Raw genomic sequence first — 288,358 nt, forward strand, 5'->3', positions numbered from 1 at the left:
GGACTATTTATAATATATTTGACCATACTACATTATTTATATATTCCATTACAAAGAAAGGCTTTCTCGGTGAATGGGAAATTAGCAGAAGTTAAGCCGTTTCCCCAAATCTTTCTTTTAAACATTTTAAACCAGCCAGCAGTCCCCTGGAATTAAAACCCAGCCGGTGAATTTGACACCGCTGCTGTTATTTAATATTTCTGAGTGATTGTTCCAAGTTATTCAGAAGAGAAGGAAAGGAAATACAAAAGAAAACGAGGATTTTCGCTTTGTTTCTTTTCCAGACACCCAACCTGATAATTTTTTTACAGAATTATATAACTTGCTTTAAAAACTCTTCATTTGTATAGGTACGAAATATCCCAAACTCCTTCAAGGAGGTTAATCTGACACCAAGTGCCAAAAGGGGAGAGGTCAGGTGACTGAAGGTTTATTAAAATAGTTGGGTTTTTAAAGAGGAAACGTCTTAGAGGCAGAACGTGAGGCTTGGGGAGGTAATTCCAGAATTTAGGGGCGAGAATTAGGTGAGCCCAGATATCACAGAATCCTCCAGTGCAGAAGAGGCCCTTCAGCCCATCGAGTCTGCACCCAGGTATGAAAGGTCCTGACCTGCCCACCTAATCCTACCTGCCAGCACTTGGCCCATAGCCCTGAATGTGATGGTGCGCCAAGTACTCATCCAGGTACTTTTTAAAGGACGTGAGGCATCCAGCCTCCACCACCCTCCCGGGCAGCACATTCCAGACCCTCACCACCCCCTGGGTAAAAAAGTTTTTCCTCAAATTCCCCCAAATCTCCCACACCTCACTTTTAACTTCTGTCCCCTGGGAACTGACCCTTCAACTAAGGGGAACAGCTGCTCCCTGTCCACGCAGTCCATTCCCCTCATAATCTTGTACACCTCAATCAGGTCGCCCCCTCATATATCTGGATAGTTTGGGGTGGGGGGGGCAATGACTGTGCTGGCAATTGTTCCCCACAATGCAGCTAACACAATTCATGAATTAGAGTCACATGCTGGTAAAAAGTAGCATCAAAGATTACCACAATTATTTAGTTGTTTATTTGTGATTTTCTCATCAATGTCTGCACTGGTCATTTTGTCCTTTAGTGCAAATTTGGACCAATCGGTCTCCTGCTCCCCTCTGCTGCCCACTGGTGGTAAATAAGATGCCTTACACCAGAAGCTTTCAAACTTTCATTGACTCTTGCAATGAGTCAGATTTTGTCAGGGTGTAAAGGCCATTCCTCCAGTTTTCCCAATGCTGTTCCAAGTTGTCATTGTTAGGCTGGATATCAGGCAAACAGTCGAACAAGGACAGAGGTGTAGGAGTCGAGAGGTGGTGAAGATATGAAGCCGGGAGTCAGCGTATACATGATACTGGGATTACAGGGATACAATGGGATTGCTCTCAGTGTAGGCTCAATGGGCCAAATGGCCTCTTTCTGCACTGTACAGATTTTATGATTCTATGATCTATGTTAATTATAAAGTAGTGTGAGGGTAGAGAGAGCTGGTGGTGTTATGCAAAATCTTTGAATCAGTAAGAAGCCTCACAACACCAGGTTAAAGTCTAATAGGTTTATTTGGAATCATGATCTTTAATTCCTTCATCAGGTGAGTGGAGGTTAGTTCACAAACACAGTATATATAGACAAAGACACAATTGCAAGATAATTACAGATTGGATTGTGAAGAATAGCTGAAATGCACATCTTTACAGGTAATCAAGTCTTTACAGGTATGAACAGTGTGTGTGGAGAGAGGGCTAATCACAGGTTAAAGAGGTGTGAATTGTCTCAAGCCAGGAATTAGTAGGATTTTGCAAACACAGGCATTATAGTGTGACATGAACTCAAGAGGCCATCCTCATGAGGGATCACTGAAAGAACAAAGAACAAAGAAAATTACAGCACAGGAACAGGCCCTTCAGCCCTCCAAGCCTGCACTGACCATGCTGCTCAACTTAACTAAAATCCCCTACCCTTCCAGGGAACATATACCTCTATTCCCATCCTATTCATGTATTTGTCAAGATGCCCCTTAAAACTCACGATCGTATCCTCTTCCACTATCTCCCCCGGCAGCGAGTTCCAGGCACCCAACACCCTCTGTGTAAAAAACTTACCTCGTACATTTCCTTTAAACCTTGCCCCTCACACTCTATGCCCTCTAGTAACTGACTCTTCAACACTGGGAAAAAGCTTCTGACTATCCACTCTGTCCATGCCCCTCATAACCTACAGCAGGATCTCCTCACTCACCAGGATCTTGGGGTCATGTCACACTACAGCAATATTAACACTATGCCACCATTTTCCCGTTATGGAGGCATCTATGTCAATATTGTGACAGCTCCAGACTCACGACCTTGCCTTGGAAAGAAGACTTGAGATTCCCGTAATGACATTATTTTTCATTGATTGCTGCTTTGGTGTTTTCTCAAATTTGGTGTAATTTCTAAAATCAGTGCGGGATGCTTGAGGATCTTTCCTCTGGAATGCACTGCCTGAAAGAGTCGAGGAAGCAGTTTCAATAATAACTTTTAAAAGTGAATGAGACATAGATTTGGAAAGGTAAAGAAACTGCAGCGCTAATGGGGAAGGGCAGAAAGGCTGGGGGTGTGGGACTAATCTAAGTTTAAAGTTTTAAAGTTTTAAAAGTTTGAAGTTTATTTACTAGTGTCACGAGTAGGCACAACTAATTGGATAGATCTCTCAAAGAGCTGACATAGGATGGGCTGAATAAAGTTTTAAAGTTTATTTATTAGTGTCACAAGTAGGCTTACATTAACAGTGCAATGAAGCTACTGTGAAAATTCCCTAGTCACTGCACTCCGGTGCCTGTTCGGGTACACTGATGGAGAATTTATCATGCCCAATCCACATAACCAGCACGTCCTTTGGAGTGTGGGAGGAAACTGGAGCAGCCAGGGAAAACCCACGCAGATATGGGGAGAATGTGCAAACTCCACACAGACAGTGGCCCAGGACCAAAATCGAGCCCAGGTCCATGGCGTTGGTGAGGCAGCAGGCAGCAGGCAGCAGCACTGTGCCACCGTTTGTGTGCTGTATGATTCATGAAGCAAATGGTTTCTCATTTCTGAACAGTGTTGGCAGACGCTATCACATGTGTACAATAATTGATGTTGTGACATGAACCAACTGCACATGAGTCACAGAGTCATTTTAAGGCTCCCAGTGGGAAAGGCAAATATGAATGAAGTATGGGTCAGAGATGGAAACAGGTCAGGCAAAGCAGCCAGATTTCTCCCACCTGAACCCTGCGCGACTGCAACTCTGTACCAGGAGTGCAGGATTGAAAAACTGGTCTTGACTTTGAGAATTTCTTTACACAGCGAGTTGCTGTGATCTGGAAAGCACTGTTATCAGGGGCTTTGATCCTGGGTACTGAAGGATTACACTGGGTCTCTGGGTTACCAGTGCAGTGACAATACCACGATGCTCCCTCTGCATAGAGCTTTGGATAAAGGTAGAAATGATAATTCCAGTAACTAATGTAAGGTTTGATTTTCCAAAGGCTTCGGGATTGAGGCGACCTTGTTGCTAATAGTTGGTTACTCCCACACCAGAGGGATTGCAATCTCTTTCTTGGTTCTTGCTGTTGGGATCAGTGGATTTGCGATTTCTGGTAGGTTCTCATGTATTCTAATCATCTGCATCCAATCAAATTATTAGTTCGTAATTGCTTGATGCATAATTCTCCATTGTATTCTCTTCATGGACTGGTTGTTTGGCATCATTCCCCTTGGAAAGTAGGATTGCTTTAGGAACATTGGAACAGGAGGAGTCTATTTGGCTCATGCCATTAGATTATACTTAGAACATAAGGCCATAAAATATAGGAGCAGAATTCGGCCATTCAGCCCATCAAGTCTGGTCTGCCATGGCTGATATGATTCTCATCCCCATTCTCCCACCTTCTCCTCATAACTTGAACCTGATTTAAATGGTTGCATGATTGGCTTAAGAGCTGAATGTATGATTTGGTGGTGACATTATTGGGGTGTTACACAGGTTGCTGTTCAGTTTCAGTTTGTACTCTGTGCAGTGCAGAGAATATCCCTTTCAATAAACCTGTTGTGCGTTACTTTGAATTGACGTGTGCAAACCACATTTTTTTGTGTAAAACCCACAGTCCCTAATATAGTTAGGGTGTTACACACACAGTCATCGAAAAACCCACGATGCAGGGAGGTTACTCAGCCCATGTTGTCTGATAAACAATTATCCAACTGATTCCTGCTTTCTAGCTCTCAGCCTGTGGCCCTGTAGGTTATGGTATATCCAAATGTTTTTAAATTTAATCAGGGTTGCTGTTTCAATTGCCCTTCAAGGCCCATCTGCTGTTATGGTTGTTGGACAGGTTGATTGGACGCAAGAGGAGATGAACTGTCTGGGCTAAAATAAAAGTTAAAAGTTGTCTGGGGACTGAAGCTTGTATTTGAATGTGCTGCCTAGACATTCTTAGCATAGTTTCTCAGCCACTATTTATTTTTCACAAATCTGCAGAGAAAGGGAGACAGAAGATTCCAGACAAAGGGAGATAATATTCAAATAAATCACAAATTTGTTGTCAACCCCATCAGTGCAATGAAATGCATGGGCTGAAGGTAGATGTTCTGCTGGAAAATGTTCTCATCAGCGCTGAACTGGAAGAGTTGAAGGACAAGATTCAAGCTGAATACATACCTTTCAAAATGCATAATAAACTGAAGCTTTCAATGAACGAAGCTATGTGTGATCTGAACAAATGAATTTCGGGGGCAACATAAAGGTGACAAGAGGAAAGAATTCCACTTAACCGGATATACAGACGCAACCATAGGCATATTGCTCAAGTAGTGAAGCTGCTCCTTCACAGCAATTGGTTAGTCCTGGAGATGGAATCTCACCGGCCGTACTAAGTACAGAATTACCATCAATCACAGAGGTCCACGTGTTCCCTTACCACCTCAAGAAAATATTGGGTGGCGCGGTAGCACAGTGGTTAGCACTGCTGCTTCATAGCTCCAGTGACCTGGGTTCAATTCCGGGCTTGGGTCACTGGGTGGAGTTTGCACATTCTCCTCATGTCTGAGTGGGGGTGCTCCGGTTTCCTCCCACAGTTCAAAGATGTGTGGGTTAGGTTGACTGGCCATGCTAAAATTGCCCTTTAATGTCCTGAGTTGCGGGGAATTTGTGGGTAAATGGGTAGGGATAGAGCAGTAGGGCCTAGGTGGGATTGTGGTCGATGTAGACTCAACAGGCCAGATGGCTTCTTTCTGCACTTTAAGGTTTCGATGATTCTATGAAAATAACAGTCACCAATAAAGGTGTCAATCAGATGTCTTAAGATCAGTAGAATAAAGCCCCTCACAGAAACACATACTAATGGCGACTGCTATCATTATACTTGCAACAGATATGGTGATGTTGGATGATGAAGAATGGGAGCCATCGGGGCTGCTGTGTTGAACTTGTGTTCTTATGTTACTGTGCTAAAAAGATTTAGCAGGAGGCCATTTAGCCCCTTCAGCCATTTATGGAGTCCTACAGTGCAGGAGTGGTCATTCAGCCCATCGAGCCTGCATCAAAAACTATCCCACCCTATCCCAGTAACCCCACATATTCACCCAGCTAATCTTGCTGACTCTAAGGGGCAATTTAGCATGACCAATCCACCTAACTGACACATCTCTGGGTGATCATTGATGTGCAGCCCACCTCCACAATGTCAACGTACATGCCCCTTTCACCCTGCCCAGCCTCCTGAGCTGCTGCTGCACCCACTGCTCACAGCGCCCCCTCTGCTCTGGAAGAGTCTCTGCTCACAGTGCCCCCTCTGCTCTGGAGGACACACTGCTCACAGCACCCCCTCTGCTCTGGAGGAGACACTACTCACAGCACCCCCTGCTGCTCAGGATGAGACACTGGTAAGGAGTCTCACAACACCAGGTTAAAGTCCAACAAGTTTATTTGATAGTAAACCCACAAGCTTTCGGAACGCTGTTCCTTCGTCAGGTGAGTGGAAAGTTCTGACCACCTGACAAAGGAACAACGTTTCCGAAAGCTTCTGGGTTTACTATCAAATAAACTTGTTGGATTTTTAATCTGGTGTTGTGAGATTTCTTACTGTGTTTACCCCAGTCCAAAGCCAGCATCGCCATATCATGAGACATTGGTCATAGCGCCCCCTCTGCCCTGGAGGAGACACTGTGTGAAGGAGAACCTTCCACACACCTGACGAAGGAACACCGTTTCCGAAAGCTTGTGGGATTACTAGCAAATAAACTGGTTGGACTTTAACCTGATGCTGTGAGACTTCTTACTGAGACACTGCTCACAGCGCCCCCTCTGCTTTGGAGGAGACATGCACTGTGTCCCTGCGCGCATGCGGACGGCGTTGGGGACCACAGCTCCCGGCGGGCACCGCGCGGCGCGCAGGCGCGTTGCTGGCACGGTTTCCGGTTCCGGGCGGGAGCTTCATGGAAGTGGCGGCCAAATGAGGTGAGGCCGGCGGGAGAGCGGCTCCGGGGGATGGAGTGGGGTGTAGTGGGAGGAGGGAGAGACAGAGAGATCCCGGCCCTGGACACCGCCTGCGGGGAGCCGCGGAGAGGGGGGAGATGGCACCGCGGCTGAAGATGGCGCTACACGGGGTGTCCCGGTCCGCGGAGCAGGGACTAAAGGGCACTGGAAACCTCCCCGTATCCCCCCCCCCACCGACCCCCACCGACCCCCCTCCCCCGCCCACCGACCCCCCCCACCGACTCCCCTCCCGACCTCGAGCCACCCCCACCCCCCCCCCGGACTCCGAGGCCCCCCGGCCCCCGATCCTCTTCCCCGAACCCCGACCTTCTCTCTTCCCCCCCCCGAGCCCTTCTCTCCCCCCCCCCCCGATCCCTTCTCTCCCCCCCCCCCCCGAGCCCTTCTCTCCCCCCCCCGAGCCCTTCTCTCCCCCCCCCGATCCCTTCTCTCCCCCCCCCGATCCCTTCTCTCTCCCCCCCCCCGATCCCTTCTCTCTCCCCCCCCCGATCCCTTCTCTCTCCCCCCCCCGATCCCTTCTCTCTCCCCCCCCCGAGCCCTTCTCTCTCCCCCCCCCGAGCCCTTCTCTCTCCCCCCCCCGAGCCCTTCTCTCCCCCCCCCCCCGATCCCTTCTCTCCCCCCCCCGATCCCTTCTCTCTCCCCCCCCCCGATCCCTTCTCTCTCCCCCCCCCGAGCCCTTCTCTCCCCCCCCCCGATCCCTTCTCTCTCCCCCCCCCGAGCCCTTCTCTCCCCCCCACCCCCGAGCCCTTCTCTCTCCCCCCCCCGAGCCCTTCTCTCCCCCCCCCCCCGAGCCCTTCTCTCTCCCCCCCCCGAGCCCTTCTCTCTCCCCCCCCCGAGCCCTTCTCTCTCCCCCCCCCCCGAGCCCTTCTCTCTCCCCCCCCCCCGAGCCCTTCTCTCTCCCCCCCCCCGAGCCCTTCTCTCTCCCCCCCCCGAGCCCTTCTCTCTCCCCCCCCCCGAGCCCTTCTCTCTCCCCCCCCCCGAGCCCTTCTCTCTCCCCCCCCCGAGCCCTTCTCTCTCCCCCCCCCCGAGCCCTTCTCTCTCCCCCCCCCCGAGCCCTTCTCTCTCCCCCCCCCGAGCCCTTCTCTCTCCCCCCCCCGAGCCCTTCTCTCTCCCCCCCCCGAGCCCTTCTCTCCCCCCCCCCCGAGCCCTTCTCTCCCCCCCCCCCCCGAGCCCTTCTCTCCCCCCCCCCCGAGCCCTTCTCCCCCCCCCCCCCGAGCCCTTCTCTCCCCCCCCCCCCGAGCCCTTCTCTCTCCCCCCCCCCGAGCCCTTCTCTCCCCCCCCCCCGAGCCCTTCTCTCTCCCCCCCCCGAGCCCTTCTCTCTCCCCCCCCCGAGCCCTTCTCTCTCCCCCCCCCGAGCCCTTCTCTCTCCCCCCCCCGAGCCCTTCTCTCTCCCCCCCCCCGAGCCCTTCTCTCTCCCCCCCCCCGAGCCCTTCTCTCTCCCCCCCCCCGAGCCCTTCTCTCTCCCCCCCCCCGAGCCCTTCTCTCTCCCCCCCCCCGAGCCCTTCTCTCTCCCCCCCCCCGAGCCCTTCTCTCTCCCCCCCCCCGAGCCCTTCTCTCTCCCCCCCCCCGAGCCCTTCTCTCTCCCCCCCCCCGAGCCCTTCTCTCTCCCCCCCCCCGAGCCCTTCTCTCTCCCCCCCCCCGAGCCCTTCTCTCTCCCCCCCCCCGAGCCCTTCTCTCTCCCCCCCCCCGAGCCCTTCTCTCTCCCCCCCCCCGAGCCCTTCTCTCTCCCCCCCCCCGAGCCCTTCTCTCTCCCCCCCCCCGAGCCCTTCTCTCTCCCCCCCCCCGAGCCCTTCTCTCTCCCCCCCCCCGAGCCCTTCTCTCTCCCCCCCCCCGAGCCCTTCTCTCTCCCCCCCCCCGAGCCCTTCTCTCTCCCCCCCCCCGAGCCCTTCTCTCTCCCCCCCCCCGAGCCCTTCTCTCTCCCCCCCCCCGAGCCCTTCTCTCTCCCCCCCCCCGAGCCCTTCTCTCTCCCCCCCCCCGAGCCCTTCTCTCTCCCCCCCCCCGAGCCCTTCTCTCTCCCCCCCCCCGAGCCCTTCTCTCTCCCCCCCCCCGAGCCCTTCTCTCTCCCCCCCCCCGAGCCCTTCTCTCTCCCCCCCCCCGAGCCCTTCTCTCTCCCCCCCCCCGAGCCCTTCTCTCTCCCCCCCCCCGAGCCCTTCTCTCTCCTCCCCCCTGACCCCGAGCCCCCTCTTCCGTGACTCCAAGCCCCCTCCGTGTCCCCCTCAACTCTTCTGTGACCCCCTAACCCCACTTCACTCCAATCCTCCTGTGACCCCTCACCCCCAACCTCCCCTCATCTGCGACTCCCCCTCACTCCAATGCCCCACCACTGGGCACTGCAGAGTTCAGAGGGCCAGATGGATCTTTGGGTTCATGTCCCTGGGTACTGAAGGCAGCGGGACAGGAAGATAAGATGGTTAAGAAAATATATAGGAGACTTGCCTTTATTACCAGGAAGCATAGAGTACCAGAGCAGGGACGTTATAATGAAGCTTTATAAAAAGGTCACAGCTGGAGTACTGTGTGCAGTTTTGGTTGCCATACAATAGGAAGGATGCGATTGCACTGGAGAGAGTGCAGAGGAGATTCACCAGGATTAACACTGGAAAATCTCAGCAGGTCTGACAGGATCTGTGGACAGAGAATAGTGCCAACGTGTTGAATCTGGATGACCCTTTGTCAGGATGTTGCCTGGGCTGGAGTGTTTCAGTTATGAAGAGGCACTGGTTAGGCTGGGGTTGTTTTCTTAGAACAGAGACGGCTGAGGAGGAACATGATTGAATTGTGTAAAATTAAGGGATACTGATAGGAAGAAACTCTTCCCCTTAGTAGAGGGGTCAATATCCAGGGGGCATAGATTTAAGGTAATGGGCAGGAGATTTGAGTAAAAACTTTCTCACCCAGAGAGTGCTGGGTGGGAATCTGGAACTCACTGCCTGAAAGGGTGACAGAGGCAAGAACCTTCACAACATTTAAGAAGCATTTATGTGAGCGTTTGCAATCGCAGCAAGGCTATGGACAAATTGCTGGAAAATTGGGTAAGAGTAGATAGGTACTTGATGGCTGGTCCAGACGTGATGAGCTGAAGGGCCTATTTTTATGCTGTAAAACTCTGATACGTACCAAAGCTCTCCCCACTTGCCTGAGCTCCCCATATTCCATGCGCTGCCGGCTTGTGTCTCCCCTGTTATTTATAAAGTGCTTAAGGTTTGTTTGGAGCTTAACTGCAGTATTTGATTTGGCATGCCAAGCTTTGATAACGCACATGCAATGTGACTGAGGAATAAGTTCTCTTGTAACCACAACACTCCTAACCTGCAGCCACAGACAATCTCATCATAAATGTGACACAGTAGCAAAACACTGTCAATGCTGGGATTCTGAAATAAAAATGGAAAGTGCTGGAATACTCAACAGGTCAGGCAACATCTGTGGAGGGAGAAACAGATCATTGATCTTTCATTAGATATGGATTGTGAACCACTGTTGCTGCAGATCTGGTACAAAATAGCAACTGTCTTAGCCATTGAAGTGAAAATCTGGTTTAATTGGAACACTGGTAATTAGGTCAGTGCAGTGGTGATTAAAACATGAGGATTTTTGCAACCCTACCCCAAGTTTGTTAAAAAGTTATTTTGGTTCAATTGTTCTCCAAAGCAGTTGAAGGATTTTCTTTCATCACAACCACTGGGACCCTTACAAATGTGATGGGTTCAAGTACCACTGCAAGACCCAAACATGAAGCCTACTGCTCCATTGCAGCACTGAGAGAGTGCTGCATCATCAGAGGTACGCTCCAGTGAAATAACCAATGGTCCCATCTGCCTGTTTTAACAGTTATGGTAGGTAGTCTTTGAAGATCCTGTTTTATAACCAATGTTTCACACCCATAGCTTTACTGAAAGCTGACCACAGTACGAATTCTCAGAACACCAGGTTAAAATCCAACAGGTTTATTCGAAATTATGAGCTTTTGGAGCGCTGCTTCTTTATCAGGCGAGTTCATCTGCTCATCTGATGAAGGAGCAGCGCTCCGAATCTCATGATTCCAAATAAACCTGTTGGACTTTAACCTGGTGTTGTTTAAGTTTATTTATTGGTGTCACAAGTAGGCTTACATTAATATAGGAATTAAGTTACTGTGAAATTGCCCTAGTTGCCACTGTCTGGCACCTGTTGTGAAACTTCTTACTGTACCACCCCAGTTCAATGCCAGCATCTCCACATGAAAGCTGACCAGTTCACCCAATTGTTCTTTATGTGACCTTGCCTTGCATGTGGCAGATTCCCTTGCTTATCTACGTGACGCAATCCTGCTTAACCTCAGTGTGGCCTTTATGCTTGAAAAGGAATGTTTGCAAGGGTATGGCAGAGAAAGGGACTAATTAAAGAGCTTTTACTTAGAACCTCAGCAGTCAAGATGGGTTGAATTATCTCTCTGTGCCTGTTAAGTGTACACTCCAAAGCAATCTGTTGCGCTTGCAATGTTTTGGCATGTTCAATGAGCTACATGCAAAGGTGCCCATTAAAACCACCCGTTACTTTTGCAGAAATGAGTTGTACTATAGAGAAGGTTCTGGCTGATGCGAAAGCGCTGGTAGAACGGCTGAAAGAGCATGACAGTGCAGCGGAAGCCCTCATTGAACAGACCACTGCCCTTAACAAAAGGGTGGAGGCCATGAAACAGGTGAGTGATGTACAGCGTTACTCTGCAGTCTCGGTCAGCTCACGTTTCAGCTTTCTTTTAAAATATCTGGTATGTTGTAAGTGATCTGGGCGATGGAGATATGTTGGTGAAAGTTTTGAAGCTTGGGTGTTTGATACGGCACTGTTAGTCTGTGCATTTCCTGCATCTTAATTTGGACTGCGGCTTTCTTTGAGAAATCCCACTTACCTGATTTATTAAATGTGTCTGGTTTGAATGAAGGAAGTTTTGTGTAGCATAATGTGAAGCCGATTAACATAAGGATATCGGAAAAACTTAATCTTTTGATCGGCTGCTATCATGAGGCACATAAAAGGGAAAAGTACGTCTGATCGATGCTTTTGTACAAACAATTGTACTGTTTCGGTGTGAATGCGCTGCACCTTTAAATAATAAACATTTAGAAATTGCTTGGTTGCTTCAGTGCATATGGTGAATTGGATGGGGCTTATAGAATCCTAGAATAGAGTCTTATTATATAAACAGTCTTAATGTGGAATTGCTTCCACAAATCTGTCCCTGTTCACTCATTATTACATTCAGAATGACAGATCAATTTAGGAGGTTGTTGCTAGGATATTAGCAAAGAGCAGTGGGTGAACATTTGAAATGTTCAAACTGTTTGCACTCAAATGAAAAACACACAGTATGTGTCTATGCATTTAACTCTTTGATCGCAAGTTCATCTTGAGCAGCAGAACTCATGGGTGGAAGCCTCTAATAGTTGTTGATAATGAGTGCATTGAGATAATAGATTAAAAGGGAAGGTACAACGTACTCAGTAACTTAGCATGTCTCTTAGAAATAACCAAAACACTTCATAATTGGTTGTTAATTTTCAACTCCAATTACTTATGCAGGCAAAAACATCAGTCATTTTGTGCATAGCAGGATCCCAATGTCAGTAAGGAGTTAGCTGGCTAGCTACTTTGTACTATATATTGTATAATTATATGTTTATAATATATAGTATAAATAATAAATCAATATAGCACCTATACAGTAAGCTCTGTGTCAATGTTGCATGTGGTTATCACAATTTTATGTTCTTTATTCAAATATTGGGAAGACTGAAGCTGTCGTTTTTGGTCCCCGTTCCAACCTCCATTCCCTAGTCAGGAACTTCCGCCCTCTCCTTGGCAGAAATCTGTGGTTGAATCAATCTGTTCGCAACCTTGCTGTCACATTTGATCCTGAGATGAGCTTCCAAGCTCATTGGTGCCATCATTAAGACTGCCTGTTTCCACTTCCAGAACATTGCTGTTTTTCATTCCTGTCTCTGCTCATCTGCTGCTGAAACCCTCATCCTGCCTTTTTTACCACAAGACTCGACTATCCTGTCACACTCCTGGATGGTCTCCCACATTCTATTCTCTGGTCATCTAAAATGCCTTAATTTGCAGCAAGCCCCATTCACCTATCACCTCTGTGTTCACTGACTTAACATTGGCTCCAGGTTAAGAAATATCTTGACTTTAAATGGCCGCTCCCTGTATCTGTAATCTCCAGTTGCAAGATATCTGCAGGGCTCTAATTCTGATCCCTTGTATATTCCCAGTTATAATTGCTCCACCATTGGTGACTGTGTCTAGACCCTAAACTCTGGAATTCCCTCACTGAACGATGGCACAATGGTTAACCCTGCTGCCTCACAGTGCCAGGGATCTGGGCTCAATTCTTGGCTTGGGGCATTGCTTGTGTGGAGTTTGCACTTTCTCCCGTGTCTGCGTGGGTTTCCTCCGGGTGTTCTGGTTTCCTCCCACAGTCCAAAGATGTGCAGGTTAGATTGATGTGCTAGGCTAAATTGACCCTAGTGTCAGGGGGAGTAGCAGGGTAAATGTGTGGGGTTACGGGAATAGGGCCTGAGTGGGATTGGGATGACTTGATGGGCTGAATGGCTGCCTCCTGTACCGTAGGGATTCTATGATGAAACCTTTCTGCCTTTCTAGCTCACTTTCTCATTAAAACCTACTTATTGACTATGATTTTGGTTTTCTGAATTAATGTCTCTTTATATGGCTCAGTGTTTTGCAGTGCTGCTGTGAAACACCTTGTGATGTTTCGTCACAAAGTCATGATGTAAATGTACGTTGTTCACACAGATTATTGTAAGAGATGAGAATGTAAGGAATAGAGTACCCCCCTCTAGTCCATTGAGCCTGCTCCACCATTCACTAAGATAATGGCTGATCATCTACCCGCACTATCTTCATATCTCTTAATTACATTCGCCGGAGGAGGGGTGTGGTGTTTGTCAGGGGTGCTTTGGTGGTCCCCAGGGATAGGGTCATATGTGCGTGGTGTCCCCTGCGAGATTAGGTCTGGGTGTTTAGTTACTCTGGTCTTGTGTATTCCCCCCCCCCACTTCTAAATCTTTCAGAGTAACTCAGGGGAAACCATCTGCAGTTAGTCATTTCAGTTGCCTCTGTCAGATGTTTTCCAGCCCAGCTGTCCAAAGGAGTTCACACATCATAGAATCCCTACAGTGCAGAAGGAGGCCATTCAGCCCATCGAGTCTGCACTGACCACACTCCCACCCAGGCCCTATCGCCATATCTCTACCTGTTTATCTTGCTAATCCCATGACATTAAGGGGTAATTTAGCATGGCCAATCAACCTAACCTGAAAATCTTTGGACTGTGGGAGGAAACTGGAGCACCCAGAGGAAACCCATGCAGACATGGAGAGAACATGCAAATTCTACACAGTGACCTGAGGCTGCAGTTGAACCTGGGTCCCTGGCGCTGTGAGGCAGCAGTGCTAACCACTGTGTACTGCCTTCCTGGACAATTGCCTGGTAAACCCTTATGTAGAAACTTCCTAAAGAGATTCCGCAGCGTATCATTGGGGTGCAGGAAGTTATGGGTCAATAAATCCAACAGGGAATTGAGAGAAATTCCTTCACCCAGTGTGGTTGAAATGTGGAACTTGCTATGGCAGGAAGTGGTTAACAGAAATAGCTTGGATGTTATCAGAAGGAAACAAGACAGTATGTGAGAGAAAAGGGAAGAGAAGGATCAGCTGAAAAGATGTAGATAGAATATGAGGAGATCCGTGTGGTGCATAAGCATGAGCACCGACTCTTTGGGCCAAATGGCCTCTTTCTATGTTATATATTCTATTTGGTTCACCAAGAAAAAGCTGACAAGTCAGAAAGAGTTTTCTAGTGAAACATCCAGAGTCGCATCAGATGATCAATGAGACCATGTTCGCCCTCTTGGGTACAAGGTTTCAGATTATTACAGGAGAGACCATGGTATTGTGTTTAAATGTCACCGCTATCTAAATGATTTGTGTTTAATTTAGAGCTATCACCAGGTTTTAGTTGGAAATAACAGTTGAATATACTTTTGTTCAGCAAAAATACTAGGATGGTCTGTGAGCAGACATCTCCAAGACCATTATTAATTCCGCTTGGTCATCAAACAGCAGGAAATGTGACCTTGATAAAGCAGATGATACCAGTTGTTCCTTCTTGCAAGATAACACGCTTTTTCTCTTTCTCTCACCATCCTACTCCCCACTGCCCGTCTCAAACTGAGAGAAGCAGGTTTGTGAGACAGGCAGACTCCACGCCTCTTAACTTGCTGTGTCAGATTCACTCAGCTAAAAACATTGCATGGTGACCTACTTCTGTGGCAGAGTCGTCAGAACCAAATACTGTGGATTTGTCACTTTTTTATGTTAGAAACATAGAAAAAACATTTAAAAAACTACAGCACAGACAGGCCCTTCAGCCCACAAGTTGCGCAGAATGTGTCCCTACCTACTAGGCTTACCTATAACCCTCTATCTTACTAAGTTCCATATACTTAACCACAAGTCTCTTAAAAGACCCTATCAAATCCGCCTCCACCACCACTTCCGGCAGCCTATTCCACGCACCCACCACCCTCTGATTGAAAAACTTACCCCTGACATCTCCTCTGTACCTACTCCCCAGCACCCTAAACGTGTGTCCTCTTGTGGCAACCATTTCAGCCTTGGGAAAAAGCCTCTGACTATCCACTTGATCAATACCTCTCATCATCTTATACACCTCTAGCAGGTCACCTCTTATCCTTCATCTCTCCAAGGAGAAAAGACCGAGCTCTCTCAACCTATCCTCATAAGGCATGCCACCCAATCCAGGCAACATCCCTATAAATCTTCTCTGCACCCTTTCTATGGCTTCCACATCCTTCCTATAGTGAGGCAACCAGAACTGAGCACAGTACTCCAAGTGGGGTCTGACCAGCGTCTTATACAGCTGCAGCATTATCTCCCAACTCCTAAACTCAATTTCTCGATTGATGAAGGCCAGTACACTATACGCTTTCTTAACCACATCCTCTACCTGCGAAGCTGCTTTGAGCGTCCTATGAGCTCAGACCCCTAGATCCTTTTGATATTCCACACTGCCAAGAGTCTTACCCTTAATATTATATTCCGTCATCCTATTTGACCTGCCAAAATGAACCACCGCAGACTTATCTTGGTTGAAGTCCATCTGCCACTTCTCCACCCAGAATTGCATCCTATCAATGTCTCGTTGCAACTTCTGACATCCCTCCGCACTATCCACAACACCTCCAACCTTTGTGTCATCAGCAAACTTACCAACCCATCCCTCCACTTCCTCATCCAGGTCATTTATAAAAATCACAAAGCGCAAGGGTCCCAGAACAGATCCCTGGGGCACTCCACAGGTGACCGATCTCCATGCAGAAAAAGACCCATCTACAACCACCCTTTGCCTTCTATGTGCAAGCCAGTTCTGAATCTGCAAAGCAATGTCCCCATGGGTGCCATGCCCCCTCACTTTCTCAATAAGCCTTGTATGGGGCACCTTATCAAAAGCCTTGCTGAAGTCCATATAAACTACATCTACTGCTCTCCCTTCATCAATGTGTTTAGACACGTTCTCAAAAAAATTCAATCAGGCGTGTAAGGCATGACCTGCCTTTGACAAAGCCGTGTTGACTATTCTTGATCGTACTATACCTCTCCAAATGTTCATAAATCCTGCCTCTCAGGATCTTCTCTATCAACTTACCAACCACTGAGGTTAGACTCACTGGTCTATAATTTCTTGGGCTATCTCTTCTCCCTTTCTTGAATAAAGGAACCACATCCGCAATCCTTCAGAACCTCTCCCGTCTCCATTGATGATGCAAAGATCATCGCCAGAGGCTCTGCAATCTCTTCTCTCGTCTTCCACAGTAACCTGGGGTACATCCCATCAGATCCCAGCGACTTATCTAACTTGATGCTTTCCAAAAGCTCCAACACATCCTCTTTCTTAATGTCTGCATGCTCAAGCTTTTCAGTCCACTGCAAGTCTGCACTACAATCACCAAGATCCTTTTCCACTGTGAATACTGAAGTAAAGTATTCATTGAGTACCTCTGCTATTTCTACTGGTTCTATACAAACTTTCCCACTGTCACACTTAATAGGTCCTATTCCTTCACATCTTATCATAGAACCCCATAGTGCAGAAACAGGCCCTTCAGCCCATCGAGTCTACACCGACCACAATCCAGCCAGGCCCTACCCCCATATCCCTACATACCATAACCCGCTAATTCCTCTAACCTAAGCATCTAGGGACTCTAAGGGGCAATTTTATCATGGCCAATCAACCTAACCTGCACATCTTTGGACTGTGGGAGAAACCGGAGCTCCCGGAAGAAACCCACGCAGACACGAGGAGAACGTGCAGACTTCACACAGACAGTGACCCGAGCCGGGAATCGAACCCAAGTCCCTGGAGCTGTGAAGCAGCAGTGCTAACCACTGTGCTACCGTGCCGCCCATGGTATCCTTTTGCTCTTCACGTACTTGTAGAACGCCTTGGAGTTTTCCTTAATCTTGCCTGCCAAGGCCTTCTCATGACCCCTTCTGGCTCTCCTAATTTCCTTCTTAAGTTCCTTCCTACTAGCCGTATACTCTTCTAGATCTCTAACATTATCTAGCTCTCTGAACCTTTTGTAAGCTTTTCTTTTCTTCTTGACTAAATTCATTTCAGCTTTCATGCACCACGGTTCCTGTAACTTACCGTAACTTCCCTGTCTCATTGGAACGTTGCAGAACTCCAGACAAATATTCCTTGAAAATTTGCCACATTTCTTCTGTACATTTCCCTGAGAAAATCTCTTTCCAATTTATGCCTCCAATTTCCTGCCTGATAGCCTCATAATTCCCCTTACTCCAAATGAACACTTTCCTAGCTTGCCTGATCCTATCTCTTTCCAATGCTAATGTAAAAAGATAGAGTTATGATCACTACCCCCAAAATGCTCTCCCAAAGAGAGTGGAATGTTGTGTTTGAGGAGAATTGCAAGCCTTCTTCTGTTATTCAGTACCAGGAAGACATTCAGGAATTAAATGAAGTGGCCAGGCACCGACCCCGCTCCACCCTTGTGATGGGAATCCAGCAGGAGAACAGGCAAATCCGAGACCTACAGCAGGAAAATAAAGGTGAATCTTCATTATGTCTATTAATAAAATTAATTGAGAGGTGCTGACTCGATGTGCCATTCGTCACTGAGGCAATTCAGTAACTATATTTTGTTTCTGCACATCAGAATTCTTGATAATTAAGATATTGAAAATGATGAAGCAATTTGTTGTTGCTGTGAGAAATAAATGTATTTTTACTGGTGGGGAGCAAGCTTAAAATCAAAGCTCAGCTGTTTAGTGTTCAAATTCTTATGGCAGTCGGTGAAGGCAGAGACCAGAAGTCAGTCTTTAATCCGGTTTAGACTTATTCGTAATGTGAGACATGACAGATGTACAGCTGTTAACTTAGAGTCTCTTTAATGTTTTGAACCAAATAAAGAAAAATCAATGAACTAATTAACAGAGTGAGTATCTCTTAAAATGCCTCTTTATATGTGCAAAAGTCATTATCTAATGAGAGCTGGAGGGGACAATTGAATTTTTTCAAGACTACAATTGATGAATTTTTGCCAGGTAAAGTGAAGAGATAAATGAAGTTTAGATAGAAATAAGATGGCATCAGACTGAATTGTGGACTAGGCTGAATGACCTCCTCCATTAGGTCCCCCTCCTTTGGTCTTAATGTGAAAGACCTAGTAACAGAAGCCAGGACAGCTAAATATTCTGTTTAATCCGTGAATTATTTTGCTGATATTAAAACAAAATCGGACTTTGTCGATTTTTGCCGAATGCAAAATGAAGCAATCTGCACGGAACCGGATTTGTTTGAAATTTCTGAATACCTGAGTTTTATCATTAATAAGCTGTTCCAAGACAAGAATTCAACAGCTGAGAGATAATTGAGCGTAAAGGATCAGTGAGGAGCATTTATACTCCAACTGTAACGTCTGTTGGAAGTGATTTCACTTCGAACCTAATGCTGCTCTAACAGTGTAAAGGAATCCATTGAGCCTTAGTGGTCAATTTACACTCTCCACATTTGGGTGATATGAAGCCAAGGCCATCTTGCGCGCTGACGCTAAACTCTCCATACTAATCTTTTATGACTTTATTTATTAGTGAATTGTCTGCTCCCTAAAGGTTTAGCCACTTTCTTTCCTATTGAAATGTTTGCATTCTTAACCAACCACAGCAAATTAATTACACAGAAATGCTTTATTGGGTTGTTGCCCATCATTCATAAATCAGGCAGCTGGTAACTCGCATCAGCTTCCCTTCAATCTGTCAATTCTGATATTCCAGCCAATTGGCACCAATAGTTTTACAGCATTTTGCCAGAACACAAGTGTTGAATTTATCAATGTAGTATATCATAATATATGTATTCTCATTAATAGATTACTTATTTCAGCATATTCCAATAATCTAGGTTAGGTGGCCTAGTGCATTACTGAGGGAATACTTTATTGCTGGAAATATTGTCCTTGAAACGACTTGTTAAACTGAGATCCCGTGTTGCTGGTTCAGTTGGACATTCAAGGTCCCATACCTATCTGAAGAACAGTGGGGAGTTCTCCAGCTGCTGCAGATGATGTTCCCTCTCAGCCAACATGTCTTTTGGAATCGAGCCATGCATAAAGTGACTGCAGTGGTCACCTATGTCACAGTAAAAAGTCTGACAACACCAGGTTTTAGTCCAACCTATTTATTTGATAATATTATCAAATAAATAGGTTGGACTAAAACCTGGTGTTGTCAGACTTTTTACTGTGTTTACACCAGTCCAACGCCGGCATACCCACATCATGACCTATGTCACAACAGCCCTTGCACTTCAGAAACAATCCGTTGTGAAACATTGGAACATTTCACAGGATCGTCATAGGGCAGTTTCTAATTGCAAAGCTTTTCGTGTTCAATCACTCAGCAAAGCTTGCCTTGAATAAAGCTTATAACCTGCACTTATTTCACACAATAACACTTGTAATTCTCAATCAAAGGGTTTATTTAAAGAATCCCAAACAATATGTAAAATTCCGTGGAACCGTGACTCTATCTTCCTACTACATATAGTAAAATAAAATTGAGAACAAACTATTTGTTCAATGAATGGTTATTTTTGATTCGATGTCAGAACTATCTGATAAGAGTTTTCAAATTACCTAAAAATTGCACAAAACCTTTATGGGGTACTCAGGGAACACTGGTTGAGAAATGCTGGTGTAAGGCTATGGAATGCCTTTAGTGGCTACATGTTCAGAAGCCCATCTCTGCCATCACATGTTGTGCTTGCATGTGCACTTTGGTTCAGGCTTTGCATTTGTTTGGTAAACATTGCTCTGAGTGTTGGTATTGTAAGAATCTTGGTTAACAAACAAGATGCTTTTAAGATCATAGGAATTGGGAGCAGAAGTAGACAAATTCGGCTTTTCGAGTCTGTTCTGCCATTCAATCAGATCATGATTGATCTTTCCCTGATCTCCAATCCACCTGTCCCCACGTTCCCATTTCCCTTTTTTAATTAGAAATATATATATCTCCTTCTTGAAACCATTCAATGATTCATACTCCACTCTGGGTCAGCAAGTTCCATAAATTCACCACCCTCTGTGAGCAGCACGGTGACACAGTGCATAGTACTGATGTGCTACAACACTAGGGGCCCAGGTTCAATTCCCGGCTTGGATCATTGTGTGGAGTCTACGCGTTCTCCCCGGTTCCTTCTGGGTGCTCCGGTTTCCCCCCTCAATCCGAAAGATGCTCTGGTAAGGTGGATTGGCCATGCTAAATTCTCCCTCAGTGTACCCTAACAGGCGCCGGAGTGTGGCAACTAGGGGATTTTCACAGTAACTTCATTGCAGTGTTAATATAAGCCTACTTTTGACTAATTATAAACTTTAACCTTAAAATAGTTACTCCTCATCTCAGTTTCAAATCTACCATCTTGAAACCTGTACCTGTGACCTTGTGGTAGGACAATGCAAAGCGTTTTCAGGAAACATTGGCAATGTGTTGTCTTTGTGTCCCTAGAACTGCGGACATCACTAGAAGAACATCAATCTGCCCTGGAGCTGATCATGAGTAAGTACAGGGAACAGATGTTCCGCCTGCTAATGGCCAGCAAAAAAGATGACCCTATGATGATTACAAAATTGAAGGAACAGCATTCCAAGGTTAGTGACAGACTTCCTTTTTTCCTTCCATTGTGTAACAAGTACGCTGTACAGTTCTGTGTGTCAAAGCAGCCTTATATAATGAACATGATTCACCAAGGGGGAATCTACTCTTAGATTACACCAAAATAGAATTGTGGCATTTTATAATAAAAAAGCTTCTGATCCAGTTCAAAGATTAACATTTTTTACAATTTTGAATAAAGGTTAATTAGACAACCACTTTATACAAATGCAGGCAGTTCTGATGATCGGGAATGTGCTGCCTGAAAGGGCAGTGGAAGCAGATATAATTGCAACTCGTAAAATGATTTGGAAAAATACTTGAAAAGGCAACATTTTCAGCACCTTGGGGAAAGAATGGAGGGAGTGAGGCTAATTTGAAAAGCTCTATCAAAGAGCTGACACAGGCACAGCGGGCTGAATGTCAATTTGTGATGTAAAGTTCTAGCATTTTAGGTGTGAGATATAATATGGTGCTGCCTAGGTCCTTAAGAGCATTTAAATACTTGTTTTAAAAATACAATTCTGTTAGAACTGTTATTTGTAATATGTCAGAATTGTTTTCAAACTGAATGCTGCATTCTGTTAATTTACCACAGTGGCATTTGGTTCAGCATGCTGGCAAAACAGCATGGTAATAAATACACCCCAAAGCAGGCGAGTTGGGGTTGTTGAGCGTTGCAATGGGCTATTGCATAACCTATACTTTCTTCTGAAGTTTGGGGGTGACTCCGACTTGCTGAGACTGTAAAGCTCCCAGAGTAGATTAATTTTAGAAGGGTCTGCAAAGGGACGGTGATATATTTCCAAATCACGATGGTGAGTGGCTTGGAGGGGAACTTGTAGGCAGTGGTGTTCCCATGTATCTGCTGCTCTTGTCCTAGATGGAAATGAGTTTGGAAGGTGCTGTCAAAAGATCTTTGGTGAATTGCTGCAGCTCATCTTATAGATAGTACACACTGCAGCTACTGAGTGGTGGTGGAGGGAGGTGGACTTTTGTGGCTACAGTGCCAATCAAGCAGTGTTGCTTTTCCTGGCTGGTTAAAAGTTTTAAAGTTTTTATTTATTAGTTACAAGTCAGCCTTATGTTAACACTGCAATAAAGTTACTGTGAAATTCCCCTAGTGGTGTGAAGCTTCTTGGGTGTTGTTGGGGCTGCACTGATCCAGGCAAGTGGAGAGTACTCCGTCACACCAAAGAGAAAATGCTGGATAATCTCAGCACGCCTGGCAGCATCCGTAAGGAGAGAAAAGAGCTGATGTTTTGAAGTCCAGATGACTCTTTGTCAAATCTAAAAGGCATAGAAAAGGGGAGATATTTGTACTGCAGGATGAGGGAATGAAAGATGAGTCATAGCCACAGAAACCAGAGGAAAAAGGTTGCCAGTGGCAGAGAGAATAAAAGATGTGAATGGCCAAATGGCAGAGAAGTTGTTAACGGAGTGTAAGCAGATTCCAGCATCTGCAGCAATTTGTTTTTATCCAGTATTCCATCATTCTCCTGACTTGTGCCTTGTAGATGATGGACAGGTTTTGTGAAGTCGGGGCGGGGGGTGGGGGGGGGGGGGGGAGTGAGTTACTCGCTGCAGGATTCCTAGCCTCTGATCTGCTCTTGTAACCACTCTGTTTACGTGGCGAGCCAAGTTGAGTTTCTGGTCAGCGGTAACCCCCAAGGATGTTGACTGCAAATTCCTGTGTCCTTGAATTGGTTAGTGTGGAGAAGAGATGGTCTGGTACATTGGAATTCTGTGCTTGGTTAGGACTGAATTATGGTCATTCAAAGTAGGTGGTTTTTGCTGCAGAATTCATCTGTTGACTCTGTTCCCTGCAGGAACTCCAAGTCCATGTGGATAAGATCAATGAAATGGCCACTGTGATGAGAAAGGCGATCGAGTTAGATGAGCAACGGCTGTTCAAGGAGCAAGAGAGAATTGTTCAATTAGAAGTGAGTGAGTTGAATACGAGAATAAAAACCTAATTAGTCGCTTCGTGACTGCAGGTTGCTTAACTTTCTCTGAAGTTCGGTTTTACTCAGATAATTACCTTGTTTAATTCAAATAAATGTCTTTCTGTACATTAAAATGTATTCAATCATCAGGAGACTGTCAGACATCTGACGTATTGAATGTTTCACAGTTTTTGCATGTACACTTCTGCTTGTAGTTTTAAAAGCTATTTGAAAGATTAACCTGGTTATACTCCATGAAATGGGTACATGGTACTCAGCAGGTTCAGCCAGCTTCTCTGAACAGATAAAACATTTCAAGTTGCAGAACGCTTTTACAAAAAATTTAACATCTGAAACACACACACTCCCTTAAAACCATACAATCCCTGCAATGCAGAAGGCAGCCATTTGGCCCGTCAAGTCTGCACTAACTCTCCAAAAGAGCATCTTACCCAGGCCTAAGACTCCCACCCTATCCATGTGACCCTGCTAACCTACACATCTTGGGGCAATTTTAACATGGCCAATGCACCTAACCAGCGCGTCTTTCAGACTGAGGAAACTGGAGCACCTGGAGGAAACCCATGCAAACTCTGTACAGACAGTGAACCGGGTCCCTGGCGCTGTGAGCCAGTAGTGCTAACCACTGTGCTGCCCGTGCTAACTCGTACTCTATCTTTACAGATTTCTGACATTTTCTGTTTCAAGTCTGGTTTCCAGTTTTTGTTCAGTTGTATTATAGAATCTTAGAATCCCTACAGTGCAGCAGGAAGCCATGCGTCCCCTCAAGTCTGGACCGACCACAACCCCATCCAAACCCTGTTCCTGTAACCCCACATATTTACCCTGCTAAACCCACTGACACTGTGGTCAATTTAGCATGGCCAACCAACCTAACCCGCACATCTTTGGACTGTGGGAGAACCTGGAGGAAACCCGGTCCCTGGTGCTGTGAGGGATGAGTGCTAACCACTGGTTACGCTGATCTGTTTTGAGAAGTTAAACAATCCTATGCATTGTCATTTTCAGGTTAATCTGACCAAAGATGATGATTGTTCTGCTATGTATAATGTTTAGTGTGTAATGTTTCTGACACTGGAAGGATGCTATGGAACATTAAAAATTGTTTGTAATAGTTTCAGTTGACCTGTTTTGGAAGACATTGTCGAGGTTGTTCAATTGCATAAAAGCTATAATTGTCTCTTTGCAGTTTGAAAATAAAGGCTTGAGAGAGGTGCTGCAGATAAACAAAGAATCTTTCCTCTATCTGAAGGAAGACCTAGCGGAAAATACATCGTTATCCGGCTTGGTGACAAATGCCAACCTCAGCATGCGGAAGAGCTGAAAGACTGCTCAAATCCTCAAGCTTCCACTTATTAATCTCCGTGTCAGCACGTGTTAATGTTCTATCCAAACTGACTGAGCCAGTCCATCAAGAAGGTACAGATTACTGTCAATTTTTGCAAGTAAATAGGGATTTCATGACAAGCTAATTAAACTGACAGAAGTATCTAACTATTTTTCAATGCATGATTGACTTTGTTTAGTTTAGAAAAGAAATCTGCGTATGTGTTCGTTTTGTTTAATGCGGCCGGCATTTTATCTTCAGTTTAGAGTCTAGTTTCATTCCTATCTGGTTGCCTGCCAGTGAGTGCGATTAAAAATCAACCTCTATTGCTGCTGCCACCAGAACAGGCCTCAGGGAAAAATCAAGCAATCACTAGTTTGCAATTACCCTTTGCAACAATCTTAACTATGAAACCCCTGTGTGTGTATATAAAGAAAAATGTGTAATTTATAATGTTGATCGAGGGGGAGAAATAGATTGTGCCAAACACCTAAACATGATCACAGTTGGAATTGGATAAATATTTATTCTTTACAAATTTAACTGACCAGGGGCGAGTGTGAACTAGCACTTGGTGCAGGGTGGGAGAAATGAAATAACTTTGCTCCTAGTCGATGCTACATAGAATAAGTTCTATTTTTTACCATGTTGATTCACAATGTGAGATCAGTAACTCGGATTGGGTGGTTAATCCTACAATTTCTGTACAATATGTCTGTGGATGTGTATATTTTTGTTTTAATAAAGAGATATTGATTAAAGTCTGCTGTCTTACACATTGAATCGGTGAAGAACGGCACTAAAACTGAACCATCGGAGGCTGAAAATCTGCAGGGTTGAGTCAGTTTTATTATAATATTGTTTACCCATCTTCCCTTGGACAAGAGTGGGTTAATGTTTAGCATCTTCAGATACTCTTGCCCTGGAAAACCAAAGTTGCCAAATGATTTTCAGATTGGTTCATCATTCTGTAAGCAGATAGATTGTGTTTGGCTCCCCTCTCCAGGAGATGGCATTGTCAGCATTGGGCAGAGGAAGTATAAACATATTGCACCTTGTACAGGTGGGGAATTTGGCAGGTTTGTACACATTCTTTTTCCCCTCATCAATATTTACAATTATCATTAACTATATTTGGGGTTTGATGTGGAAATTGTGAAACTTTTCTGCCAACTTCCTCAGGCAAACAGCTATGGAATTTTTCTAATCCACCTTCAAATGAGAATTAAACCAAATCCACAGGTAACTTACATAAGTTGAAAGGTTATTATCATGAGAGTTCTACTTCACATCTAGGCTCATTTAAACAATCTATTGGATAGTTGAAAAGGGAATGATAATCTGTACTTTATATTAATGATGTAGTGATTATGCATTCACTTCACTTCTCTCATCCAAGTTTGGAGATGAGGAGGATAGATGGAAAGGCAAGTGGTGAGGATAACATCTACAATGAGACATAGACAGGTTGAGTGGGCCAAAGCTTGGCAGATGAGACATGAGGTGAAGTCATGCACTTTGGTGAGAAGAATGGAACTGAATATTTAAATGAAATGTTGGCTTTTGACAAAGGGAAATGGAGTATAGAGCTGATGAAGTCTTGTTAAGAACTAAACAAGATAGACCTCACCTGGAGCACAATGAACAGTTTGGGTCTCCCTAAGAAAAGGTATTCTGGCACTGGAGAGGTGACCTTAGAGACATCAGATTCTCCCAGGGGGAGAGTTCACAGGATAGAGGTTGGTTCCAAGTGGGGGAGTCTAAGACCAGAGCTGAAGAATAGCTTCTGTGGGGAGTGAATCTGTGGATTTTTTTAAGAAAAGAGGGCAGTTCACTTTTAATCAAAAGAATCAAGGGATAAGGCAAGAAAGAGTTGAGGTTTGTCAGATCAATTATGCACTCACTGAATGGCAGAGCAGACTGGCTGAATCATCTGCTTCTGCTGGTAATCCAGCTGTCAAGGGTCCTTACTGTTGCAGTGTGATTAAGAGGCATGTGGTCTCTTTTGCATTCCCAAGAATACAATCCATTTACTGATACTCCATGAACCTTGGCTCTGTGCTAGCACAGAGGGAATATATCAACTTTCAGGTAAGATTAAATTATGATCCAATCACCTTGATTTGTAGATCCTATTTGAATATTTTTCTGACATTTATCCCTCAGTTGCTATTTTTCCTAATTGCTTTTGGTTGCTGCATTTTCTGCAAGTGAATCTTTAGTTAATTTGCCCCATAGATGTGGAGGTACAACCATAGTGGGGCAACTTTAAGTTGAGATAATTGTAATTGGAGATTTGCCAATGTACCTCATGCCCATTTTGAGAAGCCAGCAAGAAGACGTCTTCTGTTCCAGAAGCCTCAACTAAACCAGTATCTGGAGATCACCTTTGCAGACAGATTTAACTTTAAAGTTAATCCATTGATTGCCACTGGCCTAATGCACTCAGATTCTGCATGGACCAGCTGGCAGGGGTAGTCACAGACATCTAATGTCTCCTTACACCAATCTGCGTTCCTTACTTGTTTCAAAGCAGCAACTATCATCCCTGAATCAAAGAAAAGCTAGGCAATGTGCCTTAATGTCTACCACCCAGTGGATCTGACAAAGTCCTTTGAAAAAAGGTTAGTCATGGTACTCTGGTCTCCCAGATTGCCTGCATCCACAACAGGTTTGCAGCAGATGCCATCTCTTTAGTGCTACGCTCAGCTCTGGAATACTTGCATAAAGACAGTTGTCAGACTCCTATTTATTGATGACAGCTCAGCCCTCAACACCATTATCCAAATAAAACTCATCTCCAAACTCAATAGGCTAGGGCTCAGTTCCTCTAGCAACTGGAAGCTAGACTTATTGCCTATCCTTGCTGATTTGTGGCCTGTTTTCTCCACAATTATCCTCAACACTAGTGCCTGCAAAGCTTTGTCCTCAGACCTAACTATATTCCTTAGCCAAATTCCATTCCAATTCCATTTAAGTTCAGACACCACTGTAGTGGGTCAGACCTCAAAACAATGAGGAGACAGTATAGGAAAGAGAATCGCAATGGAGGATGTGCACATCTGTATTAATGGGGATGAAGTAGAAATGGCCAAGAGCTTCAAGCTTCTCAGCTCAATCTTCTGCTATAGTTAAAGCCTACCAATGCCTCTTTCCAGTAAAGAGCATTCAGCATGTCCACTATGACCAATTTTTATAGGTGCACCATAAAGCATCCTTTCTAGATGATTTATTAGAACTTATGGCTCCTGCTCTGACCAAGACCAAGGGTCGTGAATGTAACCCAGTCCATCACACATCAGCCTCCCATCCATTGACACCATCTACTCTTCCCACTAACTTGGAAAAGCAGGTCAGTGTAATCAAGGACCCCATGCACCCTAGACATACCATTTATCAAAAAGATAGAAAAGTCAGATTTTTGGGGGGCAGTAAGATGCTCTCTGAAAGTTGGTGCAGAATTGGATGGGCCAAATGGCCTCCTGCACAGATTCAGTGATTAAGTGCCATGTCATTTCTTTTTGAAGGAGACAATTAAAAAACTCAACCACAAATGTATCAAATATTTTAATCTTGTATAAAATGTATACAAAATAGAAGCCATTGCTTCAAGTGTTACAGACTGTGGAAGAGGTTTTATTATTCACTATTACTAAGATATGCATTTCCAATTCTAGAATACACCCATGCTCAGTTGTAACTGAGAGTCACTGCAGAGGGCACAATTTTTTTTTAAAAAACATGCCAGAACAGAAACTTTTAATTATGTCAGTGGAGATTAAAGCCAATAATCATGTGTTGAATGCATCATTTCCCTTTCCCAATCCAGGTAATCTTAAGACAGGCTCCTGGTGGAAGAGAAAGGTCAGAAACACAACCCTAAGTGCCCAATAACTGACACATTAATGCTGGGTAAACAAGAGGCTGCAGTGAATCCTTAGTTGAATTTCATTGTCAGATTAGTTTTAATTTAGCCAAAATCTGTTCAAAAATGAAGCCTCCAGTAGCAAATGTTTACTACAAGTCACATGGTAATAACATCCTAGAAATTACAATTAGGACTGGAAGTGAATACTGTGGAACAAAGCTTTAGATTTATGAACTTGTAAACTTGAGAATGAACTTTGTTGTAAACAATATTTAATTTCTAGATCAAAATTTTGTTCTAGAATTCAATGAGGTATCTAAATGTGCATCGCACTGTGCAAATCTTGAATTTCCTTGGCTACGTAAAAACCCAACAGCTCCAAGGTGCTTGAACGTCACTCTTAGAACAGAGACAAGTGTGAATCCTTAGAAGGACAAAAATCTTTCCTCACTTTCCCCAAGATATATCTTTTAAAACAAAATAACCATAGTAATGTGCAAATAACCAAAGGCGAGGGAACCATCTCAGGACAAGCTCCATGTATCTAATCACCACCACCATTGGTTGACCATTTCTCTCAGGACAGGATTCAGTGCAGTTTTAGTGACCATTAAGCAGCCAATCACAGTTCAGCCTAATAAATCAGGTTACAAAATGGGATTAACCAACCCTTTGGAGACAATCCAGTAACACTTGGAGGATTGAAAGTAAACTCCTTGTACCAAAATTAACACTGCTTTGAGAAAGTCCACCATTTGGATTCCAAAGTGAATTGGCAGGCCAGCAGTGACCATCCTGATTTATGACCACAATAGGAAGAGGTTGCCATACCCTCAATGGCTGTGCCCTGCTGTCTACAGAAGCAATGGGGTCTGTTCACCAGCCGGCTGCTGTTTGGTGAAGAGCTGTTTGACATCAGCCAGCATGCTCCTCACCCGATCCTTCATTGGAGGCATGTGGTGACTGGGATCCAAGACATTAGTTTCACGGCGCTCCCTCTCCCGTTTCCAGGTTTGGTACGGATTAGATGGAAAGAGGGGCTGTTCCTTCTCACGGTGAAACTGGAGCACCATTCCACTTACCAGCAAGACTACCCACACAGATATTAAAATATAGTCTGCATTAGAAAGAGAAAGAAAGAGGAGATATTTACAACACAAACTGAGAAATGTTAAAATGTACAATCCACAGCAAAGTCCATTCAGCCCAGCTTGTCTGTAATCACTTTTTAGGGCCAAGAAAGCAGGAGAATAGGACTTATTGCAGCACAGTGGCAATGTTAGCACTGCTGCCTCAGGAGCACCAGGAACCCACATTCAATTCCAGCCTTGGGTCAATGTGGAGTTTGCACACATTCTCCTTGTGTCTGTGTGGGTTTCCTCCAGGTGCACCATTTTCTCAGTCCAAAAGATGTGGGAGTTGGGTGGATTGGCCATGCTAAATTAGCCCTAGTGTCAGGGGGATTAGCAGGGTAAATATGAGGGGTTACGGAATTGGGCCTGGGTGGGATTGTCAGTGCAGATTTGATGGGCCAAATGGCCTCCTTCTGCACTGTAGGGATTCTACAAGAAATGGAACACTTTCAAATTTGATCTCCAACTATTATCTCATTCCCTTCAAAAGATTACTTTTGAATCTGCTACCACCACTTTCTGGCAGTGTACTCCAGATCATAACTGCACAAAGATTCCCAAACCCATGATTCTTTGATTACACTGTATAATTCTGCACTCCAATGACACTTCAAATACCATCAATGCAATTAAAAAAGTTCAATTGCAGCAGGTTGATCTAATAAAAAGAATCTGGACACTAGATGGCCAAAACAGGCCAGTTTTACTCTCCTATAACAGTTCCCCAACTCTACTCCCATATGGGAGTATAGATATATTTGCCAAGGTGCCCCTTGAAGTCACTATTGTATCTGCTTTCACTACCTCCCTTGGCAACAAGTACCAGGCACCCACCACCCTCAAAAAACAAAAAATGCCTTGTACATCTCCTTTAAACCTTGCCCCTCAAGCCAATGCCCCCTATTAAATTGACTCTTCCACCCTGGGGAAAAAGCTTTGCCTCTCAATCTGTCATTTCAGTGAGAACAAACTAAGTTTCTGCAATCTCTCCTCATAGCTAATGCTCTCCATACCAGGCAACAGCCTGGTTAATCTTTGTTAAATTATGCTTTTTATTTAGCAATGCACCAAGGAGGAATTACATAATTCAGAACCGATCCGAGAAGCTAAACCGTGGGGAGCTTACACTTTCCTGTGTCCGTGTAGGTTTCCTCTGGGTGCTCTGGTTTCCTCCCCGTCTGAAGATGTGCAAGTTATGTTGATTGGCCATGCTAAAATTGTCCCTTGGTGTTTGGGGGATTAGTGGTGTAAATGCATGAGGCTACGGAATAGGGCCTGGGTGGGATTGTGGTCAGTGTGGACTTGATGAGCTGAATGGCCTCCTTTTGCACTGTAGGGATTCTATGATCAGGAGGCAACAAAACTGGACTTTATAATAAATAACCCATAATTTCTCAAATTCTAATCAGAACGTGACATATTTTCTCCAAATGTATGGCCTCATAGCAGCCTCTCAACACTTACCGTTCATCTGGAAAGGTACATCTGTGTACGTGCTGTTGAAGTTGTCATTGAGTGCCCGTTTGAGGGTATTTAGTGTGATGTAGGTGAGGCTTGTGTATACAAAATTATGGACTGCTAGAATCACTGCATAGGAACCAACAAATCCACAGGTTGTTATGTTCAGCTAGAAAAAAAATAAAGAAAAACCAATTAAACACAAAAGTGTGCTAAACATTTAAAATGTTATTCCTCCCCCCCATCATGCTGTGTGATAATTCATACTAGTGAGATTCCTTTTTTGGAAAGTCTTACAAGTACTGATTTGTGGTTGGAGAGTGTCATTTTGGATCTATGGTTCCCAAATCTCTCCTCCACTAGGAATTTTTGCTCACCTCACCTGTCTGGGTCTGTCATAGACATTGATAGCAATTAGTTGACGATATGATCTCAACCAGGTGTAGAGATAGAATCCCTATGGTGCAGAAGGAGACCAGTTGGCCCAGGAGAAGCTGCACCAAATCCCACCAGGTCCCATCCTTGTAACCCCACATATTGACCCTGATAATCAATTCAACATGGCCAATCAACCTAACCCACCTCATCTTTGGCATGTGGGAGGAAACCCAGACATGGAGAATGTGCAAACTCTGCACTGACAGGTGACCCAAGGCTGGAAGTGAACCTGGATCCCTGGCACTGTAAGGCAGCAATATTAACCACTGTACCACTATGCTGTGCATCAGGTATGGTAACAAGTCTGCCAAAAACAATATTTTAGAACTATTGAGTCATCACACCCACAGAACAAGGTAGAGGGAACAACAATTTTATTTTGGCCTGTAATCGGGGGGTGGGGGTGAACTTTATAAACCATTTGTCCCCCTCTTGTTCCTCCCACATTAGGATCAGCTCAAGCTGGATGTCTGTCCTGCTCAAGTTTCATCATCCTAGATATAATTGACAAGTGCCCCGTTTTGAAACACAGCAGCCTTGGCAATGTTAAAATCACCAGGAAAGTTACATTCACTGCCCAGTATAAATCAGAGGAACGTACTGGTCGTGGGAAGCTGAAGAATATTAAAGGTACAAGTAAAGTCACACTCGCAAACGCCACCCAGAAAACAGCATCATTATTGAAGACTTTAATGTTCCCTGAAAGACAAAAAAGATCAAACCCCAGGCATGAATTTGTTAACAAATGAAAACCGTTAGAAGTTAACATCAAGGCAAACTTATAACAAAATCCTCAATGCAGAAATCAAATAAAGATTTTTCCTATCAAGTAACATGTGTTCAATCAAAATTCTGTTACCTTAAAAGATCAGGTTTTGTTGGACCAGTTACTAGACTGTTGAATTACTCACCCAAGGGTGTGAAGAAGATCAAAGAGGATAGCAAAAATCCCAGCACGAGCCCAACGATCATCATACAGAAAGCAACACTGCCAGATCTCCACCAGCACATCACCAGCAAACTCCCACCGACACATCCTGAGACTGCTACCAGACCCAAAACCACTGTGCAAACAAATACAGTAGGTTCTTATTGAAGACTATATACACATCAACTCTCAGACTCAAGTTATGCAGTATTAACAATGTAAAATGTGTTTGGGTTTAAATTCTAGGAAAGCATCAGATTCTATTGACTTTGTTGCATTGGGGTTTGGGGAGGGGCTAAGGGGAGTAGGTGTGACAGCAAGTAGTGGGCAAGGGAGCAGAAAGTCTGTTGGGTTTCAGGGACCCATATCCAAATCAATTCCAGACTGACAGGCTTTCCCTTCTATCAACAAAAGGAGAACTCTGAAAATTAGAGCACTTTTCAAACAAGGCCAGAATGAAACAGGCAAGTTGCATGGACCAGGTCAAAGCACCCACTTTATTGTGAATGACAATGAAAGCAAAATAAGTCACATTCTTGTACAATGTATTTTTAAGATAAAGAGCAGCTACATCTATTTAAAATGGAAGAACAGACTCAAGGGATTGCAAGACTTCAGCTGATATACAAGGAATAGTGTTAGACAAGTTGCCCTGATGGGCCAAATGCCTCTTCCTCCTGTGCTCAACTATTGAGTCTGAATTTAAGCTGGAAGAGTAGAGGAAGAGGGAAAATTTTAAACACAAATCCCTTCAATTTGGCAATTCAATAAATCTTCAGACAGGGATCCACAGGGGTGGTGATTAGTGACTTGATTTATTGTTGTCACATAAAACCATAGACCTATAGAGCACTACAGCACAGAAACACCTTTTGGCCTTTCTTGGCTGTGCCTAACCATTTTTTCTGTGTAGTCCCACTGACCTGCACCATATCCCTCCACACCTCTCATCCATGTACTCGTCCAAGCTTTTAAGTGTCAAAAAAAAAGTGAGCCTGCATTCACCACTTCATCTGGCAGCTCATTCCACATTCCCACCACTGTAGAACCCCACCCCCCAATATTCCCTTTAAAAAATTTCCCCCTTAACCCATGTCCTTTTTTTACCCTCCCAGCCTCAGTGGAAAAAGCCTGCTTGCATTCACTATCTATACCCATCATAAATTTTATACATTATCAAATCTCCTCACTCTTCTACACTCCAGGGAATAAAAGTCCTAACATGTATTAGTATACAGTGAAAAATATTTTTTCTTGCATTCTATACAAACAAAAAAACTTACCATTCATAGAGAAGGAGAGTGCAGAATGTAGTGTTAGTCATAGCTAGGGTGTAGAGAAAGATCAACTTAATGCAAAGTCAGTCCATTCAAAAGTCTGATAGCAGCTGGGAAGAAGCTGTTCTTGAATCATTTGTTATGTGACCTCAGACTTATGTATCTTTTTCCCCCCTGACAGAAGGTGGAAGAGAACATTGAGTGCATGGGGTCCTTAATTATGCTGGCAGCTTTTCCAAGGCTGGGTGCAGTGTAGACAGTCAATGGATGGGAGGCTGCCTCAAAAGACCATTCTGATTAGGCAGCAAGTTTAGTTGGCTCCCATTTGAAGTTTAAAAACAGCCACGAAATACTAAGGTCAACTTTAAAGTCAACAACCAATGTGCCCCAGACCAAGTTAAACAGCACCAAGCTCTGTTCCCTGTGTAGGTGTACAGTATAGGACACCAGGTTCATCTAGTTTGCACCCATGCTAATTTAATCACAAGTCAACTGCTTTTCAGCCAATTTGTGCATTTTAGATTCAATGCCATTAAAAACAATTAGATAGCCAGTCAACTTAAAGTCGTACAAGACACAAAGGTTTGGAATACTTAAAATGCTGTACAATTCTGTTCACAGAAGGATATTAAGCTAGAAAGAGTGCAGAAAAAGATTTAAAGGTGCCACCAGGACTTGGATTGAATTAAGGAGAGGCTGAATAGACTAGGACTTTTTTCCCTCTGAAGCATAGGAGGCTGAGGGATGATCTTAGAGGTCTACAAAATAATGAGGCGCACAGATCAGCTAGATAGTCAATATCTTTTCCCAAACATAGGGGAGTCTAAACTAGAGGGCATAGGTTTAAAGTGAGTGGGGAGAGATACAAGGTGGTCCAGAGGGGCAATTTTTCCAGAGGGTGGAGTGTCTGGGTCAAGCTGCCAGAGATATAGTAGAGGTGGGTACAATTGTCTTTTAAAAAGCATCTAGACTGTTAGATGAGAGAGTATAGAGGGATATGGGCCCCATGTGGGCAATTGGGATTAGCTTCATGGTTTCAACTGGGCAGCATGGACAAGTTGGGCTGTAGAGCCTGGTTCTATGCTGTAAACAGCTGACTCTGTGCTGGCTGTGGGGGGGAAGAGAAACCCATTAATTCCACTCTGTTGCTCTTTCCTATAGTCCTGAGTTTTTCCTCCCTTCAAATATTTATCCAATTCTCTCTTGAAAGAGACTATTGAATCTCCTTTAATGCCCATTTCAAGTGGTGCATTCCAGGTTACAAACAAATGTTTCTTCATTCAGCGTCTGGCTCGTGTTGTCTGCTTACCATCTCTCCTGCCAACAGAAACCATTTATCCTTATTATTAAATCCCTCACAACTTTGACTACCTCTACTGAATTAGAACAATCCCACCACCTCAAGTCTCTTCAGATAACTGTAGGCCCTCATCCGTGTCTGATAAATCTCCACTGCACCACCTGAGGCTTCAACATCCCTCAGTGCAGTGCCCATAATATTCTAGCCAGTCTTTTTCTTAAGCATAATGTAACTAGGAGGAGCAGGCCATTTGGCCCCTCAAGCCAGCTGTCATTCAATAAGATTGTGGCTGATCTTTTCATGGACTCAGCTCCACTTATCCACCCACTCACCATAATCCTTAATTCCTTTACTGTTCAAAAAAAAATTATCTTTGCCTTAAAAACATTCAATGAGGTAGCCTCAACTGCTTCACTGGGCAGGGAATTCCACAGATTCACAACCCTTTGTGTTAAGAAGTTCCTCCTCAACTCAGTCCTAAGTTTAGTACAACTGCCACTTGTAAACCAAGGCTTTCACACACTCTGCAAAGACAAAATGGCCTTTTCAACTTGTCCTGCCCCACATAATGATTCATGTAAACACACCCACATTCCTGAACCCTCAAAGTGGTCCATTTTGATCAAGTTTCCCTTCATTACATCCAATAAAACATACCTTTGTATTTTCCATATAAACTCCACGATTCGGGCAAAACAGAACCCTGCAAATGATTGGCTGGGTATTGATGATACAGCAACACTTACCATCGTAATCTATCACAAACAGTCGGACAATTAGAACGAAGGACAGAAATCCCAGGAAAATGAATCCCATGAAGAATAATTCTGTAACATACAAAACAAGGGTTATTCAACTTAGACTACAAAGATTATCATGCTGTCAGCAGTGCTTTTCCTGCTTATTATCAGGCAAAAAGTTGGACTTAATATTTAGGCTTCTCTAAAAGAAATTGGCATTTAACTATTTAAAACTAAGATTTGGCACAGAAATGCATATAATCTGTAAAAGGGAAGCTAGCTCTTTGCCCAAGAGGCCTAGGCTGGTTGTTGTGCACCTCCCCGTGCATCCAGAAATAGAGTTTGAGGAAAAAAAACTTTCTGGATTTCTGCTCCCTTTTCAGTGAAATGCTTCCTGACATCACCCCCCCAAATCTGCCTGGCTCCAGCTTAAAAGGTTCTGCCCTCCTCTACACTCACTCATTGCTCTATCAAATCCTTCAAATAAACATTAATCATGAACAAATTAAAAACCCTTAAATCCTCTTGAGGATAGGAGCCCAGTCTATGCAGACTCTAGAAGTTCACCCCTTGTAGCCCTGGAATCATTCTAGTGAATCTCTGCCATGTATCCCTTTCATAGTCAATGCATCTTCCTGGAGGTGCAAAGGCCAAAATTGAACAGTTCATAGAAAAATAGTGCAGAATTAGGCCATTCAGCCCATCAAGTCTGCATCTACTTTCCAATGGAGTCTCACCCAGACCCCATCTGAGTAACCCCATGTGTTTACCCTGCTATTCCCCACCAACTTGCACATCTTTGGACACTAAGGGACAATTTAGCATAGCCAATCCATCTAACCCACACATCTTTGAACTGAGGGAGGAAACCCACATGGGGAGAATGTGGGTGGAGTTTACACACAGTCACCCAAGGCTGGTATGGATCCTGGGTCCCTGGTGCTGAGAGGCAGCAGTGCTAACCACTATGCCACCCAATGGACAAAAAAAAATCAGAAGGAAACTGCCCAGTGGTGTGAAAGGCCAGTTACCCCACACCCTGCAGGAGAACACTGGCATAGTTATGTTACTGTCTGAAGCAATGGTACTACTGTTCAATGTAGTAAATGTTCAAAACAAAAAAAGGTGGAATTCTCTAACAGCCAGAAGTTACCTGTTTTTAGGTATCTATGCCCGAAGAAACAAACAAATAATCCAACCAGCCCAACAGAAACAAAGAATACTTTTGTTGATGTTCGTTCTAGAAGGAAAACAGAAAAATATCAGGATGGATAGAGTTCTCCATGTGGAGATTACAAACCAAAATATTACACCTTGCAACACTTTCCCAAAAGTAGGCAAACTGCCCAGCACTAGGTCGATTTTAAAATTCTCAGCTTTAGCCTTCAAGTTACTGAATGGCTTTCTTCTTCCTCTAAAGATGTCCCTGCACACCACCCCCACCCCTCCTCCCCTGCCAACACTGCTTTGGTAGCATCACCACCTTCATTGTTCATGTGCAGAGTCTGAATGGTGGATCAGGGTCAAGGGGCTGAATGGCCTCATCTTTGTTAAAGATGCCAAGTTCCTCCAGTGCATTGGCATTGGTGGAACCTCAGAACTCAAGGCCATGGGAGTTTGTTCTACACAGATTTAGAACTACAAAATTAAGTTGGTCAAAAACCAAATTCACTATTTAAAATAGAATCCCTAACAATGCAGAAGAGGCCATTCAGCCTATCGAGTCTGTACCAACTCTGAAAGAGCATCCTACCCAGACTCTAGTTTCCCCTTCTCCCTATAACCCCACACAACTCCTATGGCTAATCCATCAAACCCATGCATCTTTGGACTGTAGGAAGAAACCCATGCAGGCACAGGGAGAATGTGAAGACTCTACAATGACCCAAGGCCAGAATTGAACACAGACCCCTGGAGCTGTGAGACCCCAGTGCTAACCACTGCAGCACCATGCTGCCTGATCACTTATCTTGTACGCTTCATCCTTTCCAAGCTGAACTTGCTGCAAAATATAGGAAAAAAATGCCTGCCTGAAAAATGCTCTCAGGAGTTTGGGAATGCTCAATAACAGCGTAAAGGGCATAGAAAGGCAAAACAGACACCAAGATCCCCAAACTCAAGCTACTCTCCAAGAAGACCAGTATCAAAAGTAAAGGAGCAGATTGGCTGCCAATGAGGAACTGTATGCTGTACTCTAGGAATTGGCAGCCAAGTACTCTGGATAATCAAGATCCTGAAGAATCTTCAGGGTGGAGTAGTGAGGGATTACCTAGAGAGAAAGGGAGAAGAGTGGAATCCTAGAATGACACTTAGATTAACCATTGGAAGCTGTTCAAACCCTAGGCAAGGTAAATAATTGATACTTACTCTGTGTGTAGCAATTGTCCAGCTTGTCAGTGAAGCTACAGCCATACATGTGAGCAGGGGTATAAGCTGCTGACGTGTTTGTCTCTGGGTCCTTAACAATAACATTGTAAATCACCCCTTGGCCGGGTATTGATGGTACGGTGACACTGGCCTTGTCTTGTGCACGCAGGCTGAAGAGCTGGAAACAGAAACAATGCTGTGAAAATAGATCAGTGATGCCAACCACAGGAAAGCTCACTTCTGGTCAATCAGGGGAGGCAATGGCCTAGGTGGTATTATCACTAGACTATTAAATCTAGAAACTCAGCTAATGTTCTGGGACACCTGGGTTCTAATCCTGCTGTGGCAGATGGTGGAATTTGAACTCAATAAAAGATATCTGGAATTAAGAATCTACTGATGACCATGAAACCATTGTCAAAAAACCCATCTAGTTCACTAATGTTCTTAGGGAAATCTGCCATCCTTACCCAGTCTGGCCTACATGTGACTCTGGAGCCACAGCAATGTGATTGACTCAACTGCCCTCCAAGGGCAACTAGGGATGGGCAATAAATGCTGGCCAGCCAGTAATGCTCATGTCCCATGAATTAAGAATACCCTTCAAATGTTGAGTAAAGCAGATTTTAGCTCAATTTATAAAAGAGTTTCTTAATCCATTATTAAACCGCCCGAGTCACTCATTTGCTCTAAAATTCAAAGCTTTGGATTAGCTGGGCTGGTAACCCTTGGGGGTCTAACTCCAGTTCTAGGCCCAATTAGTTGTTTGTATCGATGTGGAAGAAAAAATGCACCTTGTCTTTAGGTTCCAGGAATTCATAAAAACAATCTTGATTTAGGACAGTCAGGATGAAGTGAAGTGGATGCAAGATGGCAAATTTCACTCAGACAGTGTGGGGGAGCGGTCGGGGGGGGGGGGGGGGGGGTGAAATTTGCACAAATTTTCCTCATCTATCCCAAACTAGCAGCCTGAAGAAAAGCCTTTCCGATGGTGATGCCAGGCTTGAGTGTCTTGGGACACTGAACAAAATGGGTATTAGCCTTCAACTATGAGCTGCATCCTCTCTGAACACCATCCCCAACCCAACCTCACTCCCACCCTCGCAGGAACTGCAGAACTACAGCAGGCATCAACCCTGACAACAATGACTTCATTCCTCAGAATTTGGAAAAGGGCAACTCAATCCTAAAAATCAGAATTGCAGGCACAAGTTGTGTTGGAGATGGGGAGACAACAGTCAGACTCCTGGACTCAATGTTAACTCTGCTTCTCTCCTGATAGATGCAGCCTGACCTGCTGAGATTTCCCAGTGTCCTCTGCTCGTTTCAGATTCCAGCATCCACAGTAGATTCATAGAATCCCTTCAGTACAGAAGGCAACAACTTGGCCCCATCAAGTCATAACCCCATTTATTTACCCTGCTAATCCCCATGACACTAAAGGATAATTTAGCATGGCCAAACTAACCCACACATTTCTGGACAGTGGGAGGAAACCCATGCAGACATGGAGAGAACATGCAAACTCCACTCAGATAGTCACCTGAGGCCAGAATTGAACCTGGGTCTTTGGCATAGTTGCTTATTTTACCAGTATAACCCTGTTAGCCAAATGGCCTGGTCTATGAATTCTATAGAAGCAGTTCTGACAATATCCTAAATGGTGATCAAATAGTAAATTACAATACATCATACCTCCTGTAGTTAAAATGCTGAGAGTGGACTGAGAGGGTACACCACAAACAGAAAAAAGGTTTGTGAATTTTCTATTCAGAGAATTAGAAATGTTTAGCCAATCCACTGGCCTATCAATAGACACATCTTAATCTTCAACCAGGAGTGATTAAAAAGTTCATTCGCAAGGTGGAGGGAAAAGTTACCTTGATTCCATTTGCTTCCACCTGTTGGACCTCAGCCATCTTTTGGAGGGAGGCAAAGAGGACCTTCTCGTTCATGTCAGTTTCTGGTAGGAAATACTGATAGACTTCATATTGGAGTCGTGATCTGGACCCCTGGCCAGTATAGTCACACGAGGGTGGAACCGCTCCCCTGTAACAACAATCCCTGAATTTATCACTTCTACTTCCACTAGAAAGAAAAAAAACTACAGACACGTTGCCTGAAGGGACTCATCACCAATCCCGAAGCATATCTACCTTCAAGCGAAATGAGGATATTTTCTAGTCAACACTCAAACCATCAGATCTTTCCAGCAAATAGGTCGTGTTCATGTTTAAAGTTATAACATTTTAGTGTCACAAGTAGGCTTACATTAAACATTGCAATGAAGTTACTGTGAAAATCCCCGAGTCGTCACACTCTGGCACCTGTTCAGGTACACTGAGGGAGAATTTAGCATGGCCAATGCACCCTAACCAGCACGTTTTTCAAACTGTAGGTGGAAACTGGAGCTCCCAGAGGAAACCCACACAGACATGGAGAACGTACAAACTCCACACAGACAGTGACCCAAGCTAGGAATCAAACCCAGGTCCCTGGCACAGAGGCAGCAGAGCCAACCACACAGTGTTGCTCCATGTGTATTTAAGAAAGTCATTATCTAATCCTAATATTCCCAATGTTATTCTTTCATCCGTCCAATTAAAAATAATTTGGGATTAACTAAGAAATTGTTAACTGATAGCAATTAAGGCAGTGTGCTTATTGCAGAATTGGTGGCATGGTGATTAACTTTACATAACAGGGTGCTTGCTATTCATCCAGTCAACTCCAGTCTGTTTCCAATCTCAGTGGAAGATGAGCTACACTCAGATAGCGAAGACTTTCTCAATCAGTAGAGTGAAGCAATTTCCTTCAAGTTCCCAAAAGGGTAAACCCCAATTATTAACAAAGGCTGGAATGAGAAACTTGCATTTATATAGAACCTTTCACAGAGAGGACACCCAAAGCCAGTGGAGTTAACTGCTGTGTGGGAAACCACAGCAGCCAATAGCATTCAGCAAGATCTCTAGTCATGTGATAATGTCAGGCTTTTTTTTTTAAAATAAAGATTTTGGCCAAGGGATGAATGTTGATTTGGACACCAGGGAGAGCTTCTTGTTCAGCAGTGCCACTCAAGGGGGCGCTAAGCCTTGGCTTAAACACCTCAAAAATAACCAAGACACCCACCAAATATGTCTGCTTGGATTTGGTGCTGAAGTTCCTGGGATGGGTCTCGAATCCATAATTCTCTGGTTTGAGGTGAGATCCACTCAGCACTGTGGATGATGGTATTCAGTGGTTAATCAGATGATTACAAACAAGCTCAGCAGGTGATCTCCAAGGCTGTGCCCGGTCCACAAATGGCCCGTGAAGACAAAAGGGATTTATGGAAGAAATCCTGAACTCTTCTACTTTCTATTCAGGCCTCCCAATGACTCAAGCCCACCCCTACTAGCCTTGACACATCCACTGGCCCCTGCACAAGCCTCACTTTTAGCTATTTCAATCACAGGCAAGGCCTTTGTAGTTAGTAAGTGACAATTCCAGAAGGGGGCAGCCACCATTGCTAAAAACCAAAGCCAGCTTAAATGGTGGGTGGGAGGGAAGCTGAAGCCAACACCATGATCTAGTTAAAACACACCAAGGATTTAAGTGTAAATTTACTAGAGGCAGGAATCTAAGTGGAGTCCATGCTGCAGTCACCAGTGTTAAACCATTAGGCTCAGTTGGCTGGATGGTTGATGTAGAGCAATGACAACAGTGTGGGTTCAATTCCCATACTGGCTGAGGTTATTCTCGAAGGCCCCACCTTCTCAACCTTGCCCCTCACCCAAGGTGTGATGGCCCTCAGGTTAAGTCACCAGTTAGCTCTGCCCCTCAACAGCAGAGCAGCCAATGGTCACCTGGGACTATGGCAACTTTCCCTTTCATGCTGTTTCTTGTTAATTTTTGTACCTTCAGGATTTGTAGCTTTGACAAGACAGTGTCAATTACATTCCCAGGAGATATATAAGAACATAAGAAATAGGAGCAGGAGTAGGCCATCTGGCCCTTCGAGCCTGCCCCGCCATTCAATAAGATCATGGCTGATCTGTCGTGGCTCAGTTCCACTTTCCAGCCCTCTCCCCATAACCCTTAATCCCCTCTCTTATCAAAAACCCATCAACCCGCTTCTTGAAAATATTTAGCGAGGCAGCCTCCACCACTTCAACAGGTAGAGAATTCCAGAGATTCACCACCCTTTGAGTGAAGAAGTTCCTCCTCAACTCTGTTCTAAAACGCCCCCCCCCTTTATCTTGAGGCTGTGCCCCCTAGTCCTATTGTCTTTTTTGAGCGGGAAGAGTCTCTCCACCTCTATCCTATCTATCCCATTCATCATCTTATACGTCTCAATGAGATCTCCCCTCATTCTTCTAAACTCCAACGAGTACAAGCCTAGTTTATTCAGCCTCTCCTCATAGCCCAACCCCCTCAACTCCAGTATCAGCCTGGTAAACCTCCTCTGCACTCCCTCCAAGGCCAAAATATCTTTGCACAGGTGCGGCGCCCAAAACTGCACACAGTACTCCAGCTGCGGCCTCACCAATGCCCTATACAGCTGCAGTAAGACCTCCCTACTTTTATATTCAATCCCCTTCGCTATGAAGGCCAGCATCCCATTCGCCTTCCTGACCACCTGCTGCACCTGCAAGCTGGGTTTTTGCGACTCATGCACAAGGACCCCGAGGTCCCTCTGCACCGTCGCCTGCTGCAGTTTTTCGCCACGTAAGTAATAGTCCTTCCTACCAAAGTGGACCACCTCACACTTGCCAACATTAAATTCCATTTGCCATTTCCTGGCCCATTCGCCCAGCCTGTCTAGATCCTTCTGCAGACTCTCCACACCCTCCACACAATTTGCCGTTCCACCAATCTTGGTGTCATCCGCAAATTTCGACACCCTACACTTGGTTCCCTCCTCCAGATCATCTATATAAATGGTAAAAAGCTGAGGCCCCAGCACCGACCCCTAGGGCACTCCACTAGTCACCATCCGCCAATCTGAATAGCACCCGTTGACCCCCACTCTCTGCCTCCTATTTGACAACCAATCCTCTATCCACGCTAACACCTTACCCCCAACTCCAAGTCCCCTGACCTTCTGCAATAACCTCTTATGAGGTACTTTGTCAAATGCCTTCTGAAAATCCAGAAAGACCACATCCACCGGCTCTCCTCTATCCACCGCCCTAGGCACATCCTCATAGAACTCCAGTAAATTTGTCAGACACGACTTCCCTTTAATGAAACCGTGCTGCGTCTGCTCTATCAAGCAATTCCCTTCAAGATGCCTCGCAATTTCCTCCTTAATGACGGATTCTAACATTTTACCTACCAGACGTTAAACTAACCGGCCTATAATTCCCCGCCTTTTGCCTGGCACCCTTCTTAAACAACGGCGTAACATTAGCCGTTTTCCAATCTTCCGGCACTTCCCCGGAATCCAGCGATGTCTGGAAAATAACCACCAATGCATCCACTATAACCTCCGCCATTTCTTTCAGAACCCTCGGATGCATTCCATCCGGTCCTGGGGACTTGTCCACAATCAGCCCCCTCCAGTCTGTCAAGCACTGCCTCTCTAGTAACAGTAATGTCATTAAGACCCTCCAGTCCTGAGATGAATCATTCCAGATCCAATCTTACCGTCACCCAAATTTCCAAAGACAAACAACTCAGACTTTAATTATCTGAAAGTAAGCTGGATATTTTTGGGAATATCTAGTCATTTCCTGGTATTCCAATCAATTCACATCAATCGTAAGCCCCTGGCTTATAGATCAAGCTGGATCACTTGTAGCCCTTGGAGAGAAAAACCTATCAAATCACAGCATTTATTTCCACTTGCTGTCCTGTGGATGTTAGAGACAGAACTCTTGACAGTAAGGAGCTTGAATATTGCCGAAAGAATGACATCATCTACCCCCCAGCACAACGCGTAGCTCATTGTTCGATTTGCGATATCCTGACCATTGTTCACTGTTTTGCGCACACACAAATAGGCCAAAGGTTGACACTTGGAAAATGCCCAGTCTATACCAAATGTCCCTGGAAATATCTCAAAATTTGCAACAGGTTAAACAAGCCAATCACACAATAGCTACAGGATGCTGCCATTAGTTCAAACAGACAGTCTACCAAACAGTTAAGCAACATGTGAATTTCAGCACCAAGATGTCAGGTACAAACCTGTACAGCAAATCAGCCAAAGGGAAGTGTATTCCTTCAGTTGTTCAGAAGGAGTTAAACAGCCTGTGTGTGCAAAATCCAAAACCAAATGGCTGTAAAATGTAATTTTGCCATGGGCCAGCACATCCTGAACCATCCCTAAAGTAACAACCAATTTAAAGGCCACCAGTCAAGCTTTTAAAGTGACAGAGGGACCCATTCTCTGCAAACAAAAAGGAATATGTTCAAGCTTCATTTTATAATTACCCAGGAGTGCCAGGCACCTACAGTTCTCTACTGCATTCTTCATGGCCTCAGCTAGAGTGAGCACCCCTTTTCTCCTGTAGCACAAATGATCTGTAATTTGTTTGAAATTTGACATTGTCGATACTTTTCATCTTGTGCTCATCAAGACAAAGTCTCTCTTAGGAAAATTCATGATTGAGGTGCATTCATTAACAGGCTCCCAGGGGTGCTGAACTTGAAGACAATGGAAAGATACATTTGAACCCAAAACACCAGTGTTTGCAGTTATGGGAGTGTATTAGACCACTAAATAAAAAGCTAGGTTGACTTTCCCAGTGCTGTACTGAGGAAGTACCATGCTGTCAAAAGGTAGTACCTTTCAAATGAGATGTTAAGCAAAGGCTCCAAGGTGGATGTAAAAAAAAATATAATTGGAGGAGTTACAGCTACTGTACTTTCCGATGCTGATCCCTCAAACTAAATAGTCATTTTCACATCTGAGATCTTGCTGTGTACAATTTGCTACAGTTTATGATTGCTTGAAGCACAAATTTATGAAAGGCATTGTGTTATACTTTTGCAAAAAGAGACTTGCGACTACATCAGATCAAAAAGACAAACAAAAACAGAATGGGGAACTCTGTACCTTGCATATCCAACACTGGCTGGTGCAAAACTTATTGTGGCTTCATAGAGGTTGTACTGCAAGTGTACACTTGTATCAGTCAGGTTAGAGTCCAGACTGCATCCACCTGGTACAGGATCTGCCGAAGTGATGGATAGGAAAGTTAGCGTAGGAATTCTGAGTGTACCAAATACAACTGAGACAACTCTGGATGGGTCAGAATGAATAGCCCCAAAAGAGTTGGGAAAAATCATGGCTGGGATTCACCCCTCCCCCCCAAAAAAATTCTAAGTGCTGAATTTGTGTAAAAACCAGGAGTAAATTCCACTGCTTTTATTGAAGCAGGACTTTCAGAACAAATCTCTGCATTAGAGCCCTAGCATGAAATCATACTGAAAAGCTGGATATGGGGCCTATTCCCACTGAAGAGGCCAGCAGCATAACACTGAGAAGGCTAGGGTGCACCCCCCCCACTGCATTCCCAACACATCCCGCAATAGTGATCCCTGATCAGCCCTTCCCTATCTCTGCTCACCATCCCAAATGCAGAGTGGATGAAGGACCTCCTCTCCTCCAAACCCCATTGATCTTCCCCAGTGCTGCCTGATGACTGCTGGGCAGTGCCACCTTGTCCCTTGGGCAGTACCAGGAGGCCAGGCTGACAATGCCTAGGGGGCATTCCCCTCCCCACTTCCTGCAGCATCTCTACGGCTCCTGCTCACTTCAGTGGGACAGTTCCCCATTAGTGCAGTGAAACTCAGTCCCAGGTCCACTAAATCAGGTTTAAATGAGCATTATTCAGCTCCATGCCTGAAAGCTGACGCTGGGAGAATCTGGCAGCTGGAGTTGTGAAGGCCTGATGCTCAGTGAGAAGCCCATTACATGGCCTGTCTCCAGGCTTTACCAGAACTGGAGGGCACAGCCTCAAAATAAGGTGGGGGGGGGGGGGGGGGGGGGGGGTGGAGGCAGTTTAGAACGGAGTTGAGGAAGAACTTCTTCACTCAAAGGGTGGTGGATCTCTGGAATTCTCTGCCTGTTGAAGTGGTGGAGGCTGCCTCGCTAACTATATTTAAGTCACGGTAGATAGGTTTTTGACAGAGAAGGGAATTAAGGATTTGGGGAGAAGGCAGGAAAGTGGAACTGATCCACTTCAGATCAGCCATGATCTTATTGAATAGTGGGGCAGGCTCGAAGGCCTACTCCTGCTCCTATTTCTTATGTTCTCAAGGAGACTGGAACATGGGCTCAAACCTGCAGTAGGTAGTTTCACACCCAGTTAAAAGTCCAACATTTGGTAGCACGAGCTTTTGGAGCACTGCACCTTCCTCAGGCAAGTGCTCTCACCTGATGAGGGAGCAGCACTCAAAAGCTCATGCTAGCAAATAATCCTGCTTGACTTTAACCTGGTGTTGAGGCTTCCTACTGTGCCCACCCCAGTCCAATGCCAGCATCTCCACATGAAGCTTGCAGCGAGAGACTTGAATTGACTCAGGAGTGTCACAAACTCGGCTGTTGTTATCTGTGATGGTATCCAGCTTGGGACACTGATTCAGTGGTTATGGGAATGGTGTGAGAAGTCATGTAGAAGACCCAGGCAGGGGAGAACATTAACCAGCCCAATATAACAGACTATGTATCACAAAGAAAAGACATCTACACAAATGGGACTATAAAGACAATTATATGTAGGAATTACTGAACACAGTTTATATAGAAATTTCCCTTTTTGATTCAAAGTATATTTGAGACCTGATCTTTGCAGGATTTGCTTTTTCCTAAACACCCATTTCAATAGATCTATAAAAGGTCAGCTTATTGCTACAACACTACACAATTGAGGAGTTATTCTGGGAAATGTCTCGGTTCAGTGAAGATACGTTTTTTACTGCCCTCAAATGTTTCTGCACTCTTGCTTCGTATCTCCTAGCAAAGACTGGATTCAGGGCTGCTTCTGAGTGTTGGCAGTTATACTATTTTCCCTTTGACTTATGTGTATTTGCTGCCTGTCCCCTCAGATTCTGTGGCTCAAAAAAAATTAACATAGATGTGTCTCCCTGATGGTTCAATCCTCCTGATAAAGGCATTTCCTGTTATGGAGATGATATTTTTCTGGTCTGCCTGCAGTCTGCTAATCACTGGGAGACTCGCATCCTGTGAAATGCTAATGGCTTCCAGTAGTTCGTTTTGTTACATTCCTGGTATTGCTTGATACTAGGCACAATCATAACAGCAGCCAGAGTACTGGGAAAAGAACAGTTATAGGATTCCAGTATTGCTGAAAGGAACACATTGTTGAAGCTGTCTCTCGTGTACTCATCAGGACACAGAGTCTGGATGCAAAAATACCAAACTTGGAAAGGGAACAACACTTTGTATTGCATGAGAATGATTGAGAGAATGATAGGGAATGGGATAGCTTGATCTTGGATTCAGACATAGCTTGGCACAACATCGAGGGCTGAAGGGCTGGTACTGTTCTAGGAAGACGGTGCTGATTGGGCAAGGAGTTACCTCAAGAGGGAGCTATCAACCCCCAAGGCTTTTAATATTAAGCAAAGGTATAATCCCTGGACTAACTCCTCTGGCCTCAGATTTCCAGCATCCACATTCAAGACTGGTTTTGACAACCAAAATCATCATGTAGAGTTCCTGATAAGATTGTAACTTTAAGACTGCATCATCTAATGATGCAGGAATAGTTACAGCAGTATTTTCCACTCCTAGAACCTATTGTTCATTCCCTCCCACTTCCATTGGTGCTTGATCTGGGACTGTGCCCCCACAGGGATGCTAACAGCCAGTTTTATCTCTGATTCGTCACTTTGGCAAACCAGTGATCCAACCTGACCACCAGTTTTTCTTTGCACTAAAAAATTAAAGACCCCACCACTGACTCCATATCCCAAACTCAGATGGGGCCAGTCTGCTTGTAACTTTACAGTCTTATCCAACCCTGTGAAGAAAATGGATGGCACATCTACTGCCACTCACGATTCATCTCCAATCCACCTCAAGTCATCTCATACTGTACTTCTGGTCACTTCCTGATTTCTATTGGTGAGCCTCTTATTTTTCACCAACTCATCTTGTTTTCATGCAATTGGGCCATTACTAGCTGGGCAAGTGTCTATTGTCCATCCCCAATAGCCCTCATTGGTGATAAGCAGCCTTCTTGAATTGCTGCAGTCTTGTGGTGTAGGTACACCCATTGTGCTGTTAGGGAGGCAGTTTCAGGATTTTGACCCCGTGACAGTGAAGGAACAGCAATAGATTTCCAAGGGGAGACAGTGACATTGTCACTGGACTAGTAATCCAGACACCCAGATTGATGTTCTGGGGCACCCAGGTTCAAATCCCACCACAGCAGATGGTGAAATTTGAATTCAAATTCCTGAATTATAAAATCTGGTGATGCCCTCAAAACCATTGTCAGAAAAACCCTGTTTGCTTCACTAGTGTCCTTTAGGGAAGGGAACTGCCATCTTTACCTGGTCTGGCCTGATCTGAAGTGGATCAGTTCCACTTTCTCCCCATAACCCTTAATTCCCTTGTCTATCAGAAATCTACCTGTGACTTTGAATATATTCAATGAGGTAGCCTCCACCACTTCAACAAGCAGAGAATTCCAGAGATTCATCACCCTTTGAGTGAAGAAGTTCCTCCTCAACTCTGTTCTAAACTGCCCACCCCTTGAGGCTGTGGGCTCTAGTTCTGCTATTCTTTCTAATCAGAAAGGATCCCTCTACTTCTACCCTATCTAGCCCCTAGGTACTTGGAGGGTGTGGTATTCCTATGCATTGCTGTCCTTGTCTTTCTAGTAGGTAGTGGTCACAGGTCTGGAAGGTGCTGTTGTTGAAGGAGCCCTGACAAGTTCTGCAGTGCATCTTGTAAATGATACATATTGCTGGTGGGAGTGACACCAAGTGATCTAGTTTGTCCTGGATGGTGAGGCTTCAGGTTTTGTTGGAGCTGCACCCATCCAGACAAGTCAGGAGAATCCTCTCCACTTGTACCTTGTAGATGGTGGACAGGCTCTGGGCTGTCAGGAAGCAAGTTACTCACCACAGTATTCTCAACACTGACCTGCTCTCATAGCCACTGAGTATGTGATGTGATGAGTCCAGTTGAGATCCTTGGTCACCATTGACCAGAAAGTTATGATGTGCAGATATATAAGAACATAAGAAATAGGAGCAGGAGTAGACCATCTAGCCCTTCGAGCCTGCCCCGCCATTCAATAAGATCATGGCTGATCTGTTGTGGCTCAGTTCCACATTCCCACCCTCTCCCCATAACCCTTAATCCCCTCTCATCAAAAACCCATCAACCCACGTCTTAAAAATATTTAGTGAGGTAGCCTCCACCACTTCAACAGGCAGAGAATTCCAGAGATTCACCACCCTTTGAGTGAAGAAGTTCCTCCTCAACTCCGTTCTAAACTGTCCCCCCTTTATCTTGAGGCTGTGCCCCCTAGTCCTATTATCCTTTGAGCGGGAAGAGTCTCTCCACCTCTATCCTATCCATCCCATTCATCATCTTATACGTCTCAATGAGATCTCCCCTCATTCTAAACTCTAACAAATACAAGCCTAATTTAAGAACATAAGAACATAAGAAATAGGAGCAGGAGTAGGCCATCTAGCCCTTCGAGCCTGCCCCGCCATTCAATAAGATCATGGCTGATCTGTCGTGGCTCAGTTCCACTTTCCCGCCCTCTCCCCATAACCCTTAATCCCTTCTTTTATCAAGAACCCATCAACCCGCTTCTTAAAAATATTTAGCGAGGCAGCCTCCACCACTTCAACGGGCAGAGAATTCCAGAGATTCACCACCCTTTGAGTGAAGAAGTTCCTCCTCAACTCCGTTCTAAACCGCCTCCCCTTTATCTTGAGGCTGTGCCCCCTAGTCCTACTGTCTTTTTTTGAGCGGGAAGAGTCTCTCCACCTCTATCCTATCCATCCCATTCATCATCTTATACATCTCAATGAGATCTCCCCTCATTCTTCTAAACTCTAACGAGTACAAGCCTAGTTTATTCAGCCTCTCCTCATAGCTCAACCCCCTCAACTCCGGTATCAGCCTAGTAAACCTCCTCTGCACTCCCTCCAGGGCCAAAATATCCTTGCGCAGGTGCGGCGCCCAAAACTGCACACAGTACTCCAGCTGCGGCCTCACCAATGCCCTATACAGCTGCAGCAAGACCTCCCTACTTTTATATTCAATCCCCCTCGCTATGAAGGCCAGCATGCCATTCGCCTTCCTGACCACCTGCTGCACCTGCAAGCTGGGTTTTTGCGACTCATGCACAAGGACCCCGAGGTCCCTCTGCACCGTCGCCTGCTGCAGTTTTTCGCCACGTAAGTAATAGTCCTTCCTACCATTCTTCCTACCAAAGTGGACCACCTCACACTTGCCAACATTAAATTCCATTTGCCATTTCCTGGCCCATTCGCCCAGCCTATCTAGATCCTTCTGCAGACTCTCCACACCCTCCGCACAATTTGCCTTTCCCCCAATCTTGGTGTCATCAGCAAATTTCGACACCCTGCACTCGGTTCCCTCCTCCAGATCATCTATATAAATGGTAAATAGCTGAGGCCCCAGCACCGACCCCTGGGGCACCCCACTAGTCACCAACCGCCAATCCGAATAGCACCCATTGACCCCCACTCTCTGCCTCCTATTTGACAACCAATCCTCTATCCACGCTAACACCCTACCCCCAACTCCATGTCCCCTGACCTTCTGCAATAACCTCTTGTGAGGTACCTTGTCAAACGCCTTCTGAAAATCCAGAAAGACCACATCCACCGGCTCTCCTCTATCCACTGCCCTAGACACATCCTCATAGAACTCCAGTAAATTTGTCAGACACGACTTCCCTTTAATGAAACCGTGTTGCGTCTGCCCTATCAAGCAATTCCCTTCAAGATGCCTCGCAATTTCCTCCTTAATGACGGATTCCAACATTTTACCTACCACAGACGTTAAACTAACCGGCCTATAATTCCCCGCCTTTTGCCTGGCACCCTTCTTAAACAACGGCGTAACATTAGCCGTTTTCCAATCTTGCGGCACTTCCCCGGAATCCAGCGACGTCTGGAAAATAACCACCAAGGCATCCACTATAACCTCCGCCATTTCTTTCAGAACCCTCGGATGCATTCCATCCGGTCCTGGGGACTTGTCCACAATCAGCCCCTCCAGTCTGTCGAGCACCACCTCTCTAGTAACAGTAATGTCATTAAGACCCTCCAGTCCTACCACCTTTCCATCGCTAACACCCGGCAAATTATTCACGTCCTCCTCCGTGAAGACAGAAACAAAAAAGTTATTCAATACCTTAGCCATATCCCCATCCCCTACCACTAGCTCCCCTTTCTCATCCTCTAAAGGACCAACGTTCACCCTAGCCAGCCTAGCTGGCCTCTGAGCTACAGACACTGAGGCTCATCAGGGGGAGAGAGGGTGCCATTGTCAATGGGGTGCAAGTGACATCCACCCCTGCTAGACTGGCTAAATCTAAGGGTCAGGGACAAAAGGGGGCTGCTGGGAGGAGGAAGGGGGGTGAGGAGCAGAGGCCTCAGCCTCTTAATCTGCATAACAGGTTTGAGGTTCTTGCTTCCAGTCTGGAAGAGGACGAGGCAGGTGAGGTTGGTGAGCAAACTGCACACGGTACAGTGATGCAGCAGGACATAGGCAAAGAGAAGGGGAAAAGGAACGTAGTAGTGATTGGGGATAGTGGGGTGAAGGGTATTGACACTGTCCTTTGTCACAATGACAAAGTGCACAGAAGGGTGTGTGTCTGCCTGGTGCTCGGGTACAGGATGTCGCAGCTGGGCTGCAGAGGAATCTGGAGTGGGAGGGTGAGAACCCGGTCGTTGTAGTACATGTGGGTGCCGGCGACATAGGCAAAGTGCGGACTGAGGATCTGGGGAGGGAGTATGAAAAGCTGGGAATGGAATTAAAAAGTAGAACCGACAAGGTGGTCGTCTCTGGGCTACTGCCTGAACTGAGTGCAGACGGGCGTAGGGTTGACAGGATAAAGGAACTGAATGGGTGGCTCAGGGATTGGTGTGGGAGGAATGGGTTCGAATTTATGGGGCATTGGCACCAGTATTGGGGTAGGTGGGACTTGTTCGGGCGGGATGGGGTGGGTCTGAACCGTGCTGGGACCAGAGTGTTGGCGAATCGAGTAAAGAGGACTGTAGACAGGGCTTTAAACTAAACTAATTAGGGGGGGGGAGGGTGCGAGGGTAGGTGACGCTACGAGGTCTAAAGTTAAGGATAGGGTACAGGTAAGGGAAGAGGCCGAGGATGTCCCAATTGGTGGCGTTACGGCAAATAGGGTCCAGGTGAAGGCTGGGATGAAAGCGCTTTATCTGAATGCACGAAGCATTCGGAATAAAGTGGATGAGCTGGTGGCGCAGATCGACACAAATGGATACGATCTGGTGGCCATTACAGAGACGTGGCTGCAAGGTGACAGGGACTGGGAGATGAATGTACGGGGCTATCAAGTGTTTAGGAAGGATAGGCAGGAGGAAAGAGGGGGTGGCGTAGCTCTGCTGATTAAGGATAGTATCAAGGTGGTAGCAAGGGATGATATCGGAGCCAAAGAGCAGAAAGTGGAATCGTTGTGGGTGGAGATTAGGAACAGCAAAGGGAGGAAGACGCTGGTGGGTGTCGTCTATAGGCCCCCGAATAATGATCTGGAGGTGGGGCGGGCTGTTAACGCGCAAATAAGTGCGGCGTGCAGGAATGGGACGGCAGTAGTTATGGGAGATTTCAATCTGCATATTGATTGGTCGACCCATGTTGGACGAGGTGGGCTCGAGGAGGAGTTCTTGGAATGCTGCCGGGATAATTTCCTTGAACAGTGTGTGTTGGAGCCGACGAGGGAGCGAGCTATCTTGGATCTGGTGCTATGTAATGAGGCGGGTAGAATTAGGGACCTTGCGGTGAAGGATCCTCTTGGAGAGAGTGATCATTGCATGGTGGAGTTTCTGTTGCAGATGGAGGAGGAGAAAGTGGGTTCCCGGACACGCGTCCTTTGTTTGAATAGAGGGGAGTATGGTAGGATGAGAGAAGAATTGGCGAATGTGGACTGGGGGAGCGCGTTGGAAGGTAGGTCTGCTGAGGAGCAGTGGAGGATCTTTAAGGAGATCTTTCTTGGTGCTCAGCAGAAATTTATTCCGATGGTCAAAAAGGACAGTAGGAGGAGAGGTAATAAGCCGTGGATAACGAAGGAGGTGAAGGAAAGTGTTAAATTAAAAGCGGAGGAATTTAGAGTAGCTAAGAGCAGTGGGCGAGAAGAGGATTGGGAAAGGTTTAAATGTCAACAAAGATTGACAAAGAAGTTAATAAAGGAGGGTAGGAGAAGCTATGAAGCTGGGCTAGCGCTTAATATAAAAAAGGATAGCAATATTCAGCCTCTCCTCATAGCTCAACCCCCTCAACTCCAGCATCAGCCTAGTAAACCTCCTCTGCACTCCCTCCAAGGCCAAAATATCCTTGCGTAAGTACAGCGCCCAAAACTGCACACAGTACTCCAGCTGCGGCCTCACCAATGCCCTATACAGCTGCAGCAAGACCTCCCTACTTTTATATTCAATCCCCCTCGCTATGAAGGCCAGCATCCCATTCGCCTTCCTGACCACCTGCTGCACCTGCAAGCTGGGTTTTTGCGACTCATGCACAAGGACCCTGAGGTCCCTCTACACCGTCGCCTGCTGCAGTTTTTTGCCATGTAAGTAATAGTCCTTCCTACCAAAGTGGACCACCTCACACTTGCCAACATTAAATTCCATTTGCCATTTCCTGGCCCATTCGCCCAGCCTATCTAGATCCTTCTGTAGACTCTCCACACCCTCCGCGCAATTTGCCGTTCCACCAATCTTGGTGTCATCCGCAAATTTCGACACCCTGCACTCGGTTCCCTCCTCCAGATCATCTATATAAAAAGGTAAATAGCTGAGGCCCCAGCACCGACCCCTGGGGCACTCCACTAGTCACCATCTGCCAATCCGAATAGCACCCATTAACCCCCACTCTCTGCCTCCTATTTGACAACCAATCCTCTAACCACGCTAACACCCTACCCCCAACTCCATGTCCCCTGACCTTCTGCAATAACCGAGGTACCTCGTCAAACGCCTTCTGAAAATCAAGACAGACCACATCCACTGGCTCTCCTCTATCCACCACCCTAGACACATCCTCATAGAACTCCAGTAAATTTGTCAGACATGACTTCCCTTTAACGAAACCATGCTGCGTCTGCTCTATCAAGCAATTCCTCTCAAGATGCCTCGCTATTTCCTCCTTAATGATGGATTCTAACATTTTACCTACAACAGACGTTAAACCAACCAGCCTATAATTCCCTGCCTTTTGCCTGGCACCCTTCTTAAACAACGGTGTAACATTAGCCGTTTTCCAATCTTCCGGCACTTCCCCGGAATCCAGCGACGTCTGAAAAATAACCACCAAGGCATCCACTATCACCTCCGCCATTTCTTTCAGAACCCTCGGATGCATTCCATCCAGTCCTGGGGACTTGTCCACAATCAGCCCCTCCAGTCTGCCAAGCACCACCTTTCTAGTAACAGTAATGTCATTAAGACCCTCCAGTCCTACCACCTTTCCATCTCTAACACCCAGCAAATTATTCACATCCTCCTCCGTGAAGACAAACAAAAAAGTTATTCAATACCTTAGCCACATCCCCATCCCCTACCACTAAGTCCCCCTTCTCATCCTCTAAGGGACCAACTTTCACCCTAGCCAGCCTCTTCCTTTTTATATATTTATAAAAACTCTTGCTATCTTTTTTATATTAAGCGCTAGCCCAGCTTCATAGTTTCTCCTACCCTTCTTTATCAACTTCATCAATCTTTGTTGACATTTAAACCTCTCCCAGTCCTCTTCTTGCCCACTACTCTTAGCTACTCTAAACGCCTCCACTTTTAATTTGACACTTTCCTTCACCTCCTTCGTTATCCACGGCTTATCACCTCTCCTCCTACTGGTGGTGGTCCTCCACTAGATGCTGGTGTCACCACAGTAAGAAGTCTCTCAAACACCAGGTAAAGTCCAACTAATTTATTTGATGACAACTCAAGCTTTTCAGGGTTTGCCCCTTGTCAGGCAAGAGGAGTGTTCTGGTCTCAAACAGGGCATGTAAAAAAGGCACACAGCTTACAGAATACTGATTAGAATGCAAGTCTTTACAATCTCATTTACTGTCCTGTCTTGAGACAATACACATCTCTTTAGCCTGTGCCTGATGCTATGTGAGTGGAGATAGCATCAGGCACAGGCTAGAGATGTGTATTGTCTCCAGACAGGACAGCAAGTGATATTTTCAAGACTTGAATAGCAGGTTAGCTGTAAAGATTCACATTCCAATCAGTATTCTGTAAACTGTGTGCACCTTTTTATATGCTCTGTTTGAGACGAGAACTCTCCACTCACCTGACAAAGGGGCAAACCCTGAAAGCTTATAGGTTTACTATCAAATAAACTGGTTGGACTTTAACCTGGTGTTGAAACTTCTTACCCTACCAAGGATGTTGACTTGGGGAGGGGGGAGTGAAATTCAGTGGTGGTAACATTGTCCTGTAACATTCAGTGACCATTACCAATAATTCTAACCATTGCCTGGTATTTGTGGGGCATGAATGTAACCTGCCACTTGTCAGCCCAAGCCTGGATATTGTCCAGATCTTGCTGCATTTGAACATGGACTGCTTCAGTATCTGAGTCTACTACTGATGAGCTACTATATAATGTGTTTCTGGAACTAAGAAATTGGCACAAGTTCTAGATTTCAAGCGAAGTATTTGCATCAATTGCTATGTACAGCAATTGTACAAATTCTTTATCGAATACTTATGCTGAAAGGTGTTGTTTCAGAGATGCATTGCATGGTCACTAAAATTAGCACAAGTTAGAATTTTACAGCTAGCTTTCAAGCTAAAAGTATGTGCATCAACTGCTATGTACAAGAATAGTACCAATTCTCAGAACTGTTGCTTTACAGAAGAATGGGGCAGTCTAACCTCTCGCATAATATGGGAGAATGACAGATGTTGCAGAGGTGTTTCCAGTCAGTGAGCGTAGATGCCACATTGATGCATTTTCCTCTGGTTTTAGACTTCTCAACAAGCCAGGATCTTGACCACTCATTGATATTCTTCCTGTAGGAACCTGAGAAGATGGAAAATCAAAGTTTCAAAAAAAAACTGGGGGTGGAAACAATTTTAAAAAGAGCCTGTGTTAACAAGTTAGGGACCAATCCCAGTTACTAATGTTACAAAAGCAGCAACATTCATATCTTTTTAGCCTTTGAAGGTTTCCTCCAAATTGTTAGGAAGCAACTTTCCAACAGTTTAATGTAAAACAATACTACAGGCAGTGGAAAATAAGCAGAAAATTCTGGAAATACTAGAAGGTTTGACAGCATCTGGGAGGGAGAAACAGTTAACGTTTCGGATCAATGTCCTCATCAGAAATTAGGAAAGGTTACCTAGAATAAGCTTGGTGGGAAACAGCTATATTTATTGGGTGTCACATGTAGGCTTACATTAACACTGCAGTTACTGTGAAAATCCCCTAGTTGCCACACTCTGGTACTTGTTCGGTTTAAACACAGTAAAAAAGTCTGACAACACCAGGTTTTAGTCCAACCTATTTATTTGATAATATACTCACAAGCTTTCGGGGTTAGCCCCTTCGTCAGGTGAATGGAGAGTTCTGGCCTCAGACAGAGCATATAAAGCACAGACAGTTTAGAGATTACTGATTAGAATGCGAATCCTTACACCTAACCTGCTGTTCAAGACCTGAAGTGGCTGATAATGTGAGTGGAAGGAGCACTGATCACAGTTTAAAGAGATGTGTATTGTCTCCAGACAGTACAGTAAGTGAGGTTTTGCAAACCCAGGCAAGTCACGGGGGTTACAGATAGTGCGACATGAACCCAAGATCCCTGTCGAGACCGTCCTCGTGTGCGGAACTTGGCTATCAGTCTCTGTTCAGCAACTCTGCACTGTCGTGTGTCGTGAAGGCCGCCTTGGAGAATGCTTATACATCAAGGTTTTTACAGAGATGCAAGAAAGCAGACTTGTTCGGTTACACAGAGGGAGAATTTAGCACAGCCAATGGACCTAACCAGGACATCAGATGCTGCCACACCTGTGTATTTCCACCATTTTGTTCTTTTAACCTTAAAAAAAGGCCATTAAATATGATAAATATTCTTCAATTTTGATTTGAAGGCAAGCAGCAGTCAGAAAACATGGCTGGTTAACCAATAGGTAACAATCTCAAAAGGCTAAAAAAGTCACCAACTTTGCCCGATGCACGTTGGCAGGGTTAAAGTCCCAGACCGCTTCCAGCACAAATACACACTTCAGCCAGTGAAAAATCAATGATTTATTTCCTTAAAACAATACCTAAAGCTTAAAAACAAAGTGAGAGAGTCAAGAAAAAAAGTTCTGCTTCATTTGCAGTTGTTCTGCCTTAAAAATGAAGCTGTCAAACAAATGTGACCTGAACACAGGAACAGCCGTGGACCAAACTGTGTTAGAAGCTTCAGATGTCTCAAAATAGTAGGTGTACTGATAGAATGAAATTAGTATCAGCCACCACTGGTCAGGAAGCTGTCTTCCTTGACCAGTATTATGAAGCATTTTGCATTTACTGTTTAGTTAAGAATTTAATGCACAAGTGATTAATCAGGTTACCAGTGACGAGTACTGATTAGCTGTAGAGCACTGGGGGGGTGGTGGGGGGTAAAAAAGATGTCAGTGGTTGTAAACTGCAAATCCTTGTGGTTTCACTCTTACTCACGGGGAGTCTGGTTTTGTAGAAATGACCACAAAGCTGACCCAGCAGAATAGGCAGCTCAACACCTATAGTGTTAGATAGACAGGCAAGGAGGCAGAAACCCCAACTGACAGTCACAGGTTTCAGCTGGTGACTGTTCCGAAACATGTTCCAACAGACCATTCCTTCCCTGGAGTGGATGAGAATTTAAAGTTTCCTCTTATTTTCAAGACAGGTCTTGCTGGCTCAGAAGGCAGGAGAGTTACCAAGCACAGGGGATAATTAAATGAATGGGACTTGGAGTTGGGATTCAGGACTGTGTGTAGTATTAGGGGGTATTCAGGGCTGTAAGGGTTAATGTGGGACTGGAGAAGCACTACAACCCACAGAGGATTCAGAGGCTCTGAAACCCTCTTCCTCAGGAGGATCAGTCTAGATCCAGTTGAGTAGAAGCTGCATCAAATCAAAACAAGTCACAACTGAGGTTATTCACCCTCCCAACTTGCAAGAGAAGAGTCCTGGAGAACAGTGAGAGCAGCAGAGACTGTTTAAATCTGTGAACAGCAAGAAGTCTCAACACCAGGTTAAAGTCCAGCAGGTTTGTTTGGTCCATCAGGTGAGTCTGATAGACATTAACCAAGGTGTTGAGACTGCTTACTGTGCCCACCCTAGTCCAATGCTGGCATCTCCACGTCATGTAAACTTGTGAAATCAAGGGCAGAAAGTGTTAGTGTAAATATATTTGAGTAAAGTCTGGGTGGGGAGAAGGGGAGCAATATCAGAAATGTTCAAGACTGAATATGGGGCTGGAGAGTCAGTACTGCCACATGTATAAAAACAAGTCACATGACTAGTTCTTGGGACCAATTATACAATGCAAAAGGAGGCCATTCAGCCCATCGAGCCTGCACTGACCACAATCCACTTGGGCCCTATCCCCATGCATTTACCCTAGCTGGTCAGGGGCAACTTAGCAGAGCCGAGTCCACCTAACCCACATATCTTTGAACTGTGGGAGGAAACCCATGCAGACATGGGGAGAACATGCAGACTCCAAACAGACAGTGACCCAAGCTGGGAATCGAACCCAGGTCCCTGGAGCTTGTGTCTTGGGCTGAAGTCACCTACTTGTACATATCCATAAGCACTGTTCAGTCCATGCCTCCATACCGTCAATCATAGCAGGCAGACAACAGCGTAATGTATGAGAGAAAATTCCTACTATGGGGGGAGCTGGTTATTGAAAAGCAAGAGTGGTGATTAAAGTATCAACGTCAGACTAAACAAGATCAAAAGCAAAGTTGAATTTCCAGCACGTTTAAAACCAAGCACATACCTTATAAAAGGACAGAAGTGTGCGAATATATTTAGTGTGCACTTGAATAATGATGAACACCACCTCTTCCGGAATGTTCCGCAAAAAGGCATCAAATGTCTTGTTCTCAAATAAGGTTACTTCTTGAAATCTTCCAAGTTTAAATTCAATTCGGTCTGTACAGAGCAGGGGGAAGAATTACATGTAACTACAACACTTGGACCATTGACAGAAACATACACTAGAGCATTGTCCACATCACATCTTAGACCACCTCATGACATGTCACTGCTTAATAGACAATGACATCCTTTGCAATTGGAGTCACAGTAATTTAATAAGTATACCAAACTCCAACTAACATTAAACCAGATAATCTGCTTTTAAATTGATGTTATTTGAGGGATATCAGCTGGGAAACATTCCTGTAAAAGTATCATGGGATTTTTTTGAACTCGATTTGAAGAGGGCAGAGATTTCTATGTTTGAAATGGCATTCAGGAGAATACTGTTGGTGCGGGGTCTTAGTTGTGATCTGAACATTACAATTCATAGAATCCCTACACTGTAGGAGGTGGCCATTTGGCCCATCAAGTCTGTACTGACCACAATCCCATCTAGTCCCCATTCCCGTAACCCCATGTATTTACCTGTTAATTTGCCTTGTACTAAGGGTGAGCTTAGCATGGTCAATCTAGCTTGCACATCTGGACTGTGGAGGAAACCCATGCAGACACAGGGAGAACATGCAAATGCCACACAGATAATGACCCAAGCTGGGAATCGAACACGGCTCCTTGGTGCTGAGAGGCAGCAGTACTGACCACTGTGCCATCCATGATGCCATAAGTTATGATCTGGTCAACATTTGTTCCTTAAAGAGTCTGGTCAGAATATTGCACTTGGGAGCTTGTGGTTCATTAATTGGCTCCCACATTACAAGGGGGAGTGGGTGTGTTCTGCATGGTGATTATCCTCTGCTAGAGATTTTTGAATGACGTCTTAACATATCGTTCATCGAATGATCCCAACTAACTACTTGAAGGCAAAAGGAAAGCCAAAGTCATTATTGAGCCAACTCTGCTCCAATGTTGGAGGTTTCATCACATGATCTCCTGCCCCCTACCTTCTAATCTGTACTGTCCTACCTTCCCTCAGCCAATCGGAAACTTTTACAAAGTGGATGATTTGAGACAGGACAAACATTCTTTTTTCCTGTAGTTTCAATATTTCTATTTTTTTTTTAAAAGAGAAGGCACTGGTGATATTGTCACTGGGCTAGTAATCCAGAGACCCAGAGTAATGCCCTGGGACCTGGGTTCAAATCCCACCATGTCAGATGGTAAAATTTGGAATTAGTTGACCAATGGTTACATGGTTGTTGCAAAACCATCTGGTTCACTAACATCCTTTTAGGGAAGGATATCAGCTGTCTTTACCCAGCCTGGCCTACATTTGGCTCCATACACAGAATAAAGTGGCTGACTCTTAATGTCCTCTGAGCTGACCCAGTAAGCCACTCAGTTTAAGGGGCAATTAGGGATGGGCAACATGTGGTGACCTTGCCAGTTAGGTGCATTAAAGAATAAAAATGCAACAAGGAGATTAATCTCACTCTTGGAAATTCCAGGGCTGGAGAAGAGAGACTCAACAGGCTGGTAGTGGGACAGAATTGAATAATGAAATAGAAATTGCATTAGCAAATTTTAGATCTTAAACTGGGAGAGGAACATAAATGATCCTTGATCAGAGGTTTTTCCACTGATGTTCCTTACTGCTACAGAATGCACAGTATAACTACTGTTTTCTTTGAAGTTGGTGATGGAAGTGTTTTTAAACACATGAATTACCTCCAGAGTGCAAAGCAGAGCAAGACTGCACAACTTAGCTCCCCTTCAGCACAGCTGATCTCAAATCAGATTATGGATTGCTCTGCACAGTGGAACCATCTCAAAGTGGCCCCAAACCAACTTCCCTCTTGCTGTAAAAAGGTGAGAAATTGAGATGATTAGACCAGTGTGTTAACTGTACAATATTAGGCAGCCATAACTGACAAGCTGGCAGGAGAAAGTGAACACCTCCACAATCCAGGAGCAGCATGGTGGCACAGTGGTTAACACTGCTACCTCTCAGTGTCAGGGACCCAGGTTCGATTCCAGCTTTGGGTCACCGGGTGTGGAGTCTGCACATTTTCTCCACGTCTGTGTGGGTTTCCTCCGGGTGCTCCAAATTCCTCCCACAGTCCAAAAGATATGTGGGTTAGGTGGATTGGCCTGAACAGGCAGAGTATGGCTACTTGGAGAATTTCACTGTAACTTCATTGCAGTGTTAATGTAAGCCTTGTGACTAATAAAAGTGGCCACGCCAAGGCTCTGGAATTCCCTCTCCGCACCTCAGTTGCTTTCATTTAAGACACTAGTAATAGGCCTCTGACTGAGCTTTTGGTCATTGTATCCAATATGTCCTCCTATACCATACTTTGCTTTCTCCAGTGAAACACCAAGTTGGGTTCTGTTAAAGCTGCGTTATAAATACAAATTCTGATAGTCGTAATACAGAACAACTTGAGACAAATCACAAGCAAAGCGCAGGTTCACAAAGCAGGCCCTCAAGTGAGCACTTAGCAACTTGCCTCAGAAGCTTTAGCTGCCTCGTGCAATGTAAACTCTCAAAAATCTCCCAAGTACAGGAAACTGAGGTTGCACTGCCATATTTATCCACAAACTGAACTCAAAACTTGATAAGCAATGCAGAATGTAACAAATTAAATTGCTAAATTGGATCAGGAGCCGTGTAATTCTATCAAAAGGTAAAGATTCTGTTGAAAGCTGATCCACTTCAAAGGGTGGATCTCAAACGTTATCCACATTTGGTCCCCAACTCTTGGGCGGGTGGGGAATCTTCCCCCAGTATCTCGGCCAATAATAATCCTGCTACCAATACCCAAAAATTACACTGCAGGGTCCAGAATTCTGAAAGTGTGCAGCAAACCTGACAGCATCTGTTATTGTGAACCGGAGTTAACACTTCTGGTTGCTGGCCTTTTCAGCCAGAACTGGGAGATTGTTTTTAAAATGTGTGAAAGGAGGGGGTGGAGAGAGGACAGATTAAGTGACATTGGCTATGCATCAGGAAATTCAAGTGAGCGAAAATGGGGACAACTGGAAAAAAAAGGTGCGCAGAGGTGGCAAAAATGGCAGCATTGTGAAGCTGAGTCCTGAATACAAGTAAATGAGAACAACTTTATCCCCATCTACATTATAAAAACAACTAAACTTCACTGGCTGTAAAATTACAGTGGGATATTCAGCAGTCAATAGTGTAACAGTGATTAGCACTGCTGCTTCAGTGCCAGGTTCAATTTCCACACTGTCCATGTAGACTCTTCAGACATTCTCCTGTCTGCACAGGTTTCCTTCCAGAGTCATAAAGGCATGCTGGTTAGGGTGCATTGGCTGTGCTAAATTCTCCTTCAGTGTTCCTGAACAGGCACTGGAGTGTGGCGACTAAGGGGATTTTCACAGTAACTTCATTGCAGTGTTAGTGTAAACCTAGTAAATAAGGTTTAAACTTTATGGTGCTATATAAATGCACATCTGTCCTGTCTACACCTCATGAATAGCAAGCTGGAAACATAAAAGAAAGGCTTGTTCAAAACTCCAAACATTTGATTTTTTTTTTTAAAACAAAATGGTTCTCTTTTGAAAACAAATCCAGAATCGCTCTTTCAGGAAATCCTTCAAGTCAGACATTGCAAAGCTGAGTGACGAGAAACAAAAAGCCAGTTTTAAAAAAGTCACGTTGTAACGGGGTGGCAGAGTGGTTAGCACTGCTGCCTCACAGCTCCAGGGAGCTGGGTTCAATTCTAGCTGTGGGTGAATGTGTGAAGTTTAGAAGTTCTCCCTGTGTCTGTGTGGGTTTCCTCCCAAAGCTGTGCAGATTTGACCATGGTATTGCACTAGGTCATGGGGATTGTGGGGGTGGGGGGGTAAGTTGTTCTGGTGGAGAATCAGTGCAGACTCAAAAATGGGCCGAATGGCCTCCTCCTGGACTGAAAAATAGGGAATGGTATTAAAGAAGCCAATGCAATATTGGCAGATCAGTAGCTCATTAGGTCATGGACAACTCCCCCTACAACTTACAGGCATCTCTAGCCAACTGTTGGTTTGAAATGGCAAAGAAATCTTGTCATTCATATCTTCAAGAAACAGTTATCCACACAGCTCTCAAATTAACCTGCACATCAAATAAAAGTCACAAGCCAAAATTTCAAAGGCACCAGTAGATCATTAACCAGAAAAGCTGAAGAGTTGTGTTTTTATTCTTCTTTGAATATTCTAGGTGGTGAAAGTCAGCAAAAATGCAACTAGCTATTAAAAAAACCATCTGTTGTAAGTAGGCTTACATTAACACTGCAATGAAATTCCTCTAGTCACCACACTTGGTTTGCATACACAGAATTTAGTATGGCCAATGCACCTAACTAGCACATCTTTCAAACTGTGGGAGGAAACCCATGCAGACATGGGGAGAACATGCAGACTCTGCACACAGTGACCCAAGCCAGGAATTGAACCCAGGTCCCTGGTGCTGTGAGGCAGCAATGCTAACCACTGCCACCCTTATTGCAATTAATACACCAACGTGGGCATTTGATTTATCACATGTATTGGGATAGTTATACAAATACAGATAAAGCACTATTCGAAGTACATTTTGGTGAAGGAGAGAGAGTGTGGAGAATGTAGTGTTAGTCATAGCTAGCGTGTAGAGAAAGAGCAACTTAATGCAAGGCAAGTCCATTTCAAAAGTCTGATGGCAGCAGGAAAGAAGCTGTTCTTGAGTTGAAGGATACAAAAGGTCTGATGTCGTCATGTACCATTTTCCTGACAGAAGGGGGAGGTAAAACAAGCACTTGCAGAGATTTTCAGGTTGTTAAACCTTCCCTGACCCCTAGAGAGCATCAGTAAACTTGCTGTGGCTCATCCTGCTCATTCATTGCTTGCCCAGTTGGAGTGACTCAGCGCTTGGTTCATTAGGCTTGGGTGATTTCAAACAGTTATTGGAAAACAAAATTTATCTAGGTCAAGCAGACATTTGTGGACTTCCAGGTTCCAAAAAGTTTAATGGAATTCTTAAACATCTTAATATTTAGTCCAATTGTCAAGTCAGGTTTTTGGTTTGGGAAAGGGAAGGAGGTTCAAGAGTGAACCAGTTAAAGAACCAAAATCTTATGAGCTAAAAAAAAAGCACAGGATTCTGTTGGATAAAGACAGCAGGAAACCAGTTCAGCAACAAATGTCATCTAGTTAAACAGAAATTAATGTGCCCTCGAGAAATCATCCTAAACTAAGAAAAACAACCCATGACGAAGTTACACATGATCAAATTGTACTGCATCCAATTGATTTATAGAAAAGCAAACACCCTCATCTCAGAATTATGGAAAGTTTAAAATCTAGAACATCAACTGTTGACAACATATCACAAGTCAGATCATGCTGTGTCATGTGGTTTGCGAACATTACACAATCAACTGCAGTGTATGTAAGCCAGTATTAGCGGAAAGAATTTATTCAAGATTGGCAATGTAATTAGTTCCAGAAGTTGCTACATCCTTTCCAGATTCAACCACAGAATAGGGTCACTGCAGCATTAAAGTTTAGCCGTCAGCAAGAGGTAGCATTCTTGCCTCAAAAAGGTTGTGGGTTCAGTCCCACAATCCTAACAGATTACCAATTATAGAATTGAGTGCTGCGCTGTCAGAGATGCTGTCCAAAGATCTAGGAGTTGTGTGGTTTATCCACACCAAGTGCATTGTGCTACAGGGATAGGGCAGGAGGGTGGAGCTAGCTGGATAAGATACTCCATTGGAGTCAGTGCAGACTTGATGGGCCAAATGGCCTCCTCTCACACTGTAGGGATTCTAAGGTTGTGTCTTCTGAGTGAGGCACAAACCATGCTCCACCGTACGTGCAATTAGATGTGCATGGAGATGATCATTGACCACACTGAGGTTGCTTCAAAGACTTTTGATCAAGTCTTTGAACAACGCAAGTTTCCCAAATCAGAAAGATAAGCAAAAATACTGCAGATGCTGTAATCAGAAACTGAAAATGCTAGAAGATCTCAGCAGGTTTGATCAATGTCGAGTCTAGATGATTTGTTGTCGGAGGCCTGATTTCTGCTATTCTTCCCAAATCAGAAATTTGCTTCAAATAACATTTTAAAGACGAAATTTGAGAGCCAGCCCTAAACAAAGGCTGCATTTCAAACAATTATCTTCCCAATACTTGTTATCCAAATAGACAGTGGTTAGCATTGCTGCCTCACAACACCAAGGCCCCAGGTTCAATTCCCAGTGTTAGGTTACTGTGCAAACTCCACACTGACATTCTCCCTGTGTCTGCGTGGGTTTCCTCCCACAGTCCAACAATGTGCAGGTTAGATAGATTGCCCACACTAAATTGCCCCTTAGTGTCCCAAGATGTGCAGGTTAAGTGGATTAGACATGGTAAGTGGACAGGATTATGGGGATCAGACTGAGGGGATGCTTTTTTGCAAAGCTGGTGCAGACTCAATGGGCTGGATGGTCTGTTTCTGTGCCGTAGGGATTCTGTAGAAATTCAGAAGTCCAAGCGAATGAGAGCTTGTTTAAAAAAGGACTCTGGAAGATTCACCCTGGCAATGCAACTGAACGGATTGTTAGAGCCAGGATCAGCAAGAGTACACATTTATGGGCAGTGTACTGTTATATCTAAATGCAGCACAGGATTGCATGTTGTATAAAGTCAATGGGGAATATTTCCTGTAGTTTAGTGTCTTAACTGCTTACTCAGTCATTTCTAGTTAGTGTTGATTTCCCACTGCCCCCCCAAGAATGACTTTTAGTTTGCAAGAATAAAAAGCTTAAAGGTGAAATTTTGTCATGTTATTTAGATCATCACAATTCACTGCATTAAAAATAACATTCCCTCGAGACATATTCAGCTGCTCAGTCCCAAGACGGAGCATTACGTCCTCCCTAAACTCCTCTTGATTACCTTAAAACCCATCCCTCAGCAATCTGATCACATGCCCAACTGTTTGATAACATGCCAACGAAGCAACTTGGGATCTTTAAACAAAGTGCTACACAAGTACAAGTTGTTGGTGAAAGAACCACCATAAGAACACAAGCAATAGGAGTAGGCCATCTAGCCCTTTGAGCCTGCCCCGCCATTCAATAAGATCATGGCTGATCTGAAGTGGATCAGTTCCACTTTCCCGCCTTCTCCCCATAACCCTTAATTCCCTTGTCTGTCAAAAACCTATTTACCCGTGACTTAAATATATTTAGCGAGGCAGCCTCCACCACTTCAACAGGCAGAGAATTCCAGAGATTCACCACCCTTTGAGTGAAGAAGTTCCTCCTCAACTCTGTTCTAAGCTGCGCCCCCCCCCCCCCCCACCATCTTGAGGCTGTGCCCTCTAGTCCTGCTGTCCTTTCTAAGCAGGAAGAATCTCTCTACTTCTACCCTATCCATCCCTTTCATTATCTTATACATCTCTACAAGATTCCTCCTCATCCTTCTAAACTCCAACGAGTACAGACCCAGTCTATTTAGTCTCTCTTCATAGTCCAACCCCCTCATCTCTGGTATCAGATGAAAGTTGTTCTCTGGTTACACCAATTCCTCTGCTGCTGGAGGACAGTTTCCACTGATATAATCTCAAAACCATTTGAGAATGGTTAGCTCATTAAATCTCCTCAACCTCTCTTCTCCAAGCTATAACAATCTCCATATAGTTCAAATCCAGCATGCAAATGTCATTCCAGTAACTGACTAAAGTTTAAACAAAATTAGGGGAATAACTTCCCTCCTGAATTCAGATACACACACTCACTATTACCTCCAAAGACTTGACAGGTAACAACATTGTGCATTCCAACTATAACTCTCTAGTTAGCATGTCACTAAAGAGGCCATTCAGCCCATCATGTCTGCCTCCATACCTTTGGACGTTCCAGCACATCAGATGCAGATCCAGATACCTGTTAAAAATGAGTTGAACATTTTGACCACAAACACACTGACATTGAATTCCAGATGTCTACCACCCTTTTGGTAGGTTTTCCTCATGCCCCCTCTAATCCTTCTGCCAATCACCTTAAATCTAAGCTCCCCTCCGATAACTTTTCTGGTGGTCCCTCAACCTCTCCTGTTTAAGGGAACCAACCTTATCCAACCTCTCAACCAAAATTTAAGCCCTGGCAATATTGTAAATCTCAATTATCTTCCATTTATTGACTATCCCCTTGCTTTGTTTGCCCTCCCTGTATGTATTCCCTCACCTTCTGGATTGAATTCCATTTGCCAGTTCTCTGTCCACTCAACCAGACACTATCCACTTTGCTATCAAATACATGGCCAATTTGTCATCTGCAAATTTTCCAATCAAGCCTAAAATCATTAGCATACAAAACAGGAGTCCCAAAACATCTAGAAGCCGCTTTCCATTCACAAATACATTGAGCATTATCCTTTGTTTCCTGTCTGAGCCAATTTTGGATCCAAAATGCCACCATCCCCTGTATCCAGTGAGATTTCATTTTTTTTTGACTAGTTTGCCATGTGTTTCCTCCCACAGTCCAGAAGATGTGCTGGTTAGGCTGCATTGAGGGAGAATTTAGCACAGCCAATGGATCCAAACAGGTGCTGGACTGTGACAACAGGGGGGTGGATTTTCACAATTTCACTGTAGTGTGAACACAAGCCTATTGGGACACCAAACTAAAGTTGAAACCACCAAAAAAATCAGTGATCAGTCTAATCTTTGCAATCTAATTAAATGGTACAATGTTTGCAGAGCTCCAATCCTCTGGTACCTCACCTGGTATCCAGTGAGGATTGAAAAATTGATGCTCCGAGTATGTTGTTTCCTCTCTGGCATCATTTGACAGCCTGGGACACAATCCATCCAGCCTGGCTATTTATCCATCTTCAAGCACATCAGTCCCTCCAGTTCTTCCTTTCACACTGCATTTATCGTATCCAATACTTCCCATTCTTCGTCTTTAAACCAGAATAGAGTCCCTACAGTGCAGAAGGGGGCCAATTGACCCACTGAGTCTACACTGACACTCTCCGAAAGAGCATCCCACCCAGGCCCATTTCCCCTGCCTTATCTCCATAACTCCACAGGTTTACCATGGCTAATCCACCTAGCCTGCACATCTTTGGATACATTTAAACCTACATGTCACAACTGCACAGGCAATGACTATCCATAACAAGAGAGGATCTAATTATTGCCCCTTGACACTCAATGACATCACCATTGCTAAATCCCCCACTATCAACATTGTGGTTTAACATTTGATTTATTGTCACATGTATTAACAGTGAAGCGTTGTTTCTTGTGTGTTAAATTAAAGTAGACCATTCATTAGAGAAGGAAAGGAAAGAGTGCAGAATGTAGTGTTACAGTCGTAGCTAGGGTGTAGAGAAAGACCAACTTAATGTGAGGTAGGTCCATATAAAAGCCTGACAGCAGCAGGGAAGAAGCTGTTCTTGAGTCAGTTGGTATGTGACCCGAGATACCCACTGTATGAAAGTGTCTGGAGTTGTAAAGAGGATAGCATTTCTCATTGAATCTCTAGTCTTACCCACATCCTGTGGAAGAATTTAGATCTTACACATTCACAAGTGCCCCTTGACGTTGGGTTGTCTCTCTCTGGCTTTACTCAGAGCTCTGGTTTGTGTTTATTGTTATTGGATAATTGCTCAAAATTTTCTACTCAACCACAGATTGTCTCCTACTGTCCATAGGAATCCATTTTGATTGTAGTGGGAGCTCAGACTGCACACACAACTGTTGAATGACTCCATTCTTTGCCATAAATCAGTTCAAAAAGTTATATCCACAATTGATGGGCTGCTTCAAGTCTCATGGTCCAGCATTTGCCAACATTAAGAGTTACGCACAGCTCTGGGCTCCATATTACAGAATAAAGAATTAGGCGCTCAAAATGGTGCACATAAGATTGGCCTGATAACAGAACAGAGGTTACAAATATCAGGAAGAGAATTCTGACCTTTGTTATAATTATTTCTCTGGGTGACACTAGCAAAGGCAGCTTGTTGCTTATCCCAATTGCTCTTGAACTAAAATGGGCAAAGCCCCTCAGAGGTCAGTTAGGAGTCACATGTAGGCCAGACCAGGCAAGGATGGCAGATTTCCTTCCCTAAAAAAGGACATGAACTAGATGGATTTTTCCCCCCCAACAATGGTTTATTGAGACTAACCTTCTATTTCCAGATTAATTGAATCTAAATTCTACTAGTGGTGATGGGAGTTGAACCCATGTCCATAGAGCACGAGTCCATGTGTCAAGATTATTATTCCATTGATGTTAACACTCTCTCTCCTGCCCCAACAAAAAGAGACTTTTGGAACTAAGTTTGAAGGTGGTGGGGGAAAACAGAACTAGGGAACACAATCATACTGCCTCCTTATTAAAATAAAGGCATTTAACCCAGTTAAAATTTAAAAAACCCACACAAGGCCATTCAGCCCATCAGCTCTCACTCATCCATCAGCTCCACCAGTTTTGCCTCTGAGAGCCACAGATCATAGAATCCCTACAGGAGACCATTTGGTCCATCAAGTCTGTACCAAACAATCCCACCCAGGCCCTATATCCACACATTTACCCTACTAATTCCCTGACACTGAGGGTCAATTTAGCATGGCCAATCAACCTAACCCCATGCTCCAAAAGTATGGAGGAAGCTGGAGCACCCAGAGGAAACTGATGCAGACATGGGGAGAACATGCAAACTCCACAGTCACCCGAGGCTGAAACTGAACCTGGTTGATACAGTTGGCTCTCCTCACTCTGGGGAAGTGCATTCCACATCCCAATCACTGGCTGCATTTTCAAAAATTCTTCCCATTAGCTTTGGATTCTCTCAAGCATTTCTGGCTTGTGATCCATTCACCAATGGGAATGGTTTACTAATCCTGATTTTGAACACTCCATCAATTCTCCTCTCAGCCTTAGACCATAAGATATAGGAGCAGAATTAGGTCACTTGGCCCATTGCGTCTGCACCATCATTCAATCATGGCTGATATTTTCTTGTCCCCATAACCCCCGATCCCCTTAAGAACCTGTCTTAAAGACTCTCAATAAGCTAGTATCCACAGTCTTCTGAGACCAGCCCCAACCTATCCTTACAAAACTCCTCAGCCATATTTGTAAAGCTTCACAAGTAGTCTCACCAGCTTAAAGTCCAACAGGTTTATTTATTAGCACGAGCTTTGAGCACTGCTCCTTCATCAGTTAGTTCTTTTAAGGCACTAATTAAAACTAACTCAAGTTAATTTAACTTAGGGACAAAGTGAAAAGGACAGCTCCCCAAAACCAGGGGGTTCATCAGGTAACTGCAGGATGTTCCACAAACAGGAGATATATAGACAAACTCAATTACAAGATAATAGTTGGAACGCAAGTCTTAACAGACAATGTGAGCGGGGGGGGGGGGGGGGGGGGGGTTAAACACAGATTAGAGATGTGAATTGTCTCAAGCCAGGACAGTTATTGAGACCTTACAAGCCCAGGCAAGCCTTAAGGGTTACAAATAGTTTCACATGAACCCAAGATCCCAGTTGAGGCCGTCCTCATGTGTGGCTCAGTTTTTGCTCAGCGATTCTGCATTGTGTCTCTTGAAGGCCATGTCAGAGAACGCTTACCTGAAGATCAGAGGCTGAATGCTCAGGACTGCTGAAATGTTCCAGCAGGAAGGGAGCACCCCTGCCTGGTGATTCTCAAGCACTGTTCATTCACCCATTGTCGTGGCATCTGCATAGTCTCACCATGGATCTGTACTAACCTGGTGTTGAGACACTACTTATTGTGCCTACCCCAGTCCAACACTGGCGACTCCACATCATGTGAAGCTTCTACGTCCCTCCTCCAAAACTAGACAATCCTCCAAGAGCTTAGTTATTAAATAACGCTTCATCATGCTTTCCTTGCTATTGTGCTCTATGCCTCTGGCTACAAGCTCAGCCATGCAATTTATTAAGCTAACTTACCCAGTTCTGCAGTGCCTGAATTGCATTCTGTGTTAATCATTCCAGTGAATTACATTGCCAGACTTTTGGAACGCATCTTAAGCGGAACGGTGAATACAATTTTTTTAAAAAAAATCCAAGTTCCTTTACAATCATCCGTAATTATTAGGAGATAAAGAGTGTTCAGAAACACTCCTTGTTATCAACTCCAGAAACTGATAAGAATCATTGAGAGTTATAGCGAGCAGACAGCTATGAAGTTAGGGTAGTTCCCCTGACACTTTGAACAACGTAATAACATTACAAGTAAAAGTTAACGCTTTAAAAAGTTATCCCCTTCCACGGGAGAGAGAGTGTGAGGAAAGCCCAGATACTCACCTGATGGAGACAGGGACAGGGCGAGGTGGAGCAGGAGGAGGGGTACAGCCCATACAGCACACTTCAGCCCGGGGAAGGACATCTCTCTCTCTCTCTCTCTGAGTCACTGGCACATACTATGTGTTGTCTCCCGGCTCCAAGCTGCTGTCCTTCAGCCTTCTCTCCCCGCTAGTGCACACACTCACAGGCAGCTGCCACCTTCCCCTCTTTATATCTGGGCTCCAGGTCCTGACTCTCAGCCGCAGACACTCACCGGGGCCGAACCCTGCACTGACAGTGCCTCGATATCCGGCACCTACCGCTTGATTACACTGATACTCGTGATGTGGATTCTGAGAGCCAGCCCCGGGCTGCATTAACCCTTCCCAGCCCGGTCATTAACTTTAACCAGCTCCATCCAGAGGCAGGGAGCCCGTGTCAAACTCTGTGGGAATCTTTATTACATCAAAACCCTTCTGTAAATTAAGTTGTTGCAGCCTCGCCAATGTTTACCAATCGCGTCCCTGTATGAAAGGGATTGGTTTAAGGACCCACTCTCCACTCTCCTCCTAATCAGTGTGAAAGAGTTCCAAATCAAAGAGGTTTAAAAGTCACTTAAAAATCACTGTTAGCTTCTCAAAGTAAGAAGTCTGACAACACCAGGTTTAAGTCCAACCGATTTAATTGATAGTAAGCTCACTAGCTTTCGAGGTTTCCCTCTTTGTCAGGTGAATGGAGAGTACTGGCCTCAGACAGAGCATATAACAGCACAGACAGTTTACAGATTACTGCTTTACACCTAACCTTTACACCTAACCTGCTGTTCAAGTCTTAAATGGCCAACAATGTGAGTGGAAGGAGCACTGATCACAGGTTAAAGAGATGTGTATTGTCTCCAGACTGTACAGTAAGTGAGGTTTTGCAAACCCAGGCAAGTCACGGGGGTTACAGATAGTGCGGCATGAACCCAAGATCCCTGTTGAGACCGTCCTCGTGTGTGTGGAACTTGGCTATCAGTCTCTGCTCAGCGACTTTGCGCTGTCGTGAGTCGTGAAGGCCGCCTTGGAGAACGTTTACCCGAAGGTCAGAGGCTGAATGCCCGTGATCACTGAAGTGTTCGCCAACAGGAAGGGAACAGTCTTGCCTGGTGATTGTCGAGCGATGTTCATTCATCTGTTGTTGTAGCGTCTGCATGGTCTCCCCAATGTACCATGCCTCGGGACATCCTTTCCTGCAACGTATCAGGTAGACAATGTTGGCCGAGTTGCAAGAGTATTTACCATGTGCCTGGTGGATGGTATTCTCACATGTGATGATGTCATCCATGTCGATGTCTCAGACATGCCGGATCATCCATGTCGATGTCTCAGACATGCCGGATCATCGACATGGATGACATCATGTCACGTGAGAATACCATCCACCAGGTACACGGTAAATACTCTTGCAACTCGGCCAACGTTGTCTACCTGATACGCTGCAAGAAAGGATGTCCCGAAGCATGGTACACTGGGGAGACCATGCAGATGCTATGACAACGGATGAATGAACATCGCTCGACAATCACCAGGCAAGACTGTTCCCTTCCTGTTGGCGAACACTTCAGTGGTCACGGGCATTTGGCCTCTGACCTTCGGGTAAACGTTCTCCAAGGCGGCCTTCACGACACACGACAGCGCAGAGTCGCTGAGCAGAAATTGATAGCCAAGTTCCGCATACATGAGGACGGTCTCAACAGGGATCTTGAGTTCATGTCGCACTATTTGTAACCCCTGTGACTTGCCTGGGTTTGCAAAACCTCACTTACTGTACTGTCTGGAGACAATACACATCTCTTTAACCTGTGCTCAATGTTCCTTCCACTTACATTGTTGGCTACTTTAAGACTTGAATAGCAGGTTAGGTGTAAAGATTCGCATTCTAATCAGTAATCTGTAAACTGTCTGTGCTTTATATGCTCTATCTGAGGCCAGAACTCTCCATTCACCTGACGAAGAAGGAAACCTCGAAAGCTTGTGAGTTTACTATCAAATAAATCAGTTGGACTTAAACCTGGTGTTGTCAGACTTTTTACTGTGTTTACCCCAGTCCAACGCCAGCATCTCCACATCATGAGTCTCTCAAAGACAGAGGAACCCCAGTGAGAAACCATTTGCCTTAACAACAGATAACAGTCAAGGACCGTGTTGTATTGAGTATTCAGGAGGCTTTCTTCACACAACAATTACTGAACATTCTGTATCCTGTGTGCCCACTGAACAGGGGACAGTGGGTAAGGGAGTTGATATAAATTTGTTACATCACTGCTCAAATATATTTTATCATGCTTAAGTCTGGAAGTTAATAGATAAGTAGAAAAAAAAATGTGCTTCTTTTGTACTGGAACCAATTTTATTTACACAGCTTGGGGCAGCATGGTGGCTCAGTGGTTAGTGCGGCTGCCTCACAGTGCCAGGGGCCTGGGTTCGATCCCCAGCTTGGGTCACTGTCTGTGTGGAGATTGTCCGTTCTCTTGTGTCTGCGTGGGTTTCCTCCGGGTGCTCCAGTTTCCTCCCACAGTCTAAAGATTGTGGGTTAGGTGGACTGGCCGTGCTAAAATTGCCTCTTACTGTCCCAGGATACATAGGTTAGCGGGGTAAATATGTGGGGTTATGGGGATAGGGCCTGGGTGGGATTGTGGTCGGTGCAGACTTGATGGGCCAAATGGCCTCCTTCTGTACTGTAGGGATTTTATGATTTCTAGGAGCATTGCACTGCCATGAGTAATAATCTCATTCACCGTCCTAACTAGAGTCAGTTTAACCAATCTCTGCTCGTCAAACATTAATCAACAACTTTAACCATTGACACCCATTGACCTTCTCTCCAATCTCTTCGGTTTTTATATAACATTGTTCATGGTTGGTTATCTGAAGATCCAATGTCGGATTTCCCAGAACAAAGTAAAGTGCTGGAAAAGCGCAGCAGCATCTATGGATTCACAGAAAATGTGATACTGGACTCGAAACATTAACTCTTGCTCTCTGAACAGATACTGTTGAGTTTATCCAGAATTTCCTGCTTTTTATTTCAGATTTCCAGCATCCATAGTATTCTATTTTTTGTGTTATATTTCCCATTTGTGCTTCAAAATTCCTCAGTATTCTTTGCATCCAGTTGGAACTCTCAATGAACTTCTAATCCCACGCAATCTCCAGCTAGTTTAGTTTATCATTACAGCCTGATATTTAAAATGTAACTCAACTCACTCAGGAAACTACTGCACAGAAAGAGGCCATGCAACCCTTCATAATTACGTGAGCTTCTTCTTCTTAACTTGGCATGTTTGGTTCCATCGGTCAGAACGTTGAATACAGGAATTGGGACGTCTTGTTGAAGTTGTACAAGTCATTGGTAAGGCCACACTTGGAATACTGTGTGCTATTCTGATCACCCTATTATAGAAGGGATATTATTAAACTAGAAAGAGTGCAGAAAAGATTTACTAGGATGCTACCGGGACTTGATGGATTGGGTTATAAGGAGGGGCTGGATAAACTGGGACTTTTTTCTTTGGAGCGTGGGAGACTGAGGGGCGATCTTATAGAGGTCAGTAAAATAATGAGGGGCGTAGATCAGCTAGATAGTCAATATCTTTTCCCAAAGGTAGGGGAATCTAAAACTAGAGGGCATATGTTGAAGATGAGAGGGGAGAGATACAAAAGAATCCAGAGGGGCATTTTATTCACACAGAGGGTGGTGAGTGTCTGGAACAAGCTGCCAGAGTTAGTAGTAAAGGCGGGTACAATTCTGTATTTTAAAAAGCATTACACAGTTACATGTGTACGATGGGTATAGAGAGATAAGGGCCAAACGTGGGCAATTGGGACTAGTTTAGGAGTTTTAAAAAAAAGGTCGGCATGGACCAGTTGAGCCAAAGAGCCTGTTTCCATGCTGTAAACCTCTATGACTCTAACTGGAATGGTCTGTTCTAATACTATTTCCCTGTCAGTTGTGGCCCAGCGGGTAGCATTCTCACCTCTGAATCAAACCAATCCCAGAGGTTTGATCACATCATTCAAGTTGACAATCCCAGTGCAGCATTATGGGACTGCTGCCCTGCCAGCGGTACCGTTCTTCATTTGAGGCATTAAGCCAAAGTCCCAACCTACCCACTTAGGTGGTCCTGAAAGATCCCGTGGCACTATTTTGAACCACAATTGTCTAAAAGACAGATGATCCGGTCATTTATTTACTAGCTGCTTCTGGGATCTTGCTGTGTGTAAATTGGTTGTTGCGTTTACTACTTTACATTAGCAACTTCTCAGGACTTCATTGATCGTAGAGTCCTTTTGGATGCCCTGTGAATGTGGAAGGTGCTATATTAATGCAAGTTCTTTCTTTGTTTAACTATGTAACCAAAACAGTAGAATGTCAGTTAAAGAAGATTATTAAAAAAGTTTAAAGTTTATTTATTAGTCACAAGTAGGCTTACATTACCCCTGCAATGAAGTTACAGTGAAAATCCCCTAGTTGCTACACTCTGGCGCCTGTTCAGGTACACTGAAGGAGAATTTAGCATGGCCAATGCATCTAACTGGCATGTCTTTTGGACAGTAAAAAGTCTGACAACACCAGGTTTAAGTTCAACCGATTTATTTGATAGTAAATTCACTAGCTTTTGAGGTTACCCTCTTCGTCAGCATTCACCTGACGAAGAGGGTAACCTCAAAAGTTAGTGAATTTACTATCAAGTAAATCGGTTGGACTTAAACTTGGTGCTGTCAGACTTTTTACTGTGTTTACCCAGTCCAACGCCGGCATATCCACATCATGTCTTTTGGACTGTGGGAGGAAACCGGAGCACCCAAAGGAAGCTCAAACCTGGAAACAAACCCGGGTCCCTGGCGCTGTGAGGTGGCAGTGCTAACCACTGTGCCACCGTGCTGCCGCACAGCATGGTGATGGTCAAACTGCAGTGTGTGCTGGTCAAACTGGAGCTTGAAAACTGCATTTGAGAAATGATGCAGACATTCAAATGCTGGTAGTGCTCAAGATATGAGCCTCACTGTCAAAACCTGGAGTTAATGCTGAAAGATTGGACAAATCATAGAATTCTACATTGCAGAACGGACACTATTTGGCCCTTTGAGTCTGCATCACCCCTCCAATGCAGCATCCCACCCAGACACTATCTCCATAACCCCACACAGTTACCATGACTAATCCCCATAACCTACACCTCGTGGGACACTAAGGGCCAATTTAGTGTGGCCAATCCACCTAACCTGCACATCTTTTGGTTTTCTTAGCCTGGAAGAATGAATATATGAAATGCTGTTATAGAGATATAAGGTTGTTAAGAGAATAAAAAGACTAACCCAAAATTTCACTTTTACATCAAGCTGTGGCAGTGGAAAGGGATGAGAGTGGCTCAAACTAGTAAAACTGATATTAAGCAATCCTTCTTCACAGAAGAATGACCAATGTGTGGAATGGATTATAAGACAGAAAAATGGAGGCTAATCACTTAAACTGATTTAAAAATCAATGGGATTCCACAATGGGGGTACAATAGATGGAATTAAGGGGAGCCAAATGGCCTATAATCATTTAGTGGCCTTGAGTTGGGCTTTGTTCACTTTGTACGGAGCCAATTTGAACAACATGAACTTGCATATTCTATATGTTATGAGAGATTCTAAGGCAACGCACAGGTTGTTGTGTTGGAGAAGGTTGTAGAAATAGTGATGAGCAAGCGTATGGAGGGATTTGAACATGAGGATGAAAATTTGAGGCACTGCTGGAGCAGGAGCCAAATATAGCTCTGGAAACACAGGGATGATAGGTGAACAGAACTTGGGACAGATTACAGCAGCAGAATTTTAGAATGGGATCAAGCTTACAGTGGGTGTAAGTTGTGAGCTTGAGTAGGACAGCACCAGAATAGTTAGGATCATAGAACCTGTATCATGCAGAAGGAGGTCATTTGGTCCATCAAGTCTGCAATAACTTTCCAACAGAGCATCCCACCCAAGCCCATCCTAATAACCACGAGCATTTACCTCACTACTCCCCCTAACTATACATGTAGTAGAACTGATTGAGAGCTTCAGGTTTTTAGATGTCCAGACCACCGACAACCTGTCCTGGTCCCCCACATGCTGACACTATAGTTAAGGAAACCCACCAATGCCTCTACTTTCTGAGAAGACTGAGGAAATTTGACATGTGGCCATGGCTCTCACAGCTTTTACTGATGTACCATAGAAAGCATTCTTTCTGGTTGTATCACAGCTTGGTCTGGGCTCCTGCTCTGCTCCAAGACTGCAAGGAATTACAAAAGGTCATGAACGTAGCGTAGTCCATCGCGCAAACCAGCCTCCCATCCATCGACACTGTCTACACTTCCCACTGCCTCGGCAAAGCAGGCAGCATAATTAAGAACCCCACGCACCCCGGACATTCTCTCTTCCACCTTCTTCCGTTGAGAAAAAGATACAAAAGTCTGAGGTCCCTTACCGACCGACTCAGAAACAGCTTCTTCCCTGCTGCTGTCAGACTTTTGAGTGGACCTACCTCGCATTAAGTTGATTTTTCTCTACACCCTAGCTATGACTGTAACACTACATTTTGCACTGTCTCATTTCCTTCTCTATGAATGGTATGCTTTGTATAGTGTGCAAGAAACAATATTTTTCACTGTATGTTAATACATGTGACAATAATAAATCAAATCAACTACTGGAATGCATGGATAGAAAAAAGATCTTGTGCTATTTTTCTGGTAATTTATTATTGCAGACCTTTTAAAAGCCACACTCATGCTGTAAGTTCCCAGTGACTAAAGACTCTCTCTCATTCCCATTCAGCAGCAAGTGTCAACTGAGGGGCTGGGCTCTGTGATCCTGCTGACTCTGATTGGCCAACCCCTGAATTTGGGTGTATGTGATTGGCTATTGTTCTGTACGTCTGATTGGATAATTCCTACCCAGTCGCTGATTGGTCCGATGCATTGTTCACGCCCTCGCTCTCTAATTGGCTCAGAGCCAGAGATTCGCACTCTGATTGGATGACTACCGTGCTTCGCGATTGGGTGGCTCTGCGTACCCGCCTGTGATTGGCCGGTTTTGTCACCTCGCAGTGAGGACGGCGCCCGTTGGTTGCTGGTCGCTGCGAGCCTCTTCCAATGGGGGAGCGGCTTGTTGTCGCTGCCGCGGGGAGATGGCGGATCGTCTCACGCAGCTGCAGGACGCCGTCAACTCGGTGAGTGGGAGCGGCCGGAGCTTCGAGTCTGGCCTGGGGCCCGCGGCGTCTCCATCAACCCATCACCGCCCCCCCCCTCCCCCCTCGTTAGCCCCGGTCGGGCCTTCCCCCCCCAGAGCTGAAAAAAAAGGTTACATTTCTATAGCGCCTGCCCCATCCTCAGGGCGTCCGAAAGCCATTCGCAGCCAATGAGATCCTTTGGAAGGATTGTAATGGGGGAAACTCGCGCACAGCAAGATCCCACACGCAGCAGGCCGCTGACAACGGTGTCTCTTAGAGTGGTGATCACTGGCCACAGGGAACAGGGGAGAACATCTAGGTTGCACCTCCTAATTAATAAACATCTCCCGGGGTGCCTCAGTATAATGTGGATAAATGTGAGGTTATCCACTTTGGTAGCAATAATAGGAAGACAGATGATTACCTGAATGGGTGTAAATTGAGGGAGGTGGATACTCAGTGAGACCTTGGTGTCCTCAAGCATCAGTTGCTGAAAATAAACGCGTAGGTACAGCAAGCAGTCAAAGCGACAAATGGTATGTTGGCTTCATAACGAGAGGATTTGAGTATAGGGATGTTTTGCTTTAATTGTATAGGGTGTTGCTGAGGTCACCCTTGGAGTATTGTGTGCAGTTTTGGAGTCCTTCTCTGAGGAAGATGCTGTAGAGGGAGGACAGCGAAGGTTTACCAGACTGATTCCTGGGATGGCAGGTCTGTCATATGAGGAGAGACTAAGTCGGTTAGGATTATATTCACTGGCGTTTAGAAGAGTGAGAGGGGATCTCATACAAACTTATAAAATTCTAACAGGGTTAGACAGGGCAGATTCAGAAAGAATGTTCCCAGTGGTGGGGAAGTCCATAAGAACATAATATAAGAACATAAGAAATAGGAGCAGGAGTAGGCCATCCAGCCCTTCGAGCCTGCCCCGCCATTCAATAAGATCATGGCTGATCTGTCGCTGCTCAGTTCCACTTTCCCGCCCTCTCCCCATAACCCTTAATCCCCTCTCCTATCAAAAACCCATCAACCCGCATCTTAAAAATATTTAGCGAGGCAGCCTCCACCACTTATCAATTATCAATTATCAAAATGAGTAGCTGGGCAGGCTGGAAGGGCTGAATGGCTTACTCTTGCTTCTGGTTTCTATGTGGGACAAATTATTGGTGATCTGAGTACCTAGAAACCTGAAGCTTTCGGTCATCTTCACATGATCATCGTTGATGTAGGCAGGGGCGTGTCCTCCACTATGCTACCTGAAGTTAATGACTGTCTTGCTCATTTTGTTGATATTATCATTGCACCAGTTCACCAGATTCTCTATCTCTTTCCTGTACTCTGTCCCATCATTGTTTGAGATCCTAGCAGATGTGCGAGGCAAGTTTTTTTTTACATACAGGATGACGGGTGCCTGGAACTCGTTGCCGGGGGAGGTAGTGGATGCAGATGTGATAGTGACTTTTAAGGGGCGTCTTGACAAATACATGAATTGGATGGGGATAGAGGGATACGGCCCTTGGAAGGGTAGGGGGTTTTAGTTCAATTGGGCAGTATGGTTGGTACAGGCTTGGAGGCCGAAAGGCCTGTTTCCTGTGTTGTAAGTTTCTTTGTTCTTTGTTCAACCCACTATGATGGTGTCATCAGCAGACGTGAAAGTGGAGTTTGAGGGGAATTTGGCCACAGAGTCATAGGTGTATAAAGAGTATCGTAAGGGACTCAGCACCGGTACAGAAGATAATCGTGGAGGAGATAGTGTTGCCTTTCGTATTGATTACAGTCTGTTGGTTAGGAAGTCTAGGGTACGATCGCAGAGGGAGGGAAGGAACCCTGGGCCATGGAGTTTGGAGATGAGTTTTGTCGGGATAATGGTATTGACGGCTGAGCTGTAGTTAAATAGAAGTCTGACGTAAGTGAGCTTGTTATCCAGGTGATCTAGGGTTGAGTGTAGGGCATCTGCTGTGATCCAGTGGCAGTGACAGGTGAACTGTAGTGGATCCAGGCAACCTGGGAGACTGGAGTTGATGAACGCTATGACTAACCTTACAAAGCATGATGATGGATGTTAGAGCCACTGGCGGTAGTCATTAAGGTACGCTTACTGGCTTTTCTTTGGTACACAGATAATGATTATCTTCTTAAAACAGATAGGGAACTCAAATCGGAGTAAGTCAGAACTGTCGAAGGTTAGGGATAAGGTTAGGTCCCAGTCGACTTCAGAGGCAGTGAATGAGGGAAGGGGAGGAACAAAGTGTCAGATTGAAAGGCTGGAATGATGAAATGACAATTGGGATGATGGTACAGTGCAGAAATGGGTGTAGTAGAATGAGTGAAGAATCATGGCTGGTCTATATCTTAACTCCAATCACCTACCTTCCGTTACTCTAAATATGTTTGCCTAACAAATAAATAACTATTTGATTTTATATGTTGTTTTCTATCTAGCTGGCAGACCAGTTCTGTAATGCCATCGGTGTCTTGCAGCAGTGTGCTCCTCCTGCATCATTTACAAATATCCAAACTGCCATAAACAAAGATCAGCCATCTAATCCAACTGAAGGTGAGACCTAGTGTGTTTGGATATCCAGAGCATGCTTTGTTTCAAAAATAAGTTATTGCGATTGAGTCTCTGTAGCCATGCTTGAGTCCTGTCTCACCCTGCAAACGCTGACCTAAATTGGTCATCACCTGTCCTAATACATACCTATGTGATTTGGTGTCAAATTTCTTGATTACACTGTTGTAAAGTGTCTAGGTATTAATGAATATTTTAAATTATATTGTTAAGATGGGTGTCATGGACCGGAAGCAGGTTTAATTTAAACAGTGGATAAAAGCAAATTGCTGCAGATGCTGGAATCTGAAACTAAAAGACGTTTGGTACACGACATTGGTAAAGCTACACTTGGAATACTGTGTGCAATTCTGGTCACCCTATAATAGAAAGGATATTATTAAACTAGAAAGAGTGCAGAAAGAAATTTACTAGGATGCTACTGGGTCTAGATGGATTGACTTATAAGGAGAGGCTGATTTTTTTCCCTGGAACGTAGGAGGCTGAGGATGACCTTGTAGAGGCCTATAAAATAATAGACAAGGTAGATAGTCAATATCTTTTCCCAAAGATAGGGGAGTCTAAGACTAGGTGGCATAGGTTTAAGGTGAGAGGGAGGGATACAAAAGTGGCCAGAGGCACAATTCTTTCACACACAGGGTGGTGAGTGTCTGAAACAAGGCGGGTACAATTTTATCTTTTAAAAAGCATGTAGATAGTTACATGGGTACGATGGGTATAGAGGGATATGGGCCAACTGTGAGCAATTGGGATTAGCTTAGGGGTTTTTAAAAAAGAAGGGTGATGTGAACAAGTTGGGTTGACTCTAAAATGCTGGAAAATCTCAGCAGGTCTGGCAACGTCTGTAAGAGGAGAAAAGAGCTGGCGTTTTGAGTCCAAACAAAGGGTCGTCTGGACTCGAAACGTCAGCTCTTTTCTCTCCTTACACTTGCTGCCAGACCTACTGAGATTCTCTTAATTTAAACACGTCTGATTTCTTCTCTCTATCCACCTGTCTGTAACCAGAATGGTGTTTGGATTCTGATTGTCCACTTTACGCTCATAGCATATTTCCCTACCCTCAGTTTTGGCATGATCTAGTTATAGCAATAACCCCACAGCAAAATTGAGATTGTGTAAACTCAGAAGGTTAGTTTTTTGCCAACACTCAAAAGTGAGAGGATGGTCACAACTTGGCCTTCTTTCCACTCCTGCAATAAAAGAGGAGAATAGGAATAGATTTACAGGGCAAAGAATTATTGTTTCACATGAATCCTGAATCAAAATCCAATAGTGTATTCCTCCATAGAGTTGGTAGGTTGAAATAATACGTGTTTCCAATAGAAATGGCGTCGAGGGTGGGATAGGCAAGTAGAGGTAAATTAGTCTCGTAGGCAATGTTATAGGAGTTCAGAAGTTCCGTTAAAAACATTGTAGATGAGGTAGGGCTGGAGACCGGCAATCAGACCTGGACAGAGCCCTTGTTCCGTGCTACTGCTTGCTAGGTGGAAGATGGCAGACTGTCTTGCAATTCAGCAAGACAGTATAGCTAGTTCTCTCACCTGCTGATGTCTCATCACTCTCTCCTCTTCCTTTTGGCTTTGATAATCTATATTCCTTTGTCTGGGCTTCTGAGTTTGCTAATGTTACAGCATTAACTAGTTAAAAGGAGGTTTTAGGGTCTGTTTGTTCTAGCAGATTAGGAGACTCCAGTGGCCAGGCCTTTGTATAATTTTCTCTGAATATGGTCTTTGCAGTCCACGTGGTCATTAGTGTCCCTTCAGGGGTAGCGAGATGTCAGCTTCTCCGATACGACCAGTAAGTTCATTTTGTTCAGGGCTGCAGACAGACATAACATCTGCCCTTTAGAAGTACTTGTTCAGTTTTTATAATTTTAAAAATCAGCCAGAAGAGTGTATATTAGTAATCAGATAGCCCGGATTTAAGGTAATCAGCAAAAGCATCAGAGAGAAGGTGACCTTTTTGAAACTCAGTGAATTGCTATGACCTGGAATGTATTACAGAAAAGGTGCTGGTTAAAGGGAAAACATTTACAGGGTTAGGGATGTAGTATAGGATGGTTAAACAAATTGGATAATTCTATCAAAGAACCAACACAGGCATGAAAGGCCAAATGACATCCTGCTGCATTGCAAGATTCTATGTAAAGGGCTGCCACACTCCTTTCTCATTGTGTCCTCACTGGCCTGGTACTTTTCCCCACAGAGTATGCACAGCTTTTTGCGGCATTGATTGCACGGACTGCGAAAGACATTGATGTGCTAGTTGACTCATTGCCGAGTGAAGAATCAACAGCAGCATTGCAGGTAAGAGTGGAAGCCACGTGTGAAATTCTGTCTTTGAGAGCTGCACTGATAGTGGAGCAGCGATAGTGTTTGTGGGGACAACACGTTTGCCAAATTCTGGCAAGGGATTTGTGCACACCTGTTGTAGGTTCTGAAGTAGGCAGTTCTTTTGCAAAGTTACCAGGTATTTACAGGACATTCATTCCAGCTGGTCACTGTTGCTGTTTGTGTTTCACAGGAGCCTCTTCCCATTGTCCTTCATCCTACCCTATTAACAAATCCTTCTATTCCTTTCTTCCTTGTGCTTATCTAACTTCCCCTTAAACATATATCTGATATTCGTCCCAAATAGTCCCTGTGGTAGCGAGTTGCTCACCAATCTCTGGATAAAGAAGTTTCTTCTGAGTTCCCTATTGGATTGAGTACAGAAGGTCTTGTATTTGTGTCCTGAAAACTTTTCCTTATCAAAGTCACATTTTGACTGTTGGTGAACGATGCCTCCTCATCCTTCCTATCCGGAGCTCCTGGCGCAGTTGACCGCAGCATCCTTCTGCAGTCCTTGTTCTGTGTTCTGCAGTCCAATGGAACAGCATTCCATTCTTATCTATTGGAACATCCTCAAATCCGCCCCCTGCCCCCAGGTCTCACCATTTCTTCTCCTCCCCCTCCCCGTCCCCCTCCCCGCCTCTACACAACCCTGGTCTCACCATTTCACGCAGTGGATTGTGTCCTATTTCTGTAACATCCTCTAGTCTGAGGTTTTGAAAACTGTGTTTCTCCAATTCTGACCACTAGACCATCACCAGTTGTAATCACAGAACTGGCTGTACCTTCATCTGTCAAGGCTGTAAGCCCTGAAACTCCCTTCCTCGTTTTCCCCCCTCCTCGGCTTCTCTACATTTGTCTTCCTCTGCAAATAAACTTTTGGTCATTTCCTTAATTGGCTTGGTAATGCTCCCGTGAAGTGCTTTGTGAGGTTTCCCTGTATTACAGGTGCTGTACAGATGCATGTTGTTGCATCCACTATGTTCTGAAGGTTAAGAAAATTGCTGTATAACCCTGATCAAAATATGATTCTTTCCTGATTAGCCTTAGTGGAATTGTTTTTTTGAGGTATCATAGAATCATAGAACCCTACAGTGCAGAAAGAGGCCCTTCAGCCCATCGAGTCTGCACTGAACACAATCCCACCCAGGCCCTACCCCCATATTCCTATATTATACCCACTAATTCCTCTAATCTACGCATCCCTGGATAGTAAGGGGCAATTTCTTAGCACGGCCAATCAACCTGACCCGCACATCTTTGGACTGTGGGAGGAAACCGGAGGAAACCCACGCAGACACGAGAAGGATGTGCAAACTCCACACAGTGACCCGAGCCGGGAATCGAACACAGGACCCTAGAGCTGTAAAGCAGCAGTGCTAACCACTGTGCTACTGTGCCGCCCTTACCTTCCGTATCTTCCCTGAGTGAGAGTGTGGCCCTGAAAGGAAAGTGATGTCATGCAGGAGCAGGGCCCATGATTGTGGGTTGTGCCCTTACATATGGACCAGTGCTCCAGGTTCAGATCCAATGCCAGAACTTGTTGGCCACAGAAGGTGTGTTTGCAACGTGGTTCCAAGGGCTGATCGGCTTCAGATTCCTTCCATCAGTTCCCCATTATTTCCAAAAGTGGAAAAAAAGAATTCTATGAAGGTGCATTTAAATGAAAAGGCCCATGATATTCATCGCCGTAGGCTTCACAGCCTGTGGTTTGTGCCTCAGCAATGACTCTCGGAGAGGCGTGAATCAGGCTCAACCCTGGACGCTGTTGTAACTGGGTCACCCTCCTAGTGACAGCTTTCAGAGTGGTTTCCACATTGACTTGGATGATTGATGCATCAGCAAAGAATATGGAAAGCAAATGTTTTGTGTTCATTTGTTGCATAATTTGCATTTAGTGCAAGATAATGTAAAGATAGTTTAATCTGCTGAATATTTTGATGCAGCAAATATTGAGATTTCATACACAAAATGTGATTTTATTTTTAAAACTTTTTTGGGGGGCACTTTTGCTGTGAAAACGTCAGATACCAAGAGGTTAATGATTGTAAAGGGCATAGATGCAGTGGTTTGGTGGATAGGTAGAAAGTGTCAAATGTGAGACCACCCACACGCGCTTGCTTTGGTCGTGGCAGTTGAAAAGGTACATCCTGTTTTGTAAGAATTCAGCGCTGCGGTTCAGATGTGCAATGCAATGTTTGATTGCGACGACAAACAGAATCTCGTCTGATGGGGAATTTTTTATCTCTCTCTCTCTCTCTCTTTCTCTCACGCACGTGCCATGCGTTCTGTCCCATCCTTCATCTGTTCATTAACATAGAAAAGTAATGGTGCAGAAGAGACCATTCAGCCCATTGTCTGCTCTGGCCAAAAAAAATAAAGAAACTAGCTGCTCGTTTTAATCTAATTTTCCAGCACCTTGTCCATAGTCTTGCAGGTTCCAGCAGATCCAGGAATCTTATAAATGAGTTGAGCATTGCTGTCTCGACCACCAATATAAGGCAGGTTCGATTCCTGGCTTGGGTCATTGTCTGTGTGGAGTTCTCCCTGTGCCTGTGTGGATTTCCTTCGGATGCTCCAGTTTCCTCCCACAGTCCGAAAGACCTGCTGGTTAGGTGTTTGGCCATGCTAAATTCTCCATCTGTGTGCCTGAACAGGTGTCAGAGTGTGGCAACTAGGGGATTTTCACAGTAACTTTATTGCAGTGTTAATATAAGCCTACTTTTGACACTAATAAACTTTAAACTTTTAAACTTAGGCAGTGGATTCCATCTAGATGGAAAAGCTTTTCCTTGTGTCTCCTCTAATCCTTATACCAGCCTCCTTAAACCTATGCCCCTGGTAATTAACCCCTCAGTTTTGGGAAACAAGTCTTTCCTGTCCAGGCCCCTCATATTTTTGTATACCTCAATTAGGTTACCTCTTCATCCCTTCTGTTCTAAGGAAAATAATCTTGGCCTATCCAGGTGGTGGTGTAGTGTCATTGTCACTTGGACTAGAAATCCAGAGATCTTGGGTAACACTCTGGGCACCCTGGTTCAAATCCTGCCAAGGCAGATGGTGAAGTTTGGAATTAAAAGTCTAAGGATAAACCATGACCAATTTGTCTCTTTGTGAAATCTGCCATCCTTACTTGGTCTGGCCTAATTGTGACTCCAAACCCACAGCAAGGTGGTTGATACTGAAATAGCCTTTAGAACAATTAGAGATGGATAAGAAAATGCTGGCCCAGTCGGTGAAGCCCAGATCCCATGAATAACTTCAAAAAAGCTCTTTCCTCAAACCTGCAATTTTCAAACCCTGCCGACGAACATTCTCGTAAATCACCTCTGCACACTGTCCAGAGCAGTTCTCTTTTTTGAAATGTGATCAGAATTGTACACAAAACTCTAGCTGTGGCCGAACATGCATTTTATATAATTCCATCGTTACATCCCACTTTTCTATTCAGCACCTTGCCCAATAAGGAAAGCATTCCAGATGCTTTCTTTACCACCTTGTCCACGTATCCTGCCACCTTTACGAATCTGTAAACATGCACTCCACGATCACTCACTTCCTCAATCCCGTTTATTGACTATACCCTTGCTTGGTTTGCCCTCGCACTTTTCCAGATTTGCCACTCCACTATCCAATGAACCAAACCATTAATTTCATTCTGACATTGATAGCTGTCCTCTTCACTATCAACTACACAACTAATTTTTGTGTCCTCTGCAAATTTCCCAATCATGTCTCCCACATTTAAATCTAAATCATTAATGTATACAACAAATAGCAAAAGTTACAACTTGTTGCCCTTTGGAACATCACTGAAGCTGTTTTACAAAAACATCCATCAGCCTTTGTTTCCTGCCACTGAGCCAATTCTGGATCCAACTTGCCACTTTTCTGTGTATCCCATGAGTTCTCGCTTTTCTGACCAGTCTACAATGCAGATCCTTGCCATCTCTCATACTGCACACCCCCCACCCCACCATTCCTTTACCCTACTCCACCCTCAATAAGGTAGGAGACTTAGGGGTGATCTTATAGAGGTCTACAAAATAATGAGGGGCACAGAACAGCTAGATAGTCAATATCTTTTCCCAAAGATAGGGAAGTCTAAAACTAGAGGGCATAGGTTTAAGGTGTGAGGGGAGAGATACAAAAAGGCGCAGGGACAATTTTTCCACACAAAGGGTGGTGAGTGTCTGGAACAAGCTGCCAGAGGTAGAAGCGGGTACAATTTTGTCTTTGAAAAAGCATTTCGACAGTTACATGGGTAAGATAGGTATAGAGAGATATGGGCCAGGTGTGGGTAATTGGGACTAGCTTAGTGGTTTTAAAAAAAGGGCAGCATGGACAAGTTGGGCCGAAGGGCCTGTTCCCCTGCTGTAAACCTCTGACTATACGCCTCCCTGAAATCCATGACGTTTTTGGAAAGCTATCCGCCATTCTTTTATTTTACGTAGGGCACCATCAAGTGGTTCTTTCTGTGCCAGGTCTGAAGTGGGCATTGTTTTGTAGATCTGTGCCAGTGCTGAGCCGAGTCTGCTGCTACAGCTTTGCAAGCAGTCCCTGGGCTGGAGAAAGTGCCCGGCTTGTAGCTAGAGCAGTGTGTGAAGAGCATGGTGACTGCCTAACCATTTGATTCAAATTCACAGTATTTGGGAAAAAAAAGGAAAGCGTGCAAGTTCTATTTCTTGATTTGCCAACGTGCAGTTAAACAAAACTGCTGTGAGTTAACTAGTTGCAATAAAAGAACAGACACTGAAAGCAAGTGGCAGTCCTTACTGAAATGAGAGAAGAGTAGATTAGCTTTGTGGAGTACTGAACATGTTTTGCAATGTGCATGCTTGTTAACTGCTAAAAATGATTTTTCAGTCCAGTGTTAGTAAATGTTGCTGGGTCAAACGTGAAACTGAACCTACGTGGTACATCTCAAATTATCTGCAGTTGACATTGTGACGACAAGTGACAGTGAGTCACAGAACCGGAAAGTAAATGGCGTAATACTCAAGACAGATTAGTTAGTTAGGGAACTGAATCCCAATTTGCTCCCATTTAATAAGATTGATGCAATCACTTAGTTTTCTCCAGTATTTCTGTTTGGAAAGGTTCTAACTATCAAAAAGACAAAATAGACTGGGGTTCTCTTCTCTAGAAAAACAACAGACGGAGGGGTGAGAGCTGATGTTTCAAGTCCAGGTGACCCTTTGTCATCAGAACTCAAAACATCAGCTCTTTTCTCTCCTTACAGATACTGCCAGACCTGTTGAGATTTTCCAGCATTTTCTCTTTTGGTTTCAGTTCCACCGTCTGGAAATTTGCTTTTAACAGAGCGAGGGTTGACTGATTAGAGATCTTCAAAACATGGAAGAGTTTAACAGAGTGAGAGTGAGGGTGATGTTTCCACTTGAGTGGGAGACCAGAACTAGTGACCGTATATATAAGTCAGTAATCCAAGAGAGAATTCGAAAGAATCTACGTCACTCATAGAGTACATCTGTTCTCAATGTTTTCTGTTCTTTTTACTCGTATCTCAAGTATTTTGATTTATTTTTTGGCTCTCACTGAGCTGTAAAGTCACAGTATTTGTTTTGACATCTTTGCACTTTCTCCCTGTAAGTGTCACTTAGGGTAATGATGTATGTACAGCTGTGCAAAACATTTCCAGTAGCGGGAAGCATGTGGGTAACTTCAGTTTTATAGTAATTGGGGTTAAATATATGGTTGTGTTATGGAGAAAGAACAGAAGGAAAATGTAATTGGGAGAAAACTGGGAAAGGACAATTCTGGTTTTGGGTAGAAGGAGATTGATGGTAACAGATGGAGGATGTTGAGGATTGTAAACTCAGTGTAAAAGTTAAACCCAGTTGGCAACAGCAGAGGGAGTTGTCCCTATTTTGTTTGTGTTTTCTGCTGGTTTTCTTCAGTCACTGACTGAATCAGTGGTTGTCTGAAATAGCAAGAGAGTGAAGCCAAACCTTTAACTGGTAGTTGAGTTTGTTGCTTTGTGCCTTGCCATAACCTGACCAGACCACTGCATGGTGCTGCTTTCCTGCAAACCATTCGTCCTCTGAACACACAAGGACGTCTTGGCAAGGGAATGAGAGGATGTAAAGTTGCTGCAGAGTATATCCGAGTGCGAATAGGAGGGGGAATTCCACATTTCAAGGAACATGTTTATAAGTAATTTAAAAGTTACAGAATTTAAATTCAAGTTGCAATGAACAGGTTACACTTGATGAGGAAAGGCTAAAGGGACTCTTTTAGCATTTTTAATGTTTTTTTTCAAAAAAAAAGAAAAGGCTGAGTGATGGCTTGTCAAAGGCCTTTAGAATTATGGAAGGATTTGCAGGGGTAGCTGTAGAGAAAATCTTTCTACTTGCAGTGGGGGTCAATGGGTGCTATTCGGATTGGCGGTTGGTGACTAGTGGAGTGCCTCAGGGGCCGGTGCTGGGGCATCAGCTATTTACCATTTATATAGATGATCTGGAGGAGGGAACCGAGTGTAAGATGTCGAAATTTGCTGATGACACCAAGATTGGTGGAACGGCAAATTGTGCGGAGGGTGTGGAAAGTCTGCACAGGGATCTAGATAGGCTGGGCGAATGGGCCAGGAACTGGCAAATGGAATTTAATGTTGGCAAGTGTGAAGTTGTCCACTTTGGTAGGAAGGACTACTACTTACATGGCGAAAAACTGCAGCATGCTACGGTGCAGAGGGACCTCGGGGTCCTTGTGCATGAGTCGCAAAAACCCAGCCTGCAGGTGCAGCAGGTGGTCAGGAAGGCGAATGGGATGCTGGCCTTCATAGCGAGGGGGATTGAATATAAAAGTAAGGATGTCTTGCTGCAACTGTACAGGGCACTGGTGAGGCCGCAGCTGGAGTACTGTGTGCAGTTTTGGTCGCCGCAGTTACGCAAGGATATTTTGGCCTTGGAGGGAGTGCAGAGGAGGTTCACTAGGCTGATACCGGAATTGAGGGGGTTGAGCTATGAGGAGAGGCTGAATAAACTAGGCTTGTACTCGTTAGAGTTTAGAAGAATGAGGGGCGATCTCATTGAGACATATAAGATGTTGAATGGGATGGATAGGATAGAGGTGGAGAGGCTCTTCCTGCTCAGAAAAGACAGTAGGACTAGGGGGCACAGCCTCAAGATAAAAGGGGGGTGGTTTAGAACGGAGTTGAGGAGGAACTTCTTCACTCAAAGGATGGTGAATCTCTGGAATTCTCTGCCCGTTGAAGTGGCGGAGGCTGCCTCGCTCAATATTTTTAAGACGCGGGTAGATAGGTTTTTGATAGGCAAGGGGATTAAGGGTTATGGGGAGAAGGCGGGAATGTGGAACTGAGCCACTTCAGATCAGCCATGATCTTATTGAATGGCGGGGCAGGCTCGAAGGGCTAGATGGCCTACTCCTGCTCCTATTTCTTATGTTCTTATGTTGCGGAGTTGAGAAAACCGGGAAAGGTGGTCATTAATAAATCCAGTGGGGAATTCAGAAGAAATTTCTTTACCCAGAGAATAGTGAAAATCTGGACCTCACTTCCACAGAGAGTGGACAAATTGTAAAGTGCAGAAATATTTGCACCATGACCTGTTTGGTTGAATTGTACAAGCCAAAGTTGCACCCAGTTGTTCAGTGAATGGTTCAAAGATCCTGTGCCAGTAACTGAAGAGAAACAGGATGCTCTCCCGCCTGGTTCTCAAGCTTTACTGAAGATCCACACTGGCTCCCGGTGCACCTCAGTGCAGGATGCGGAGCTTTGCTGTTTTGGAATGGCCCCTGTGATTGTCTATCAGTTACTGTGCCCCAGTTGTAATTCATTGCATTATGTGCTCACCATGTTATATCTGACATTCCTTCCTGAATGACTGCCAGCAGAAAAAAGCAAATGAGCTGAACTGGTGTTTATAGAACATAGAACCCTACAGTGCAGAAATGGGCCCTTCGGCCCATTGAGTCTGCACTGAGCACAATCCCACCCAGGCCCTGTCCCCATATCACTACACATTTATCTGCTAATCTCTCTAACTTACACATCCCAGGACACTAAGGGGCAATTTTAGCATGGCCAATCAACCTAACCCGCACATCTTTGGACTGTGGGAGGAAACCGGAGCACCTGGAGGAAACCCACGCAGACACAAGGAGAATGTGCAAACTCCACACAGACAGTGACCCAAGCTGGGAATCGAACCCAGGTCCCTGGAGCTGTGAAGCAGCAGTGCTAACCACTGCTACCATGCCACCCATTCTGGGACCTTGGTGTGAACAAAATCAGTGACCTGTACCTACGTGCTCACTGTCTGTTACTGCATTTCAGAAGTGGCCTGTGTATTTCTGGAGCTGCTTTAAGTTCTTCAGGTCTGACAGCATGTGGAGAGAGAAACAGAGTTAAAGTTTTGTGTCCAGTATGACTCCCCTCCTTCAGAACGCTTGCGAAGTGAAGTCATATTTGACTCTCTAAATAAACAAAAATACTGAAGTTTTTATTTCACATTTCCAGCATCTGCAATATTTCATTTTATGTGATAAATTCTGTCTTAGCAATGAGCTAGCCTTGTAATTATCACTTAAACTGATTCATTTAGAGTCTAGCAATATCACTAATATTTACCTATTTGCCATGGAAACTGCAAATAACTTTCCTGTTAAATAGTTTGGCTAACAGGGCAATCTATGCTGTTATATTTTCCTAAGTGACACACCTCACAGTACCACAACATGGGAAACTCAAATCTGTTTCATATCCTTCATAGTGCTCTCGTGCTTGAGGCAATTAAAAATGCATCTAAATTTATTCTGCAGAGCTTGGTAAATGATTGTGCCTTTAAAAGGAACCAGTTTTATCATACCTTGTAGAAATTAACTTCTGCCTTGTCCTTGAGCCATAGAGGTTTACCGCATGGAAACAGGCCCAACTTGTCACTTTTTTTTTAAAAACCCTAAGCTAATCCTAATTGCCTGCATTTGGCCCATATCCCTCGATAACAACTTACCCATGTAACTGTCTAAATGATTTTTAAAAGACAAAATTGTACCCGCCTCTACTACTACCTCTTGGCAGCTTGTTCCAGATACTTACCACCCTTTGTGTAAAAAAAAAAGTTGCCCCTCTAGACACTTTTGTATCTCTCCCCTCTCACCTTAAACTTGTGCCCTCTAGTTTTAGACTCCCCTACCTTTGGGGAAATATGTTGACTATGTAGTTGATCTGTGTCCCTCATTATTTTATGGACCTCTATAAGATCACCCCTCAGCCTCTACGCTCCAGAGAAAAAAGTCCCAGTTTATCCAGCCTCTCCTTATAACTCAAACCATTAAATTCTGGTTGGCATCCTAGTAAATCTTTTCCGCACTCTTTCTAGTTTAATAATATCCTTTCTATAATAGGGTGACCAGAATTGCATACTGTATTCCAAGTGTGGCCTTACCAATATCTTGTACAACTTCAACAAGACATCTTAACTCCTGTATTCAATGTTCTGACCAAGGAAGCCAAGCATGTCGAATGCCGTTGTTTGAAATAGTTTTAAATTCCTGTTTGTGCAGAGAGTGTGGATAATTATAATTACTAACCCGTCAGGGAGCATGGAGTTTCCAAGATTTAAAAATTGATCTCCAGGTCATAGCTGCAAGAAACCCAGGTGAACAATCATGACTTTTTTTAAAATTCTCATTGAAGCCTTGAAATCCAAAATGAGTATTTTAAAATTGCGGTGTTCCTGGATTCAGGACTCATATAGGTCTGTGATCACAGGATTATGGGGTGGCACAATGATTAGCACTACTGCCTCACAGCACCAGGGACCCGGTTCAATTCCCGGCTTGTGTCACTGTGTGTGGAGTTTGCATGTTCTCCCCATGTCTGCATGGGTTTCCTCTGTGCGCTCCGGTTTCCCCCCTCAGTCCAAAGATATGCAGGTTAGGTTGATTGGCCATGCTAAAATTGACCCTCGTGTCAGCGGGATTAGCAGGGTAGATGTGTGGGGCTATGGGAATAGGGTCGGGGTGGGATTGTGGTTGGTACAGACTCGATGGGCTGAATGGCCTTCTGTGCTGGAGGGATTCTATAAATGAAGAAGACCTGTTCTGAATTAGGATATGGTTTAAAGTTTATTTATTAGTGTCACAAGTAGGTTTACATTAACACTGCGATGAAGTGTTTTCATAGTAACGTCATTGCAGTGTAAGCCTACTTGTGACACTAATAAATAAACTTAAAAACAAGTTACTGTGAAAATCCCCTAGTCACCACACTAAGTGGTACACTGACAGAGAATTTAGCATGGCCAATGCACCTAACCAGCACGTCATTTGGTTTGTAGGAGGAAACTGGAGCACCAGGAAGAAACCCATGCAAACCCAGGGAGAACATGCAGATTCCACACAGAAAGTGACCCAACTGTGAATCAAATCCAGGTCCTGGTGCTGTGAGGCAGCAGTGCTAACCGCTGTGCCACCCACAGTCTGGGCAGTTTTGATACCCCTTGTATAAAAGATGCAAAATGGAAGGCTGGCTATGAGAGCAAATTGTGCAAGGAAATACCTCGGAAGATTAGTTGTCTTCAATATGAGCTGGTTATAGAATGAGAATTGAGGTTGGCTGCCCAGGCCTAATGTTCTTTATCTGTAAATCCAAAACCGAACACATGCAAACAGCGCTTTTTATTTTCCACCTCATTGATGTTTAGCACGGGTAGACCCTGGCTTGAGTCGACATGGCCCTAACCAGCATGGACTTCACTGATTGCCCCTGATATTTAGCATGGGGAGTCCCTGACCTGAGCCAACATGACCCAAACCTCTGTGAAACTCGCCAATTTGGTGAATGTAGATTGGGGGCACAGATTGGTTGGTAGGACGGCTGAGGAACAGTGGAGGATTTTTAAGGAGATCTTTTTCGGTACTCAGTAGAAATATATTCCGATGGTAAAGAAGGACTAACCAGCCGTGGTTATCGAAGGAAATAAAGGAGAGTATTAAATTAAAAGCTGATGCGTTCAGAGCAGCTAAAAATGGTGGGCGATTAGAAGATTGGGAAAGATCTAAAAAACAACAAAGAATGACTAAGAAAGTGATAAAGAAAGGAAAGACAGTATGAAGCTAAACTAGCTCTAAATATAAAAAATGATAGTAAAAGTTTTTACAAATATATAAAGAGGAGGAGACTGGCTAGAGTGAATGTTGGACCCTTGGAGGATGAGGGAGGCGATTTAGCGGTGGGTGATGAGGAAACGGCTGAGGCTTTAAATTAGCTTTTTGTGTCGGTCTTCACGGAGGACGACACAAATAGCTTGCCAGATATTAAAGATAGGAGGATGGTAGGAGATGAGGTCCTTAATGTGATTACTGTCACTAAAGAGGTAGTGCTTGATAGGCTAACGGAACTGAAGGTAGACATGTCCCCAGGACCGGATGGAATGCATCCCAGGGTTCTGAAAGAAATGGCAGAGGTGATAGCGGATGCCTTAGTAATTACTTATCAAAATTTGCTGGACTCCGGTGAAGTGCAGGAAGATTGGAAAATGGCTAATGTTACGCTGCTGTTTAAAAAAGGTAGCAGACAAAAGGCAGAGAATTATAGGTCGGTTAGTTTAACATCCATAGTTGGAAAAATGCTAGAATCCGCCATCAAAGAAGAAATAGCAAGGCACTTAGAAAAGAATGGTTTGATAAAGCAGACGCAGCACGGATTTGTTAAGGGGAAGTCATGTTTAACGAATTTATTGGATTTCTATGAGGATGCGACTAGTGCGGTAGACAGAGGGGAACCGGTGGATGTGGTGTTTTTAGATTTCCAAAAGGTGTTTGATAAGGTGCCTCACAAAAGGTTGCTGCAAAAGGTTAGGGTGCACAGAGTTGGGGGTAAGGTGTTAGCATGGATAGAGGATTGGTTGTCTAATAGGAAGCAGAAAGTTGGAATCAGTGGGTGCTATTCTGGCTGGCAGTTGGTGACTAGTGGAGTGCCGCAGGGATCGGTGCTGCGGCCTCAACTGTTTACTATTTACATAGATGATCTGGAGGAGGGGGCTGAGTGTAGGGTAACGAAATTTGCTGATGACGCAATGATGAGTGGAAAAGCAAATTGCGTGGAAGGTGCGGAAAGTCTGCAGAGAGATCTGGATAGGCTGAGTGAGTGGACGAGGACCTGGCAGATGGAGTATAATGTTAGCAAATGTGAGGTTATCCACTTCGGCAGAAATAATAGTAGGAGGGATTATTATTTAAAAGTCGAAAAGCTGCAGCATGCTACGGTGCAGAGGAACCTGGGGGTCCTTGTGCACGAATCGCAAAAACCCAGTCTGCAGGTGCAGCAGGTGATCAAGAAGGTGAATGGAATGTTGGCCTTCATAGCGAGGGGGATAGAATATAAAAGCAGGGAGGACTTGCTGCAATTGTACAGGGTACTGGTGAGGCCGCAACTGGAGTACTGTGTGCAGTTTTGGTCACCGCATTTGCGGAAGGATATATTGGCCTTGGAGGGAGTGCGGAGAAGGTTCACTAGGCTGATACCGGAGATGAGGGGGTTAGCCTATGAGGAGAGGTTGAATAGACTGGGTCTGTACTCGGAGTTTAGAAGGATGGGGGGGGACCTTATAGAGACATATAAGATAATGAAGGGGATGGATAGGGTAGAGGTAGAGAGATTCTTCCCGCTTAGAAAAGATAGCAGAACTGGAGGGCACAGCCTCAAAATAAGGGGGGGGGGGGTGCAGTTTAGATCGGAGTTGAGGAGGAACTTCTTCACTCAAAGGGTGGTGAGTCTTTGGAATTCTCTGCCCATTGAAGTGGTGGAGGCTGCCTCGCTAAATATATTTAAGTCACGAGTAGATAGGTTTCTGATAGACAGGGGAATTAAGAGTTATGGGGAGAAAGCGGGAAAGTGGAACTGATCCACTTCAGATCAGCCATGATCTTATTGAATGGTGGGGCAGGCTCGAAGGGCTAGATGGCCTACTCCTGCTCCTATTCCTTATGTTCTTATGTTCAATTACATCTGACCCTTAGCGCAGGAAAGTCAAATTATTTGTCTGCACATTGGCACTCTGAACCTTCACTTACAGACAGGATTGCAGGTGGCATCATGGGTGGGAGCTTGTTTATTACTTGGAGCTGGTCGCCCAGTGCTGTGTTTTTCTTCAATCATTTTATTTACTTTGGGCGACAGCTAGTCTAGGCTTGGGCAATTATAGTGTAATTAGGCCTCGTGCTATATGCTGTATCTGAAACCCAAAATACAATCGGCCCCAAGGATTTGGGCAAACAGTTAATAAATTGCAAGCTCTGCTGCCATAAACAGATTAAGTATATAACCTTCCTTGCATAACATGAACCAGGCAAGAAAGTGTGAAAGTCAAAATGTTGCAATTTCCAGTGCTGTGTTATGGCAGCTATTAAGCAATTCACTTCCAGAGGGTGATGCTGAAGAAAGCGATTGCAATAAGAAACAAAGAAGGCAAGAACTTGCATTTACGTAGGAGATGTCACAGTCTGAGGATATCACCAATGAAGAGCTTGTGAAGGTCGTTGCTTTGTGATGTGGAAATGCAGCAAATAGCTTGTACAAAGTAAGATCCCAAAATGTCAGCTGAAGGACAGGTATTGGCACTGGGACAATTCCCCTAGTCTTCACTGTGTTCCATGGGTGTTTTTAATCATCACCAAAAGAGCCCCAGTGGCTTGCTATGTTTTAACAGTGAAACCTCTGTCTAGTAACGTGCAGTAGTCTGCACTAAAAATGTCTTGTGTTGGGTAAATGCATTGAGTGTATGGAATAACCCTGTTGTGTCTCCCAACTTCTAGGCTGCGAGCTTACGTCAGCTGGAAGAGGAGAACCATGAGGCTGCAGCCCTGCTGGAGGAGGTTGTTTACCGGGGTGACGTGCTGCTGGAGAAGATACAGAGCGCGTTAGCGGACATTGCCCAGTCACAGCTTGGGACCAGAAGCAACAGTCGCAGTCAGCATGTGCCCGAATCATAGCAGCAGCCAGTGCCCTGATCAGAAACTGATGGTGTGATCTACACTTCCTGTGGAAAAAGTAACTGCAGCTTTTATTTCATAGGCAGACGGGTAGAGGAAAAGGTTTTTGTAAGATGGGTAAAATGTCAGCACCAAAGTTAAAATTTATTCTTCCCAGGGGCTCAAAAAAAAACATTTTGGCTGTGTAAATTAATCTGGAGATACATTTCCAAGTCAGTAAATAAGAGTGTTCCTTCACTTCCTCATTCATCCCCTCCCCATCCCGCCTATTTTGGTCAGCATTCAGTTTTTTAAAAATTTAGGGATATGTTTTGGGATCTCCGTGATTGAAGGTGCGTCCCGTTCTTTGGGAATCTGGTTGCAAACGGATAAATTAAGCTCTTCCAAACAGTGTGGTCTTCTCTAATATTTAAAATTCTGAAACCTGCATCCCCAGTCTTGAGGCTAATTGGGTGACCTTTATCCTCGTGCTGTGTTACTGTCTTGGTTGTAAGCTCAGTATCGTGTTGGAATCCAAACATTAAGAGTGGTTGTGGCCATGTAATTATTAGCAGCTTGGAAGCTTCTGGGGAGAGTGAGATGTGTCTAAGGTAGATACCTCAGGATTGGCCTGGGATCTTCAGGAACTGAGGACCAATTTCCAGGACACTGCTGTGTGACCCTGAAGCATTATAGAAACATTGAAAAGGTAGGTTGGGGCAAAAAAAAGAGTATTGCTCTTTACCAGATACAAAAATATTGAAAATGGATGAACAAGGCTATTTGGCTGATAGTCAAACATGATCCAATTAGGTAATGAGTTCTTTTGCTTTTTAATTGGTGTAGGAAGACAGTGCGTTACACAGATGGATGTGTTGGTTGTCAAATGAAAGCTGCAGGAATACTCATAATCACAGTTGGCAACCCTACCCGAAGCTCAGTTTAATGGTTTTCATGAGCACAGATGGTGCTGCTGTGGGTGTATGGGGGGCTGTCACTACTGATATGAATCTACCCTCTGGACAATGCACAGGCAATGTAGTGCTTCGCTGAGGAGATGAGGGTGAGAACCCCATGCTTTTCCACATCCCCAGTGACCCCTGTTCTTGCGGCTGGCGAGAAGCAGATCCTGCTCCTGCTAAGGCAGCTGAGGATCTATGCCTTGCAAACACGGCTGTGTTAGCAGAACCCAGATGTTACTCTGTTACCAGTTCACCCTGATTGCATGCCTTGCATTGTCTTTAGAATGGACTTGCTGATTGAGTAGCTGAGCTTTGGTCTAATCAGGTTGTGGATATGCGTCAGACAGGAGTTGTTACATTCAGAACTGATGCGAGTCTGCTTTTGAACCTTATTCCCCTTCTCCTCCCACACTGTTAGCTCGTGGGGGAATCGTTCCAGCTGGGTTACATTGTGCCGATGATGCATCGGCTATATTCTGTGGTTGTACATTGTTGCAAAGCATTTGTGGCACCTTGACGTTTTGTTGAAAAGAATTCAAGTTAAAAAATTAAAGAACTTGCGTAATACGATAAATTATACTTGACATTTTTTTATGGGATGGTCATTGCGGCATCCAAATTCTTTGTTTTCACACATCAAGATATGTTTAACTCCTTAAGACAGTTAGTTTATGCATGACTCACAATACTACTGTGCCTATCTTTCTTTGTTCAGCTCCCAAGATCTTGGCAAAATGAGAGGGATTAGGCAGCATTGGCCATGTAAAAGATCAGGACCATTTTCCTCCTCCTGCTATCAGTTCTAGAACATTACAGTGCAGTACAGGCCCTTGGCCCTCGATGTTGCGCCGATCAGTGGAACCAATTTAATGACTCTCTAACCTAAACTATTCCAGTGTTATCTATATGCCTATCAAATGACCATTTGAACGCCCTTAAAGTTGTCGAGTCCACAACTACCCTATGAGCGGCACGGTCGCACAGTGGTTAGCACCAGAGGCTTGGATCACAGTCCCATGTTCTCCCTGTGTCTGCGTGGGTTTCCTCCCACATTCTGAAAGATGTTAGGCGCGGTCTGTGGCGATTAGGGGAATTTCATAGTAACTTCATTGCAGTGTTAACGTAAGCCTTACTTGTGCCTAATAAATATACTTTACAGTTTTGAACCTAACCTTCCTGCTTCCATACATCGGGTAGATTCAAGAGGAGTTTTCTAGAAGAAACTAATTCAGAAACGTATAAGTTATATTAAACCTGTATAGAACTTTTCTTAAAGTATACTCGGAATACTGTGCAAAGTTCTAATCTCCACTGTTGCAAAATGGATGTAGAATCACTGGAGAACATGCAAAATAAAATGATTCTCCCAGGCCCGAGAGGGTAGAACTAACAGGAAAAATAGACTATTTCTCGGCCTGATAGTAAGGTCGTGGTCTACAAAGACCCATAGACATCTTTCTCCATTAGAGGGAGACAACTGGTTATATGTAGCTTGAGGGACATCACTCCACAAGTATGGGAAAGGCAGCAGATCTCCACAGCATGAGATAGAGAATCTAGTGAACTGGTGCGGCAATAATAATCTCTCCCTCAATGTCAACAAAACAAAGGAGATTATCATCGACTTCAGGAAGCGTAAAGTAGAACATGCCCCTATCTACAACGATGGGGGCGAAGTAGAAAAGGTCGACAGCTTCAAGTTTTTAGGTGTTCTGAACTCCCCCACCCAATGCTGACACTGTAGTTAAGAAAGCCCACCAATGCCTTTCTCAGAAGACTAAAGAAATTTGGCATGTCAGCTACGATTCTCACCAACTTTTACAGGTGTACCTTAGAAAGCATTCTTTCTGGTTGTATCACAGCTTGGTATGGTTCCTGCTTTGCCCAAGACCGCAAGGAGCTACAAAAGGTTGTGGATGTAGCCCAATCCATCATGCAAACCAGCCTCCTATCCACTGACTCTGTCTACACTTCTCGCTGCCTCGGCAAAGCAGCCAGCAAAATTAAGGAACTACGCATCCCAGAATTCTCTCTTCCACCACCTTCTGTTGGGAAAAAGATACAGAAGCCTGAGGTCACATACCAACTGACTCAAGAACAGCTTCTTCCCTGCTGCTGTCAGACTTCTGAATGGACTTACCTTGCATTAAGTTGATCTTTCTCTACACCCTAACTATGACTGTAACACTATTCTGCACACTCTCCTTTCCTTCTCTGAGTGGTATGCTTTCTATAGAGTCATAGAGGTTTATAGCATGTATAACCTGCAAGAAACAATATTTTTCACTGTGTGTTAATACATGTGACAATAACAAATCAAATCAAAATCAAAAGCTGGCACTGGGATTAAACCCATGCCCTTGGTGTTATTCTGCATCACACTCAAAGCCGTTCAGTCAACTAAGCAAACCAACTGCTCATACACAAAAATGTAATGGAAATCTGGATTCAATCCTTTTCCTCTTCCCCACCCAACAGGGAGTCAGGTGAATATTCAAAAATGAGACCTGAGATATGCTTGTTAAGAATATTCAGAGAAACAGAACTAAGGTGTAAAAATGGAGTTGAGATCACCCAGGATGCAATTGTAATGATGGAACAGAGTTGAGGGGCAGTCCTGCTGTTTCTCTAAGATCATTGAAGGCGCTTCTGTTGGGGAAATCCCAAACTTGGCCATTACTGTAATGGTCACAAATGAATCCAATAAAAAATTCTGAGGAAACCTCTTTGCCAGAGAGAAGTGAGGGTGTGGAATTCATTACCACGTGGGGTGGTTGAGATGCATAAGGAGCCAATTTTCCCGTCCCACCCGCCACGGGAATCATAACTGCTGAGGAACGGACCGTGGAAAGGTCCATTGACCTTGGGCAGGATTTTCTGGTTTCAGGGCAAGCACAACTAAAAAAAACCTGCCTAAACTTGTTTAGATCAGTTTAAGGGAAAGTGAGGTACTTTTTGCAAGCTGTGCCCAGCATACCTCTTAATTCTATCTTTAACTTTCATTCTATGTTTCTAAAGCTTCATTCTAACTCTTTTAAACTCCCCTTCACAAAACCATATTAAGTTGATCTTTGATCAGAGCAAAGATGTGCGGGTTGGGTTGATTGGCCATGCTAAGAAATTGCCCCTTAGTGTCCAGAGATGCATAGGTTAGAGGGATTAGTGGGTAAAATATGTAGGGATATGGGGATAAGGGCCTGGGTGGGATGGTGTTCAGTGCAGACTCGATGGGCCGAAGGGCCTCTTTCTGCACTATAGGGTTCTATGATTACACCCTAGCTATGACAGGAACACTACATTATTTGTTCTCTCCTCTACAAATGGTATGCCTTGTATAGTGCTCAAAAAAACAATACTTTTCACTGTATAATAATACGTGTGATAATAAATCAAAGGTGTAGAAGGTTATTGACTCAGAGGGCTGAATGGCCCACTTGTGCCAATGTTATGTTGATAGGGTGAGATGAAGACAGAGGAAGGAGGTTTGTAAGAAGCATAAATACCCAAGGCGTAGAGTGGTCTGTTTTTTTGGTTCCTGCTAGGAGTAGCAGTTTCTGAATGTGTGATCATGAAGTTAGCACAAATATTCAGTTCTGTGGTTTGAATTTTGTTTCGTTTTTCTCTTTGTTAGAATCTCTACAGGGCAGAAGATTCAGCCCATCAATTGCACCGACACAATCCCACCCAGGCCCTATCCTCGTAACCCCATGCATTTACCCTAGCTAGTCCACCTGACACTAAGGGGCAATTAAGCATAGCCAGTCCACTTAACTGTGGGAAGAAACCGGAGCATCCAGAGAAAACCCATGCAGACATAGGGAGAATGTGCAAACTCCACACACACAGTGACCCGAGACAAGAATTGAACATAGGTCCCTGGCGCTGTGAGGCTACAATCTAACCACTGTGCTGCCACATCCAAAGATGTGCAAGTCATGCTAAATTACCCCATAGTGTCCTGGGATGCATAGGTTAGAGGGATTAGCAGGGTTAATATATGGGGTTATGGGGATAGGGCCTGGATGAGCTTGTTGTTGATGCAGACTCAATGGGCTGAATGGCCTTCTTCTGCACTGTAGGGAATTTATGATTCTCTTGTTCAATCCCACTACATCCGTGATCAGAACAATACTATCCAGGAAACAGCTCCCAGATGGAATTCTTCATAGTTCAGATCACTGAGGTAGAGGAACTATGCCAGTCATTAAAGCTTTCTTCAGAAAGCAGGAAAACACATTGACCCCTCGTCTCCTCGCTGCATATGCAGGCTCTGTATGCAATCAGCTAGATTTGGGCACAAAATAGTTTGCATTTCTGTAGCACCTTTAAACACTCTGAGGTTCTTCACAAGAGCAGAATCACTACAGAAAGATGCCGAGATGACCAAAAGCTCACTCACAGCAGAAGGTTTTGAGGAATGCCTTAAAGGGTTGCAAGGGAGGTGGAGAGCTTTAGGGAAGGATTCCCAGAACTTGGAGCCAAGGAAGCTGAAAGCATAGCCACTCATGGCACAGTTTGGTTGGCACAGTGGTTCGTACTGCTGCCTCTCAGCGCCAGGGACCTGGGTTCGATTCCCGGCTTGGGTCACTGTGTGGAATTTGCACATTCTCCCAGTGCCTGCTTGGGATTCCTCCGGATGCTCCGGTTTCCTCCTACAGTCCGAAAGATGTGCTGGTTAGGTGCATTGGCCGTGCTAAATTCTCCCTCGGTGTATCCAAACAGGTGCCGGAGTGTGGCGACTAGGGGATTTTCAAAATAACTTCATTGCAGTGTTAATGTAAACCTACTTGTGACACTAATAAATCAACTTTAAGTGAAGGAAATTGGGGTTACGCAGTAATTGGAGCAATGCAAAGATCTGGAGGTGGTGGCGGAGATGGGGAGGATTGAGCCACTCTTTGACCGGACAGTATATAATGTGGTGCAGCTGTCTACAGATACACTGGGGTGTTGAGTACTTGTATCTGTACCCACGATAACGCCAATGGTGTTCTGACTGGGAGCTCCAAAATGAGCCTACACTGGAGATCAAACCTGGAGACATTCAGCTCTGTATTAGATGGATGGTGGAGCCTAGCTTGCTGCTTTTACTTGAGCTGTACGTGACTTAACCGACTTCTCTCTACAGGACGTGACTTGTTATAATTACAGGGTTCCATTCGTGGTTTCACATTAAGCAGCGAACACCTGTTCATAACTCAGGTGTTAGCACAATTGTCTGAGTAATTGTTCAGAAGGACAAAGGACTCTTTGATGCCTGCTGGATATTTTAATGTGTGCTGATTTGAATTTGTGCTGATTCGAATTTGTGTAAAGATACCAGCAGAACAAGCTTGAAATGGGGCGATCCTGCACACAGGACTGTCCTGCATACAGTAATCCTGCACACGTGAGCAATGCCTGTGGAACTGTGCAGTCATTCGGCCCTTGAATGGATGTGTCAAGTGTGATCTTAGGTATACTTGTAATCATAAACAGCACTGTTTCTTAAGATTGCTTTTAAACTTGCAAGTTTAGTGTTCGATTCAGGATGAAATGGACCAAGATTCTTGAAGTCATTGATACAATTACAATTGGAGAATCTTATAGCACAAGAAGAATCCCTTCAGCCCATCCATCTCTGTGCTGGCCCTTTTGAAAGAGTTGTCCAATTTAGTCTCATGCCCCTTTTAAGTTAGTGAATTCCAGATCTTAGCCATCCATGTGAAAAAATTCAGCCCCCTTTTCCCACTAGTTCTTTGTCTGTTACCTAAATCTATGACCTCTTGTTCTTGAAAACTGCTGAGTTGTCTGAAAACCTAACCAGTTTATTAGCATCCCCCAGAGATAGAAATCTACAACTCTAGCCCAATTTTGAACCTTCCAGAGATGTGAGCACTGTAGTAGTGAGGCAATGCCGCATTGTCAGAAATGCTACCTTCTGGATGTGAGGTTAAGCCGGCACCCGCCCCGTCTGCCCTCTCAGGTGGACTTAGGTGATTCCAAAGAAGAACTGAAGGGTTGTCTCTGAAATCCTCAAAGACCAGTATTTAACCCTCGATGAATATCATTTAAAAAATTGATGTTATCTGGCCGTTATCATATTGTTGTTTCTGGGAGCTTGCTGTGTACAAATTGATAGCCATGTTTCCTATATTAAATGATGACTGTGTGTCAAGAAGTTTTTCATTGGCTGTGAAGAGCTTTATTCCTGAGGTTTTGAAAGTCCCGTCTTGGGTCACTGTGTGTGGAGTTTGCATGTTCTCCCTGTGTCTGCGTGAGTTTCCTCCGGGTGCTCCAGTTCCCTCCCACAGTCCAAAGATGTGCGGGTTAGGTGTGTTGGCCATGCAAAATTGCCCCTTAGTGCCTCAGGATGCGGAGGTGGAGGGATTAGCAGGGTTACATATGGGGAGATTTATGGGGATAGTTTGGGTGGGATTGTGGTCAGTGCAGACTCAATGGGCCAAATGGCCTCCTTCTGCACTGAAGGGATTCTATGATTTTATTATAAATGTAAGGTTTTTTTTGTTCATACTAATGCCCTAGGGTAATTAATGATGGATGATAAATGCAGCTAGACAAGTGTTGGCTACGTTGCAAAGAAACTTTCGTAGTTTCATAATGGAGTTACTTTAGCCCAGTTGGTAATACACTCAGCTCGGAGGCAGGTCAAGAATTTTGAGACCTACTCCCAAGACTTGAAATGAAAAAGAAGGGTATGCATTTATAAAACGCCTTTCACAAGGGCCAGATGTCTTTAAGGGCCTTTTGAAGGTTATTATGTAGGATATTCAGCTGTCAATATGCACACAGCAAGCTTCCACACAGCAATGAGGTAAATAGCAGGTAAACTGTTGGTTCTTTTGTGGTGTTGACTGAGGGATGAAGGTTGGCCAGGACACTGGGGAGAAGGTCTGTGGTCCTCTTTTAAAAAAAAAGTGCCATTGGAGAAATCTTTTACGTCCACACGAGAGAGCAGACAGGGCCCTGGTTTAATGTCTCACCCAAAACAAGGCACCTCTGACAGTGCGGCACCTCGAAGAGTGTCAACCTTGACATTTGTGCTGAAGCCCGGGAGCGTGACTTGAAGCTCCAGTGTTGTGACTCAGAGATGAGCCACCCGCTGAACCGCAGCTGACACTGTTGACAGTGTAATCCAGACAGATACGTCAGTGCATTGTCAAGGGGGCACAGTGCTGCCAAGGCTGCTGCCCTGAAGGGGAGATGTTAAACCAAAACCTCCTGAGATGAGCACTGATGATAACAGAATTAAATTTCTTCAACAATCATGCCACTTTGTGAGTGATGAATTAGTACGTTGATAATATAATAACGTAGTTTGAGAAACTCGATATAAATGGTGCTGGGTTGTTCACACAAATAGCAGTCCATTACGCTTGCAGACTTGTTTTTATGGGTTATATTTGTACACTGGATATTACCTCATAGCCATGAATAGAAATGTGATTTCACCGCAGCTCTTTTGAATAGGTTAATCAGATTTAATCAGAATGTCAGCCTCCTTGTAGCAGTTCCTTTATGTAAATAATGCTGGGATTTGTCTCATTAATCTTTCCACTCGGGCGAAAATGAAGCCACCCAGTGGTTTAGCTAATTGAGCTGTAATACTGTGTGGATTCACTGGGCTCTAAGGATTGGCGTTGACAATACGGCGATGGCTATAACTGGATAATATGGGATATCCTGTCTTATCAATCAGTACTACTGTTTAATAGGTGGGTTTTATGTCCCAATTTTGTAATGCCTTTAAGGAATGAAAGTTTAATGCTGCACGGTGAAGGTACTGCAGAAATGAAAATGTAAACCTACAAACCATGTCTGTAAACGTCTGAGAGTGCGGAAAGGAGCAAGGGGGGTCAAAAACTTTAAAGAATGAAGAAAGGTTGAGCGCAAACGGTTTTAGGTTGGGCAGAAATTGTTATCGGTACAGGCTTGGAGGGCCGAAGGGCCTGTTCCTGTGCTGTACTGTTCTTTGAATGTTTTCTTTGTAAAAGTGGCGATCTAATTGAAGTGTTCAGTATTACGAAGCTAATCAATGGACCAAAAATGATACCAGGTGCAATTTAAGTTTATTTATTAGTGTCAGAAGTAGGCTTACATTGACATTGCAATGAAGTTAGTGAAAATCCCCTAGTTGCCACAATTTGGCGCCTGTTAGGGTACACTGAGGGAGAATTTAGCATAGCCAATGCACCAAACCAGTGCGTCTTTCGAACTGTGAGAGGAAACCAGGGCACCTGGAGGAAACTTTATAAGAGCCTTGTCAGACCCCACTTGGAGTACTGTGCGCAGTTCTGGTCGCCTCACTACAGGAAGGATGTGGAAGCTATTGAGAGGGTGCAGAGGAGATTTACAAGGATGTTGCCTGGATTGGGAGGCATGCCTTATGAAGATAGGTTGAGGGAGCTAGGGCTGTTCTCCCTGGAGAGACGCAGGTTGAGAGGTGACCTGATAGAGGTTTATAAAATGTTGAGAGGATTCTCGGGGGCTATTTCCCAGGGCTGAAATGGTCGCTATGAGAGGACACAGGTTTAAGATGCTGGGAAGCAAGTACAGAGGAGATGTTAGGGGTAAGTTTTTCACACAGAGGGTGGTGAGTGAATGGAATCAGCTGCCGTCGGTGGTGGAGGCGAACTCGCTGGGGTCTTTTAAAAGACTTCTGGATGGGTATATGGGATCTAATGGGATTGGGAGTTACAGATAGTTCTATGGCTTGGTAGGTATAGATGTGATCGGCGCAACTTGTGGGCTGAAGGGCCTGTTTGTGCTGTAGTGTTCTATGTTCTATGAAACCCACGTAGTCACGAGGGGAACTTCGCACAGATGGTGACCCAAGCCAGGAATCGAAACTGGATCCCTGGCGCTGTGAAGCAGCAGTGCCAACCACTGTGCCACTGTGTCCGCGCTTACCATAGTGCGCAAGTACTAAAATATTAGGGAGATGATTCAAAGAAAGTTAATGGACATTTTGTTTGAAGGATAGGTTGTCCACGAGATGGACAGTAATAGCTCCTGAAATAAACTGGTGCGTTTGTAGGAAAAATGAGAAACAGTAAGGGATTTTCTGTGGGTGGGAGTTGAATTTAATGGCTGTTTCTGTCTCAGTTGTGCTCAGTAAGCTGCAAATGATATTTGCCAATTCACCACCTGCAAAGGTTCCTAATTCTTTGGAATGTTTGTGGGATTTTTTTTGTTCAGACACTGCTCAAAATGAAATGCAGAATGATGTTACTGTTCTGGAAGTTTAGCAGTAAATTTGATTGTCTTAACAAATTTGATTGAATTTTTTGAGGAGGTGACTGGGTGTATCGATGCGGGCAGTGCAGTTGATGTAGTCTACATGGACTTCAGTAAGGCTTTAGACAAGGTGCTGCATGGCAGACTGACCGAGAAGGTAAAGAGCCCATGGGATCCAGGGCAATTTGGCAAATTGGGTTTCGATTGTATTTGTGACTGAGAGGCTGTGCCCAGTGGTGTATCACAGGGGTCAGTGCTGGGTCTCTTGCTGTTTACATTAATGATTTAGCCATGAAAGTATTAGGTATGATCAGTGAGTTCGCAGATGACAGGAAAATTGGTGTGGTAAATAGCAAGGAGGAAATCATTAGATTACAGGAAAATGGAGACCATTTGACCCATAATGACTGTGATTGGAACAAACATCCTGAGAATTGTTGTTTAAATGCATGGCTTTCATTCACATGCCTGTTACAACACACTGCATCCAACTAAATGTTCTGATTTTCAAATCCTTGTTAAAATAATTTCTCATGGATCTTTTTATAGTTGATTCTCTAGCCAGTCATACTTATTAACCTAAATAGCATATGACATGAACTGTTTTGTCATCTTCTAGAACTGTACTAGTGGGATTTACATCTGTTTGAAGGCCTGTACTCAATGGCGTTTAGAAGAATGAGAGGCAACTTTATTGAGACATATCGGATTCTCAAGAGTGGGTGCTCAGAAATTGTTTCCCCTTGTGGGAGAGTCTAGGGTCAAAGGGCATTGTCTCAGAGTAAAGGATCACCCATTGAAGAGATGAGGAGGAATTTCTCCCCTGAGGGGAGTGAATCTGTGGAATTCTTTACTGCAGAGAGCTGTGGAGGCTGGGTCGTTACGTATGTTCAAGGCTGAGATTGACGGATTAATGGCACTTACGTTTCTCCTCCCGTCTGCGTGGGTTTCCTCTGTGTGCTCTGGTTTCCTTCCACGATCCAAGGATGTACGGGTTAGGTGGATTGGCCATGCTAAATTGCCCCTTAGTGTAAGGGGGATTAGCAGGATAAATATGTGGGGTTATAGGGATAGGACCTAGGCAGGATTGTTGTCAGTGCAAGCTTGATGGGCCAAATGGCCTCCTTCTGCACTGTAAGTTCTATGAATCTATAAAGAATCCAGGGTTATGGGGACAAGACATGAAAGCGGAGTTGAGGATTATCAGGTCAGTCATAGAATCCCTACAGTGCAAAAAAAGGCCATTTGGCCCATCGGGTCTGCACCGACTCTCTGAAAAAGCATCCCACCCAGACTCTCCACTTTGCCCTATTTCTGTAACCCTGTGCGTTTACTATGACTCAACACAGGTTGGGACACTAAGGGGCAATTCAACATGGCCAAACCATCTTTGGACTGTGGGAGGAGACCAGAGCACCCAGGGGAAACTCACGCAGGGAGAATGTGCAAACTCTGCACAGTTGGTAACCAAGCCGTGAATCGACCCCAGGACTCTGGCACTGGGAGACAGCAGTGCTAACCACTGTGCCACCGTGCTGCCTTGTCATAATCTTATTGAATGGTGGGGCAGACTCATTGGCCTGAATGGCCTGTTTCTTATGGTCTTTTGTCAAACTTTTGAATTCTGTATTTTCTGATCTATAAATACTTGCAGCTCTGGGACTTGCAGTTTCATTAATTATCCGCTCGCCCTTGGGCAAAGACAGAAATCTTGGACACAGTCTCAGAGACAATCAATCTTCCCATTCATTTCCAGATCCACGCTAACAGGCCCTGGGAATGCTTATTTAGGATCTCTTCACCATTAAAGCAACAGTGCTGAAAGCAGTCTTTCCCCAGACGGCAGGGCCACACAGGGTGAAACACTGGGCAAGGAGCATGAGTGTCATAAAACTGAGTTGTGCCTCTGTGTGGACCTACAAGCACCTTTATCAGCACATAAAACCATTAAATTTGGGTGTGTTTGTGTCTTGGCCAGCGAAAGATACAATGGGTGTATTTTAATTGACACACAAAGGAAGACTTGTATTCCTGTAACACCTGTCGCAGCTAATGGAATACTTTTTGAAATGTCACTGTTGTAACAGTGAAAGACAGCAGTCAGTCAGCACAAAGAAAGATCCCACAAAAGACAGTGAGATATTTAGCAGACAATCTCTGTTAGTGGTGTCAGTTGAGGGCTAAACACTGGCCAGCAAGTTACAATATATGCAGCCCATGCTGACATTTACCTCCTGCTCAAGCAGTTAGGAAAGGTAGTGGTATATCAGCTTTTATTCATAGAATAGAATCCCTACAATGCAGGAGGAGGCCACCCGGCCCATCGAGTCTGCACTGACCCTATGACAGAGCATCTTACCCAGCCCCTATCCCCATAACCCCGAGTATTTACCCCCCTAATCCCCCTAATCTACACCTCTTTGCACACAAATTCAGCATTGCCAATTCACCTTAACTGCACATCTTTGGAGTGTGGGATGAAACCAGTGCACCTGGAGGAAACCCATGCAGACATGGGGAGAATGTGCAAACTCCGCAGACAGTCACCCAAGGCCGAAATTGAACCCGGGTTCCTGACGCTGTGAGGCAGGACTGTGCCACCTTGCTGCCCTTACAAAGAGATGGAATGTGAGTTAAATAAAGAGTCATTTAATTATCTTACTGGTTGAAAATCAGATTTGCTCCTCGCAAACTGATTAATGCAGGTATTTTCTGAGGGAGCTTTAGCTAAAGGTGAGTAAGATGGAGTTGACCTCTTTCCCCCAATACTGTGTGTATGATGGATGTCTACCCTCCTAAAGGCTCATGATTCCTTCCCTTAACCACAAACCTATCAACAGGTTTTTCCTGAATCTTGCTTAAGCAACCCGCTCCCCCTTTAAAACAAGTGTCATTTATATAACACCCAGAATGTAGTAGATTATCCCCAGACAGGAGTGTCAGTGTACAATATCTGATTCAGATTCGAGGGGGTGAATTGAGAGAAACAACTTTCTTTGTTGAGGGAAGCTCAGAAGAAGGGATGGTTGAGATTAGAATAGAGAAGGTTTATAAGAGATATAATCAAGGTGCTGAAAATGATGGCGGTTTGGGTAGAGTGAATAAAGAGAAACTGGTTCCATTGGTGGGGAGAGTCAATAACCACAGGACAGATTTAAGGTAATTGTAAAGAACTGGGTGGCGGGGGTGGTGCAAGTGGGGAGATTTTTTTACAAGCAACAAGTTGCAGTGATCTGGGATGTGCTGCCTGGTAGGACAGTGGGAGCAGATCCCACAGTAACTTCAAAAAACATGTTTAAAAAAAATTTGCAGAACTTTATGGCAGAGAGTTGGCAGAGTAGCACTAATTGGAAAACTCTTTAAAGGAACTAGTATGGACTAGATGGACTGAATGGCCACCTGTGCTGTACATTTCATAAATTAACAGCCAGACCATTCAGCCACAAAATCAGGAAGCACAATCTTCCCGTTAAGATTAATGGAAATCCGGAACTCTTGTCCCAAGAGGTTGTGGATTTTGGTGATCGGTTTGAGCCTTTAGGATTGGGACTGATGGACCATGGTCGGGTAAGGAGCACGGAGCAGAGGTGGACAAATGGGGTTGAGCTGTAGGTCAGCCAGGGTAATAGAACTTTAGAGCAGGCTTGAGGGGGTTGTTCCTGTTCGCCTTGTTCCTTCGGTTATATTGCCAAGGTTGAAACCAGGAAGCCGTGCCACAAGCTGAATTATCTTCTGAGATTTTGCCACATCTGGTGAAAGATGAGCAGGACCTGAAGGGCAGTGTTCAGCCTGGAATTTGCATGTCTCGGTTAGGTGTAACACCCAACCTTGGCAGTAGGGTTGTTGCAACTTTAATTATTTTAATTATTATGCAGCTGGGGAACTGGCTTTATCGTCTGTCAAAGAAAAATAATGTTGAAAAGAAAGGGTTGGCTAACGTTTGTCTAGTGCTTCCATGAGCTCGGGATGTTCCAGAGCCAATTACGTTCATTTCGGATGGTGTCGTGTTTGTTGTGCTGTAAACTATAGTTTATTTATCAGTGTCACAAGTAGGTTTACATTAACACTGCAATGAAGTTACTGTGAAAATCGCCTAGTCGCCACACTCCAGCGCCTGTTCGGGTACACTGAGGGAGAATTTAGCACGGCCAATGAACCCAACCAGCACGTCTTTCGAACTGTGGGAGGAAACCGGAGCATCTGGAGGAAACCCACGCAGACACGGGGAGAATGTGCAGACTCCACACAGGCAGTGACCCAAGCCAGGAATTGAACCTGGGTTCCTGGCGCTGTGAGGCAGCAGTGCTAACCACGGTGTCACCCGTATAATACCCTGTACTGGAAATATGATTAAATATGTGGATGGGTGACTTCTGCAGTAGCAGCAGTTGCATCTTTTTTGTTCCTGATGCTCGTAATCGATTCTGACACTTGTCCAGCGAACTTTGTTTTCTGTGACTAGTTCTCTCTGTCTTTTCTCCTGGGGGAAATGGGAGCTGGGAAGCATTTAAATCGGGATGAGAAACACATCAGCCATGATTGAATGGCAGAGAGGATTGGATGGAACGAATGGCCTAATTCTGTTCCTATAGCTTATGAAAATAAAGCAGCAGTGATGAGCTCTCTCTGTAGAAATTGACGCTGATTTCTCAAAGGTTTTACCTGTCTATTCCACTGGAGATTGACGTTAGCTCAGCTGAAGGTGTAGAGTTTACAGTGAGATCAGCTGAGCGAATGAGCCACTCTGTCTATTAGGATGTGTTCAGTGTTGGGATTGGTTCATTAATAACAGTTAGATTGTGGAGTATCTGCAGAACTCAAAGGATAAGTTCAGGATCGTGGGAGATGAGCAATTATTTGAATGTGATTTTCCAATTCTGTAACACATCACTGTGACGCATGAAAAATATTGGCAAAAGAGTGAGAAACTGAGCGAGATGTTCCATCTGTAATCTGCTGTAAGGTTTGTCCAAATTAATCTCATTTTCAGCTCCTCAAAGCGCTGAATCATTATTCAATGTGCGACACCTTGCAACAGAGGAAACGCGTCATGTAAATCAGCCAAGATCCAGATAATTCACCATCTACTATCCTCAGTTACGAACCAACAACAGCGATCGATCTTTATCAATGAGTCTGTAAAAGCAGCCAGACACGAGAAAAACTCCACTGATGGAGAAGAATGGGGACCATTTGTTCCTCTGATGCACACCGCATTCACCAAACATTCATGTTTCACTTGACTCGTAGAATCCCCACAGTGCAGAAGAAGGCCATTCAGCCTTTTGAGTCTGTGCTGACTCTCTGACAGAATGTCTTATCCAGGCCCTCTTCCCGCACCCCATGCCCATGACCCCACACATTTACCATGGATAATCCATCTAAAACACTATTTAGCGTGGCCCATCCACCTAACCTGCACATTTTTGGAGTGTGGGAGGAAACCGGAGCACCCGGAGGAAACCCACGCAGACACGGAGAGAATGTGCAAACTCCAAACAACAGTCACCCAAGGCTGGAATTAAACCCAGGTCCCTGGAGCTGTGAGGCAGCAGTGTTAACCACTGTACCACCATGTTGTGCCGTATTCTGGATTGCCATGGTGTTATTTTGTTAAAGCGATCTCTCCAGCTGGTACTTGAATGAATCAGTACCAACTGCTTCTATCTTTTTGGGATCTGTGTTTGATAGATTGGCCACTCGGTCAATGAATCGTTTGTTTCTGCTGATTGGCGTCGGCAGAACACAAAATGTTGCAAACATGTTAACAGCTCTGGCAACATCTGTGGGGAGAGGAATACAGAGTTAATGTTTCCAGTTGATGGCTTTCCTTCAGGGATCTTGGTTTTGAATTTCCTTTCCAGGTTGTGGTTTTTGTCCTCTGGTCCTGCTCGTTCTGGACAAAGTTAAACGGTTTGTCATGGGCAACATTATCCTCTCCCTGTATAACCCCAAAAACAGGAACCATATCACCATACAACCTTCGCTTTTCTTTTACACAAACGTTTCCCATAACCCAATCCCTTCATAATCCTGTCTTATCAGCAGTATAATATTGACACAAATATTGCACAATTTACTATCTGTCAATCGTATTGCCACATTGAAATTGCTCTTGCAACAATGTGCATTTAAATAGCACCTTTCATGTAGTAAAACCTCCCTTAGATCCCCTGGAGAGATGCTGGAAGGGGATTACAGAGATGCTGGTAAGGGGAGTGATGTATAAACACTTCTTCACATCATTGAAATCTGATGTAATTAAATGCTTAAACACGGAGCCATTGAAAATAGGAATAGACCATTTGGCCCTTTGATCCCACTTATGTGTGGCACAGAGGTTAGCACAGCTGCCTCACAGCATCAGGGACCCGGGTTCAATTCTGGCTTTGGGTGACTACGTGGAGTTTGCATGTTCTCTCCGTGTCTGAGTGGGTTTCCTCTGGGTGCTCTGGTTCCCTCTCACGGTCCAGAAATGTGCGGGTTAGATGGATTGGCCATGCTAAATTGCCCCTTAGTGTCAGGGAGATTAGTAGGGTAAATATGTGGGGTCACAGGAATAAGGCCTGGGTGAGATTACTGTTGGTGCAGACTCGATGGGCTGAATGGCCTCTTTCTGCACTGTAGGGATTCTGGGATTGACCATTCAATATGATGATGACTGATCCTCTATTTCAACACAGTGCTCCTGCGCTGCCCCGGTTTGGAAACCGAGCCTCCTGATTGAGAGTGGGAGTGTTATTCTCTGAAAGAACATAAGAACATAAGAAATAGGAGCAGGAGTAGGCCAACCAGCCCTTCGAGCCTGCCCCGCCATTCAATAAGATCATGGCTGATCTGTCTTGGCTCAGTTCCACATTCCCGCCCTCTCCCCATAACCCTTCATCCCCTCTCTTACCAAAAACCCATTAACCCGCGTCTTAAAAATATTTAGCGAGGCAGCCTCCACCACTTCAACGGGCAGAGAATTCCAGAGATTCACCACCCTTTGAGTGAAGAAGTTCCTCCTCAACTCCGTTCTAAACCACCCCCCTTTTATCTTGAGGCTGTGCCCCCTAGTCCTACTATCCTTTCTGAGCGGGAAGAGTCTCTCCACCTCTATCCTATGCCTTAGCTTTCTCAGAACTACACCCAGGGCTGAAGGAGATTGGTGCCTGCCGTGGGTGCTGGAGACCCATCGGCTACTCAGGCATGAGACTTGTTTCCTCAATTATGTTCCTCAATAATGTTCAGGAAATGTGGGAGGATTCTGGCAGCGAGAATCAAAGTTGCACAATAAAGTCTGTGTAGGTGTGTACCTGTGGCTCACTCACTCATCCACCCATTGCCAGCTACGTATCAGGTGACTTTTTCCCTGAAGCTGCTACTTCCTTTTATTTCTGTTCTTTCCTTTATCTTTCCTTTCTCCCTTCCAACTTTCAGATTAAACCAAGTGCCCCTCTGCTACCCTGGATGGATGTCAAAGATCCCACAGCCATTCTTTTGAATACGAGCAGGAGAGTTCTTCCTGGGTCTCCTGGCCAGTAATTCCCACACAATAATGTAAATAAACTTTTATAGAACTTTTATAGAACTCTACAATGCAGAAGGAGGCCATTCAGCCCATCGAGTCTGCACAGACCACAATCCCACCCAGGGCCTATCCCCATAATCCCATGCATTTACCCTAGCTACTCCTCCTCATACTAAGGGGCAATTTAGCCTGGCCAATTCACCTAACCCACATATCTTTGGACTGTGGGAGGAATCCGGAGCACTCAGAAGAAGCCCACACAGACATGGGGAGAATGTGCAAACTCCACACAGACTGTGATCCAAGCCAGAATTGAGCCTGTGTCCCTGGCACTGTGAGGTAGCAGTGCTAACCACTGTGACACCGTTTTGCCCTAATTTGATCTTCTCATGATCTGAGTGACCTACTCATTTTCCTATTTTCAATGGTTCTATACTTGAGCATTTAATCCAGGCTGGCACACCACATTTCGATTGTGTGAAGAAGTGTTAATACATTTATCCCCCCACCACACCCTCCAACAGTATCTCTGTAATCCCCTCCAGCATCTCCTCTGATCTCTGCTGTTTCCCTGATCTCCATCGCTCCACCCATTGGCAGCAATGCCTTCAATTGCAAACTTCAAACTTTGGAATTTTCTCCCAAACCCTTCCACATGTCCTGATAACTCAGGATAAGTGAGGGCAGTGCTGATCTGTGTGGAGTTTGCACATTCTCCCTGTGTCTGCGTGGGTGCTCCGGTTTCCTCCCACAGTCCAAATATGTGTGGGTTAAATTGATTGGCGATGATCAATTGCCTCTTAGCATCAGGGAGATTAGGAGGGCAAATATGTGGGATTACAGGGTTAGGACTGGGGTGGGATTGTTGTTGGTGCTGGCTTGATGGGCCAAATGGCCTCCTTCTGCACTGTAGACTCTATGAGACTAAGGGCAGCAAGATGACACAGTGGTTAGCACTGCTACCTCACAGCACCTGGGACCCAGGTTCGATTCTCAGCTTGAGCCACTGTCTGTGCGGAGTCTGCATGTTCTCCCTGTGACTGCGTGGGTTTCTCCAGATGCTCCAGTTTCCTCTCACAATCCAAAGATGTGCGAGTTAGGTGTATTAGTCCCTCAGTGTACCCGAGGCGCCGGAGTGTGGCAACTAGGGGATTTTCACTGAAATGTTGTTGCAGTGTTAATGTACATCTATTTGTGATACAAATAAATAAACTTTAAACAGTGGTTTCATGATCATCTCTAGACTTTTAATTTCTGGTTTAAAACAAATCAAATTCAAATTTCACCATCTGCAGTGGTGGGATTGGAACCCTGGCCCCCCCCAGACCAAAGGTTGTGAATGTAGCCCAGTCCATCATGCAAACCAGCCTCCCATCCATTGACTCTGTCTACACTTCCCACTGCCTCGGCAAAGCAGCCAGCATAATTAAGGACCCCGCACACCCCGGACATTCTCTCTTCCACCTTCTTCCTTCGGGAAAAAGATACAAAAGTCTGAGGTCCCGTACCGACCGAGTCAAAAACAGCTTCTTCCCTGCTGCTGTCAGGCTTTTGAATGGATTTACCTTGCATTAAGTTGACCTTTCTCTACACCCTAGCTATGACTGTGACACTACACTCTGCACTCTTTCCTTTCCTTCTCGATGAACGATATGTTTTGTCTGTATAGCACACAAGAAACAACACTTTTCACTGTATGTTAATTAATACATGTGACAATAATTCAAATCAAATCAAAAATTCAAATTATCCTGGCTCTCTGGATTACTAGTCCAGTCACAACACTAAACTATTCCTCCTCTTCCTCTCCTCCCCAGTCAGTTTTCCTCTTTCCCCCTCCATTGCCCCTCTGCCTGATTCCTCTCCCCTCCCCCAACCTTTGGTTTTTTGCCTCCCTCCCCACAGTTCTCCCCTCCTTCGGTTTTCCCCCTATCAGTTTGCCTCCCCCATCCCCGCCTTTGATTCCTGCTCCATCACACACTCCCAATTTCCCCAGGGGTGGGGAGCTACCTTGAACCCCCTTCCCCCGGGGTGGGGAGCTTTCTTGACCCACCCTCCCAGGGATGGGGGGGGGGCTGCCTTGACTACCTCCCCCCCCCCCCCCAAGTAAGAAGCCTCACAACACCAGGTTAAAGTCCAACAGGTTTATTTGATGATAAGTCTGTTCTGGTCAACTCTCTATTCACCTGACAAAGCGGCAAACCACAAAAGCTTGTGGGTTTACTATCAAATAAACCTGTCGGACTTTAACCTGTTGTTGTGAGACTTCTTACTGTCTTTACCCCAGCCCAACGCCGGCATCTCCACATCATGCCCCCCCTCCCCGCCCCAGGGGAAGCAGGCTGAGAATGGGACTCAACCCCTCTCTGATCTCCTTCATGCATCAGCTGCTGACACAAGACCACCAGCAAACAGAGAAACTTGATGGGAAGTTTTACCAGGTGAACACTGTGACATTAGCAGCTATGGGAGAGTGTTCACCACACTGAATGCTCCAGGTGTGTGTGTGTGTGTGTGTGTGTACACCTGGATCTCTGGGATTGCCAATGTGCCAAGCCTAGCCTGCCAGCTCAGAGTCAGTGTGTGAAATGTACTCTCTGTGTGAGTACGTTTCAATGCAAAATTAATAGTTGCTGCAGAGATACAGACAGCAACTTTTGCAGACAAAATATCAGCTTGTGCGTTTGATGTGTAAAAGCCTCTCAGAGCCAGTGGCTGCAATACAGCTTCCCAGCTTTGAGCTTCAGTAACTTTCTAATTTTGAAAAAACCTAAACAAGGCTGAGATCTAACCACGCCCCCTTTGCCATCTCTGCCCTCTCATTGGCCAGAAACACTCAGCCTTCCAGCTCATCTAACCAGTTATTTTGGGTTTCACGTTGCTGATTGGCTGTGCTGTTGCCAAGTGGGCGGTCCGGGCGCTGATTGGCCCATTCCCTGCTTTGGGCTTTTTTAGTTGGGCTTTAAGGCTGAGCCCGGAAGAATGAGTCAAAGTTGGTTTAATTGGTTGTGGAGTGGGCAGGGTGAGAGTGGAAGAGCTGCCCACATTGCCCAGGCTGAGCTGGCTCCCCAGGTCCAGGGCATTGGGCTGGGGAGGAGCTGCCACTGGGAAACTCCTTCTGGACCTCAGCTTGCAACCAAGAGGAAGCTTGAAGCCAGCAACAGAAGTGAGGATCTGACTCCAAGAAGCAGAGACCACCCATAGAGAAAGTGCCAGGAGGTCAGTGTGCCAGAGATCTGGTCAACAGGGGTGGGGGTCCTTGACCCCTCTCCAAGAGTGGGGAGCTTCCTTGACACCCCACCTCCCCAGGGGTGGGGAACTTCTTTAACGCCCCCTCCCCAGGGGTGGAGAATTTCCTTGATTTCCCCCCCCCCCACCAGGGGTGGAGAGTTTCCTTGATCCCCCCTCCCCCGGGATTGGGAGCCTCCTTGACCCCCCTCCCCAGGGATGGGGGGCTGCCTTGATTTCACCTCACCCCAGGGGAGGGGGGGGGATGCTGAGAATGGGACTTAAGCCCTCTCTGAATTGCCAACCTGCAAAGCCACAATGCAGTGACAGGTAACCTGAGGGGGTGAAGCCAGTGGCTGCAATGGGGGAAGTTTGGTGATGATCCGGGTTGTGTTATTACAATTCCATTACAGACCTGGACAATGCTGGAGTAGACACAGTGAAGACTGCAGCTTGTCTGTGTGTTCGCAGCCCTGTTTGCTTCTGTATCCACTTTGTGTTGGGTTTTGATTTAATGCAACTTGTTCACACTCTCCTGGAACTGGAAGCGTCTCCCGGGATGTCGCCATCCTGGCCTCTGCAATGTGACCAGCTCTTTGTAAAGTCTTCGTGCGATTTAAACGCTCTTAGAGCTGACTCTGTGAGTTGGGCAGGGTTGCGGGGCTGTGAATGAGAGCACGGTGTCTGCTCTCTGCTGCGCTAATCCCTGGGACAATATTTGCCGTTTGAGACGAGAATGCAGGGAAAGTGGAGAAGAGTCACTTTGGACTTGAGGCAGGACCTGTTTCTCTCGCTCTCTGAGCAGATGCTGCTGAGTATTTCCAGCGCTTTCAGTTTCCATTTCACTGGCTGATTATCTGGACATTTGGTGGTCAGGATGTGGAGATGCCGGCGTTGGACTGGGGTAAACACAGTAAGAAGTCTCACAACACCAGGTTAAAGTCCAACAGGTTTATTTGGTAGTAAACTCCACTAGCTTTCAGAGTGCTGCTCCTTCCTCAGGTGAGTGGGGAGTTCATTTTCCCACTCATCTGACCAAGGAACAGCGGTTCCAAAAGCTAGTGGCGTTTATTACCAAATACACCTGTTGGACTTTAACCTGGTGTTGTGAGATCTCTTACTGTATCTGGACATTTCCCATTGCTGCTTGCTGTGGGCGAATTTGGTTGCAGTGTCTGCGTTTCAGGAATCTTTAACTGGCTGGAAGGTGCTTCCTGAAGTTGTGGCAGGTGCTGTAGAATCCCCTGGCCTTTCTCAGCCAACAGCAGTGTCTTTACAGAGGGGCAACTACCTGCCTCCCCCTCGCCCAACCCAACCACCCCGCCATTCACTTAGTGATTCAACATGTGCTCCACTCCTCCCTCCATCCAGATTTGATTTTATTATTGTCACGCGTATTGGGATACAGTGAAAAGCGTTGTTTCTTGCGCGCTATACAGACAAAGCATACTGTACAATAAGGGAGAAGGAAAAGAGAGAGTGCAGAATGTAGTGTTACAGTCATAGCTAGGGTGTAGAGAAAGATCAACTTAATGCAAGTTCCATTCAAAAGTCTGACAGCAGCAGGGAAGAAGCTGTTCTTGAGTCGGTTGGTACGTGACCTCAGACTTTTGTATCTTTTTCCCGAAGGAAGAAGGTGGAAGAGAGAATGTCTGGGGTGCGTGGGGTCCTTAATGATGCTGGTTGCTTTGCCAAGGCAGCAGGAAGTGTAGACAGAGTCAATGGATGGGAGGCTTTATCCCAGCAAGGACTCACCCAGCTGAACAGTGGTTGTTGGATCAATCACAGGTCAGCGTTGCTGCTAAATTTTAACCCTTCCTCCGTTTGCGATTTGTCTGGCCCATTCTTACTGAGCAGTGAGATCAAAGCAAAATACTGCGGATGCTGGAATCTGAAACAAAAACAGAAAATGCTGGAAAATCTCAGCAGGTCTGACAGCATCTATAGGGAGAGAACAGAGCTAACGTTTCAAGTCTTCAATTTATTAATTCCACAAGTCGGCTTACATTAACACTGCAATGAAGTTACTGTGAAAATCCCCTAGCTGCCACACTCTGGCACCTGTTCATGCACACTGAGGGAGGATTTAGCATGGCCAATGCACCTAACCAGCACAAGTTTCAGACTTTGGGAGGAGACCCGAGCCCCTGGAGGAAACCCACGCAGACATGGGGAGAATGTGCAAGCTCCGCACAGGCAGTGACCCAAGCTGATATTTGAACCCAGGTCTTTGGCACTGCGAGGCAGCAGTGCTAACCACTGTGCTGCCCAGTCTGCATGTCCCTTCATCAGGCTTGTGATTGGAACATGACCCCCTGCCTCATCCTGGGATTGAGAAACTGCTTGTGGTGAAATGGTGCCACACCTTGTGAAGCAGCTCTCAGTAAGGATCAGTGCCCTGTGCAGACTAGTATTATATATTTAATTGGGAGAATGAATCTGGGGAGGGGGGTGTCTTGTAAATAAGATTTGAAGTGTGGAGTTCCAGGCATTGCTAATCTTTGCCTATTTCTGATCTGTGATGTGGAATTTCAGTGACACGGAAAATCTAGGCTCTTTATTCTTATAGCAGAACCAGGTAAAAGGTTTATTTTGTCATTTACAAAGTTAATTTGATAAAGTTTAGAAGCGATCAATATCGTAAAGGACTTTGATTTTTCAAATTCACCCAAGGGGTATGGGTGTCATTGGCGAGGCCAGTATTTATTACCCATCCCTAATTGTCCATTGAGAAGGTGGTGCTGAGCTGCCTTTTTGAACCACTGCAGTCCATGTGGTGTAGGTACACGCACAGTGCTGTTAGGGAAGGAGCTCCAGGATTCTGACCCAGTGACAGAATGGCCGATATATTTCCACGTCAGGATGGTGAGTGGAGGAGACCCTCCAGATGGTGGTGTTGCCAGTTATCTGCTGCTCCTGTCTTTCTAGATGGTAGTGGTCGTGAGTTTGGAAGATGCTGCCTAAAGAACCTTGATGAGTTGTTGCAGTGCATCTTGTAGATTGTACACACTGTTGCAATTGTGCATCGGTGATGAAGGGAGTGAATGTTTGTGGATGGGGCGCAAATCAAGCAGGGCTGCTTTGTCCTGGATGGTGTCGAGCTTCTTGAGTGTTGTTGGAATTTCACCCATCCAGGCAAGTGGGGAGTATTCCAACACACTCCTGACTTGTGCCTTGTTGATGGTGGACAGGCTTTGGGGAGTAAGAAGGTGAGTTATTCGCCACAGGATTCCCAGCCTCTGACCTGCTGTCATAGTCACAGTATTTATATGGCTCGTCCAATTCAGCTTCTGGTCAATAGTTAAACCCCCCCCCAGTAGGGGATTTAGTGATGGTAATGCATTGAATGTTAAGGGGGGGCGGTGGTTCGATTCTCTCTTGTTGGAGGTGGTCATTGCCTGGCACTTGTGTCGTGTGAATGTTACTTGCCACTTGTCAGTCCAAAACCTGGATCTTGACCAGATCTTGCTACATTTGGACATGGACTGCTTCAGTATCTGAGGAGTGGTGAATAGTGTTGAACATTGTGCAATTATCAGTGAACATCCCCACTTCTGACCTCACGATGAAAGGAAAGTAATTGAAGCAACTGGAGGCAGTTGGACAGTATCCTTGAGAAACTGCTGCAGTGAGGTCCTAGAGTCTGAGATGATTGACCTCCAACCATCTTCCTTTGTGCCAGGTATGACTCGAACCAGCAAAGTGTTTCTCCCTTAATTCCCATTGGCTCCAGTTTTGTTGGGGCTCCTTGACGCCACACTCAGTCAAATATTGCCTTGATATTGAGTAAATAAGAAGAAACTCTTCCTCCTGTAGATAACCCAGGCTCATGAATTTAAGGCAATTGGCAGGAAGGGGTGATGAGAAAACCATTTTATTTCACACAAGGAGTTGTGATCTGCTGCAATGCGCTGCCTCAAAAGACAGAGAAACCAGATACAATGTGGATAACCTTCCAAAGGAAAGTGGATAAGTATTTGAGCAGAGCTATGGGAAATGAGATTAACTGGGCATAGACAATTCAAGCACAGTCACGATGGGCCAAATGATCTCACTAAGCTGTGAGGTTCAATGTGAGCTTCAGCCATCACATTCTATCCTGTCCTGTTTCCTTTTGGGAAAGTTGGTCTTTAAATTAGCTCCTGGGGTCAATCAACTCAATACTGGGAATGCTGAGACCTCACATGGGACACACTTGGGCAGGGGATGGAATCCTCCTTCATTGGCATCAGATATCAACTACAGGGTGGTGATGTTGCCCCCTTAGGGTGCTGATCTGGCAGAGTTGTTACTGTGATAGTGCAAAAATTCACTACTTCCCAACACTCACATTTTATTATTTATTTGTGGGATGTGGGCATTGTTGGTTAGACCAGCATTTACTGTCCATCCCTAATTATTATCCTCCCTATGGACAGGTGATGGCCTAGTGGTATTATTGCCAGACTATTAATCCAGAAACTCAGCTAGTATTCTGGTGACCCGGGTTCGAATGCCACCACGGCAGATGGTGGAATTTGAATCCAATAAAAATATCTGGAATTAAGAATCTGCTGATGACCATGAAACCATTGTCGATTGTCGGAAAAACCCATCTCGTTCACTAATGTCCTTTAGGGAAGGAAATCTGCCGTCCTTACCTGGTCTGACCTAAATGTGTCTCCAAAGCCACAGCACTGTGGTTCATTCTCAACTGCCCTCAGGCAACTAGTGATGGGCAATTAATGCTGGCCCAGCCAGCGACCCCCATGTCCCATGAATGAATTTAATAAAAATTGCCCTTGAGAAGGTGGTAGTGAGCTGCCTACTTGAATACTGCAGTCCCTGATGTGTAGGTTCGCCTGTTGTGCTGTTAGGGAGAAATTCCAGTGACAGTGAAGGAATGATGACATATTTCCAAGTCAGGATGATGAATGACTTGGAGGGGAACCTTCAGGTGGTGATGATCCCAGGTATCTGCTGCACTTGTCCTTCCAAGTGGGAGTTTGGGAAGTGTTGCCTTAGGAGCTTTGGTGAGTTGCCGCAGTGCATATTGTAGATGGTACACATGGCTGCCACTGTGCATCACTGATAGAGGGAGTGAATATTTGTGGATGGGATGCGAATCAAGTGGGCTGCTTTGTCCGGGATGGAGTCAGGCATCTTGAGTGTTGTTGGAGCTGCACTCATCCAGGCAAGTGGGGAGTATTCCATCACACTTCTAACTTGTGCTTTGTAGACAGGCTTTGTGGAGTCAGGAGGTGAGTTACTCACGGCAGTATTTTTGCCAGAGTATTTATGTGGCTAGTCCAGTCCAGTTTTTGGACAATGGTAACCCCTGGGATGCTGATAATGAGGGATTCAGCAATGGTAATAACATTGAATGTCAGGGGGCGATGGTTAGATTCCCTCTCCTTGGTGATGGCCATTCCCTGTCGCTTCTGTGCTGCAGATATTACTTGTCAGCCCAAGCCTGGATATTGTCCAGGTCTTGTTGCATTTGGACATGGGCTGCATCAGAATGATTCCCCTGTGAAATATGTGTTCATTGTGTAGTGTGTGGTCAGTAGCTCCCAATGGGGCAATGCAATAGGATAATCATTCTCAGCTCACAATGCTTTATTTGGAAAAGAATGTTACACAGAATATGCACTGGGTTTTTAACACAAATTGTGTCGCAAGTTGTAAATGTAGCAACAATTTCATCCAGGCAGTGAGTGTGAAGGAGAAAAATATTCTCACACAGCGTCAACTATTGAGTTCAGTAACACTTTGCAAAATGTTGTTGGCAACGTAAAGCGTTAGAATAAGCAAAACATTGCAGATGTTGGAATCTGAACTAGACAGAGGAGACTGAAAAAACTCAATTCGACTGGCGGAGGGGGGGGTGGTGAGGAGTGGTTTTGCTCTGAGACAAAAATGTCTCCTCTCCACAGGGGAGGCTAAATGCAGACTGGATCACCACTTTGCGGTACACCCTCGCTCTGTCCGCACACATGACCCCAATCTTTTGGTCACAACCCATTTAAACTCAGCGTCTTGCTCTTGTGCCCACATTCCTGACCTCGATCTGCTGCAATGTTCCAGTGAAGCCCAGCGTAAACTGATGGGACAGCAGCTCACCTTCCAGCTCCCAGCTCCATGCTTTTAATTCCTGTCAACGTCCATTCAGAATAGATTAACGTGTGCGGAATAACCTCGGCTGCCTCTCACAATACTATAACAAAAAACTGTCTTTTAGTACATGTGGTGCACCCAAGGCTTTCATTACGGATTCATAAAATCCTACAGTGTAGGAAGAGGCCATTCGGCCCATCGAACACACCAAGGCCCAATCCGCACAACCCCATGCATTTACCCCAGCTTGTTCCCTGACACTGAGGACCAATTCAGCATGGCCAGTCAACCTAACCCGCACATCTTTTAGATTGTGGGAGGAAACCAGAGCAGCCGGAGGAAACCCACGCAGACACGGGGAGAACATGCAAGCTCCACACAGACAGTGACCCAAGCCGGGAATTGAACCCAGGCCCCTGGCGCTGTGGGGCAGCGGTGCTAACCACTGACACTGTGCCACCCCAACAGACAAGGGGACCTCCTAAATCAGACCTTCAGAGTAACAGAGTAAGGCACATCTGTGTGGCACCCCAACACCCACCCTGAAACAGCCTGGCTGAGCGGACAGTCCGGATATTCGAATGCTGCAAGAAGAAACAAGCTGCAGATTCTCAAGAAACAAAGCTCGCACATTTCATAGAACAGTGCAGCACAGTACAGGCCCTTCAGCCCTCGATTTCCTTTCTAACTAAAGGACTATGCTACACAAGATAACGGAATAACCCCGGTAGTGCTATTAATAGGCCGATCCTTCAGACTGGGCACAGCCTGACACTCCCAAATAAGACTGATTAAGTTAAAACTAGAAGCCCAGAAGAAGGACTGTTGTGGTCAGAGACTGGATAGAGACGTCAAACCAGGAGATGGAGTAACTGGCAACAGCTCTCCCTGGATTCTGGGAGTTACTCTCGAGAAAACAGGGTCGGTGCCTTACTGGTACAAACCAGGGAGAAGCCCTCGATTGTAGATCACCTCCGTCACAGGGAAGCCTCTGCTGAGGCAAGTGTTTCTATCGACCGGCCTGTAAACGGGAAAATCCGCCCTCTGGAAAACTAAGAGCTGGTCCCCTGGGCAACAAAGATTCCGGCTTAGACATGGAGACAGAGGCAGTGGACACCCAGTCAGAGAGCACCACCACAGACGAGCTCCCTGCAGTGGCTCCTTGATGCACTTTGTAGAACTGAGGTTCACTGATTAGTTCCCACAAGCATTGCAGATGAGACCAAAGAGATGGAGAAGATCCCATCGCTGCTGGAGCGAAAAGTAACCCTTAGATCCTAGAGGGTGGGGGTGGGGGAGGAAGACATGTGATAACCCGTACCAGCTCCATGAGGAACTACTGATTGATCTCCCTGTGGGCTTGTTGAACATGAGTTCCCCTGGTAACAGGCAATCGTCTGCCCAGTCAGAATTCATCACCTGAGCCTTTCATAAGGCAGGCCCAGGATTGGGCCTGCTGAACTGCAGGTCCAGGCGGGGACTAGTGTGTGTGTGTGTGTGTGTGTGTGTGTGTGTGTGTGTGTGTGTGCACCACAGTAGTGATTTTACTTTGGAAAGAAGCGTCATTTATTACAGAATACAGCCAGGCTTTGAGTTATTACAGGCAGCTAAACGTCTAAATATGGTGTTGCTACTGTTCACATTGGCTGAGCCAGTGGCTGTTTGTATTGGATGTGATCTGTGAACTGCTGGATACATGTCATTAACAAATAGTTTTTAACCACATCAAAAACAGTCTGCTTGGCGTTCAGTAGGGTGTTAGTTTGGGGAGGGAGTGGGGGCGGGTGGGACTGTGGGGAGCAGACTAATCTTTATCTCCTGGCTTGTCTGCTCTGTTGCATCACTGTCTACATTAGTGAAATCATCTTCAGATTGCTATTGTGAGTAAAATCTTTCCTTAAGCTCCGTTGAAACACTTGCAACATTTCTTTTGTATTATGGTGATTATTTACAGCATTAGAATTTAAACGGGGAGTGGTCTATGAAAAGAAGTCCTTTATCTGAAGAAGTATGTAAACCACTGCATTGTAAAATAAATACTGCGCGAAGGCAAATTTCTGCAAATTCGAGACAAAGTCTAGTGATGATCTTTAAATAGCGAAGTCTACTTTGTATGTAAATAGCTTTCTCTAATGTGTAAACAGGATGTGAAATCCCAATAGATTACTAGGATTGAATACATGTCACAAAATTCTTTCTCAACTGAAACACAAAACAATGTACGAGGAATTATACTGATGAGGAGATGAGATACGCGGGTGTTTTCCACTGGAACTGGGGAGACTTTGAGGAAACTTGATAATTCTTCTTAACAAGTGGTGATTTGATTTATTGTCACATGTGATAGTATTCAGTATTGTTTCTTGCGCGCTATACAGACAAAGCTTACCGTTCATAGAGAAGGAAACAAGAGAGTGCAGAATGTAGTGTTACAGCCATAGCTAGGGTGTGGAGAAAGGTCAGCTTGGTGCAAGGTAGGTTCATTCAAAAGCCTGACAGCAGCAGGGAAGAAGCTGTTCTTGAGTCAGTTGGTTCCTGACCTCAGGCTTCTGTATCTTTTTCCCAACAGAAGAGAGAATGTCCGGGGTGTGTGTGGTCCTTAATTATGCTGGTTGCTTTGCTGAGGCAGCGGGCAGTGTAGACAGAGTCAATGGATGGGAGGCTGGTTTACGTAACGGGCTGGGCTACATTCATGATCTTTTGTAGTTCCTTGTGGTCTTGGGCAGAGCAGGAGCCCATACCAAGCTGTGATACAACCAGAAAGAATGCTTTCTACGGTGCATCTGTAACAATTGGTGAGAATCGTAGTTGACATGCCAAATTTCCTTAGTCTTCCGAAAAAAAAATCGAGGCGTTGGTGGGGCTTTCTTAACCATTATGTTGGCATGGGGGGACCAGGAGACGTTGTTGGTGACCTGGACACCTAAAAACTTGAAGCTTTTGACCACTTCTACTTTGTCCCCACTGACGTAGACAGGGACATGTTCTCCTTTACACTTCCTGAAGTTGATGACATTGAGGGAGAGATTATTGTCGTTGTGCCAGTTCATCAGATTCCTAATTCACCCCTTCAGAGATAGTGAAAAGACTCTTTATGGTTGTGGGATCAGTGATGGGTCGTCACCAGCAACGTTCATTTATATTCCTAAGGAACAAAGTCTCACCCAAGGCACTTTAACAGAGGGCTATCAAAGAAAATTTAACGATGAACAACATTAGGAGACATTTGGGCAAGTGTCCAAAAGGTTTGGCCATGAAGTAAGTTTTGAGAACTCTCTCTCTCAAAGAGGGAAGTGAAAAGATGAAGGGGTCAAATTCCAGAGTTTCAGACTTTGGCAGCCGGACACACAGTCGCCATGGGTGGGACAATTAAAATCGGGGTGTCCCAGTTCCCAGGATTAGAGCAATGCACAGTACTAGGTGGATTGCAGGGCTGCAAGAGGTTAGAGGACTGGAGGGGGTGACACCCAAGGAGAAATTTTTAAAGCAACTGTGAGAATATCAAATTGGAGGTATTGATGGAGCTGGAATCGTGAGTTTGGACATGACAGCAGAGTTTTAGAATTGGAGGGTGGGGCACCAGCCAGAATGTCATAGAATCAAACGGCGCAGGAGAGTCCAATTGGCCCATCGCGTCCACACCGACACATTAGAAACACCTGAACCCCCACCTAATCCCATCTGTCAGCACTTGGCCCACAGCCCTGAATGTTATGGTGTGCCAAGTCCTCATCCAGGTACTTTTTTTAAAGGATGAGGGGCATCCTGCCTCCACCACCCTCCCAGGCAGTGCATTCCAGACCCTCAACATCCTCTGGGTAAAAAGGATTTAAGAACATAAGAAATAGGAGCAGGAGTAGGCCATCTGGCCCTTCGAGCCTGCCCCGCCATTCAATAAGATCATGGCTGATCTGAAGTGGATCAGTTCCACTTTCCCGCTTTCTCCCCATAACCCTTAATTCCCCTGTCTATCAGAAACCTATCTACCCGTGACTTAAATATATTTAGCGAGGCAGCCTCCACCACTTCAACGGGCAGAGAATTCCAGAGATTCACCACCCTTTGAGTGAAGAAGTTCCTCCCCAACTCCGATCTAAACTGAACCCCCCCCATCTTATCTTGAGGCTGTGCCCTCTAGTCCTGCTATCCTTTCTAAGCGGGAAGAATCTCTCTACCTCTACCCTATCCATCCCCTTCATTATCTTGTACGTCTCTGTAAGATCCAGGCCAGAAGGCTGGCCTGGATAAAATACTCTAGGAGAGTCAGTGCAGGCTCAAGGGGCCAGCTGGCCACTTTCTGCACTGTGGGGATTCTGTGGTTGTTTGTGATGGGGCAGATATGGAATGGGAAGCTGAGCTCAGGTTTAATTACTATGTGGAAGCTGCAAACAATCTGGATAAGCCTTGGTGACTGAGGCTGGCGTGACATCGGTGGTTAGGACAGTTTAATTACTGGGAGCATGGAGCTTTGGGGGATATTTTTTCACAGGCAATTGTTGGAGTATAGAACGTTTTGCCACAGGGAGTGGCTGAGCCAGAGACCATTATATCATTTAAGGGAAAAATGGATAAATATTTGAAGCAGGAAAAGACACAAAGATATGAGAATGGAGAAGGTCAGTGCGATTAGTTTTAAATAGAAAGCAACTAGTCTGACTGGCTGGACCCAGCACACTGTAAACTTCTAACTGGCTCAGAAGAGTTCTGTGTGGATAAACGGCCTTTGTTGATCTTGGCTTCATAAAGTCACATGTTGGAAGAAGTTAAAACTCCCCTTCAGTGGAAATCATGTCAAAGTCTTCACAAGAGTGTGAGAGCCTATTGGACATCGCGAACGTTAGATGTTATAAAGGTTCTTGTGATACGGGTTCCACTGAAATAATTCCTTAATGGCCAACAGTTCCTGGACGGGAATGTGCAGCTTGGTCGGTGCCTAACATGCAGTCTTTACCCAGAGGGTGGTGACAGAGGGAATGCGCTGCCTGGGAGGGGGGTGGAGGCAGTACCTTTAAAAAGTATGGATGCCAAGGATGAGTCCTTAGCGTGCCATAACATTCGGGACTATGGTAAGTGGGATTAGGTGGGTAGGTCAGGGCATTTCATGTGTTGGTGCAGACCCAATGGGCTGAAGGGCCTCTTCTGCACTGTGGCATTCTGTGAAGCATCATTTTCTTATATGTAAATATTATTTTAGTATAGATTTGTGGGAAAGATCTTATCTGTTATGAAAATCGCTGCTCCAAGCTGTCAAATCTATTCCCCTAAAACAAGATACACTCGCGTCAGATTGTGTACCATTAATGGGTTTCTATTTACTAGCAATGTACAACAACTTACATTTATATAGCACATTTTAAGGTAAAAGGGGGAAAGTTTAAAGGAGATATGAGAGGGCGTAATAAACCAGAGTGCCTGGAATGCACTGCCAGAGGAGGTAAAAGAAGCAGATACAATAGCAATGTTTAAGAGGCATCTTCGCAGATACATGAATAGGCCCGGAATAGAGGGATATGGACCGCAGAGAGGCAAAAGGTCTTTCGTTTAGAAAGGTGTCATGTGTCGGCACAGGCTTGGTGGGCCGAAGGGCCTGTTCCTGTGCTGTGTCTCCACAGGAGGCTGATTGGAGGTAGGTTTTAGTTGTGTTTTAGAGGAGGTAAAGAGATCGTGGGAAGGAATGCTATAACTTGTGGCCTAGCCAGCTGAAGGCACAGCCATCAACGGTGGTCTGAAGGAAATGGGGGATGCGCAAGAGGCCAGAGTTTGAGCTGCGTGGGCTGGAGAGTGTTGCAGAGATGAGAAGGGAGCAAAGCCATGGAAGGATTTGAAACTGGGAGAGAATTTAAAAATCTGAGTGGTTCCAGCTCCAGAAACAATGAAGGTCAGCGAACACCGGAGTGATGGGACTTGGTGTGAGTTAGGGAAAACAAAGGGTTTGCAGAATGGAATTGTATAGTTCCCTGTGCACCGAGAACAGAATTTAATTTATTCACTTGCCGTGCAAGAGTTTGATGACAGGAACTCTAACGATTGCTTGGGCTATTTTTCTAACTTCCATTTTGCAATCCCACCATGTGTTGAGCAAGAGGTTATGGAATAATTGATGTTTCTGGGATCTTTCTGTGTACAAATTGGCCACCATGTTTTCCACGTCTGAGCAGCATTTCCCAAGTATTTAATTGACAGTAAGGTGTTTGGAGCGTGCAGATGTTGTGAAAGGCACTATATAATTACAGTATCAGACTTTACGTAGAGCTGGTTATATTAATCTTGGCATACTTCCTGTCAGTAAAAACACAGGTACAAAAAAAGCACATTGCCTGAGAATTCTTCACACCCTGAGTTTCACATCCTCTTTACTGATCAGTGACTGTGTCTTAAGACGGGATACAGAACTAATTGACTTTCGTTGTATTCACAGAGAGATTGTGTTTTCTCACAATGACACAGTAGTGTCATATTAGTATCTCTGGTGTTGTAATCCAGAAAATGAGTTCCAATCCAACCAAAGCAGCTTGAGATTTCTGGTCCATTGCGTCATAGTGTCTGTGTGACATGGAAGGTGGCCATTCAGTCCATCGAGTCCATGTCAGCTCTTCACACAGCAGTCCATTCAGCCCCATTTTTCCCCTGCTGTACCCAGTTTATTTCCCCCAAAAGCCCATCCAATTCCCTTTTTGAAATCATCGATTAATCTCAGCTTCCTTGGGAACAGCGAGTTCCCGCACATTGTGTAAAATATTTCTCCTCACTTTTCCTCCCCTCCCCACCCTCCTACACCTAAAACTGTAAATCTTTAGCGGATGGTAGAAAGACAAGTGGATAACAAGAATAAAGAACAGTACAGCACAGGAATAGGCCCTTCGGCCCGTCAAGCCCACACCGATCCTATCTAGACCAACTGCCTGTATCCCTCTATTTCCCTCCTGTTCGTGTGTCTATCCAGGTAAATCTTTAAATGTCACTAATATTTCTGCCTCAACCACCTCACTTGGCAGTGCATTCCAGGTCCCCACCACCCTCTGTGTGGGGAAAGAAACTTCCCCCTACACATCTCCACTGAATCTTCCCCCCCCCACAACCCCACACCTTACCTTGAACTTGTGCCCCCTTGTAAATTTCTGCCCTGGGGAAAAAGTTCACCTCATCTATGCCCCTCCATAATTTTATAAACTTCTGTCAGGTCTGCCCCTCAGCCTCCGTCTTTCCAAGGAGAACAATCCCAGTTTATTCAATCTCTAATGAGAACAATTTTTCCTTGCTTCCTTAATCTCAGTCTGTCTTGTACACCTCGATCAAATAAGAACATAAGAACATAAGAAATAGGAGCAGGAGTAGGCCATCCAGCCCTTCGAGCCTGCCCCGCCATTCAATAAGATCATGGCTGATCTGTCGTGTCTCAGTTCCACATTCCTGCCCTCTCCCCATAACCCTTAATCCCCTCGCTTATCAAAAACCATTCAATCCGCGTCTTAAAAATATTTAGCGAGGCAGCCTCCACCACCTCAACGGGCAGAGAAAAATCTCCCCACATTCTCCTTTTGAAACACAGGAGATTAATCCCAACTTCTCCAACCTGACCTTGTAACCAAAATCCGCTCATCCCTGGAACCATTCTGGAAAATCTCCCTCGACAGCCTCACAAAGACCCTCACTTACACCCTTCCTAAAGGATGGTGGCCAGGACACCTAGTTCATCTTGATTCTTTTCAATCTAAGTGAAAAGTGGGTACCATTAAGATTGGCATGACCGAGAAGCTCAAAGGGCCAAATGTGCTCTTCCTGCTCCTATCTTCTGTGGACGCTGGCAGTTTGTCATTGAAAGTTTTCCAGAAGAAGCGCTTCCATCCTTATCCAGTCCAGTTTCTCCATGATCGCAGTTTCTTACCAGTGTTAGCTACCCTGTGAAGTGGCTAGTTGGATGTTTCAATTAGGGAAGGGCAATAGATGCCCCCCGCCCCCCCCCCCCCCCCCCCCCCCCATTCCCCACCAGCACTGCCCACATCCACAGAATAAACTGTTCCCACAGTCCGAAAGGCATGCCGGTTAGGTACATTGGCCATGCTAAAGCGGCACGGTGGCACAGTGGGTTGGCACTGCTGCCTCACAGCGCCCGGGACCAGGATTTAGTTCCCAGTTTGGGTCACTGTCTGCGCGTTCTCCCTGTGTCTGCATGGGTTTCCTCCGGGTGCTCTGGTTTCCTCCCGTAGTCGGAAAGACGTGCTGGTTAGGTGGCTTGGCTGTGCTAAGTTCTCCCTCGGTGTAACCAACAGATGCTGGAGTGTGGCGACTAGGGGAATTTCACAGTAACGTCGTTGCAGTGTTAGTATAAGCCTGCTTGTGACACTAATAAATAAAAACCTTAAATAATGCAGGTCAGTGAATAAAGTGCCTTGTTGTAGATTGGGCCAACTAGAACCACTTATGCTATTAAGATGGTGATTGATGGCAGTCAGACTCTGTGTTTGTCTAACGCGTATCCTGTACAAGCTGTCACAGCTCCAGTCAGTGTGACCTCTGACACTTCATGCATGGTGATTGCAGATTGTGCTGGTAATGTTGTCTTGGCTCGGTCTTGTTTCACAGAGTTCTTAGCTCTCTGTCAGGCTGATGAGTCCAACAGCATGACTTGAATGTGTTCTCTAGGTGCCCAGTGCTACCTCGCTGGAGATCTCACTGCTCTCATAAGGAGAATGGATCATTTAATGTCTTGATCCTAAAATTCTCTCTCTCTTGTTTTTCAATCTTTTTCCATGGCTTCTCCCCACCCCACCTCTGTAAACCCCCCCCCAGCCCCAGCTCCCACAGCCCTCTGAGATCTCTGGCCTCCTCTAATTCTAGCCTCTTGCACTTTCCTAATTTTAACTGCCCCGCCATTGTCAGCTGCCCGAGCCTTGAGCTTTTAGAATTATTTTCCTCATCTCTCTTTCCTCCTTTAAGACTTAAAACTTATCTCTTTGGCCAAGGGGAGACGGTGATGTGGAGGTAATGTCGCAGTTGATGCCCCGGGGATACAGGGTTCAAATCCCACCACGGCAACTGGCGGAATGTAAATTCGATTAATAAATGTGGAATAAAAAATTAGTCTCAGTGATGGTGCCCGTGAAACTATCATTGATTGTTGTAAAAAACCCATCTGGTTCACTAACGTTCCCTTTTTAGGGAGGGAAATCTGCTGTCCGTAACCTGGTCTGGCCTACATGTGACTCCAGAGCCACAGCAATGTGGTTGGTTCTTTACAACCCTCTGAAATGACCCAGCGAGACACTCAGTTCAAGGGCAATTAGGGAAGAGCAACAAAAAAACCCTGTCCTAATGCTTCCTTTCATGACCTGGTGTCAGATTTTGTTTCCTGTAAAGTGTCTAGGGACATTGAATCATAGAAAATAGGAGCAGGAGGAGGCCACTCAGCTCTTTGAGCTGTTCCACCCATTCATTATGATCACGGCTGATCATCCAACTCAATAGCCTAATCCCCTCACCCCCACTACCCGCCCCCCCCCCAGTTTATGAAATTCTAGTTTGTACTATTGTTGAAGTTGTTGTGGTTGATGAGTTAGTTCAGGATTAGAGAGCACAGCCTCAAGATAAAGGGGGGGTCAGTTTAGAACGGAGTTGAGGAGGAACTTCTTCACTCAAAGGGTGGTGAATCTCTGGAATTCTCTGCCCGTTGAAGTGGTGGAGGCTGCCTCACTAAATATATTTAAGTCGCAGGTTGATAGGTTTTTGGTAGGCAAGGGAATTAAGGGTTATGGGGAGAAAGCGGGAAAGTGGAACCGATCCACTTCAGATCAGCCATGATCTTATTGAATGGCGGGGCAGGCTCGAAGGGCAAGATGGCCTACTCCTGCTCTTATTTCTTATGCTCTTATGAGTTCAGAGCTAGAGTTGATAATCTGGAAGAATAGAAAGCAGAGGGAAGATGATGTTTTACACGGTGTGTTGTTATGATCTGGGACACGCTGTCCGAGAGGGAGGTGGAAGCAGATTGAACAGGAAGGTCCAGAAAGAAATTGGATAAATGCACAAAGGGGAGAAAGACTGCAGGGGTAAAACACAAGGATTGGAGCTAATTGAATTGTGTCTTCAAAGAGCAGATAGAGGTGTGATGGGCTGAATGGCCTCCTCCTTTATGATGAACGCTTGTATGATTCCAAACTGTTGTGATTTGTCTTCTTAAATGTTGCCTTTGTGAGGGTGGGGCGGGAAGGGAATAATATATTTTCAATAGTCATTGATAAAAGTGAGCATGTTAGTTAGCACGCGCCATCCACTGTGGTTTTGTTGAATTTGATGATGTAATTCACTGTTTCTGCATTATCCACACACCTTTAATCAGCAGTTAATGTAAAACAGGTAGCTGAATGCTGGAATGCTTTGCACAGGGAGTGGCTCAGGCAGTAACCATTACATCTTTTGAAGGGAGAATTGGGTAAATATTTGCAATTGGAGGATATGTGAGGCTGCAGAGAGAGCGAAAACAGGACAGAGCTGACACAGACGTGATAAGCAGAAAGATCTTCTTCTTTGCTGTAAAGCTGTTTTTTTTCCAAGGATAGAACAACTTGTATTAATGCAGCACCTTTTTAGTACAATGAAATATCCCATAGTGTTTCAAAGGAGTGCTCGAAAGCACTGAACATAGAACGTAGAACATTACAGCGCAGAACAGGCCCTTCGGCCCACGATGTTGCGCCGACCAGTTAAAAAGCAATGACCCTCTAACCTAAACCAATCCCTTTTCATCCATAAACCTATCCACGGATCTCTTAAACGCCCCCAAACTAGGCGCATTTACAACTGCTGCAGGCAGGGCATTCCAATCCCTCACCACCCTCTGGGTAAAGAACCTACCCCTGACATCTGTCCTATAACTACCACCCCTTAATTTAAAGCTATGCCCCCTCGTGCTAGCTTTCTCCATCCGAGGAAAAAGGCTATCACTGTCCACCCTATCTAAACCTCTAATCATCTTATATGTTTCAATAAGGTCCCCTCTTAGCTGCCTTCTTTCTAACGAAAACTGAGTCACGTAAGAAAATATTGGGACAGGTGACCAAAATCTTGGTCAAAAGATTTTAATTTCCTGCAAAGGAGGAAAGAGAGATGGAGAGGTTTAGGGAGGGAATTCCAGAGCTCGGAGCCCAGGCAGTTGATGGCCGATTTAAAATTGGAAATACTCACGTGGCCAGGATTAGGGGGACAATTGAACTAGCGTCTTTAGCTTAGGGAGGTGTTCACTGCCTCCTGCTGCGTAATTATTAGTCACGGCTAAGGGGTGCTTGGAATCGTGGTTGAAAGTTCACAATTCCCGCCTCAGTCTCTAATCAGACAGAACAGAATGAGGTCATTTGGCCCGTCATGTCGGTGCTGGCTCTTTCAAAGAACTGACCAATTAGTCCCACACCCCTGCTTTCAGGCAGCACGTTCCAGTCATATTCCCTGGAGGGTTAGCTGAAGCAGACTGAACCAATCTCTCCTGCATTCACTAGCCTTCTCTTCCCTTGGGTATAGAGGATTAAGGGGTGAACTGACTGAGGTGGTGAAGATGATTTTGGTTTGATTTATTAGTGTCACTTGTATTAACATACAGTCAAAGATATTGTTTCTTGAGCGCTATACAGACAAAGCATACCGTTCATAGAGAAGGAAAGGAGAGAGTGCAGAATGTAGGGTTACAGATATAGCTGGGGTGTAGAGAAAGATCAACTTAATGCGAGAGAGGTCCATTCAAAAGTCTGATGGCAGCAGGGAAGGAGCTGTTCTTGAGTCGGTTGGTACGTGATCTCAGACTTTTGTATCTTTTTGTTTGGTGGAAGGGTTTGATAGGGTAGAGAGAGAAGCTGTTGTGGGAAGTGAGGTGCAGTTTGATATTCAATGGCATTGCCATTACTCAATCCCCCCATTATTTACATCGGGGTGGGGGGGGTTACCCTTGACCAGAAACTAGACTGGACTAGCCATATAAATACTGTGGCTACCAGAGCAGAACCGAGGCTGGGGTGGCACAGTGGTTAGCACTGCTGCTTCACAGTGCCAGGGACCTATGTTCAGTTCTGGCCTCGGGTCACTATCTATATGGAGTTTGCATGTTCTCCCTGTGTCTGCGTGGGTTTCCTTCGGGTGCTCCAGTTTTTCTCCCACACTCCAAAGATTTACGTTCGGTGGATTGGCTGTGCTAAGTTGCCCTAGTGTCAGGGGTGCTAGCTAGGGTAAATGCATGGGGTCGTGGGGAAAGGGTTGGATGGGGTTGTGGTCGGTGTGATGTACCGAATGGCCGCCTTCTGCACTGTGTAGGATTTGGTGATTCCTGACTCCCTAAAGCCTGTCCACCACCTCCAAGTCACAGAGCAGTGAAGGTTTTTAAAGGAAGTATGTGATTGATTTGGAGGATTTCACGCTTTTTCAATTGGGAAGATCATTCCTGCAATCCGGTTTTATGCCGGTGTTGGACTGGGGTAACCACAATAAGAAGTCTGACAACACCAGGTTTAAGTCCCACCAATTTTAAGTTCAAATAAATTGGCTGGACTTAAACCTGGTGCTGTCAGACTTCTTATCAGGTTTTGTTGCAGACTGTGCAAGGAAATACGAGACACTCGCTCAATTAGATATCGGCCCCCATCAGCACACAATGCAAATGTCCATTCTCAGTGTGTGTTTAGACTGCATGGCCCTCTGTGAGCTTTCCAATCCAGTTGGACTGTGTTCAAATGAAATTGTCTGTGTGAATGCTGCATTTAAGGAAAACCAGCTCGATCGCAGCAGAATTGTGTACAAGTCCTTGCTGTTTATTGACCCAGGTTCCTTTTGAGCTGATCTGATCCCAGTCTGGCTGCAGCTGTGAATAGCTGAAATGTGCAAAGTCCCCGCACTGTTCAAATCAAAGCTGTTCTGAGAAGCAGCGCAGCTCTGAGTGGCGAGGGTGTATTGTGTTTGAGCTGGGTGGGGTTTCCGAGACTGGGCTGGTGTGGAGAACGGGGCCGAAACCGTCTGCTTTTCCTATTTTAAAAAAGGTGAAGTCACTTCAAGTATTCGGCCAGTTTATTTTTCTCTGTTTGACCCCACCCCCATGCTCCCACTGACCAAGCTTCCAGCCTGTAGGCGAATGTTGCCTTTGTGATGATAGCAAGCTCACCGAGGACAGGATATATTTTTGTGAGTCGATGTGAGAGTTAGGGAGGTCTGAAGATCCACAATAAGCACAATGTAAAAAAGAACCAATTTATTTTATATCAGTGACTTGGATGAGGGAAATGAAAGGACTATTTGTCAAGTTTGCAGATGACAAAACTGAATTTGATTTGATTTTATTATTGTCACATGTATTAACATACAGTGAAAAGTATTGTTTCTTGCGCACTATACATACAATGCACACCGTTCATAGAGAAGGAAAGGAGAGAGTGCAGAATGTAGTGTCACAGTCATAGCTAGGGTGTAGAGAAAGATCAACTTAATAGGTCCATTCAAAAGTCTGACTTTTGAAGGAACAAGGAAGGAGCTGTTCTTGATTCAGTTGGTACCTCAGACTTTTGTAACTTTTTCCCAATGGAAGTAGAAAGGGTCGAGAGCTTCAAGTTTTTAGATGTCCAGATCACTAACAATCTGTCCTGGTTCCCCACCGTCCCCCCCCATGCTGACACTATAATTAAGAAAGCCCACCAATGCCTCTACTTTCTCAGAAGACCAAGGAAATTTGGCATGTCAGGTACGACTCTCTGCAACTTTTACAGATGCACCAAAGAAAGCATTCTTTCTGGTTGTATCACAGCTTGGTATGGGCTCCTGCTCTGCCCAAGACCACTAGAAACTACACAATGTCGTGAATGTAGCCCAATCCATCTCGCAAATCAGCCTCCCATCCATTGACTCTGTCTACATTTCCCACTGCCTCAGCAAAGCAGCCAGCATCATTAAGGACCCCACACACCCCAGACATTCTCTCTTCCACCTTCTGTCATCGGAAAAAAGAACGGTAGATGTTGCGAGGTTGTTTTCCTGTGTGTGAGAGTCTAGGACCAGAGGGCTCACGATCTCACTGAATGGTGGATCAGGCTCGATGGGCTGAATGGACTTCCTCAGCTCCTAAACATTAGCACTCCATCATCATTCATCACCTCAAGACATCCTGAAGCACTTCATGGCCAATGAATGTAGTCCCTGGTGTAAGAATCATAGAATCCCTACAGTATAGAAACAGGCCATTCGGCCCATCAAGTCTGTACCAACCATGATCCCACCTAGGCCCTATTCTCACAACACCACATATTTACCCTGCTAATACCCCTGACACTTGGGTCAATTTAGCATGGGCCAATCAACCTAACCTGCACATCTTTGGACTGTGGGAGGAAACTGGAGCAGACACGGAGAGAAAGTCACCCGAAGCTGGAATCAAACCCGGGTCCCTGGTGCTGTGAGGCAGCAGTGCTAACCACTGTGTCACTGTGCAGTCCAGAAACGTGTAGTGATATCGTGTGGGGAGGAATGTTGGCCAGGACAGCAGGGATAATGACACTCATTTACTCGACATTCACCTAAAAGGGCAGACAGCTCAACATCTCCTTTTCTGCCAGTGCGGCGCTCCCTCGGCACCGACCCCTCTGCCAGTGCAGCGCTCCCTCGGCACCGACCCCTCTGCCAGTGCGGCGCTCCCTCGGCACCGACCCCTCTGCCAGTGCGGCGCTCCCTCGGCACCGACCCCTCTGCCAGTGCGGCGCTCCCTCGGCCCTGACACTGAGGTTTGAGTCTAGATTCTATGGGTGGGATTTTCCAACTGCACTTGCCTCAAAATCGGAAAATCCCACCCGAGGTCAGTGAGCCTTTCGTCTGTCTCCCTGCCCACTCCAATTCCCACGGTGGACCGGAAAACTCCCCCGTGGTTCTGACGCTGGATTTGAACCCGTGTCACAATGAGTCAAGAGGCAGCCAGAGTTGGGGAGGGAGGAAAATACATATCGCAGCAGGAGATTCTGACACTTTTTTAAAATTGCGACACGCCTGTATCTGAGAGCAGCTTCTCAAAACTCTGACGCTAATGAGTGTGGACCTGTGATTGGCCAGTCCAGAGTGTTGGTGGGGTGGAGTTATCTGAAGATCTTAGTCCCATTGAGAAAGTGTCCCTGTGTCCTCCAAGGAGCCTCAAGCTGCCTTTATGGAGTGACCGCAGCGTATGTACAATGTGGACCCTGACGGTGTAGTTACAGAACGTGGGCCGGTTAGCTGGGGGATAGTGCGGATTGATGCCAATGGGACAAGTTCAATGGCTGCCCAGCCTGTGATAGTGACAGAGGCTTGCCCACTTGCCACTGTTGATGTGAGTGGTTCTCCTTGTGGTATGTAACTGCTCGTCTGATGTCTGTGGTTCCTGGTGAACTATGGTTAGTTGTGGGCTGGTTGCAGGACAAATGCACCATTTATACCACAAGCACAACCCCGTGTGTGCAGCTGAGCATGTGAAAGGCTCTGTAAAAATTCTAGATCTTTCATAAATTGCGGAACTGTCTACTTGCTTCCAAATTGTATTGTGTCACTATTTCATCACCTGAGAACTTTAATCAGAAGGCATCTGTTTCCTGTTTGTAATTTGTCCGCACTCTGTCAGCATGTTCACTTATGTTGTTGTAATTTAGCACGGCAATTGCAAACAAGTGTTTCTGTCTGCTGCTTGTAGCTACAAGAGGAATTTGACAATAAAACATTTGCTGCTAATGTTACCAGGGATCAGACTGACGTTCATTCGAAGTCGTGCCAACTCTGACTCAGTGAGTCGTGTTCTTGCCTCCGTCTAGAAAGTGGCTGGTTCAAATCCCACCCCAGAGATCTGAGCAAAAACCCTTGGCTGATCCTGCCACTGCAGTACTGAGGGAATGCCACAGTGCCGAAGGAGCACCGCATTTTCAGTGAGGCAGCGCCGAAGGAATGCCACACTGTCAGGTGTGCAGTGCTGAGGGAGTGCTACACTGTTGGAGGCACAGTGTTGACGAGGAGGCGCGGCGCCGAGGGAGCGCCGCTCTGTCGGAGGCAGAGAACACACTGTCGGAGGCATAATGCTGAGGGGGTGCCACCCTGTCGGGTGTGCCACGCCGAGGGAATGCCACACTGTTGGAGGCACAGTGCTGAGGAGGAGGCGCGGTGCCGAGGGATCATTACCTTTCTCTGACTGTGAAAGATCCCATTGTCACTGGTTGGAAGCATTGTTGTACAAGCTGCCATTGCAAGAATTAACATTTCCTACATTACTACACGGGAAAAGTATTTTGTTCGCTATAAAGTGCTTTTGAGATGTCCCCAGGGAATGTGAGTCTGTTAGATTGGTGTGGGGCTGAAGTCTTGGATTTATAAAATCCGGTAAAAAGTCTGACTACACCAGGTTTTAGGTTGGACTAAAACCTGGTGTTGTCAGACTTTTTACTGTGTTTACGCCAGTCCAACGCCAGCATACCCACATCATTTATAAAATCCAACAGCCTCATGGTCACTTTTACTGAGGCCAGCCTTTTATTTCCAATTGTCCTTTCACCTCCTGGTGGAATTTGGAAGTGAATTTCCCGGGATTATTAATCCTGGACTGTGGACCAGGAATGCTGGATGTTTTACCCCGTCGGGTTGTTAGTCAAAGAATTTAATTTTCATCAAAGCTGAAGGTAAATGATGTAAATTAACATGAAGCAACTTGTGTTTGCTTTGCTTCTGATCTTGAGGAATGTGGATAAATTACTGATGTTGACATTTTTGGTTAAAAAGGTTTGAAAGGACCAGTTAGTTTCTAAAAAATGGAAAACGCATTCTGGATATTTGTTTGGGGAACGTATTTACGTATATTCTCCGCTTGTACCAGTGGGAGTTCCAGCTTCTGATTATCCTTATAGTCCTCATGGTTTAGTTGTTAAACTAGTTCCTGGTCTTTAGATACAACTCGTGTTCAGCTAGAATCAAAACAGAAATTGCTGGAGGTATGTACTGGGTGGGACGGTGTTTAGCTCTGCTGCCTCATAGCACCAGGGACCCAGGTTCGATTCCCAGCTTGAGTGACGGTCTGCCTGTGTGTAGTCTGTATGTTCTCCCGTGTCTGCATGGCTTTCCTCCAGATGCTCTGGTTTCCTCCCACAGTCAGAAAGACGTGCAAGTAAAGTGGGATGGCCATGCTGAAGTGCCCCTTAGTGTCCCAAGATGTGTAGGTTAGGAAGATTAGTGAGATAAATGTGTCGGTTTACGTGATAGGGTCTGGGTAAGATGCTTAGCCGGTACAGACTCAATGGGCCAAATGGCTGCCTCTTGCACTGTGGGGACTCTATATTCAGCAAGTCTGGCAACATCTGTGAACAGAGAGACAGAGTTAATGTTCTGAGTCCAGCACAACTATTCTTCAGAAGTAGAAGATTCTTCCCGCTTAGAAAGGATAGCAGGCCTAGAGGGCACAGCCTCAAGATAAGAGGGGGGCAGTTTAGATCAGAGTTGAGGAGGAACTTCTTCACTCAAAGGGTGGTGAATCTCTGGAATTCTCTGCCCGTTGAAGTGGTGGAGGCTACCTCACTAAATATACTTAAGTCACGGGTAGATAGGTGTCTGATAGACAAGGGAATTAAGGGTTATGGGGAGAAAGCGGGAAAGTGGAACCGATCCACTTCAGATCAGCCATGATCTTATTGAATGGTGGGGCAGGCTCGAAGGGCTAGACGGCCTACTCCTGCTCCTATTTCTTATGTTCTCATATTAGAAGATATCTGTCATTCTTTACCATCCTGAAGCATCGCAGGAAGATAATCTGACAAAACAATTGACACCAAGCTAATGAAGGAGATGCTAGGAGATTAAAAGCTATTTAGTCGAATGGGATTGAAGAAAGCGAGGTAGAAGAGAGGCTTGGTAGCGAATTCTGGAAGCAAAGGCAGCTGAAGATGCGACTGGCAATGGTGGAGGGCTAAGAATGTGAAAAGGTCCAGAATTCTAGGAGATGGCGGAGATGACAGAGATGGGACAGGCGAGACCATGGAGGGATTTAAACACAGGAATGGGAATTTTAAGCTGCTGCTTTATCAGACTGGAAGTTAATGTACGTTGGCAAGCATTGGGATTCTGGCTGTGTGGCATTTGGTGCGCGTTGGCACACAGGCAACATGGTTTTGGTCAGGCTGAAGTTTATGGAAGATGCAAAGTGATAGTCCAGCCTGGAAAACTTCAGAGGAATTAGTTCTACAAGATGCTGAGATCTGACTGTCTATATGCCATACCTGTAGTCATATTGGTGAGAAACTGCCTGCAATTGGCATGTCATTTCCTGTGTACAGATCATGGGCGATTATATACGTGAATACACATTCTCCAGAAACCAGGAAGAATAAATAAACCTCAAGGGAATTTCCAGTGGCTATTGGATTCTGAAGTGTGTGTTGTGCGAGGAAGACACTGTTGACTGTTCGTTAATGAGAGCAATGGGTAGGAAGATTATAAAGATTTTTCAATAAATTAAAAATATAAAATGCTGGAAATACTGAAATAAGACAGCAACTGCGAGACGGGGGGAACCAAGTTAACAGTTCAGGTTGATAAATCTTTCATGTGAGCTCCTACTCACAGCTTTAGTTATGTTCAAATTATTTTATTTTTGTCACATGTATTAACATAGAAAAATATTGTTTCTTGCGCACTATACAGACGAATCATACTGTTCATAGAGAACGAAAGGGGAGAGAGGGTGCAGAATGTAGTGTTACAGTCATAGCAAGGGTGTGGAGAAAGGTCAGCTTGGTGCAAGGTAGGTTCATTCAAAAGTCTGACAGCAGCAGGGAAGAAGCTGTTCTCGAGTCAGTTAGTTCTTGACCTCAGATTTTTGTATCATTTTTTTCCCAATGGAAGAAGTTGGAAGAGAGAATGTCCGGGATGCGTGGGGTCCTTTAATGATGCTGGCTGCTTTGCTGAGGCAGCGGGAAGTGTGACAGAGTCAATGGATGGGAGGCTGGTTTGAGTGACGGACCCATGTTTGTAGATAGTAACAGTGTTTAGTTGGTACCACCGTTGAGTCAGAAGGCTGTGGGCCCAGGTGCAACTCCAGAATTTGAGCACACATTGAGAGGTTTAATTTCTTCCGCACCGTTCATGACTTCAGGTCATTTCCAAGTGTTCAAAAAAAAAGTGGTCAAACTTCAGAAGTACTTAAAGCACGTTGACACATCTGATTGTGAAAGGTTTGATTACGAGTTCCTTTTCTAACAATGCTTATCGCCCAAGGAAGTATTTTTGAAGCAAAAACGGAAAATGCTGGAAAATCCCAGCAGGTCTGACAGCATCTGTGGGGAGAGAATAGAGCTGAGGTTTTGAGTCTGGATGACCCTCCATCTGTACTCTTGAAGTGAAGTTACTGTTGTAATATAGAAAATGTAGCAGACAACCTGCAAGCAACAATCTTCCACAAACAGCAGTTTGACAATGACCAGATCATAGAATCCATAGAACCCCTACAGTACAGAAGGAGGCCATTTGGCCCATCAAGTCTGTACTGACCAAAATCCCTGGCCCTACACTCCCATAACCCCATGCATTTATCCTGCTAATCTCCCTGACATTAGTGTCAATTTAGCATGGCCAATCAACCTAAACTGCACATCTTTGGAGTGTGGGGGGGAAACTGGAGCACCTGGAGGAAACCCATGCAGACATGGGGAGAATGTGCAAGCTCCACGCAGACAGTGACCCAAGGCCGGAATTGAACCTGGGACCCTGGTGAGGCAGCAGTGCTAACCACAGTGCCGTCGTGCTGCCCACGATGACCTGTGTTAGTGTTGTTTTTGAGGGGTAAATATCGCTTAGGACATTTGGAGAGATTGCCTGGCAAAATAATGCCATGGGATTCTTTTAACATTTGCCTGGACAGTTGGAGGGTGCAGAGCTACCTCAGTGCAACATTCAGAGTGTCAGCCCCAGTAATGGTCAAGGAAAGAATGAACTAAAAGTAACTCTTGTTTCATCGATGCACAATGCTGCAGGTGTTAAAAGCTTGAAATTGAAACTGGAAATTGCAGAAACACCCAGTCAGACAGCACCAGTTGGAATAGAAACTAAATACACGTTTCTACACCCAGTCAGACAGCACCAGTTGGAATAGAAACTAAATACATGTTTCTACTCAATCTCCCATCAGAATGGGAAGGTGCTGCAGATAGACAGACAGCCTTTCTTTTTAATTGTTCTGGGAGAGTTAGAGAGTGATTTTTTAAAAACTCAATAGTTTGAAGAAACTGCGCTGATGGCATTACCCCCGAAGCATTATTTTTATTGATCGTTAGTTGATCTAAGGAAAGGAACATTTGCAGGGTGAGTGTGACTAATTTGTTAGCTTTTTCAAAGAGTTAGCACCAGGCATGAAGGGCCAAAAAGCCACCTCCTATGCTGTTAACGTTCTGTAACCATGGTTTAATATGCTACCGGATGTCCTGCTTCAATTAGGTGGCATGGTTCGATTCCCAACTTGGGTCACTGTCTGTGTGGAGTTTGCACATTCTCCCCATGTCTGCATGGGTTTCCTCTGGGTGCACCGGTTTCCTCTGGGTGCCCCAGTTTCCTCCCGCAGCCCAAAGATGTGTGGGTTAGGTGGAATTGACCATGCTAAATTGCCCCTTAGAGTCAGGGGGATTAGCTAGGGTAAATACATGGGGTTGTGAGGATGAGGCCTGGGTGGGATTGTGGTTGGTGCAGACTCGATGGGCTGAATGGCCTCCTCCTTCTGCACTGTAGGGGTTCTATGATTCACAGTCAGGTTGAATCAATTCTATCTCGTAGTTTTAGTATGGTTTTAGGAATATTGCTTGTGTGATTCAGGGTGAAATTGCCACAATTTTGTTGCTTTATTTAAGTTAAACGTGGTAAATGGATGCTTTATTTATTTAGTCGTTACAAGTAAGGCTTACATTAACACTGCAATGAAGTTATTGTGAAATTCCCCCAGTCGCCACACTCTGGCACCTGTTTGGGTCAATGCCCCTAACCAGCACATCTTTCAGACTGTGGGGTGGCATGGTGGCACTGCTGCCTCACAGCGCCAGGGACCTGTGTTCGATTCCCGGCTCGGGTCTCTGTCTGTGTGGAGTTTGCATGTTCTCCCCGTGTCTGCGGGTTTCCTCCGGGTGCTCCGGTTTCCTCCCACAGTCTGAAAGACATGCTGGTTAGATGCATTGGCCATGCTAAATTCTACCTCAGTGTACCCGAACAGGTGCCGGAGTGTGGCAACCCAGGAGAATTTTGCAGCTTTAGGAATAACCGTCAAAGCAAGGCCATTCACTTTGTTTTGTGCTTTTGCTCTGGACATCTTAGGAAAGATTTCATTTCTTTTATAACACAAGAGTGTGGCTACTGTGCTATTCTGGACAAACTAAGATCTCACAGACAATGAGGTGGATGTCCAGGTAGTCTGTGTAGGTTGAGGGAAGAAGGTTGACCCAGGAGAACACTTCTTCTCTTTGGATGTTGTTGGTGGGATCTTCTCTGTGCACCCAGACAAGCAGAAGGGTCCTGTATTTAATGTCCTGTCTGAAAGACAGCACCTCCGGCAATGTAGAACTCCCTCAGTATTGCATTGCCGTTTGAGACTAAGTCATGGGTTTGAATCCTCCAGCTTCCGATTCACTAGTTAGAATAGTCCCGCTCCACAGAAGCTGTTGGCATGTGGTTTAAACACCTCTTGCATTTAATTACAGAGAGTGCAATAGCTTGTTGCATCATCGAGTATTTCAAGTTGATTTTAGTTGAGTGTGTGAGACGTGCGTATATATCAATGTAAGCGATATCTGTTACTCTGTGGTGGAAACGTGTAGAAAACCAGTGGTGTGGTGACGGTGTTTCTCTTTACTCCTCCGGCAGGTTACCATGGCGATGATTAGTGGCTCTACAGCATCCTTCCCAATGAGTAATCACACGAGGGAGAGAGTAACCGTGGCCAAGCTCACACTGGAAAATTTCTACAGCAACCTGATTGCACAGCACGAGGAGAGAGAAATGAGGTAACATCAGGAGGCCATTCAGCCCCTTGTCTCCGTTCCACTCGTCAACGGGACTCTTGCTGCTCTGCACTGTGATCCCATTTACCTGTCTCTGCGTCATACCCCTTTAACACCTTTTACCAAACACAAATCTATCCACTGGGTTTTTTTACAGGGAGTCCCAGAGTTGCAGATTTTCACTGCCCTCTGTGGAGGAAATGCTCCCTGTAATCACTCCAATTTTAAGATTATCTCCCCTCATTCTGGACTCTCCACCAGAGAAAGTCGTTACCCCTTTATGGTATCAAATGGAACATTTGCTTGGCAATATAGAACTTGGAAGGTGGCACAGAGGTTAGCACCACTGCCTCACAGTGCCAGGGACCTGGGTTCGATTCCTGGCTTGGGTCACTGTCTGTGCGGAGTCTGCACGTTCTCCCCGTGTCTGCGTGGGTTTCCTTTGAGTGCTCCAGTTTCCTCCCACAGTCTGAAAGACATGCTGGTGAGGTGCATTGGTCCGTCCTGCAGTGTACCCGAACAGGCACCAGAGTGTAGTGATTGGGAGATTTTCACAGTAACTTCATTACAATGTTGGTGTAAGCCTACTTGTGATACTAATAAATGAATATACAAACATGTGAGTTAGGAGCCAAAGCAGGCCACTTGGCCCCTTGAGCCTGCTCTCCCATTCAGTAAGGCCTGATTGTAGCCTCAATTCCACTTACCTGCCAATCCCCGATAACTTTTGATTCCTTTCTTTAGCAACAATCTATCGACCTCTGCCTGAAAATATCCATTGACCCTGCCTTCCCCCACTTTCTGGGGAAACGTTAGACTGTTTCACAATCCTAGGTGAAAAGCGAATTCTCCTCATCTCCATCTTAAATGGGAGACTCCTTTATTTTTAAACTATTTTCCCCTAGTTCCGGTCTCTCCCACAAGGGGAAACACCCTTTCACCTTGCACCCTGTTAAGGAGCGGGACGTCCTGCTGTAATTGTACAGGGCCTTAGTGAGGCCACACCTGGAGTCTTGGTATCCTTATCTGAGGAAGCGTGTTCTTGCTTCCTGGAATGGCAGGACTGACTCATGAGGAGAGATGGGCCAGATGGTAAAACTCCGATGGGAATCGGAGCGGGCGAGGGACGGACTGTGGAAAAATCTTGGGTGGGATTTAACAGTTTCGGGTCGGGCGAGGCTATAAAATCCCACCCAATCATTTAGGATTGAATTTGCTGTAGCTCAGAAGAACGAGGGGGAGAACCTCATAGAAACCTGTAAAATTCTGACAGGATGAAAGAGGGCAGATGCAGGAAGGATGTTCCTGATGATTGGGGATGCCTAGATCTAGGGGCCATAAGCTGAGGATAAGGTTAAGACTGAGAGAAGGAGAAATTTCTTCACCCAGAGGGTGGTGAATGTGTGGAATTCACTCCCACAGAGGCCAAATATTGTATGTTTTCAAGAAGCAGTTAGACATAACACTTGAGGTGAAGGGGATCAGAGGGAAATGGGGAGAAGGCAGGATTAGGCTATTGATAATCAGCCATGATCAAAAGAAATGGTGGAGCAGGCTTGAAGGGCCGAATGGTCTCCTCCTGCTGTTATTTTCTTTGTTTCTATACAAGTTTCCTCAGGTTTTATATTATTTCAGTCTTCTAACCTCCAGTAGGTATAGGCTCAACCTGTCCTTGTAAAATAATCATGCCCCACCCACCCCTTCCACAATCCCAGGTATCAGTCGAGCCTTCCCTGAACCGTTAATGCATTTATATCCGATAAGACAAAGGAGCAGAATTAGGCCACTCGGCCCATCGAGTCTGCCTCGCCATTCAATCATGGCTGACATTTTTTTCATCCCCATTTTCCTGCCTTTTCCCCGTAACCCCTGATCCCTTTATTAATGAAGAACCTCTCTATCTCTGTCTTAAAGACACTCAGTGACCTGGCCCTCCTCTGCGGCGAAGAGTCCCACACATTTCCCACCCTCTGGCTGAAGAAATCCCTCCTCATCTCTGTTTTAAAGGATTGTCCCTTTACCCTGAGGTTGTGCCCTCTGGTTCTAATTTTCCTACTAGTGGAAACATCCTCTCCATATCCACTCTATCCAAGCCTCGCAGTATCCTGTAAGTTTTAATAAGATCCCCCACCCCCCCCATCCTTCTAAACTCTGAGTACAGACCCAGAGTCCTCAACGGTTCCAAGCTCTTCATTCCAGGGATCATTCTTGTGAACCTCCTCTGGACCCTTTCTAAGGCCAGCGCATCCTTCCTTAGATATGGGGCCCAAAACTGCTCACAATACCCCAAATGGGGTCTGATCAGAGTCTCATACAGCCTCAGAAATACATCCCTGCTCTTGTATTCTAACCCTCTTGACATGAATGCTAACATTGCATTTGTCTTCCTAACTGCCGACTGAACCTGCACATTAACCTTCAGAGAATCTTGAACAAGGACTCCTAAGTCTCTTTGTGTTTCTGATTTCCGAAGCATTTCCCCATTTAGAAAATAGTCTATACCTCCATTACGCCTTCCAAAGTGCATATCCTCGCACTTTTCCACATTGTATTCCATCTGCCGCTCCTTTGCCCATTCTCCCAGCCTGTCCAAATCCTTCTGCAGCCCCTCTCCGCTTCCTCAATACCACCTGCCCCTCTACATATCTTTGTATCAACTGCAAACTTAGCAACAGTGCCTTCAGTTCCTTCCTTGAAATCGTTAATGTGTATTGTGAAAAGTTGCGGTCCCAGCACCAACCCCTGAGGTACACCACTAGTCACCGGCTACCATCCTGAAAAAGACCCCTTTGTCCCCACTGTCTGCCTTCTGCCAGTCAGCCAATCCTCTATCCATGCCAGGATCTTATAACGCCACGGGCAATTAACTTATTTAACAGTTTCCTATACGATACCTTGTCAAAGGCCTTCTGGAAATCAAAATAAATCATATCCACTGGTTCTCCTTTATCTAACTTCCTTGTTCCTCTTCAAAGATAAGATTTGTCAGACATGACTTCCCCTTGACATGGCCATGCAGACTCAGTCATAAGTAATCATGCTCTTCCAAGTACGCTGATCTCATCTTTAATAATAGACTCTTAATAAAATCTCCCCAATGACCGAAGTCAGGCTAAGGGGCCTTTAATTTCCTGCCTCCTGCCTCCCTCCCTCTTTACACAGCAGTGTTATACATTAGCTACTTTCCAGTCCTCTGGTATCCTCCCTGCTTCCAGTGACCCCTGAAAGATCACCACCAATGCCTCCACAATCCTCTCTTAATTAGGGTGACCAAAGCTTGCACAGTATTCCAGGTGTGGTTCCACCTGTACAACTCTGAAAACATCCTTGTTATATTCCATTCCCCTTTGCAACACATTCCATTTGCCTTCCTGATCACTTGCTGCCGCTGAATGTTAACTTTTCCTGATTCATGTACCAGGACACCCAGATCCCTCTGTAGCTCCAGGTTCTGTAACCTCTCCCCATATGAATAATTACTTTTCTATTCTTGATAAGCCCTCCCGCCCAACCAGGCAGAATGATTTCTTTGTTCTGTTTGTTCCAACGAAATCCTCAGAATCTCTGTAGGTTCGTGTTCCACATGAGATCTGTGGCACAGCGAAGATATTTTCTGCTGATGTTAATCCTCACGTCCTTTGTAACTGTGTGGAATTCAAACGGTTAATGAGTTTTGAGGACTGTGTGCACATCACTATTTCTTTACCCTGTGGTTTGACTTGTTTTGATGAACAGGAAGTGGGGTATAATGTTGCGATGAGACACGGGAGGAGTCCTGGCTGTGGTTTCCTTTGATGTTAATGACGGTTTGAGGTTTGGAAATTGTCAGCAGCGAGATTGGGGTGGGGTACAGACACAGTCAAGGGATGAAGTGCATTTCTTAAATCTAATCTGAAGCATAAATATTTTCCACTCGCCTGGATGGATGCAGCTCCAACAATACTCGAGAAGCTCGACACCATCCAGGATAAAGCAGACCACGTGATCAGTAGTTCATCTTCAGCATTCATTCCCTCCACCACCAATGCACTGTGGCAGCAGCTGTGTGTACCAACTACACAATGCACCACAACAACTCACCAAGGCTCCTTCAACAGCACCTTCCAAATCTGTGATCTCTGCCACCCAGAAGGACAAGAGCAGTAGATACATGAGAACACCTGCAAGTCCCCCTCCGAGCCACTCACCATCCTGACTTGGAAATATATCGGCTGTTCCTTCACCGTTGCTAGGTCTAAATCCCTCTTTAACCTCACTGTCGGTGAACCTACAGCACACAGACTGTAACGATTCAAGAAGGCAGCTCACCATCTCCTTCTCGGAGGGAATTAGAGATGGGCAATAAAATCCTGGCCTTATTGGGACATGATGTGGGTATGCCGGCATTGGACTGGCGTAAACACAGTAAAAAGTCTAACAACACCAGGTTTTAGTCCAACCTATTTATTTGATAATATACTCACAAGCTTGTGTATATTATCAAATAAATAGGTTGGACTAAAACCTGGTGTTGTCAGACTTTTTACTTATTGGGACACCCAGATCCTGTTAAACAAGTACAAAAGAAACCCGTCCCATCTGGTTCACTAATGTTCTTTAGAGAAGGAAATCTGCGGTTCTTACCTGGTCTGGCCTACATGTGATTCCAGAGTCACAGCAATGTGGTTGACGCCCAACTACCCCCAGGAAGCTAGGGAAGGGCAATAAATGCTGGCCAGCCAGCAACACCCATGTCTCCACGAATAAGTTTATAAAAAAAAAACAGAGCCCACCCACCCCAGGGCCCTGAGCACATAGTCCGAGCTGAGGCTTCAGTGCGGTACTGAGCGAGTGCTGCACTGTCAGCAGGTGAGGCATTCTTTTGGGGGAGGCATTAAACTGGGACCTTCTCTCCCATGTCAGCTGGATTACAGAACCATAGAATCCCTACACTGCAGAAGGAGGCCATTTGGCCCCTCGAGTCTGCATTGACTGTCTGACAGAGTATCTTCCCCAGGCCCATCCCCTGCCTAATCCCAGTAACCCCATATGTTTCCCATGGCCAATCCACCTAACCTGCACATCTTTGGGTGCTAATGATCCCATGGCAAAATAGCAGGGAATTGCCCCTAATTTCATGAATTCTTAAATCTCTCTACCTCACTATTTAAGGCATTCTGAAAAGCTCCCTCTTTGGCCAAGACTTTGACCATTTGTCCCATTGAGCTACGTAGGCTGGTAATGTTTTAATTTCATTTTATAAATTGTGTGTGCAAGGGTTTGGTGTATTTGACCTTGCTGTGGTATTGTCACTCGACTAATGATCCAAAAAACCCAAGTTCAAATCCCACTCAGTAAAAACAAAATCTGGAATCTGATCGTTATTGATTGTTGTAAAAACTCATGTTCTTTAGGGAAGGAAATCTGCCGTCCTCACCTGGTCTGGCCTACATGTGACTCCAGAGCCGCAGCAATGTGACTTTTAACTGCCCCCTGAAATGTTCGAGCAAATCACTCAGTTCAAGGGCATTTAGGGATGGGCAACAAATGCTGGCCCACATCCGCCCGCATCCTATGAAATAAAAAAGACCAGTCTCCCATCCATTGACTCTGTCTACACTTCCCACTGCTTCGGCAAAGCAGCCAGCATAACTAAGGACCCCACGCACCCGGACATTCTCTCTTCCACCTTCTGTCTGAGGTCACGTACCAATTGACTCAAGAACAGCTTCTTCCCTGCTGCCATCAGACTTTTGAATGGACCTACCTCACATTAAGTTGATCTTTCTCTACACCCTAGCTATGACTGTAACACTACATTCTGCACTCTCTCCTTTCCTTCTCTGTGTACGATATGCTTTGTCTGTGTAGCAAGAAATAATCCTTTTCACAGCAAACTAATACATGTGACAATAAATCAAATCAAATAATTTTAACTTGTTACCTTGTTGTTCCCCTAGCCTGTGGTGAATGCAATTCTGATGAAATCTTATTTAACGTGTTCTGTGATTGAGGATTTTGTTTCATATCAGCTCATAGGCTATTGTGTGGCTAATTCTGTATCTCTCTCAGAAGCAAAGCTCCAGTAGAATTATTTCTGTGTCTCTCTGTGTCTCTTTCGTATGAATTCTGCCCTGGTATTCTGGTGGATATGTTGTCAATAGCTGTGCTTCTGCCAGTAGTTTCTGTTGCTTTTGGCTGCCTGATGTCATGTTTGGGCTGGTTTGAAATGCGATGTGGGATCAATTAATGACTCCTGGGTGTTTTGAATGGGATTTGTGGAATTGTTTCTAATGTTAAGTCTCTCGATATGGCCATGGGGGGATGGTTCACCGAGAGTTCCAGAGGACACAACCATGGTAATTGCGCAGTGGGACTGCGCAGGGCTTGGAAAAGGTCCTTGTTTATTGGAACAATGATGGAGCTGTGGGAATGGCTTGGAGTCACAGAAATGAGGAAGATAATCGCGTTCACACCTCATTCCTCAGTTCACTGACCTACATCACCTCCTGACCTAGCAACCGTCTGAGTTTTAAAAAACTCACATCTTTCATTCAAATCCCTCCATGGCCTTGCCCCTCTCTCTCTCTGTAACCTCCAACAACCCTCAAGATCTCTGCACCTCTCTCATTCTGCCTCAGTTGACAACCATGCCCTCAGTTACCTAGGCCCAAAGATCTGGAATTTCCTCCCTAAACAGTGCCAGAGTCCCAGGTTTAATTCCTGGCTTGGGTCATCGTTGGTGTGGGGTTTGCACGTTCACCCCGTGTCTGCGTGGGTTTCCTCTGGGTGCTCTGCTTTCATCCCACAGCCCAATAGATATGCTGGTTAGGTGCATTGGCCATGATAAATTCTACCACAATGTACTTTTAAGGCAAAGATAAATAAATTTTTGAACAGTAATGGAATTAAAAGTTATGGTGAGTGGGTGGGTAAGTGGAGCTGAGTCCACAAAAAGATCAGCCATGATCTTATTGAATGGCGGAGAAGACTCGAGGGGCCAGATGGCCTACTCCTGATCCGTGTTCTTATGTATCTAGTGGGCACCAGCGTGTTACAACCAATGGATTTTCACAGTAACTTCATTGCAGTGTTAATGCAAGCCTACATGTGACACAGCGGACAAGGTTGGGCCTTGTATTCTCCTCACATTCTCCTAGGCACAGTGGTTAGCACTGCTGCCTCACAGTGCCAGGGGCCTGGGTTTGATTCCCAGCTTGGGTTGGTGTCTGCACATTTTCCCCGATCTCCTCCGGATGCTCTGGTTTCCTCCCACAGTTCAAAAGATGTGCTGGTTAGTTGCATTGGCCATGCTGAAGTCTCCCTCAGTGTACCCGAACAGGCGCTGCTGGATTGTGGCAGCTAGGGGATTTTCACAGTAGCTTCATTGGAGTGTTCATGTACTTGTGACACTAATAAATCAACTTTAATATTCTCTCATCTCTATTTTAAATGGGAGGCTCCCTGAGCTGCTCCCCCTAACAAGAGGAAACTTTGTCTAAGTAGCTACCCTGAGGAAGCCTCCTCAGAACATGTTTCATTAAGATCATCTCGCATTCTTTTGAATTCTAAAGAGAATAGGCCCAACCTGCTCAACTTGTCTTCATAAGATTAACCTTTCATTCCAGGCACCAGATTAATGAATTCTGGACTGTTTCCAATATAAGTATATCCCTTCTTTAGTAAGGAAATCAGTACTGTACACAGTATTCCAGATGCAATCTCACCAATGCCCTGTACTTTTTCAGAACAGCTTCCTTACTTGTACATTCCAACCCTCTTGAAATAAAGGTCAACATTCTTTTGCCTTCCTAATGATTTGTTCTACCAGCATCCTGACCTTTTGTGTTTTTTTTTATTCATTTGGTGGGACATGGGTGTTGCTGGCTGGGTCAGCATTTATTGCCCATCCCTAGAAACCCTTGAACTGAGTAGATTGGTCAGTCACTTCAGAGGGCAGTCAACCACATTGCTGTGGCTCAGGAGTCACATGTAGGCCAGGCCAAGTAAAGATGGCAGATTTCCTTCCCAAAAGGACATTAGTGAACCAGGGTGGGTTTTTCAGACAATCAGCAATGGTTTCATGGTCATCAGTAGATCCTTAATTCCAGATTTTTTTAAATTGAATTCAAATTCCACCATTTGCTATGGTGGGATTCAAACCTGGACCCCAGAACATTAGCTGAGTTTCTGGATCAGTTGTCTAGCAATAATACCACTAGGCCATTGCCTTCCCGTCCCATACAGGAACCCAATCCCTTTGTGCTGCAGCATTTGGCAATCTCCCACCATTTAAACAAAATAATGTTTTTTCTATTCTTTCTGCCAAAGTGAAAAAGTTTTCATTTTTCCTACCGTATATTCCAGCTGCCACATGTTACCACTCACTCATGCTGTCTGTATCCCTCTGCAGTTTCTTTGTATCCACCCCACAACTTGTTTTCTGACCTATCCTTGAATCCAGTAAGAAGTCTCACAACACCAGGTTAAAGTCCAACAGGATTATTTGATAGTAAACCCACTAGCTTTCGGGGTTTGCCCCTTCATCAGGTGAGTGGTCACTCCTTAAATGTTTACCGCTCCTCCTGTATTGTGTTTTATCTTTAAATCCTATTTTCTCATTTCACTTTGGCCATCTCAGTCTTCATACCCTTTGTGTTTATTTGGCTTTTGTAAAATTTAAGACACTAGTTTCAGACCCACGTCTCTCACCTGGAATGTGAAATTCTATCATTGTTATGATCACTCTTACCAAGAGGATCCATAACTATTTTTAACTCAACAATTGATGTTATCTTATTATGCATTAAGAGTTTTCATATAACCCGTTTCCTTGTTGGTTCTGGAAAAATTGTTCTAAAAAATTGTGCTTGTGACACACTATGAAGTCACTTCCAGGTTATCTTTGTCAACTTGATTAATCCATTTAAGATTAAAATTGCCAGTGATTATTTGCATCTAGATTCAGTTGCTGCTTGCAAACGAGAGTTCCAAGCTTATGCCACCTTTTTGTGTATAAAAATGTTACCTCATTTCAGGACTGTAAGGTGTGGCTCTAATTTTCAGATTGTTCCCCATTCCTGCCTGGCGATTGTCACATGCTGTCTGTCCATGTGCTTTCGTAATGCCTGCATGGTCTCACCAATGCACCATGTCTCGGGTCATCCTTTCCTGCAGCGAATCAGCTGGACAATGTTGGCCAAGCTGCATGAATATATACCGGGTACCTGGTGGATGGTGTTCTGACATGTGATGGTGGTATCCATGTTGATGATACAGCAAGTCTTGCAGAGGTTGGTGAGGCAGGGTTGTGTGGTGTCATGGTTGCTGTTCTCCTGTGCCACAATCGCCAGGCAGGAGAGTTCCCTTCCAGTCGGGGAAAACTTCAGTGGTCCAGGGCATTCAGCCTCTGATCTTTGGGTCAGCGTTCTCCAAGGCGGCCTTCAAAACACATGACAATGCAGAATCGCTGAGCAGAAACTGATAGCCAAGTTCCGCACACATGAGGACGGCCTCAACCGGGATCTTGGGTTCATGTCACACTATCTGTAACCCCTATCATTTGCCTGGAAATCCTCCTCTCCTGACTTGAGACAATTCACATCTCTTTAACCTGTGATTATCCCTCTCGCTATTGTCTGCATCTGTAAGGACTCACATTCCAACAGTTCTTCACATTCTAATCTGTAATTATCTTGCAATTGTGTCTTTGTCTATATATGCTGTGTCTGTGATCCAACCTCCACTCACACCTAATGAAGGAGCAGCGCTCCGAAAGCTCGTGATTCCAAATGACCTAATGGATTTTTAACCTGGTGTTGTGAGACTTCTCACTGTGCCCACCCCAGTCCATTGCCGGCATCTCCACATCACGCCTATCTCACCTGTCTGTGCCTTTTACTATCTTGAGAACCACAAAAAAAAATCACCCCTTCGCCTCCTGAGTTTCGGGGAATAAAGCCACAGTTTGTGTAACCTCCCATTGTGATTTAACCCTTCGATTCCAGGTACAATCCTTATCTGCACTGCACTCCCTCCAAGGTCACTTCTTCTTCCTAAGATGTGGTGCCCAGACTGTTCACCGGTGTGCTCTCGCCAGGACTTTGTATCACTGAAGCAGAATTTTTCCCTGTTTACATTCCAGATCTCTGAATATAAAGGCCTGGGTTCCATTCACGTTTTTGATTATTTTCTGTATCTGTTTTTTTTCTTGAATTCACCTGGACACCCCGCAACCCCCACAGTCTCTTTGAGCCTCCTTTGTTTCTAGTTTTGCACCATTAGAAAGAGCCTTGTCCCATCAGTTTTGGGTCTGAGGTGGATGATCTCATAAGAACATAAGAAATAGGAGCAGGAGTAGGCCATCTAGCCCTTTGAGCCTGCCCCGCCATTCAATAAGATCATGGCTGATCTGAAGTGGATCAGTTCCACTTTCCCGCTCTCTCCCCATAACCCTTAATTCCGTCATCTGTCAAAAACCTATCTACCTGTGACTTAAATATATTTCGCGAGGTAGCCTCCACCACTTCAACGGACAGAGAATTCCAGAGATTCACCACCCTTTGAGTGAAGAAGTTCCTCCTCAACTCTGATCTAAACTGCGCCCCCCCAAATCTTGAGGCTGTGCCCTCTAGTCCTGCTATCCTTTCTAAGCAGGGAAGAATCTCTCTACCTCTACCCTATCCATCCCATTCATTATCTTATATGTCTCTATAAGATCCCCCCCTCATCCTTCTAAACTCCAACGAGTACAGACCCAGTCTATTTAGTCTGTCTTCATAGTCCAAACCCCTCATCTCTCACATTTATCACGGTTTTGCCCATTCACTTCATCCATGAATATCACTTTGTTATTTTATGCTCCCAATCTTTGTGTCATTAGCAAATCTGAATATGTGGCTTTTGTTCCATTAACTAAATCATTAGTAAATATGGTGAATAGTTGAGACCCCAACAAAAATCCTTACGGCCAGCTCTGGCCACGTTCTGCTGATTACAGTACCAGCCCAGTATTCCCTCCTAGGTCTCTTACCACACTTCAAATCCAGGCTGACCCTCCTAGTGCAGCACTGAGCGATATTGCACTGTCTTTAGATTTGATTTATTATTCTTGGATGTATTGGGATACAATGAAAAGTATTGTTTCTTGCGCACTATACAGACAAAACATCCCGTTCATAGAGAATGAAAGGAGAGGGTGCAGAATGTAGTGTTACAGTCATAGCTAGGGTGTAGGGAAAGATCAACTTAATGCGAGGTAGGTCCATTCAAAAGTCTGACAGCAGCAGGGAAGAAGCTGTTCCTGAGTCGGTTGGTACGTGACCTTAGACTTTTGTATCTTTTTCCCGATGGAAGAAGGTGGAAGGGAGAATGTCCGGGGCGTGTGGGGTCCCTGATTATGTTGGCTGCTTTTCTGGGGCAGCGGGAAGTGTAGACAGAGTCAATGGATGGGAGGCTGGTTTGTGTGATGGATTGGATAAGGTGTCTTTATCCTCCATGACCGCAGTAATCCTAATCCCATTTGCCCCATCCTGCTCCTTGTGTGTCTTTGTGTCCCTGTCCATTGGTGATCAGATAAAACCTAATTCTCAAAAGCTGCTCTGTGCTTGAGTCACTAGCTGTACCCATGCAGTCTCCCTCACCAGGACACTGCCTCTGATCAATCCAATTTCTTTTCCAGGCAAGTACAGCTAGAAAAAGCCATGGAACAGGAAGGGTTGGCTGATGAAGATGTAAGTTGTTCCCCTCAACGAGCTGATAGAATTCTTTGGGCGTTACGGTAATATTGAAGATTTATCACATGACATTTTAACACGGCGACTCCCATCGGCATCTCGAGAGAGAGAGCGGTTATTGTTTCACTAATGAACATTTTTCATCCGTGCTGGAAACTGGAAGTAAAACTGGATCCTCCCTAGGACTGATTGGAAATGCCGGGGGCCACAGAGAGGAAGGGGAGGAGGGCACGGGTGGAGTTAAAAATGCCAATTCTGTCCAAGATACTGATTGAATTGAGCAGTTTTTTTTTTGAGGAAGGCACAAAGTGATGCTGAACCGGAGGGTGCCGCATGGTTGGAGGTGTCAGTTTTCAGATGAGTTAATTGAGGCCCTGTCCATTGTCTGGGGATTCTTAAATGTCCCAAGAAGGGCGGGGACTGAGGGATGGGGGGTGGGGGGGGGGGTGGGGCGCGATATCTGGTGTCCTGGCCAATGTTGCCCCTCTATCCCATCACACAAACTGAATTCCTGATCACTTACCGTGTTGCCGTGTGTGGGATCTCGCTGTGCACTCGCATTTCAACATCACGACAGCAATTCAAAAAAAAGATGTTTAGAAATTAAATTGATTAGGGGTAACGTGGTGGCACAGTGGTTAGCACTGCTGCCTCACAGCGCCAGGGACCCGGGTTCGATTCTCGGCTCGAGTCACAGTCTGTGTGAGGTTCGCGTTCTCTCCCCGTGTCTGCGTGGGTTTCCTCTGGGTGTTCCGGTTTCCTCCCACAGTCCAAAAGACGTGCTGGTTAGGGTGCATTGACCCCAATAGGCACTGGAGTGTGGCGACGAGGGGAATTTCACAGTAATTTCATTGCAGTGTTAATGTGACTAACAAATAAACTTTAAAAACTTTAGTAGACCTTTGGGACATCCTGGGATTGTGAAAGATGCTTTAGGAATTCCCAGTATTTCTTTATGTGGCAGTAGGTACAATATCCGGCCTTGTTCGGTGCAATCCTGCGGAAGCCGTGATGGGAATGTTCCGGAAAAGATGGAGGTTTTCAAGCTCCGTTTTTTTTTGTTTCTCCTCTGAAATGTAGATTGTGTCCAGAAGGAGCAATTTGAGCTTGGATATTGGGAGGGTGAGAGGTTGGTGGTTATGGGTCTGTCACTGATAATTGTCATAGTGACTGGTGTTTGAAGCGATGAATGAGTTTTGCACTGTGAACAATTAGAGCACACTGGCTTGAACAGATCTGTTCTAGAACAGGGCGGCACAGTGACAGTGGTTAGCGCTGCTGCCTCACAGCACCAGGGACCCAGGTTCAACTGGGTGACTGTGTGGAGTTTGCACCTTCTCCCTGTGCCTGCGTGGGTTTCCTCCGGGTGCTCCGGTTTCCTCCCACTCTCCAAAGATGTGCAGGTTAGGTGGATTGGTCATGGTAAAAATTGCCCCTTAACGTCCAAAGATGTATAGGTGAAATCATAGAAACCTTACAGTGCAGAAAGAGGCCATTCGGCCCATCGAGCCTGCACCAACCACAATCCCACCCAGGCCATAACCCCACATATATATCCACTAATCCCTCAAATTTATGCATCTCAGGACACTAAGGGGCAATTTTAGCATGGCCAATCAACCTAAACTGCACATCTTTGGACTCTGGGAGGAAACCGGAGCACCCGGAGGAAACCCACGCAGACACGAGGAGAATGTGCAAACTCCTCACAGTGACCCAAGCCAGGAATCGAACCCAGGTCCCTGGAGCTGTGAAGCAGCAGTGCTAACCACTGTGTTACCGTGCCGCCTGTACTGTGAGATGGATTGGCCACGGTAAGTGTGTGGGGTTGTGGGGGTGGGGCGGGGGAGGAGAGGGCCCGGGTAAGATATTCTGTCAGAAAGTTGGTGCAGACTTGATGGGCTGAATGGCCTCCTTCTGCACTGTAGGGTTTCTGTGACATTTTGTACTGAGACATTCCCAGTGACAGCACGGAGCTGTGGGGAAATGTCAGAGCTTCTACTGCCTTGGCCAATATTTACATCAAAATAAATCTCAGCCATTGTGAAAATTTAAACCAGTGATGGGGGTAGCTGCTGAAGGAAATTTGCTCTGATGATTATGGTATCTGAAATGGAGAGAGGGGAGAAAAATACCCAGGGCCAGGATAAAGGATCAAAGGGAACACCATTCCTGGTGTTGATGATGAAGGCTTTCAGCAGTTTTGGATGTGTTTTCAGTTGGTAAATGTACGTGAGGTCCATGTTACTGATGACTGCATTTGTTCCTGTGTTGACTTGTGTTTTGTTTGCACCAGAAACAAATGCGAAGGACGCAACACGCTCAGAAAGAAACGGAATTCCTCCGCCTCAAGAGAACAAGGTTGGGTCTGGATGACTTTGAGTCTCTGAAGGTTATAGGAAGAGGTGCTTTTGGAGAGGTTTGTCCAGTTTTTGTATTTGGATTATAAGTTTCTTGGCGATAGTGCTACAAATCAAATCGCTTGGCGTATTAAGTCAATTTTAGGTGTACATAAATAAATTGCCTGATATATCATTGATCTGGAGCGATATTGCTATGTTACAGGCTCCTAATATTGGGATTTGTTTTATTATTTAGAATTTTTTGTGTTGTCCTTGGCACAGTGGCAGTGGTTGGCACTGCTACCTCACGATGCCAAGGACCCAGCTTTAGGTCACTGTTTGTGTGGTGTTTGCACATTCTCCCTGAGTGTGTGTGGCTTTCCTCCAGGTGCCCTGGTTTCCTCCCACAATCTGAAAGATGTGCTGGTTGGGGTGCATTGGCCATGCTAAATTCTCCCCCAGTGTTATCTGAACAGGCGCTGGAGTGTGGCATCTAGGGGAATTCGATCTGATTTATTACTGTCATATGTATTAGTATACAGTGAAAAGTATTGTTTGTTGCATGCTATACAGACAAAGCACACCGTTCATGGAGAAGGAAAGGAGAGAGTGCAGAATGTAGTGTTACATTCATAGCTAGGGTGTAGAGAAAGACCAATTTAGTGCAAGGTAGGTCCATTCAAAAGTCTGATGGCAGCAGGGAAGAAACTGTTCTTGAGTCTGTTGGTACGTGACCTCAGACTTTTGTATCTTTTTCCCCGAAGGTGGAAGAGAGAATGTCCGTGTTTTCACAGTAACTTCATTGCAGTGTTAATGTAAGCCTACTTGTGACACTAATGAAAAAACTTAAACAACTCGCTTTCTCTGTGGAAGCTTTACTGAACAAAGGCAACAGGTTCCTGAGGAACATTGGGAAATTAGTTTGGGTTTTATTGGCAATCTGACATCTTTCAGCTCCAATAAATTGCTAGATTCTGTTGGAATTCATTTCACAACTAGCCATTGTGACATTTGAACTCAGTCCCTGAGTTGCTGGATTGGTACCACACCCAGTGCATGACTCAGAGAGGGGAAGCCTGTAAAGATCTGTGCATTATTCTTTATAATTTGGGGAACCTCCTTTCTCAGGTGCGTCTTGTACAGAAGAAGGACACTGGACACGTCTACGCCATGAAGATCCTTCGGAAAGCTGATATGTTGGAAAAAGAGCAGGTAGGAAGTCAGCTAGATAATAATAACACTGATATCACGGGTTGGTGGTCAATCTTAGAGTCGTTGTTTTAACCACCCACAATCTGGTGGGAGGTTCATGTTTAGATAAGGGTAAAATACTAATCTCCACATCACACTCCCGTGTATCACAGATTCGACCACTGGAGTTGTGTGAGGGCCCCACATGGCAAATAGGAGCTGGAGATGGCCATTTTACCCTTTTGAAACTGCTGAAGCACTCAGTACGATCATGGCTGAACTTCTCCCTCAGCTCCGCCTCCCTGCACCACCCCCATATCCCCTTAATTCTCTCAATTAATACAAACCTCTGTCTTGATTATACACACAGTAAGAAGTCTGATAACACCAGGTTCAAGTCCAGAACTCTCCATTCACCTGACGAAGGGACAAACCCTGAAAGCTTGTGAGTTTACTCTCAAATAAATCGGTTGGACTTTAACCTGGTGTTAAGAGGCTTCTTACTGTGTTTACCCCAGTCCAATGCCGGCATCTCCACATCATAGGGAATGAGCTACCAGAGAAAGTAGTTGGGGCGGGTACAATAGCAACAGTTAGAAAGCATTTGGGTCCCAGCCAGTCCCAATTGCCCATGTTTGGCCCATACCCCTCTAATCCTTTCCCATCCATGTTCTGACCCAACTACTTTCTCTGGTAGCTCATTCCCTATGATGTGGAGATGCCGGCATTGGACTGGGGTAAACACAGTAAGAAGTCTGACAGCACCAGGTTAAAGTCCAACCAATTTATTTGACAGCAAACTCACAAGCTTTCGGGGTTTGTCCCTTCATCAGGTGAATGGAGAGTTCTGGACTTTAACCTGGTGTTGTCAGACTTCTTACTGGGTTTACCCCAGTCCAACGCCGGCATCTCCACATCAGGATTATACTCAACAACTGAGGAAGCACAGCTCTCTGGGTGAATAATTCCAAAGACTCTCCATCTCCGAGTGAAGAACTTACTCCTCATCTCTTTCCTAAATGAGACTGACCCCGGCAAGGGGAAAACATTTTCTCAGCATCTACCCTGACAAGTTCCTTAAGAATGTGATACGTTTCGATGAGATCATCTCTTATTCCTTTTAAACTCCAGGAAACACAAGTCTAGAATAGTCCATCTCTCCTCTCTGAAGGGCAGCATGGTTACACAGTGGTTACATTGTTGCCTCACAGTGCCAGGGTCCCAGGTTCAATTCCTGGCTTGGGTCAGTCTGTGTGTGGAGTTTGCATGTTCTCCCCATATCTGCATGGGTTTCCTCCGGGTGCTGCGGTTTCTTCCCACAGTCCAAAGATGTGCAGATTAGATGCATTGGCCGTGCTAAATTGCCCCTTAGTGTCCCGGGATACGTCGGTTAGAGAGATTAGTGGGGTACATATGTGGGGTTGCAGGGATGGGGCCTGGGTGGGACTGTGCTTGGTGCAGACTCGATGGGCCAAATGGCCTCTCTCTGCACTGTAGGGATTCTATAAAAGTTGCCACAGTCCTAGATGACCATGGAGTGCTCTCCCCTTTGAGGGGGAGAGCTGATTGGTGGTGATTTAACCTGAGGGTCACCACACCTCAGGCGAGGGGACAAGGTTGAGAAAGTAGGGCTTTCGTGAATAACCTCAGCCGGTACCAGAATTGAACTAACTGACGCCCCCATCTCGCCTCCGAGGACAATATCCCTTCATCCCAGGAGCCTTTGTTGCATTGCCTCTTGGGAAGTATGTCCTTCCTGAGGTAAGAAGGCCAAACTGCACCAAGTACTCCAGGCGTGGTCTCACCAAGACTCTGTGTAAACCTTCATTGGCATTTTAAACCCTGGTTCTGAGTAGGGTGCAGTGCAGGATGGGACAGTGAAGAATGATGGCCAGGGGATCCACAATAGAGAGGCGGGAGGAACCTGGATCTGTGCTGGAACCTGCAATGCCATGGACCAAGTGCTGGAAAATAGGATTTAAATTAATCGCGAGTCTTTTTTCTCTCCTTTTTGATTGGCGCAAACACGATGGATGGCCTCTTCCTGTGCCGCGGTTTGTCAGTGATTCTAAATCAATTGGCTTGATTATTCGGATAGTATCATGTGAATTCTAAGTGCCAGATCTCTCTCTGCTGGAATTCCATCGCTCCATATTTCACAGGTTTTTTTTTTCTCTCAGGTGGCTCACATTCGGGCAGAGAGGGATATCCTGGTGGAAGCAGATGGTGCGTGGGTGGTGAAGATGTTCTACAGTTTTCAGGACAAGCGAAACCTATATTTAATTATGGAATTTCTGCCGGGGGGTGAGTGACAGCTGCCAACGCTTTACAACTTTGTCTGGAAGGCGACCGGAGCCAATTTGCATCTCACTCCCGCTCCCATCAAACCTGCTGCACCATTCAATACAATCCTGGGCTAATCCTGGGCTTCAACTCCATTTTCCCGTCCTGCTCCACATACCCCTTCACTCCCGGAGAGATCTTACCATCCCAGCCTCAAATATGACGGCAAATCCACACCCCTCTGGAGTAGTGAATTCCAAACACTCTCAACCCTCTCAGTCAAGAAATGTCTCTTCCTCTCAGTCCCAAATGATTGGCCCCTTTTCCTGAGACTGTGGCCCCATGTTTTAGATTCCCCGATAGTTTCAGCATGATCTTATTGAATGGCAGGGCAGGCTTGAAGGGCCAGATGGCCTACTCCTGCTCCTATTTCTTATGTTTCTTATTATCTCCCAGTGTCCGCCCTATCCAAACCCCTTCCAAACCTTATAGGTTTCGATGAGATGTTCTTCCAAACTCCATTCCACCTCCACCTCAGGGTAACTCAGTCAGGGTGGGGGGATGGCGGGATCCAGGCCCCTTGACTCCATTGACCTCGGATGTGTCTGTCTTTCCCCCAGGTGATATGATGACCTTGCTCATGAAGAAAGACACACTTTCTGAGGAGGAGGCTCAGTTTTACATTGCCGAGACGGTGTTGGCCATTGACTGCATCCATCAACTGGGTTTTATTCACAGAGACATCAAACCAGATAACCTCCTGTTAGATAGCAGGGTAAGTCATGCCTCTCCCACCATGTGGACACTATTTACAATGCATCGCATTCTGTCCACTTGCTCATCCGTAAAGCTATCAAGTGCCTGCGTTGGCTCGATGTTGTAAGATTCTACAATTCACTCTATCTTTCAATGCTGGACTCTGATTACACAAAATATCCAGCGCCAAACTATGCCATTCAGCCCAATTGGTCCATACTAGGATTTATGCTCCAATGAGTCTTCATCAACCCCCATTTCATCTCACCCTATCAGCTCTCCTCATCTGTAACATCTAATCCTGTTCTCCTCTGTTGTGTTATGACTCCCAGATTGTGAGGGAGTTGTTGACGTCACTGGCAATGTTCTGGGACCAGGGAACAAGCTCTCAAACAGTGTGTCTCAATCCCTGATCCCGGCTCTTCCTGAACCTTTCTCAGCTGCTTTTCTATTCTTCCTATCTCTGTCCTCGGGATCTCTGGAATCTGGAATCTGTGCCCCACAGGGTCGGTGCTCGCTTTGGTGTCATGTGATGGCAGCAGGAGACCCTTGTACTCCCCACACCCCCCCCCCACCCCAAACACACACTGGTTACCATGGAGCCTCAACTGTACGCTTGTGCAGGCTGGCCATGCCCGGCCACCCTGGCACTCGTTGGCCCCCTTGGCCCTTGTTGGTCACTCTCGATGCTCAATGATCACCCTCAGTCCTCACTGGCCACCCTCACTGTCCACTCCTGGCCTTTGCCGAACTCTTGCTCTCCCTCAAATTGCAGCCATTTCCTGAGGATTTTAGGAGAGACAGCGGAGCAGTGGTGTTGTCACTGGATTAATAATCCAGAGACCCAGACTGATGTTCTGGGGACCTGGGTTCGAATCCCACCACGGCAGCTGGTGAAATTTGAATTCAGTAAAAATCTGGAATTAAGAATCTACTGATGACCATGAAAACCATTGTCGATTGTTGGGAGAAACCCATCTGGGTCACCAATGTCCTTTAGGGAAGGAAATCTGCTGTCCTTACCTGGTCTGGCCTACACGTGACTCCAGAACCACAGCAATGCGAGTGACTCTCAGAAATGGCCGAACAAGCCACTCAGTTCGAGGGCAAGTAGGAATGGGCAACAGATACTGGCCCAGCCGGCGATATCCGCAATCCATAAACTATCACAGCCGTGTAGGAGTTTGTGATTGTGGGACAGAAGCAGTTTGGTTTTCTGGCTGGGCTGAGTTCTGTCACATTGCTGCTGTGTTTTATTCTTGACAGGGTCATGTGAAACTGTCTGATTTTGGGCTGTGTACGGGACTGAAGAAAGCTCATAGGACGGAGTTCTACCGGAACCTCACCTGCAGCCCCCCCAGCGATTTCAGTAAGTTTAATCTGGAACAAAGTGATTGATTTTTTTTTTTACACAGAGGGTGGTGGGGGCCTGGAATGCGCTGCCAAGTAGGGTGGTGGAGGCAGACACGCTGGGATCTTACCTGGATAGTCACATGAACAGACTGGGAATGGAGGGATACAAACGAATGGTCCAGTTGGACCAATGAGCGGCACAGGCTTGGAGGGCCGAAGGGCCTGTTTCCCGTCCCGTACTGTTCTTTGTTCTTTGATTGGGCTGTGGGGGGCTTGGGGGGGTGTCTGCCCACTCCAGCGATGGGGGAGGGGGGTGGTGGGGGATGGGAAGTGGGTTGGAAGGAGCGGGGAGGATGGAGGATGGGGAGCTGGGGTGTCTGCCCACTCCAGGGATGGGGGAGGGGGGTGGTGGGGGATGGGAAGTGGGTTGGAAGGAGGGGGGAGGATGGAGGATGGGGAGCTGGGGTGTCTGCCCACTCCAGGGATTGGGGGGGGGGGGGGGCGATGGGAAGTAGGTGGGAGGGGGATGGAGGATCGGGAGCTGGGGTGTCTGCCCACTCCAGGGATGGGGAGTGGGTTGGAGGCGGGGGGTGGAGGATGGGGAGCTGGGGGTGTCTGCCCACTCCAGGGATGGGGGGGGCAGTGGGGGATGGGAAGTGGGTGGCGGGGTAGGGGGGGATGGAGGGTGGGTAGCTGGGGGGCTCTGCCCACTCCAGGGACGGGGGGTGCGGTGGGGGGGCTTGCCCACTCCGGGGACAGGGACGGTTAGCTATTTTGATTTAATTACATTACTTTCCTCACCAGCTTTTCAGAATATGAACTCGAAACGAAAAGCAGAAACGTGGAAGAAGAACAGACGGCAGCTGGTGAGATTTATTCTCCTCTTCCTCGAGTGTTTTGATAAACCCTGGATATTGAACACAATATTCAAACCTCACCTCTGTGTCATTTTGATTTTTGAATTGATTTATTATTGTCACGTGTATTAACATACAGTGGAAAGTATTGTTTCTTGCGCGCTGTACAGACAAAGCATACCGTTTATAGAGAAGGAAAGGAGAGGGTGCAGAATGAGATGTTACAGTCACAGCTAGGGTGTAGAGAAAGATCAACTTAATGCGAGGTAGGTCCATTCAAAAGTCTGACAGCAGCAGGGAAGAAGTTGTCCTTGAGTCAGTTGGTACGTGACCTCAGACATCTGTATCTTTTTCCCGACAGAAGAAGATGGAAGAGAGAATGTCTGGGGTGCGGGGGGTCCTTAATTATGCTGGCTCTTTTCCAAGACAGTGGGAAGTGTAGACAGATGGATGGGAGGCTGGTTTGAGTGATGGATTGGGCTACATTCATGACCTTTTGTAGTTACTTGCGGTCTTGGACAGAGCAGGAGCCCATACCAAGCTGTGATACAACCAGAAAGAATGCTTTCTATGCTGCATCTGTAAATGTTGGTGAGAGTCATAGCTGACATGCCAAATTTCCTTAGTCTCCTGAGAAAGTAGAGGTGTGGGTGGGCTTTTAGTATTTTTACAACATTTTTGTGTTAGGGCAGTCTCAGTGGGTGGCCTCTGAGTTAGAAGCTTGAGAATTCAAATCCTGTGTCATGTGAATCTGTAATCCAGTCTGACACTTCCAGTGCAGTGCTGAGGGAGTGCCGCACTGTCAGAGGGTCAGTGCTGAGGGAGTGCCGCACTGTCAGAGGGTCAGTGCTGAGGGAGTGCCGCGCTGTCAGAGGGTCAGTGCTGAGGGAGTGCCGCACTGTCAGAGGGTCAGTGCTGAGGGCGTGCCACACTGTCAGAGGGTCAGTGCTGAGGGAGTGCCGCACTGTCAGAGGGTCAGTGCTGAGGGAGTGCCACACTGTCAGAGGGTCAGTGCCGAGGGAATGCTGCACTGTCAGAGGGTCAGTGCTGAGGGAGTGCCGCACTGTCAGAGGGTCAGTGCTGAGGGAGTGCCGCACTGTCAGAGGGTCAGTGCTGAGGGAATGCTGCGCTGTCAGAGGGACAGTGCTGAAGGAGTGCCGCGCTGTCGAGTTTCAGATGAGAGACTAATTCAAGGTCTCCTCCTCAGATTGATATGAGAAATCCCATTTGAAGAGTAAGGTGTGCTCTCCCCTGTGTCACGGCCAACAACTGCTCACTGTCTCATTCCTGTTTGTGGGATCTTGCTCTACGCAAGCTGTTACGACAGCGACAGCTTTACAAAAGCATTTCATTGGCTGTCGAGGGATTTCAGACATCCTGAAACTGTGAAAAGTGCCGGAGAAGTGATCAGCACAGTGTTTAGTATTGCTGCCTCACAGCGCCAGGGACCCGGGTTCAATTCCCGCCTTGGCTCACTGTCGGTGTGGAGTCTGCACATTCTCCCCATGTCTGTGTGGGTTTCCTCCGGGTGCTCCGGTTTCCTCTCGCACTTTCAGGTTAGTTTGACCATGCTAAATTGCCCCTTAGTGTGAGGCGGATTAGCAGGGTAAATATGTGGAGTTATAGGATAGGACCTGGGTGGGATTGTTGTCAGTGCAGGCTCGATGGGCTGAATGGCCTCGTTCTGCATTGTAGAGATTCAATGAAGTCTCAGTCAGTTGGTAAAGCAGTGAACAGTCGATCTCGGGGCAGTGACGGAAGGAAACTCGGTGAGGCTCTCCCACTTCCCTGATTTCCCGAGAATGAGCATGTTTGGAGTTTGCAGTCCGTGTTGTCACTCAGAATGGTCGATCTTTGGATCCTGGGAATTAATGTTACTTTTCATTCTGGTTTTCAGGCCTACTCCACGGTTGGCACCCCAGATTACATTGCCCCGGAAGTATTCATGCAGAACGGATACAACAAGCTCTGTGATTGGTGGTCCTTGGGGGTCATCATGTATGAAATGCTGATAGGTATGTCCGAGGACCAATCAGGAAGTTCTTTGATTGCTGTTGTCCAGGAGAACGGCCCAGGGTGTGGCAGTCAATAGGAGATGGCCTGGTGACTGTGCTCCGTGTGTAGAGTCAGTTAGTTAACAAGCGTCCATAATTAGAAAGTGAAGTACTCTCAATGGCGCTGGCACCATCCTTTATCCTTGTGGTAGTCTTCCCACCTCTGAGTCGGAAGGTGGGGGATTCAAATCCCACTCGTTAGTGACCAGATCAGAAAGCCCGAGTTATATAATGGAGACAGACTCGATCCCAACAATTTTTCTGTTTTTGTCCTCAGTGTGAGGGTAAGTGTTTCACTCCAGGCGCGATTCTACAGACACACTGGGAAGCTTTTATCAAAACAAACGCTATTTAACAGCACAGTTTCAGTATAACAAATGAATTAGCTCAACTTTTAACATTTCAACAATATTTACATGACAAGATACAGCTCTTAACTGCTAACCTGTCCAATCAAGCAATATTTCTCTTATAGACGTAAACCCCTCTTTAAAATTGGTTAGTAATCGCAGGCAGACTTGCTTTGATTTGGGTTACCAGAGCTTTCAGAAAGCCTTTGGAGAAGAGGGAGGGACAGAGAGAAAGACACCAGCCCAGGCAGCAACTACCCTTGGCTTAAGATGAGAATAAAACAGTTTCATTGATAGAAACTAAAAACAGGGAGAGGCCATTCGGCCCTTTGAGCCTGCTCTGCCGTTCATTTTGATCATTGAATTTAATATCCTGATCCTGCCTTCACCCCTTTATCCTCGAATTGCGAGCTTGCCGCCTCCTGTTGATCACGTGACTCCGTCAGTTGTAAATGCACCTAGTTTGGGGGCGTTTAAGAGATTGGTGGATAGGTTTATGGACGAAAAAGGAGTGGTTTAGATTAGTGGGTCAATGTTTTTTTTTAAAAAATAAGACTGGTCGGCGCAACATTGTGGGCCGAAGGGCCTGTTCCGCGCTGTAATGTTCTATGTTCTATGTTCTATGTCTCTGTCAATCAACCTGATCATAAACTCACATGACTTGGCGAATCTCCTCTGAACTCCCAGGCAAACATAAATAAACAAAAGCCTTGCGTCAGTGGATTGAAAATCTCACCTGAAGCTTTTGAAATTTGCCCTTAATTCTGTTTATAGACGATTGACAGGATGTGTCCACCCCGTGTTATAATCTGTTTGTTTGGGAAGGGGGATGGAAGGAGATGGGAATGGAGGCAGGTTCAGGAGGTTGAGTTGGATGACCAGCCGTGATCTGAATGAATGGTGGAGCAGGCTCGAAGGGCCTCCTCCTGTTTTCTACGTTTCTCAGTGATGTTGGATGTTGTGAATTTTTCAGGTTACCCTCCCTTCTGTTCGGAAACCCCCCAGGAGACGTATCAGAAGGTGATGAGCTGGAAAGAAACGCTGGTTTTCCCTCCAGAGGTTCCGATCTCCGAGAGGTCCAAGAGTCTGATTCTAAGGTACTGGCATTTCTACCCGACGACAAACTGGGTACAGGCCCCACCTTATTGGAAAAGGGGGAATTTTAGACTAATATTTCTTAGCAGAGGCTGCTCAGGGGATGGAATATTTCATCATCGTTCAGCTATCCCTACAGGGCCAGCTGGACAGGGGTGTTTGGAGAGGAGGAGTGTAAAGGTACAATTAAAGAATCAGCGATGCTATAAGATGTGATGGGCTGAATGGCCTCCAGCAGATTAATCTGTGTTGGAACACTCTCTTTTACATGGTTATATTCCAAGGTTTTCTCTGTAGCTCTTTGATAAACTCTGTATTGATGTAAAGATGATATTTATGTTTATTTACAATCTGCCCCAAACCCCCTCCCCTCACGGTGGGTTTCCAGCAGCAAGACACTGGCTGCCTGTGCGATCTTCCAGTTCCGCTATGTCTCTGGGCTTCTATGAGGCTCGCCAGCCCAGTCACTGGAGTTGAATTCTCTCTCACTCTATCTCTTTCTCTCTTGCTGTTTCTCTCTCTCTCTCTATCTGTGTGTGTGTGTGTGTGTGTGTGTGTGTGTGTGTGTGTCTCTCTCTCTCTAAAGCCCTCTGTCAATCTGTATAATCCTCTGTGTGTCCCTCACTGTCTGTCCTTCTCTCTGTGTCTCTGTGTGTGTGTGTCACTTTGTATACTCTCGCTGTGTGCCTCTCCCTCTCCTCGCTGTGTGTGAGTCTCTCTCTCCCTCTCCTCGCTGTGTGTGAGTCTCTCTCTCTCCCCTCTCTGTGTGTGAGTCTCTCTCTCCCTCTCCTCTCTGTGTGTGAGTCTCTCTCTCCCTCTCCTTGCTGTGTGTGAGTCTCTCTCCCTCTCCTCGCTGTGTGTGTCTCTCTCTCTCCCCTCGCTGTGTGTGAGTCTCTCTCTCTCCCCTCGCTGTGTGTGAGTCTCTCTCCCTCTCCTCGCTGTGTGTGAGTCTCTCTCTCTCTCTCCTCGCTGTGTGTGAGTCTCTCTCTCCCTCTCTCTCCTCGCTGTGTGTGAGTGTCTCTCTCTCTCTCTCTCCTCGCTGTGTGTGAGTCTCTCTCTCCCTCTCTCCCTCCCTCCTTGCTGTCTCTCTCTTGTGTTCTCCCTCTCAGGTTCCAAACAAAAAGAGGACATTAATTTTGTTTTACGAATTCTAGTGTGAAGCAGGCTTTAAGGGACAGTTAGTTGATTTATGTGCAACTAATACAGTAAATCCCATGGTAAATCTGCAGTTATTCATTTACAAGTCAGACCTTTTTAGCTTTAAGATATGATTTGGCTAATTTATTTCTGTAGGAGCGTCAGCTTGGATCGGGAATGTCCCAACTTGTTGGGACTCTGAATTGGCTTTAATTTGACTTGATTGGATTGGAATTAAGTTTTTAAAACAAAATTCTGTGGGAGCCTGTTGCTGCTTTATTTTAACTTTCTCCTTCACCAGCTCTTTGCTGCACCGTTTTGAACTAAATGCACTTGTTTTGCGTTTTACTGAGTGAGTGAGTGAGTGACCACAGGAGGGGTAAAAACCAGAGGCAGAATTTCCCTGAAAGCTCTGACAGAGGGAAATGGTTCCCTCTGGTGGTGGCAATCTGATGTGGGTATGCCGGCGTTGGACTGGCGTAAACACAGTAAAAAGTCTGACAACACCAGGTTTTAGTCCAACCTAGTTCACCTGACGAAGGGGCTAACCCGAAAGCTTGCGAGTATATTATCAAATAAATAGGTTGGACTAAAACCTGGTGTTGTCAGACTTTTTACTGTGGCAATCTGAACAGGGGGGAGGAAACTTCAGACTGGAGTCTGGCTGTTCAGTGAGGAAGGGTTACGGTATACAAATCGTCACAGAAATCTGGAACTCTCTCTGCCAAAGTGCTGTCAAGGCTGAACGTGTCAAAACTGAGATTGTGGGTAAGAGTTTTCAACGTTCTAAAGCCAAGGCCAGTCAAGATCGAGATCTGCAGAATTTGACCGAATGGTGAATAACCAAACCTACCTGGTCTTTCCTTATGGCTCAAATACTCCATCCCAGGCAACATCCTGCTGAACCTCCTCTGTACCCCGGCTACTGCTATCTCCTTCCTGTGGTGGGATACGAGCCTGGGTCTCTACACCATTACCCTGGGTCTCTGGTTTACTAAAATAGTGACAATACCACTGCCTCCCCTTGAAAAAGAAAAGACGTGGGTGGCACAGTGGTTAACACTGCTGCCTCACAGCGCCAGGGACCCGGGTTCGATTCCCGCTTGGGTCACTGTCTGTGCAGAGTCTGTACGGAGTGGTATTGTCACTGGTTGGTAATCCAGAGGGTCAGGTTGATGCCATAGGGTCGTGGAGTTCAAATCCCGCCACGGCAGCTGGTGGAATTTGAATTCAATTCATAAATCCTGAAATTGAAGAGCCAGCCTCAGAAGTGGTGACCATCGATTGTGGGGGAAAAACCCATCTGGTTCAGTAACGTCCCTTTAGGGAAGAAAATCTGCCGAGCTTACCCGGTCTGGCCAACGTGTGACTCCAGAGCCACAGCAATGTGGTTGACTCTCAACTGCCCTCTGAGTCTTGCCTAGCAAGACACTCAGTTCAAGGGCAACTGTGGATGGGTAATAAACACTGGCCCAGCTTATTTGATGGTAATCTCACAAGCTTTCAGGAACGGTGTTCCTTCTGAAAGCTTGTGGGTTTACTATCACATAAACTGGTTGGACTCTAACCTGGTGTTGCGAGACTTCTCACTGTGTTTGCCCCAGTCCAACGCCGGCATCTCCACATCGTGCCAGGCAGCGACGCCCTTGTGCCACAAATGAATTTAAAGAGAAGTAAAGGAATTGTTGCCCTGACTTGTTGTGTTGTACGTTCCCAGGTTTTGCTGTGCGGCAGATGATCGAATCGGGGCAAATAGTGTGGAAGAAATTAAAAGTCACCAGTTTTTCGAAGGAGTAGACTGGGAACACACCAGGTAAACGCAACAGCGGGGGGGGATTGGACTTGGGAGGGTGGGAATACAGAAAGGGTAACCTCTCCTGCCTCCTATCCCATTGACACCAGTGTAAGTTGGGGGAGGTTGGGTAGAGTGAGGAGTGAAAGAATGATCCATTCATTGTGGGCGCTGACTCGATGGGCCAAAGGGCCTTTTCTGCACTGTGGCTCTATTCACTGCTACACTCACCGTGCTGTGGAAGTGATTGTTCCAGACAAAATTCCCTCAGTGAGTCAGCTGTGGCTCTGTTGGTAACACTCTCGCCTCTGGGTCACAAGGTTTCAGGTTCAAATCTCACTTCAGGACTTGAAACAGAAAAGTCTAGGTTGACACACACACAGTGCTGCACTGTTGGAGGTGCTGTCTTTAAATGCAATGTTAAATTAAGTGCTGTTTGTGTATCTGGTGGGTAAAACCCCATAACAGTGACTGTCCTCCATTGACTGCGAGGAACTTGAGACTCTAGTGATCATGAAAAGTACAAGTTTAAGTTTAGGGCAGCATGGTAGCACAGTGGTTAGCACTGCTGTTTCACAGCTTCAGGGTCCTGGGTTCGATTCCCGGCTCGGGTCACTGTCTGTGTGGAGTTTGTACATTCTCCACGTGTCTGCGTGGGTTGCCTCCGGTTTCCTCCCACAGTCCAAAGATGTGCGGGTTAGGTTGATTGGCCATGCTAGGAAATTGCCCCTTAGTGTCCAGGGATGTGTAGGTTAAAGGGATTAGTGGGTATAATATGTAGGGATATGGGGGTAGGGCCTGGGTGGGATTGTGTTTGGTGCAGACTCGATGGGCCGAAGGGCCTCTTTTTGCACTGTAGGGTTCTATGATTTATTTATTATTGTCACAAGCAGTCTTGCACTTACTGTGAGAATTCCCTAGTCGCCACACTCCGGCACCTATTCGGCTACCCTGAGGGAGAATTTAACATGGCCAGTGCACCCTAACCAGCACATCTTTTGGACTGTGGGAGGAAATCGGAGCACCTGGAGGAAACCCACAGAGGCATGAGGAGAATGTGCAGTCTCCGCACAGACAGTGACCCAAGGCCGAAATTGAACCCCAGTCCCTAGCGTTGCTAGGCAGCAATGCTAACCACTGTGCTGCCCAAGTCTCTCCTTTTTCAAGGGAAGATGGTGGTGTACTGGTATTGTCACCTTGACTAGTAAAGCAGAGAGCCAGGTTCGAATCCCACCACAGGAAAGATGCGATAGCACTGGAGGGGATACAGAGGAGGGTCACCAGGATGTTGCCTGGGATGGAGCATTTGAGCTATAAGGAAAGACTAGAAATGCTTGGATTATTTTCTTTAGAGCAGAGAAAGGTAGGGGGGGAACATGATTGAGGTGTATAAGTTTATGAGGGATATGGACAGGGTGAGTCAGGGGCAGCTGTTTCCCTTGGTTGAGGGGTCAGTCATGAGGGGTGAGGGCAGGAGATTCAAAGGGGATTTGAGAAAAAAACCACTTCATTCAGAGGGTTGTGGGAATCAGGAATACTCTGCCTGGGAAGGTCAAAGCTGGAAACCTTACATTTAAAAAACATTTGGATGAGCACTTGAAATATCATAATGTTTAATATTGCAGGAAAATGGGATTAGTGTGTCTTTAGTGGTAGATATTGTCTGAATGTACTGTGTGCAGTTTTGGGCGCCGCACCTGCGCAAAGATATTTTGGCCTTGGAGGGAGTGCAGAGGAGGTTTACTAGGCTGATACCGGAGTTGAGGGGGTTGAGCTATGAGGAGAGGCTGAATAAACTGGGCTTGTACTCGTTAGAGTTTAGAAGAATGAGGGGAGATCTCATTGAGACGTATAAGATGATGAATGGGATGGATAGGATAGAGGTGGAGAGACTCTTCCCGCTCAAAAAAGACAGTAGGACTAGGGGGCACAGCCTCAAGATAAAAGGGGGGCGGTTTAGAACGGAGTTGAGGAGGAACTTCTTCACTCAAACGGTGGTGAATCTCTGGAATTCTCTGCCCGTTGAAGTGGTGGAGGCTGCCTCGCTAAATAGTTTTAAGACGCGGGTTGATGGGTTTTTGATAGGAGAGGGGATTAAGGGTTATGGGGAGAGGGCGGGAAAGTGGAACTGAGCAGCGACAGATCAGCCATGATCTTATTGAATGGCGGGGCAGGCTCGAAGGGCTAGATGGCCTACTCCTGCTCCTATTTCTTATGTTCTTATGTTCTTATGAATCGACAGGACGAAGGGCCTTTTCTGCATTGTATGACTCCATGACAACGGACGTGAAATTTGGATTCAATAAAAATCTGGAATTACAAGTCAAATGATGACCATGAAACCGTTGTTGTAAACTCACCTGGTTCACTAATGGTCCCCTTCAGGGAAGGAAATCTGCCTTCCTTACCTGGTCTGGCCTATGTGTGACTCCAGAGGCACAGCAATGGGGTTGGAATGTTCTCGGAAATGAAGGGCAGTTAGGGATGGGCAGTGAGTGCTGGCCCAGGCAGCGACGCTCACATCCTGTAAAAAAAAATAATTTTTTTAAAAAATTGACAATTGATCAGTAATAGTTTCATTCAATTTAATGTGACCTGTGGGAAAGGGTTTCTTCCTTTTCCCCTTGGGCTTGTGTCTTCACGAATGGAAAGTTAAAACAAAACAGAGAAAATACTCTACTTGCGACAGAGACCAGATTTAGGAAGCATGAAGATAATACAGTCACCAATAAACCCAGCCAGGAATTCAGGCAGAGTGCCTGTACACACACACGTGGAACTCGCTCCCGCAGGGAGTGGTTGCGGTGGGTAGCTTTGAGATATTTAAGTAGAAAGCTGGATAAAGGCGCGGGAGAGAGGAGCTGGAGGTAAGTAACCCAGTGGCCAGTTGTAAAATTGCCAGCTGTGACTCTGGAGATCGGGGGTTGTGGATCGCCACGAGAAGGAGTTGCACAAATTGTCATTTTTAAAAACACCACCAGCTCCGGGAAGCTGCCAGCACTGCCCTGACAGGCCTCCACGTAACTCCAGCCCAAACCTAGGCACCTGATGCCCGCGAGGTGAACTGTGAATGCTGTCTGATTCTCATTCCGGGAATAAGTTGAAGAGAAAAATAAAAACAAGTCTGGGAAGTCACCTGACATGTTGTGCAAGAGAAAAAACATGCATCACTTTCGAAAAGGGCCGATGCAGATGCCGTATCTTCAACATCAGTAAAAAGACAGCTCGCTGCAGGGCGTTGTCACTCAGAACCCACTTGCCAGGACATGTTGGCATTGCTGATATTGATGGATGTGCGTGGCTCCAAATGATTTTGATTTATTATTGTCACACGTATTAACAAACAGTGAAAAGTACTGTTTCTTGCTCACAATACAGACAAAGCATAGGGAAGGAAAGGAGAGAGTGCAGAATGTAGTGTTACAGTCATAGGTAGGGTGTAGAGAAAGATCAGCTTAATGCCAGGTAGGTCCATTCAAAACTCTGACAGCAGCAGGGAAGAAGCTGTTCTGGAGTCGGTTGGTACGTGACTTCAGACTTTTGTATCTTTTTCCCAATGGAAGAAGGTGGAAGAGAGAATGTCTGGGATGTCTTTGATTATGTGCTTTGACAAAGGGTCATCTAGACTCGAAACGTCAGCTCTTTTCTCTCCATGCAGATGCTGCCAGACCTGCTGAGATTTTCCAGCATTTTCTCTTTTTTGGTTCCTTAATGATGCTGGCTGCTTTTCTGAGGCAGCGGGAAGTGTAGACAGAGTCAATGGATGGGAGGCTGGTTTGAGTGAGGGACTGGACTACGTTCACAACCCTTTGTAGTTTCTTGCAGTCTTGGGCAGGGCAGGAGCCCATACCAAGCTGTGATACAACCAGAAAGAATGCTTTCTATGATGCATCTGAAAAAGTTGGTGAGCGTCGTAGCGGACATGCCAAATTTCCTTAGTCTCCTGGGTTTCCTGTGCTGCACTATTCTACTTTGAGAAGTCTAAGGGTGGCACAGAGGCACAGTAGTTAGCACTGCTGCCTCAGTGCCAGGGATCGGGTTCAATTTTGGCCTAAGTTGTCTATGCGGAGTCTGCACGTTCTCCCCGTGTTGGCATGGGTTTCCTCTGGGTGCTCCAGCTTCCTCCCACAGTCCAAAGATGTGTGGGTTAGATAGATTGGCCATACTAAATTGCCCCTTAGTGCCCAAAGATGTGCAAGTTAGAGGAATTAGCAGGGTTAATATGGGGATAGGGCCTGGGTAAGATGCTCTATTGGGGAGTTGGGGCAGACTTGATGGGCTGAATGGCCTCATTCTGCACTGTGGGGATTCTACGATACTACCAGCCCAAAGAAGCTGGTCAATTGTGAGCCTGCTCCATGAAAGCTGTAGTGGGAGGGAATCTATCACCACTCCCTGGTGTGGGCCAACACCTGACTGCCTTTGATGTGTGGCTGTTCAAACCAGCAGGTGGATTGTAAAGTGATAGTGATGGCAGTAAATGATGGGTTTTGGGTAGGGCTGCTGAACAGGGTGTGGAGATCAGTCTGTTCAGTAGTTGGGTTAATTCAGACCAGCAGGTGTTTGCATGTTGCTTTTCTGTGTTTGTGAAGGAGTTGAATCATCAGCAATCCCAGAAGTAATTTTGTCTTTTCTAACTAGAGTCAGAGAGGTTTACAGCATGGAAACAGGCCCTTCAGCCCAACTTGTCCATGCTGCCCTTCTTTTTAAACCCATAAGCTAATCCCAATTGCCCGCATTTGGCCCATATCCCTCTATATCCATCATATCCATGTAACTATCTAAATGCTTTTTAAAAGATAAAATTGTACCTGCCTCTCATACTGCCTCTGACAGCTTGTTCCAGACACTCACCACCCTCTGTGTGAAAAAAATTGCCCCTCTGGACACATTGTATCTGTCCCTTCTCACCTTAAATCTATGCCCTCTAGTTTTAGACTCCCCTACCTTTGGGAAAAATATATTGACTATTGACCTTGTCTATGCCCCTCATTATTTTATAGACCTCTGTAAGATCACCCCTCAGCCTCCTACGCTCCAGAGAAAGAAGTCCCAGTCTATCCAGCCTCTCCTTATAACTCAATCCATCAAGTCCCGGTAGCATCCTAGTAAATCTTTTCTGCACTCTTTCTAGTTTAATAATATCCTTTCTATAATAGGGTGACCAGAACTGCACACAGTATTCCAAGTGTGGCCTTACCAATGTCTTGTACAACTTGAACAAGATGTCCCAACTCCTGTATTCAATGTTCTGACCAATGAAACTAAGTATGCCGAATGCCTTCTTCACCACTCTGTCCACCTGTGACTCCACTTTCAAGGAGCTATGAACATGTATCCCTAGATCTCTTTGTTCTGTAACTCTCCCCAACGCCCTACCATTAACTGAGTAAGTCCTGCTCTGGTTCAATCTATCAAAATGCATCACCTCACATTTGTCTAAATTAAACTCCATCTGCCATTCGTTAGCCCACTGGCCCAATTGATCAAGGTTCCGTTGCAATTGGAGATAACCTTCCACACTGTCCACTATGCCACCAATCTTGGTGTCATCGGCAAACTCACTAACCATGCCCCCCATATTCTCATCCAAATCATTAATATAAATGACAAATATCAATGACCCAGCACTGATCCCTGAGGCACATCACTGGTCACAGGCCTCCAGTTTCAAAAAACAACTCTCTGCAAGAAGCCAATTTTGTATCCATTTAGATACCTCACCCTGGATCCCATGAGATTTAACCTTATGCAACAACCTACCATGCGGTACCTTGTCAAAGACCTTACTAAAGTCCATGTAGACAACATTAACCACACTGCCCTCATCTACCTTCTTCCTTACCCCTTCAAAAAACTCAAATAAATCTGTGAGACATGATTTTCCACTCACAAAGCCATGCTGACTGTCCCTAATCAGTCCTTGCATCTCTAAATGCCTGTAGATCCTGTATCTCAAAATACCTTCAATTTACCCACCACAGATGAGTCTCACTGGCCTGTAGTTCCAGGCTTTTCCCTGCAGCCCTTTTTAAACCAAGGTACAACATTTGCCACTCTCCGATCTTCAGGCACCTCACCCGTGACTATCGATGATTCAAATATCTCGGCTAGGGGATCTGCAATTTCCTCCCTCGCCTCCCACAATGTCCTGGGATACATTTCATCAGGCCCCAGGGATTTATCTACCTTGATGCGTTTTAAGACTTCCAGCACCTCCTTCTGTAATATGTACACTCCTCAAGACATCACTATTTATTAAGGTGGGGTTTGTGTTGTTACTGAGACTGTCTGGGAAACGAGATCGATTTGCTTTTCTATAAATAATAGACCTCCCGGCAGTGAACTTGGCATTATTTGATTTGATTTATTATTGTCACATGCATTAGTATGCAGTGGAAAGTATTGTTTCTTGTATGATATACAGATAAAGCATACGGTTCATAGAGAAGGAAAGGTGAGAGTGCAGAATGTAGTGTTACAGTCACAGCGAGGGTGTAGAGAAAGATCAACTTAATGCGAGGTAGGTCCATTCAAAAGTCTGATGGCAGCAGGGAAGAAGTTGTTCTTGAGTCAGTCGGTATATCATCTCAGACTTTTGTATCTTTCCCCTGAAGGAAGGTACAAGTTTTTGACAATTTTAAATTGTTTTATCCTTGCATTCAAATCGATCCATGGCCACAGTGCACTGCTGCCTCACAGCACCAGGGATCCCGATTCGATTCCAGCCTTGAATCACCCTGTGTGGAGTTTGTACATTCTCCCCGTGTCTTCGTGGGTTTCCTCCGGGTGCTCCAGTTTTCCCCCCACACTCCAAATATGTGTGGGTTAGGTGGATTGACCATGCTAAATTGCCCCTTCGTGTCTCAAGATATATTGATTAGTGGGGTAAATATGAGAAGTTCTGGGGATAGGGCCTGGGCAAGATGCTCTTTCGAAGAGCTGGTGCGGACTCGATGGGCCAAATGGCCTTGTAGAATCATAGAATCCCTACAGTGCAGAAGGAGGCCATTTGGCCCATCAGCTCTGTGCCAACCATAATCCCACTCAGGCTCTATTCCTGTAAACCCACATATTTACCCTGCTAATATCCCTGACACTAGGGTCAATTTAGCTTGGCCAATGAGGCAGCAATGCTAACCAGCTTGAGTCCCAGCTCACTGGTCAAGCTTCTGGTTGCCTCTCCTAACATCTCCTCGCCTGGCGGAATGTTAAAATCCATTTGACAATCGCTCCTGGGACATTTCGCTGCATTTGGGGCGCTATGTGATTGTAAGTTGTTTTCCGTTAGAGGGGGAGTTGGAACAGAAAGTTGATGATTTAATGAGACTGGCATCGTTTGCTCTAACAGGGAGCGACCCGCAGCTATTGCAATCGAAGTAAGGAGCATCGACGACACTTCAAATTTTGATGAATTCCCTGAATCGGACATCTTGCAGCCAGGTACGTTACCCCTGTAGCATGTTCATTGGCTGTGCAGAGTTTTGGGCCATCCTGAGAGGAACCTTTTAAAATACCTTTAAGACTATTGACATGACGCACACTCTGTGTGTTATCCCTCGCTGTGGTTTTCTTATCAAATAATTCACCTCACGCAATTTGATAAACCTTGCCTTTGAAGTTCACTGGTAATAATACTAAAACTTTCTCCCTGCTAACAAAACGACAAATTTTTGATAATATTTTCATCCAATAATATAGTCTCAATGCTGACTCACCAATTCCTTTGTTCAGTTTAATTGGTTCTCTTACCTCATGATCAAAAATCGATTCCAATGGATTGAATTTAGTTGATTATTCAGGTACAGCCCGATTTCAAAAAGTACAAATGGAATCCCTTTATCCCAATCCTCTGGATAATCTTGACTATAAGCCCTCAACAATATCTTTAAAGTTTGATGCCACCGTTCTATAAGAACATAAGAAATAGGAGCAGGAGTAGGCCATCTAGCCCCTCGAGCCTGCCCCGCCATTCAATAAGATCATGGCTGATCTGTCATGGCTCAGTTCCACATTCCCGCCCTCTCCCCATAACCCTTAATCCCCTCGCTTATCAAAAACCCATCTACCCACATCTTAAATATATTTAGCGAGGCAGCCTCCACCACTTCAACAGGCAGAGAATTCCAGAGATTCACCACCCTTTGAGTGAAGAAGTTCCTCCTCAACTCCGTTCTAAACCACCCCCCCCTTTATCTTGAGGCTGTGCCCCCTAGTCCTACTGTCCTTTCTGAGCGGGAAGAGCCTCTCCACCTCTATCCTATCCATCCCCTTCATCATCTTATATGTCTCAATGAGATCTCCCCTCATTCTTCTAAACTCTAACGAGTACAAGCCTAGTTTATTCAGCCTCTCCTCATAGTTCAACCCCCTCAACTCTGGTATCAGCCTAGTAAACCTCCTCTGCACTCCCTCCAAGGCCAAAATATCCTTGCGTAAGTGCAGCGACCAAAACTGCACGCAGTACTCCAGCTGCGGCCTCACTAGTGCCCTGTACAGTTGCAGCAAGACCTCCCTACTTTTATATTCAATCCCCCTCGCTATGAAGGCCAGCATCCCATTCGCCTTCCTGACCACCTGCTGCACCTGCAGGCTGGGTTTTTGCGACTCATGCACAAGGACCCCGAGGTCCCTCTGCACCGTAGCATGCTGCAGTTTTTCGCCATGTAAGTAGTAGTCCTTCTTACCATTATTCCTACCAAAGTGGACAACTTCACACTTGCGAACATTAAATTCCATTTGCCAGTTCCTGGCCCATTCGCTCAGCCTACCTAGATCCTTCTGCAGACTTTCCACACCCTCCGCACAATTTGCCGTTCCACCAATCTTGGTGTCATCAGCAAATTTCGACACCATACACTCGGTTCCCTCCTCCAGATCATCTATATAAATGGTAAATAGCTGAGGCCCCAGCACCGATCCCTGGGGCACTCCACTAGTCACCAACCGCCAATCCGAATAGCACCCATTGACCCCCACTCTCTGCCTCCTATTTGACAGCCAATCCCCTATCTACGCTAACACCCTACCCTCAACTCCATGTCCCCTGACCTTCTGTAATAACCTCTTGTACGGCACCTTATCAAACGCCTTCTGAAAATCAAGAAAGACCACATCCACCGGCTCTCCTCTATCCACTGCCCTAGGCACATCCTCATAGAACTCCAATAAATTCGTCAGACACGACTTCCCCTTAACGAAACCGTGCTGCGTCTGCTCTATCAAACAATTCTCCTCAAGATGCCTCGCTATTTTCTCCTTGATCACAGATTCTAGCATTTTACCTACAACAGACGTTAAACTAACCGGCCTATAATTCCCTGACTAACCGGCCTATAATTCCCTCGTTATAATTCTAACGCCTGTGATTCTGGATGGTACGCAGTTGATTTAAATTGTTTTACCCCTAAGCTACCCACAACTTCCCTGAATAACTTTGTTGTACAATTGGATCCTTGATCTGCTTGGATTTCTGTGGGCAGTCTGTATCTAGTTAAAAATTAAGTAACTCCTCTACAATCCTTTGTTGTTCCGAACTTGTTAATCTTCCGTTGGGGCAGGGGAAAGGTGGGAGAGTGGGACTGGCAGAGAAACTCCGAGGGAGCTAGCATAGAGACAATGGGCCGAATAGCCGCCTCCGGTGCTGTAACCATTCTCTCGTCCTGTGAAGTGTTGGAAGGAAGTTTTCCACTGAGTTCAAACAAGCAAGTTTTTTTGTTCTTCCCTCTATCAGCGCCCAACGTGACCGAGCCGGATTATAAATCGAAAGACTGGGTTTTTATTAACTATACCTTCAAGAGGTTTGAGGGCCTGACTGCTCGAGGAACTATCCCATCCTACATGAAGATGAGCAAGTCATGAATCGGACGGGAGCTGGCAGACGGTTACACCGACCCCCCACGTGCTCCTCCTGCCCGAAGACTCTCTCTGCCTCTCATCCAGGATCTCCGCAACAGAAATTCTGCCGGATTAGGATCTCCTGCAACTGAAATTATTTCTATTTAAACTTTGTTAACAGAGTTAAAATCCGTCCCTGGGTCCTCCCCTCAGTGATGGGTGAGAACCAGCGGCTGTTTGTCTATTGGTTGTGTTAATTTAAGGTGTGTGTTGGGATTCATTGCAGCAAGTTGAGGGTTTTGTCTGTGTGTGTGTGTGTGTGTGTTTCTGTGTGTGTCTGTGTGTGTGTGTGTCTGTGTGTGTGTGTGAGTGTGTGTGTGTCTGTGTGTGAGTGTGTGTGTGTCTGTGTGTGTGTGTGTGTGTGTGTGTGTGTCTGTGTGTGTGTGTGTCTGTGTGTGTGTGTCTGTGTGTGTGTGTGTCTGTGTGTGTGTGTGTCTGTGTGTGTGTGTCTGTGTGTGTGTGTCTGTGTGAGAGTGTGTGTGTGTGCACGCGAATGTGAATAGATGGCTAATGGACAGTGAGTTCGGGGCTGTGAGCTAGTGGTATGTAGCACCTTGCGGGCACACACACAGAGTGAGATTGTGACCAAGCATCTAGTCTGTGTATCAGTAAGGAACCCCTCCCCAATCCCCCCCCCCCCATTATTAACATTCACCCTCAGCCACAACACTCACATCCAGTGATGTGGAGATGCCGGTGTTGGACTGGGATGGGCACAGTAAGAATTCTCACACCAGGTTAAAGTCCAACAGGTTTATTTGGTAGCACAAACTTTTGGAGCACTGCTCCTTCATCAGGACTCACCTGGCAAAGGGGCAATGCTCTGGAAGCTCGTGCTACCAAATAAGCCTGTTGGACTTTAACCTGCTGTTGTGAGACTTCTTACTGTGCCCACATCCAACGGTCATGATTTATGCCTCATTCCTGGGACACTCAAACCTTATTGCCATTCCCCTCTGAGGGACTGCTGCACTGTCAGAGGTGTCCACTTTAGGATAAGGTGTGAAACAAGGTCTGCCCTCCCGGGTAGATGTATAATATCCTACAGAGTTATTCCTCGTGTAATAACCCAGAGACAGATTAACCTGCGAAAGAATCTTCACTCGGGGCAGTGTGAGGGAGGGTGCATGCGGTGTGAGGGAGGGTGTGTGTGGTGTTGTTGAGGGTGCGGTGTGAGGGAGGGTGTGTGTGGTGTTGTTGAGGGTGCGGTGTGAGGGAGGGTGGGTGGGGTGCTAGTGAGTGTGATGAACAATGTAAGATTTCTAGTATTCTTGTTGAGGTGCTCTGTGTGTGTGTGTCTGTCTGTCTGTCTGTCCCTCATCTATGTGTGTGCCCCTGGTGTGTCTCTGTGTCCCTGTGTGTGTGTCCCTCTGTCTGTATGTGTAGTCCTGGTGTGTCTCTGTCCCTCTGTGTGTGTGTCAGTGTGTCTCTGTGTCCATGTGTGTGTGTGTGTGTGTGTGTCTGTGTGTGTGTCCCTCTGTCTGTCGTGTGTGTGTGTCTCTGTGTCCCTCTGTCGTGTGTATGTCCCTGGTGTGTTGGTGTGTCTCTGTGCCCTGTGTGTGTGTGTGTGTGTGTGTGTTTAGCCTGTAGGAGTCTTGCTGTGAAGGCCTTTAGATGCAGTAGCTCCAGTTATTGTTGTGACATTGTGCCAGACTCACCCAGCAGACTTCCTGATTTTATTATTTTTAAAAACCAAAGATCCTGATGTTTGATATGAAGTTTAGTTTCCAAGGATAGCTTTATTCCTCGGATCGTACAGATCAATTTTAGGAATGTTCTTTATTGAAATGTTGTACATTTTAAAAAATTAATAAAGCCATTTTCTTACATTTTTATGTTTTTTATTATTTGAGTCAATTTAATCAAATACAGCCCTCTCGCTCACCTGGACACCACACTCTTTCCCCCCCCATCTCTCTCCCTTGCGCGCGCCTGCTCTCCCTCGCTGGCTTTCTCACAGTCTCCACTCCCAATACTTACAATTTAATCTGAAGGTCCGTTTCTGTGATGGATTATGAATTTGGTGATTGCGAGCACTGATGTAATGACCTCAAAGTGGCCCCATGAGGTTGGCCTTTGGAGTACGAGCTCCCTGATTGAGGTAATGATTGTCTACCCAATCGGGCAGTCCCACCTGTGTATATCTCGAAACCTCAGGGCTACTGACACTCTGAATTCCGATTTTTTTTGTACCCGCTCTGGCTGACACGTGACTCCGGACTATTAATCGCCCTCTGACCTGGCCGAGTGAGACACTCAGTTCAAGGGACAATCGGGAATGGGCAATAAATGCTGGTCCACCAGTGACACCCACATTCCATACAGGAATAAATAATGGATCCAATGGGGAATGGAAGAGTCTTTGCTTCCCAAATGGCCGTAGGGAGGTTGGGGATGAACCCTGGCATGGGATGTGATGATTGGTTGTGGGATATCAGGTGAGAAGACTTCCAGGAATGTGTCCACCTGGAGTTGGTGCCTCTGGGAATTATAAACATGGATTAACTGGCTCCATTATTGTGCTTTGCCAACCTCTCTCTGCATACCTATCACTGAAGTTATTAAAGGGTTAACCTAGAAACCCTTGTGATCTGTAATTGCTACCAAATTATCTCAGAATTCCTGAGGAAGTTGCAGTTATTCCTTGGCACCACTGGAGGTCAATGTTAGTCTAGTTTTGGAATGGTGCATTGAGTGGGAAATACTAAACTTGCAGCCAGTGTAAAACCTGCCTTTCAAATCGACTGCAGTTGTAGAAAGTGTTCTGCTTTTCAATTTCTTTCATTCTTGTAAAAACGTCAAAGTTGTTTCTATCAATAAGGATATTATTAACCTAGAAAGAGTGCAGAAAAGATTTACTAAGAAGCTAATGGGATTTGATGGATTGAGTTATAAGAAGAGGCTGGATGGGCTGGGACTTTTTTCTCTGGAGTGTAGGAGGCTGAGGGGTGATCTTATAGAGGTCTACAAAATAACGAGGGGCGCAGATCAGATAGATAGTCAATATCTTTTCCCAAAGATAGGGGAGTCTAAAACTAGAGGGCATAGGTTTAAGGTGAGAGGGGAGAGACACAAAAGGATCCAGAGGGGCAATTTTTCACAGAGGGTGGTGAGTGTCTAGAACAAGCTGCCAGAAGTAGTAATAGAGGCGGGTACAATTTTGTCTTTTAAAAAGCATTTTACATGGGTAAAGAGGCTTATGGGCCAAATGTTGCCCATTCTTAATTGTCCTTGAACTTAGTGTCTCACTTGGCCATTTCAGGGGACAGTTGAGAGCCAGACATGTAGCTCTGGAGTCACATGTAGGCCAGACCCACGTAAGAACGACAGATTTACTTCCCTAAAGGACATTAGTGAACCAGATGGGTTTTTCTGACAATTGACAATGGTTTCATGGTCGTCAGTAGATTCTTAATTCCAGGATTTTTTTAAAAAAAATTCAAATTCCACCATAATGGGATTTGAACCTGGGTCCCCAGAATATCAGCTGGGTTTTCTGGATTAATAGTCTAGCGATATTACTACTAGACCATCACCACCTCCTTGTCACGTTGTGACTGTGCAGTAGCAACATGAGTGGCTCTCTCCACCAACAGGATGCAGCTGGCAAGCTGATCACACAAATGAGTAATGTGGTGTATAGATTTCAGTACCTGCGTGATGCTGGGTTTGTAGACCGTGTGTCCCGAAGACTGGTGGATTATACCAAACAGCACGTTCCAGCTCCTGTTCACAGTGGCCAAGTTACAGAGCGTACCCCAGCAGTCTGTACTTACAAAGCTCAAAACACAATGTCCAACGTTAGTTGCAATTGGACAACATTTGCTAAATAATCCTCAGTGTGCTAATATTACACTGACAACTAATACAAGATTGCCAGTTTGGATTGCAGTGTGGCCCCGTTACAGCCCCAAGTTTTCAGGCAGAGTCGGGCAATTCTGAACTTATTCCCCTCCTTGGGCAGAACAAAAAAACATGAACCCACGTCGAGGTTGTGGAAAACATAGGCGAGCACAGCCGTACAGTAATTCTGGCTCTTTCACACAGGGTCAGTGTATGGAAAGTTGGTGAAGGAAGTCAGTCAGTTGATAACAATTTTACTCGTCAGGAAAGCGGAGAGAAGAGAAAGATAGGACAGGAACTGAGAGATTGAGGTGATTAAGATCATACAAATCTTGCTAAATAACAAAAAACAGACACAGGTGCTCTGCCCAAGACCGCAAGGAACTACAAAAGTCATGCACGTAGCTCAATCCATCACGCAAACCAGCCTCCCATCCATTGACTCTGTCTACACTTCTCACTGCCTCACAAAAGCAGCCAGAATAATTACGGACCCCCCACACCCCGGACAGTCTCTCTCCCATCTTCTTTTGGCAGGAGAAAGAGGCAAAAAAGTCTGAGGTCACATGCCAACCGACTCAAGAACAGCTTCTTCCCTGCTGCCATCAGACTTTTGAATGGACCTACCTCTTGCTCTACCACCTAATTATGACTGTAACACCACATCCTACATGCTTTCCTCTCCTTCTCCATGAATGGTGTGCTTTGTCTCTATTGCACGTAAGAAACAATATTTTTCATTTCATGTTAATACATCTGACAATAATAAATCAAATCAAACATCAAGATCAAATCAAAAAAAACCAATGGAGAAACTCGGGTGTATTGAACAGACCTACGAAGCCATCAGATTTGAACGCACCTGACAAAAGAGAAAAATCCCAAAAAACATACAGCTCTGCCTGAATTGTGACGCTGTTGCTAAACAACAGAAAATAAATATGAACGAGTGGATGAGAAACAGGCTGGTCGAAATGAGAGACAGGCTGATGGTGGCCAGTGGGAAACTACTGAACAGCACCCTGGCTGCTTCTTCCACACTTACCACTGCCTCTCCTACACACTTGGCAGCTTTGTAATTACGTTTCCGGTTTTCCCATCACGTTCATCAAAGGCACGTTTGCGTGTTCTGGAAGCTACATATGTGATTACACATTCCATTTGTTCCAGCCAAACAAAATAAGTGACAGCCACTCGCTAGTTCTTTCCTCAGGACAATGCCTTGACCAATCAGAGCCAGGCTGCCTGGTTTAAATTTCAAACAATGCTCAGCAGTTAACAGTAGCCACCATCAACTGTTGCATTCTTCATAGCAACATCTCTACCAATCAAAGTTCAACCAATCAGCATTTTCTTCACATATTGTATAGGTATATTGTTTCCCTTGACAGTGGCATTTTCTTGCAAATGTCCTGATGAGTGCAAAATAATAAACTTGGGCAAAAAAAAAGTCTTTTTAATTCTGTACCACTAATCTTCCTCTGGATGTTGTTCTTCACTGACTGGATCTCTCTCTTGGTGTCATATCTGACCTCATCTGGATCTGCTGACCACACAGTAAAACTTCCTACTTTCACTTAGCTAACATCTCCTGCCTCAGCGGATCTGCTGCTGAAACCCTAACCTGTGCCTTTGCGTCTTGTAGACTTGGCCCAATGAGGGCCTGTCCAACCCGCCATCCCTAAACTTGAGCTTTTCCAAAATTCTTGTGCCCACATCCTAACTCACACCAAGTCCTGTTCACCTGTAAACTCTATGCACACAGACCTATCCTGGCTGCCCAACCTGATTTTAAAATTCTCATCATCACATCAAATCCCTCCAATGGTTTCATCCCTCCCCATGTCTATAATCCCCTCTAGCCTCAACTGCACCCGCACTAGCTCTCCCGCCCTGATCTCTACACTGCTCCAAGTCTGTTCTGGAGAATCCCTGCTATTCATCACTCCACCAATGGCAGCCATGCCTTGAATTCCTTCCTCAACACTCTTTTCCTCTCTCTCGCCTGTAAAATCTTTTGGCCACCAAACTTTTTTTTTAAGAATCATAGAAACCCTGCAGCCCAGAAAGAGGCCATTCAGCCCATCGAGTCTGCACCGACCACAATCCCATCCAGGCCTTATCCCCGTATCCCTACACATTTACCCATTAATACCTCTAACCCATGCATCTCAGGACGCTAAGGGGCAATTTAGCATGGCCTATCAACCTAACCTGCACATCTTTGGACTGTGGGAGGAAACCCATGCAGACATGAGGAGAATGTGCAAACAGTGACCCAAGCCAGGAATTGAACCCAGGTCCCTGGAGCTGTGAAGCAGCAGTGCTAACCACTGTGCTACCATGGCACCCGGTGGTTAGTAGCCTTCATATTTTCTAATGTGACTGTGTCAGATGTTGGCCTCCATTCCGCACAACCACATTGGGACATTAAAAAGCACCTTTGAGGTTATAAAGGTTGTTGTTATTGGATTGGATAAGAATGGCTGTTTCGCTAACATGACATTCATTATTTCCCTACATCACCCAAGCTGCAGTCTAATGTTTATCTGTAAAATCTGTATCAAGTTTAAAATTAGCAATGAAGCTGACAGCACTATGTAGCTCAGATACAGAATACTCCCACTTCCTGTAAACACATAATTTAGGCTGGCACTCCAGCATACAAGAAAATAACTTTTCTTCTATATCTTCTCAATCAGTTCACTGCTGGAAATAGAACCCCGACAGTACAGAAGCAGGCCATTCGGCTCATCGGGTCTGCAATGACTTGTCAACAGAGCATCCCACATAGACCTTAAGCCCTGTAACCCCACGTATTTATCCTGCCAACCCTCCTAATTTACATATCCTGGAGCACTAAAAGGGGCACTTTAGCATGGTCATCAACCTAACCCACACATCTTTGGAGCGTGGGAGGAAACCGGAGCACACAGAGGAAACCCATGCAGACATGGGGAGAACACACAAATTCACCCAATGCTGGAATCGAACCCAGGTCCCTGGAGCTGTGAGACAGCAGTGCTAAGCACTATGCCACCCATCCACTACTTACCCTTTGGAAGGTGATTGTGGGTCGTCTTCAAACCCTGGTTTGATACAGCTGAATGGCTTACTAGGTCAGAGAGAGTTAAGAGCCAACATCGTCACCTATAGGCCCAGATTAGGTGAAAGGCAACAGTGAAGGAACATCAGTGAATGTGTTTGGGTTTTCTGAATGATGCAACAACTTCATGACCCATTTCACTGAAATTCCAAATTGTGTTGAATATAAATTTGAATTCCCAAAACAGCAAGGGTGGTATCGGAATTTATTAGATTATTGGACCCATCCTTTGGTTTATTAGTTCCATAACAGTTACCGAGCTACCTTCACTGTTTAAGCAGCAGCACGGAATGAAGTTAGCAAACATTAGCTGCAGTGAACCAACGAGCGGTGAAGCAGTGTCAGCTTCCAGAGGCTGCTTAGGACGAACCCATTGTCGTTGGTTAGAATGGAGAGCAAAGAACCATTTTACAGCACCTTTTTACAGCCCCCATTTATACAGCCTGGCAATCCCAGATTCCTCCAGGGATACTAGAGCGATGCCCAGTTGGATACCTGTTTGCTTCTTCTGTTGTGAATTATGCCAGAGATCAGACTTACCCATTTGGCTAAAATGAGAACTTTACTACCCCATCCGCCATGGGAAGCGTGGCAGTGCACCTGTCTGGTTAAGATTAAGGTCCGAACTTTACCACCCTGCTCACCATGGGAAGTGTAGTGGGTGAGGAGGAGCCCATAGGGATGCCTGTTGACCTCAGTCTAGATTTTACAGTTTGAAATCATAGAAACCCTACAGTGCAGAAAGAGGTCATTCAGCCCAGCGAGTCTGCACAAACCACAATCCCACCCAGGCACTACCCTGTATCTCTACATACTTACCACTAACCTACACATCTCAGGACACTAAGGGGCAATTTTTTTTAAGCACGGCCAATCGACCTGACCCGCACATCTTTGGACTGTGGGAGGAAACTGGAGCACCCGGTGGAAACCCACGCAGACATAGGGAGAATGTGTAAACTCCATGCAGGGTGACCCAAGCCAGGAATCGAACCCAGGTCCCTGGAGCTGTGAAGCAGCAGTGCTAACCACTGTGCTACCGTGCCGCTCACGTTGGGACGAGCAGAGCCATAAGATCCTGCCCCAAGTGTCAGATCAAGACGGGATGCAATATCTTTTCTTGTCAGACTGGATCTGATTGGTCTTTCTTGTGGGGACCATGGACGGGATTCAATTTGATTCCACTCTACAAACTGGCTTTCTAACTTTCAGAACGGAGTAAAAAGTCAAAAACAAAAATCTACAACAACCCAGAAAACTGATCGTCTCAGAGTCATCTGATTACAGGCGTGTATCACCACACCCCAGGATGCTCATAAAATAACACTGAGCAGTAATGGAAAAGCTTGGATGGACTGAAAATGTGTCAGGAAAAAAAAGACAGGCTTTAAAAACAATAACAAAAAGGTCAGAAATGTCCCAACTCCCTCTTTCTGCAACTGGTGATAATAATTTGAAGTTACAAGTTCGAAGAACATTGGTTAGAGGCAAGAGAATGATGTAGTTTACACGTTACCAAGGTATAGACTGCATGTTAGGACTGTGGATTTTGCGAGGCATTTCCTCCCCTCGTTGTTAAATTGGAACTTGTGGAGAGTGTTCTGCTGGAGATCACAAATCCGTAAAAGGACTAGAAAAGTCCTGCTAACACACGCATTAGGCAAATTCAGCCTTTTTTCACAGCTTCACTAATTGCAGCAATTACTTTTCAGGCAGTCACAGCTGTAAGGTAAACAAAACAAATTTCACATCCACTTTGGGCAGTAAATGCTGGTCTTATGGGTGATGTTCCTGTCCCATGAATGAATGAATAAATAAAAAGCATTCTATCACTCGTTTTAAACAGCCTTTAATGCAGAAAGATGTCATTTTCACTCTTGAAAGCTTAACTCATGTCTTAAAAATATTTGCATTTATATAATGTCTTTCAACAAACTCAAGATACCCCAAAGCACTTTGCATCCAATGAAGTAATCTAATAGTCACTATTACAATGTAGGAAAAAGCAGTAGGCTATTTTGTGCACAGCAAGCTCCCACAAATAGCAATGTGATAATGCTTTCCACATGGACACGAATGATGAGATTAAAAAGTGATAGTGTTGAGGGATATTGGCCAGGACACAAATTACCTGCCTTTCTATTGAAGGAGTGCCGCAAGATATTTCTCCCTCCACTTGGAGCTTGGGTTTGATCTGTCATCTGAAAGACACCACCTGTGACGGTACGGTGCTCCCTCAGTGTTGCACTGGGGTTATCGGCCATGAGTGGTACGTGCCCAAGTCTGTGGTTGGACCAACAGCCTTCAATCTCCAAGAGGGGAGCACAGAGTCACGGGGGAGACACCAAACCTCTCGATGTATTAATCTCTGCTTCAGCAGAACCTGCAGTCTGGTGAGGCATCAAGTTGATGTTAGGAAGGGCTTCCTGCTGCCAATCGAAATTCAAAATGGACTGTAAAACTGCAGCGGGAGGGCACGGCTGCTCTACTTGAGCTCTGTAAGAAGCCTCTCAACACTAGGTTAAAGTCCAACCAATTTATTTGATAGTAATCTCAAACTTTCAGGGTTTGCCCCTTCATCAGGCGAATGGAGAGCCCTGGCCTCAGACAGAGCACATACCAACACTCTCCATTCACCTGATGGAGAGGCAAACCCCGAAAGCTTGAGACTACTCTCAAATAAATTGGTTAGACTTTAACCTGGTGTTGCGAGGCTTCTTACTGTGTTTACCCCAGTCCAACACCAGCATCTCCACATCATGACTATTTAAGCTCTGGCATACTGACACTAGAGCGTTTGGTATCAGGAACAGACAGTACAAGTACATCACCCCCCACCCTGTTACAGTACAAAAAGTCTAACATTTGTTTCCAATGTGTATAAATAAAATGTGCCATTCCCCCACTAAATGACAATTGGCAATCAGTAAGGTCTTTGAAATTCTGTGTTTACTCCATTTCATTCTGGTTATATCTGCACTCCTGAAAACAAAGAAAATCAGTGGGAAAAACAAATATTTCTAAGCAAAATGGTCAATCAGCTTTTACTACGAACATTACTGGACACAAAGAAAACAACTAAGGGATTTTTTTTGAATGATTCAGGCTAAAACTCAACCTACAATTCTTTACTCAGCTCCATTCTCATGTCTCTCACCACCACTCAGTTTTAAAATGAATTGAAAGTTAAAATTGAAGAACTGTCTCTGGACACTACAACAGCAGAATAAAAATAGTTGGGATTTTGCGATCTTGCTTTTAGCAAACATTTCTTTGGTGTGCTATTTTTGATCAATGACCTCTACAATTGTCCTTAATATAGCTCCTCTATCGTAGGAAAACGTCCCAAAGTGCTTCATTGGAGTGTATTAAACTCTACAAGACTGAGCCCCCAAAAGGAGACATTCAGACAGGAGACCAAATGTATGGTCAGAGGTAGGTTTTAAGGAGTGTCTTACCGGAGAAAAGCAAAGTTTCAAAGTTTATTAATGTTACAAGCAGGCTTGCATTAACACTGCAATGAAGTTACTGTAAAAAGTCCCCCAGTCGCCACACTCCGGCACCTATTCAGGTACACAGGAGAGAGAATTTAGCATGGCCAATGCACCTAACCAGCACATCTTTCTGACTGTGGGAGGAAACCCACGCAGACAAGGGGAGAATGTGCAAATTCTGCAGAGACAGTGACCGAAGCTGTGAATCGAACCCAGGTCCCTGGAGCTGTGGGGTAGCAGTGCGAACCACTGTGCCTGTGGGTTAAGGAAGGAATTCCAGAGCTCAGTGCCCAAGCAGCTGAAGGCACAGTCCAATGGATGGAAATGGGGTAAATGTCCAGTGTTACAGGGGTAGGCCTGGGTAAGATGTGCTGCCAAGAAGAGTTGGTGCAAACACCATGTGCTGAATGGCCTCCTTCTGCACTGTAGGAACTCTAAAGATGATGAAAACTGGAAACATGCGGTGGTAGCGGGGGGAGAGAGAGAGAGAGAGATCTCAGAGCCGACAGGAGGGAGGATAAATCATGCTGAACCTGGAGCCAATGGATGTTCCACAGTCAGTCTGGGACTATGTATTAACTGTCAGGGTGCTACTATCCTTGTTCCATATCTAGGGGACAGATCCACGTTGCTGTAAAGGAATGAAAAACTTCCGCATGGCCGGATCTAAAGATGGACCTCTGTCGTTCCACAACTTAAAAAGCCCTTATTTCTTTTAAGTTGCAAAAAAAAGAACGTAATGATATCTACAGAGCACACATAGCCAGTGACAAGTGCTAAAATTAGGTATGAAGAGCTTTTCATTAACAGGACTTGTTTATTTCTGGTAACCAAACAACAGATTATTTTGGTGGTTGAAGGCAGAATAAAATGGGTTTTCAACCATTCACCCTCCAAAGAAAAAGCAGCAATTAATTGGTGCAAATCTACAAAATCTTATTTTAATGATTATCACCAATATAGGCTAGAAAAGGTCAATAATTTTTAAACTGCACATCAAATCAAATGAATGTTTCTGAATAACTTTCAACTATCTTGCACAGAGATAAAAATGGAAGATTATAGGCTAAAGAACACGAGGTGAGACTCTTTTCTCAACATAAGGAGTTGCTGCGAGGCTGGTGGAAGCAAGTTCATTGATAAGGTATTTATCCTTTTAAAACTTAGAAAGACAAAGTATAAGAGCGATGGGGAGAGATAGTATGACGGGATGGAGGAGCTAGACTAATTTAGTAGTTCTTTCAAAAAGGGCCAGCATAGATATAGAACAAAGAACACCACATACTGGGCTGAATGGCCCCTTCTGCGCTGCAGCATGATAAAATAGCAAGCGGATGGATGATTTTATGCTGCCTCCGAGAATTCAATTCTTAACGCCAACACAAGTCACTGAACAGAATGATTAACAAATCAGTGGTTTTATAAGCTGACGAAACATTTACAGAATGAAATCTGAAGCCATTTTTGTTTTAAGAAAATATCTAGGAACTTTTTGCCCCACGTCAGATTAAACTTTAAATACAATGAGCACTCAAAGACCAAGAATTGCACACCTCTATTTTGTTTTAAACAGTGAAGTTAAAGGCTAGATTAGTTAAACTAAGCTCGGATATCTAGAAGGCTTTTCTCAACCAAAGCATAAACTCGTGTTCAAGGACATATCTCCAATTGAAGAAAGGAATGTTTTATTAGTGTTTATATAATCACAAATTAATGAAACAGCTAAAAGACAACTTCCCTTTCCTGCTGCCGTGTACCTCAACCCTTTCTATTAAGAGACTAATAAAACAGATAAATTAATCTATTATCAAAAAAATCCTCACATAAATACAAACAAAACCAAACAGAAACCAAACAGGAGCAAATGGAGAACAGGATGGAATAAGTGGCTCTGGTACAATATATAAGACCTCTGAGGTGGCGGGAATCAAGCTGTGGCCATCACTCCACAGTCTTTTGCAGTAGATTACAACACAATCCAATCCACTCTTTTCACTGTCTACACTTCAAAGCTTCGACCAACCTGGAAAGACAAAACAAAATTCAAACTGTTAGAAATGTTACAACTTCACACATTTCCTGCAATCATTTCTCATTTATAACTTCCCATGTCCACATTGAAAAGGGTTAATAATCACACAGGTTTAAAAATCTCAGTCACACAGGGAAAGCTGTGAGAAAACCACAGGTCTGGATTAAAGCAGACCCAGCTAAGAGTTAAGGACCATTTAACTGAACCATGCGCAGCTGCACCTCATGTTTGCCCATTAGAACAAGGGACAATGGAAAGGGAGGTTGATATCCCATTGATCAGAGATATAGGCTTTCATTGCTTGATGATATAACATTCATAAGTTACAATTGGACACTATATCCTAATATATGCATGATGTAACCTTAATCAATAACTATGAATGGATAGAGATAACTCCCATGTTTTTATTGGCATATACTAATTATTTGTGATTGAATTTGATATTATAATTGCTTGTGTATTTCTGCACTCTGAATGGCTTAGTTGGAGTCCTGTAGCGCTATAGTTGTCAATAAAACATCTTGAACCACTCTGTGACTTTATCTGGCTGTTAAAGGGGAAGGATAGTTTAAAAGGCAACAACAAAAATAGTGTGACAGCTGCGTAACAACACATACCAAAAACTGCAGTGTGAACTCACTGACACTGTAACTCTGGCTTGGGGAGGGTGGCTACAGAGGAACATTAGTGAAAGCCTGTGATGACACCGTGCCAGGCTTCCATTATAAATACAAGACATTGGAATTTATGATACAAATCTAAAAAATGAGAAAACTTGAGAGATTTTAAACTGAGAAGCAAGTCCTATCTGCAGAACACGGTTAGAAGACATTTGTAGGTGATCAATGGGTTGTGAATCTTTGGATTTCTCTCACCCAGACACCTGTCATTGACGCTCAGTCATTGAGGACATTTCAGGCTGAGATCAATAGGCTTTTGGAATGCAAGGGTATCCAGGGATCAGGTGTGATATTGGATCGAAAAATTCACTTGTGATCCTGTTGAATGACGGAGCAGATGAGGGTCATCTCTTCCATTTAGAGTTTATTTATTCATGTCACAAGTAGGCTTACATTAACACTGCAATGAATTTATTGTAAAAATCCCCTAGTCACCACACTTGCGCCTTGGGTGCGCTGAGGGAGAATGTAGCACAGCCAATGCACCCAACCAGCACGTCTTTCAGACTGTGGAAGGAAACTGGGGCACCAGGAGGAAACTCACGCAGACATGAGGAGAACATGAAGACTTTGACTCCGCCCATTAAATTCTTTTACGTTCTCTCATTTTTACACATCTCCAGTCTCTACCCCCATTTCACCCGAGGGTTATACATGGTGGCAGTGGTTAGCACTGCTGCCTCACAGCGTTAGGAACCTGGGTTTGATTCCTAGCTTGGGCCACTGTCTGTGTGGAGTCTGCACGTTTTCCCAGTGTCTGCGTGGGTTTCCTCCCACAGTCTGAAAAATGTGCTGGTTAGGTGCATTGACAACGCTAAATTCTCCCTCAGTGTGCCCGAACAGGTGCCATGAGTGTGGCGGTTAGGGGATTTTCACAGTAACTTCATTGCAATGTTGATGCAAGCCTAATTGTGACACTAATAAATAAACTCTAAACAGAAATGATGATTCCTCAAATCCACTCCGCCATTCAACAGGCTCATGAGTGAATTTGTCCGTCAGTTCCAATGACTCACCCTATCCAGCATACCCTTATATTCCAAAAATCTGCTGATCTCAGCCTGTAATTTCCTCAATTAATGAGCGTCAATGACAGGTGTCTGGGCTACAGAAGGTCAAAGATTCACAACCCATTGTTAACCTACAAATGCCTTCTATTCTGAGTTAACACCAGGGGAGTTGCATGTTCGTACAACGCCCCAAACTTCATAAGTCATAACCTGCTGGAGAAGACGGGTAACTACACTACTGCATGATCTCATGCTTTATTAACAGAGCTACCCCACCCCCACTTTCCTTCCTTCTGAAATGTAAATGCTTTCAAATATTCAGGTCTCTGCCATGGTCACTTTGCAACCATATCACCACAATGGCTGGCATATCACAGTTATTTACTGCAATCTGTCCTATCAATTCATCCATCTCATTATGAATTGCATTTAACTGAAGAGGAAATTGTAGCTTCGAATTAATATCTCATCCAGAAAGTGTCAGTTCTGACAATGCAGCACTCCTTCAGTACAACAAACTAAAATCCCAGACTGCAGTTTGAAGGGGTGATTTTCTGACTCAGGCCAGTGAGGCCGCAAGATTCCCCGGCGGATCACCGTATTCACTCAATTACCAATCCATGGCCTCATCCAGTCCAATGTTTTTGGTCGCGGAGGTCTTGAATATCTGCCACTTCCGATCCTTCATAGCTGGCAACCCGAGTGCATTGGCCACCTCTGTGGGAGTCATCGCCTGCTCCATATCCTGCTTATTTGCAAACACAACTAGAACGGCTTTCTTCAGCTCCTCCTCCTGCAAGCAAACAGACTGGCGGTAACCAACCTCCTCTTATAAAGGCCATAGGTAGAAAGAACAACGAGTTAGATTTCATGCAGAGGGAAAAAGATGATTATAGCAAAATAATACAAGAATCATTTCAATTCTGAGATTCTGAAACAAAGCCAACTTGTCCTAAACAACTTCAGGGAATACAAGATCTTCTTATTGCCATGGATTATGATGACTTCAGAGAGTACGACCTGTGCAGCATATCAACTGATGACGGAATTCCAAAAATATTCAAGGTTCCTACTAAGACATCAGCGAACGGGGAGGGGCTGCAGGACAGCTTGCCAGCTGGGTTTAAGGGGTGGGGAGGTGGACCAAAAGTTTTTGGTGGGGGAGAGGAGAAAGTGTGCCAGTGAGATAGGAAGATGGACAGCAAGAATGTAAGCGTTGACCCTTGGAGACAGGTGTCAAAGGTATATCCATGCTTTCCATTTGTTTTAGGAATCAGTTGAACTCTTGTCAGATCAGCCTATGATCCAAAATTCTGGTTGTAACAATTATGCCATCAAGTTTAACAAACAGATCATGTGAAAAAGCTTCAAAAATTTGAATCAAGTTGATTTAGACTAACTACTAGTGGAATGTCAAATGAAAACAAGATTAATAATTTGCTAAGGTGAAGTTAAAGGTCAGCAGATAAAAGCTTGAGAAGCCCTTAAATCCAAGGAACTGCTTAAAATAATCTTAAAGCCAGACTGAAATATAGCAAGATTAATAATAAATTGTCATATTCAAAAACTCAGGCCAATCTAACAAAGAATATAAATTCTTTGTCAGATAGGGATAGAAATTCTTAAAATAAGGGGGTAGTTTCCAAAAAAATCATCTGCTCCTTTGAAGAATCAGGTCCCCTCAAACCATTTTAAGGTCAGTGAAGTACTTTGTTCTGAAGTGTAGTCAGTGTTGTAATGGATAACATTGCAGCCAGTTTACACAATAAATATCCACAGTGTGATTAATGACCAGATTCCCTAGTTTTTGTAATGTTGGGTGGGGGATAAATATTGGGCTGGAGTCTGGGTGAAAACACTTAGAATTCTTGGGATAGATTACACCCATCCAAGGAGGTTTAACAAAGGAGGCAGAGGGGGTGACTTGATAGAAGTGGACAAAGTTATGAGCGGAGAGAGAGATAAATTTGTTTCCCTTGGCAGAGAATTTTAGAACCAGAGGATAGTAATGGATTCAGGATAAGTGGCAGTAGAGGGAACATGAGAAAGAACTTTTTTTCTGCAGAAGGTGGTGGGTGTCTGGAATTCACTGCCCAAGTTAATGGTGGTGTAGGCAGAGAGCCTAAACTCTTTTTAAAAGTATATGGACCTGCACTGTAAGTGCTTTAAGCTACGGGAAGTTGGGATTAGAGAGAACACCTGGGTGTCCTTAGATTGGTATGAGCAAAATGGGCCAAATGAGCTGCTTCAGTGCTGTAACTTTTCTATGGTTCTAACTCCCATCCCAAGGACACCGCAGCATTCCCTCAGTGCTGGCACTGTCAACCTAGGAATAGGCTGGGACTTAAACACACAGCCTTCTGGCTTTACTGGCAAGTTCTCACTGAATTCCCTCAGTCGATGATTCCATTTTAGTCAACCTCCTCTCCAAGGCCTTGACATCCTTCCCCAAAGGAGACAAAGACAGTTAAGAACATAAGAACATAAGAAATAGGAGCAGGAGTAGGCCATCCAGCCCTTCGAGCCTGCCCCGCCATTCAGTAAGATCATGGCTGATCTGTCGCTGCTCAGTTCCACATTCCCGCCCTCTCCCCATAACCCTTAATCCCCTCTCCTATCAAAAACCCATCAACCCGCGTCTTAAAAATATTTAGCGAGACAGCCTCCACCACTTCAACGGGCAGAGAATTCCAGAGATTCACCACCCTTTGAGTGAAGAAGTTCCTCCTCAACTCCGTTCTAAACCGCCCCCCTTTTACCTTGAGGCTGTGCCCCCTAGTCCTACTGTCTTTTTTGAGCGGGAAGAGTCTCTCCACCTCTATCCTATCCATCCCATTCATCATCTTATACGTCTCAATGAGATCTCCTCTCATTCTTCTAAACTCTAACGAGTACAAGCCCAGTTTATTCAGCCTCTCCTCATAGCTCAACCCCCTCAACTCCGGTATCAGCCTAGTAAACCTCCTCTGCACTCCCTCCAAGGCCAAAATATCTTTGCGCAGGTGCGGCGCCCAAAAATGCACACAGTACTCCAGTTGCGGCCTCACCAATGCCCTATACAGCTGCAGCAAGACCTCCCTACTTTTATATTCAATCCCCTTCGCGATGAAGGCCAGCATCCCATTCGCCTTCCTGACCACCTGCTGCACCTGCAAGCTGGTTTTTTGCGACTCATGCACAAGGACCCCGAGGTCCCTCTGCACCGTCGTCTGCTGCAGTTTTTCGCTTCGTAAGTAATAGTCCTTCCTACCATTTTTCCTACCAAAGTGGACCACCTCACACTTGCCAACATTAAATTCCATTTGCCAGCTCCTGGCCCATTCGCCCAGCCTATCTATATCCTTCTGCAGACTCTCAACACCCTCTGCACAATTTGCCGTTCCCCCAATCTTGGTGTCATCAGCAAATTTCGACACTCTACACTCGGTGGATCACTCCACCTGGCATATGAACATATGGAGGTCCATCAAGTTCATGACTGCTGATTTGCCATCGCCATTTACTATTCGATAGGTAAAATCATTTCTATAGCTTTTAGTGGATTTGGTATTAACAATCTCATATTGAGGGCGGGAAGGTTTTTCACCACAGGCTAATAGTGTGGACGTTTTAATATGTGCAGTGATTTATATAATGCAAAACCTACATAAGTTTATTTGAAGAAGAGGTATGCTCAATAAATGAAGCCACTGTTTAAATAAGTTCTGTAGCTGTTAAAAACCATTAAAAATACAGTTTAAATTTTAGTTAAACATTTATTCATGTTTTTTACTCATTCACGGGCATCACTGGCTGGCCAGCATTTATTGCCCCTTCCTTCCCTAAAGGACATTAGTGAACCAGATGGATTTTTCCAACTATCGACAACGGTTTCACGATCATCGATAGATCCTTAAATCCAGGTATTTTTTATTGAATTCTAATTGCACCATCTGCTGTGGTGGGATTCAAACCCGAGTCCCCAGAACATTAGCTGAGTTTCTAGATTAATAGTCTAGCGATAAATACCAATGAAACCCTACAGTGCAGAAAGAGGCCATCTGGCCCAGTGAGTCTGCACCCACCACAATCCCATCCAGGCCCTACCCCCATATCCCTACACATTTACCCGCTAACCCCTCTAACATACGCATTTCAGGACACTAAGGGGCAATTTTTAGCATGGCCAATCAACCTAACCCATGCATTTTTGGACTGTGGGAGGAAACCCACGCAGACGCTAGCAGAATGTGCAAAATCCACAGACAGTGACCCAGGCTGGGAACTGAACCCAGGTCCCTGGAGCTGTGAAGCAGCAGTGCTAACCACTGTGCCGCCCACTAGGCTATCATCTCCCCCAACATAACATATAACAGAGCAAGAAAAATCACTTGCAGAACGATCCAAAAAGGCCAAAGCTCCATGGTAAACCCATCATGGGAAGGATATAATGCTTACATTTATACACGTCATCTCTCAAAATGCTTCAAGTGGAAAATTACTCTCCACTCCCAGCACAGTAACAATGGCAATTATACCAACATCACTGGCCTTATGCTGACAATCTTTTGCTACACTGTAAATACAGCAAGCATCAGCAATAGTTGGAGTATAACTCATATCAGGAACAGTAAACTGTCTTTTCCTAGTACTGTTGATGGCCTTGCCGTGAAACTCCAACACATTTATAATTTATTTATTGCTGCCTTTGCACCCCTCCCCCCAGCAGCACATTTTCAGTTACTTCTGCAGATTCACTCTTTACAATGCTTCCAAACCACTCACTGCCCATGATATCATTTAGATATTTCAAAATGAATCTCCAGGACATTTTTCCTTACCTCCAACATGGCCACAAGTTCTGATTTTGAGATTCCCATTCTGTCTTTGTCACAACTGTCCACTACATAGATGACTGCATCTGTGTTAGAGTAATAACAACGCCAGTAAGGCCTGAAAGAGAATTTACAAACAAGTGAAATGATGTCAGTTTTCTAACGGAAAGCAAGCTGTTCTGCTTTAACGGCAAGTTAATTGCACCCATGTGCTTTTAGTGTTGGGGGCTTATTGTTTCGTGCTAGGTCTGGCATAGGGTTGTCTGAGACCCCAGTGGTGTCATTTTTAAAACTTTGTGGGACATGGGTGTCGCTGACTGGGCCAGCATTTATTTCCCATACCTAATTGCTCTTGGAGGACAATTGAGAATCAACCGCACTATGGTGTGTCTGGAGTCACATGTAGGCCAGATCAGGTAAGGATGGCAGATTTCCTACCCTAAAGAACATTGGTGAACCAGATGGGTTTTTCCAACAATCGACAATGACTTCACAGTTTTTACCAGATTAATTCCAGATATTTTTAAATTTAATTCAAATTCCACTATCTGCCATGGAGGGATTTGAACCCAGGTCCCCAGAACATTAGCTCAGTTTCTGGATTAATAATCTCGCAATAGTACCACTATTTAGGAATGGCTTCTCCTGTTCGTCAACAACTGAGTTGAGGAGGCACTTCTTTACCCAAAGGGTTATGAATCTGTGGAATTCCCTGCCCATATCACAGTTGAGGCTACCTTGTTGAATGTTTTTAAGGCAAAGATAGATCGATTTTGAACAGTAAGGGAATTAAGGATTATGGTGAGTGGGCGGGTAAGTGGAGCTGAGTCCAGGAAAAGATCAGTCATGATCTTATTGAATGGCAGAGCAGGTCCGAGGGGGCCAGATGGCCTACTCCTGCTCCTACTTATGTTTTCTCGCTGCCCTCCAGTTCTCTGCCTTTCCTGCTCCCCAATCCTCCCAGTCGCCACTGATCCTGCTCACTAAAGCTGGTTTGGGATTCTCCTGCTCCCTGACCCCTCCGAGCACTGTCAACCTTTCCTCGTGACGCCTCTCCAGCTTGTAGCTCACTCCCAGCAAGTCAAAGCTGCTGGTGTCCAGAGCCCTCACCTCACAGCGAGGGCTGAGAAGAAAGAAGCAGCAGGAGAGCGACCAGCAATCCTGGCAGTGAGCAAGTGCCAAGTACAAGTTAGCATATTTCTTTTACAGGTTTTAATTTATTTCATTTTAAAAACTATTACAGTCACCAATGTAAGAATTTAAAATTTTTCAGCTTATGAATGTATAACGGTTTATTTTTTTTTCTGATAAGGAAGGTCCTGGAGAACTGGACTATGACAGATTTGGTCGCAATGGGAAAATCTGTTTTGTTTAAAGTGGTTTCACTTAAAGTTGGACTTTAAACATGTAAACTACAACTTTAAAAGTGAGGAATTACTGTAGAGTCAAAAAATGCTAATTGATTGCCTTAATGGAATAGCTATCAGAGTCCTCTCATTTCAACTTCATCCTCCAAATTTGGTGTTGTCTGCTAATTGAAAAGTAATACATTTCTAACTGTAAAGTTCAAATTGCCTACGCTAAGGATTAACAGTGGTCTCAGCATCAATCCCAGTGGGACACCACTTCCAACTATTCACCAATCGAAGTAGCTGCCTTTAACCTCACCACACTATTTTCAGTTTTGTAGCATTATTTTTATTTGCGGGATGTGAACGTCGCTGACAAAGATGGCATTTATTGCTCATTCTCCATTACAAGTGGTTGGTGATTAGTTGTCTTCTTGAACTACTGCCAGGTGCATCGCTTACTATCCATTCTACTACTTGTCCCGGACCCTAGTCATGAGTGTATTATGTGGTACCTTACTGACAAATAAATTATGAGTCTTGTCAGACCAAAGCTCCCATTTCTGATCAGGTTTAATTTACAGGCAATGAGTGTAAAAAGTGAACATTTTCATACCGTATGCTGGTCTGTCCACCTAAATCCCACACTTGAAACTTAAGGTTCTTGTAGGTCACTGTTTCAACATTGAAGCCAATTGCTGCAAAACAAAAACGATTACTCATTTCAGAGTCAATGCTCGCAAACTCTTACATCTGTTTCTGCATACAGAGATTAACAGCACTTCTGTCCCATTAACACTGATTTTCCATAATGTGATGTTGCAATCTGCTTATATAGAACAGGGAAAATAGTTGATTTACATACAAACAAGCAAAAATACTGTAGATGCAGAAAATCTGAAATATAGATCGACAATACCAGAAATAAAAAGTAAAGTGCAAGTTTATTTATTAGACACAAGTAAGGCTTACATTAACACTGCAATGAAGTTACTGTGAAATTTCCCTAGTCACCACAGTCCGGCACCTGTTCGGGTCAATGCACCTGCTAACCAGCATGTCTTTCAGAACGTGGGAGGAAATCAGAGCACCTGGAGGAAACCCATACAGACACGGGGAGAACATGCAAACTCCACACAGACACTCACCCGTCAGGAATTGAACCCAAGCCCCTGGCATTGTGAAGCAGTAGTGCTAACCACTGCACCACCATGCCACCCCAACAGCAGCATCTGCACAGTAAGTGTTAACTTTCAGGTCAATGACTTTTCATCAGAACTGCTTTTGAGCTGGAATTGTCAACTGTTTCTCTCTCCACAGATGTTGTCAGATCTAATGTATATCTCCAGCATTTTCTGTTTTTATGTTCAGCATACATGTATGAGTTTGGGATTGTCAAATTACCGCTCTTAAATTAACATTTAATACCTTTAGCAAAGTAAAACACTCAGGTGGCTACGTGTGAGCGATTAACAAACTGACTCTGATATCGAACCACATGGAGGAGATAGTAGGGCAAATATATGGGCCCGAATTTTCTGGCTGTTCCCATTAGCAGAATCCCCTGTCCTGCTGCAGTGAACGGAGACTTAGCTCAGCACCAAATTCTCCGTCCTCACTTGCAGTGGCAGCAAAGCATGAACAGCTAGAAAGCGCTGGTCGCCCCTCCAGCCTGCAGCAGGTAAGCAAAGGGTTGGTCTAACAGGTAGATTTTAGGGAGCAGCTTAAAAAGGAGCTAGGTAGAAAGTTGAAAAGGTTTAGGGAGAGAATCCAGATCTTGAGGGTTCATAGAATCCCTACAGTGCAGAATGTGGCCTTTTGGCCCACCGAGTCTGCACCGACCACATCCAGGCCCTATCCCCATAACCCCATACATTTCCCTAGCTAATCCCCCTGACACTAAGGGGAAATTTAGCATTTCCATTCCACCTAACCCACACATCTTTACAGCGTGGGAGGAAATTGAAGCACCCAAAGGAAACCCACGCAGTCACAGGGAGAATGTGCAGACTCCGCACAGGCAATGACCCAAGCCAGGAATTGAACCCAGGTCCCTGGCACTGTGAGGCATCAGTGCTAACTGCTGCGCCACCATACCACCCCTCTGGGCATCTGAAGGCACAACTGCCAATAGCGCAACAAGGAAATCAAGAATGCACAGACAAGAGAGCTACAAAAATCTGAGCGATGAATAATAATAATTGACCAAATACTCAAAGATTACCTGACCTGCTTGTTATCTAGTTTGTGCTACTGCTTAACACCCCGTTCAGAATCACCCTCAATGAAAAGCAGTCCATTATGAAATTAAACAAGAGGTTTGTAACGTTGCACAGGAAGTTTAGGGAAGGGGTGCGGGGAAAGTCTTTCACAGAGGGGGGTGGACGTTTGGAATGTGGTAGAAGCAGCCACGTTAGCAACGTTCAAGGTGTATCTTGATAGAACGGGAGACCAACAGAGGGACAGAAATCCTGTTACATAGAACATAGAACACTACAGCACAAACAGGCCCTTCGGCCCACAAGTTGCGCCGATCACATCACCTACCAACCTACAGACCTATCTATAACCCTCAATCTCATTAAACCCCATATACTCATCCAGAAGTCTTTTAAAAGACCCCAGCGAGTTTGCCTCCACCACCACTGACGGCAGCCGATTCCATTCACTCACCACCCTCTGAGTGAAAAACTTACCCCTAACATCACTTCTGAACCTCCCTCCCCGCACCTTAAATCTGTGTCCTCTCGTAGCGACCATTTCAACCCGGGGAAATAGCCTCTGAGAGTCCACCCTATCCATTCCTTTCAACATTTTGTAAACTTCTATCAGGTCGCCTCTCAACCTTCGTCTCTCCAGGGAAAAGAGTCCCAGCTCCCTCAACCTAACTTCATAAGGCATGCCTCCCAGTCCAGGCAACATCCTTGTAAATCTCCTCTGCACCCTTTATTGTTATTGGTGCAGGCTCGTTGGGCAGAGAGGCCTGTTCCTGCCCTGCATTGTTCTTTGATTAAGTGGTTACCTTTAAATAAACCATACCCACTATTTAATTGAAAGGAGTGGTGAGAAACTATTTTCCTTGGTGGGGAAACCCAGAATAAGGTGGCAGTAAATCAGGCAGGATTTTCCACCCACGTAAAGGACAGTGAAAGTGTTGGATTTGCTCTGTCAAATAGCTGTGGATATTGGAGGCTGATTAACTCTTTCAAGACTGAGATGTTTTAATTCAGCAATAAGGGTTATGGAGCCAAACTGGATTTGATGCATGCAATCAGTCACAGTCTAAGTGAATAGCAGAATGAGTTTGAGCAGCTGAATGGCCTCCTTCTGTTCCCAAGTTCAACTCATTCTGTTTGATGGAATATTCCTCTTCATCCTGAATGCACTTTTGTTTTATCATGTGTGTGAAAAGCAATTCAAAAGAACTATGCTGCTTGATGTTTATAACTGGTTTATGTTTTGAAAGGGTTACCAGCAGCCTAACTAAGTTTACAATAGCGGAAGGGAAAAGTACTCCTTTGTCCACATGAACTCAGCCCTTTTCCAGTGATGAAATGGAAAGTGACATTTACAACAGCAACTTGGTTTTGGTATATTACCTTTACTTTAGAAAATCAGTCCCAGGGATTCACAATAGCCTAATCAAGACAAAAATAGGGGACCAAGCCAAAGGATTCCTGTTGCAGGATGCATTAGCTGATAGTGGAGATAAACATTGCCAACATGGAATTATATCAATTTTGAATACCAGCAGGTTAATATAGTGCTTTGGAAAGGAAAGAAAATGTGCGATCCCTGCAGAATAGACAGAATAAACATTTGATTTATCATCAAATGTATTGGAACGTAGTGAAAAGTATTGCTTCTTGTGTGCTGGATAGACAAAACATAACATTCATAAAGTACATAGGGGAGAAGGAAAGGAGAGAGTGCAGAATTTGGTATTACAGTCATAGCTAAGGAGGCAAAGAAAAGTGAACTTAACATATGGTAGGTCTATTCAAAAGTCTGATGGCAGCAGGGAAGAATTTAGGTGTTGGATTTATTATCTGAAGTGTTTTGATGGCAATGAATGAAAGATGGAGGGGTAACATTTACACCAATATTGTACAATGGATTTAGGAATGATGCACGATATTTAACAACATTATTTACCAATGTGAATCAATGTGCATCCCAGAACCCTTCCGATGTTAATTTGTTACCAGCCGTTCTCATTATCTAATGTCACGTGTAGGCTAATCAAATTTTAATAACTCTGCAAACAATTTTACATCCTAGGCCTGGGGTGTTCAAACAGCAAGAGTGTAGGCTGGAGGCTGCGTGAATTTAATCCTCAAAGACCAGCAGTTCGGCCTTATTGCTAGGTATCGCAATGTTCTGTGGCCTCCCAGGTTGAAAAGGGTCATTTCAAGCTCTGCGGACTTAATGGTGGATAAATTCTTAATTAGAAAACTAAGGTTTGATGTAGCATCAACTTTTTACAGACAAATTAATCTCCTCCCTTCCAACCTGTGGTTTATTCCCACATTCCCCCCACCATCCCTACCCATATATGCTGAGTGCTTACTGAAATTATAACAACATGCTGGTGAGCAAAGACCGTTTTACAGTCTCCTTTATTTGGTAAGACAGTTGATCGCTTTTCTTTTTAAAGGGACTGGTAAAAATATATAAAACAATGAAAAACAGACGTGCTGTATTCAATAGCTACATCAGTGTGTCTTTGAACATAATACTCACTGGGTATGGTGGTGACAACTTCCCCCACTTGTAGTTTGTACAGTATTGTGGTCTTGCCTGCGCCATCCAGACCCAGGATCAATATTCTCATTTCCCGCGTGCCGAACAAGCCGGCAACCAAAGTGGAGAACCAGCCACCTGCAGGAATCAGGAGGTGGCATCAACATGAGCTAGCACACTCGCTATTTACAGACACAGAATAGGCACAAGCCAGTCTAAATAAAGTAACCTTGGCAAGTTAACAAATCATTGCCACTGCTCCCGTTAACGTTGGTTGTTCCAGATACATTTTTTATTCCTTTTTACCTGCCCTCCCTTTGAGCTTTTGACCCTTTTCTCTGTTCATCATTGCTGCGCTCTCACCCCATCACAGACCACCCATTTGGTTTCATCTGCACCTAAGATCATAAGAAATAGGAGCAGGAGTAGGCCATCTAGCCCTTCGAGCCTGCCCCGCCATTCAATAAGATCATGGCTGATCTGAAGTGGATCAGTTCCACTTTCCCGCTTTCTCCCCATAACCCTTAATTCCCTTGTCTATCAAAAACCTAACTACCCGTGACGTAAATATACTTAGTGAGGTAGCCTCCACCACGTCAACGGGCAGAGAATTCTGAAGATTCACCACCCTTTGAGTGAAGAAGTTCCTCCTCAACTCTGTTCTAAACTGCACCCCCCCCCCCCCCTTATCTTGAGGGTGCCCACTAGTCCTGCTGCCCTTTCTGAGCGGGAAGAATCTCTCTACCTCTACCCTATCCATCCCCTTCATTATCTTATACGTCTCTATAAGATCCCCACTCATCCTTCTAAACTCCAACGAGTACAGACCCAGTCTATTTAGTCTCTCTTCATAGTCCAATCCCCTCATCTCCGGTATCAGCCTAGTGAACCTCCTCTGCATTCCCTCCAAGGCCAATATATCCTTCCGCAAGTGCGGCGACCAAAACGGCACACAGTACTCCAGCTGCGGCCTCACCAGTACCCTGTACAGTTGCAGCAAGACCTCCCTACTTTTGTATTCTATCCCCCTCGCTATAAAGACCAACATTCCATTCGCCTTCTTGATCACCTGCTGCACCTGCAGACTGGGTTTTTGCGACTCGTGCATAAGGACCCCCAGGTCCCTCTGCACCGTAGCATGCTGAAGCTTTTCACCTTTTAAATAATAATAATCCCTCCTACTGTTATTTCTGCCAAAGTGGATAACCTCATACTTGCAACCTCACACCTTCCATGTCCCTCAGCCTAACACCGCCACTCACCATTCAGTCCATCCCCTTAGGTCTACCCCCAGTTACCAACCCTCCCATTAGGTCTACCCCAGTTACCGTTCCCCCCCCCCCCCCCCACCCTCCCTCCCATTAGGTCTACCCCCAGTTACCATCCACCGCCCCGCCACCCACCCTCCCTCCCATTAGGTCTACCCCCAGTTACCATCCACCGCCCCGCCACCCACCCTCCCTCCCATTAGGTCTACCCCCAATTACCATTCCCCCCCTGCCACCCACCCACCCTCCCTCACATGAGGTCTACCCCCAGTTACCGTCCCCCCCCCCCCCCCCCATTAGGTCTACCCCCAGTTACCGTCCACCCCCCCCAATTAGGTCTACCCCCAGTTACCATCCCCCCCCCCCACCCAATTAGATCTACCCCCAGTTACCGTTCCCCCCCCCCCACCCCACCCTCCCATTAGGTCTACCCCCAGTTACTGTTCCCCCCCCACCCAATTAGATCTACCCCCAGTTACCATTCCCCCCCCCACCCACCCACCCAATTAGATCTACCCCCAGTTACCGTTCCCCCCCCCCACCCTACCCTCCCCTCTCATTAGGTCTACCCCCAGTTACCGTTCACCCCCCCCCAATTAGGTCTACCCCCAGTTACCGTCCCCCCCCCCCCCATTAGGTCTACCCCCAGTTACCGTTCCCACCCACCCAATTAGATCTACCCCCAGTTACCGTTCCCCCCCCCCACCCTACCCTCCCCTCTCATTAGGTCTACCCCCAGTTACCGTTCACCCCCCCCCAATTAGGTCTACCCCCAGTTACCGTCCCCCCCCCCCCCCCCATTAGGTCTACCCCCAGTTACCGTCCCCCCCCCCCCCCATTAGGTCTACCCCCAGTTACCGTTCCCACCCACCCAATTAGATCTACCCCCAGTTACCGTCCCCCCCCCCCCAATTAGATCTACCCCCAGTTACTCCCCCCCACCACCCCTCCCTTAGGTCTACCTACCCTCCCCTTCGGTTTACCCCAGGCTCTCAGTGGGTGCCAGCCCTCCCTCTCCCCCTGTGTGTATGGGTGTATTTCTCTCTCTCTTACCCATTATCCCGTTTTTTCCCGGATTTTATTCCAGGTTTTTTTTGCTGATTTTCTTTCCGCTCCGACGTGGCTCCGCAGGCTGCGCGCGCACCTCCTTATATCGAGCTCGCGTCCGCAGGCGGCAGATTCGCGCCTCGGGAGCGCGGAAAATGGTGGCCTCGCCGTGAGCACACCACCGCGCTAAAATCTCCGCTAAAGCCTCCGCTTAATTTTCCGGTATTTTTCCTTTTCCCGCACCCGCTCCGCACCCGGACACTTAATCACCGTCAGCAGATTCGCCAGCGCCACCAAGCCACGTGACCTGCTGCTTGGCGCCCGGCCGGAGGCGGCGCTGTTGCTGCTCTGTCCTCACCGCCAGCGTTAGCGGCCCACCCGCGGCATTGCTGCTGCATCCTCATTGCCAGCGTTAGCGGCCCACCTGTGGCATTGCTGCTGCATCCTCATTGCCAGCGTTAGCGGCCCGCCCGCGGCATTGCTGCTGCATCCTCATTGCCAGCGTTAGCGGCCCACCTGTGGCATTGCTGCTCCATCCTCACTGCCAGCGTTAGCGGCCTACCCGTGGCGTTGCTACTCCATCCTGGTAGCCAATCGTCTTTGCCCACCGTCCTCCCATCCAATGACTCTGTCTACACTTCCCGCTGCCTTGGCAAAGCAGCCAGCATAATTAAGGACTCCACGCACCCCGGACATTCTCTCTCCCATCTTCTTCTGCCAGGAAAAAGCTATAAAACTCTGAGGTCACATACCAACGAACTGAAGAACAGCTTCTTCCCTGCTGCTGTCAGACTTTTGAATGGACCTACCTTGCATTAAGTTGATCTTTCTCTGCACCCTAGCTATGACTGTAGCACCACATTCTGCCCCCTTTCCTTTCCTTCTCTATGAATGGTATGCTTTGTCTGTATGGCACACAAGAAACAATACTTTTCACTGTATGTTAATGCAAATGACAATAAATCAAATCAAAATCAAACATTAGGAAACCACCCACAACATTGATGCTCCATCCTCATAGCCAACATTAGTGGGCTGCAGTTGGCATTGCTGCTCCATCCTTACCACTAGCATTTGCAGCCCGCCTGTGGCATTGCGCTGTTCCGAGAGTCCCAAATATCCACAATTATAAAAGCTGGACAAAAACTTTGCTGAAGAAATAACTCTCAGCATTAGCTCTTTACCCCTCGCCATGTGACCTGCTGAGTATTTCCCCACTTTTGAATTGAAAATTTATTTCAGATTTCCAACACCAACAGTATTTTGATTTTATTCAAAATATCTTGCATTGATATAGCACTTTATTCAACGCCAGTATTTATTCAACCGCAAATGGCAGCTGCCGTATATTGTACGTACACCATCAATTGTGGTGTGAATGTAATTGAGACAGATTTGCCTATAAATTTATATTATAAATACTCATGAACATAGAGGATGGAATGATGTGAGAGTGATTCTTAGTGTCCAGCTGGCGTGAAAATGGGAAAGTTGTAGATCTGTTTTTTGTGTGCATTTTTAAGCCCAACCTTGTGTACATAGTACATGAAACAATCAACAAGACCAACTCTAGCTGCTACAGGCAGTGGGCAGGGCTTAATTTGCCAGCTATCCTGCAGAGGGAGCTATTGCACATGCGTAGACCTCTGTGTCTGCACATGCACAATAGCAGCAGAGAGGGGGCGATAGCGCATGCGCAGACCTCTGATACTGCACATCTGCAAATGCAACAGCAGAGGTCTGATAGAGAGACAGAGGGAAAGAGAAAGAGCTGTCAGCCTCTGATTTTACGGGCAGCCTGAACACAGCCTCCCCCATAATCATGGCGGCCTGCAGCTGATTGTGAGCCCCACACCGCATGGAAATGAAGCTCCTGCCATCTCCCCATCACCCCGATTGATTGCACCGCCCTCTCCCAAATACTGATTGCCTGCAGAGTGGAGCGGACCTCACTCCACACCCCGCCCCCCCCATATCGATCACCTGCAGAGTGACAGTGGGCCCACCCTCCTTCCTTGATCAGAGGGCTCTGCCCCCATAAGCCACACCCCATTCAGGCCGTCCCCCATAGGCCCCACCCCAATAGGCCACATCCCGGCAGTGCCTGGGTGCCCTGTAGGCACTAGCAAGGTGCCAGCTTGGCAGTGCCAAGGTGCCAGGCTAGCACTTCCCAAGTGCACCCCCCCACCTCACCAGGTAGCCTCAATGGCCTTCAATTCTACCGGAGATGGCAACATGACTGTTCCTTGTTCATGGGGAGCAGATATTTTCCTCGTCAGGGAGATCATCTCCCGGCAAGGCCATAAGGGCAAGCAAGCCCAGATGATGGTGAGCCTCACTAATGCCATTTAAATCAGCATTACAATAAATTTAAAGAATTTATTTAGCCTTTTATCCATTCCTGGTGAAAGGCTCACCGCCCCAGAAATCCTGCTCTTGTAAAATCGTGAGGGGTGAGCAATCGGGCGTGATCCTGGTTTCTTGGTTCCTGCGTGATTTTACAGGCTCACTCTGCCCAGGGGTAAATATGTAAATGCATAAGCAGCATCCCAATAAAGGTGAGCGGGAGTGAGGAGAATGATTCTTTACTTTCTTGGAGGATGTACAGAGCAGATTTGCCAGACCTTCTCTTCCAGTGTGGAATTCCAAAGTTGAGCAAACTGGTAATATAATCTCTGGAAGACCACAGGTTAGTGGATGGTTTGATCAAAGTGTGGATGGTATCCCGGCAAACTGATAGGCTAGACAGGCAGGGAGAAACTCTGATGATTGGGCAGAATAGCTGTAGGGGATAAAGATTAAAAATTAGAACCAGGTCTTTTGTAAATGAAATTAGGGAACATTCCTTCGCACAAAGGATGGCAGAAGTTTGGAACTCTCTCCTGCAAACAGCAGATGTTGTCAGATCAATTGTTGATTTGAAATTTCAGATTGATTTATAATGATATCGGGGATAAGGGGCAAAGTATGTGACTTGAGATCACAGATCACTTACAACTTTATAACTGACTTCATGGGACCAAATGACTCTGCTCATGTTATTCTTCCCATGCACAGAGGCACAGTGATTAGCACTGCTGCCTCACAGCACCAGCGGCCCAGCTTCAATTCCAGTCTTTGATCACTCTCTAGGTGGAGTTTGCATGTTCGCCCCATGTCTATGTGGGTTTCCTCCGGTTTTCTCCTACTGTCCGAAGATGTGCTGGTTAGGTTGATTTGCCATGGTAAAAAGTCCCTTTGTGTCCCAAGATGTGTAGGTTAGGGGGATTAGTGGGGCAAATATGTGAGGTTGCTGGGATGGGGCCTGGATAAGATATTCTGTCGGACAGTTAGTGCAGACTTGAACGGCTACATGGCTTCCTTCTGTACTATAGGGATTCCATGATTCTGTGAAATAAGCAAAACCTCTTCTATATTTGGAATGAACATATGAGGAACGCAGATGGATTTCTTCTCTAATCCATTCCAAGCCTCATTAAGATGGTCTTTGAAACCTCTTTGACCGTATTTATGGTCACCTGCCCTAATGCGTGACTTGTTCTCAAATCCTAGTCTGATTAAGACCTTGTGAAACCTACAATGTTAACGGTAGGTACTTAGGTCAGAAATTTGGAAGACAAGTTTCTTGTTGCCCTTTATTGCAAGGGAATTGGTTCACAGAATGGTAAAGTGCAGGAGACCATTTGGCCCATCATTTTAGGACTGGCTCTCCAATTGAACATTGTGACTTAGTGCCATACCACTGCCTTTTCCCTGTCACTCTTGCATATTATTTCTATTCAAATAATTATCTAATATCCCCTTGAATGTCTCAAATATACCTGTCTCCACCACACTTCCAGACAGTGCATTCCAGACTCTTAATGTGAAAAAGTGTTGTGGTAACAATGCATAGTGTCAAATCTGTATGTCTCAGCACAGTTTCTTCCAGGGAGTAGGCACTAGTTATTTATGAATTGTTCTACATTTGCTATAAAAAGCATTTGCCTACTTTAATGTTGCCTGGTTTGCTTGTGAAAGGAAATGTTTTTTGGGCTCAAAAATGCACACGCCAGAGTGACCAAGGCTTTGGCCGTTAGGGGATTTACTTATTAAAATGAGCGTATGTTAGTGTTCCTGAGGAAGGACAAAGTACCCCATTTACTATAAAACAACTTCCCCCACCTAAGAGTTACTTGTGTATGCATTTTCCCCTTTCTACTACCATAGAAATAAATCTGCTAAAACAATTGAGTTCAGTTTTTGCCGCTTTGCACAGCAGTGAACTAAGTGATAATTCGGAGTCTTTCTTCACAGCCACATCATTTTATTTCTGAAATTTATCCTTGCTCCGTCAAGATACAATTATCTTTACAGACGAGGGAAGATTTTGAAAGCCACTCATTAGGTAAGGAAAAATTTTGCACGAGCGATGCATTGTGGTAGGAAGAGTGGAGAGAGGCAACATGAAATGATAAATGGGTGGCAGGAAGAGATAGAGGTTTGGGTTACCTTGTACACATGTTTAAGTGTGGCAGGACAATTTGGGAAGGCTGTTAAGAAGCACACAAGACTTTGTGTATAAAGTATACATGTTTTATAAATAGAGATACAGTGCACATGAGCAAGGAAGTTGTGGTAACACTTTCTAAAACACAGGTTATGCCCCAGCTAAATATTGTATCCAATTCTCGGCACCCTTCTTTGGGAGGGACATCAAGGCTTTGGGGCTGGGCGCTGAGGAGATTTACCAGAATGATATCAGGGGATTTCATCAGTGCAGAAAGACGTGACAAGCTGGCACTGTTCCCCTTACAGCAGAGAAGGTTAAGATTAGATTTAATAGAGGTGGGCTTTGGTAGAGTGAATAAGGAGAAGCTGCTTCCACTAGCTGAAGGGTCAGCAACCTGAGGGACACAGATTGAAGATGATTGGTAAAAGAGTGAGAGGTAACATAAGGAAAAAGAAAATACAGTGAGCTGTCTTGATCCGCAATGTGCTGCCTGATAGGATGGGAGAAACAGTTACGCTAGTCATTATCAAAAGGGAATTGGATAAACACTTTAACCTGAAAGATTTACAAGGTTAAGGGGATAGAACTGTGTAATGGGATTAATTGGATAGATCTTTTAAAGAGCTGCCACAGACATGATGGGCCAAATGGCCTCCTTCCTCGCTGTATGATGGTATTTAATGACACTGTGGGAGAGATTAATGGTTCTTCCAGTAATGGGGTTCCACAATGCACAACAACTGACTGCAGCCACAGAAGCAGTTTAATTGAAATGAATTGTTTGTGAAGCGAATTGCTTTATTATTAATGGAGTATGTGAAAATTCCACAGGCTGATTTCTTCATGTGTTTCCACACGTGTTTGATTTTGAATTGATGTGTGAGTGAGGCAGGGGCTCGGAAAGACTGTGGGGGTGAGTTGCTCTTGGGAGTGAGCGATAGCCAATAGGTGGCTCACTTTATGCCCCGTGCGATTTCTAACGTGACAGTTAATGCTGATTAACTGTCGCTAGTCACCCCTAGAAAACCCCATCTCGCTCCCTGCTATTTACCCCAGGATAGAGTTCATCTTGCTGATATTCCCAGAATAAAATACTTTTCCCACCTCACAGGAAAGGCCAGCCTTTGATCCAATCACTGAAGGCAGATTTAGACAGTAATTTGACTCACAATATGTTATCTGTGGTGCTATTAAAACACTACAACCATCAATTAATAAAATAAACCCTCCTGACACCACCCCCTCCCACCCTGCCTGTGCCCGCACCCCCCCCGAAGCCTCCATCCCTGGTATAGGAAGATGACGCTGTCACTGATAGGTGTATAAGTTGAAGTTTGTCTATTTATTAGTCACAAGTGCGGCTTAGATTAACACTGCAATGAAGTTACTGTGAAATTCCCCTGGTTGCCGCACTCCAGTGCCTGTTCGGGTCAATGCACCCTAAGCAGCATGTCTTTCGGACTGTGGGAGGAAACCGGAGGACCAGAAGGGAACCCACGCAGATACGGGGAGAACGTGCAAACTCCACACAGACGGCGACCCAAGCCGGGAATCGAACCCGGGTCCCTGGAGCTGTGAGGCAGCAGTGCTAACCACAGTGCCACCGTCAGTGGGCCATGCTAAATTGGTGTCCAAAGATGTGTAGATTAGGGGGTAAATTCGTGGGGTTACAGGAATAGGGAGGGGGATGGGCCTGGTCAGATGCTCTGTCAGAGAGTTGGCGCAGAATCGATGGGCTGAATGGCCTCTACTGCACTGGAAGGATTCCGTGAGAGGCTCTTTCCCCTCGCTGGACAGTCTCGAACTGAGGGGTATAAAGGGTCAGTCACCTGCACTGAGATGAGGAGAAATCCCTGTGCTAGGAGGGTGATGAAAATTTGGAAATTTTCACCTAGGGAACTTTGGATGCTCAGTTTGTCAGCATCGAAAGACTGAGATCATTGGATTTTTGGACATTAAGGGAATTAAGGAACAAGGGAATAAGGCAGGAAGGTGGTGTTAAAGTCAAAGATCGGCCATGATCTTGTGGAGGCAGGCTGAAGGGTGAGGTCACTGACTCCTGCACAATTCCTGTGTGTGGTAGTTTAGGGAGAATGAAATTCAGGCCAGTCACAACCAGCCCGGGAGTGTTTTTGTGAATGGAGCCCTTTAACTTTCAACAGATTGTAGTTTAAAGCTCAAGAATCCGCTCTACCAGAAAAAATGATCTCAGGATTTTGGTGCTTTTATTAATTCATACATTTACTTTTGATAAACTGGATACAGCAGCTGGGGACCTCTGCTGCTGCCTCTTTGTAACTGCAGCCCTACCAAATGGCGTTGGTAGTGTCTTTCCCTGTCCTGCTGATTCAGGTGGGCATTGCCGAATCTACAGTGTGATCCGAAGACGTTGCCTCAAGTGCCAGCACTTATCAGCAAGGCTGGATCAGATGGTAATGGGTGACAGACCCAGGTCAGAGGATTGTGGCATTTATTATCCATTCCTCGTTACCCTGGCAAGGTTTTTGATCTGATTTAATTTGATTTATTATTTATTAGGCCAGAGACCAGGTGAAGATGGCAGACTTCCTTGCCTAAAGGACATTAGTGAACCAGATGGATTTTTCCGAAAATCGACAATGGCTCCGCAGTGATCAGTAGATTCTTAATTCCAAATATATTTTATTGAATTCAAATTCCACCATCTGCCGTGGCAGGATTTGAACCCGGGTCCCCAGAACATTAGCTGAGTTTCAGAATTACAGTACACCTACCAATTTCCCTTTATCTATCACACACTTCACTCCTTCAAAGAATTCCAATAAATTGGCTAACATGATTTCCCCTTCACAAAACTTTGTCCGAATGCTTTGAATTTTTCCAAGTGTCAGGCTATAACATGTTTAATAATGGCTTCTAATATTTTCCCAATGACAGATGTTCGACTGAGAGATCTGTACTTTCCTGCTTTCTGTCTCCCTCACTTTCTGAATAAAGGACTCATATCTTCCAATCTAATAGGATCTTCCCCGAGCCTGGGGAATTTTGGAAAATTGAAACCAATGCATCAACAAAGTCATTTGTGAAGAAACTCTTCCCCATCACAGCCCTGAATGGCTTACCCTTTATTCTTAGACTGTGACCCCTAGGTCTGGACTTCCCCAATATTGGGTGGAAGAAGGAACTCACAATGTTAAAATGGCGGCGCGGGCTCATTGGGCAGAAGGGCCTGTTTCCCGTGCTGTGTTGTTCTTTGTTGTTCTCTGTTCTATCAGGAACATTCCTCCCTCATCTCGCCTGTCCAGCCCCATCAGGATTTTATATGTTTCTATGAGATTCAAAGAACAAAGAACATCCCAGCACGGGAAACAGGCCCTTCGGCCCAACGAGCCCGTGCCGTCGCATCCTCCTACACCTACCCCGCCCTGTGTGTATGTGAGTGGAACCCCTAATGTAGCCAGATTCAGGGGAGAATAGTGTCAATTTGGTAAAACCAATCAGCCTAAGAGCACATCTTTGGGGTGTGGGAGGAAACCGGAGTGCCCGGAGGAAACCCACGCAACCACAGGGAGAATGCGCAAACTCCCACAGACACAGGCCCAAATCCATGTATCTGCACAGCCAGCAGTGCTGGTCACTGAGCTGTTGCGGCGCCCGTCTGCTGGTCCAGGATTAAGCACACACACTGACACGAAGTACTAGGCCACTCCCGGAACCTCCAAGAGCAGCCCACGCACGACCCACCGTGTGCATGCCCCTCGTTTGACAACAAGGTGGATCTCCGCCTGCGGAATAAAAAGACAAAAACGTTAACATATAAAACTACATTTCCGGTGTCATCCCGAGGCTCTGACCCTATTTAATACCCTCTACTATAACCCTCCATCCTTGCTTCGCTCATGTGTCTGTCTAAGTAAACCTTAAACAAGTCCAACGTGCCTGCCTCCACCACCCTACTCGGTAGCGCGTTCCATACCCCCACAACCCTCTGCGTGAAAAACCTTCCTCTCACATCCAAATTATACCTCTCCCCCCTTCACCCTTAGATCGTGACCGCTCGTAATTGCCCCCAGTCTAGGGAAAAGCCTACCACTGTTTACTCTATCTATTCCCATCAGTATTTTATATACCTCTATCATATCACCCCTTAATCTCCGTCTTTCTAAGGAGAAGAGCCCCAGTTTCTCCAACCTTTCCTTCTCAATTCCCGTGAGTACAAGTCCAGTCGGTCCAGTCTCTCTTCATATATCTGTCCTGCCATTCCAGGAATCAGTCTGGTGATTCCCATTGGAATGTGTCCATTCTGAAACATCCCTTTAATTCGTATAACATTTACCTTGTCGCGGGGACACTCTTTGGTAATGTGCAGCATTGCTTGTGTCACTACCAGTCCATCAGGGTTTGTGTAGAGGCCCCAGTAATGGAGGTTGGCAGCACAGCGCCTTCACCTGTTTAGTGAGGACCACTGTCGCCACGGTGACTCAAAGCTCGCCATTCGACGGGGGGGGCTTGTCACAAGGAACTTGTTGTGACTTCCCATGTCTCCCATTCTTGATCCAGAGGGTGTCCGGTGGGAGATTTTGCTCAGGAAGGGTGCTCCATGTGGGGTGCCAAGATGGCAGATGGGTTGGACGGGTTCAGCATGGAGTGGGTGAGTGAGGTACAGCATGGCTGGTTGCAGGGGCAGTAATGAACTTGGAATTACTGGCTCGAGGAAAGAAAAGGTCACATTATGGACTTGACAAAGCTCTGCCAATTCATGAAGATCTTCAATAAGGCAGATGCATCCACTCAGGAGTCCAGACCTAGGGGTCATCTACTTGACGGTTACTAATAATTCCAAAAAGGAATTAAGGAGAAACTTCTTTACCCAGATAGTGGTTAGAATGTGGAACTCGCTACCACAGAGAGTAGTTGTGGTGATAGTTTGGATACATTTAAGGGGAAGCTGCGTAAAGACAAGAGGTGAAGGGAATAGGAGGACATGTTGGTAGATCAGTAGAGTGAGAGAAGACTCACGTGGAGCTTGAAGAGCAACACAGTTGGGCCGGATAGTCTGCTGCAAACTCTATGTAATTTCAGCTACCTGGTTGTGAATGTGAGATCTGGGCCCAGTCCCGGCTCACTCAGAGCAGTTGAGAATTTTTTTTTTATTCGTTCATGGGGCATGGGCATCGTGGCTGGCCAGCGTTTATTGTAAGAAGTCTCACAACACCAGGTTAAAATCCACGTTTATTTGGTAGCAAAAGCCACCAGCTTTTGGAGCGCTGCCCCTTCGTCAGATGAGTGGGAGTTCTATTCACAAACAGGGCATATAAAAGACACAAACTCAATTTACAAGATAACGGTGGGAATGCGAGTCTTTACAGGTAATCGAGTCTTAAAGGTACAGACAATGTGAGTGGAGAGAGGGTTAAAGAGATGTGTATTCTCCCCAGACAGGACAGTTAGTGAGATTTGCAAGCCCAGGCAAGTCACGGAGGTCCAGTAATACACACCTCTTAACAAATCCATGCTGACTTTTATAGAACTAGGTTAAAGTTCAGTGGATTTATTTGGAATCATGAGTTTTTGGAGTGCTACTCCTTCATCAGGTGAGTGGAGAGTTGGGTTCACAAACACAGCACATATACACATAGACTCAATTGCAAGATAGTGGTTGGAATGCGAGTCTTTTCAGGTAATCAAGTCTTTACAGGTACAGGCAATGCAATTGGAGAGAGGAATAATCACAGGTTAAAGGTGTATAAATTGTCTTAAGCCAGGACAGTTAGTAGGATTTTGTAACTCCAGGTGAAATGGTGGGGGTTATACGTAACCCAAGATCCTGGCTGAGACTGTCCCCACGTGTGAGGAACTTGGCTATCAGTTTCTGCTGGGCGATTCTGCATTGTTGTGTGTCTTGAAGGTCGCCTTGGAGGATGCTTACCCAAAAACCAGAGGCTGAATGCCATTGACTGCTGAAGTGTTCCCAGCTGGAAGGGAATACTCCTGCCTGACGATTGTCACATGGTGTCCGTTCATCCGTTGTCATAGTGTCTGCAGGAAGGGATGTCCCAAGACATGTTACATCAGTGAGCAGAAACTGATAGCCAAGTTCCACATACATGAGGACGGCCTCAATCGGGATCTCGGGTTCATGTCAAACTCCATGTAACCCCCACCATTTGGCCTGGGCTTGCAAAATCCTACAAACTGTCCTGGCTTGAGGCAATTGTCTTGCCATTGTGTCTTTGTCTATATATGCCATGTTGGTGAAACTTACCTATCCACACCTGATGAAGGAGCAGCGCTCTGAAAGCTCGTGATTCCAAATAAACCTGTTGGACTTTAACCTGGTGTTGTGAGATTTCTTACTGTACCCACCCCAGTCCAACACCGCCATCTCCACATCATAATATCTATAGAGCCATACAGCACAGAAAGAGACTCTTTGGCCCATTGTGCCTGTACCTGATATCAAGCGCCTATCCATTCTAACCCCATTTTCTAGAACTTGGTCTGTAGATTTGGAAGCTACAGTGTTCCAAGTGCTCATCTGAATGCTTCTTGAATGTCTTCTTAATTAACATGCCCTTGCACAATTAACTATTAATTTTGACAATTAACTATTAATTTTGTCCCTAATTACTGTTTCTAGAAGCTTCCCTACCACTGATGTCAAATTGATTAGCCAATGGTTGCTGGGCTGGTCCTTACAATACTGTTATGTATATCATTTTCAATTCTCCAATCTTCTGGCATTACCCCTGAGTCTAAGGAGAACCTGAACATGGGCAGAGCCTCCAAAAGTTCCACTCTGGCTTCCCTTAGCACCTTTGTGTCTCTCATGTGATCAGCTTTAAATAAAGGCAGCCTATCCAACACTTCCATCTTATCAATTCTAAACCCGGAATGGCCTTCTCTTACGCCAGGACCCAAACAGCATCTTCTTCCTTGGTAAAGACAGATATAAAGTAATCATTTATACATCAGCCGCCTTTCTCCATGCATAAATCCCTGTTTAGTCTCTAATCAGTCCTGCGTCTCTCTTTGCCATCCTTCCATTATTTAAATGCCTATAGAAAACTTTTGGATTCCTCATTATGTTAACTGCCAGTCTCTTTTCATACTCTCTCTTTGCTTCTCTTCTTTTCTTTTATACTTCCCCTCTGAATCTTTTATACTTAACCTGGTTCTTGATTGTGTTTGCCACCTGACATCGGTCTTAGGTTCTCTTTTCCTTCTTCATCTTCATTTCTATTTCTTTGGTCACCAGGGAGCTGTGGATTTGTTTGTTCAACCTTTTCCTTTCTTCGGAGTACACCATACCTGTGCCTGAGCTATCTCTTCTTTGATGTGGAGAGGCCTGCTGGACCATAAGACCATAAGATCACAAGACATAGGAGCAGAATTAGGACACTCGGCCCATCGAGTCTGCCCCGCCATTCAATCATAGCTGATATATTTCGCATCCCCATTCTCCTGCCTTTTCCCCATAACTCCTGATCCCCTTATTAATTAAGAACCTATCTATCTCTGTCTTAAAGACACTCAATGACCCGGCCTCCACAGCCTTCTGCAGCAAAGAATTCCACAGATTCCCCACTCTCTGGCTGAAGAAATTCCTCCTCATCTCTGTTTTAAAGGATTGTTCCTTTAGCCTGAGGTTGTGCCCTCTGGTTCTAGTTTTTCCTACTAGTGGAGACATCCCCTGCATGTCCACTCTATCCAGGTCTCACAGTATCCTGTAAGTTTCAATAAGGACCCCTCTTCCTTCTAATCTCCAATGAGTACAGAGTCCTCAACTGTCCCTCACTGGACTGGACAGGGCACAGTAATAAGTCTCACAACACCAGGTTAAAGCCTAATTTATTTGGAATCGCAAGCTTTCAGAGCACTGCTCCTTCCTCAGGTTAATGGAGAAACACGGCATATATAGACAAAGACATAATTGCAAAATAATTACAGTTTGGAGTGTGAAAAATGGTTGGAATGCGAGTCTTTACAGATAATCAAGTCCTTACTGGTACAGACAATGCAATTGGAGGGAGGAATAATCATAGGTTAATGAGGTGTGAATTGTCTCCAGCCAGGACAGTCAGTGAGATTCTGCAAGCCCAGGCCAAGTGGTGGGGTTTACAGATAGTGTGACATGAGCCCAAGATCTCGGTTGAGGCCATCCTCATGTGTGCGGAACTTGGCTATTAGTTTCTGCTCGGAGATTTTGCCGTGTGTCTTGAAGGTTGCCTTGGAGAAAGCTTACCAAAGATCAGAGGCTGAATGCCCGTGACTGCTGAAGTGTTCCCCGACTGGAAGAATTTCTTTAGTCCGTTGTTCAGTTACAGTCTTGCCTGCCAACCTTTCATTCCCATTTAACTGGGTCGGGATTATTCTTACCTCATTGAAGTTGGCTTTGTCCCAGTTAATTACTCTTGCCCTGGATTGCTTCTTGTTCTTTCCATAGCCAACCTAAACCTTTTGAAACAAAGGGGAGGATTTTAAGGATGGCGAGTGATCAGCTCGTGTCATTCTGAGCATCAGCGACTCAAATACAGCCACTGACTCTCGAATACCCACTGCCGTTTAACGTTCACTTAAACTTTGATTGGCAGTGAGTGCGACATCTGCCCACTCTTGGAAGAAAGTCCTGCCCACGAGAGCTGTCAGCCAATCAGGGGAGTCAGGTGGTCAGTTACTCACTATGGGATTCCCAGCCGTTGATCTGTTCTGGCAGCCACAGGATACATATGGCTGGGTCCAGCTCAGTTTCTGGTCAATGGTAACCCCCAGGACATTGATAATGGGGAATTCAATGACAGTGATGGCACTGAATGTCAAAGGGTGGTGGTTAGATCCCCTCTTGTTGGAGATGGTTCTTGCCTGGGCACCTGTCTGGTGTGAATGTTCTCTGAGTGATATGACCCTGGGATTTAGAGTTCCATTATCTATCAATTGAGCCATCAGTGCTGTTGACAGGGGTTTTAACAGATTAAATAAGGGTTCCTGTTGACAGAGAGTCACCAGAAGACAGATTTAAGAGATTTGGCAAAAGAACCAGCCTTGAAAATGAGGAGATTATTTTTCTGATAATTTTCCTGAGGTGATCTGGAAGGCACTGCCTGAAAGGAGAGTGGAAACAGATCTTGAAGTTACTTTGGAAAGGGAATTGGATGAAGAGGAGAAAATTGCCAGGCAAATGGGAAAGAGTAAGGGGAGTAATTGGAGAGCTCTTTCAAAGAGCTGGCACAGGAATAATGGGATGAATGGCCTCTTTCTATGTGCTATAGATTCAATGCTGATTCTATCGCATAAACTTCCACTGCACAGAATACTGTAATCTGAAGCAGCATTGGAGAACAAAAAATAGTTTAACAGGAGTTTCCCCTTTCCTTTGTGGGGATCTGACATTCTGCTTTGAAATCACTTCTTTATTGAGGCTATTTATGAAGAAGTTGTTCATGCCACGTGCAGTTACTGGACTCATTTGCTAGCTCCAAGCAATGAATGGCCTGAGTTCTCTTTCTCTCATTCCCAAGCCCAAGTATTGTACATAATGGGGAAGGAAAGTTTGGCAACTTACTGGCAAATTAATACCATTTGTCTCTTATTGATGGTAACACTGCAGAAAGTGAAGGAATTGATGAGCAAGGCTTCTGTAATTGCGTTGTTTTGCAGCAATAGCTTTACACCAACATGCATTTATATAACAGCTTTAATATCGCAAGGCCCTTTCCTTATCCATTCTTGGGATGCAGGAGTCTTTGGGCTAGGCCAGCATTTTATTGCCCAACCCTAATTGCCCTTGAGAAGGTGGTGGTGAGCTGCCTTCTTGAATCGCTGCAGTCTGTGTGGTGTAGGTACACCCAGAGGGCTGTTAGAGAGGGATTGCCAGGATTTTGACCCAGCAACAGTGTAGAAATGGTGATACATTTCCAAGACATGGATGGTTTGAAAGGAAACTTATAGATGTTGATGTTCCTGTGCGCTGCTGCCTTGTCCTTCTTGGTGGTAGAGATCGTGGGTTTTGGAAGGTGCTGTCGAAGGAGCCTTGGTGAGTTGCTGCAGTGCATTTTGTAGATGGTACATCTACATCTTGTGCGCTGGTGGTGGAGGAAACGGATGTTTGAGGTGATGTTTGGGTGTTAAACGGCTGCTTAGTCCTAGATGGTGTCAAGCTTCTTGGGTGTTGTTGGAACTGCAGACAAATGGACAGTATTCCATTACTGAATGTAATAGTCACCTACTAAACTCCACCATCAACAGCCTGGGTTCACCATTGGTCAAAATCATGGAACTTCCTCCCTAACAGCACAATGGGTGTACCTACACCAGCAATTCAAGAAGGCAGCTCACCACCACCTTCTCAAAGGCAACTGAGGATGAGTAATAAATACCAGTCTCGCCAATGATGCCCTCACCCCCGAAAATGAATGTTTTAAACGTCTGAAACTTTCGACAACCAATCATACAAATAATGTGGCTCCAAACACCCTTCAGAGGCTGGGAGGTTTGTAACAAGTACTCACCTCCTGACTCTCCAAACCCTGTCCATTATCTACAAGGCAGAAGGCAGGCCTGTGATAGAAGCTGCCATTCCTACCCAGTCTGACCTGGCCAACATATGACTCCAGACCCACTGCAATGTGGATGCCTCTGAATTGTCCTCTGAAATTCCCTGGCAAGCCACTGGGGGATAAAACCTTGTGAAGGAAATTTTAAAAATGCAAGTTGTTGTTGATTAAGCAAAATTTGTCCAAGAAACACGGAATCCGTACAGTGCAGAAGGAGACCATTTGGCCCCTGCACTAACTCTCCAACAACAATCCTATCCAGGCGCTATCTCTGTGATCCTATGCATTTACCATAGCTAATCCGTCTAACCTACACATCCCTGGACTCTGACAGGCAACTTAGCATGGCCACTCCACCCAACCTGCACATCTTTCAGACTGTGGGAGGAAACCTGAACCCGCTGAAGGAAACCCGCACATATATGGGGAGAACGTGCAAGCGTCACATGCCAGTGAACCAAGCTGGGAATCAAACCCAGATCCCTAGCGCTGTGAGGCAGCAGTGCCAACCAATGTGCCACCACGCAAACTCCACACAGACAGTGACCCGAGCAGGGAATCAAATCTGGGTGCCTGGTGCCATGAGGCAGCAGTGCTAACCACCACGGGGATTCCTGGGGATAGACTGTGACCCTAATATATGAACCATAAGCCCCTCAATGGCGTCATTCAAATGTAGCTATGGTTAACCCCAAAACCAGCTCGGAGGGGGAAGAGAAACTAATCTGGGTGAATAATCAAACAGGAAGTGCAGCCATAATCTGGTACAACTCTGAGTGGACCCCAGTCAAATAAGCAAGGAAACAGAAACTGGAGTTGCCTGGTGAGTAATAAAGGCCGCTTATGTTTTATTGACACTTCTCCAAAAATATCAGCTGTTCAAAGTTCTTGGGAAGAGGGGGGATTAATTTTTTTTTTATTATGTTCTCATCGTTAGCATCACATTCACCTGAGTTCAATATATTTCCGTGAGAACGGATCAATGCTCCTCTCTCTTCCATCCTCCTCATATCCACCTATGAAGGACGAACAAGAAACACCAGCAAACAATTTGTTTCTTTATTGGGATGTGAGCATCGCTGGCAAGGGCAGCATCTGTTACCCACCCTGAGGAGGGCAGTTGAGAGTCACCCCCATTGCTGTGGGCTCTGGAGTCACATGTAGGCCAGACCGGGTAAGGACGGCAGATTTCCTTCCCTAAAGGGACATTAGCGAGCCAGTTGGGTTTTTTTGACCATCGACAATGGCTCCATGGTCACCGTCACTGAGACTAGCTTTTCGATCCCAGGTTTTATTCATTGAATTTAAATTCCACCAAGCTGCCGTGATGGGATTTGAACACCGTGTCCCCCAGAGCCCTGGGTTACTGTCCAGTGGCATTACCTCTGCACCATCAACACCCCAACATTCTTTATGTCGGGGTAACGTTGAAAATTTAATTGATAAATTACTTTCAGTAAAAGTCGTTGCGGAGTTGTCAGATTGTCATAAAACCCAATCAGCTCACTAATGTCCTTTAGGGAAGGAATCAGGTTGCGTTACCCATTCTGGAGTGACTCCAGTCCCCACATCAGCGCTGGTATCTCCCATCTCTGCATTGTGCTTTACTGCAAAAAAAAATAATTGTGAAGCACATGCGGAACAGCAATTACTTGGGGACATAGGTTTAAGATAAAAGGGGGAATGTTTAAAGGAGATGTGAGAGGCAAGTTTTTTACACAGTGGGTGGTAAGTGCGTGGAATGCAGTGCCAGAGGAGGTGGTGGCAGCAGCTACAATAGCAACCTCTAAAAGGCACCTTAACAGATCCATGAATTACAACAAGTGTGGAAGGCACACTGTGACTGGCTCAGCGCTGCTGGGGAGGGCAGGAAAAGCTGGGGGAGGGGGTTTGGGGAAAGATCACTGAGAAAAAGGGGGGCACAGACTGGAACGCTCTCAGGGGGAGACACTGCGGAGTTGAATTATAGAGCTGCAGACCTGCAAACAAACAAACTGTGATGGAAAACCCAATGTAACGAGTGTGTCTGAGCAGCATATCCAAGCACAAAGCTCAGTCACAGACACCTTTCCTGAGCTTATTTCAATCTGGAGATTTCGACCCTCCCTGCATCGAGGTTGCAGTGAAAATGTAAAGTCCGTCTGGCCAATCATAAAAATAGACGGGCCCCGTAAAATTATCCTCAGATGCTCCCTCATTGTCGACACTTCCGACTCTCACAAGCGCCCACCGAACGTCCAAAGATGTGTGGGTTAGGTTGATTGGCCATGTTAAATTGCCCTTAGCATCCTGAGATGCGTAGGTTAGGGGGATTAGCGGGTAAAATATGTAGGGGTACGGAGGTAGGGCCTGGGCGGGATTGGCCCAAATGGCCTCTTCCTGTACAGTAGGGTTCTATGATTCTATGAAATATTGAACAAGTTCCCAGTGCCACTGGAAACACGCACTCATCTGAACAGTGTAAAACTCTGACCACTGTTTAAAACCCAGCTCTTTGTCCAAACTTTTCTTCAACTGCCCAACTACCTTCTTATGTGGCATTATGTCACATTTTGTTTGATAATGTTCCTATGAGGTAGCTGGGACATTAAAGATGCCATACTCATACCGGTTATTGCTGCTGTTATTGGCCGAGGGATAAATATTGGTCTGATCACTGGGAGATTCTTCCGTTCTTCTTCAGGTCGTGCCTGAGGATCTTTCACGTCCACCAGATTGCGCCTCAGTTGTTTAGCATCCAAAAAGTGACACCTTTGACAGTGAAGCACTCCCCCCGCCCTCCCAGCCCCCACACCACACTGGGAGCCTCGGCCTGGATTCCCTGCTCAAGTTCTCACTCAGACACCACATTTGAAATGTACTCAACTGAGCTGTACTTGCGCTTTGGGACTTAGTTTAGATTTAGTTTTATTATTAGTGTCACAATTAGGCTCACATTAACACTGCAATGAAGTTACTGTGAAAATCCCCTAGTTGCTGCACTCCGGCACCAACGCTGAGGGAGAACTTAGCATGGCTAACGCACCTAACCAGCACGTCTTTCAGATTGTGGGAAGAATCTGGAATACCCAGAGGAGACCCAGGCAGACACGGGGAGAATGTGCAAACTCCTCACAGACAGTGACCTGAGCCGAGAATCGAATCTGGGTGCCTGGTACTGTGAGGCAGCAGTGTTAACCACCATGGGACTTCCTGAGGTTGCGAAAGATGCTATATAAATACAGATTCTTTCTCGAGGTTGCAAGGCTTCCCTGATGCTTTGGGAATGTCAGTTGGACATCAAATGATCTCACTCACTCTACTTTCAATTTCTGTGCCAATAATTCACGCTGTTATCGAGAGAGAAATTGTGCACTGGGAGTGAAAACTTCCAAACAGAGATTGATTATTTTTGAATAGGCATTTTAAGTTTCCTGTATTTTTCATATAGTTTAGTAAACTTCCACATTTAACATGCTCCAATGGTAGGGTCGGACAATGGCAAAGCAGAAGTAATTTTCACTACTTCCATACCTCATCAAGAGGGCTTTTGTTTGTATAAGAAAAAGCTTGTGCTATCTACTCTTAAAACTTTATGCTTCAGCTATTCAGCTGTGGTGAGAGCACAGCTGGAGTTACTTTGAGCAGTTCTGGGCATCACTTTCTGGTGAAATTACGAGGAGAGTTTACACAACCTTGTATTGTATTCGCTGGAGTTGAGAAGGTTAAGAGCTGGTTTGGTCAAAGTTTTCAAAATATTTAGGGCAACAAGGAGGGAGAAACTGTTACTTGGAGGGTAGGGGGTGGACAGGATAGTCCTATGGGACTCAAGAGCCTGCCACCAATTCCATTGTAGTCTAAAATCCACACTCTATCTCACTCTTCACTTTTAGATTTAGACAGAGAAGTCTTCCTGTGTCTAGAGTCACATGAGGCAGGCAAAGCACCTGCTTACATCTGTCTTCCTCTAGCTTATTTTCCTGGGATATGTCACTCGACCGAAGTCAGAGGTCGTAGCTTGAGGGGGTGCCACTCCACATCAAGCGTGGCTAACCTGGAGACTCTCTTGTTCTTACGACTCCCATTGATGTGTGTCTGGAAGGATCTACAGGTTCTTAATCAACCTGTTCCTGGTCCAGCTCTGGTCACCACATTACCAGAAGGAGGCTTTGGCGAGAGGACAGAAAACATTTATCAGGGTGTTGCCTGGTCTGGAGGGTATTAGCTCTGAGGAGAGATTGAATAACCTGGGATTGTTCTCCCTGGAAAGACGGAGGCTGAGGGGTGACCTGATAGAAGTTTCTAAAATTATGAGGGATGTGGAGAGGGTGAACAGTTGGAAGTCTTTTCCCAGGGCAGAAATGACAATTACAAAGGGTAACAAGTTCAAGATAAAGGGGAAAGGTTCAGTGGAGGTGTGTGGGGGAAGCTTTTTACACAGAAGGTGGTGGGGGCCTGGAATGCACTGCCAAGTGAGTGATTGAGGCAGATACATTAGCGACATTTAAGACTTACCTGGATAGACACATGAACAGACGGGGAGTAGAGGGATACAGACAGTTGCTCTAAATAGGACAATGTCCTCGCACAGGTTTGCTGTGCCGAAGGGCCTGTTCCTGTGCGGTACCGTTGTCTGCTCTTTGGCCGTGTTATGACCACACCTTCCTTGACCATCAAGCGGAACTCAAACCCAAGCTTCCGACTCAGATGCAAGGACCCGACTCACTGCACCCCAAGATCTTTCCTCCTTTAAACCACTTCTTCAACCTTACCTTTCTGACCAAGGTTTTTAGTCAGCTGAGCCACTGTGTGAGGTTTGCGGTTTGAGTTTGTTTTAGCGTGCTCCTCTGAGGTGTTATATAAATGCACATTGTTTTTGTTGATCTCGTGTCTGGTTTAATTTTGTTTCAATTCACTGATTATTACTTTTGTTTAATAATATGTCAGGTTGAGGGGAGGCAGTGGCGTAGTGGCATTGTCACTGGACTAATGAAAACCCAGAGTAAATCACTGGTGATCCGGGTTCGAATCCCACCATGGCAGATGGTGAAACCTGAATTTGGTAAAAATCTGGAATTAAAAGTCTGATGATGACCATGAAACCATTGTCGATTGTTGTAAAAACCCATCTGGTTCACTAATGTCCTTTAGGGAAGGAAATCTGCTGTCCTTTCCTGGTCTGGCCTACATGTGACTCCAGGGCCACAGCAATGTGGTTGACTCTCAAATGGCCAAGCAAGACATTCAGTTCAAGAGCAATAGGGATGGGCAATAAATGCTGGCCCAGCCAGCAAGAGGCACATCCCATTAAAAAAGGTACCTTTCTCCCTGAGTGTTCCACAAGCAAACCCAGTTTCTAGTTTGAATTAATGTTCTGGTCCTTGTTTCCTGACCCCTCCTTCACCTACACAACCCAGTCCAGTTTTTGGGATTAGATCAAGCTCAGCCTCCAATCTTCTTGGATTAGAAGCAGACTCATTCAGAGTACATTCCTGAATTGGAACCTTTAACCTTCTGACCTCACGGATCTCCCTGATCTACACATCTTGGGACATAAAAGGGGCAACTTAGCATGGTCAATCCACCTAACCAGCACATCTTTGGACTGTGAGAGGAAACCGGAGCACACGGAGGAAACCTGCACAGACACTGGAGAATGTGCAGACTCCGCACAGACGGTGACCCGAGGCCAGAATTAAACCTGGATCCCTGGCGCTGTGAGGCAGCAGTGCTAACCCCTGTGCCAGCCCCTTTTTTTTTATTTCAAAAAGACCCACATATTTCCATTCATTGGGAGCTATACCCCTAGATCAGATACACTTATCCTATTAAGTAGAGAATCTGTGTCACAACTCACACATTAATATTCTAATTAATACAATAAAATCTGTGTCACTTTGTGTCTGATATGTTAGCCACAGTGATAATTTTGTTTTATATTAAATTACAGTGAGCGTACAGCACAGAAAGAGTTCACACAGCCTAACCAATCCACGCTGGTTTTTACACTCCATGTTAGCCTCCTCCCAACCCATGTCAGCTCACCTTATCAACGTATCCTTCTGTTCCACCCTCATATTTATTCAGCATCCTCTTAAGTATATCCATACTATGCACTTCAACCACTCTCCGTGAGGTAAAGTTCCACATTCTCACCATCCTCTGGGTGAAAATATTTCTCCTGAATTCTCCTGAATCTGACACCAAGGTTGCAAACAGGCTAGTTTAATCTTAAACTGTTGCCGGAGGAGGAGAGATGTGTCGGAATTCTATCACCCCGCCCGCCAGGAAATTGGAGCAGGCGAGGGGTGGAGAACGGAAATGTCCATTTTCCTTGGGTGGAATTTCTAGTCTCGTATATGATTAAGGTTGTAAAATCTCACCCGTAGAGTCAGTGGCCAGGGAACAGGGTATGTGACTGGATCAGAAGTCAGTTGGCTCAATCTTTCCAGTATTTAATTGGGAGAAATTTCTGTTCTTGCATTCCTGGGTGTTGGATAAGTGATGAGTTTACAGAACATGAGTAAATCTGATGTAATATTTACAGATGGTGTCACTCATGGACAGGTTGTAGGTATGACAAGATGGGTGACAAGGATAGACCCCTTAGGGACATCATGAGTAACTTCGAGGTGAACTTGGAGGTGGTAAACTTCCCATGAAACCTGCTGTTCTAGATGTTTGAGGACCTGTGTTTGGGAGGTGCTGTCAAAGGAGGCTTGGTGAGTTTTTACGTAGGTATGTGACCATGGACGTAGGATATACAGAACAGGAACAGGCCATCTCAGGAAACAAGAGCAACTAAATCTGGCGCTCCCTGGATGCAAAAGGAGATGGAAAATAAGAGAAGGGAGAAATATTGTGCTAGTGACAGGTGTCAGGTAGAAAATGCAGTCAAAAACCAAGAAGAATACAGAAGGTTCAGAGGGGAGAGAAAAAACACATTTGAGAAGCGGAGAGGGATTATGAGAAAAGAATGGCAGCCAACATAAAGGGAAATCCCAAAGTTTTCTACAGACATGTAAGTAGTAAAAGGCTGGTAAAAGCGGGAAAAGTGCTGATTAGGGACCTTAAAGGGAATTTACACATGGAGGCTGGGGACATGGCTGAGATATTAAATTAATACTTTACATCTGTCTTTGACAGTTTTGAAAGCCTGTTGAAAACCCAGATAGATAACATCCACACATTAACATTGTGTCCTCCCTCTGTCGTCTCTTCAAAACATTCAATAAGCTTGATCAAGCACGATTTTAAAAGTAAGATGTATAATGGAGGGTTGCTGCAGTGTATTTTGTGGCTGGTACATTCTGTCACCAGTGTGCGTCACTGGTGGAGGGAGTGAATGTTGAAGGTGTTGGATGGGGTACCGTGGCTGCTCTGTCCTGGATGGTGTCGAGCTTTTTGAGTGTTGTTGGAGGCGCACTCATCCTTGGCAAGTGGAGAGTATTCCATCACACTCCTGACTCGTACCTTAATGGTGGCTCCAAGGAGACCATGTGATTAACACTCAACATTCCCGAAGTGGGCTAGCAGTTAGAACAGTATTGCTTCAAGGAAACGATTGATCCTCAGGACAGCAGGACATGGGTAATAATTGCCAGCCATGCCAAGCTATGCAAAAAAACTCACAATGGGTAAACTAGTCCTTTGCACCATCCATGGTGGCACAGTAGTCAGCACTGCTGCCTCTCAGCGCCAGGGACCTGGGTTCGATTCCAGTCTTTGATGACTATCAATGTGGAGTTTGCACATTCTCCTCATGTCTGCATGGGTTTCCACTGGATGCTCCAGTTTCCTCCTGCAGTCCAAAGATGTGCAGGTTAGGTGGATTGGCCGTGCTAAATTTCCTCTTAGTATCAGGGAGATTAAGAGGATAAATACACGGGGATAGGCTCTGGGTGGGGTTGTTTTCAGTGCAATCTCAATGGGCCAAATGGCCTCCTTCTGCACTTTAGGGATTCTATGATTGCCTCCTTTCTACTATGAACTATTTGGTTGGTGAAAGGTCAGGATAAGTTCCTTTGTAGCATGATAACTGTGGGGCAGCAATTACAGAGATACAGTTTTGGATTTAGTCATGTCAGAAGTTCAGGATGAGTTCACGTGTCAGAATTATGCAGCGTTCTTTATCTGTGGTTACGTGTTGGCCATTTGGAGTTATGCCCACTTTAAGAAGCAAAAAAGGAACTATATTAGATTCTGTCAGCGTGTCAACTCTCTGGGATAGTCCAAAGAAATATTCAACCATAACTGAGACACTCTTTGTAGCAACAATTACAGCATCATCATGTGTTATTGATGTTGTCTAAGGGTTAACACCCTTTGTAATGTCCGCTGATAATTGCCAAGACAGCAGAATAACTTCAAACTGTAGCAATGCTAAACATTATTGACTCAGCAAACCGCCTTCCAGAATGTTCTCTCTGTTGACACAACAGCTCATCAGTAAAGGAAACATACATGTTTGAGGTGTTGGTGGTATATATCTGTGTTTCCAGCAGACATCTGCCATTGCTTGCAATATGCAACGCTGAGGGAGTGCTGCAGTGTCACAGGTGGCAGCTTTTGGCTGAAAGGTTAAATCAAAGCTCCAAATTGTCCAATCTGGGTAGGAATGTAGGAACAAGAGAGGGCTGCTGAGTCTCCTGAGCCTGTTCTAGATCATGGTTTCAACCCCATTCACCCACCTTCGATACACAATCCCCAACAAAAATATCATTCTGTATCTTGGTAACTTTTAAACCACCCCCGGCATCCCAAACCATTTTAATAGCAAACAGATCCAGATGTCATTAATGCTTTGAATGAAAAGGTGTTGTGATTTCACTCCTGAATTCTCCTCATCCCCATACAAATTAATAAATGAAAGCTTATCTTATTGGTGGTGATTGATTTGATCTGATTTGATTGGATTTATTATTGTCACATCTTTTAACATATAGTGAAAAGCATTGTTTCTTGCGCACGATACAGAAAAAGCATACCGTTCGTAGAGAAGGAAAGGAGAGAGTGCAGAATATAGTGTTACAGTCATAGCTAGGGTGTAGCGAAAGATCAGCTTAACGCGAGGTAAGTCCATTCAAAAGTCTGACGGCAGCAGGAAAGAAGCTGTTCTTGAGTCGGTTGGTACGTGACCTCAGACTTTTGTATCTTTTTCCTGATGAAAGAAGGTGGAAGAGAGAATGTTCAGAATGCACGACATCCTTAATTATGCTGGCTGCTTTCCCAAGGTGGCAGGAAGTGTAGACAGAGTCAATGGATGGGAGGCTGGTTTGAGTGATGAACTGGGCATCGCTCATGACCCTTTGTAGTTCCTTGCAGTCTTGGAGCAGAGCAGGAGCCCAGACCAAGCTGTGATACAACCAGAAAGAATGCTTTCTATGGTACATCTGTAAAAGTTGGTGAGAGTCATAGCCTGAAGCAGGCTCTTATCCCCTCATGAGTATTGGGAAGGGACCTTACACCCTGCTTCAGAGAGCCACCACTGACCTACAAATTGGCAGAGATGAATATTAAACATCTTTCAGACATTCCTGGAATGTGCTGCATAGAAAAATTGTCAATTCTTCCTTGTTTTACAACAACAACACTTAATATAGCACCTACAACCAAATATAAGATCCCTGGGTGCAGCAAAGTTGGACACCAAACCTCATAAGGTGCTCTTCGAATAAATATCCGCATACCCAGCCAAAGAGGTACAGGCTTTAAGGAATGTCATATCAGAGGAAAGCGAGGTAGAAGCTTGGAGAGGTTTAAGGGGAGAGTTCCAGGGTTTTGTGAAGCAGCAATAGTGAAGTAAATAAAACTGTCAATGCTCAAGATGCCAGAATTAGATGAGCGTTGAAAGATGGTCAGAGAGTGGAGGAGATTATAGAGAAGGTGAACAGAAAGACCATGTCAGGATTTGAGGACAAGGATGAGAATTTTGAGATCGAAATGTTGTTTGGCTGGGAGGGGATGGAGATCAGCGAGTGATGGAAGAATGGGACTTGGTGCGAGAAAGGGAGTGAGGTCAGAATGGGGGAGGCTGGGGGGTAGGAGCCTCTTTGAACAGTCAAGTGTAGAGATTATAAAGGAAAAGAGAAGTACAGCACAGGAATAGGCCCTTGGGCCCTTCAAGCCTGCGCCAATCATGATGCCTTAACTAAACAAAAGAAAACCTCCTGCCCTTACTCACTCTCTATCCCTCTATCCCCTTCCTATGTTGTACCCATCCAGATGCCTCTTAAATGTTGCTAACATGCCTGTTTCCACCGCCTCCTCTGGCAGCACGTTCCAGGCACCCACCACTCTGTGCATGAAGAACTCCCTCTGCACATCTCCCTTAAACTTTCCCCCTCTCCCCTTGAACTTGTGCCCCCTTGTAATTGACACTTCCACCCTGGGAAAAAGCCTCTGACTCTCCACCCTGTCTACGCCTCTCATTATTTTGTCGCAATGGACTTGGCCGGTGATCAGGAGGCCAGCAGTTACTGCGATGTGCCAATCTCTACACTGACAGAGCGGCACATGCGCAATGGCTCACTCAGCACTATGCTGCCAACCTCTCCAGCGGGGCTAGGCCCCACCCACTGATTTTTATCGTGATTCACACTAGGGCAGTTTGCAGTGCTCAGAGTGTGGGAGTCATAGAGGTTTACAGCATGGAAACAAGCCATTCGGCCCGACATCTCCATGCTGCCCTTTTTTTTAACCCCTAAGCTCGTCCCAGGAGATTCAATTTGAAAATCCTGCTGAAAACACCAGCGGGATTTACTCCAGGTTTTACATGAATCAGTTTTTACGTGATAGATTGAGGGAGCTAGGTGATAGGTTGAGGGAGCTCGGTGATAGGTTGAGGGAGCTCGGTCTTTCCTCCATGGAGAGACGAAGGATGAGAGGTGACCTGACAGAGGTTTCTAAGATGTTGAGAGGTATTGATCGGGTGGATTCTCAGAGGCTTTTTCCCAGGGCTGAAATGGTTGCTACGAGAGGACACAGGTTTAGGGTGTTGGGGAGTAGGTACAGAGGAGATGTCAGGGGTACGTTTTTCACTCAGAGGGTGGTGAGTGAGTGGAATCGGCTGCCGTCAGTGGGGGTGGAGGTGAACTCGTTGGGGTCTTTTAAGAGACTTCTGGATGAGTACATGGGATTTAATGGGATTGAGGGTTATAGATAGGCCTAGTAGGTAGGGATATGATCAGTGCAACTTGTGGGCCGAAGGGCCTGTTTGTGCCGTAGTGTTCTATGTTCTATGAATTCAGCATTTAGAATTTTTTGGGGGAGAATTCTGGCTGTTGTTTTACATTATGGAATGGCAGCACTCCACCTTACCAGGGATTTCACGGTCACCAGCTGTTGCCCAGTGTAAGGTGAGTTAAGGGTTACATGACTCAGCAACTCCCAAAACGGAAAGATAAAAATTGTGAGAAAATGAGTTCTTCAATTTGGGCAGGATATGAAACTTGTGAACTCAGCGCAGGGACCTGCATGTGCCGGCTCCCAGGCAATATTGGAATACATGACTGTGCATTTATTTACTTCAAAAGCGTATCACTGACATTCTGAAGACTCTTTGCCCTTGTTCTTGACGCTGTCACAGGAGAGCAGGGAGAAGAACGCGGACCCTCAGTTTCAGCACGGCCTGGCCCCCTTCACCAAGTTCAATCCCAGTTTCCCAATTCCCCAGCACAGAAACATTCCTCGGAGGAGGCATCCTTTTGAAGAAGAGTATGGAAGTTCTCCTTCGTGTCCTGGGCCATTAACTATTTACTCTTCAAGCAACATCACCATTTTGCTACAGCAATGAAATACTTCCGAAGCGTAATCACTGCCGTAATGCTGGAAGCACGAGAGCCAATTTATGCACAGCAAGATCCCTCAAATGACAAAATGATAATCTCCAGGCAGAGCCTCACTGAGTGTTTTTGAGGCAAAAATAGATAAATTTTTGAATAGTAAAGGAATTAAGGGCTATGGTGAGTGGGTGGGTAAGTGAGTCCACTAAAAGATCAGCCACGATCTTATTGAATGGCGGAGCATGTTCGAGGGGCCAGATGGCCCACTCCTGCTCCTAGTTCTTATGTTCTTAATGGGGATTGCAGAATAAATATCGGTTGAGGACCTCAGAGGGAACTCCTCCTGCTCTCCTTCAAAATAGTGCCACCACCTCTTTTACTTCTACTGAGTCATAGGGGCGTCCAATACAGAAAAAGACCCTTTGGCCAAAATACTACACCTAGAACATAAGAACATAAGAAATAGGAGCAGGAGTAGGCCATCTAGCCCTTCGAGCCTGCCCCGCCATTCAATAAGATCATGGCTGATCTGTCGTGGCTCAGTTCCACTTTCCCGCCCTCTCCCCATAACCCTTAATCCCCTCTCTTATCAAAAACCCATCAACCCGCGTCTTAAAAATATTTAGCGAGGCAGCCTCCACCACTTCAACGGGCAGAGAATTCCAGAGATTCACCACCCTTTGAGTGAAGAAGTTCCTCCTCAACTCCGTTCTAAACCGCCCCCCCCTTTATCTTGAGCTGTGCCCTCTAGTCCTACTGTCCTTTCTGAGTGGGAAGAGTCTCTCCACCTCTATCCTATCCATCCCATTCATCATCTTATATGTCTCAATGAGATCTTCCCTCATTCTTCTAAACTCTAACAAGTACAAGCCTAGTTTATTCAGCCTCTCCTCATAGCTCAACCCCCTCAACTCCGGTATCAGCCTAGTAAACCTCCTCTGCACTCCCTCCAAGGCCAAAATATCCTTGCGTAAGTGCGGCGACCAAAACTGCACACAGTACTCCAGCTGCGGCCTCACCAATGCCCTATACAGCTGCAGCAAGGCCTCCCTACTTTTATATTCAATCCCCCTCGCTATGAAGGCCAGCATCCCATTCGCCTTCCTGACCACCTGCTGCACCTGCAGGCTGGGTTTTTGCGACTCATGCACAAGGACCCCGAGGTCCCTCTGCACCGTCGTCTGCTGCAGTTTTTCGCCACGTAAGTAATAGTCCTTCCTACCATTATTCCTACCAAAGTGGACAACCTCACATTTGCCAACATTAAATTCCATTTGCCATTTCCTGGCCCATTCGCCCAGCCTACCTAGATCCTTCTGTAGACTCTCCACACCCTCCGCACAATTAGCCGTTCCACCAATCTTGGTGTCATCAGCAAATTTCGACACCCTACACTCGGTTCCCTCCTCCAGATCATCTATATAAATGGTAAATAGCTGAGGCCCCAGCACCGACCCCTGAGGCACTCCACTAGTCACCAACCGCCAATCCGAATAGCACCCATTGACCCCCACTCTCTGCCTCCTATTTGACAGCCAATCCTCTATCCACTCTAACACCCTACCCCCAACTCCATGCCCCCGACCTTCTGTAATAACCTCTTGTGAGGCAGCTTGTCAAACGCCTTCTGAAAATCCAGAAAGACCACATCCACCGGCTCTCCTCTATCCACCGCCCTAGACACATCCTCATAGAACTCCAATAAATTCGTCAGACACGACTTCCCCTTAACGAAACCGTGTTGCGTCTGCTCTATCAAACAATTCTCCTCAAGATGCCTCGCTATTTTCTCCTTGATCACGGATTCTAACATTTTACCTACAACAGACGTTAAACTAACCGGCCTATAATTCCCTGCGTTTTGCCTGCCACCCTTCTTAAACAACGGCGTAACATTAGCCGTTTTCCAATCTTCCGGCACTTCCCCGGAATCCAGCGACGTTTGGAAAATAATCACCAAGGCATCCACTATAACCTCCGCCATTTCTTTCAGGACCCTCGGATGCATTCCATCCGGTACTGGGGACTTGTCCACAATCAGCCCCTCCAGTCTGTCAAGCACTGCCTCTCTAGTAACAATAATGTCATTCAGGCCCTCCACTCCTACCATCTTTCCATCGCTAACACCCGGCAAATTATTCACGTCCTCCTCCTTGAAGACCGAAACAAAAAAGTTATTCAAGGCCTCAGCCATTTCCCCATCCCCTACCACTAAGTCCCCCCTCTCATCCTCTAAGGGTCCAACGTTCACCCTAGCCAGCCTCTTCCTTTTTATATATTTATAAAAACCCTTGCTATCCTTTTTTATATTAAGCGCTAGCCCAGCTTCATAGTTTCTCCTACCCTTCTTTATCAACTTCTTTGTCATTCTTTGTTGACATTTAAACCTCTCCCAATCCTCTTCTCGCCCACTACTCTTAGCTACTCTAAACGCCTCCGCTTTTAATTTAACACTTTCCTTCACCTCCTTCGTTATCCACGGCTGATTATCTCTCTTCCTACGATCCTTTTTAAACATTGGAATAAATTTCTGCTGAGCACCAAGAAAGATCTCCTTAAAGATCCTCCACTGCTCCTCAACAGACCTACCTTCCAATGCACTCCCCCAAGTCCACATTCGCTAATTCCTCTCTCATCCTACCATACTCCCCTCTGTTCAAACGAAAGACGCATATCTGGGAACCCACTTTCTCCTCCTCCATCTGCATCAGAAACTCCACCATACAATGATCACTCTCCCCAAGAGGATCCTTCACCACAAGGTTCCTAATTCTACCTGCCTCATTACATAACACCAGATCCAAGGTAGTTCGCTCCCTCGTTGGCTCCAACACACACTGTTCGAGGAAACTATCCCGGCAGCATTCCAAGAATTCCTCCTCAAGCCCACCGCGTCCAACATGGGTCGACCAATCAATGTGTAGATTGAAATCCCCCATAATTATCGCCGTTTCATTCATGCATTTCTACACCTCCAGCATTGAGGCATCCCCTCAGTACTGCACAGGACTGTTGGTCTTGACCTTAGGTTCATGTTACTGGGGTGAGGCTTGCATGCAAATGCCTCAGATCCCAGTGGAGTAGCCACCGAACCACAGCAAAGGGAATGGGCCTCAGTGTATTAGAATTCCACTCGAGTCCTTGGCTTTGAGCCAGTGAGGTAGGGTGCAGCCTTGACAAATAATCAACCCCTTTGACACCACCCCTGACCAGTCAATGGATTGCGGCCTCCTTTAAGATGAAGCGATATGTGATGGGTCTGTAGACAGCGAACATCTATAGCAGTGGAAGTATAGCAGGAGGAGGCCATTTAGCCACTCAAGACTGTTCTACCACTCACTTAAATCATGGATAATATGTACCATAGCACCATTTACCGACCTTGCCCGCATTGAGCTTAACATCCTTAACAATCAAAACATTATCAAGCTCAGTTCTGGAATTTTCCACGGATCTTCAGAATCAGTAGCTTTTAATGAGGGGGGAGAGGTGTTGGTGGGGGGGGGGGGGGGGGGGGGTGGGAGGTGGGGGGGGTGGTGGAGGGTAAGGCTGGAGGAAGGTCCAGATTTTCAGTGTGTGAAAATATGCTTCCGGACGTCACTCCCAGCTCTGATTTAAGATCCTGCTCCTTCGCTCTGAACTCGTCCCTGCTCCCCCCTCCAACTTCCCCCACCCCCTACACTCCACTCCCGCCACCCACCACCGCCACCCCACCCACTGCCACCTCATCCCCACCCCACTCCTGGCACCCCACCCCCGCCCCACCCCTGCCCACCCTCACCAGAGGAAGCAGTTTCTATCCTATCAAATGTTTGAATGGTCGTAGAGTCATTGTCCAGCACAGAATGAGGCCCTTCGGCCCATTGCGCCAGCCATCAAGCTCCTATCTATCCTAATCCCATTTTCCAGCTCTTGGTCTATAGCCTTGTGTGAGATGGTGCTTCCAGTGCTCATCTAAACACTGCTTAAACGCTGTGCAGGTTCCTGACTCCACCACCCTTTCAGGCAGCGAGTTCGATTCCCACCACTCTCTGGCTGAAAAGGTTTTTCCTCTAAATCTCCTGCCCCTTGTCTTAAATCTGTGGCCCCCCCCCACCCCCCACAGTTATTGACCCCCTTTACTAAGGGGAAAAGTCCCTTCCTATTAACCCCTATTAATGTGCCCCATAATTTTGTACACCTCAATCAGGTCCCCGCTCAGCCTTCTCTGCTCCGAGGAAAATAACCCCAACCTCACCAGCCCCTGTTCATAGCTGAAACGCTCCAGCCCAAACAGCATCCTGGTGAAGGTCCTCCGCTCCCTCTCTACTGCAATCACATTTTTTTATATAGTGCGGTGGCCAGAACTGCTCACAGTTCTCTAACTGTGGCCTAACCAGCATTTTACACAGCTCCGTAATAACCTTCTCCGTGCCTCAGCTAATAAAGGCAAGAATCCCATATGACTTCTTAAACCACCTCCTGAGTGTCTGGATCGCTCTGTTCCACCTCGCTGCCCTCTCACAGCTCACCTCCCGAGTGTCTGAAGTCTGGATCGCTCCGCGCCGAACTCCTACTTTGCTTCCAATTCCCAGATGTACCGCTTCTGACCGTATCTCACTCAGTGTGTGCCGCTCTCACCCAGCCTCTTATTCTGCTCAATAAACACCTCAATTCGATCACCCATTAATGGTTTGATAACCCAAGGATTACAAAGTAGCCAATGTAACCACCTTCAAGCTGGCAGAACAAAATCTATTCCTGTTTGAGAACATTTTGAGAGTTTCAATAGGAACTGTGCGGCTGCAAAGTTCTGAATAATGGATGGTTCTTTGGCTCTGAGTACATTCAGACACTCTGTAAAAGCCCCCCTAGGGTTGATGAATGGGTCTGATGGACTGGTCTTCAATTCCTTACTTGATATGTTGGTGCACAGCCAGTTGGCTGATTTTGTAAATGTCATAGAATCATAGAGGTTTACAGTATGGAAACAGGCCCTTCGGCCCAACTTGTCCATGCTGCCCTTTTTTTAAAGCCCCTAAGCTAAACCCAATTGCCCGCATTTGACCCATATCCCTCTACATCCATTGCACCCATGTAACTGTTTAAATGCTTTTTAAAAGACAAAATGGTATCCGCCTCTACTACCACCTCTAGAACATGGAACATAGAACCCTACAGTGCAGGTAGAGGTCCTTCGGTCCATCGAGTCTGCACCGAACACAATCCCACCCAGGCCCTATCCCTATATCCCTACATTTTATACCCACTCTGGCAGCTTGTTCCAGACACCACCCTCTGTGTGAAAAAATTGCTCCTCTGCACACTTTTGTATCTCTCCCCTCTCACCTTAAACCTATGCCCTCTAGTTTTAGACTCCCCTATCTTTGGGAAAAAATATTGACTATCTACCTTGTCTATGCCCCTCATTATTTTATAGACCCATTGGCCTTCTACACTCCAGAGAAAAACGTCCCGGTCTTTCCAGACTCTCCTTATAACTCAAACTATCAAGTCCCGGTAGCATGCTAGTAAATCTTTTCTGCACTCTTTCTAATTTAATAATATCCTTCCTATAATATGATGACCAGAATTGCACACAGTATTCCAAGTGTGGCCTTACCAATGTCAGGTACAACTTCAACAAGATGTCCCAACTCCTGTATTCAATGTTCTGGCCAATGAAACCAAGCATGCTGAATGCCTTCTTCACCACTCTGTCCATCTGTGACTCCACTTTCAAGGAGCTATGAACATGTACATGTATATTACTTACGTGGCGAAAAACTGCAGCAGGCGACGGTGCAGAGGGACCTCGGGGTCCTTGTACATGAGTCGCAAAAACCCAGCTTGCAGGTGCAGCAGGTGGTCAGGAAGGCAAATGGGATGCTGGCCTTCATCGCGAGGGGGATTGAATATAAAAGTAGGGAGGTCTTGCTGCAGCTGTATAGGGCATTGGTGAGACCGCAGCTGGAGTACTGTGTGCAGTTTTGGGCGCCGCACCTGCACAAAGATATTTTGACCTTGGAGGGAGTGCAGAGGAGGTTTACTAGGCTGATACCGGAGTTGAGGGGGTTGAGCTATGAGGAGAGGCTGAATAAACTAGGCTTGTACTCGTTAGAGTTTAGAAGAATGAGGGGAGATCTCATTGAGACGTATAAGATGATAAATGGGATGGATAGGATAGAGGTGGAGAGACTCTTCCCGCTCAAAAAAGACAGTAGGACTAGGGGGCACAGCCTCAAGATAAAGGGGGTGCGGTTTAGAACGGAGTTGAGGAGGAACTTCTTCACTCAAAGGGTGGTGAATCTCTGGAATTCTCTGCCCGTTGAAGTGGTGGAGGCTGCCTCGCTAAATATTTTTAAGACGCAGGTTGATGGGTTTTTGATAAGAGAGGGGATTAAGGGTTATGGGGAGAGGGCGGGAAAGTGGAACTGAGCCACGACAGATCAGCCATGATCTTATTGAATGGCGGGGCAGGCTCGAAGGGCTAGATGGCCTACTCCTGCTCCTATTTCTTATGTTCTTATGTACCTCTAGATCGCTTTGTTCTGTAACTCTCCATAAAACGCCCTTTTCCCTGGAGAGAAGAAGGTTGAGAGGTGACCTGATAGAGGTTTATAAAATGTTGAGAGGTATACATAGGGTGAATTCTTGGAGGCTATTTCCCAGGGCTGAAATGGTCGCTACATGAGGACACAGGTTTAAGGTGCTGGTGAGCAGGTACAGTGGAGACGTTAAGGGTAAGTTTTTCACTCAGAGGGTGGTGAGTGAGTGGAATCGGCTGCCGTCGGTGGTGGTGGAGGCGAACTCGTTGTGGTTTTTTAAAAGACTTCTGGATGAGTACATGGGATTTAATGGGATGGGTAGTTATAGATAGTTCTATGGCCTGGTAGGTATGGGTGTGATCGGTGCAACTTGTGGGCTGAAGGGCCTGTTTGTGCTGTAGTGTTCTATGTTCTATGTAACACCCTACCATTAGCTGAGTAAGTCCTGCCCTGGTTCAATCTACCAAAATGAATTACCTCACATTTATCTAAATTAAACTCTCATCTGCCATTCGTCAGCCCACTGGCCCAATTGATAAAGATTGTCCTCTAGAACTGCTCCAAAGGAGCATGGATCGAGGAGAGTGGTATAGCATTGTCTCTGGAATAGTGGGGGTCTGCAGGTCTGGACAACTCCACTCTCCCCTTATAAGAAATGCAGCTTCTTTAGCATTGCTGCTTCCAGCACCACCTGGCTTGTATTTACAGAGCGGCGACAAATTCAGACTCTGGTCAGCTTGATGTCCTCATGTGGCTCCTTCTCATCCTCCTCTTCTTTCTATTCTCAACTGAGAAATGGGAACATCCCACATTGTAACATCACCTCAAGAAGTCTCGCTGAAACTGTACATTAGTGAAACCACAAGTGGACTGCTGTCCCCTTATCTATGGAAAGGTACACTGGTATTGGAGGCAGTGCAGAGAAGGTTCATTAGCTTGATCCTGGGTGGATTTTCTCATGAGGAGAGATTGAGTAGGTAGGGCCTCTGCTCGTTGGAGTTTAGAAGGAGAGGCGACCTTATTGAGACATATCGGATTCTCAGGGGGTTTGACAGGGTCGATGCTGAGAGGCTGTTTCCCCGTGTGGGAGAGTCTGGGACCAGAGGGCAGAATCTCAGACTAAGGGGATCACCCATTGAAGACAGAGATAAGGAGGAATTTCTTCTCTCAGAGGGGAGTGAATCCGTGGAATTCTTTACCGCAGAGGGCTGTAGAGGCTGGATTATTAATTTGATTCGATTTGATTTGGTTTATTATTGTCACATGAATTAGTATACATTGAAAAGTATTGCTTCTTGCGCAGACAAAGCATACCACTCATAGAGAAGGAAAGGAGAGAGTGCAGAATGTAATGTTACGGTCATAGCCAGAGAAAGATCAACCAAGGATATTTTGGCCTTGGAGGGAGTGCAGAGGAGGTTTACTAGGCTGATACCGGAGTTGAGGGGGTTGAGCTATGAGGAGAGGCTGAATAAACTAGGCTTGTACTCGTTAGAGTTTAGAAGAATGAGGGGAGATCTCATTGAGACGTATAAGATGATGAATGGGATGGATAGGATAGAGGTGGAAAGACTCTTCCCGCTCAAAAAAGACAGTAGGACTAGGGGGCACAGCCTCAAGATAAAGGGGGGGCGGTTCAGAACGGAGTTGAGGAGGAACTTCTTCACTCAAAGGGTGGTGAATCTCTGGAATTCTCTGCCCGTTGAAGTGGTGGAGGCTGCCTCGCTAAATATTTTTAAGAAGCGGGTTGATGGGTTTTTGATAAGAGAGGGGATTAAGGGTTATGGGGAGAGGGCGGGAAAGTGGAACTGAGCCACGACAGATCAGCCATGATCTTATTGAATGGCGGGGCAGGCTCGAAGGGCCAGATGGCCTACTCCTGCTCCTATTTCTTATGTTCTTATGTTCTTAGGTCCATTCAAAAGTCTGATGGCAGCAAAGAGGAAGTTGTTCTTGAGTCAGTTGGTATGTGATCTCAGACTTTTGTATCCTTTTCCCGACGGAAGAAGGTGGGAGAGAGAATGTCCGGGGTGCCTGGGGTCCTTAATTATGCTGCTGCTTCTCCGAGGCAGCAGGAAGTGTAGACAGAGTCAATGGATGGGAGGCTGGTTTGCGTGATGGATTGGGCTTCATTCATGACCCTTTGAATTTTTTTGCAGTCTTGGGCAAAGCAGGAGCCGCGCTATGATACAACTAGAAAGAATGCTTTCTATGGCGCATCTGTAGAAATTGGTGAGAGTCGTAATGGGCATGCTAAATTTCCTTAGACTCCTGGTGGGCTTTCTTAACTATAGCATCGGTGTGGAGGCACCAGAAAAGGTTGTTGGTGATCTGGACACTTAGAAACATGGAGCTCTAGACCATTTCCACTTTGTTCCTGTTGATGTAGACAGAGGAATATCCTCCACTACGCTTCCTGAAGTCAATGACTATCTCCTTCATTTTGTTGACATTGAGGGGCGAATTATTGTCTCCACACCAGATCCTCTATCTCATTCCTGTATTCTGTCTCATCATTCTTTGAGATCTGACCCATTACGGTGGTGTCGTCAGCAAACTTGAAGTACGTCCAAGGCTGAGATAGGCAGATTTTTAATCAGTAATGGAATCGAGGGTTACAGGGATAAGGCGGGAAAGTGGAGTTGGGGATTATATCAACTCAGCCATGATCTTATTGAATGACAGAGCAGACTCGATGGACCGAGTGGCCTGTCTCTGTCCCTATGTCTTATGGTCTTATGATAAAAAGCCCAGTGTCAAGGGCAATGCTGAACCCAGGAGCTAAGTTAAGATGGCAGAAGCTGAAATGAAAATGCCAAAAAAGATACAAAATGGTACAAAAGTCTGAGGTCACGTACCAATCGACTCAAGAACAGGTTCTTCCCCGCTGCTGTCAGACTTTTGGATGGACCTACTTTGCATTAAGTTGATCTTTCTCCACACCCTAGCTATGACTGTAACACTACGTTCTACACCCTCTCCTTTCCTTCTCTCTGAACGGTATGCTTTGTCAGTACAGCTCACAAGAACCAATGCTTTTCACTGTATCCCAAACATGTGACAACAAATCCAATCAAATTAAATCAAATCAAATCACCATGACTCTGCAGTATAAAATGAGAAGTAATCACTGAATGTAACCTTTAACTCCACTCTTATCTGTAAATTGTCCAGCAACCGCAAAACTGTCCTTTAAATGTCAGCTGTGACTCTGTGGGTGGTTCTCATTCTTACCTCTGAGTCAGAAAGCTGTGGTTCAAATCCCACTCCAGTGACTTGAGCATAGAATCCAGGCAGACATTCCTAGTGCAGTACCGAGAGAGTGCAACACTGTCTGTGGGCCAAACCTGCCCTCCCAGTTGGGTGTTAAATATCTAAGGAGCGGAGGAGTTCACCCCTCTCCAATATCTATCCTTCAATCAACACCATCAAAACAGATGATTGGGTCATTATCACGTTTCTGCTTGTGGGATCTTGCTGTGTGTAAATTGGTCACTGCGTTTCCTACATTGCAGTCATCAATTCTATCAAATAACGTTTCTTTTCTTGGCTGTGTTGTCCTGATTTGTGAACGGTGCTCTATAAATGCAAGATGTTTTATCCTGAGAGTGTTGGTCTAGTGGTATTATCGATAGACTATTAATCCAGAACCTCAGCCAATGTTCTGGGGGTTCGAATCCCATCACAACAGGTAGTGGAATTTGAATTCAATAAAAAATATCTTCAATTAAGAATCTACTGATGACCGTGAAACTATTGTCAATTATCGGGAAAACCCATCTGGTTCACTAATGTCCTTTAGGGAAGGAAATCTGCCATCTTTACCTGGTCTGGCCTACATGTGACTCCAGAACCACAGCAACGTGGTTGACTCTTAACCACCCTCTGAAATGGCCCAGCACACCACTCAGTTCTATCCCATTTCAAGAAGGCAGCTCACAAACAAAGAACATAGAAAAGTACAGCACAGGACCTATGACCCCTAGTTCTGGACTCCCCCACCATTGGGATAGATAGATTCTTTCTGAATTTATCCTGTCTAACCCTGTTAGACTTTTATAAGTTTCTATGAGATCCCGTCTCACTCTTCTAATCTGCAGTGAATATGATCCTAATCAATTTAGTCTCTCCTCATATGACAGACTTGCCAATCCAGGAATCAACCTGGTAAACCTTCGCTGCACTCCCTCTATAGCAAGGACATCCTTCCTCAGATAAGGATACCAAAACTGCCCACAATACTCCAGATGTGGTCTCACCTACACCCTATACAATTACATTGTAAAACTCACTCAAATCCTCTCTCCAAAACTTCCACGTCCTCTGGTAGTGTGGTGACCAGAAATAACGGGAGGGGGTGAGATTTAAATGAGATATTGACGGTCTCTCAGCATTCTGCAGGGAGGCCATCTTTAATGAGCTAGAAGGCTCCACACAAGACATGGGAGGCACTCTAACCTCGGAAAAGTACCTGAAGAGTCACAAAATGGCAGCTACAAAGAGCCTTAATTGTCCTCATAGAATCATAGAATTGTATAGTGCAGAAAGAGGCCATTTGGCCCATCGAGCCTGCACTGACTACAGTCCTATCCAGGCCCTAATCCCACATATTTACCCTGCTGCTCCCTCTAATCTGTGCACCCCAGGACACCAAGGGACAATTTAGCATGGTGTTTGCATGGGGAGAATGTGCAGACTCCGCACAGACAGTGACCCAGACAATCAGTCCTAATTAACTGCCCGCCACTGTGGAGAGGGCAGCCAAGCCTGTTCCCAGTGGGCTGCTGGGAAATATCCCGGCGGCATGAAGGTGGCGAGAGGCCTCCTTGACGTGACTTCCGCACCTTCTCCAGACACCTCTCATCCTGTCTCCATGGAGTAGAGTAAATCCAGCCTTTAGTGTCTCACTAATACCAAGAGAGTTTCATCGAGAGAAGGAGGAGAGGCCATCCCATCCCTTCACTTAGTCTGGCTTGCACGCGACTGCAGTTCCGCACACTTGGGGAGGGGGTGTTGATATTTAATAATAACTTTAGTAACAGGCCCAGTGTTCAACAGAAAATATACAGGTGAAGGTAAAACAATGGAATTGCAGAATCCCTCAGGGCAGAGGGAGCACCTGTTGTCCTTTGAACAACTGTTAATTCATGCAAAAATAACTTCCACTTCTAAAACAAGAAGTATTTTCCAATTGCCCACCCTTCTTTTTTTTTGTTCTGTAAGAGATAACTGTGTTTTACCACAATACATTTCACTTCTGCATTTTGAAAAATACCCTTCATTTTTTAACTGTCAAAATAGCTTATCAATTGCGTTCGGAGTCTTCCGAGGGCCTGAGCACTAAGGGCCATTAAAGAGACATTTTCTTACACGGTTCATTGTTCTGGGTTGGGGGGAGCGGTTTCAGGCTGGAAAGTAGAGTTATGGCCAGTGTTAGATTAATCACAGCGTTACTGAATGACACGGCGGGCACAAGGGATGATAAAACCTGTTTGCGCCGATTTCTTATGTTCATAGAATGAGACCATTCAGCCCCTTGCACCTATCCTATCTTATTTCTCCACTCTTTCCCCACCATATTGCATTTTCTTTCCCCTTTCTGAAAGTTTATTCAATTCCTTTTGGAACGTTACTAGGGGCACTGCCATTTCTTACGCTGCATTCCAGATCGTAACAACTCATTATGTTAAAAACAGTCTATTTATTGTCCGCCACTCCTGGTTCCTTTTGCCAATCGCAGTCGCAAGGAACAGTGGTGACAAGGAATTGAACTAAGACGTTACGTCTTTTGTCATCTCTATATTCCTCCAATGCTGACCTCTTGTATGTATGCACGCTCTCTGTCTCACAGTTAGAGGCTGTGCTTTAATCTGTCTAATCCCTGAGCTACAGAATTCTTTCCCGAAACCCCTCACACTCATCCCTTCTCTCCTGATTTGATTTGATTTATTGTTGTTGCATGTATTAACATACAGTGAAAAATGTTGTTTCTTGTGCGCTATACAGACAAAGCATGCTGTTCATAGAGAAGAAAACATGACAGTACGGAATGTAGTGTAACAATCAGAGCTGGGGTGTAGAGAAAAATCAACTTAATGTGAAGTAACTCCATTCAAAAGTCTGACGGCAGCAGGGAAGAGGCGGTTCTTGAGTCGGTTGGTACAAGGTCTCAGACTTTTGTATCTTTTTCCTGAAGGAAGAAGGTGGAAGAGAGAATGTCCAGGGTGTGTGGGGTCCTTAATTATGCTGGTTGCTTTGCTGAGGCAGTGGGAAGTGTAGATAGAGCCAGTGGATGGGATGCTGGTTTGTGTGATGGACTGGGCCACATTCACAACCTTTTGTAGTTCCTTGCAGTCTTGGGCAGAGCAGGAGCCCATACCAAGCTGTGATACAACCAGAAAGAATGCTTTCTATGGTGCATCTGTAAAGGTTGATGAGAGTCGTAGCGGACATGCCAAATTTCCTTCGTCTTCTGAGAAAGTAGAGGCGTTGGTGAGCTTTCTTAACTATAGTGTCGGCATGGGGCATGTCCTCTCTATTACGATGCTTCTGAGAACCTATCTCATTGTCCAAGCTTTTAGTCACCTGTTGTAATATTGCCTTCATCCTCTGTTTAGCAAAGCTTCTGTGAAGGGCTTTCTCCTCAACTCAGTCCTATATCACTGACCCTTTATCAGCATCCTCCCCAGTAACTCCCTTCAGAATCTTGCGCGTTTCAATGAAATCACCTCAGATTCATCTGAACTCTAGAGAATGTCACCCTAGTTCACTCAGCCTCTCATTATCGGACAACCCCCTCACCCGAGGGACTAACCGAGTGATTTTCCACTGTACAGCCTCCAAGGCAAGTATACCTTCCTTAAATATGGAGACCTAAACTGTACACAGTTTCCAGATGTGATCCCATCAAAACCCTGTACACTGGAAGCAAGGTTTCCTTATTCTTGTGCTTAATTCTCCTGCAATAACCCTCCTGCTCACCCTCCAGAAACTTCAATTCTCCTCATTTTGAGGTAACTGATGCTATTTTGGGAGAATGTGTGGGCTGGATAATTCCATTCTCCAAACCATAGCCAAGGGAAGGTAATTGCCCTGTTCACCTTGTTGGGATTATCGCTGATTTGTACCTTTTCACTGGTGATTGGAAACCAGCTATTTCTAGTTAGAATCATAGGATCCCAACAGTGCAGAAGGAGGCCATTCAGCCCATCGAGCCTGCACCGACCACGATCCCACCCAGGCCCTATCCCTGTAACCCCACATATTTACCCTGCTAACCTCCCGACACTAAAGGGCAATTTCACATGACCAATCAACCTGACCTGCACATCTTTGGACTGTGGAAGGAAGTCCACGCAGACACGGGGAGAATGTGCAAACTCTGCACAGACAGTGACCCAAGCCGGGAATCGAACCCACTTTGCCACTCTGGTTATTGAATAATCAAACCTCAAGCAGATCATTGCAAGAATCCTCCTCAAATACCCCCTCCCAGTGGCTGAAGAGCTCATTTCAGAGTCACAGTGTGTTTTGCATCACAGATATGGGATGAGATTCTCCAGACTCTCAGCCACATGTCTCCCACCAGCAGGGGGTGGCGTGTTGTTTATTAGCGGTGGGATTCTCTTGTCCCACCGCTGTCAATGGGAGCTCCCAGTGACATCACCCCCACGGCAATGGAAAACCCACACGCGTGAGGGTGCTCTGCTGGCAAGACTGGAGAATCCCACCTGTGTGAGCGGGTAGAGAATTCCAGCCAGGATCTTCACTGGGTGTCAAATCCAAGAAAAATGCAGAGAATGGAATCAATCACTCTACATGGCCTTTACCTAACTTCAGGGGAGCCTTTTACCTGTGTCAACAAGAAGAATTATTGAGTGTCCTCCTCATATTTGTCTTCCCTTAGAAATTTATCACCATCCTCTGCCTACTCCATGTTGGCGTGCGAGCTATAATCCTCACCAATGGAAACATCACAGATCCTATCGCAGTGAAGACTGAATGGCTTCACCCATTCTCTTTAGGATATCTCTCGGTTCAATGTGTGCACCAATAGACTGCGCCGGGAGCTGAGACTGTCATCCATAATGGCACAACGGCAGCCATCATCTCAAAGCCTACGGCATCACCGAAACATAGACCCGCCCACCAGCAAAACCGCCACGGCAAACTCGGCCCCGGCCCAGCCCGTCTCCAACTACCTCAATCAAACGGGAATTTTCAAGACTTAATTCAGCTTCCCATTACCAAATTTTTCAGCCCAGGATCTCCCAGGAACGTAGCGCAGATTATACACATCCGGATTGGATATTTATGGGTTGAGCATCAGGATTTGAAAGAAGGATTAAAAGATGAGTAGCGCCGGAGCTCATGGAAACGCAGCCATTCCCGTGCTTACATCATGTGACACCCTGTGGAATCAAACTGGATTCTGGGTTGATGTTAAACTTCCTACCCCAGGAACTCTTACCCCTATTCTGCTCTGGAATTGAATTATTGCCTGACTCCTTTCAAATCAAACAGCTGTGTGAATGTAGCTGCCACATCCCAAAACAACCACATTTGCTTAACCAGTTGGACATGGATGTTGTTTTCTAAGTGATAACACTGCTGGATGCAATCTGGGTTCAAGACCCACTCCTGAGACACAGGCACAGGGGTTGGGTTGACACTCCTGGCTGGTACTGTGGGGGTGCCGCTCAGTGGCTGACAGGTTAAACTGAACGCTGGCCTGACCTCACCGGTCGATGTAAAAGATCCTGTGACCCTACTCGTAGGGATTCGCCCTCCTGTCCTGGCCAATATTTATCATTCAACTGATATCATTACAAAAACATCGATAATCTGGTCATTATCACGTTGCTGTTTGTGGGAGCTTGCTGTGCTTAAACTACGCCAACTTTTACAGATGCACCATAGGAAGCATTCTTTCTGGTTGTATCACAGCTTGGTATGGGCTCCTGCTCTGCGCAAGACTGCAAGGAACTGCAAAGGGTGGCGAATGTAGCCCAACCCATCACACAAACCAGCCTCCTACCCATTGACTCTGTTTACATTTCCAGCTGCCTCGGAAAAGCAACCAGCATAATCAAGGACCCCACGCACCCCGGACATTCTCTCTTCCACCTTCTTCTATCTGGAAAAAGATACAAAACTCTGAGGTCACGTACCAACCGACTCAAGAACAGCTTCTTCCCTGCTGCTGTCAGACTTTTGAATGGACCTACCTCGCATTAAGTTGATCTTTCTCTACACCCTAGCTATGACTGTAACACTACATTCTGCACCCTCTCCTTTCCTTCTCCATGAACGGTATACTTTGTCTGTATAGCGCACAAGAAACAATACTTTTCACTGTATGTTAATACAGGTGACAATAATAAATCAAATCAAATCAAAATTACAACAGTGACCGCATTTCTAAAGTATTTCATTGACTTTTGAGTACTTTAAAGTGATTTGATATCTTGAAAGTTCTTTCCCTATTTAAAAAAAGCTAAAACAGAAGGATAATAACAAGATAAAATTCTGCAAGGAAAATACCCAGAATGTTGGAAAGGAAACAGCACAAAGTCAAGAATTAAACGTGCTGCAGGTACAAAGGAAGAGTGTTGACAGCTTCAGTTAAACGCCTCAGGCTGCGATCATGATGCAGCAGCTTGTCAGTGAAAGAGGAAGCAGGTGAGAGGAAAGACTTTGTGTTTATTTGTTAATGTTCCAAGAACACACTGTGGGAATGTTTGGGAAGGTGAGCACCTATTAGGATGCAAAGGAATGGGGATTTCCATTAAACACCTCGACCTTTTGTTCACTCCTTGGTACGGTTAGAAAACCTGAAGCAGGTGACCGGAGAATCCCCCTCTGTTAATTCTGTTGATCTCACTTTGTTCAAATTGATGTGTCAAGAACACCCACAACGCACCTTGGGCATTATTATTATTTTGCCGTTGTATTATTCCCCAGGGGTGATTCTCCCAGCCCGGTGCCCTGCTCAAACAGCAGGGACAACCATTTCACAGAATTCCCACTCCTGACCTGGCCAATATTTATCATTCAATTGATATCATTACAAAAACATCGATAATCTGATCACTATTACATTGCTGTTTGTGGGAGCTTGCTGTGCTTAATCTACACCAACTTTTACAGATGCACCATAGGAAGCATTCTTTCTGGCTGTATCACAGCTTGGTATGGGCTCCTGCTCTGCCCAAGACTGCAAGTAACTACAAAAGATGGTGAATGTAGCCCAATCTATCACGCAAACCAGCCTCCCATCCATCGACTCTGTCTACACTTCCTGCTGCCTTGGCGTCACGGCCTCCATGTGTACTATTGACATTTCCATATGATTATTGGGCCCAGGAGGGCCTGCTAACATTGTCCTCCCCCAACCCCACCCACTGAGAGTGGTTCCCTCTGCTCCCCCCTAATGAGGAACAGGTACCTGACTCTGCTGGAGGGAACAGAGGTCACAGAGGTCCAGGAGGTTGGGGGTAAGAGAGGTGCCCCTTGGGCAGTGCCAGTCTGGCACCCTTGTACTGCCCAAGAGGCACTGCTACTGGGCACTGGGTAGAGCCAAGAGGGTGGGGGCAGGTGGGAGAGGCACCTGCTGGGGGCCTATGGGTCGGGGGGGGGCACCCACTGCCACTCTACAAGTGGGATCACTGGGAGAGGGACAGAGTGAGGGCGATCGGGGCTGGCCGTCAGGCGGGGGGATTCGGGGTTGCTGGGGGGATGGGGTTGGTCATCCATCGGGGGGGGGCAGGACTGTTGGAGGGAGATCAGAACTGGGCAGGGGTGGGGTGATGATATGAGGTTCACCCATGGAGGTCTGTGAGGCAGTGATTGGAGGTGTTGAGGGGTTGGCCAGTGAACAGCCTGTAACATATCATCACGGATAGAGGATAGGTTAGCCAACAGGAAGCAGGAGGTAGAGGTCAGTGGGGCATTTCCAGGTTGTTAAACAGTAACGAGTGGAATACTGCAGGGATCAGTGCCACAGACACAGGGATCAGTCCCACAGACACAGGGATCAGTGCCGTAGACACAGGGATCTATGCCACAGACACAGGGATCAGTCCCACAGACACAGGGATCAGTGCCACAGACACAGGGATCAGTCCCACAGACACAGGGATCAGTGCCACAGACACAGGGATCAGTGCCACAGACACAGGGGTCAGTCCCACAGACACAGGGGTCAGTGCCACAGACACAGGGATCAGTGCCGCAGACACAGGGATCAGTGCCGCAGACACAGGGATCAGTGCCGCAGACACAGGGATCAGTGCCGCAGACACAGGGATCAGTGCCACAGACACAGGGATCAGTGCCACAGACACAGGGATCAGTCCCACAGACACAGGGGTCAGTCCCACAGACACAGGGATCAGTGCCACAGACACAGGGGTCAGTCCCACAGACACAGGGGTCAGTCCCACAGACACAGGGATCAGTGCCACAGACACAGGGGTCAGTCCCACAGACACAGGGGTCAGTGCCACAGACACAGGGATCAGTGCCACAGACACAGGGATCAGTGCCGCAGACACAGGGATCAGTGCCACAGACACAGGGATCAGTCCCACAGACACAGGGGTCAGTCCCACAGACACAGGGATCAGTGCCACAGACACAGGGGTCAGTCCCACAGACACAGGGGTCAGTGCCACAGACACAGGGATCAGTGCCACAGACACAGGGATCAGTGCCACAGACACAGGGATCAGTCCCACAGACACAGGGATCAGTCCCACAGACACAGGGATCAGTGCCACAGACACAGGGATCAGTCCCACAGACACAGGGATCAGTCCCACAGACACAGGGATCAGTGCCACAGACACAGGGGTCAGTCCCACAGACACAGGGGTCAGTGCCACAGACACAGGGATCAGTGCCACAGACACAGGGATCAGTGCCGCAGACACAGGGATCAGTGCCACAGACACAGGGATCAGTCCCACAGACACAGGGGTCAGTCCCACAGACACAGGGATCAGTGCCGCAGACACAGGGATCAGTCCCACAGACACAGGGATCAGTGCCACAGACACAGGGATCAGTGCCACAGACACAGGGATCAGTCCCACAGACACAGGGATCAGTCCCACAGACACAGGGATCAGTGCCACAGACACAGGGATCAGTCCCACAGACACAGGGATCAGTCCCACAGACACAGGGATCAGTGCCACAGACACAGGGATCAGTCCCACAGACACAGGGATCAGTCCCACAGACACAGGGATCAGTGCCACAGACACAGGGGTCAGTGCCACAGACACAGGGATCAGTGCCGTAGACACAGGGATCTATGCCACAGACACAGGGATCAGTCCCACAGACACAGGGATCAGTGCCACAGACACAGGGATCAGTCCCACAGACACAGGGATCAGTGCCACAGACACAGGGATCAGTGCCACAGACACAGGGGTCAGTCCCACAGACACAGGGGTCAGTGCCACAGACACAGGGATCAGTGCCGCAGACACAGGGATCAGTGCCGCAGACACAGGGATCAGTGCCGCAGACACAGGGATCAGTGCCGCAGACACAGGGATCAGTGCCACAGACACAGGGATCAGTGCCACAGACACAGGGATCAGTCCCACAGACACAGGGGTCAGTCCCACAGACACAGGGATCAGTGCCACAGACACAGGGGTCAGTCCCACAGACACAGGGGTCAGTCCCACAGACACAGGGATCAGTGCCACAGACACAGGGGTCAGTCCCACAGACACAGGGGTCAGTGCCACAGACACAGGGATCAGTGCCACAGACACAGGGATCAGTGCCGCAGACACAGGGATCAGTGCCACAGACACAGGGATCAGTCCCACAGACACAGGGGTCAGTCCCACAGACACAGGGATCAGTGCCACAGACACAGGGGTCAGTCCCACAGACACAGGGGTCAGTGCCACAGACACAGGGATCAGTGCCACAGACACAGGGATCAGTGCCACAGACACAGGGATCAGTCCCACAGACACAGGGATCAGTCCCACAGACACAGGGATCAGTGCCACAGACACAGGGATCAGTCCCACAGACACAGGGATCAGTCCCACAGACACAGGGATCAGTGCCACAGACACAGGGGTCAGTCCCACAGACACAGGGGTCAGTGCCACAGACACAGGGATCAGTGCCACAGACACAGGGATCAGTGCCGCAGACACAGGGATCAGTGCCACAGACACAGGGATCAGTCCCACAGACACAGGGGTCAGTCCCACAGACACAGGGATCAGTGCCGCAGACACAGGGATCAGTCCCACAGACACAGGGATCAGTGCCACAGACACAGGGATCAGTGCCACAGACACAGGGATCAGTCCCACAGACACAGGGATCAGTCCCACAGACACAGGGATCAGTGCCACAGACACAGGGATCAGTCCCACAGACACAGGGATCAGTCCCACAGACACAGGGATCAGTGCCACAGACACAGGGATCAGTCCCACAGACACAGGGATCAGTCCCACAGACACAGGGATCAGTGCCACAGACACAGGGGTCAGTGCCACAGACACAGGGGTCAGTGCTGCAGACACAGGGATCAGTGCAGCAGACACAGGGATCAGTGCCACAGACACAGGGGTCAGTGCCACAGACACAGGGATCAGTGCAGCAGACACAGGGATCAGTGCCACAGACACAGGGGTCAGTGCCACAGACACAGGGGTCAGTCCCACAGACACAGGGATCAGTGCTGCAGACACAGGGATCAGTGCAGCAGACACAGGGATCAGTGCCACAGACACAGGGGTCAGTGCCACAGACACAGGGATCAGTGCAGCAGTCACAGGGATCAGTGCCACAGACACAGGGGTCAGTGCCACAGACACAGGGGTCAGTCCCACAGACACAGGGATGAGTGCCGCAGACACAGGGGTCAGTCCCACAGACACAGGGGTCAGTGCAGCAGACACATGGGTCAGTGCCACAGACACAGGGGTCAGTCCCACAGACACAGGGATCAGTGCAGCAGACACAGGGATCAGTGCCACAGACACAGGGATCAGTGCCACAGACACAGGGATCAGTCCCACAGACACAGGGATCAGTGCCACAGACACAGGGATCAGTGCCACAGACACAGGGGTCAGTGCCGCAGACACAGGGATCAGTGCCATAGACACAGGGATCAGTCCCACAGACACAGGGATCAGTGCTGGGGCCGCAAACTGTTTACAATTTACATCCTGGACTTGGATGAAGGGATTGAATCTGTGCTTGCTACATTTCCTGATGACACAAAGATAGACAGGAGAGTGAATTATGAGGAGGATAGAGTCTTCAAAGAGAATTACACAGTTTTCTTTTATTTATTTGTGTCACACGAAGGCTTAACACTGCAATGAAGTTAGTGGACTATTATTTAAATGGTTTAAATGTTAAAAAATTGCAGCATGCTGCTGTGCAGAGGGACCTGGGTGTCCTTGTGCAGGAATCTCAAGGAGTTGGTTTGCAGGTGCAGCAGGTAATTAAGAAGGCAAATGGGATTTTGTCCTTCATTGCTAGAAGGATGGAGTTTAAAAACAGTGAGGTTATGTTGCAGCTGTATAAGGTGCTGGTGAGGCCACACCTGGAGTACTGTGTACAGTTTTGGTCTCCTTGCTTGAGAAAGGATATACTGGCACTGGAGGGGGTGCAGAGGAGATGCACTAGGTTGATTCCGGAGTTGAGAGAGTTGGATTATGAGGAGAGACTGAGTAGACTGGGGATATAGTCATTGGAATTCAGAAGAATGAGGGAAGATCTTATAGAAACATGTAGGATTATTAAGGGAATAGATAAGATAGAAGCAGGGAGGTTGTTTCCACTGGCGGGTGAAACTAGAACTAGGGGGCATTGCCTCAGAACAAGGGGGAGCAGATTTAGGACTGAGTTGAGGAGGAACTTCTTCACACAAAGTTGTGAATCTGTGGAATTCCCTCCCCAGTGAAACAGTTGAGGCTCCCTCATTGAATGTTTTTGAGGCAAAGAAAGATACATTTTTGAACAGTAAAGGAATTAAGGGTTATGGTGAGTGGGCGGGGAAGTGGAGCTGAGTCCTTGAAAAGATCAGCCATGATCTTACTGAATGGCAGAACAGGCTTGAGGGGCCAGATGGCCCACTCCTGCTCCTAGTTCTTATGATCTGTGAAAATCCCCGAGTTAGCACACTCCAGTGCCTGTTTGTGTACACTGAGGGAGAATTGAGCACGGCCAATGCACACAGACAGTGACCCAAGCTGGGAATTGAACCCAGGTCCCTGGTGCTGTGAGGCAGCAGTGCTGACCACTGTACCACCGTTCCATCCAGCCTCACTCACCTGATTGCTGAGATGAAGGGCTTATCTTATGAGGAAAGGATGGACAGGTTGGGCTGTAACTGATTGAAGTTTAGAGAAATGCAAGGTGATCTCACTGAAATATATGAGATCCTGAGAGGACTTAGCAGGGTAGATGTTCAATGGATGTTTACCTTTGTGGGAAAGACAAGAACAAGGAATATACAGTTTAAAAATAAGGGATCTTCTTTTTAAAGGAGGATTCGAGGAAAATGTTTTCTGCCCCGAAATGCCTCACTTTGTCAAAGACCTTGAACACATGTAAATAGTTTTTAATGTGATCAGGCTGACTCAGTAACTTGCAATAACTCTTCTATCTATAATCATGTAGATTGTTAATAAAATCTACCATTTTGATTGGCCGTCCAGCAACAACTAAGTCATGAGGGTCACAGAAAAATTCCCCTTTCTCAAGATGCATTGCCAGAAATGCCAATTAGCAATCTAAGAATAAGCACTCGAATCCGCACCGTCAACAGAATGAAGCAGAACAAGAAGGCAGTGTTCTTAGTACATACTCAGAATTATCAGCCGTCAACAAAATAAAGCAGAAGAAAGGGGGTTACCTAAAAATAAATCTTTTCAGTGGACCCCTTCCAATCCAGCTACAATGGCTATGGGACAGGTCAGGGTCAGCTGTGGCTCTGTGGGTGGTAATACTCACTACCCCCCTTGCCCCAAATCGCAATCCAGTCATTAATGAGCAAGACCAAAGAGAATCCAAAGAGCTTCTACAAATACATAAAGGGCAAAAGAGTAACAAGGGAGAGAGTAGGGCCTCTTAAGGATCAACAAGATCATCTATGTGCGGATCCACAAGAGATCCTAAATGAACATTTCTTATCAGCACTTACTGTTGAGGAAAGTATGGATGTTAGGGAACTTGGGGAAATAAACAGTGGGGTCTTGAGCAGTGTAGATATTACAGAAAAGGCGGCGCTGGAAGTCTTAAAGCACATCAAGGTAGATAAATCCTCGGGACTTGATGAAATGTATAAGAATGTAAGAACATAAGAAATAGGAGCAGGAGTTGGCCATCTAGCCCCTCGAGCCTGCCCCGCCATTCAATAAGATCATGGCTGATCTGTCGTGGCTCAGTTCCACCTTCCCGCCCTCTCCCCATAACCCTTAATCCCCTCTCTTATCAAAAACCCATCAACCCGCGTCTTAAATATATTTAGTGAGGCAGCCTCCACCACTTCAACGGGCAGAGAATTCCAGAGATTCACCACCCTTTGAGTGAAGAAGTTCCTCCTCAACTCCGTTCTAAACCGCCCCCCCTTTATCTTGAGGCTGTGCCCCCTAGTATCCCAGGACATTGTGGGAGGCTAGGGAGGAAATTGCAATTCCCCAGCCGAGATATTTGAATTATTGATAGTCATGGGTGAGTTGCCTGAGGGTTGGAGAGTGATAAATGTTGTGCCTTTATTTAAAAAGGACTGCAGGGAAAAGCCTGGGAACTACAGGCCAGTGAGCCTCATATCTGTGGTGGGTAAATTGTTGGAAGGTATTTTGAGAGACAGGATCTACAGGCATTTAGAGACATTGGAACTGATTAGGTAACGTCAGCATGGCTTTGTGAGTGGAAAATCATGTCTTACAAACTTGGTTGAGTTTTTTGAAGGACTAACTAAGAAGGTAGACGAGGGCAGTGCAGTTGATGTTGTCTACATGGACTTTAGCAAGACCTTTGACAAGGTACTGCATGGTAGGTTGTTGCATAAGGTTAAAATCTCACGGGATCTAGGGCGAGGCATCTAAATGGATACAAAATTGGCTTCTTGACAGAGGGTGGTTGTAAAGAGTTGTTTTTCAAACTGGAGACCTGTGACCAGCAGTGTGCCTCAGGGATCAGCACTGGGCCCACTGTTATTTGTCATTTATATTAATGATTTCAATGAGAATATAGGGAGCATGGTTAGAACGTTTGCAGATAACACTAAGATTGGTGGCATAGTGACAGTGAAGAAAGTTATCTCCAATTGCAACAAGATCTTGATCAATTGGGCCAGTGGGCTGATGAATGGCAGATGGAGTTTAATTTAGACAAATGCAAGGTGATGCATTTTGGTAGATTGAACAGGGCAGGACTTACTTAGTTAATGGTAGGGTGTTGGGGAGAATTACAGAACAAAGAGATCTAGGAGTACATTTTCATAGCTCCTTGAAAGTGGAGTCACAGGTGGACAGAGTGGTGAAGAAGGCATTCGGCATGCTTGGTTTCATCGGTCAGAACATTGAATGCAAGAGTTGGGACGTCCTGTTGAAGTTGTACAAGACATTGGTAAGGCCACACTTGGAATACTGTGTACAGTTCTGGTCACCCTATTATAGAAAGGATATTATTAAACTAGAGAGAGTGCAAAAAAGATTTACTAGGATGCTAGTGGGACTTGGTGGTTTGAATTATAAAGAGAGGCTGGATAGACTGAGACTTTTTCGTCTGGAGAATAGGACGCTGAGAGGTGATCTGATAGAGGTCTATAAAATCATGAGGGGCACAGATTAGCTGAATAGTCAATATCTTTTCCCAAAGGTAGGGGAGTCTAAAACTAGAGGGTATAGATTTAAGGTGAGAAGGGAGAGATACAAAAGTTTCCAGAGGGGCAATTTTTTTCACACAGAGGGTAGTGAGTGTCTGGAATAAACTGCTAGAGGTAGTAGTAGAGGCAGGTACAATTTTGTCTTTTAAAAAACATTTAGTGAGTTACATGGGTAAGATGGATATAGAGGGATATGGGCCAAATGTGGGCAATTGGGACCAGCCCAGGGATTTTTAAAAAAAGGCAGCATGGACAAGTGGGGCTGCAGGGCCTGTTTTCCTGCTGTAAACCTCTATGAGTCAATGACTCTATAGTATAGGCACCAAAAACCTTTGATCTTATGCACCATTGGGATTCTCCAGTGCCATTGCAGTGAATGGAGTTTTGGCTGGAATGCCATTTCTCCAAGTAGAATTTTGCTAACTGATTCTGAAGAGGAATTTAAGGCTATGAGGAATATTGCTTACATTGGAACTAATAGAGATAGGCTAGCAGTTAAGAATTATATTTTGTCATGTTTAGGTACTTCAATTCATAAAAGTTATGTTAATAGGTTTACCAAGCTGATTCCAGGGATGGGGAGACTGATGTGTGAGGAGAGATTGAATAGGTTAGGATTGTTTTCGCTGGAGTTCAAATAAATGAGGGGAGATCTTATAGAGTCTTATACAATTCAAACAGAACTAGACAGGGTAGATGCAGGGAGGATGTTCCCGATGGTGGGGGTGTCCAGAACCAGGGGTCACAGTCTGAGGATATAGGGTAGACCATTTAGGATGGAGGTGAGGAGACATTTCTTCACCTGGTGAGCCTGTGGAATTCATTACCACAGGAAGTAGTTGATGCCAAAATATTGAATGTGCTCAAGAGGTGGCTGGATATAGCACTTGGGAGTGAATGGGATCAAAGGTTATGGGGAAAAAGCAGGATTAAGCTATTGAATTGGACAATCAGCCAGGATCATGAGCAGGCTCAATGGGCCGAATGGCCTCCTCCTGCTCCAATCTTCAATGTTCTTATGGTTCTTTTTGTTATAGTTAAACTGTATTATCAAATAAGGTTTGCTTTAGTAGAAGTTTTCCAGTGGGTCAATAGAATCACACCTGGAGTGAAACATTTTATATTCACACAGATGCCAAAATTGGAAAGAGTTGAGGTCTCGGCTAATTTTATAAAATATCTTCGACTTTCTGAACTGGTCCCTAACAAACCTGGGGGGATTGTCTGGGATTGAAAACTATGATTACTTGTTTCTTACAGAATTATTAAACTCAGAGACAGTGAGTTTTGAGCACTGGTGTTTTCCTTTCAGGTTTGGTTAGTTTAAATAGGGAGTACCTCATGGAATAATGGCCCTTTCAACGGCTAACACTTTCAGTGTGTGGAAGAAGTCACCTTGGAGTGGTTTACAGAAGCAAAAGTTTTGGAATCAGCAAACAGATTGCAGTTGACGTTACCTGAAGGAATGAGGAAGGTGGAGATGATTGCAGTAATAGCTCAGCATTTAAAATTAGAATAATTGGAAATGACTAGAATTCAACAGCTGGAGTTAAAAGCCAGAGCGAGAGAGAGAGAGAGAGAGAGAAACAACGAGAAATGAAAATGAAACTGTTTGAATTGCGAGAAAACAGAGGAAAGGGAAAAAGAGAAAGAGGGAATGGCCCAGGCAGAATAAGGAGAAAAAGAGTGGAAACAGTTTGAATAGCGATTAAAAGCAAAAGGGAAGGAGAGAGTGACAGTAGCAGAACAAAGAGAAAGAGAGAGAGAGAGAATCAGGACTTCAGGAACTGAAAAGACAATTTGAACCTGAAATGTTAGTGTTGGAAATGTGATGGGTTTGGTTACAAGTTGTGTTTCCTATTGGTTGTCCATTTTGTTAGGAATTTTGTTAGTAATTGTGCGAGTGATTCAGATTCTGATTGGAGGGGGTTTTGCTTATTTTCGCAGTCTGGTTATTGCTGGTGAAAGGTCCTCATTATTTTCTCAAATTTCGACAATGTTTCTTTCTCCATTGGTCTATTCCACATCAACGGCTTACGTTGCAAGTTCGATGCTTGGAGCTGGGAATTGTAACTTTTGCCCCACGATAAGCACAGGGACAGCGAATTTCCTGCCCCCTCGAGACTGACAGGTGACTGATGCAAACTGACGTTCCGAAAAGAGAATCCAGTTCTTGTGGTCGCCGCACGCAAGAAATTTCATGGAATTAACAGGCTTTCTTTCTCCTAACTTTTCAGCCAAGCCAGTTATTGAGTGGGGTCTGTGGTAACGGAACACTTATCAATTCGAGCTGTACAGGAACTGTGGGATGACAGGATTGGAATTACTTGACTGAGTGGAGGCCTCAGAGCTTTTATCGCTGAACTGTTGGAGGAAAAGCTTCCGACTCCAACTCACACCTCAATCCATAACTCTGGCTCTCTGCACAGGAAGCATTTGGCAACAGGAAGTTACTTTTGATTCTGTTATTTTCTCTGCAGTTATCCATACTCTGCGGGGTGTTCCATACAAAATAGAAACATAGAATCTCTACAGTACAGAAGAAGACCACTTGGCCCCTCAAACCTACACCAACAACAATCCCCTATCCCCGTAACCCCGCGCATTTACCCCACCAATCCTCCATACTAGGGTCAATTTAGCACAGCACATTAACCCCTAACCTGCACGTCTTTCAGACTGTGGTTGGAAACCGGAGCACTCGGTGGAGACCCACACAAACACGGGGAGAACGTGCAAATTGCGCACAGACAGTGACCCAGTGATGGTGCCGGGAATCGAACCCAGCAGCGCTAACTACTGTGCCACCATGCCGCCCCGTATAGGGAGCACTAATTAGGCAGCAGGGGTCTATTTCTTGCCTTGAGGAACGGGGAGACGTCTTGCTGCTCTTTTAGGTTAATCTAGCTTTAATATTGTTCCCTACAGGTCACCTGGCAGTTACCTTACTGCCGCTTGTGGGATCTTGCTGTGCTCAAGTTGGTTTGTCGTGCTTCTCTACGTCAACAGAAAAGCTTCTGTTTGAAAAGTACTGGACAGTTGTAACGTGCTGAAGGATGTCCTGGAATCCAGGAAGATGCTGTAGAGGTTTCGATTTTCTTCATCAGTTTTCAGAGGTTCTGGGAGTGTAAACTCAGGGTGTGTCAGCCCACCAGCCACCCTCCTCACTGCGAGTGCACCCTCTAACTCCTCTCACCCCTCCGCCCCTCCCGTTATATCTGGGGAGTCGTACGATGGAGTTCCCACACAAGGAGATCTGAAGGGGATCTTGTGGCGCAGTGGGTAATGCTCCTACATCTGGACCAGAAGCTCCAGGTTCAGATCCAATGCCAGGACTTGTTGGTCACTCGCTGAAGGAGCGCTTCACACCGTGGTTCCGTCAGCTCAGGAATCCTTCTAGCACCTTCTCCCCACCATTCCCCAAAGGGACAAACAGTGCGGAGGATTTTCTGGCCATTCACAACCTGCCTTCACCCCCGGTGAGGACAGAGAATTTGACACTCAGCCAAATCTCCGTTCACTGCAGCGGGACTGGATAATCCCAGTAGTGTGAATGGCTGGAAAATTTGGGGTAGTGTGTGTGAAGCTACACTTAAAAAAATAGTTGCTCCATTTCAAAATGCAGTTCTGTGCAGAAAGAGGTCAGTATATTGTCTAAAATAAAAGCAAACTACTGAGGATGCTGGAATCTGAAACCAAAAGAGAAAATGCTGGAAAACCTCAGCAGGTCTGGCAGTATCAGTAGGGAGAGAAAAGAGCTTTGACAAAGGATCATCTGGACTTGAAATGTCAGCTCTTTTCTCTCCTTACAGATGCTGTCAGACCTGCTGAGACTTTCCAGAATTTTCTCTTTTGGTTTCGAAAATATTGCCTGACGTTTGGGAGGAGAAAATTGTATGGATATTAACAACTGTGGGAACATGTTCTGCTCCTGAAATTCACGATGAAATGAACTGAGTAAGCATTCCCAGTCAATGGAGCTTGTACTGAGGAGTTGGGTTGTGCTTGACTAAGACTGGATGGCGCTGGGTCGAGGCCACGTTTACTTTTACCTTTCAAATCTGTCCCACACGGGAAAGATCGACATCAGTAAGACCCACCCCCAGGCAGCAGGTGAAGACTTCAGTAGCCCGGGCGCAGGGATTCCCAAAGCCCCATTCTCTCGCTGGAAGTGTGTTTGAGTGAAACTTCTGCCCCTCCACCTGAGCTCACCCTGACCCAGCCCGAAATCCCAGGGACAAGTTGTTCCTGGTACAACGGGACGGGTGTTAGACTGTCCGTCCAGCCGGGGCACAGGGATTTTGGAAGGACAAATTGACAGGACAAAGTGGCACCAGTGGACAAAGTGGTGGGCCTTCTTGTAGGACCACTGCAGCCCATCCAGTGTGACTGAACTGTGAAGGGCAGCGGAATGAGGGTCAAAGGGTCGGTCTCTTGGATTTTTGGGGTATAAATCCAGTGTGGTTTCAAAGCGGTTTCACAAAGCAGGAAGTGGGAGGTCACATGGTTCTTTTGGTGGCTTTTGAGTGCCTGAGCTTGGTTCATTTTGTTACTGATACAAAGTGGGCACAAGCAGTGAATTTTAATCTTTTAATCCTTTAGATTTAAGCAGCTTTGAGAGTGGCGGGGGTGCAGTCGATGTGTGTGCATGTGTGTGTGTGCATGCATGTGCATGTGTGTGTGTACTTGTGTGTGTGAATGTGTGTGTGTGCAACATGTGTGTGTGCGCGCACATGTGTGTGTGAGCATGTGTGTGTGTGAATATGTGAGAGTCTGTGAGTGTGTATGTATGAGTGTCTGTGTGTGTGAGTGTTTGTGATTGTGTGCTTGTGATTGTGTGTTTGTATGTTTGTGAGCGAGTGTGTGTGAGTGTGTGAGTGCGTGTGTGTGTGAGTATGTGTATGTGGTGTGAGTGAGTGTGTGTTGTGTGTGTGAGAGTGTGTGTGTATCTGTGAGTGTGTGTGTGAATGTGTTCCTGAGAATGCAAGTGTGAGTATGCAAATGTGTGTGTGTATGTGTGTGTGTGTGTGTGAGTGTGTGTTTCTGAGTGTGTATGTGAGAGTGTGTTTGAGTGTGTGAGTATGTATGTGTGTTTCTGTGTGTGTGTGAGAGTGAAAGTATGTGTGTGTGTGAGCATGTGTGTGTCACTGTTTGTGTGTGAGTGTGTGTGTGAGTATACGTGTGTGTCAGTGTGTGAGTGTGTGTGTTATTTCTGAGAGTGTGTATTTCTGCATGTATTTGTGAGTGTGTGTGTTTGTGATGTGTGTGTATGTGTGTGTGTGAGTGTGTATATGTGTGTGTGTGAGTGTATGTTTGTGTGTTTCTGGATGTGTGTGAATGTGAGTGTGTGAGTGAATGTGTGAGTGTTAGTGTGTGAGTGTTTTTGTGAATGTATGAGTATGTGTGTGTGAGTGAGTGCATGAGTTTGTATGTGTGTGTGTGTGTGAGAGTATGTGCGTGTGTGTTTGTGTGTGTGTGTGTAAATATGTGTGTGTGTGTGAATAGGTGCGTGTGAGTGTGACTGTGTCTGTGTGAGTGTGTATGTATGTGTTCGTGTGAGTGTGTGTGTGTATGTGTTTGTGTGAGTGTTTGTGTGTGCGCGAGTGTTTCTGTGTGTTTGTGCACGAGTGTTTCTGTGTGTGTGTGCGAGTATCTGTGTGAGTGTGTGCATGTGTGAATACATGTGTGAGTGTGTGTGTGTTTGTGTGTGAGTGTGTGTTTGTGTGTGAGGGTGTGTTTGTTTGTGTGTGAGTGTGTGTGTGTTTGTGTGTGAGGGTGTGTTTGTTTGTGTGTGAGTGTGTGTGTGTTTGTGTGTGAGGGTGCGGGTGTTTGTGTGTGTGTATGTTTCTTTGTGTGTGAGGGTGTGTTTGTTTGTGTGTGAGGGTGTGTGTGTTTGTGTGTGAGGGTGTGTGTGTTTGTGTGTGAGGGTGTGTGTGTTTGTGTGACGGTGTGTGTGTTTGTGTGTGAGGGTGTGTGTGTTTGTGTGTGAGGGTGTGTGTGTTTGTGTGACGGTGTGTGTGTTTGTGTGTGAGGGTGTGTGTGTTTGTGTGTGAGGGTGTGTTTGTTTGTGTGTGAGTGTGTGTGTGTTTGTGTGTGAGTGTGTGTGTGTTTGTGTGTGTGTGTTTGTTTGCGTGTGAGGATGTGCGCGTGTGTGTGTGTGTTTGGGTGTGAGGGTGTGTGTTTGGGTGTGAGGGGGTGTGTTTGTGTGTGTGTGTGTGTGTGTGTGTGTTTGGGTGTGAGGGTGTGTGTGTGTGTGTGTTTGGGTGTGAGGGGGTGTGTTTGTGTGTGTGTGTGTGTGTGTGTGTGTGTGTTTGGGTGTGAGGGTGTGTGTGTGTGTGTGTTTGGGTGTGAGGGGGTGTGTTTGTGTGTGTGTGTGTGTGTGTGTGTGTGTTTGGGTGTGAGGGTGTGTGTGTGTGTGTGTTTGGGTGTGAGGGGGTGTGTTTGTGTGTGTGTGTGTGTGTGTTTGGGTGTGAGGGTGTGTGTGTGTGTGTGTTTGGGTGTGAGGGGGTGTGTTTGTGTGTGTGTGTGTGTGTGTGTGTGTGTTTGGGTGTGAGGGTGTGTGTGTGTGTGTGTTTGGGTGTGAGGGGGTGTGTTTGTGTGTGTGTGTGTGTGTGTGTGTGTGTTTGGGTGTGAGGGTGTGTGTGTGTGTGTTTGGGTGTGAGGGGGTGTGTTTGTGTGTGTGTGTGTGTGTGTGTTTGGGTGTGAGGGTGTGTGTGTGTGTGTGTTTGGGTGTGAGGGGGTGTGTTTGTGTGTGTCTGTGTGTGTGTGTGTGTTTGGGTGTGAGGGTGTGTGTGTGTGTGTGTTTGGGTGTGAGGGGGTGTGTTTGTGTGTGTGTGTGTGTGTGTGTTTGGGTGTGAGGGTGTGTGTGTGTGTGTTTGGGTGTGAGGGGGTGTGTTTGTGTGTGTGTGTGTGTGTGTGTTTGGGTGTGAGGGTGTGTGTGTGTGTGTGTTTGGGTGTGAGGGGGTGTGTTTGTGTGTGTGTGTGTGTGTGTGTGTGTGTTTGGGTGTGAGGGTGTGTGTGTGTGTGTGTTTGGGTGTGAGGGGGTGTGTTTGTGTGTGTCTGTGTGTGTGTGTGTGTTTGGGTGTGAGAGGGTGTGTGTGTGTGTGTGTTTGGGTGTGAGGGTGTGTGTGTGTGTGTGTTTGGGTGTGAGGGGGTGTGTTTGTGTGTGTGTGTGTGTGTGTGTGTGTGTTTGGGTGTGAGGGTGTGTGTGTGTGTGTGTTTGGGTGTGAGGGGGTGTGTTTGTGTGTGTCTGTGTGTGTGTGTGTGTTTGGGTGTGAGAGGGTGTGTGTGTGTGTGTGTTTGGGTGTGAGGGGGTGTGTTTGGGTGTGTGTGTGTGTGTCTGGATCACAGGCCCCTCTCCTGTGCAGACGGACAGTACGAATGAATCACTCACTCAGCCTGACCCAGTTTTGCTGCAATGGAAACACAGAATCAAACAGCCTGTTCCCTGCTCCCACTCGGTGTGTGCCCAGTGTTACAGAGAGAAGCTCGGGGCTGAGAGAAAGTCCACAGCTGGCGTTTACGATCTCTATTGATTGATTTCTGCCAAGGTTTTCCTCACTTTTTCTGGCTGGTGTGTGTCGGAGATAATGGAATCAATTTGCCTACATGGTAACAGTCCTAACTGCCAAGCCACAGGCCACATCCTTGCAGTAAATAAACATGGATTGTCCTGGCTGGCTGCTCATTTAAAACACCCAAAACTCAATGAATATCAGATAAAGAAAACCTTGTTTTCATTGGAAAAAGGAACATGTCTTTAAATTGCTGGATAAATCCGTCAGGTCTCTCACAGTCACACAGACTCGAACTCTGTTCCTCTCTCCACAGACGCTGCCTGACCTGCTGAATTTATTTAGGATTTTCTGTCTGTATTTAGACTCCTGGCATCTGCAGTACTTTGATTTCATGTCTTCAAATTGGTTGCGAGCCCTACCTGGGAAAGGGAAAGAAAGAAAGAACTGCTTTTGTATAGCGCCTTTCCTGCCCTCGGGGTGTCCCAAGACGCTATACAGCCATGGAGGAAATTTCTGACCGTTCTCATATAAGAAATGTGGCAACCAATTGATGCACAGCAAGCTCCCACAAACAGTAATTTGATAGTGACCAGAAAATCTAACTTTGGCCTTGTTTGAGGAATTAGTTTAGACGGAACATCAGAGAGAATTCCTCTGCTGTATTTCCAAATAGTTCCACAAGATTTTTTACATCCACTCAAGAGATGAATATCTCAGTCGAAAGGTGCGTTTCTGACAGCCCAACATTCCCTTTAAGTTTAAAAGCTCATTGATTAGTGTTTGAAGCAGGCTTACATTAACACTGCAATGAAGTTACTGTGAAAATCCCCTAGTGGCCACACTCCGGCGCCTGTTCGGGTACACTGAGGGAGAATTTAGCACGGCCAATGCACCCTAACCAGCACGTCTTTCCCACTGTTGCAGGAAACCAGAGCAAGTGGAGGATACCCACGCAGGCATGGGGAGAATGTGCTGACTCCGCGCAGACAGTGACCCAAACCTGGAATCAAACCCGGGTCCCTGGCACCGTGAGGCAGCAGTGTCAACCACTTTGCCACCGTCTTCAGGCTGGATTTTGAGCTGAAGCTTCTGGAGTTGGTCTCAGCGTTCTGACCCAGAGGTAAGAGTTTGACCCACAGACCAATGGCTAACACCTACACATTAGAATATACATTAGTATGTGCAGTCTTCAAATGAATTGATTCAGAGTAGAAAGAACAGTCAGAATTATTCTTGCATGAAGGCTCAACATTTAACAACTTCCCCCTTCTGTGTTATTTTAACTGAGGCTTTAACTTTCTTGGTTTTAACAGCTCTGTTAAAGTGCAGCAGGGAGCAATGTGGTCCAGGCAGCAGCAACAAGTGTCCTTTAGCCCACTGTTCCCAAAGGGTTAGGTAGCAATGTGTAAAATTAGCAAACCAATTAGCCAAACCAGAAGACTAAGGAAATTTGGCATGTCAGCTATGACTCTTACCATTGTTTACAGATGCACCATAGAAAGCATTCTTTCTGGTTGTATCACAGCTTGGTATAACTCCTGCTCTGTCCAAAACAAGGAACTATAAAAGGTTGTGAATGTCGCCCAATCCATCACACAAACCAGCCTCCCGTCCATTGACTCTGTCTATGCTTCCCCCTGCCTCGGCAAAGCAGCCGGGATAATTAAGAACCCCACGCACCCCGGACATTCCGTCTTCCACCTTCTTCCATTGGGAAAAACTCTGAGGTCGCGCACCAACCGACTCAGGAACAGCTTCTTCCCTGCTGCTGTCAGACTTTTGAATGGACCTACCTCGCACTGAGTTGATCTTTCTCTACACCCTAGCTGTGACTGTAACACTACATTCTGCACTCTCACTTCCTTCTCTATGAACGGTATGCTTTATTTGTATAGTACAAGGAACAATACTTTTCACTGTATGTTTGGCAATATTAAATCAAATCAAATCTATTGGTTTGCAATGAGGGATTTTCTTGGTAAGTGTTGTCACTTTTTGTACAGCTGACCTGAGGGTAAAACCCATTCCACGTGTTCTGGAGGTAGCTCAGCTGCGATCACATTATCAAAGACCACGGTTAGAATGTCGCCACCGTTCATGCCGGCAGCAATTTTCCATCCCGCTGCAGTGAACAGGTATTTGGCCGACTTCAGTGCAGTGGGAACGTGGCGTGAACAGCCGGTGAGATCGCACCTGATTACTTTGCTCTCCATTTGTTGCCTCTGAGCAGTTTCCCTTCCCAATCCAGGATGTAAAAGACCTCACGTCACTATTCAAAGAAGAACAGGCAATGGGCTGGATTCTCCAACCTCGCCCCTGGCTGGGGTTCTCCAGTCCCGCTGCAGTGAATGGAGATTTGGTTGAGCGGCAGATTATCTGTTTTCACTGGCAGGACAGAAAGAAATCCCACAACACCAGCTTAAAGTCCAACAAGTTTATTTGTCGCAAATGCCGCAAGCTTTCGGAACAGGCCGTCCCTTTGTCAGGTGGCTGGAACTCCCAGCATTTGCGACAATTAAACTTGTTGGACTTTAAGCTGGTGTTGTGGGATTTCTTTCTGTTTTACCCCAGTCCAACGCCGGAGTTGAGGGGGTTGAGCTATGAGGAGAGGCTGAATAAACTAGGCTTGTACTCGTTAGAGTTTAGAAGAATGAGGGGAGATCTCATTGAGACGTATAAGATGATGAATGGGATGGATAGGATAGAGGTGGAGAGACTCTTCCCGCTCAGAAAGGACAGTAGGACTAGGGGGCACAGCCTCAAGATAAAGGGGGGGCAGTTTAGAACGGAGTTGAGGAGGAACTTCTTCACTCAAAGGGTGGTGAATCTCTGGAATTCTCTGCCCGTTGAAGTGGTGGAGGCTGCCTCGCTAAATATTTTTAAGACGCAGGTTGATGGGTTTTTGATAAGAGAGGGGATTAAGGGTTATGGGGAGAGGGCGGGAAAGTGGAACTGAGCCACGACAGATCAGCCATGATCTTATTGAATGGCAGGGCAGGCTCGAAGGGCTAGATGGCCTACTCCTGCTCCTATTTCTTATGTTCTTATGTTCTTATCTCCACATCCTCACTGGCAGGGACAGCGGGTGTGAACAGCTGGAAACTTCCAGTCATTATCCTCAAAAACAGGACATGCTGGGAATAGTCAACAGGTCTGGCAGCCTCTGTGAGGGAAAAGCAATCAATAACTCAGTTTCAGGACCTGTCAACTCTGTACAAAGATCACCGACCTGTTTCTCTCTCCATAGATGCCATCAGACCTACTGAATATTCCCAGCCTTTTCAAATTTTACTTCAAATTTCAGGTATCTTGCTTTTTTTAATTTCTTAAGTTAAAGTTTACTTATTAGTCACAAGTAGGCTCACGTTAACACTGCAATGAAGTTAGTGCGAAATTCCTCTAGCAGCCACAATGCACCTAACCAGCATGTTTTTCAGACTGTGGGAGGAAACCGGAGCACCAGGAGGAAACCCACACAGACACGGGGAGAATGTGTAAACTCTGCACAGACACTGACCCGAAGCTGGAATCGAACCCAGATCCCTGACGCTGTGAGGTAGCAGTGCTAATCATTGTATTACCTGATTTGACTTATTGTCGTCATATGTATTGATATACAGTGAAGAGTATTGTTTCTTGCGTGTTATAGAGACAAAACATACCTTTCATAGAGAAGGAAACGAGAGAGTGCAGAATGTAGTGTTACAGTTATAGCTAGGGTGTAGAGAAAGATCAACTTAATGCAAGGAAAATCCATTCAAAAGTCTGACAGCTGCAGGGAAGAAGCTGTTCTTGAGTCGGTTGATACGTTAAATCATCTGCATTGTTTTGTATTTCTTTTCCCGTTATTCTGGTTTTCTAGTCAACATTTATCCCTCAAACTAAAACATGCTATCTCATTATTCATTAAGATCATATAATGTGGAATCTTGCGATGAACAAATTTGGTAATCTGCTCACCACAAAGGATAATAAAAGTTTCAAACTCTCTTCAGGAACGACAGTTACTGCGAGATCAATTGTTCATTTTCAATCTGAGATTGGTAGACTTTTGTGAAGCAAGGGACATGAGACAATGGGAGACATATTGGAAACGCTGGAAAATCTCAGCAGGTCTGGCAGCATCTGTGAGGAGAGAAAAGAGCCGACGTTTTGAGCCCAGATGATCCTTTGTCAAACCTGAGTTAAGTAGTAGGTTTGCCATGATCTCAATGGATGTGAGAACAGACTCAAGAGGCTGGATTGCCCCCTCCTGTTCCTAGGTTCTTATTTCTGTGTTTGTGGATTCTGGGTGAGAATCACTATAATCAAATATTAAATACATCGCCCACCTCCTTCACTCTGCAAAGAGTCTGGTAAAGGACAACTTCAAAAGAAATACAAGGAGCAGCATCAATCACTCTACACGGCCTTCTTCAATCTGACCATGGTTTTTGACTCGGTCAGTTGGGAAGCGCTATGGAAAACCCTGTCAAAGGCCAACTCTTCAGAGCAATTCCTCAACACCTTCCGATTCCTCCCTGACAGTCCACACTGATGGAAATAAGACAGAAACCTTCACGATGAAGACTGGAGTCAAGCAAGAGTGTATCATCACCCCCATCATTTCTTCATCGCCACCATCCTTCAGCTTGTGAAGAACAAGTGGAGTGGACATTGGCAACAAGATGGATGGAAAACCTTTCAACCTCAACCGGTTGAAATCCAAGGAGAGAATTGACGCTGCCATCACTTGTGGAACTCCTGCATGTGGATGACATCGCCATCTCGGCTCTCTCAGAAGACAATCCCCGAGCCGTGCTTGACACCTTCATAGAAGAATAATCGGTCTCAGCCTCAACCTCAAGAACACTCAAGTCCTTTATCAATCCACCCCAAGACAAGATCCGGTCTCTCTCTCCATCAGGATCCACAGAGTAATCCTCTCAAAACATGGAATGTTTCTCTTTCCTGGGGAGTCACCTCTCATTGAAGGCCGAATCGACGTGGAGATCCAACATCATCTGTGAGTGCAGCCTTCAGACTCCTAAGGACAAAAGTCTTTGATGACCGGGTCATTCTTGTAAACCTCTTCTGCATTCTCTCCAATGTTTTCACACCATTCCTGTCATCTGGCACCCAGAACTGTGCACAGTATTCCAGCTGAGGCCTAACTCATGTCTTGTATAAGTTCAGCATAACCTTTGATTTGATTTTTGATTTGATTTTTTGATTTGATTTTTGATTTGATTTTTTGATTTGATTGTCACATGTATTAACATACAGTGAAAAATATTGTTTCTTGTGCGCTATAGAGGCAAAGCATACTGTTCATAGAGAAGGAAATGAGAGCGTGCAGAATGTAGTGTGACAGTCATAGCTAGGGTGTAGAGAAAGATCAACTTAATGCGAGGTAGGTCCATTCAAAAGTCTGACAGCAGCAGGGAAGAAGCTGTTTTTGAGTTGGTTGGTACATGGCCTCAGGCTTTTGTATCTTTTTCCCGACGGAAGAAGGTAGAAGAGAGAATGTTCGGGGTGCGTGGAGCTCTTAATTATGCTGGCTGCTTTGCCGTGGCAGGGGAAATGTAGACAAAGTCAATGGGTCGGAGGTTGGTTGACGTGAAAGATTGGGCTACATTCACGACCTTTTGTAGTTCCTTGCGGTCTTGGGCAGAGCAGGAGCCCATACCAAGCTGTGATACAACCAGAAAGAATGCTTTCTATGGTGTGTCTGTAAAAGTTGGTGTGAGTTGTAGCTGACATGCCAAATTTCCTTAATCTTCTGAAAAAGTAGAGGCGTTGGCAGGCTTTCTTAACCATAGTGTTGGCATGGGGGGACCAGGACAGGTTGTTGGTGATCTGGACACCTAAAAACCTGAAGCTCTCGACCCTTTCTCCCCATTGATGTAGACAGGGGCATGTTCTCCTTTCACTTCTTGAAGTCGATGACAATCTCCTTCATTTTGTTGATATTGAGGGAGGGATTATTGTTGCCGCACCAGTTCACCAGATTCTCTATCTCATTCCTGTACTCTGTATCATCATTTTTGAGATCTGACCCACTACGGTGGTGTCATCAGCAAACTTGAAAATTGAGTTGGGGGGGAATTTGGCCGCACAGTCCTAGGTGTATAAGGAGGAACCTCCTTGCTCTTGTACTCTGTTTCCCATTAATAAAACCCAGAATATTATATGCTTTATTAACTGCTCTCTCTCCATCTGTCCTGCCACTTTCAATGATCTCTGCACAGCTACACCCAGCTCTCTCTGCTCTTGCTCCCCCTTTCGAATTATACCCTTTGTATATTGCCTCTCCATGCTTTTCTCACCAAAATATGCCACCTCACATCTGACCGCATTTTACTTCATCTGCCACCTATCTACCCATTGTATGCCCCTTTCAAGTTCCGCACTGTCCTCCTCATAGTTTGCAAAACTTCCAAGTTTTGTATTGTTTGTAAGTTTTGATATGGTTCCCCGTGTACCAGGATATGGGGCAGGGATTCCCACACCCACCCCTGTGGTGTGTTTTGCAGTTGGATCTGCTGATAGGCAGTCTCCCGAATGCAACATGATGAGACGCAGAGAGGGATGGAGCAAGCCTGAGCCAGCTTGTGTGCAAATTACGGGAGAAGCTGGGTGTAATGGCCCAAATGGCCTCAGTCAGAGCTGTAATGGTTCTGTAATTCTCAGGTGGTGCCCCAATGCACCTGCTGCCTCTGTATTTCTAGGTGGTAGAAGTCTTGGGAGGAACTATCGAAGGAGCTTTGAGCAGTTGCTGCGGTCCTGGACAGAGTACAGCCTGCAGGATTTCTTATTTCACAATATTATAGAACAATACAGCACAGAGGCATGGATAGAATGGAGAGTTGGAGACTTTTTCCTCGGGTAGAAATGTCGGTTACTGGGGAAAAAGATTTCAGGTAAAAGAGGAAAGTTTAAAGGAGATGGGTGGCACAGTAGCACAGTGGTTAGGGCTGCTGCCTCACGGCTCCAGGGACCTGTGTTCGATTCCCGGCTTGGGTCACTGTCTGTGTGGAGTTTGCATGTTCTCCCCGCGTCCATGTGGGTTTCCTCCGGGTGCTCCTGTTTCCTCCTCAGTCCAAAGATGTGCAGGTTAGGTTGATTGGCCATGCTAAATTGCCCCTCAATGTCCCAGGATGTGTTAGTTAGAGGGATTAGGAGGGTAAATGTGTAGGGTTGTGATGATAGGGCCTGGGGTGGGATTGTAGTCAGTGCAGATTCGATGGGCAGAATGGCCTCCTTTTCAATTGTAGGGTTTCTGTGATTTCAGTGCTGTGGGAGGGAAGTTTTTTGCACAGAGGGTGGTGAGTGCCTGGAAAGCACTGCCAGAGGAGATGGGTAGAAGCAGATACAATAGCAACATTTAAAAGGCATCTTGTTAGGTACATGATTAGGCTGTGAATAGGAAATGAGGAAAGGCTGAGGGACTTGAGGTTGTTTTCATTAGAAAGAAGAAGGTTGAGGGTTAGATAGGGTGGACAGTGAGAGCCTTGTTCCTCGGATGGTGATGGCTAACAAGAGGGGACACAGCTTTAAATTAAGGGGTGGTAATTATAGGACGGATATCAGAGGTAGGTTCTTTACCCAGAGGGTAGTAAGGTTGTGGAATGCCCTGCCTGCAGCAGTTGTGGACTCACCAACTTTAAGGGCGTTCAAATGGTCAGTGGATAGGCATATGGATAACATTGGAATAGTTTAGGTTAGAGGGTCATTAGATTGGTTCCACTGGTCGGTGCAACATCGAGGGCCGAAGGGCCTGTACTGCGCTGGAATGTTCTATGATCTATTAGATGAATATGGACTGCATAGAGGCAAAAGATCTTTAGGTTAGGAAGGCGTCATGTGTCGGCAGAAGTTTGCTGGGCCATAGGTCCTGTTCCTGTGCTGTACTGTTCTTTGTTTAAAAGAAGACATCTAGCCCATCACAACCAAACCAAATCTTTCGAAAAGCAAACCACGCTGCCCTTTCTTAATCTGGAACCTCTGTGCTTTTACCTATAGCTCTACAATCATTCCCCGGAATGATCTGATTCCCTTCTGAAGGTGGCTATTGCACCGGTGGCCAGCAGGAAATGTGCTCCAAATTCTAACCTTCTCAATAACACAAAGATGATTTTCCTCAAGTTGCTTCTGATTCTTCTCTTTTTTCCCAATGCGAAACTTTCTCCAGTAGGGAAAGGTCCAGATTGGGCCATAAGTCAGAATGCCCCTAAAATATTCCTGAATGCTTCATTGAAATGTGGAGGCTGTGGGGTGATCAATGGGAATTTTGTGTTGGGGTGTTACAGCAGACACACCTGATCATTGTGCCATCTTGTGTCTGTGCATTCCAGTTATGTCTTGTGATTATTTCAACGGGGAATTTCAGAGCTGCTGCTGTAAGACCAGAAGTTTCAGCTAGCTCACTCACTTCTGCAAATCGCCACATGACATGATGCTGTGTCATACTGCCGCGATTTTCCATATCCTCACTGCTAAACACCAGAAATAATGTCCTTGTGGATTCTCCAGGGCGTAAACGTCTGGCTAATAAAATCTCCAGCATAATTAAAGTTACATTTTCTCTGGTGGGTTCTTTTCGTGATAAAAAAAACAACTCCTTAAATCTCCAATGCAAAACAGTCAACAGATCTGGCAGCTTCTGAGTTGAAAGCAAAGCCCTGTTCTGATGGATGGTCATCAACTTTAAACTCTGATTGTATCTGGTCTCCATGGGATGGATTACAGTAACAATGTGCACTTGTGTCTTCTGTTTTTCCTTAGGCAGCCCCTCGGGAGTGAGGATGACTTGCTTCCTCTCTGGTTCGATATGTTCTGAGATGGCTGGTGGATCCAATGAGCCATCAGTAGGTTCTACCTCTTGAGGGGTAGGTGGGGTTTGAAGGATAGGGGTCAGTGAATTGTTTGGATGTTTGTGAACTCTTTCTGACACCTTGACTTTGTCTCTGTACAGTCCTGACAAAGTATCATAAGAACATAAGAACATAAGAAATAGGAGCAGGAGTAGGCCATCTAGCCCTTCGAGCCTGCCCCGCCATTCAATAAGATCATGGCTGATCTGTCGTGGCTCAGTTCCACTTTCCCGCCCTCTCCCCATAACCCTTAATCCCTTCTCTTATCAAAAACCCATCAACCCGCTTCTTAAAAATATTTAGCGAGGCAGCCTCCACCACTTCAACGGGCAGAGAATTCCAGAGATTCACCACCCTTTGAGTGAAGAAGTTCCTCCTCAACTCCGTTCTAAACCGCCTCCCCTTTATCTTGAGGCTGTGCCCCCTAGTCCTACTGTCTTTTTTGAGCGGGAAGAGTCTCTCCACCTCTATCCTATCCATCCCATTCATCATCTTATAAGTCTCAATGAGATCTCCCCTCATTCTTCTAAACTCTAACGAGTACAAGCCTAGTTTATTCAGCCTCTCCTCATAGCTCAATCCCCTCAACTCCGGTATCAGCCTAGTAAACCTCCTCTGCACTCCCTCCAGGGCCAAAATATCCTTGCGCAGGTGCGGCGCCCAAAACTGCACACAGTACTCCAGCTGCGGCCTCACCAATGCCCTATACAGCTGCAGCAAGACCTCCCTACTTTTATATTCAATCAATTTGTTCATTGTCTTCCCGAATTAGCCTTTGGTTGGATACAAGATCTTGAGGTGCTTTCAGGTATCCTCCGTAGGTTATCCAAGTCTATGAAGCATTTAGGAACATGGGGGTCACCGTTTCCTGATAATCTTGGACTCCGTGAATCTGTGAGATGAAGGATTTCTTCCAGTATATTACGAGGACATCACTAAAGTGTTTCTGTTGTCCCCCTGGGAGTCTCCTGCCGTGACTGAGTTCCAAGCGGAGCAGTTGCTTTGGGAATCTGGTGTCAGACGTCTGAAGAACATTCCTGCCCAGCGCAGTTGGTTTCGAGGGATTAACTGGGCTCGTTAGCTTGGGAGATGATGCTGCTGTGAACCCCATTCTTTCTTGGATTTGGGCAATCTAACAGATGCGCCATTAGTCATACCTTAAGACGCTTTGAGGTACTCCCCATAGGTTGTCCAAGTTTCTGAAGCATTTAGGAACACCGGGGTCGCTGCTCCCTGATAATCTATGACCTTAGTCTCAGGTTTGCGATCCTGGTCCTCAAATCCCCCTTTGCTATTGGAGAGGACAATGAACTTCATTGTCTGTTTCTGCTTTCGTTGATAGGATACTCTCACAATATGGAAAAAGATCCACATTCAGCAGTACCAGCGGAATCTAAAGAGCGGCTGTAAGATGGGAAATACCCTGAACCACTTTATAGGGGAATATAAACACAGGAACTGGCCATTCTGCCCCTCAACCAGGATTTACCATTCAACGAGATCAAGAACGCTACGTACCCCCAATTCCATCCACCCATCCTATCCTTGGCTAGCAAAAATCTATCAATCTCAGGTTTGAGACTATTCATTGAGTTGAACATCTGCCCCATTTTGTAGGAAAGAGTTCCAGCCTGGCAGCACAACTTAGATGAAGAAGCATTTCATGACTTTGCCTGGCTCCTAGTTTCTGCCCCCTTTCTGTCAACCCGATTAACTCCTGTCAAAATCCTTAGAACCCAAACAAACCACCCTTTGATCTTCCATTCCAGGGAACACAAACCTATTTTATGTAATCTCTCCTCACAACACAGACAGATCTGCTCTGCACTCTTTCCAAGGCCAATATATCCTTACTAAGGTGCAGTGCCCAGAGTTGTACGCGATACCTCCAGAGGTGACCAAAACCTGGGCCTGAATCTTGCCACTGTTCACGCCAGCGGGATTTTCCAACCTCACCGCAATGAACAGAGCGGGAGCGTGGCGTGAACAGGCGGTAAGATTGCGCTCTTGGTCTTTCTGCAGCTGTGTTTGAAAAATCTGTTTCTTTTCGCATTTTAGTTCTCTAACACCTCATCAGCCTCTCTGATTATTATTTGGATCCATTCAATGATTTGTAAAATGTCCCAAGATGTTTCCGAAATCGAGTAAGAAACTGGAGGCTGAGTCAGAAAGGGAGAGAGTAGGAGGAGTGACCAGGCTTTGAGACACTTCTTGAAAGCAAAGAGGTGGAGAAAGTCTAAGGAAACAGGATCTGAGCTGGGTGAAGGCACCGTCTACTAAAGAAACCAAACACTGCGGTAGGAAAGCGGACACCGATCTTTTATTTAATATTAGCTTTATTCACAGGATGCAGCAATCTGCCTCCTCCCCCATCAATACCCCAGCGTCCTGACAACTTGAAAAAGTTATCAATAAATTAACCAAAAACCCATCAATTTAAAGTTACACAGTCCCCGACTCTGTAACTAAGAACATAAGAACATAAGAAATAGGAGCAGAAGTAGGCCATCTGGCCCTTCGAGCCTGCCCCGCCATTCAATAAGATCATGGCTGATCTGTCGTGGCTCAGTTCCACTTTCCCGCCCTCTCCCCATAACCCTTAATCCCTTCTCTTATCAAAAACCCATCAACCCGCTTCTTAAAAATATTTAGCGAGGCAGCCTCCACCACTTCAACGGGCAGAGAATTCCAGAGATTCACCACCCTTTGAGTGAAGAAGTTCCTCCTCAACTCCGTTCTGAACCGCCCCCCCTTTATCTTGAGGCTGTGCCCCCTAGTCCTACTGTCTTTTTTGAGCGGGAAGAGTCTTTCCACCTCTATCCTATCCATCCCATTCATCATCTTATACGTCTCAATGAGATCTCCCCTCATTCTTCTAAACTCTAACGAGTACAAGCCTAGTTTATTCAGCCTCTCCTCATAGCTCAACCCCCTCAACTCCGGTATCAGCCTAGTAAACCTCCTCTGCACTCCCTCCAAGGCCAAAATATCCTTGCGCAGGTGCGGCGCCCAAAACTGCACACAGTACTCCAGCTGCGGCCTCACCAATGCCCTATACAGCTGCAGCAAGACCTCCCTACTTTTATATTCAATCCCCCTCTGAAGCAAAAAAACAACGAAAACTTAACCAAATAACCTGAAATCTCATATCCAGGAGATATCGACACACTTCTGGCCCCGCCTTTCCTTCAATTCACTAATTGAACAAATAATCAATAAAAGAAACAAGTTAAGGAGGGATAACTTATTTCTTATTTGTACTCTTTCTAATAAAAATAAACAATAATGAACAAATTAAACGGAACGACAGAGATAACTGCCCCTGATGGGGTGGCACAGTGGTTAGCACTGCTGCCTCACAGCGCCAGGGACCCGGGTCAACTCCTGGCTTGGGTCACTGTCTGTGTGGAGTCTGCATGTTCTCCCCGTGTCTGCGTGGGTTTCCTCCAGGTACTCCGGTTTCTTCCCACAGTCCGAAAGACATGCTGGTTTGGTGCATTAGCCATGCTAAATTCTCCCTCAGTGTACCCAAACAGGCACCGGAGTGTGGCAATTGGGGGATTTTCAGAGTAACTTCATTGCAATGTTAATGTCAGCCTACTTGTGACACTAATAAATAAACTTAAATTAAAATACATGTCAAAGGAAATTTCACTAATTAAACTGAAATGTTATTACTGGGGGTGAATAATGCACCTCAGCTCTTGACATCCACTAGTCACAGAAGGCCAGAAGTGTTGTCATTCTTTATATTCTTTTAATAAAACAATAATCAATACGTTAAACAAAAATGACAGGGGTAAGTCTTTCCCTATATGTGCTCAAGGTACTTAATCAATTAATACCCTTCACCTTAATCCTTAACCCTCACAATATAATTATCAGTCATGGGAACTACAGAGGTAGTACTTGGGGTTACGGGGATAGGGCTGAGTGGGATTGTAGTCAGTGCAGGCTCGATGGGCCGAATGACCTCCTTCTGTCGGGGTTGTATGATTCTATGAATGAATATACCATTGACACTGTTGTTGGTGTTGGGTCAAATGAGAGTGTGCCAAACATTGGGAGCAGAGGGACTGATCATTCGTGAAGAAATCTAGGGCTGGAGAAGCGGACAGGGTAGGTTGAGTTCGTGAAGGAATTTAGAGTTGGGAACAAAGATTTGGGACCTGAAACAATGCATTGGTCAGTGAGGGCAGGGTATGTGCAGCAGGAAAGATAAAGATTTGTTTGGCCTGTTGTGATGGAATATAGCTGATCCTGCAATGGCTTAAATTTTTAATTCTCAATCTTGATTTCAAATCCCCTTGTGGCCTTGACCACCCCCCACCACCACCCCATCTCTGTTACCCCCTTCAGTCCCACAACCATCTCTGCGAACCTCAAACTCTTCCAACTCCCTGATTTTAATCACCCATCACTGGCAGCCATGCCTTCAAGTGGTTCAGTCAGGCCAGTCCCTCTCTAAACCTCTCCTCCCTTCAGTCACTACTTAAAATCTACCTCTTTGGCCAAATGTGAGGTCACCAGCTCTGACGAAGGCTCATCCAGATTTGAAATGCCGGCTCTATCCTCTTCCTGCGGACCCGCCGAATCCCTCCAGCGTTTTCCGCCTTTGTTCCGGATTCCAGCATCCGCAGTAAGTTGCCTTTATCGTGGGTTCACCTTTCCTAATGTCTTTTCTACTGGCCCAGTGTCCAATTCTGTCTGATAATGTAACCAGGGAGCATTTTAGCAAATGGTTTTCCGCATTAAAGGCGCTATATAAATGTGAGTTGCTGTTATTAGTGCACACAATGGAGCACAGCATTGGAGAAGTTGAGTATAGAAGTTTAAGGTAGGAGTGGATGTGGGTAGTGTTATGAAAGTGGAAGTTAATAGTGCTGGTGATGGAGAGGAAATGAGCACAATGTCAAACTTGACCAGCAAGATTAGAAATATTCTGGTTCAATTTGAGAAACTTTCTGCAGCAGCAGGATAAATATGTTTTAATTGTCTGTCGGTGGAGGCAATGAACCAGCAATTCACGGTTATTCCCATGAACGGAAGCAGACTGAAGCTTGGGTTAGGAAGTGCATATTTGTAATGTGTATTTCTGTAAATAAATGTCCATTAAAGTATGTAAAAATTGGAGGAGAAAATGCTGGAAAATCTCAGCAGGTCTGGCAGCATCTGTAAGGAGAGGAAAGAGCTGAGGTTTCAAGTCCTTTGTTAAAGCTTTGTCAAAGAGTCATCTGGACTCGAAACATAGAACATTACAGTGCAGTACAGGCCCTTCGGCCCTCGATGTTGCGCCAACCAGTGGAATCAATCTAATGACCCTCTAACCTAAACTATTCCAATGTTATCCATATGCCTATCCACTGACCATTTGAACGCCCTTAAAGTTGGCGAGTCCACAACTGCTGCAGGCAGGGCATTCCACGCCCTTACTACCCTCTGGGTAAAGAACCTACCTCTGATATCCGTCCTATAATTACCACCCCTTAATTTAAAGCTGTGTCCCCTCGTGTTAGCCGTCACCATCTGAGGAAAAAGGCTCTCACTGTCCACCCTATCTAACCCTCTGATCATCTTGTATGCCTCAATTAGGTCACCTCTCAACCTTCTTCTTTCTAACAAAAACAACCTCAAGTCCCTCAGCCTTTCCTCATAAGACTTTCCCACCATACCAGGCAACATCCTGGTAAACCTCCTCTGCACCCTTTCCAATGCCTCCACATCTTTCTTATAATGCGGTGACCAGAACTGTACACAATACTCCAAGTGCGGCCACACCAGAGTTTTGTACAGTTGTAACATGACCTCACGTCTCCAAAATTCAATCCCTCTACCAATAAAAGCTAACACACCGTACACCTTCTTAACAACCTTATCAACCTGGGTACCAACTTTCAGGGATCTATGCACATGTACCCCGAGATCTCTCTGCTTGTCAACGCTACCAAGAGTCCTTCCATTAGCCCTATATTCTGTACTCTTGTTACTCTTACCAAAGTGAATCACCTCACACTTTTCCATATTAAACTCCATCTGCCACCTCTCGGCCCAGCTCTGCAGCTTATCTATGTCCCTCTGCAAACTGTAACATCCATCCTCATTGTCTACAACTCCTCCGACTTTGGTGTCGTCAGCAAAGTTACTACCCATCCTTCTACACCCTCATCTAGGTCATTTATGAAAATGGCAAACAGCAGTGGCCCCAAAACAGATCCTTGAGGTACACCACTTGTAACTGAACTCCAGGTTGAATATTTCCCATCAACCACCACCCTCTGTCTTCTATCAGCTAGCCAATTCCTGATCCAAACTGCTAAATCACCCTCAATCCCATACATCTGTATTTTCTGCAGTAGCCTACCATGGGGAACCTTATCAAACACTTTGCTAAAATCCATATACACCACGTCAACGGCCTTACCCTTATCCACCTCTTTGGTCACCTTTTCAAAAAACTCGATAAGGTTTGTGAGGCACGACCTACCCTTCACAAAATCAACTCTTCTCTCTCCTTACAGATGCTGCCAGACTCGAAACCTGCAATTCTAGCATTTTCTCTTTTGGTTTCAGATTCCAGCATCCGCAGTAATTTGCTTTTGTTGTGTAAAGATTGGCTTCAGTTCTATCCATCTCTACCTGGCTATCTGGAGTAGTCATGATGTAGAGACGCCGGTGTTGGACTGGGCTACTTACAGTGCTTACATCTGGAGTAGAACAGGGATGGAGTTAATATCAGGGGAGTGGACTTTGAGGTAGAGTCAGAGGTAACAGCTTCATGGAACATTCTGGGGATAATTGTGTGGGAAGGGATGTCATTGCTATAGATGTGCCTCCTGAATTCGCAGTGATTTGAGTGGAACCATACAAGGGTGAACCGGCAAGGATGCAGAATCATGGCACAGTCAGTATACACGGGTCAAAGAGGACACAGGGAAATCTCAGATTTAAAACTGATAAATTATTCTTGCATCAGCTGCACGTGTCGAAGAGAATTCCAAACTTCAATCACCCTTTGTGTGAAGAAATGTTTCCTCACTTCGCCCCTGAAATGTCTGTCTCTAATTTTTAGGCTACGCCCCAAACTCTAGACGTTCCACGGAATTAATGGCCGGGATTCTCCGACCGAGCCCTTGGTTCGGATTCTCCAGTCCCACTGCTGTGAATGAAGATGCGGCTGAGCGCCAAAGGGTGCGGGTGAACAGGATCGAAGGATTCCTGTCAATGTCTAGCCTATCATTTCCATTTAACACCTTAGTCCCCTAAATTCCACGGAATAAAACTTTAGTTTATGCAATCTCTCCTAATCTTGGAGCTCTCAAACCATTCTGGTGAATCAAAGTCACACTCTCCAAAACCAATATTTCTTTCCCAGCTTGTGGCGTCCAGAACAGTTCACAATATCCCAAATGTAACCAGAGCTTTATATCATTGTAACATGAACTCTGTCTCCTTCTAAGCTTTGGAATTTGCATTGTAGATGTTTTTATTTTTTCATGTCTGTGAATTTTTAAAGATCAGTGTACACGGATCCTTAGATATTTTTAGACCTGCACTACTTCTGGTTATTCACCATTTGGAAAATACCTAGTTCTAATCTTTTTAGGTCCAAAGTAAAAAGTCTCACAACACCAGGTTAAAGTCCAACAGGTTTATTTGGAATCACGAGCTTTCAGAGAGCTGTTCCTTTACTAGGTGAGTTGCCTGATGAAGGAGCAGTACTCTGAAAGCTCGTGATTCCAAATAAACCTGTTGGACTTTTACCTGGTGTTGTGAGAAAACTTGCTGTGCTTATCCCAGTCCAACGCCGGCATCGCCACATCATAGGTCCAAAGCGTATTTGCCCAGATTGAAATCCATTTGCCACAGTTTTGTCCATCTGCTTAAATTATTATTATTTATTTGTAGTTTCATGCTTCTATCTACAATGCTGGCGATCTCTGTATTATGGTCATATTTGAATATGTGGCTCTCTATTCCACCATCTAAGTCAATAATAAATACACAGTGAAGACTTGAAGACAGATCATGGTGGGATGGCTCTAGTCACATACTGCCAATCAGAGTACCTGCCCATTATCCCTATTCCCTGTCTCCCGCTGCTTCGCCAGATCAACAATTCCATGAGCTTAAACTTTAGCTAACAGCCTCTTCTGAGGGACCTGATTGAATGTCTTCTTGAAGACAATATAGATAACAAGTCAACTAGACCATAAGACATAGGAGCAGAATTAGGCCACTCGGCCCATCAAGTCTGCTCCACCATTCAATCATGGCTGATATTTTTCTCATCCCCATTCTCCTGCCTTTTCCCCATAGCCCCTGATCCCCTTATTAATCAAGAGCCTGTCTATCTCAATGACCTGACCTCCACAGCCTTCTGCGACAAAGAGTTCCACAGATTCGCCATTCTCTGGCTGAAGAAATTCCTCCTCATCTCTGTTTTAAAGGCTCGTCTCTTTAGCCTGAGGTTGTTCCCTTTGGTTCTAGATTTTCCTACTAGTGGAAACATCTTCTCCATGTCCACAGTATCCTGTAAGTTTCAATAAGATCCCCCCCTCATCCTTCTAAACTCCAGTGAGTACAGACCCAGAGTCCTCAACTGCCCCTTTTCAAAACATTCAATCAGATTCACAAATCCTTTCCAAATTCAAGCTGGCTTTTTCAGATCAGCTGAAAATTTTCACGTATTCGATCACTTTACTTTTAACTATAGACTTTAGTAATTTCCTGACAATAGATGTTAGCTAAACTATAATTCCCTGTTTTCCCTGTTTAAGCTTTCTTTGATATTGGAGTGACATCTATAATTTTCCAATCTAGAGAAATTGAGAGAAATTTGGAAGGTTATAGTTAGGGCATCTGTAATGTTCCTTTAAACTCTTGAGATGGTAACCATCTGATCCAGAAGAACTGCCACTCTTCAATGCCATTATTTTCTTCATTGCTGTTATTTTGCTTGTGTTAATAATGGGAGTCATTGGCGTAATGTGGAACTGGAGTTACCTGCAGGGCAGACCAAGGAGGTCTCTTTTCCCACAGAACATTAGTGAAATGAATAGGTTCAGATGACAATCCTGCAGCTTTGGTTGTTTCCTGATTTAAAATGCCTCATTATTGTCCATGTTCAACTGATCTTGGAAGTGTGGGACAACCAAAGTTCCTGAATTTTCCTCTCCTTAAATGTCTTTCTCTGCTCCTTGGAGAACAACACTGGTTTTTCTAATCTCTCCACAAAACGGAACTCCCAAAAGCGAATAGCTTCCCAAAACTTATTGCTGGGTTTTGTAAACTGCTCATGAATTGCTTTTTGTAGGGCTGGAGTCCCTGTCACAATCTTGGCAATGTTAAAAGAGCTGACACGGGTACAATGGTCCCCCTTCTATAATCTATCAAATGATTCCCATCGCAGAGAGATAGGAACAGGAGGGCTCTCCCCTGCTCAACCACCTATACCATCATTGTTAACCTGTACCTTAACTTCATTCACTAACCTTTGTCCCATGTGCCTTGATGGTGTTGTATTACAGTTCATGTAACACCGTGCACTTTTACATGAATGTTGTAATCTGGAGCTATGGTGTTGCAAAGTTGAGTTTATGAAGTTGGAATTTGATGTTGGTAAAGATGTAAAAAATTGTAAAAACACTAGAGAGAAATAATATTGAGTTGTCCCTTTAAAAGCTGGTGTTTGTTTCAGTGTTTGGAGGTTTAAAGTGCAAAATACATCCAGAGTCCAAGCTGAAACATTTGTATCAAAAAGTCAAGCAGGCGTCTTGACAAGACAACTTATTTTTGTTTTAATTTAGTCCGATCAATTTAAAGCAGCTACCAGGAACCTACAAAACTTGAATTTGATGGTGTTGGCAACGTCAGACCAATCCTATTGTAGGAAACTTGATTTGTCACCACAGGTACAGAAGGGTGTGTAGGAGGGAAAAAACAGGAGAGAAACAGGAGAACTGCCACCTCTCAGGCCTCAAGAGGCAGAGGGCAGCTCTCAACTCTTAAGAGAATGCACCATCTAACTAGAGAAAGGTACCAAATCAGAAAGAACTTACAGACAGAGGAATCGATAGACGAATTCTAAAAGATTCCAAAAGCCACAAACCTAGTTTTATTTTTGAGAGTGACTGAATTCTACAATGATTTTTTTGGTTACTGAATTGATATTGTATTTATTTGAACAGCATTCCAGTAGAATCTAATTTTATTCAGTACATAACTTGTTTAGATAAAGGGCCC

At 45.6% G+C, this 288,358-nt stretch overlaps 5 protein-coding genes across 8 annotated transcripts; 3 read left to right on the plus strand and 2 right to left on the minus strand.

Annotated features, from left to right (window-relative positions):
• The first annotated feature begins 6,451 nt into the window (after positions 1-6,451).
• fgfr1op2 (FGFR1 oncogene partner 2) lies at positions 6,452-24,862 on the plus strand. 2 transcript variants are annotated; one of them, XM_080191393.1, is made up of 6 exons: positions 6,452-6,510; positions 11,091-11,227; positions 17,591-17,708; positions 20,661-20,803; positions 22,637-22,750; positions 23,964-24,862. In XM_080191393.1, exons 2-6 carry the CDS (start codon positions 11,093-11,095, stop codon positions 24,096-24,098), a joined length of 645 nt encoding a protein of 214 aa, XP_080047519.1. In that variant the 5' UTR covers positions 6,452-6,510; positions 11,091-11,092; the 3' UTR covers positions 24,099-24,862. The 2 variants fall into 2 exon arrangements, with proteins under 2 accessions (XP_080047519.1, XP_080047518.1); XM_080191392.1 differs by lacking the exon at positions 6,452-6,510 and adding an exon at positions 10,187-10,382.
• Positions 24,863-27,652: 2,790 nt separating this feature from the next.
• Positions 27,653-71,306, minus strand: tm7sf3 (transmembrane 7 superfamily member 3). The gene is made up of 12 exons (XM_080191394.1): positions 71,219-71,306; positions 58,799-58,953; positions 55,695-55,842; positions 44,653-44,770; positions 39,491-39,659; positions 37,611-37,788; positions 36,397-36,483; positions 35,250-35,330; positions 31,910-32,062; positions 31,600-31,697; positions 30,567-30,729; positions 27,653-29,086 (listed from the first exon to the last, which is right to left on the minus strand). Exons 1-12 carry the CDS (start codon positions 71,298-71,300, stop codon positions 28,824-28,826), a joined length of 1,695 nt encoding a protein of 564 aa, XP_080047520.1. The 5' UTR covers positions 71,301-71,306; the 3' UTR covers positions 27,653-28,823.
• A 7,059-nt stretch (positions 71,307-78,365) lies between these two features.
• Positions 78,366-146,298, plus strand: med21 (mediator complex subunit 21). 3 transcript variants are annotated; one of them, XR_013886855.1, is made up of 5 exons: positions 78,366-78,442; positions 80,885-80,999; positions 83,220-83,320; positions 97,142-97,376; positions 146,189-146,298. XR_013886855.1 is itself a non-coding variant. In XM_080191396.1 (4 exons), the coding sequence occupies exons 1-4, from the start codon at positions 78,401-78,403 to the stop codon at positions 97,316-97,318; spliced, it is 435 nt and encodes a 144-aa protein (XP_080047522.1). In that variant the 5' UTR covers positions 78,366-78,400; the 3' UTR covers positions 97,319-98,960. The 3 variants fall into 3 exon arrangements, 1 of the variants encoding a protein (XP_080047522.1); XR_013886856.1 differs by lacking the exon at positions 146,189-146,298 and adding an exon at positions 100,122-101,427; XM_080191396.1 differs by lacking the exon at positions 146,189-146,298 and having other exon boundaries at positions 97,142-98,960.
• LOC145344307 (serine/threonine-protein kinase 38-like) lies at positions 105,414-183,416 on the plus strand. The gene is made up of 14 exons (XM_080191395.1): positions 105,414-105,536; positions 146,189-146,328; positions 157,985-158,036; positions 160,336-160,458; positions 161,510-161,593; positions 163,753-163,876; positions 164,476-164,630; positions 165,878-165,980; positions 166,769-166,830; positions 168,719-168,836; positions 170,199-170,322; positions 173,175-173,270; positions 180,601-180,692; positions 182,983-183,416. Exons 1-14 carry the CDS (start codon positions 105,486-105,488, stop codon positions 183,108-183,110), a joined length of 1,452 nt encoding a protein of 483 aa, XP_080047521.1. The 5' UTR covers positions 105,414-105,485; the 3' UTR covers positions 183,111-183,416.
• An 11,575-nt stretch (positions 183,417-194,991) lies between these two features.
• arl1 (ADP-ribosylation factor-like 1) lies at positions 194,992-210,640 on the minus strand. Its single transcript, XM_080191397.1, has 6 exons — positions 210,542-210,640; positions 208,221-208,358; positions 204,094-204,175; positions 202,135-202,246; positions 197,929-198,107; positions 194,992-195,612 (listed from the first exon to the last, which is right to left on the minus strand). The coding sequence occupies exons 1-6, from the start codon at positions 210,543-210,545 to the stop codon at positions 195,582-195,584; spliced, it is 546 nt and encodes a 181-aa protein (XP_080047523.1). The 5' UTR covers positions 210,546-210,640; the 3' UTR covers positions 194,992-195,581.
• Between the last annotated feature and the right edge of the window lie 77,718 nt (positions 210,641-288,358).

This window comes from Carcharhinus amblyrhynchos, chromosome 6 (assembly GCF_965287045.1).
Source record: "Carcharhinus amblyrhynchos chromosome 6, sCarAmb.v2.hapA, whole genome shotgun sequence".
In the NCBI taxonomy this organism is placed as follows: domain Eukaryota; kingdom Metazoa; phylum Chordata; class Chondrichthyes; order Carcharhiniformes; family Carcharhinidae; genus Carcharhinus; species Carcharhinus amblyrhynchos.

What these genes read in the sequence shown, in the direction of transcription:
- arl1 (XM_080191397.1), bottom strand. An exon ending in AACTTGTGGCCATGTTGGAG is followed by an intron (nt 198,108 to 202,134) that starts GTAAGGAAAAAT and finishes GTTTGCTTGCAG; the next exon opens with GAGGAGGAGCTGAAGAAAGC. An exon ending in CTGGATGAGGCCATGGATTG is followed by an intron (nt 195,613 to 197,928) that starts GTAATTGAGTGA and finishes TTGTCTTTCCAG; the next exon opens with GTTGGTCGAAGCTTTGAAGT.
- fgfr1op2 (XM_080191392.1), top strand. Translation starts at nt 10,352, where the DNA reads ATGGTCCCATCTGCCTGTTTTAACAGTTATG. An exon ending in TGCCTGTTTTAACAGTTATG is followed by an intron (nt 10,383 to 11,090) that starts GTAGGTAGTCTT and finishes TTACTTTTGCAG; the next exon opens with AAATGAGTTGTACTATAGAG. An exon ending in AGAGAATTGTTCAATTAGAA is followed by an intron (nt 22,751 to 23,963) that starts GTGAGTGAGTTG and finishes GTCTCTTTGCAG; the next exon opens with TTTGAAAATAAAGGCTTGAG.
- LOC145344307 (XM_080191395.1), top strand. Translation starts at nt 105,486, where the DNA reads ATGAGCACTGATGATAACAGAATTAAATTTCTTCAACAATCATGCCAC. An exon ending in TTCAACAATCATGCCACTTT is followed by an intron (nt 105,537 to 146,188) that starts GTGAGTGATGAA and finishes CTCCTCCGGCAG; the next exon opens with GTTACCATGGCGATGATTAG. An exon ending in AGAAGAACAGACGGCAGCTG is followed by an intron (nt 166,831 to 168,718) that starts GTGAGATTTATT and finishes TCTGGTTTTCAG; the next exon opens with GCCTACTCCACGGTTGGCAC.
- tm7sf3 (XM_080191394.1), bottom strand. Translation starts at nt 71,300, where the DNA reads ATGTCCTTCCCCGGGCTGAAGTGTGCTGTATGGGCTGTACCCCTCCTC. An exon ending in GCCAGTGTTGGATATGCAAG is followed by an intron (nt 39,660 to 44,652) that starts GTACAGAGTTCC and finishes TTGTTGTTACAG; the next exon opens with GGGAGCGGTTCCACCCTCGT. An exon ending in GCATAGATACCTAAAAACAG is followed by an intron (nt 35,331 to 36,396) that starts GTAACTTCTGGC and finishes TGTATGTTACAG; the next exon opens with AATTATTCTTCATGGGATTC.
- med21 (XM_080191396.1), top strand. Translation starts at nt 78,401, where the DNA reads ATGGCGGATCGTCTCACGCAGCTGCAGGACGCCGTCAACTCG. An exon ending in TGCAGGACGCCGTCAACTCG is followed by an intron (nt 78,443 to 80,884) that starts GTGAGTGGGAGC and finishes TTTTCTATCTAG; the next exon opens with CTGGCAGACCAGTTCTGTAA. An exon ending in GCCATCTAATCCAACTGAAG is followed by an intron (nt 81,000 to 83,219) that starts GTGAGACCTAGT and finishes TTTTCCCCACAG; the next exon opens with AGTATGCACAGCTTTTTGCG.